At 39.8% G+C, this 241,702-nt stretch overlaps 5 protein-coding genes across 8 annotated transcripts; 2 read left to right on the forward strand and 3 right to left on the reverse strand.

Annotated features, from left to right (window-relative positions):
- The first annotated feature begins 10,092 nt into the window (after positions 1-10,092).
- On the forward strand, positions 10,093-18,550 carry SRI (sorcin). Its single transcript, XM_065731301.1, has 8 exons — positions 10,093-10,187; positions 10,966-11,049; positions 14,442-14,511; positions 15,167-15,210; positions 16,145-16,292; positions 16,459-16,572; positions 17,135-17,193; positions 17,773-18,550. The coding sequence occupies exons 1-8, from the start codon at positions 10,137-10,139 to the stop codon at positions 17,797-17,799; spliced, it is 597 nt and encodes a 198-aa protein (XP_065587373.1). The 5' UTR covers positions 10,093-10,136; the 3' UTR covers positions 17,800-18,550.
- A 6,996-nt stretch (positions 18,551-25,546) lies between these two features.
- Positions 25,547-147,085, reverse strand: ADAM22 (ADAM metallopeptidase domain 22). The gene is made up of 33 exons (XM_065731212.1): positions 147,028-147,085; positions 146,789-146,940; positions 131,840-131,916; positions 91,269-91,335; positions 80,509-80,591; positions 76,201-76,264; positions 75,504-75,573; positions 70,163-70,233; positions 68,497-68,571; positions 66,715-66,786; positions 65,565-65,731; positions 63,397-63,481; positions 62,477-62,567; positions 60,999-61,050; positions 59,029-59,128; positions 55,794-55,865; positions 55,200-55,292; positions 53,121-53,201; positions 52,839-52,889; positions 52,487-52,550; positions 50,732-50,837; positions 49,984-50,100; positions 49,160-49,328; positions 48,106-48,214; positions 47,098-47,188; positions 45,828-45,845; positions 43,665-43,772; positions 41,335-41,435; positions 40,734-40,800; positions 37,661-37,771; positions 35,468-35,554; positions 27,166-27,289; positions 25,547-26,433 (listed from the first exon to the last, which is right to left on the reverse strand). Exons 1-33 carry the CDS (start codon positions 147,083-147,085, stop codon positions 26,413-26,415), a joined length of 2,874 nt encoding a protein of 957 aa, XP_065587284.1. The 3' UTR covers positions 25,547-26,412.
- A 4,076-nt stretch (positions 147,086-151,161) lies between these two features.
- DBF4 (DBF4-CDC7 kinase regulatory subunit) lies at positions 151,162-167,379 on the reverse strand. 4 transcript variants are annotated; one of them, XM_065731294.1, is made up of 12 exons: positions 167,163-167,379; positions 165,518-165,693; positions 162,998-163,192; positions 161,870-161,920; positions 161,280-161,349; positions 161,059-161,135; positions 159,747-159,777; positions 159,473-159,518; positions 157,826-157,957; positions 155,196-155,310; positions 153,929-154,053; positions 151,162-153,128 (listed from the first exon to the last, which is right to left on the reverse strand). In XM_065731294.1, the coding sequence occupies exons 1-12, from the start codon at positions 167,206-167,208 to the stop codon at positions 152,066-152,068; spliced, it is 2,127 nt and encodes a 708-aa protein (XP_065587366.1). In that variant the 5' UTR covers positions 167,209-167,379; the 3' UTR covers positions 151,162-152,065. The 4 variants fall into 4 exon arrangements, with proteins under 4 accessions (XP_065587366.1, XP_065587364.1, XP_065587367.1 ...); XM_065731292.1 differs by having other exon boundaries at positions 165,518-165,696; XM_065731295.1 differs by having other exon boundaries at positions 165,518-165,696; positions 167,292-167,356.
- Positions 167,380-168,329: 950 nt separating this feature from the next.
- Positions 168,330-178,327, forward strand: SLC25A40 (solute carrier family 25 member 40). Its single transcript, XM_065731213.1, is given in 9 exon segments — positions 168,330-168,392; positions 168,976-169,077; positions 169,710-169,777; positions 171,188-171,312; positions 172,249-172,422; positions 175,419-175,487; positions 175,490-175,524; positions 175,842-175,926; positions 178,125-178,327. Coding segments are annotated over 9 exon segments (924 nt in total).
- A 2,675-nt stretch (positions 178,328-181,002) lies between these two features.
- RUNDC3B (RUN domain containing 3B) lies at positions 181,003-221,202 on the reverse strand. The gene is made up of 11 exons (XM_065731300.1): positions 221,016-221,202; positions 215,562-215,677; positions 209,063-209,196; positions 207,953-208,038; positions 204,722-204,811; positions 202,388-202,468; positions 201,304-201,469; positions 198,766-198,923; positions 185,073-185,219; positions 184,629-184,744; positions 181,003-182,069 (listed from the first exon to the last, which is right to left on the reverse strand). The coding sequence occupies exons 1-11, from the start codon at positions 221,117-221,119 to the stop codon at positions 181,924-181,926; spliced, it is 1,344 nt and encodes a 447-aa protein (XP_065587372.1). The 5' UTR covers positions 221,120-221,202; the 3' UTR covers positions 181,003-181,923.
- Between the last annotated feature and the right edge of the window lie 20,500 nt (positions 221,203-241,702).

Here is a 241,702-nt window from a genome sequence, read left to right on the forward strand (position 1 = left end):
CACACTACCCAGAGGCTGAGTAAAGAAACTTGTTCAATTCTTCACAGGTTAGGTATCTGACATTTGATGCTGCCACATTTATTAAAAAAAAAAATGCAGTTCCATTACAACCTTGAGTTGTAGCAAGTCAGCCACTCTCATGCCTCAAGACTGCCTCTGTCAAGAATAAAAGAAGGGTGATTATCACAAGCTCCCCTTCTGAGGGGAATGCTGACCAGACCCTACTCACAGGGAAGTCTGCTGCACCCCCTGGGGCCCGAGTCAGGGGCATTATTACTAGACTATTACAGCCTGCTGAGTGTTACCTAGTTCCAGTAGTTTAGGTCAGCAACAACGAGGTCATGGGGAGAAACCCAAGGGCTATCAAAGGGACTTTAGGGCACTAGGGCAGCTAGAAGAAGGAATGGAGCTCAGGTTTTTTCTTCAATCCCTTCAGTAGGGAGGAAAAATGCTGAGAGAAGTAGGAAAACTCACCTCATTAAACACATCTAATAGGCTGATGCCATCAGAGGAAGCTTTATTCCCCATCATGGGATGGTTTATTCAGGGCCCATTTGTCCCAAAGGAGGAAAAGGATCCTAGCCCAGGAGCTGGAAGGATTCATGAAGAAAGCTTTAAACTAGGTTTGAAGAGGGAAGGTGATAAAACCAGACTCCCTAGAGATGAGTCTAGCAGCGGTATGCCAGAATTGAGGGTGAGACCACTAGCCAAGCTGAAGTGCATCTATACCAACACATGCAGCATGCACAACAAATAGGAGGATCTTGAACCACTGAGCAGCAGAACTATGACTTAGTCGCTATCACCAAAACATGGTGGGATCACTGCCATGAGCACAGTGCTGTAATGAAGGGCTATAAGCTCTTTAGAAGGGATGGGCAAGGAAGGAGGAGATGTGGGGTAGCTCTATATTCTAGGGAATGTTTCAGAGTTATAGAGCTCGATGTTGCAAATGAATCAGATAGGAGGTCAGCCAAACTGCTACCTTAGACTTCCATAGGGCAGACTTTGAACAGCTCAGGACACTGGTTGAGAGTTGTGAGCTAGTTCTGAAGGTCAAAGGGGTCCAGGAAGGCTGGACATTCCTTAAAAAGGAAATCTTAAAAGCACAGGAACAGACCACCCTCCTGTGCTGTAAGATGAGCCAGTGGGAAAGATTGGTCTGACTGAACAGGGAGCTTTGCTGGTACTCTGGGAAAAAGAGACAGCTTACCTGCTCCGATCATCTCCATGGATTAGTGTAATTGGACCTTATGCAGTTTGAAATACAGATCAACAATGATTATAATTTAATCCATGACACTCTTTAAATGAGGAAAATAATTGACATGAACTGGTATCTCTGCAATCAGACCAACCTGGTTGTCTTCCAGAAGTTTGTCCTGTGCAGTCTGATTAACAGCATTAATTGGGCAAATCTTTGCTTCTCCAAGACAAAGGAGAGATGTGACCAATATCATAAGACTTCCAATCCTGTTCCTAACTAGCATAGATGCTCAAATACTTGTAAATAAGTGCAGCCACCAGAGATTTACACACATTGTAACATCAACTGCAGTGTTCCCTACCAGCACTGAGATCTTACTAATGGCTCTCATCTAACATACTGCTTCAGTTAGGAAGAATTAATAAAAGGAACTACCAATTAATTACAGATGCAGTTGGCATAACCCAAGATGATGTTTCCATAGCTTTTAGATGTATCCAAACTCAATTACAGATGTGATCTATGGTAGCAGCAATTATAGAAGAAGGAGAAGGGGATACCTTACGCACTGGAATTCAAAAGGTAATTTGGAATAATGCAACTAAATCTGAAAAGGATTTCCAATCCTGGTGGCATTTACTCAGCTTTATTTCTAAGACCATCAACAATAAGACCATAGCTTTTATCTTAACAATATGCATGGGTCATTATATACCTTATATCCAATCACTACACTAGAAAATTTTATGACCTTATTATTCTCTTTCCAAACAGAAGAACATGAAGACTAATAAGCTTTAAATGTTCAGGTTAGGAGAAGTATTAGGACCATTAGAGCGAAAAAGTACCAGCATCAAATATCATTATCCCAGCATGAGAAATATACAACAAAAATTCTTGGAGTTAAAACCCTATGAATTTAGATTAAAAATCTTCTGGTTGTGCCTAGAAGATAAGAAACAGTGAGGATAGTTATCCTCATGTTACCAGATAAGTGTTCTTTAGCATGAGTGGATACACAGTCTCTTGCAAACATTAGATCAAAAGCAGACATCAGCACAGATGCATTAGTCAAGCCTAAATCCCTACATTTAACATGGGGGCACCAGCACTGGATAAAAAGTTATTCCCCATTGCAACACTACAACATGATTGCAAGTACAGTGATAGCAGCAGGGTGGCAAAGCCTTTGGCTGCAGCAAATGAGGACAAGCCCAAACATAGTAGCCACAGATGCAGAAATGAAGGGAAAAAAAGCTGCTTCCACTCAGAAAGCCTCAGGAACACAGGGATTTCCAGAGAGATACCAATGCCTGCACTGCCAACCTTTAAATGAGTTCTGGGAAGGGGTGGATCCTGGCATGCACCTGGGTTGGCTTTGCCTTCCCACCAGGTGCTCATTCACTGATTCAGGCCATGACTTGCATTTCTGCTGCATCTATGCAACGCAGGTTTCTTTATCAAATGTCAGAATGAGCAAATGAGCAGCACTAATTGCAATTTATTCTTCTGAGAGTTCCTGAAAACATAAATGAAAAAAAAAAAGATCATGCTGTTTCATCACCTGTTTCTTTCTCCACACAGTTACAAGGGAAATTTAAAAGTTTCTCAAGTAGGTCACTCTGGCACAAGCACAGAGTATGTGTAAATAGAGTCAGGGATTTTCCCTTATTCCCAGCTATCTGGAAAGAAGTTCCAGTGATCAGTCCAAGCACTGTTTCTGTCAGAAATGTGCCAGGAAAAACAGTAAAAATAAATCCAGGAGAAAACATACTGACAACAATTTCTGAAGTAGTTTTTAATAATAGTTTGTTTACTTATTAATACCTCATAAGAAAACAAAATTTGAATTTAGTCTCCTATCTATGGAAGAAGCAGCAGGCTACAGTGATCACAGTGCAAGAGCTGAGCATGACATCACTGCTAACACACAGAACATGCCTTAAATCCCAACCTTGGATGTAATAAATGCTTACTTAAGATTACTTCTACTGAATATTCATGCTGCAATTAGTAGAGCTATGGAAGTTCCACCCAAAAATTTTACAAATTAAATAAGTGGAAAGAGCCGGAGGGCTTAAAATTTCTTGATGTCTTTGTTTGCAAGGAAGTAAAGAGGTAAGAAATGTTCAAAGCAAGACAAAATTAGAGACATCAGACCACTGTTGAAACCCTGAGCTCTCATTCCTGAATCAGAAGAAAACCGGCTCCCTCTCTTTGAGGCCAGAGTACCTATACTTACTGTGTATTTACATTGAAGACCATTTTTAAAACCACATCTTTCAGCCAGGATGAAGACGTCCCTTAACATGCCTCTGTTTTATTCCAGAGAGGCAGAACGTATAGAGAATTGCTCTCTGAACAGTTTTATTGATAGAGTCCATGAGAGATTAAATGAAGCACTTAACCCATACTTCTTCTCTCTCCCCCTACTCACTTTGGAGCACAAACCTTCAGAGGAAGCAGACTTATTTACTTCTCAGCTAGAAATACCATGGGAACTTCTACAAGTTTGAAGTTAGCTATCTGTGAAACTCTCCCAAGCAGATTTTCAGAAGAGCTTCATTAGACTGCTCACTGCTTCAGTCTTTGAATCATCTCAAGTTCCTGAGCAACACAGGACTCTGCAGGGATAATTCACATTGCCCTCTACCAGGAGACAACTGGCATCCCTTACACAGGATAATGATGGTCACAAGCTGTCATGTGACCATCCTACATGTCAGAACTACTATGGCATTGGCTCTGCCCTGAATAATTTATGTTTTCCTTAGACCTTAGGTTTTTTAGGCCTTTAGGTTTTTTTTTCCCCACTCTTAATTTGTCCATTGTCTTCCACTGTTGATAATGTGGAAGACACTCATTTTGACTGAATCAAACTTATACACAAAGGGCTGACAGTGCTTTGCCTTCTTAGATTTAGGGGTGTTAACATTAAGTGAAGTTGTCAAAAAGCCATACTGGGTAGTCACTAATATCAAAGGTGATGAGGAAAAAAAAGAAAAAGAAATGAACACCAACACAAAGCCTGTGGATAAAAGAAAATAGAGAAGAAGGGAACATCGTTACAGAGTTAGACAAATACTCTAAATCCAGAGGAGTGTAGAGATGATTGTGGTTACCCACAGCTCTGCTGACATCAACAAAGCTTTAGCAAGCCATGGGAACCCATCTGTAAAGGTTGCCCAAACCGGGTTGCTACACCTGAGAGCAGCTCTAAACTTCAAAGGTACTTTTTTTTTTTTTTAAGTGTCCACCACCAACAACTGATTGTTCTTTTACTTAGAGAAAACAGAAAGGAATCAAAAAGCTTTGCTGCTAACTTAACAAACCATGCTCTTGGATGGGTCAAGGCCAATTTATTCCTGGCTGTCACACATCAACACAACACAATTGCAAAAAAGCATCTGTAAAGGTTCCCTGATCAGGTAGATTATCTGAAGACAGATTGTTGCTAATGACAATAGAGAGCTGTCAAAAAAAAACAAAAAAAAATAAAGCCTTGTAGGTTTTTCATGAAAGAAACCTAAGCTTTCTCAAGCCAAGACACTCTCTTTGCTGTCTCTTGCAAGATATCTGACAAATTCAGGAATATTCTGTGTGGTATCAGCTGTCCTGATACTCACAGTACCAAGCCCTCAAGCTCAGTGAATCAAACACTGATACTTTTTAGATAAATAATTATAATGTTACATAGAGTTGACTAATGATTAATGACTTTGACTAATTTGTAGCTGGTGCTCACTCTCTGTAGTTGGACAAAAATAACTTAGCACATTTATCACATTTTCTTTCTTCAGAGGAGAAACATACCCTGTGATGTGGCTTATCTAAAATGTAGCAAAACAAAATGTTTTAGGACTCTCTCCTCTTCTGTGGACATCAAAACGTCTCAAAGATAAGATCTCAAAAACTACAACTAATTTTAGAAATCACACTGCTTGCCTACATATAAACTCCTAAACCACTGCTAGATATTTACAAAGAGAGTTTGGCACAAAGAAAGGCTCAGGAAAACTATGGAGGAATATCGTGAATGAGCACTGAGACCCAAGGAGAACGTACCTGACTGCCAGCCCTCCAGGGCTCCGTTCCTTTGGCTGAGCTTACGTTTGTGTACGGTAAAAAAATGCTACAGGTTAAAAAGCCACCAAGTGTGGGCCGATACCCCCGTGTTGGTAGTACCAGTGTGACACCTGGTGGGCATCCACTGGGACAGCAATAGTACGATCCCATAAATGAACCAGCTCCTTAAAATGAGGTCGTTTAAAAAAATAAAATATATATTGATATACACGAGTATATATATGGAATTACATTTCTGAGAAAAAAATACTTAAAGAAGCCACAGCAGGAGGAAAAACATCTGTGCTTTACAAGTGTACTCAAAAGCTGACAACATTTTGTGAACAGGAATTGCAAAGGCATCTTATGTTGGCCCCTTGGGGATCTGTTTTGCAATACTTAAGAAATTTTCGACATACACCCTGCATAGTAACAGCAGTAGCAACCAAAACATGCACCAAGAAGAGACATCAAGATCAGAAGTGTGACCTTTTTTTCCTACAGGGTGCGGCACAACTTTTCACGCCAGGAATGCTGAAACTGGTAATTTCCCCAGCTCTGTTGCATCATTCAAGGAAATGGGGCACTGCATTCATGTTTTGTCCTTAAATTAAGTAAACAGATAAATAAATAATCCTGCTTTCCCAGAACTCCTTTTCTGCATGCCACCTCTACTGTGAGTCACACATGCACAACAGCCCAAGACATTCCCCCAGTAATTCAGCCAGTCTCATCAATTATGGAAATTACGGATCGGCAGAGGAAGATGAGTTCTGGTAATGCTACAGAGGTGTCAACTCTGTTTAAGCAGTAGACATGGAGAGAATAAACATGTACACAGATTGTCAGGAAAGTTATTAAGAGTTCATAATGGCAGCACAAATGAACATTAGGGACCTGCTGGATCACAATCATGAATTTAGACACTTGAAACACCATTTTGATGTTCCACATGCCACTTTTGTGTCCCAAAGTATTTCTCCACAGTTGACAGCTATGAGGTTTTTTTAAGCCCCTACAACATTTTAGGACTCAAGATTCCTAATTCCTCATATGAAAACACTTGGAAAAACTGAGCTAAGTGTGCAACATGGCAGGGAGAACAGCACTGTACTGATCTTTTGCTTAACTAATGCATAGCTAAAGCCATAATGCATAGGTTTACATCCACAAAGAGGCAGAAATGAGTTCTGGGCACCTGACAGCAAACCAGGGCTTTCACGCCCCAACTGCTGGAAATTTTACAAAGCAAAATAATTCTTCAGTTCGTGTATTAAAACCAAGCCACAGGGCAATCAAAACAGAAAATGTTATGAAAAGAAAGAAAAAAAAAAGAAGTTGGATTACTTTTTCAGCCCACAGATTATGCATTTCAGGCTTTGCCTCCTGGACACTTAGTCTATTTTTTCATTAGAGATCCATCATGTTTTTGGTTTTGTTTTTTAAGAAATTACTCAGAAAGCAGAGAGTGGCACTAGGAATAACCCCTCATAGCTGGATATTCAGGACACTGCTTCACAAGTTCATCTGGCCTTGGAACTTATATTCCAGTCATTACATATCAGTTTTACTCCATAAAAAGGTAAAATATGAGAATGCATATCCTGATAAATATCAGAACATAGATGCCAATACTTGTGGTTGTAACAATAATAAGAAGGAATCAGATGTCTTATTACTGTGCTTTGTTATGCTGCAGTAGTTTGATTGTTAAGTGATATGCAAAGTAAGCAGAACTTCAAATGTCTTCTCAAGTCACAGACATGTTTATTCAGATATTTTAATACCTTAATTACAACTTTAGCTAAAGACCATCTTGGGAACCATCCAACTTTACAGTTACAAGACAGCAGAAATAATGTCGTTACCACAGAAATACATTTTAGCTTTAATTCTGTGAAGATCTCACCTTGGGAATGCACAAACTGCTATATTTACAGTGAAATTAATGCCCTAAGTTGTGTCATTGAACAGTACTGAATAAAAGCTGATTGTTCACCTCATATAAAAACTCAGTATCAAAGCCTCATTAACTGTACCGTCTACTGTTAAGATCATCTTGCTTTAGGCCTTCAGTTATACTCTTGCTGAAACCCAATAAGCAATTAACAAGTCCCACAAAACAAAGGAAGCAAAGACAAAACAAAGGAAGGAAAGAAGGAAAGGAGTAAGGAACTTCATCACTGAGCCTTCTGATAAAGGTGTTGGAGCTGCGAGGGTGTAAGGTTAACAGAATAAATAATACCAAATGGTAACATAGCCAAGATACTTTATAGATGGTATAGTTAGATTATTGCGATGGAAAAGAGACAATTGAAATAAAAGGAAAAAACGCTCACCCACATCCCAGGCTCGCAAAAGAAAACTCCAAGGGAACAATCTCCAAAAAGAGGCCCTTCCTCAATGGTGGTCTTAAATGGGGTCTAGGAGAGGTGGAGTCAGACTCCACCCCTTCTGGTCACAGAGGTGAATTGCCTTCACCTGTGCTCCTGTGGCTGACTCAGGTGATCAGTGGTTCAGGCTGCCATTCAACAGTTCCCATACATAGGGTAAACTGAGACTTGAAGACATATTGAGATGGAGAAAACTCAGGTAGCTCTAAATGGGTAATCAAACTTTAAAGGAACTTTTAACCTCTGTAACTCTCTTTACACATAAAGTGTCAGAAATACCTTCCCCGTCCCCACCCTTGTGAGCACAGTACTTGACAATTCTGGCAAAATACTTTGCTATTATAGAGATGAGTGCAACAGAAAATCCTTGTACAGAATAACTGGCTGTAGAACTGAGTATAAACAATGTGCAGGAAAAGAAAAACAGCTGAATAATGGAGGTCTGTTCTACATTTACCTCTCTACTGTCTGAATTTACATCTCTTGCCAAGTTATAGCAACTAAAGGAGTAATGAAGTGGGATTCCTTGTCCTTCATTAAGCAATATAAACTTATTCTCAAGATTTTAATGCTTCTCATGTGCTAAGTAAACATTTCAGAAAATTTGAACTTTACCCTTTAATTCCCTTTCTCCTCCCTAGATCCTTTTGCTGCAGTTCTGGAAAGGATAAACTCCACATCCAGTTTGCTAGGAAAGCCTGAAGCCCCAGCACACGGCCTCAGATGGGAATGAAGTGGCAGTACTGTGAGGATTAAGTCTCCCAATTACAGGTGGAGGGACTGCCGCATCATGGTGAGCTGACCTCAGCCTGGAATGCAGGAGCTCATTTTGCTGGTGGGGCAGTGGCAGAGTAGCCAGCAGAAGGCCTGAGACTAGAGGCAGACTCATGCTGGCCTTCATTCACCTCAAGGAAGCGTGATAAATGCAGTGAATGTGGCTCGTGATCCAGTTGTAAGGTGTCAATGCTATTACTGTAGCTCACTTTTGAATTCCCTCTTGAAATCCTATCACACAGAATGCAGAAAAACCTACAGAACAGGAGTTGTACACAAAATCTTCATTTTCTAGACAGAATTATTTTACTTTGGCCTTTTCTTTGTCAAATACACTGAGTTATCTCAAAGGAATTAGCATCCTGTGTTTCTTTTCTTCAGTCTTCCCGCTAGAGGGCTTACATATTCTCTGAGATCTGCAAAACCAGTAGCACGTACTCAACACATATTTCATAGTGGTGCATTGCTAGTGTTATCTTTTTCTAACTTTAACAGTTACCAAGAGGTCAGGAGCCCTTCGGGCAGGTAAAAGCTAATCTCTTTGCACTGCCTTCCTTTTGCCCTAATAAAAACTGAAAAAAAAACAAATGCACCAGTGCAAATAAAACACCTACCAACAAACCACATGAAGTGCTTTGTGATATTCGTCCCTCTAGCTCTTTTGCATAAGCGTGGTTGAATTTAGACAATCTCACAAACATTAACCAGGGAGTGCCAATAGTCTCAGAAGCACTGCAAGTGGAGGACGAATGGAGGATGAATTGAATGTTCCTGCCAATATCCCAATCCATTTTGTTGCCACGTGACAGATGGCAGCTGAGGGGCAGTCGGACATGACAAAGTGGTTTCTGACATGGAGTGTATATGAAGCAAAGGTGTGTCGTTTAATTCCTCAATGTAGAAAAAATGACATTCCTTGCTTAACATTTACGCAGACCAAACAGTGGAAGTGAGCACAGTGAGGCAGTGGGTCAGCAGTGGCCACAGTGACATGAAATACAAGCCACGTTCTGGGTGACCACACACGGCTGTTACACCACTAAATGAAGAATGTCTTGCTCAGGTAGCTCATCCACACAAACTGGTGAGGGGTGGTGACTATGCTGAAAAATAGTTTTGTAGCTTCAAATGTGCTGTCAAATAGTGTTATTGTGCTCGGTATAGCACTTGTAGTTTCCATGGAAATAAAGAGGACGCACTCCATTTGGAATCACCTGCATATCATATATATTTGACATTCTGCTTATCAGTGTACGTCTCTTCAAACATTCTGCTTATCAGTGTACGTCTCTTCAAATCTTAACACTTGCATACTTCGTCTTTCTTTGCACTTTTTCCAGCCTTTAATTTTTGTATCGCTGCACCCAGGTCTTACTTTAATTAGAAAGGTCTCTTGCCTAGGCATCATTATACGCCGTAAGGATTCTGTGATGGTATGAGCTAATCAACCACTGCGTCCGTACGCTTTGCGGTCACTGCAGAGACAACGCCCGCCCGGCGCTGACAGGAAAAGCGGGAGCGCCGCCCACTCGCGCTGAGGAGGAAAAGCCGCTGCGGGGCCGAGGCTGTACCACCCCGAGCGGGGGGGGGATCGCCCTCCGTTCCCTCAGCTCCCTGCGGCACGTCCCGCGTTCTCCACCCCCCGCGGCGGGGCACAGTGTTTTCGGCCGGGCGGGAGGGGCAGGTGCGAACCGAAGATGGCGTTCCCCGGGCAGCCGGCGCCCGGCGGCGGTTACTATCAGGGCGGGGTGAGCGGGAAACCAGGGCGAGCGGCGAGCGGGATGAGGGGCGGCGGGAGCTGGGGAGGGGACACGGCGCGATGCGGGCCCCGCGGGGACACATCAGCACCTGTCGGGGTGAGGAGAGGCTGAAATAGTACCGAAAAGTGCCTCAGTGCTGAGGCCGTGTGACATACGTGCTCAGGGCTGCTCCGAAAGTAATGCCTCCTGATTTTTATCGTGCCGGCCCGCGACGTCGGAGGCGCGGATGTTGGCGGTATGACATTGAGGTTGGCCCTTCCCGCCAGTGTTCCATTGCATTTTGTCGCCGTGTGACACGTGGCAGCAGAGGGGGAGGCTGACAAGAGTGGGATCCGGCATGGGAGCACAGGATGAAGCGAAGGTGTGGAACTGAATTCCCCCACGCGGAAGAAATGGCACCCACAGACTTCCCTCACACTGGACGTTTGTGGAGATCAGACCGCGGATGTGACAGTGAGGCCGTGGGTGGTGCTTTCAGCAGTGGTGACAGCAACAGCACCTCCACTGGCACAGGTTGTGCGGCAGCACACATGCCCTTGTTCATTGCAATGGTGGCAGCTGTTAAAAAATAGTATTTTGTACCTGAGAATTTGCTCTATCAAAGAGTGTTTTGTGCTCTTTCTTTCTGTTGCAGTTTCCATAGAAACAGAGAGGAGGCATTACTTTCAGAGCAGCCTCCATATATAAAAGCACAAGTTGATTCTTAAGTACAGATGTTCATACACTTTGCTGAATCATTAATAAATTTTCTTCTTGATTTCTGAAGTATGGAGCAGCTCCAGGAGGACCATCATTCCCTGGGCAAGCTCAGGACCCTCTCTATGGTTATTTTGCTGCAGTAGCTGGACAGGTAAACCTAGTGTACTTAATTTGGGGGGGGGTGGGCAATAATTTCTACACTGTTTTACAAATGCCTAATTCTTGCAGTTGGGAGCACTCCATAGTTTCAAGCTGTTGATAAACAGGTGAATGCCAGGTTAGCCAGTTAGGATTATTCAAGCTATATAGTTACTGCATAGCTACATAGCTGTACTGTATGTGATATATATAGCTCCTGTATGTGTGATGACTGTGTGTTACATGAAATGTTGCAGCTGAACTGTGGCTCAGCCATTGGATAGGTAGTGCTATTTTTGGAGGAGGAAGCCAGAAACATCAGCTGTGGAGCTGCTGTTGCTAGAAGCAGGAAATACTAGTTAGAAAGATACTGCTGTATGATGAAGTAGCTTAATAGGGTCATAACTGTAATGGCAGTCTCTACTTGTACCAGTATCCAGGTTTGTTTGTAGGACAGCATGAGCACTCTTTCAGAGCAAAGGGCATTCACAACTTTCTTCCCTTTGTAATTCTATACTGCATTTTTAATTTCCACGGTTTCGTGGCATGTATTATTTCTGTATAATTATTGTTGTTCCTGGAAATAAGGCTAGGAGCAAATCAGATTTATTGAACCAGAAATTCTGTCTTTGTTGGCAAAACATATAACATAGCTTTTTACTGCACACCTACAGGGTGCATGGAAATGTAGAACTCTGCTCCTAGATCTGATATCCACAGGTACACACAGTGACAGCATGGGAGTTTAAATTCAGCTGACTTGTGTAAATTTTCAGATTAAGACTGCAATCTGGGTTATGGCTTTTTGTTCACATTATTACTCTTTTCAATTAATAATGCTTCTTTCAGTCTGTACATTATTTCTCTAACATGCTTGTGCAAATGCATAGTTGCTGTATTTTCATAATAAAGGTGAACATTGAATTAACTTCTGTTACATGTAAGGGCTGTCCACTAAGATGGAGCCTGAACTGAATGACAATTTCCTGCCAGCCCAGGTGCTCCTGTGTTCAGGTGGCACCAGATTGTGTGTCAGGAATCAGCATTAGAGTCTGTAACTGATGCTGGAAAATTGAGTAAGGTCTTGCTGTAATGAGGAGGAGGGATGTATCAGCACACAGGATGCAGCACCGTTGTAAGAGCTGGACCTAAGCACAGCACAGACCATTCCCAAACTGTTCAGGTGGGGCCTCATTACTGAAAAGTAGCAAGCTAGTGGCTATGATCAAATTCGTACCTCAGATATTATGTTAGTACCCTAAATACCTTGTAGGTGTAGAAACCATTCCTTGTGGAAATAGAGTGGCTCTTGAAGTGTTTCATCCTTAGAATCAGAAGAGTCTGTTCCAAGGACCAGAGTTTGTCCAGAAGCAAAAATTCTGTTAGGTAGTCAGTGAAATCAAACATGAATTATCAGTTATTTTTACAGCCATCTATTAAAGTCTGCAAAAAGCCACATATCACAGTTTTCCAGTAGTACTCGCTATAGAACCAGTAACATCTTTGGTCATGGTTTGCCACTGTGTGTTTTCATGCCTAAATAATGTAGAATGTTGTCTGAGTTTTCTTTGAAGTGGTTTACAGCAGAAGTCTTGATGAATTGCCTTTGTTTCTGGAAGAAAGTCAAATCCTTATTACTGACTCCATAGGAAGTAATTTTTAATCTGTACAAGGCACGGAGGCTTTGCAAGAAATCTCTCTTTAAATTCTACTTTCAAAGATAAGGGCCAGACCCTTTTGTGTCAGTATAAACACAATCAAAAGATCATGCTTTTCTGTCTTACTTCCTACTCTGAAGTTACTCAGATCTGGCTTTGCTTCAGAATACAGAAGTACTTTGAAGATACTTGCTTTTTAATATGCATGGCTAATTAAAATCATTATTTTATGCTTCAGCTTTTCTGTGAGTGTCATGTTTCTGATACAACTTTATAGCTAGGGTGATGGAGTAAATTGGATGCAGTTATGTTTTTCTACTGCCATTAATGTTGCATAGAACCAAAACATTGTCTTTTTTCTAGACCAAGTCAGATGTCATTGAACATATTAACCACTACTTTCCCAATAAATGATTCTTGATTTACTTTCATGTCTGGAGGTTGGTGGCCCTACCTTTGGCATTAGGGTTGGAACTTGATGATCCTTTGGGTCCCTTCCAACCCAAGCCATTCTATTATTTCTTCCAGTCAGCTAGCTGCATCACTAAGAAGTACTTACTAGGTGGAAACACAAGGAAAATGAGACAGATTTGTTTTAAGTAGAAAGCAGTGTAAAGCATTAAATAGGGAATAACAAGTTGAAGTAACATTGCTTCTGGTATCTGCAGGTATAACAGTGTAGGGCAAAAGAAGGTGACAACAGTCTCTTTTAGTGGGATACAAACCCTACAGAGCAATAGCAAGTAAAACAAAGAAGTAAAATTGACTCACCATTTTCTAATAACAGCTCAAGAGAAGTACAGCCTCTATCCAGAGAGATGCTGCTTTCTTGGTTGCCAGCCTTTAAATGAAGGTGATGAGGATGATCCAGGCTCCTCCCCTTCCTGTCATACAGGTGCATTGCTCATGCCTGAGCTCCCTGGTTAGCCACGCCTTCTCACCTGGTGCTCAGCCATTGGTTCAGGCTGTGACCTGGCAACCTCACTGCAAATGTTCTGTTGTTGAATGAGATTAAATTATACTCAAAACTCCGTGAACTGAACTTCATGTTGGTTTGTAGGGAACATAGCTTAGAGTTGCCGTTCTCCTTTGTTCACTTTGCTGCTGTCCTTGACTTACTAGTAGTTTTCTCTGCTTGGATCTAAGAAGTGAACTTTGGAAGCACGTTGTTTTCTGAGCTGTGGGTACATATCTTTTTTGGTAGTTGCTTGTTTTGTTGTTTCTTTCTTTCAAAATAATTTGCTTCCTGTTTGTGTTTGTTCTGCTGACAACTTTCTATTCCCCAACAGCCCTTTTTCTTCCTTCCTGCCTGCTTGCCTGCCTGCCTTACTCCCTCCCTTCCTCCCCTTTCTTTCCCTTTTTTCTTAAAATTTGTAAGTCTTAAGGCAGTCTTGAGAAGAGGATGTACATGATCTGTGCTCTAGGCTTTTTACTGTTGCAATGAAATTATAAACCTCTGAAATGAAAGAAATACCCATTAAGCTCTGAGGAAACCTGCCCATCCTGCCATATTCCTTGAGAACACTAAATGTGAAAGGTAGTGCATGTTGCAAAACTATCAGCTAAAGAGACCTCATTAGAGATAGGGCTTATTAATGGACATATAGCAGAAATAGAGACAGGTAATCAGTAGTTTCATGGAAGGATAAATAAATTAATGCCTACAGGAAAGGGAGTGGGTACTGGGAGTAACCAAACTGGGAGAGTGATTTAAAGCAATAGCTGATACATCTTCTGTTATCGAAAGGATGGACAAATAGATGCTGATGAGCTACAGAGATGTCTCACCCAGTCAGGGATTGCAGGAGCCTATAAACGTAAGTTAACAATTTAAACAAAAAAGCAGCAATGCTAACGTGCACTAATTCTTATACCATCTACTAGAAAGTGCTTGTAGTTGTGCTTTCTTCAGTTTCTTTTACTTGCATGGTGAAGAGGCTTTCTTTCCATACGGGCTACTTTGAAATGTAAGTTCTCTTTATTTAGTTCTGTGCACATAGGACCTCTCTTCAGCTGCCTTCGTTCTCCACTGCTGAGCTGTGCAGTTTTGGTTTGCAATGGACATTGAGCTTTGATACTGACCACATCATTCTGTGGAAGAACACCTCTGTCCTGGGGCATAGCGTTCAATTTACAAAATTGAGTAAAGGGCCTTAAAGTGTTAAAATGATCTCTGTGGTAAAATACGGATGACCACTTCGATTGAAACCCAAAACCTCTATGGATTGAGCCAAGAGCAAATTCATTTTATATAGAATTTGAAGTGTCTCCAGATTGTGTGCTGTCAGTGTTTGTGACAAGCAATGATGACAAGCTCTTATTTGGATCAAAGCATGATCTGGCTTTGTACAGTGGAAGAGATCATATAATATTGTATATACTACTTTATATTATAATAAGTAACTTAAAGGTAGATGACTAAAACTGGAATTTTCAAAACAATAACTGTTTTCCTTTTTGTAACTTAAACAGCTTTCAACCTGGAGACATGCAGACTCATGATCTCAATGCTGGATGTATCCTTTACTATGAAGCATAAACATTTAGCATTATGTAAGCAAACATAGGAGAGTACCCAGTATTCAGGAAATACTTTTCAGTTTCCGTTCAGCCTTCACTTGTTATGTATTGTGATTGAGATGTGCTGTTCTTATTTGTTTACATTTTTACAGTTCTAATAAATGAGTCTGTCAGAGATTGATTTTTTGTAGCAAGTGGCATTCCTCTAAGACTTGGGGGCTGCTTATCCATTGGATGTATGAGGAGGCAGGTCTGACAGCCCAGAGCAGAGGCCAATACGGTAATGTCCTAATGAATTAAGCATCTGTCCTGTACAGGTTGGATATCATCTAAGGCCTTCCTAAATCTCATTCATTGAATGAATTCATTCAAGTATCTAATAGTATATGGCATCCAGCAGTATGACCTATGGAAGATTTAGATATACCATGCAGGGTTGGAATCTTTGGAGTTTTGTAGTTCACATATTTTGCTGTTTAAAAAGAAAATGAATGAAACTGAGACATCCAGTAACTCATGTTGGACAAACTGCCTATGATACTAGAGATCTGATAATATTCTCAGAATTCCAACTTATTCTTTTTATTTGGCATCTAATGTTACTACATATATGTCTTTTATCAGTAAGAATTTCTCTGCAGCAGGTAGAGGAGGAATTTGTTAACTGAGTCACATTCAGAAGGTCTCACTGAAGTGTGGATGGTCCTCTGACATTTGGTTTTGGCCAATGATGTTACCTGTGTGGGTGCTGAGGTATGCTTCAGTTACGTTGCTATCATAGAAGTAGTAACACAAAACATTGTTACCACTGACCTTCAAAGAAAGAGTTTTTTCATCTACAGATGATAAGAAAGCTGATTTCCATTTGACTGAGGGCTGTCTGTTTTAATCGATGAAGTTAAGGAACGTTTTTCTTAGCTTTGAAATCAGAGAGATATGTCTGGCACGCTGGGATTTAATGAGTTTAAGGAACTGTGGGCTGTGGTCAATGGCTGGAAGCAGCACTTTATAAGTTTTGACAGTGACAGGAGTGGTACAGTGGATCGTCAAGAACTGGAGAAAGCCTTGGCAAATATGGGTAAGCTGTGAAATTTCCTTAGTAACTTCCTAGTAATTAACTTAACTAAGTAATTAACTAGTAACTTAGTAATTTCCTAGTAACTGATACCTGGTATTTCTAATAAAAACATGTTCCATTGCACTAACTTGCCCGTCTTCAATACAGTCTTTCTATTGTCAAATAGGATTTAGACTGAGCCCGCAGGCAGTGTCTGCAATCACCAGACGATACAGCACTCGTGGCAAGATTACATTTGATGATTACATTGCCTGCTGTGTGAAACTCAGAGCTCTCACTGGTACGTCGGATTAGAGCCTTGTTACCATCATCTCTGTGATACATTTTCATTTCATAAAATCTATTTACTCAGCTTTTATGGAACACATAATAGGTTTGGGGTTTTTTTTCAGTGGATTTTACAAGCAGAACCACAACAATTATAGATGATGATGATTTAAGTCCTGTTGAAAAAATGGGCTAATAGAAGGTTTGTTCCAGGGACTGGTAAAGCTGTGTTACCAAAGCTGGAAACTGTGTTTATTAATGGAACAGAAAGTGTTGTGTATGGCAAACATACGGATCAGATAAGTCTTGAATTGTTTTGTTCTTGAGTTCTTAGTCATGTGATTTCCTTTCTCATTTTGATCAGTCTTAGAACCTTGAACCTCATGTTTTGCTTTAAAATGAAATTGAGGAAAAGATTGCAAATGCACATAAAAAGTTGTATAAGGATTAATGCAAACTGTTGGCTGTTACAGTCAAGCACTTGCAGTAGGCATGGAGCCAAAATACAGTACAGTTCATTCTTAAAAACTGAGTAGTTTTTCCCTAATTTTTGTTTTGTTTTTCTATTTTGGCAGAATGTTTTAGAAGAAGGGACGCATCTCAGCAGGGGTTTGTGAATTTCCAGTACGATGATGTAAGTGAACTTAAGGAATCAGTTAAACTTTTGTGATAAAACTAAGGAAAAACTTAGAATCAAACATCTGTAATTTCAGTTAGTGCCTCTTGTGTATGGTTGTAGTACTACCTGAGAGGCCAAAGTTTTGGGGTTTCATTTTGTTCTGTTCTGTTGGGAGTTCAGCCAGGCAAAGCAGTTGGAATTGAGTATTCTATCACAAAGTTTACACACACTTATAGAGATGTTTACAATTTAATCATGCATTTTATGTGGATTCCTTTATGGTTCAAAGAGACGTAATGCTTGCTAACATCGCTTGGACTTCGTTTCTTTGTTTTAAGGCTTGGTAGGCATTTTTCCAGGGAAAGACTGGGGGAGGTGGTGGAGTGGACACAACAAATTGTACTCAGCTGTGTAGGACTTTGCTTGCTGGCTGTGTCTATCTGTGTGAGATAACTTGTTAAGGAGATGCTTTGTTTTAATTGACTATTAGGTAGTTTTCATATGCAATCACAAAGCCTTATTGCTCATGGACTGTTTACAGTAGGAGGAAAAAAAGCAAAACCTTTTTCTAACAAGAGATTTTTTTTTTTTCAGTTCATACAGTGTGTTATGAGCATCTAAAGCAAAAGGGAAGTTGTGGATGATCACAGTTAACATTCCAGTTTGTGCTTTGCTTTGCCAAATTACTGCATGATTGCGTGCCTCAGTATTGGAGATTACGTATTTTATGAAGGTATTGCTTGACACACTTGTTTGGTTTTGATAATGGATATAAACTAATCATGTACTGTCATGTTTCACTCTCAGCCTGTGACTATTAAAGATTTTTATTTTCATAAACTTCTAAGGCACAACGTAACAAAGATTATGCACTTAAGAATATTTTGTGTTTACTTTTTTCTTATGATTCACTAAAAAACATTTCTGGGGTGAAAGCTACCACTCTGTTTTAAACAATATCATGCAGGTGGCATAAGAGAATGTTCTTTTGTCTTTGGCAATGAAAGATGTGTAAAAACTGAACTGCAGTGATCGTTCTAAGTCGTGGCTGTTAGAGCATCAGTAAAAGTTCAGGTGCTGGTTTTGACAGCTGGGCATTTTTAAGAGGAGATCAGTGACACCGTACACTGAGTGTAAGACTGCCTGCTCCAACTCCTCGTACACAGGAATAAAATAAAACATAGCAGAGAACTCCTCTTTGTAGAGGGGGCATTTGTTTCATTAAGATTCTTGCTCTTTTTGTGTCAGTATATAAAACATTTTAAACCAAATAAGTGTGCTGTGTCAGTTCATACGTTCCCTTTAACTATGAACTTCAAGTTGCCAGACTGCAGTGACACATCCGTTAGTGCTTCTCTGTCCTTCTCTATAAACCTTCCTGTTGTAAACACATATACATGCTAACTTGAATACAAAGTCCAAAACCACTCCTACCTGTTTCAGGTGGAGTTTCTTCATAAAAGCCTTTATTTTTCCCTTATAATGGAGCTGTGTTTTAGACCTGTGACTCAAATGGTGTTACCAGTGCCCTGGTGTTTTATCTGTTGCTGAGCAGTGCTGTGCAGCTTCAGTGCTGCCTCTGTTTCTCCACGACTCCAGTGAGTTGGTTGGGGAGGGGACACGGCCAGGACTGCTGACCTGAGCTGAACAAAGCGACGTTCCAAACCGTATAACACCACGTTCAGCAAGAAAGTCTGTCCCAAGTAGGTGTTGCTTGGAGTGGCTGGGTGTGAGTCTGCTGCTGGGAGGTGGGGTGTGGCATTTCCCCATACACACTCTCCTTTTTTCTCCTTCACATATTTAACTTTTAATTTGACTTGCAGGGATTTTCTTCTCCTTTTTGTTTTAAGACTTTGTTCGCCGTCCTGTAGGGGGAGGGCAGGCGGGGAGCCGGAAGCTGGTGAGTGCTTAACTGCTGGCTTGTGCCAGTCCAGCACAGGCCTGGTATATTCATGAAAGAAAACAGAAGGCAATAACGAATACAACATTTTTGTAGTTAAATGGAACTTACTCTTTGGTCTGAGACCCCAGAATTTGTGTTATAGATACAAAGTTAGGCCATAAATCTTGATAATCAATGATGAAATAACACCTGGGAGTAAAACTGCACCTACAAGTATAAGCTTGGCTTGAAGAATGCACTTAGCTGATCTGCACCATGCAAAAATGCTCTGGCTTACTCACTTACTGTGGAAACAAGGAAGTTCTTCACTTTGGAAAGTACCAAGATGGGTTATGTTTCTGTGAGTTTATTTATTGTTTTTGAGAGAAAGGTGGGGGGCGGTGTTATTTTTGTTTTGCTGGTTTTGTAATGCTCTCTGGCACGGTGAAAGAGGAAGCCAAAACCAAGACTCTGGGTCTTCTTCTTCACTTTATTTTCCCATCTTGAGCCAATCACCTCTTGAGCTGCAAAGGGCTGCAAGAATAATGGGAACCAGCTGGGTTATCTTCATGGATCTTGTGAACACAAAACAGAGAAAACTATGTAAAGCAAAGAGCTCCAGAACCAGGAACAAATTCTAGTTCAACAAAGAAGCCACTGCCTTCCATAAGCACTTCCCAGACAGAGTGTTCACAGGGACTGGCAGAGTACATCACCTTTCACTTTTAGACACCAATGATGATAATCATTAAGGTTACTAAGGAGTGAGTACAGTGCTGTCATCTTTAAAAACTTTAAAAATTGCTCTTCCATTCTGGCAGATCAAACAATAACTCAGAACTGAGGTTTTCTCTTCCAAGAAGACATACTTGAAAGGATCCTTACGTGACGCAGAGTGGGATATTATTCTGTATCTTCATACAAACGACTGGGAATGGTTTAAAACGTACCTGTATTTTCGAGGTTGCTTTCAGACACCCATGCCTAAGGAGCAGCAGGACAGTCAGACCAAGATTGGGAAGCTTATAGGATCATCCGTGTTTTAGGCAACAGCCTTTTTGTCCAAAGGCATCTTTAAAACAGGACATGATGTGCTAAATACAATAGCTTAAATAGAAGAAATAAAATACACACGTGGTTTTTGTCATTGAAAGTCACTTTACTGATGTTACAATGTGTTAGTAACATTGAAAACCACAGGCATTTGTATTAAATACTCTCATAGAAGTAGATATTGTGATGCTGTTATTAAAAGAGAGCAGGAATTTAGAACCCCAGATTACGATGATGTTATTTTATAAAAAGCAACGTTTTGTTCAGCTACATGAAAGCCAGATTCATTCACCTCAACTGCCCAGTGCCTGAAACACTGATGGTAACGACATCGCGCTCAAAGATGGAAGCTGTGAACTGCAGTGCTTCATTTTGGTGTTCGTCAGAACCGTGTAATTCTGTTACATCACGTACAATTCTTAAAGAATTTTAACTACCAAAGACAGCAGTATGACGTAGATCGGTTGTTTCTGCCAACATCAGCCCAGCCCTAGTGCTGAGACACAATTCTCCGTGCCTCTCCAGATGTTCTAGTGGTCAGGGCTAGCAGGAGTGGAAAAATAGATAGCTTTCTCTTACAGCAATGTCCAGGATAAACATCAGCACAAAATGACACCAATTGGCAGACAGCACCCCAAAAGCTTTGCAGAAAGAACTGGTCATACTGTCAATAGTGTTTTCTCCAGCAGATTAAAAATTCTATATCACTTTGCTATTCTGAAAAAAAAAATACTCTGCATTTATGCGACGTTAAAAATAAGTACTGTACTCTATTATAAAACACTACCCATTGTAATACATCCTTACCCTTAAGAAGGGAAAAATCGGGTTATATATTCACAGTTTGAATATGTTCTGGACTGTATTTCCAAGCATAAAATAGGCAGATTCTTTAAACAGGCAGTGAGCAGAAGTCCTTGTACCAATCACCAAAAGAAGCCAGAATTTAATCAGAGCCATACAGTATCGCATGATCAGCTGCTAGCACCACTACACTTAAAGTCAGTCAGGCCTATATACAGGACTTCTAAATCAGTTGTAAAAATAACCTTTCCATGCTGAAGTTTGAATATATAAGGTCTTAAGGCCTTGAGACTGTATTTTTTTAACCAAACCTATTTTTTCTTAATTGCAGGAGTAGGGAAACAGGGAAAAATCAGCTTGTTGCTTTGACATTGTATACTCCAGTAATGAAAAATAGCACGGCACCTACGTTCCTCCCATCAGAGAGCTGCTCTGTGCTTCTTTTTCATCATCTTCCTGCTGTACTGTATGGCCCTTTCAGCCACTGCAGCTCATGTAACCAAGTTTTGAAGGAATTTAAAAGTGGTTTAGCTAAAGTACTTCTTAAAGAGAACTAAAAACAGCTGGCCCAGCAAGGTGAGCCAGTCATCACATACATTTCTCATGTTCTGCATTCTGACCGTAGTTTTGATTACTTGTCTGAGGTAACACATTTATGATGACTGTTGCAAAGTGGTTGCTGCAAAGTGCTCTGGGGTGACGGGGTACCACCTGCTGGCTGGAAGAGTCATTGTTTCCAAAGCTTTAGTTTTATCAGCATCCAGACCTGAGGCAACGTACTTTTTCTAAGCTAACTGACAAATATTTGGGTCAAAAGAATGTTATAGTGTCTCTGGGAGAACATTTGCTGTTTGTAGTGAAATCACACTTAAGCATCCTATTTGTGCTGCAACTACATCTGCACCATCGGCTTCACTGCTTTCTTTTCTTCCTGCTCTATCACAGCATAACAGCTACGTGCACATAGGAACTTCACCCCACCATGCAGACATGGGACGGCAAGCTCCACAAATGTGTGCAGTTTGCTTTTATTTGTCTCCGGGAAATCTGACAGAAGACAAATCTCATATTGCTGCTAAGTGTCATGTGGTTTGGAAGCCATGCAGAGGGTCATCGGCAGTCTGATGGATGATCCATTTGGAGCAAAAAAGCAAACTGTAGACCAGAATGCTCAAGTTCTTAAAAAATGAGGTAAATCAACCTTACATTGTGGTTGATAAGATTGGCTCAAGCAGTGAGAACGATGCAGATATTCAGACAGTTTACAGAAAGAAGTAGATCGTCTTGAGACTTGGAGAAAAGGAAATGGGACACAGCACGACTTCTAGGTAACGGTGATCAAAGAAACTGTCATATCTTTCCAATGAGGAAGAGAGAGAGATGAACACAAGGATGAAAACCTCCAAATGGTTCTGTCAGTGCAAATGAGAAACAAGGCTCTTTCACCTCTACCGCAACATGAGGAAAAAGCACTGGAAAGACCGTACCTAGGGCACTGTGCAGAAGGGCAGCTGACTCGCTGCTTTTGTATCATAGCTAACCAACACAGGAGGCTGCTAGTGGCCTTAATCATCACTCACAGGAGGGCTTTTAGTATGAGTGGAAAAGGAATGGAAGAAAGGAGGAGGAATTCTGTATGCTGAGTTTTACACTAGAATCTGGTAAGCTTGGTTATGCCGGCTAGGTCTGGGATTTGATGACAGAGGTGCTAAGAGCTCACCTATTGTCATGTAGGATTATGGGAGTCTCGTAATTGTTTCACGTCACATCCTGTTGGCAAAAGCAAACTACATGTATTCACTGATGCCAACAGATCCTTTAGCACACTGAGGATGCCCACGATACAATGACCACAAAGTTGGTCTGAATCTGTAGTATATGCATGCCTGTACTAATGTACAAACCTACTCTCAGCCCTGGTTTTGGCAACAGTTTTTTTAATTGATGTTGACAAGACCACTCAGTTCATTTAAAACCAACAAGTGAGACTTCAGTACACTAGCTTGACACCATTTCTTTTTCTTTAATTCAGGCTATAGCCCAAAGGCCCATTTGTTCATTAGCATAATAAAAATTAACTAATGAGTACATCAGCATACAGCAGCAATAGCACAGATTAATGAAGTTCTCACCTCAACAAATCCAAAATTAGCAGGTAGATTTTTAGTCGTTAAATTGCAGCATCACTGTGCAGCTTTATTATCTGAACACAGTCTGTATTTCTCAGTCTCCATTGGTTAGCGATATTAATTTTATTTTAAATTATACAAGGTTCTTCTCCCACATGTTGAACTACATGACTAGGATTAGTTTAGCTCATCCTGCTATTTGTATGCTCACATGGACAAGTAATTATGTATTTGAGAAGAACTGATAACCTCCCCACTTCAACAGGTTTCCACAGCATATCTGGCAAAAACAAGCCTGAGTCTGAAGGAGTCAAAATGACTGAGCTATCTTACTCACTGTACAAGTACTCTATTTTAGACTAGATGAGGTATTATGCAGCTATTTATATTGCTATTGCCAGTGTAACCAGTTACTGTGGGTAAAGACGCTCAAAGTTACTAATCTGGCAGCTTTCAACACGTTTTAAAAGTAGGAAAGCACAGAATGCAAGCAAACAACTTCCTCTTTGGCCTCCGTTGGCATTAGAGGCTTTCAGAGCCATGCACGCTCAGGATTTGTGCCATCAGAAGGTCTCCAGGCTGCCAACGTGATGCACACTTTTCTGCTGAAGAATTTTGCAAAAAAAAAAAAAAGGAACATTTTGTGATGTTCCCACTCTAGACAACCAAAGTGAAAGTCAATGTTTATTACACTTAGAACTCATAACTAGACTTCCAGTTACTACATATCTCCAAATGTGAACGTGACTGTTAAAGTTACACTACAGACACAGCTGGATATGCTACGAACGCATCATACCAAAATACGTGAGAAGCTGCAAGTACACAGTACGTTGAAAATACAGTCGGGAGCCATTTGTTTCCAAAACAAGAAGCTATGAACGTGACACAAACAGCCAATACATCCACTTCTGTTTGCCAAATCTTGCTGCTTCTTGGTAGGGCAGAACGGAAAGGGCACAGTAAAGGGTGGTGAGTATGAAATATGCACAGGAATCTAACCGGATTATTCCAAGTCACGTTCTACTTTGTAACCAAACAAAACAGCGCAGAAGGCACGTGATGAACAGTCCAGTTGTTAGAGACAAAATACTAAGACTGAAGGGGAAAGCAGCAGTGAGGCAACAGAATGAGAAAGCGGCTATCGGGTTAGCATGATTTCCTAATTGAGGTGAACTCCTTGCGGGTTCTGCTCAACTTCCAGTGGAATCGATAACAGACTTCTATTGATTTCAAGTGATTACGGCTCAGGCCCTAATTTCATGAGCTATGCACTATCAACTACTTTAATCCAGTTACCTACACTCAAAGTAAATCTTTGCAAAAAATATTCCTCTGTGCTGATAGCTGTTCACAAAAGTGCAGAATCTTTTCCTCAAGCGATTACCAGTGGCTGGCTCTTCCAACACGTTCTGTCTTGAATTTGTACTTACTTATTCATATTTGCCTTTCTATAAAATACTTACCAGAACCTGCTGACTGTGAAGGAAACCATTGGAACTCCAAGGTCACTATTTTGTTATAATCCAACACGCAGCCTAATCATAAAATATAGTGCTTCTAAAAATCTTATATATTTTATAGTTGCTGACATCTTTAAACATTTCTTAATTTAGTCTTACATATATCTGGCTTTATTCACTTACTTAAAAGTTAAAAAAATATATTAAGAGGCTGAAAATGTTGGCTTTGCTTCTTAAAGGAAATGCATGAAAGAGGTAGAAGATTCAGAAACACTGCAGATGTTCCCTTTGGGATAATATCTAATTGATAATCTGTTGGGCAAGGTATTCAACTGAACCATACAGAATCGGGTATGCTGCTCTGTGATGGTGCTACTTGAAGCTAAGAATTCATCATTTTTGGAGAGCTGGAGAATTACAGATCGATTTATCATGGTCGTTTTTTTACTGAATGGAAACGTCCACCTTTGTTTTACAGCAGACACCCTGTAGAAGTCTCAGTGTTTGAAACCTATCTGTCCGTTTATTCAGGAGACCAACATCTCCACGGTAGAAGTGTTGGGATTTTTTTTTCCATTTTTTTAGGCTAAACTCACTTGTACTCAGCTTATGGTCCCCCAAAAATTTCAAGGGGACTTCAAGGGCAGCAAGTAAAGCATTCCAGCACGTGGCACAGGAGACTCCAGGGACAAATGGAAAGACAGCAATGACACTGTCCACTTGCCCAGCGTTGGTATTATCTAGTGCAGTGAAATTGTCAGGCTTCTCGTAAGTTACACTTTCTCATCCAAAACAGCATCTGAAGTCGTGACAGAGAACTTCACACCACCACATCCTGAACTGAGTATGTAGAAGTATTCCCAAGTTTCCACGAAGTCTGTACTGTATGTTAGTTCAAGGCTCTGTCTGTTGTCTGTGGGATCGTTCCTGATCGCCCGGTGTCGGGTTGGGTCATCTCACTGAACAGCACTTTTGGGCCACTTCTTACAATGATTGAAGACAAAGTGCCACTGTTCTGATTCCAACATTCCACCGTTGAGATTGTCGGTTACTTAGGAGATAGTGCACATTTTGGTTGAACACCAGTATCCGAGACGTGGTTTTACAGTACTGTACTTTCCGTATTTCCAAGGTTGTCTGCTCATATGTTAGAAAATGTGAAGTGTGACAATGTTAGTCATGTTTCTTTAGGCATTTGGCAAAATACACTTATGTATAACAGCTATTTTTGATATTATCAATTGTTTACATATATACAGTCTGTATACTGAGATTATAAACACGTAAGGTAAAAAAAAAAAAAGGTATAATCCTTGTTTGTTTGATGTTTAGGTTCAAAGAGTTGCCTTTCAAAGCTTGAAATCCTGTAAAAAAAAATCCTATATTTCTTACTCCTGCATGCTAACTTCTACTACAGTATGTTGTTTATCCCTTACACGTGGAAAGTAAAGAACACAAGGTTCATGCACACAGCGTACAAGTTTACATCGGACAGGTTCTCCTGGGTGCACGTTCCCGAGGCCGCTCAGTGTGACCTGGAGCTGCACTAAGGCAGGGGAAAGCCCCAGCCCCCTGCCAGGCGGGGTGCGGGCTGAGCGCGTCCGGTACCGTGCGGAACAGCCTCGTCACGTCCAGCCAACGCTCCCCCGCTGGGTGGGATGGGTTTGGTTGTTCTTTACATCAGATCCATGAAATTCTGCTTGACCAAAAAAGAAAAAAAAAGAAAAAAAAGAGATTGCTTCTTCCCTTCCAGATGAGAGGAGGTTCTCGTTGTGGTCACGGGCATCTGTGCCGATCTTTCAAATTGTCTGAGAGCAGATGAATGTGCAATGACTCAGTGGTGCTGAGTTTGTACAGAATTTGAAGTAAACAGTTCTGGTGTCATCCCAGGAAAGTGGTGCAGCTAAATGGAAGTCTCCCATAGCTGGAGAGGCAGAAAAGGGACACAAACACACATTATACACAAAGACACACAGTCTGCTACCCAAGCGGTGTGAGTAGGGGATTGTTTCGGAACTGCATCTACATCCCTCTGGCACAAAGGCTGCGCCTGTAGATCTCCTGAGCTCACAGCACAGACCCAGACCTTTCAGCAGAACGTGCAGTCAGCATGCTGTGGCTCTACATCAGTCGGTCTGAAGGATCTATCTAGAGTATCTTCTGTGGATGTGAGTGAGGCTCCCCGTGGGAGCAGAAAAAGCCTTTCTGGGTCTCCCAGGGCCTGATGCGTGCCCCTCACCATGCTCCTCGCATCCTGCTCAGCTGCAGCTTATTCAGCTTTCCATCACACTGGAAGGCAGCCATCCCCCAGCCCAAAGGAGCATCTCTGGCTGTTTCAGACCCCTGGAAGGCCAAGGAGGGGAGCCAGACTGCCCTCTTCAGCCCAGAGGCTGCCTCAGGCACACTTGCAGTTTGAAACAGAAGTACTGAAATCGGCTTGAGGTGTGAGTGCCACCTGAATGAGTGTATAAACACAGCCTCCAAGAGTGCTCTAATCTGTGCCAGAGGCTCAGCCCTCAGCAGCTGCTTGAGCTACAGATCTGAGGAAGCGCCAGCTCTGCTCTCACTGTTGTTCAAAGATCTGCCTCGCTTCTCTTTTGCAGAGCTACCAGTAAATTACACCAGCAACAAAAACGCAGAGAAGAGGGACACATACCCTGGCACTTTGCCTGTTTGCCTTCTTCTCCTCATCAGGAAGTGGTGGCATTGGGTAAGGGTATTTTCTGCTGGAAGCAATAGATCCAGTGGATGAAGATGGGGACTTTGCAGGAGACAGTGTCCTGAGATGTTGAAACACAAAATAAATGTCATGGCTTTGGGTCCCAGCACTGCAACAGCAACTGCCATTACTCTGAAGCTTGGTTCAGAGCCAAGTATGTTGTCTATTATTAGCTCGATACTGGGGGGACAAAGTTGTTTGATCAGCAGTCTAATCGTTTCATGACTATAAATAAAGGTATTTATAGCTCTCAGGAACACTGGAGGAAAAAATACAATTTCCAACTTATTAGAATCGTATTGCTTATAAGAAAATGATTTCTTAAACTGATTTATATGCTAATGTAATTAATCATTTTAAAATTAACAGAACTAAAAGACATGGCGCTATGAATCTTAAATAGAAGCAGTGATAAATATATGCTTGTATAAATACAAACTGAACAGTGCTTTCTGCCAGTGGATGACTAAATGACAATTATCAGATATTTAACATATCTTACACATCTCCTATGTTGATATAAACATAGCAAATAAACCTACTATCTTACAACAATGCATTAATTTACACATATGCATGCACTTGGAGGCCAAACTGTTAGTTGTGAAGAAACAAAGGCATATACAAAGTGCTAATAACAAATTATTGGACATGCAAGCATCATACAGTGCATATTGTTCCAGCCAAAGAAAGAGTCTGATGAGAATATACAAAAATGGACTGATTAGTCAATGGCAATCAGCATTTCTGTACAAGGTGAGTAGAGTAAGCAAGAGCAAGTAAATGTTTGAATCACATGAAAGGCATTCTTTTCGAGTCAATAAGGCAGCAGCACATTATTGACTGAAATTTTATACCCAAGAAAAAAACTCTAATGCTTCTGGTTTGAGAATCTGCACTTTTCCCACTTGAGAGGTTCCTATAAGGCTCAAAATCTGGGCAGAATAAAAGGGGGAAAAAAATAACAAGAACCAAAGCTCAAAGTAGAAAATGGGAGCCCCCCCACCCATAACCTTCTGCTCTGCTCTGCAGACTGAGGGTGTTTTTCTAAGGAGGCCTCCCATGAGTGCAGGCACATCCCCCAGAGCCTCCCTGAGCACTGCTGCCTGCTATTTTCTGTGTGTCCCTGAGATGGAAGCACTCTCAGTCCCCTCACACACAGCAGGGGCTAGCACCATTACCAACACCACGGATAGCAAGCAGCCCCAGGAACCAGCCCTGGCTGACAGCTGACTGCCCTGCCTCTGGGATCTGTGGGACCAGGTCCTTCTGTCTAGTGAGGGCTATGGACAAGCCAGGGGCTCTTTTGTGTCTGGAATTGTTCTGTATCTCTGTTAGTTAAGCAAAATCATTCACCTTTAAATAATTACTTTTATTATGGACTAGCACATTGTTTTCTTCTCTCTGTAGCTCCCTACAACAGCACACTCTCTCGTCTGCCATACAATGATTGATGATAGCCATGGGCAACGAGGTGTCAATGGAAGTTATATGGTGACAGCTCTCCAGCCTGGCTCAGGAATCTCTAACGCCTCACGCTGTAACCTCTAAACAGCAATTAGAAATTTGGAGTCAGTACAAGTATCCAAACACTGAAAAGTACATCCTTAACACATGCACTTTGATCATCCATTAAGATGAACTGGACATTAAATAGCTACTGCCTTGTAAAACAGGAAATTCATCTGCCCAGCATCATGGATCTGGGCACCAAACTGCACAGCAAGAAAACAGGTTATTTCTCAAAGAAATCCATGGAAAGATTCTCAGTGGTAACCTGCTCAGTGCTGTGCTGCTCACTGCCCTGCAAGTTCTTCATCTATGCCAAATCTGGACAGAAAAATATCACTAAAAACAATATTAATGGATATAAATTTAAAGAAATAAGGAGAGGGAGAAGGGGGAAAGACAAGGAGAGTAGATCTGACAGATTAACAGTAATCTGTTCATTCATGGTTTTTCCCTAACAGCTTCAGGAGGATTTAAAATCTTGATGGGTAAAATTCTAATGATGCACCTGGAGATGAGAGGCAAAGAACCAAGCATGTTAGCTTTCACTTGGTCATCCCTATGAGAAAGCTGTTTATTCGTGAAGGTACCATGGTTGCCTCCTACATACCATAGGCTCTTCCTATGGGTAATACTGGCATTACAAGAGTGGGCTGTGGCAAGAAGGAAAGCCATGGCCAATCTACCTCTATATGAACACCAAAAGGCAACCCTGGAAGGAGCAACATTCTCCCAGGAATGAGGCGTCTGGAACCTTTCTCTGCAGAGCAGGTCCTCTGAGCAAGACCCCCAGCAGCCAGGTGACTGTAACTCAGAACCTGAGCAGCATCTTCTAGCCTTGATTTCTCAGAAAAGAGGAGGAAATTGGAATGAGAATCAGAGTTTGCAGAAGCAGACAACTCATTTATGACAGACGCACCGTTAGCTAACCAGATACTAGCTGCCTGCTTCTCACTGAACAGGAGGTGTGCAGAGCTACTGGGAAGAGTCCGCAAGTGAGCACCTGCAGAGAGTCCAGCTGGATGTTCACAGAATCATAAAATCACAAGGTTGTAAGGACCTACAAGATCATCTAGTCCAACCATCCACCCATTCCCATTGCTACCACAAGCTACTAAACCGTATCTCGTAGCTCCTCATCCAGATGCCTCCTGAACACTGCCAGGGACGGTGACTCCACCACCTCTCTGGGCAGGCCATCCCAGTGCCTGACCACTCTCTAAGAGGAAAAGTTTTTGCTTTTGTCCAATTTAAACCTCCTCTGCTACAACTTGAGGCCGTTCATACTGCTGGAGTCAGCGGGTGGCCCAGAGGAGGGCCACAAAGATGATAAAAATCCTGAAGCACCTTTTCCATGATGACAGGCTGAGGGAGCTGGGTTTGTTCAGCCCGGAGGAGGCTCTGTGGAGACCTCACTGCAGCCTTCCAGCATTTAAACTGTCCCATCCCCAGAAGCATTCAAGACCAGGTTGCACGGGGCACTGAGCAGCCCCATCCAACCTGGGGAGCAGTCCTGTCCATAGCAGGGGATTAGGACTGTGTGGTCTTAAAGGTCCCTTCCAATCCAAGCCATCCTGTGATTTAACAATTCACCCATGTGTGCTACATAAAGCTTTCCACTGCAGCCAGCAGAGGCTTCCTAGGTGACCATCTTAAACTGGCAGCTTTTTGAGCAACATGCCTGTGGTGGGAGAGAAGAATTCTCCCTCTTGATGCAGCAGTGGAATTTTATCCTATAGTGTAGGGAACAAATATTTTAAAGATTTGGAGGAAAGAGAACAAATTGTCCACAGTGGAAGCACTTTTAAAGTTGTCTGAAACCCCCTGCAAACATGATGCTGCCATTTTGGGAGGTTTGGAAGCCCCAACATCCAATGTAGCTGCCTCCATTTCTTCCTCTCATCTCCACTCCATGCTGCCCACTCACCTACAGTCTGCACCCATAATCAATGCGCACATCACTGCTCACCTGTATCTGCAAAGCCACAGCTGCTGTGAGCATCCTCCTGAGAAATTGTTCAGGTCAAACACATTGAGAATGCAGTTGCACACTGAAATGACCTTGCCCTCTCCTCATAGGCTCTCGCCACTTATTCCTGCTACAGTTATGTGCTGGGTTTTGTCATCTTTTGTCTCATGTGTGGAGACTGTGAAAACGTATCAATACCCATCAAATGAGTGCCCACAGATCTGAGGATGCATCTTTTGTGACAAACGTGGTTCAGGTTTCTTGATCACCATTTGGGTTCTGCCCTGCAATTGTGTACGTGCTGTGTATCCCAGATTTACATGTACATTAAATGAGAAAGAGACAGAAACGACCTTTCTCATTTATGGGGTGGAAGAAACAGCATTCAGGAGCACTTGAGGGTAATGCCAGGGTTAAAGGAAGGCAAACTTGTCAGTTTTGGTCAAAGGAGGGATCCATTCAGCTTTCACACGGGTTTCAGTTCTCCTGCTATCACATCCATTAGCTTTCATGCCCAACGCTGCTTCCAGCTGACCCTATTCAAGAAACTCTGAAAGCAGCCCAACCTCCAACAGAGTTGGAGACAGAGTACCACGAACCTTGAATGAAGCCATGCACCTAACATGTTCTAAGGACTTTTATTTCTGACCAGGAAGCAAGATGCCACTACAACGTCTGTCCTCCTGCTGTAGAAGCTGAAACTGTGTGGTGAGATTGCTGGGGTCCAGAAGGTGCTATGGAGCTACAGAATGCCTGCACATGCTCCTTGGCAGACAGATATCTGCCTGCTCTGACACCCCTTATCCTAAATGGCAGAAATCCTGGCACTGTATGTTATCCCCTGGTCACACAACTGGTGTCTTGTAACTTACAGGTGTGATTTCAGTCAAACTCTGAGCAGATCTGAACTGTTGATGAGCTGTGTTTCATTCTGTTTCATGGTCTAAAATAACTAAATGAAATTCACTTAGAAGTCAGCTCGGTGAAAGCACTTCAAACTTGTACACATCAGCCTGACCTGACATCTGCTAACGCAGGGCAGCTCTGTGTAGGATGTTAGCAGCATAAATCAGCCTATGTTAGGAAGTTGCAGTCTCCTAAAACCACTGATGTGACAAAGCATTTCAGCATTTGAATGCAGTTCCTTCTGGGAAATAGCTACATGGGAGGTTTTTTCAATGGGAGAAATAGAGTAAGGGGCAAGGAGAGGCTCAGCTGCCCTTGAGCTGCAGGAGAGGTGGAGGCTTTGCCTGGAGCCCTCACCCCAAGCACTGACCAGCTGTGCTCTCAAAGTAAGCACTCACATAACTTAATGGACTTTTCTGCATAATTATTGAAATGAAATCCTAAGAGAAAGGGTCTCTGCCCAACAGCAGAGCTGCACTGCCAGCACCTTTCTGAATCCTTTCTTCTAGATGTGTCTTTGGTCTCCATCTAAATAAATATTTTCCTGTAACTTTTTTTGAATTTATTATTTTTAAATATTCCTGACGATTTTAAGTTACCGTAAATATTTGTAAGAATTGAAATGCAGGCAGCGCAGTGCTTCAGATGGCACCTTCCCACCTCATTGTGTATAACTGCATATATGAGCACTGCATTTTGGGCTTCTGATGGTTAGTTTTCTGACACTGCTGTAGTTTCTGAGTCTTTTAAGAAACCCCAGATCAGCAGCAGCAGCAGAAGCTGCCCCTTGCAGCAGTGCTGAAACTGGGAAGTGGTTTCCCACCCAGGATTATCGCTGGGGTTACACAGCTATGGTCTGAGACCTTATGCAGAAAAATGACATTTTTTGAGCTATTCCTTTCCTATAGAAGAGACTCTCACAGTTGGGAGTTATCAAACAACAGCGCTACTATTATTATTAACAATAAAAAGTAATTATATGGAGATTCCCATTAGACCCCCCCCAAAAAAAATTAATAACTCTTCAAATGTAATAACTAGGACACTAGGTGTCAGGGAAGCAATTTCAGATTTATACAGATTTTTTTTTGAAGCTGATTGGGAAAGCCTTTTAGATTCCTCGTATCTCTGTTTTCTGAAAATGTGCAGATTTCCTAGGAACTGTAGGAAGTGCTTTTGGTTTTTCCCGAGTCTACTTCAGGTTTACCTAGAGCAGCACCAGTCATCAAGATGTTACTCATAAAATTACAGGGAAACAAGCAAAACAGCCGCATTCCTTTCAGACCTCTTTATAGGCAAGGACGAATCAAAGATTCACAACAAAAAACATCTCTCAGCTGATGATCTGGTGTGAGAGCCTTAGGCTGTGAATCCTAAAATGAAGATCAGCTGGACAGCTCGACTTCAGCCTGACTTTCTGGTTTTCTAAACGAGATTTGTTTTTGTTTTTTTTTTTTGTGAATTCTTTCAAAGCTCAAAACCCAAATGTGTGACATTCTGACATGCCACTCTAAGGAACAGTAAATTCCTACCACAACAGATTAACCAAGATTGCCTGAGCTCTGGGAGCACCGTTAACCTCTCAAAAGCCCATGGCAACTCATCCCAGGAGATATGACCCTTTGCCTTCCATAACATCCCTGCAGAACAGTTCTCTACAGTTACCCTCAGATAATTAGGGCACACAGTTTCTAAATTTATTCTAGCTTCTCTCCCATTTCTAAAGTTACCGCTTCAGGCAGTCATTATTAAGTTTCTGTGGAGCAAAACTGTTAATTTAGGTTTCATCTATGCTGATACAGAGCCCTAAGAACTCATGTGGGTCAGCTTAATCCTCATCAACACACAAAAAATGTTTGCTTTATCTCAAATGCAATTAGAAACGTGAACCATTCACTGCAACAGGGAAAACCCTCAGGGCTGGGGTATGCTCCTGTCAGTTCAATCCAGTTACTAAATCAAGAAATACTGAAGCTAAAAAAAAAATGAAAACCAAATTAGGAGTATGCACTCAGGAATTTGAACCTGTTTAGCTAAATTGATTAAAGTAACATATTTTAAACTAGCTGTCTTTATGTTCCACCACCATCACTCTACTGCACACAGAGGGCTTTGGCTATGAACACCCCGAGAGGCAGCAGGGAGGTGAGGTCACAGGGGGAGGCTGATTGCCTTGCCTCAACAACACAGCTCCAGAGGGCATTTGCAGGAAAAGGTTTCCTTTATTTTGCTCGTAAAAGCACACTTCATTCCTAGTGTGAGTTGGCCTGATTTCACCTTCCAGTGAATTTTGATCATTATCACTATTAATCTAAATGCCCACCAAGGTTTTGTCCCTGTGCAGATATGTGGATTTTATGATCAATTAAGTGTATAACTCCATAAAACTGAACAGCTTGAGGTCCTGAAGACTCTTCCAAGGTTTATCTGGGTCGAAAGCTTACATGTTCCCGATTCTTGATCAAGCTTCATGAATTGCAGGCAGTGGAACTGGACCCCACTGCTACCACCGCCAATGGTTAAACCACTGGGCTCACCATCACCCGCTCAAATGTCCGAGCACCAATCCCCTGACCTGCTGATGAGCACAAACACAAAATCCTCTCTGAAACCTGGAATTCCTGCATCAGGGATTGCTACTCAGGGCTGGTAGGCTTAAATTCACCTCATGACCTTCTGGCTTCTACAACTTGCTCTGCAATTTAACAACTCTTGAAAGCAAACTTAAATGCTATTAAAAAATGTCTGTTTTAAGTTCTTGTAAGACTTCAAGGGACTTTTAGTTCTAAAAATGACTAACCTCCCAAGCTGCTATTTAACGCCTTTCTGTGTAACTATCAGAATAAAAGTGTTTCATTAACATCTTGTGCTGCAACCCCATCACATTTTTCCCCAAGTGAACACCAGACATAGTAAACGTTTCTGCCCTTTTGCACTATTAGTAGGTCCGCTCCTGTGTCATAATTACTATTACATTTCTGTTGACTCACTCTTACCATCCTTCACTGTTTTGGCTAAAGATTTACATCTCTGTAACTCCTGTTTCAGGCTCCTGTTTGATACGCCAGCTAACAGTGTTTTACGTCTTCTGTCACAAACTGCCTTCCATTCTCCCCTGTGCCAGCTGGGTTTTTTCAGGTGATATAGACTGCTCGCTCAGTGGCAAGATTGCATCTCTGGGAACTCAGACTTGTGATTACGTAGAGCAGGAAGGCCAGCCTCATTGCACACTTCTCTTTAACTTGGAAGGCACTAAATACACGTTTTGCTTCCAAAAACAAGAGATTTGGGGGCAGAACCCTACACTCACTTGTAACAGATTCATTAGTGGTTTGATAAACAGAGCACAGAGTATATTCTCATATATTTATTTATCCAATCACAATGTTAATTATTTCATTGTATGGTGAGGGTAAAATACCACTACTTTTTTTTATTTTTTTTCCATTAAAATTTTAGTATGCACTATATAAGACAGTGGGTAGAGTGAATGTGTTACGTTTGCTTCAGTAAATTAAATTCTATTTAAGTTAATATTGCTTTATTAGTGATAAATATGTCTCATGCCCATAAACACTACTTGGCATAAAATGATGAGAAAGCTACTACAAGCTACAGATGATGGTGGGAATGCATGCACTACACACACCCTTTTCAATGGCTTCATTACAACATTCAGTAAAAGAACTGTAAATTGCACATGAAGCCAAAAACAGACATCAAAATGCAGCAAAAGAAGAGGGGCCCTTTGCACCTACAGTAACTTGTATTGATTTATACAAGGTAGGAATCCCAAGATATTTGTATATGCTGGAACAGCTCTTAAAACAGATATAGAATTAATTTACAAAATACCTAAAGTATGGTCCTTCAGTGTTTTTATTCACATCTTCTACCCACTTAGCTACATTATATTCTCTTTTGAACCATGGGTTTAAATACCTGCAGAAAGCAATGGAAGGAACAGAGAAAGCAGAAGAACAAGAATAGAAAATCTGAGAACACACAGCACAAGCTTAGCAAGGATGTCTTCATCCCCAAAATGCAAGTGAATATGGCAAATCAATCAGTATGGATGTCAGGTGAGGACTAGGTAATGTGTACAACTGCATGAGAAAGTAAGACTCGCATGTTTGCTTTATCTGGAAATTCTTTGAAAGGATACATCACTCATTTAATCTCCTAAGGGCCAAATTCTCTCCTACGCAGAGGGCCAGCATTAAGCTCATGTTTTCAACTCCTCTCATGATCTCAAAGTAAGGCTGAAGGGGCACTTAGGCTCCTGTCCTGCACTTCTGCTCGTTGCAGACACAGATTTGTACCCATCTAGAGCAAATTGCAAGACAATGGGAAAATGAGTATGGAATCTTGGGCTTGGCCCTTCTACAGGAATGAATTTCAGCCCCAGTGCACTGAATGGCTTGAACTGTTTGTCAATGTGGTGGCAGTTTTTGCATTTATGTGCAAAGAAACCTCTGATTTCATGATTGCTTCCTGTGGTAGGTTTCCTGTGACCACAAGAAGCTTTCAAGGAGGTGGGCTGCAGTGCTATTTCGCATTTTACAGAAGCAACCTTGATACCAAAACCACCCTTTTTAGGAAAAAAATTCTGAGCTACATACTCCCATTAGTTACATGTAAACTAGAAATAAAAATGGTGTTTAATTAGTTGACAGCAATGTGACCCATAAAGAAGAAAACATTTTTTGACTGGTTTCTGTTAGCCCCCAGCACCAAGTTGAAGGAATTCCTCCCCCTTCATCACCTTAAGAAAAGAAAGGCAGTGTAGAAGCAGCAACATGTCTGGTCCAGTTTAAATCTGGTTTTGCTGTGTAAGAATGTCAGCAGTTTCACAATTATTTATAAAAACCACCTTCATTTAATAGAGATTAGCAGACTCTGAAATAGGAGATAACTTGTAACCAAGGGAAATGAGAAAAAAAAGAGTCTTTTTAAGTTAGTTTTGGTACCTGGGCTCAGTTCTCACCATACTTATGAAAGGGATTCCACTGACCTTTCACATGGGAATGGGCCTGCCAAGGGATTGCTCAGGTGGATTTTGGTGGGGCCAGACCATGCCCTTTAACCCTGCCCATATTTCAGACCACGTGGGAGACAAAAGCAGCAGCACTTTTTGACTGCTTAGGCCTCCTTTTTGGCTCTGGAACTTCTCCCCACCCCGCACAAGCGCAGCCACAGCTTTCAGAACGTTCTCGCCCTCAGCCGCAAGTGCTTGCTTCTAAGTAGCTTCCTCAGCTCTCTTACTGATAAGGAATCAGGAGTGCTTCATGTTTTCCAGCTCTAGCTCTTAGGGACAGAAAATATCACAAAATGTAGTGTAGCATGAGAAGAACTGCAAGTGGATGCTGACACCAGCATCATCAGGAACTAATCAGTTTGCGTTTTAGCATTAACTGTGTGCGACCACATATGTTCTTGGAAATCAGACATCGCAGTGGTACTTTTGACTTGAATTTTTTCATTTAGAAGGATCTTCTGGTAACCATGAAACACTCCCAGTCTGGCTCCCTGCATTATAAAACTAAGTGTAGAGTGGTATCAAAGCATGCAGCAGTCACACCACCGTGCGGCGGGGTTCCCTGTTCCGGCTGTACCACGGGCCATGGCTCACCACCCCAGTCCACCTGTTACAGAAGTGCTGAACTCAAGTAACTTGCAGACCTCTAAGCGATCCCATCAGTAAGCTCTCAGGCTGATCTTCACGGCCACGCCATTAGCGAGGGCCAAAATCTGCGTTTCCTTTGAGTGAGAAGTTCCCCTTGAAAACCAAGGTGTTCTTACACGCAAGCCTACAGCTCAAACAACAGCTCCATTTGGCTTGCAGCACAACATGCAACAGTGCAAAGACCTGGGCTGGGGATACTGGTACCCTCAGGCTGGGAGGAGGAAGGCCAGCTAGCGCGGCGGCAGCAGGAGCACCTCCAAGCAGTCACTGCGTCTCATGGCAGTGGCACTAGGGGATACTGAGGGAAAGGGACCGTCAGGGGTAGAACGGCAGCCCAGAGCGCAGGGGCAGGTGAGACTGACCTGTGATCCTGGCTCCCTGTTTGGGGGGGGTCAGAGCCCTCTGGGCTTATGCCTTGGGATGGGGTTGGGTGGGCGAGAGAAAGCCCAGGCTCAGATGCATGGGTTACCCTGCTGCAAAAACACAATATATAGTAGAGAGTCTAAGCCAAAAATGTTTGCATCAGTTACAACAATGAGGAAGACAAACACTTATAGGAAAAGCTGTGCAAGCTAACAGAGAGCAGAACTGCTGTTTAGCAAAGCACACGTTTCCTGGGACCTGTTTTCACACAAGCTCCCAGTTAAAATTCAGCTCATTCAGAAAACCTTCACTGTCTTTCCTGAATAACTCTAACTGATTTTGGTAGAACACCGGTTTCATCGGGCCATTTCATCAACCCCATTTGTGAAAGCTGCACAAACGTTCAGCTTATTGGTATCTGTGTGAACTGAACCACTTGCCTTTAATAAAGAAGAATTTTGTTTTACACCTAGAAACTACTTAATACATCCCAAAAGAGCTTTAGCAGTCTCCACAGAGCGATACTCCCAGCAGACACCCTGTGCCATGGGTCTGCCACGCACACAGGGATGCACAGAGGTGTGATCAGGACGTGTTTCAGGAACTGTCCCATGCATCCCCTCTGTCAGAGCTGTTCATGAAGGCTGCGCAGCCCAGACCTTGCTCAGTGCTTAAAAAATATCATTTAAGTGACCAGTGGCACAATTCTCTGCTATCTGGTGCTGTATACAAAAAAACCTTTGTGCAAAGTATGTGACTGACGAATATGTCAGATACTTTAGTGGGCAAGTGTATTATTACTCTGCACCTGAACATAAAAAAAAAAAGGAATTCTGCACAAGGTATGGCACAAATGAATGCAGCCTTCTAGTGGGTGATCTATCTGTCTCTAAGAAGAGAACAACAGCATTCCCCCCTTTTTTTCTGTCTCAGGAAGTATTCTTTGGACTTGCAGGGGTCACATAGGCGGGTCTTCTGTTTCATTACAGATTTAAGATCATTCTGTGTTTCCCAGAGAAGGTAAGAAGGTAAATTTGTCTGGGAAAAGCCACCATGAGGCATCCTCAAAGCAGCTGGCATCACTTTTTGTTTTGATGAATAAGATGGCCACAGTTAAACCATTCTCTGTCAATTTTCCCTTCTCTCAGAGCACATTATCTTGCTGACCAGAACCGCCCTGGGCAGTTCTCTTTCTCCATTCCTCACTGAATCTCACAGCACATCGCTGGTGTGGTGAGAACTCTCTGCAGGTGACAGGCCTGACAAGGAGACAGTCTCGTGCAACCCAGTACAGGCCTCTTCAGAAGGAGCACTCTCCTGCCAGCAGGTCTCTGCAGGACAGGACATGCAGTGCTATATCTGTGGCTCGGGAAGCACTGGGGCTGCTGCTGGGGTGAGAGGCACAGAGAGAAGCAGGAAGGAGAGCTGAGAATTAGGTGGGAATTCAGGGGCACCTTTATAAAAAAAACCAGCAACACTGGGAAAAAGATTTCTAACTCACAGCTCTGTCTAACCAGTTATTCTGTGCTCGCAAGATCTTGGATCAAATGTATAGCAGCTGAGCAGCACAGAGGAAAAAATATGTCCATTAGAGGGTTGTTGTTTTTTTTTTTACTGAAAATGATATTTTTCCCACACAATTTTGTTCACCATGGAATAAAAAGAGCTGCTCTGGTCTCATTCTTTATGGATCAAATCCAGCTCCAGTTTGCACCTCTGCTGAGTGATAGAATAATAACATAATTAATTAAACCATATTGGTTTTATATATCTTGTTTCAAGAATTCACTTAGAAAATGAAGAAAAGCACAGAACAAACTTCTAAAGAAGAACTTGCAATGTCATTTTGGTCAGATTAATTTCACTTTCATCAAACTATCTCATGCAAGGAGAGAAGAAAACCAGGAAAATAATGTTCCTTTAAGGGCTTATCAGCACTAAGACCAGTAGCACAGGGTCACTTGATAAACTCCTCCAAAGGGCCTGGGACTAATATTTCTGGTTCCACGTGACCATTTTGGCCATGCAATGTTGTAATTACTTTGTGCATCAAACTATTATTTCTTTAAACTGAAAGAGTCTTCTCCATGAACGTTTCTAAGCCTACTTGACTCAAGAAATTTCACTGCAGGTGGAAGAAAAGTTTCAGAACAAACTTAAATCCCCAAGTTGCAGAAAGCAGGGCACAGAGAGGTGACAGCAGTATTAGTTCCAGCAGGGTTGGTATCAAGCCTGCTTGCCCATACAGGTGCACAGTTAGTACTAATGGTAGGAGAAAGGGCACTGCCATTGCCACTGTGCTCATGGAGGGATCATTCCTGTGGGGCGTTAAGTGCTGTAAAAGCAGGCCATTGCTTGACACCATTATGTTTCCAGCCATTCCCCATTCAATCATGAAAGAAGCCTGAAGCAGTAGGATTAAGTAAAAAGCCTCTTTCCCTGTGGGAAACACTGCATTCATGGGCTCTTCAGTAAATGTAACTAACACATCAATACAGAGCACAGCTATAACTCATGCTGTATGGGTCTGTGGAACAGTCATTTGGTAAGGACCACCAGGGCTTACTCAAGATTGGCTCTTTCAGGTTTTGTCAGCTTACAACAATGAACTACAGGATACTCTCAGAGCAGATACCTCCCCTAAAACCTCCAGGCAGGTTTACAGAGATATAAATCACTAATTCTGCAATGGTCCAACCCAAGGTGAAGACAAGGGTAAGAAATGTGTTATCAGAAACTCAATATTGAACCAGGATACACTCAGCAATGGCAGTTTACTGTAGATAAAAGGCTGTAGTGATGGTGTAGGCAGTCACCATCATTGGGAATTGCTATGGGAACGACTGTGAGGATGCCTACATAAAAAAGAAAATTGATAGTTAATTTTTTAAAGAATACATAAAAAGAGGTTGAAATACATTAGCCAAACCATTACCAGATCAGCCATAATCAGTCAGCAATCAGAATGGGCCACAGGGCAAAAATGCTGCTGTCTACTTTTCAGTACTCTTAATCTACAAAACAGAAGTATGAAAACTGCATTTCTGGGTTTTGTTGTAAATTCAGACTTACTCAGTTGAATTAGAACGTGGCCTAAATCTTTTGCCTCTGACTTTCTTTCTGTTTCCTCCTATATTACCTGGAAGAAATCAGAGGATAAAGACAGATGGTAAAACATCTTGAAACTGACCTTTGTTCCATTCCAGAATGTATATTCCCTTTGCAATCCCAACAAGTCACTAGCTATGACTGTTTAAAAGCCATAGGTCAGTCTCTTTTGAATTACGTCAGACCAGGAAAACCTGATGCTTAGGTGATCTTCCACTACTTTCTGCTGCAACTGAACAGAGCCAAAAGCTATTTAGTTTCAGCATCCACTTGAAAAAAATCACTTCAAGAAAAAAAATACTGCATGATAAAATCACAAAAGTTGGCAAAAGTGAATGGACCTCTTGATCTCTTTCACATTGATTCACATATAGAAATAGCAGAAATTAGATCCAATTTTTATGTAATAAAGCTTGTGTGGGGCACTGCTAAATCCGAACTCCAAGTTAACAACAGGCAGAATTTTAAGGAGTCAACTTTATCTACTGAGACTACCTAAGCATTTAGAGAGCAGCAGTGTCACAGGTTGTTTCCACTGTGACCAAATACAAAGGTTCACACTTACCTTGCCAAGAATTACTCCTAGGCCTCCCATTTTCACAAATGTCTGAAATATGCTTTGTGTCTGGAATCCTTTCACTCCAGGAATGAGATAATCCATTTGACCTGGAATAGGAGGGCTCAGATGCAGTTATTGTTAACAGGTGTTGCCTTGACACAAGCGCAGCCACACTGCCAGAGTCAGTGCCACACACAGCCTAAGGTCTGTCTGCACTAGCAAAACTGGTCAGAACAGATGCTTATTTCTTAGGAACAGGTTCTGCTTAAAGGATGTATTTATGTGTTTTAAAAAACTCTGAACTCTCTTGTGTGTTTTTCCATCTCTGCTCTCCTTGCAGTGCAGGCATCTGACAGATGCTCTTCAGTTCCAAGAAGATAAGGCTAATCACAGCCACACTGAAATAAGCCCAGGGCCTTATTAATTCTTTATTAATTCAAAGTTATATGAAATATGGAAAGCCTGAGAACGAACAGACCCACTGAGAGATTTGGTAATCATTTTCTCCTCCTAATCATCTATCTTCAGGTCCAGGAGTAGCTTGCTATGTACTGCCTTTAGTGTTTGCTATTTCACAACAAGGAGAGTAATTACAAATTTATATGTTTTAATCTTTGAACACTTGTGAATACTAACACTTCACAGGATTTTCCAGCAAGGAGAAGCCCAGATGGCTGATATCCCAGTCACCAGAACACCTGTGAAGAGATGCCATCGATGTTTCCACCCAGTGCAAATCACAACCCACTTAAAGGTAGGAAATAGTCCCTGGGCATTGAAATGGGAGAGCTGTGACATGTCCAGCATAGTTAATGGGATATTTGTCAGACCTGCTTTTTTCGACCTGGCGGTGGCACAACGTATCTGAACTGGTGGCAGGCAACAAAAAAACCTCTCTAGTTCAGACAGACCTTAGAAATCATTAGCTTTACAGAACAAATAATAAACAAAACGTGAAAGAAATGGAGTACGAAACACAGGTACAGACAAGGGAAGAAACACCTTGAATGACATTCATTTAAAAGCAAATATTTTTCTTAACTGCAACACAATCCTTCTGACACAAACCTATGAAGATTTGCTTCTCCAAGACTGTTTTTTCAAAATTTTACCCACCTGAGAAAAGATTCTCCAACACAAACACTGTATCATTTAAAATTAACTCTTTCTCCGGGAAACAACAACTCACAAGTCTAAAATGCTGAATTAAAAAAAATGGAAATAATGAATTACATGCTACCACTGTTTTCTGTGATTCTGTGAACACATATATTACACCAGATTGAACAAAGTTGTGTATAGCTTCAAGCTGGTATACCCAATGGCACTGCAAATGTACCCCTTCCACATATTTCTCTTTACTTTCTTCAAAAACACCACAAAGAGAATGGCTTCGTCAACTGCACAGCTACCGACTCCTCATTGAGACAAGGTCTGAGATTGCAGCTTCCTTATGAAGCAGTCCAAGAGTGTCTTTCCCTTCAGTGACATTCACAGCTTCTTGTGAATTGTTTTAAAGTGCTAGCTGAAGATTTTCTTAATTAAAGCTTCTCTGACTACAGAGGGACTTGAAGCATCAGAACCTCAGGACCTCAGCAATTACAGAGGACTCAATGTTTTTTAATGAATTTTCCATTTCTAAGCACTTCTTTTCTTTTGTAAGTAATCAGAGCAATAGCAGAATAAGTGAAATCTGAACAAGGGCAAAATCTAATGCATTTTTGGGTTACTCATAACAGCAAGCAAGAAACCAAAGAAAGTCTTTGCAGAATCATTTGTTAAGATAACACTCGGCAGCCATTTAGAACATTAGCCCAATAAGTGAAAGTGGAATAAAATGAAAGTATCATCATCCTTACTATGAGACAGCAAGGATACTATCCAGAAGTATAGTCAATTTAGTGAATTAATGACACCAATAAATAAAGGTATAAAAACAATTTACATTTATTACTGAAGCAAAACAGTGTTCCTTTTCTTTGATTACATGACAAAAACAATAAAAATTGTGTTGGATTTTTTTTAATATTTTTTATTTGGCAGATTATTATTATAGTCTACTTGAAAACAATTTTCAAGCAAGGAAATGATGAAAATTGGATTGCTCAAACTCGGTTTCCATTGGAAAGCATGTTTATTCTGGTCCAATTATAATAATTAGTAGCTCAGGGTGTGTGAGAAAAATCAGTAATCAAAGCACAAAGGATGCTAACCGTAACATTCCACAAGGAGAGAAGAAAGAACCAAACCTGCTGCAAAACAATGAAATGTTCTGACTAATGGAATAATGGGTGATGGAACAGGTAGAAATCTGAAAATGCGACAGAAAAGCAGACCTCTTCTTAGAACTAGATGCAGAGTTTGTGCTGACTCCAGGAGGCATGTCGCTATAAAAAGAGTCGGCCTCTCCGGGCTTTTTTACATAGTCTCCCTGGGGTATTTGTCTGAAGCATAACAAACATTGGAGAGTCAGAGAACAGGGAAGGCAAGAATATGCATACAAACATACACAAATAATAGTTTTAAGGAAGGAGGCAAGGACTGTGACCCTCAAGGAAACCTGTTACACACAGTCAATCTGTAAGAAGTAATTCAACTACCCAAGAGAAAACTCACGCACATTTCTGATAGCTCAGGAAAGGGGATGATGTGGTTTTGGGAGGGAAAAGCAGGGCGCATTTCACTGATAAACTCTGACCACTGTTTTTAAAGTTGGTGGTTCTTGGGATGTTGACATTTCAAGGGCTCATTGTGCAAGTTGTGAAAGGCACCCCTGGCTGAACACACACCTGGGTCAAAGAGGAGTTCAGGAAAAGTGACTGAGTTTTTCCCTCTGGATGATTACTGAGATAGATGCCTTCTGTTCAAGTTCTGTGACTGGTACTGAATTCAAAAATAACAATAATGAGTTGTTGAAACTTCAGGAGGAGAAAGATCTCTGGTTTATGATCCCCCTCATGTATGGGGAATTTCTGCCAGTGTCAGAGTTTCTCAGCTACTCCAGATTACCACAACAGATTCAGTCTGCCAAGACACATAAAAGTAATGCAGTACAAATCTGAGAACAGTTCATTCTTTTCTAGTGCCAGAAGTGTGGTTTTGGTGCACAAAACTGTGCATTAGGAAGTCTTAATCAAGTTATGCCACTCTCATTCAGGTGGTAAATTCATTGCCAGCTGAAAAACTAAAATCTAAATATTCCAGTTACAGCTCCACCCCACCAGAAAATACAAATTGCATCTGAAAGCTGGCTACATCATAATGCCAGCAGTTTAATTATCCCTGCACTGTCCAAGGACTCCTGGCTTCAGTTTTCCCCTGTCAAGATGCACATTAGTCAGAAGATTGATTCATTCTTAGGTTATGTCCAACTCCAGACTGGAACTGGGCTCTCTTCATTCCAGATTTGAATTTGTAATGATCCTGAAGTATTTGAAACGTGTAATTACGTGATTAGTGATAAATCACTAATGTACTTGCATTTCCCTAACAGTTCTTGAGTTCCCATTCCTCAGCCACTACATCTTTTCAGTACCAACAGGATTTGCACAGTTCTGCTGCACCACTCAGCACCACCAAATTCTTCCTTCTTTTTGCCTGGTGACATTTTCTACCTGCCAGTCCAACCATAATGCTTGCTTTGACTTCTTCTAGTCACTATTTCTGTCTCACTCTCTGACCTTGTTGTGCACAATATAAATTAACCAGCACTTGGCAGAGCTTTTCTGCTTTTTGCAAGTATTTTGAGCCTGGCAGAGAAAGCAGTGCATGGGCAGAGGAGGTGGAGAACAAGCACAACAGGCAGCAGCAACGCACAAAGCAACAGGTTGCATCAGGGGCTCGTAACATGAACAGAAAATAGGAGAATTTAGGAAACTGTCCCATCTGCAGCAGCCTGTGAGAGGCAGAACATTTCCCCAGACCGGTCTGCCAAGCAGATGATGATGGCCTTCTGGGAGTCAAACCTGAAATCGCTGTGTGGGTTTTGGCCACCAGCTTGTAAGTACGAAAGCTGAGGCCTCAGCTGAAGCTGGTGCCATGATTTGGCTACAAATACTTCAGCAGGGCAGCTGAAGGAAATGGGCTCTCCTTCACACACCAATTGAATTGCATTGTACTTTGCATTAACTGCAAAGAAGCTCTGAAAATGAATTTGTCTCAGAAGGCTCCTGAACATTGTGTGAATATTAATTATTCAATTCTCAGCCTCCCAAGGACAATTTCATCCCTAATAGCAGATTTTCAGTCTTTTACTGGAAATACTTTCCTGTTTTCCTAAAATGCTCTAAGAAGTAAACATTATTTTTGCTAATGAGTCCAGTGAAATCAAGATTTCGAGCAATGTGTATAGAATCAATATCAATTCTATATATTTAAGTAAATATTTTTTTAAATATGATAATTTATCACTCCTATATTTTCTTTGTAGCATGTAAATGAGTAAGAAAAGCTATTATCAGAATTTTCCAGAGATACATTCCATTACTTTTATCACATACCTCTGTCTTCTGTAATTTCTTTCCATAAGAAGAGAAGAGGAAGAAATATGATTACATTATCAGTATGCAGGTACACATGGACAGTAAGACATATATATAGAATGAAATTTTTTGCTCAAAACTTTTCAACAAAATCCAATTCTGAAGTAAACATAATCATAAACCAGAATAAACAAGGAAAATACACTCATGTTGATGGATGAAATCATTGCTGAGCAGAAGGTGACCTTCATGACAAACTTAAGACTATCTACTGTGATGCTGCTAATGAATGGTGCTTCTGCCCTTCACCTGCAAAAGGAAATCTCTGGCTACATCTCCAAACTAGCCTTTAACTTTCAGAGATGTACTCAATGTAGAAGCCTGGCTTTTGAAATACTGCTAGCAGCTAAGGTTGAACTACCATGACAGCATAACCTTTTTACTATCCTAATCGTCCGAGCTCTTTTTCCAAAGGCCTCTTTCTTTATGTATTTCTGAGCTGCCCTGAGCCTACTTCAGAGCAATGCCAGGGTGAGGAACATATCAGTTTGTAATGCCAAACCGTGGAGCTGTGTCCTGTCCACAGCACTGCCTGAAGCACAACTTGCCCCAAGTGCCCATGGAGGAAGGACTCTGACAGTCCCCCTCACCCAGACACTGATGACCAGGTAAGCATCTTCCTTTTATTTAGTATGTGAAAAAGAGCTATATTTTTCTGGTTTTAGAAGAAATTCACAAAAGGAGAAATACGGAAAAAGAGCAGTCAAATTTGTACTTTGACCTTCAGTGAGCAGAATACATCAGGAAAGAACCTGCAACTTATTTACAAATTGCAGGTCTTTCTCACCAAAAAATGTGCTTGAATTGATTTGGGGTTGACAATACAAATATCTGTTTAAGGAAACCTATGTTTAAACGCTTTACTGTCTAAAGGCAAATCTTTCTGAATTTATTTTGTCATTGAAAAAGATCTGTAAATGAATCAGACTGTACTCTGGAATCTCCTTTGTTAGATACAGTAAAATTACAATCTGACCATTTACAATAATAAAATAAATAGCAAAAAAAAAAATCTTTCAAACCTGGATCAAGCCCTCCAAAAGCAAAGTCACATATACATATAAGAATTCTTTGAGAAAGGCTAACACTATAAAAAATGATATTGTACAGATATAATCAAATCTTGATTTCTTTGAATGACATTTGAATTGTTCCTATCATAATGTTGCCAGTTATCAGATCAAATAAGCTCATTTTAACTACATTAAGAAGAATACAATTTACTTACTTGTAACCCCAAGCAGTTATTCCTAAAACGAGAGCCAACACTAAAATGGTGCCAGCAATAGCCCCAATTATTATGTTTGTGCTAACAACACCTAGAAACACAAGAAAGGGGGAAAATATGCAATTTCAGGATAAAATATACAAGAACAAGAAATTGTCTTTCAAAAACCTGTTTGAACAACTTGCACCAGGATGACTAATTGTAACCAGCAATACAATCTTGAAGTATAGCACGGACATAAAAAGATTGTTTGGACATCAAATTTGACCTCTATCTGCTTCACGTAACTGAACGCTTGCCACTTGGGAAAGTTGTGCCAGGTACACCAATATAATGTCATCAGCATTAAACTACTGTACTGCAACTGTATTATCTGTCTAGTAAATGAATGCTTACATTGGAATACAAGGGACTTTCTGTCTTTGTTTAAAACTTCTCCGTTGCTGAATCATCTTAAAAAGACCAGAAATGAGATTATGGAAACTAGTAAAACTGCCCCATGCAGGGATTTCTAATGACTGTATAAAACATTTACACCTTCATTTTTCCTCGGTATATCTTCCTCTTGTATTCAAGCCTTAAGAGGAATAAAACTCTCACTAAAAAAAATGTATAAGACTAAAATTTGTGTTTTTGCCATGTAATAAAAAGCTGACTCTACAAACAAGAATTAAACATGCAAGTAACTAAACCTTTCCACCAAGATACAAGAACTTGTAAATTTTAGTTTGACCTAACCTATCAATGCTCTTTATAAGGCCACTGAAATGTCTGGGGCAAGCAGTGCACAACTAGATGCACTGGTGACAGTCACAAGTGCTGCACCAAATATCATGAGTGACACTTGACAATGAGTGCTTCTGCTAAACAAGGAAGGAAGGGAAGGAGGCTCCTACCAGTGCATCATGTTGCAAGCTAGCTGCAAGAGTCAGAGAGCTAGTTTTGCTTAATGAAACTTCCTCAAATCCAAGCTTTACTAATTATTGAAAAAAATATATAACTACACACCTTTGTTGATGGCATCTTTATAAAAAAATGCATCATCTTTGATGCGAGAGCTGCAGTCATCTCCTCCCCAGAATCGGTCACAGACACACTTCATTTCATTGCTACAAACCTGCATCCAAAAGGATTGTTCAGAATAAAATAATAAAATCAATAATTCCCATCATTAAACTACACTAACTTTAACTGCCTGCATAATTTGACAGAACATTTTTAATATACACCAATTTGTAATTTATATATTAGATATAAATATATTAAATGCATCATTGCACTTTATATGTGTGTTATATTGTAATATATTATGTAATATATCACATAAAGGGATATACTGAATACGTTAATATATTTTAAATTCAACGTATATTTAATAGAGCCATCTATAATTACTTTAGGAGACAACTTTTTTTTTTTAATATGAAGAAGTGGTTGATTTCAGATAATAAAGGGAGTTCTCATGCAGTGCAGGAGACAAAAGGCATTATGAGAGAACAATTCCATTGATCTCAGCCAAGCCACAGGGACCTGGACACTCTTTCAAACTGTGTGGGGGACAAAGGGATTTGCCAGGGCCACAGCAAAGCCATAGGCTCTGCACTGAGCAAAGAAACTGGCCCTGAGAGTTGGGAGCAAGCTCACTGCTCCTTCTTCTGGAGGGAATTAACTCTCAGCCAACAAAATCCAATAACTTTATGAATTTTCTTGGCAGCTGACACAACAGAGGTAATTAAAAAGAGCATTTGGAAGAACAGGGCCCCACCTTTCTTAGAAGTAGGCAATAAAACCTTCACATCCTTCTGAATGTTGTCTGAGGAAATATCAGCCAAGTTAGCTGAAGTGATCTGGTTAAGATTTTTGTAGAATTAATACCTATGTACTGTGACTCAGAGTTCAGGATGCTTTGACTGCAACACATTATGTTCACTGATATGTCTTCTCCAGTATAAAGACTTCTAGAGTCATGTTGCTGGCTCCCTGCAAGGTCTAGCTACTCTACTACACAATACTGTATACTCAGCCAGAACAGAAGAAAGGAGTGAAGAATATGAGAACATACACCGTGTCCTGAACAGATTTGGGTGTCTGTGGTGCCTGGGCACGTGCTGAAGTTGAAGGATTCGATGGGGAGGCAGCGATGGTCAAGGCACACCATGTTTGGCCCACACGGCGTCCCATTCTCCACATAGCCCAGGTCTGTCTCCTCATCAAGCTTCACGTGTCCACCACTACAAGACAAGAAGGAGGAATTCAGAGACTTGTGCTTAGACCAGATACCTGAAAAACCATGATCTGGGCTGCTACCTTCATTTCTGTCTGCATTATGTAACGCACAGGACCAGGGAAAAGTAAGCACGGGCTAATTCATCTCACCAGCCCTAATGTAAAACAAACCAGAATGGAGTATATCTACATCAAAGAAATATAACAATGAAAATGACATTTTTCTTGCAGAAGAGCTTGTGTTGTATAAAACACTGAATTTAGTTTTGCAGGACTTTATTTCATCTTGCTGTGCGAACATACCTGGTCTATAACTGGGATTAAACCAACATATGGCAATACATTAAGCTGCCAGTTAGCTTTAGTAGTGCAGCAAATGTCTAAGTATTTTCAGTAAATTAAGCATGCTACAAACATTAACGAATGTAGTTCCAAGAGGCCAGAGAAGAGCATTATGTCCCTACTGGCAAAACTGACAGCTATACAAAGGGGGCTGCAAAACAGCTGTGCTCTCCATACACAGTCAAGTTTCAAAAGGTTAACAAAATATGAGCTTTTTTTTCTTAATGGAAACAGTTCAGAGCTTAATGGAAACAGTTCAAAGCTGCTTTTCCATGCAAGATGGATACTGACTGTCCTATTTTCAGGACTTCCAATTACCTGCAGGTGTACACTTTTCCAAACTGCAAGACTGATGAGGTGATTTCACCATCAAGTTCTCCAAGTCTGGGCACACTAGATATATTCGAGCACAGAAGGTATCCACAAAGCACATCCCTGCATTGAGAGAATAAGCAGATACTCGCTGAAAAGAAATCTCAAGAAAAATGCATGATCAAAAAATGTGTTTTTCTTCACTTGCTTTGCAACATATTTGTTATTCTTTGCTTTTTCTCACTGACAGAACTGCCATAAATAACATCCTATTTCCCACAAAAATCATTCTCCTGAGAATGAGGCTTTTTTGTGACGTATTATCAACAATGCTCTGCAAATGAAGAACTGTCAAGAACAAACCACATCAAATTGACTTAATATCCCATTAAGGTACAACAGCTGTCCCATGGAGAAGCAGTAGATGTGGTCTTCAGACAAACATCTAACATATGTAAAGGAATTAGAGACACAATTGTCAAAGGGACTTTAAACTTGTGTGCAGGGACTTGCATATTGTCAAACTAGGAGGGTCAGGCCTTTCTCATGTTACTGAATATTTTTCACTAACAAGTTTGTAAATGAACGTAAGAAAGGTTACCACATCTGCACAGAGAGCAGGGAAAGGAGCTGCAAGCAGAATTAGAATGAAAGAACAGGACACACTTCTGTACAGAGGCCTCTTCATGCTACCCTAGGAACTGGAGAAGGGATAAAAATCCCACACCAGCCGTTTTTATATGGATCAACTTACTGTTTATTGCACTGTATCCAAGAATCCTTGTCTCTTCCACAGTTTCCTTTCTCAGTCCCTTCAATATTCAGCTTCTCATAGCAGTACCTGTCAGCAGCTGACACTTCTGAAAACAGAAACAAATCTCTTATCAGGTGATGAAGACTTTGAAAAACCAAGTCCTGGGAAACAGGGATGCACCATGATAGTAAGCAGAGCTTCTCAATTTGTCATGTGCTGCAGGTGGGCTGTGGAACTCTGCAAGACATTCTTAATGAGAACTGAGAATTGTTGACAGGATTCTTTTAAAAGTTTTGACCAATTTTGTTGGACACCAAGTGTCCAGAAGTCACTGAAAGGAATCAATAAATGTCATTATAAGCTCCCTAGGTTGTTAATGAGAAGTTAAACATAAGATTTCAGTCTAACACGAGTAAGTTAATCAATACTAGATGAAGAGCTGAAAAAGAGGAGGAAAAGACAAAATGGCAGGGTGGGGAGGGGGGCAGCAGAAAGAGGAGTGAGGTGGGGGAAGAAGGTGTTCTGTGTCTCTTTTAATCAAAACTAACCAGGAAAGCTTGCTCAGGAACCATCACATTCAGCACAAATACCAACAGCTTAATATCTATATAGAACATGCCAGGTATTTAGGAGGGAGCTGCCCACATGAGTCCTCTAGGTAAATTGTTATCATCCAAGTAATCCTGCTGTTTTCCATAGGCTATGAGCCAAACTCTAAAACAAATTTAAACTCAATTTTCTGTGTCTTACATAAGGAACTCATCTTCGGCATTGCCTGCATTCCTATAATTTCCCAACATAATGAAGCCATTCAAAGTGCTTTTATCCTACCAAACATTCTGTGTAAACATAGCACTGAAACTATTGTAGTCTGCATGCCATTAATATAAATGTATAACATATCTGATATCCAAGAGAGGTATTACATGTGACCATACAGAAATTCCTGTACGCTTTCAACACAGTTAAGTATGTAAACAGCACTTTTTTGTACTGCAGTGCAACCTAATTTCTTATTTTCCAATCATTAACTGATCAAACCTCTCTTACAGGTAGAACACTGCCAATCAAACATGAGGCAGTAGAAAATATCTACAATAGCAAGAGGAAAATAACTACAGATATGCTGTGCTTGATGAGATGATATATATTAACATCCAAACAAAAACGAATCACTTATTTTTCCCTACTTCCATGTGTGGTTCTTGTACAGAAGGTTTGCTTGAATTTCCAAAGGTTTTTAACTGAAGGCTAAATACATTCTTTGCCCCCCCCAAAAAGTACTCTCTGCAGCCAGCAGTCCACATGCAGCCCACATTCTGGATTGTGCTCTTCTTATTCAGTGTCCATTGCAATTTATTTGATCTTTTCTACATTTCAAAATAGGCCACAGGTCTGACTAATTAAGCTTATGTCACAAAAAAAGAGCAAGGGATGTGTTATCTGGTGAACTAGGTGATGCAGTCAGCACTAGAACACCAACAAAAAATCATGGAACTATGAAAAAAATGAACAGCACAACATTTAAAAACTGAGTTTAAGGCTTGAGGAGTACCAAAACTCTTCAAAAGAAAACTAAAGGACAAAAATCAAAATGGAGCAGAATTCTGGATCACAGTCAGTACTGTTTACAGCATGCAGCCCTGCTTGTTTCAATGGTTCTGAGCGTGTGTCTTCCCATAGTTTTTCTCAGGAAAGATCATTTTTCAAGCCACGTGAATGATAACCAACTTAGAAACTTTAACATTTACTCACTTTCACCCCAGATATATTTACACTGTCGGTCCCTGGTTTTACATCTTCCTCCAAAGCAAATGCCCTAGAAAGAAAGAAAATGCATACAGACAACTTCAAACACTTTGCTTTTCAAACAACAAAAAAAAGCACTTGCAAAATATACAGACTTATCATATTTTCTAGCAGGTCAGATAATATGATTCAACTTTCTCTTCATTTAAATGTTTAGCTACAAAAATGTGACCAGCACCCAAAAATCAGGATATCGATGACACTGTCCCAGGTGACCTCCAAAGTTCTTAATCCAAACCCTATAAGACGTAATCTATAAAAGTATTAAGAACATAAAAGAAATTGAAATGATACTCACCTGCCTGTTATCACATGAATATCCATCCATTTTATGAATATTGGGAGAGCACTATAGAGAGAGAAAATAACTAAAGGATCATTCAGAAATGGTTGGAAACAAATTGTACAAGAGGCATGAGGCATATGGAATATTGTCCCATTTTTGTATTTTTTCTTCTGAACTTACATCAGGTTTAATAACAATTTTTATACATCATACCATACAAAATAGTAACATACACAGTGACCAAGATACAACTGGCATTTTTTTCATATCTGGGATACAAGATATAAAAATCACCTGACTGGAGTTTCCTGTGCAGTTCTCTGCAATATCACAGTCATTCACTGCTTCTCGGCACAAAACTCCCTTAGGTTCAAACTGAAGAAAAAGGACAGAAAATCAGTGTCTTGCTTTCTCCACGTCTTGCCTTAAATGCAATACTTTCTTCCCACTCTGACTAAAATAAAGAACAGGAAATAGGTTCTGAGTGAGGGGGGAAGGTTTTTCTTCCCCTGGGGTGGGTGTCACACCACCCAAGCCGTTGGCACTTTGCTGGTGTGAGTGGCATTGCTCCCTGAGCCATCACCTCAGCCCCAGTTGATGAGAGCTGCCCTGGGACCCAGGGGCCTGTCACACTAACACTGCAGGGGCTTGTACCACTATTCCGCCCAGGGCCTCCATATTTCTGTGATTTTTTTCTTCTTGATAAAACAGAGATCCTGGTATTTGTGAATACCTTTATGACCTAGAAGACTATAATGTTCATTATCATTATGGTTATTACAAAGCCTCATTTCTGCTGTAGAACAGAAACTATTCATAAATACACAGAATTATCTATGACTGGACACCAATGTCTAACTTAACAGGGATTTAACAATGAAAAATGAACAGGTGACCTAACACACATTTACAATCTGGTTAAAGGCCACCAACCAGTAAAAGCAGAAACATTACAGCAACCATTTATGCCTCTGGTGATGGTCCTATCTCAGAGCACTTATTTTGCCTGTAGAGCTTCTTAAGCTTGTGCTATTCAGTTCATTCTACAGCTGTGTGACTTTCTGCTGGATGTGTACACGTTTTGTTTGGGTCAATGGCTGTTGTGAACAAGTAAATGGCAGTGCAAGAACAAGACTTTCTCAACCTTAAGTTTATGTTTTCCTCACTTGTCTCTGAAAAGATGCAGACAGTTACACTGTCAGAAATACTACGAGATGCAAGGATGCACACCCAACATGTTTTGCTTGCAATGCTTTTTCTGCACCCACTTTCAGGAAGAATACAGCAAGGAAAGGTAACCTCAAATTTACTGCTAGCAAAAGGTTTTTTGTGTTGTCCTCATTAACATTTCCTAGGGATGTGTGTTTTAAAAATTCTTCCTTCCTGCTCACGCTCCCTACTCGTTACAAAAGCAAGCCCTAATCTCATTGGCAGAAATAATGTAGGAACACAAAAGCTTAATTTTTATTCTGAGATTCTTTAATATGGTGCCCATGTGACTTGGAAACTTGAACAAAATTCACCCACTCTAGCAATCTGCTGATTTTTTTATATTACGTGAAAAAAGAAGGAATGTCCTTAGGCAAATGTGATATGTTCCAGCCTAATCTGTGCTTTTTCTCTTTTTCCCATTAGGATGAGCACAATCAAGAATGTGGTCTGCAGTTAATAATGTTCCTCCTGAGGAAATGAAACCCTCAAATGACGAAGATAAAAATATCACACATAGTACACCACCACGGTGTTAGCACCATTAATAATAATTGCCATTATTATTAAATGAGCATCGACAACTATTTGAACTCACATTTGTCTGAGCTCCCTTACAGCCAAGATCTGGCCAGACCTCTTCTACTATTTACTGATGTATCAGGGAGAATATCTTACAGTTTACATAGGACTTGATTCATTTTACTCAGTGGAATTTCAGTCAGTGCAAAAATAAGGAAACACAGGCAGACCTAACTGAAGCCGAAGTCAGGTGTCTTTTAGATGAACATTTCTGAACACTGCTGCTAGTTGTTTTGACTTTTTTTATTACATCCTTCTCTCAGGCCATTTGTGGTATAATTTTCCTATTCAGCCTCACAGCGACAGAGAACAACACATCAGGCATTCTGGGAGTGACCCTTGAGTAAGCCTGTGCTTGTATTAACAAAGTTTTCTAATGAAACCTCATGGGACTTCAGCCTGATTCTGAAACCAGAAGGCTTTGATTCTCCTCCACTTTTGATCATACTCTTAACCTGAAGAAGCCAAGCCTAAGGCACATCAAAAAGCCCCAGGCAAAGCATTTTCTAGCCTGTTTTAAGAAAAGAGACAAGAAATACGGATGCTGCGGTGCCTGCATCACTGTTAGGACATTGCCCTTACCCGGCACTTCCGACAGCACAGCCCATTGCTGCACTGGGAGCCTGCTGTCAGCATGCAGGTGTTGCAGCACTCTCCTCCTTCACTGGCACACTCCTGAGGAACACAGACATTCGTAGGAGAAAACACAAGAAAAGCAGATGATGAGCCTCATATTTCTCACATTCTGTCTTAGCATGCTACCTGGACAGACTGTTCACCAGGCTGCTAGGTTCCTGGAGACAGAAGAGAGCATGCACTGTGGGGTATGAAGTTGCTGCACAGCTTCTTGCTATGTGATAAATCATTTTCCTAATTCCTAACATCGTCGCTCTTTAAATACTTACATTGTAGCACTGACCAAGGTCATGTTTCCATCAATGATTATCATTTTTAAGAACTGATTTTGCATAGGTGGCTATTGCTATTACTCATTAAACTGAAGTGGTGATAAAACATAAAAGTCGGCCCTTGTGCTAAATTTGATGGAGAAAGGTGAGAAATGATGAATTCTTTGCCCCAGAACCTTAGCACTGCCTGTCCTTCTCTACTTAACACCAAGAGCAGTGGTGGGCACCTGGAAGACCCAGCTGCTAATGTAAAGCACATTGCACTTACTGCTGTCGTCCCACAGTCACACTCTTCTCCATCCTCCACAAAGCCATTGCCACACTCTGGAGGATCCAGAAGCTGCAGGGCATAATCAGAAATCAAAGGGAATCATTGTCAAATTTACTCCATAGTTGTTGTTTTTTTCAGCTAGCACTCCAACTGTGTTAACCAAAACATGGTGCCAAACTCAGAGAGAAGCAGATTAGAAGCCATACAAAGGATATGTGCAGAGACCACACAACATCTAACTCAGCAGCAACACTGAGTTACGTGGCGTATTCTGTGTTAGAGCATCATTTTCAGTCTGAGCAGAAGCCATAATTAAAAACAAAAGGTGTGACAGTAAAAAGGACAACTTGTAGAACAACTGCACATTATCACAACAGGAGTTGTAAATCTATTGTTCTGGAATTCACATGTCCCAATTTGAATTCGGCATTATACCTTCAGAAAAAATAATTTGGGGCCAGATGGCTCAGAAATTCAGGGAGAGGGGAGAGGCTGGGATTTTTCACCATTTGAAAAACCATTTCATCACTTTTTGCCACAGTTTGATGTTATTTCCTTCTCTTTTCTGCTATCACAGTTGGGAATTTGCAGCAGTTTTCCATAAGCATGTGCCACAGGTAGATAAGCAAAACTCTTAAGACTTCTCCCCTTCTTCCTTTTCCCTTCAGTCTCCCCACTTAAAATGTCAAAATCTGCATGCTTGTAGTAGCACTATCCTTCCCATTCTCCCCTCCTACTCCCCCCAAAAAAGAAAATTTTAAACTTCTCCTTTAAACATGAGAAAACATAACTGTGCTTTTATTACATAAAGGAGAAGGTGTAGAAGTGCATTGCCAAGTTAACCTAAAATTCCCCTCTTAAACAAGGGTCCTTCCAGAAACCACCCTGCTCGTGAGCCATCTGCACAAGCACATTGCTGGTGGAGTACAGTGCTTCCCTGACTGCTGCCTTTCTGCCAGCAGCCCACAGGATGGAGCATCACCCCATGGCCATCTCAGTGCCACAAACCAACCCACCCCTTGTGGCACAGGCTGACAGCTGTTATTAGATCCCCTACTGAAATGGAAATTTGACTGCAATATGCAATCACATCACATACAAGCAAGCAGTTATCTGTCACAGCTACTGAAGAGTTGTTTAAACTGCTCATTTCTTATTTTTCCAGATATCTTAACTTCTTCAATGTCTCTAACTGTGCTGCTCAATACAGACAAGTAGGTGGCAATAAGAGAGGGCCCCAACTTAAGACATGTGCCAGTTTCCTGCAGTACACGGGCACAACTAAATGTGAAATAAAAGAACAGAAACAGGAAGCAAATTACATAACTTATCCCCAAAAGACATTATATAATTCATCTAATAGTTTGAAAAGAGCTTATGATCAATCTGCTCCTGGAGTTGATTTTGGCAATCACAACTGATCTCACAGTGCAGCACCGCTGAAATCTGCATTTTGACACATCTCATGTTTCCTGAAAACCAGAAGTTGGTGCTTCACCACCCTTGCTAGGGAGCACGTGTGCTTGACAACCTTGTGAATTAGACAGACATCCACTGTTAATAACCTCAGCACAACCTGAACAGCAATAGAGAAAAGAGTCTAAATCACCCTGGCTTCCACTTCTGACTTTCACATTTTCGTATGCTGCTAGCAAAAATTGCCAGTGCCAGTAATCTAAATTGAGATCAGAGCAATTGTGTTTTTCAGAGTGACAGATGGGTAAATGAACATAATCACTAAAGCAAGCCCAAGAAAGAAAGCATTACACTATGGAAACAATCCACTCAGCAAAGTAATAAAATGATCAGCATTTTTCTCTGTCTGTAATGCAACTGGAACAAACAAACTTCTGAAATGCAGAAACATTTTAAAGAATGAAAACCTTACAACTTCTTACTCAATACTGTGCTTTCTCTCCACTGTTATTCCACAAAAAGGAGACAACATTTGAGAGACAAGCAGACACAGATTATCCAGATGTCATACATTTTCTTCCCCTCTTCAGTATCTACTGAAATTCTGTGGCTGGCACTATTTGTCTGTTGCTCCAAGAGGAAGGTCACTCCAGAGCTGAATTTCTTTTTGCACTGTGGCCACCTCAGCCACCAACTCTTTTTTCCATGTGGTGCTGTCCTCTGCCTTAGCCTCTTTCGTGGGCTTTTTGAAAGACAGCCATTAAATAAAGGACAATATTAATTATATGTAGAAAAGGATCAAGATCATTATTCTAATTACTTTACACATCAACATGTGCTTCAGTAAATGGAGCAGGACTATACTGAAACGCTGCTGCAAATCCTCCACTGTAGAGGTGCTTACATCTTGGCTGGAGTTTCCTTAGCCCTGTTTTGCATTTATTTCCCTGAAATGTCTCAGTTCATCGTTTCATACTCTTTGCATGCTTCCTGTGAATAAAGCTGATTAGCTGGTAAAAATTCAGACACAAGAAACAGAGCAAAGGAGATATTCCCCACTTCATTCGAATGCCAAGACTCATGTAGCAAGACCTCCAATTTCATTCTTTATAGGCAAACATGGAGGAGATGTATGAGCCATTCAGGTGGTACTGATGCACGTGTAGCTCCCTCCCAGTAGCTCCATCACTTCTGCTCCCTGCTCCTTACAGTTTTCTCTGTTGTTCTGCCTCTTCCAGCATTAAAAAAATTGGGCTCAGTTTTCAAAATCTTTTCTGAAAGCCGTCGTAAAAAACTTTTCCTTCTCCAAGAGGAAGACTACAACAACCACTTCTAACCAATGCTGTCTGCACAGCTGTGCTCCCCCTGCTGCAGAGCATGTAGATCTTGGAACAGATGTGAAATAAAACCATTCTTACTTCATCTTCCAGCAATTCTAGCCCAAAGACATCAGTCCACAGTAAATCAGAATTGAAGTTGAGTAAAAACTTACCAAGCATTTGAGAAGTCTCAGCTAATAAATTCAGCAATACTACATTTGCAATATTCAGAATAAAACTGTGTGATGGATCAAAGCCTGCGAGAACTCTCTTGGGCATGAAAACACATTACAAACTTCCTTAAATTTCCTAAGTAGTACAGATTAAATAAACTATTCTCACTGAGCTGTTACCAAGAAGTTCAGAGCATAGAGAAAAGCAAAAACCTCAAAATTAAACTGTGGTGGTTTTTTTCCCCAATATTACCACCTTCACTCTTCTTGATTTCATCTACGTTAGAACTACAATAGAAACAATAATAATAAAGTAATTCTTACCTTGGTTGGCTTATTGAAAAGGCAGGCTCCACCTCCGCTGTTCAAAAATTCGTGATACTCTTCAATGTCACATTTGGAGAACTTGCTTGGAAGATAATATCTGCAAAGAAATAAGGTGCTTTTTATAGTTTTCTTTCTTCAAAATAAAAGGAGAAGTATGACATCATACCATAGAAAAGCTGCTAGAACACACTGCTCAGAATCAGACTGAAGGTATTTGCTTGCAACACAGTTTGAATTTTAAATCATTTTAGTTAATGACAAACATCTTTCAACAATTACACAGAGCTCATGTAAAGTGAGAAGACAGAAAGTTTCCATTAAGTTATTTTACACCAAATACCATAAATCCCAATAGTCAATGTGTGGTTCTCACAGACGTGACCAGTTCCACTGAAGTTTCAGAAATACATTTATTTCTTCCCGTACATGCTGCAGTAGACAACAGCTGCCTTTCTCACACATGGCCCTTTTAAAGACTGCTCATAGTTCACTCCACTCTTAAGTGAAATTACTCTCTCGGCCCACTGAATTTTTATCTAATAGAGTTATACTATTTTAAAATGTGCTCCTAGCAAACATCAGCTAACATTTCAGCTTTCTTCTATCTTATGCCCCATGGAATGGATTTCATTTGAGTACCGACAGCCAATCTGAGTTGCACTTAATACCAATGTGAGCTTTAACTGATGCAAAGAGACTTTGAATTGATCTTTTCCACAGGGAAAGAGTTCTTCCCAAAGTCACTTAAGCGATCTTTTCAATTAGGACTTTAGTCATGAAAGTACTTATGCTTCAAACAGATTTTGGTGTCTTAGGGGCTTCTCAGTATCAGTTCACCACTAGATAAAAAAAATATTAGCAGAAGTACTCTATAAAATAATCCTGCACTGCCAAGAATTATAGTCTGCAAAGCAAAATTGTTCTTTACTATCTCTAGTGTTTATGATTTAGACTTACAGACTGCAGAGAACGTGAAATTCACAGTCCTTCAATAATAAGCTATAAGCGCATATGTATGTTGCATGCCTAATTATTTTAAAGGTTCAGACTTCAAATAAAGAATGTAAAGACCATTAGATAAGGAGTCACTTTTTAGAAGACTCTAGAATGTCTCCCCATATAGGTTTTCTGTCAACTGAAACCCAGAAAAATCTTACCTAGCTTGTTTTTGGTAGGCAAAGTGAAAAAAAATCACACATTGATACTTCCAGGGTTTTGAATGAATTAGGCTTTATATTGTTCAAAATAGTTCTGGCCACAAAGCTACTGTGAAAACTTGCAGGTCAGATCAAAGTTCTTTTAAAATTTTGAGTACTACTTGTATCTAAAGTTTCTAGTTTGATTTATATGCATTATATGCAGGTCTGTAATGTGAATTAAGTTCTGAATACGCACACCAGGAAGCATCATCAAATTTCAGCTAAGAGGAGAAAATTGCAAATGCAGTAGTCCTTACATAAAATCTCCTCAGTGATTATTATGTGTGGGAACAAGCATATTAAAACTCCCATGGGAGCAGTTTTTCTAGCATTACCATACAAACTGTAGGATGAAAAATGAAAGACTGCAGTAGAACTACTGAAAATGAGACATGGGCAAAAAATATGAGCACAGTATTTTAGGAATTTGGACGTGTCTTTGTTTGTTTCCACAACTTGGCAGCAAGCTTGTGGAAGAAGTGAAACATGGTTCTGCTTCTTTCCAGAACCAGGCTTGGCTGTTGAGCATCAGAGCACTGTGAATGAAACCAGTGGTTACTAAAAATCCTTATATCCTCATTAAGTTTCTTATTCACATACTTCTTTGAAGGTGTCAATTCTAAGTATAATTTGTAGTTAATAATTTACTTCCTGAAAAATAACAATTCACAGAAAATATTTCACTGAAATGCAAAAGGCAAACATTATCATGCTTTTTCTTTATGTCACTGTATGCAGGACGTGACTTCCCTCCAGCGAACATCTTACCCTGTGTCTCCCATTATGCATCCAGACCAGGTGTCCTCACACTTACACTCACCTGACAACAAAGTAAAATTTACATCTTGAGTCTTGAGAGTCCAAAATACATTTCTTATCACAAAAATCACATTGGAATCAATTCTATTGCAGTTTTAAATATAAGTTGAAATGAATCATTTGCTCTTTTATTGCACACTTTAATTTAAGTGTGTCAGTGCATACTGAGTTTTCTTTCAAAATCTCCGCATGATTCTTTTCAATCCTGCCCTTTGAAAACATACTGTTGGGTTTTTTTCCCTTGCTTAAGTGAAGTCAGAGGAAACTACAGTGTCAGCCTCCAGCACCTGTATATCACCAGTTAGCTCTGCCACCTTCTCCCAAGTCGTGATATTTAATCCCCAAATTTTCAAAGTAAATAAAAGAATCAGTTTAAACCAACTTCTCATCTTTTATTTCTCTTCAACTTCTGTGCTAATGTGACTGGGGAAATTTCAGCTTGAAAAAAAAGCAAGCAATAATGCACACAAAAATGCACAATAAGGTCTGTAAACATGAGAAAGTACAGTAGGATCTGGCAGCTCTACTGTTTTCCCCCTTTCCTCATAGCAGTTTAATAATATGCAGCTAGAAAATGAATACTGAATCTGTAAGTATCACAGAGCATCCTGCATGTCTGAGTACTTCTCAAAACACAATTTTGTGCACTGCAATAACCTTTGCTTGCAGATGTATCTCTGCATTATATAATGTCTTCACAACAGCTGAAAACAAAGTCTGTGAAAACAATTATGTTAGTCAATATAGTAATTATGCTTTTAAATGTAAGGCTTTCAGCACTGTATGAATTGTCACATGCCATTTAAAAAAGCACAGTACTAATATTGTTTAGTAAAAGCAGGGAGAGAGAGGTGCTTGTGGAGGACCAGGGATAGCTGAATTAAAGCACTGCAGGTTAACAGGGCTACTAGGAAACTGAAACACAAGTTTACAAATAGTAGACAAATGGAAGTAGCAGAGTGGTAAATACAGGAGATCTGGGTAATACAGAAAAGGAATTCATTCAAGGCAAGCAGGGAAACAGATAGGTTGTCAAATCCATCCTGTGCAACAGGACTGAGGGGGCTAATCATCATCTCTGGGTCTCATGTCTGTATCTCAACCTCTGTGCTGCAGCATAGCTGCCATTCAGTTTGTGGGTGTAACATCAACCTCCCTGAAATGAATGATGATAGACAATTTTACAATTTACTTTTAACAAAATGATGACGTCAGTGCTACCAGAAATTATGGGCGGGGGGAAATCTTGGCATTTAAACAGAGGAAAACCAATGGTAGCATCTCCTCATTTTATTACAAGAAATGTAGCAGCATTCCAACATTGTAAGGAACATTTGGAAAAAAAAACATATCAGAGGGACACGGGTAATATTCTCTACTTGTTACGATTTTCTCTTGAGACAAGGTGAAAAAGCATACAAACTTACCACTTATTAGTTTTCTTCTGTCTGAGAAAATGCCAATATTTTGGGCCAACGTCTGTGCTAGGGTAACTGCCATTAAGTCAGGCTTTCCAAACTGAAAGAAACAAGCAGGCAGGAAGAGTAATCAGTTAGGAACATGAATCTCCCTCTGTACTCAGCACTGGTGAGGCTGCACTTCAAGTACTGTGTTCAGTTTTGGGCTCCTCACTACAAGAAAGACGTTGAGGCCCCATAGCTTGTCCAGAAAGAAGGGCAACAAAGCTGGCAGAGAGTCTGGAGCACAAGTTTTATAAGGAGCGGCTGAGGGAGCTGGGAGTGTTCAGTATGAAGAAGGGGAGGCTCAGGGAAGACATTATTGCACTCTAGAACTACCTGAAAGGAGGTTGTGGCAAGGTTGGGGTTGGCCTCTTCTATTAGGTAACTAGCATTAGGACAAGAGGTAATAACATTAAGTTGCACCAGGGCGGGCATAGGTTGGAGTTTAGGAAAAAATTTCTTCTCATAAAGAGTGGTAATGCATTGCAACAGGTTACCCAGGGAACTGGTGGAATCATCATCCCTAGAGCTATTCAAGAAATGTGCAGATACAGCACTGAGAGAGATGGTTTAGTGGGCCTGGTGGTGATGGGTTGACAACTGGACCAGGTGATCACAAATAAGTCAGGTAAAAGAAAGTCTGCTTCTTTCTTACCACTGTGAGCACAAGTATGAATGACAGAATACAGCAAAATCTGCTGTAATGTGTATCCGGACCCATGTCCAACTTTATTCATGTACCGTTCTTCATTAAGAAATCCTTTCTACAGTGGTGCTAAGGCTCTGCATCAGCAAAGCAGCAGCAAGATATTTTGAGGAACTACACAGATTAATTCTGTGCAGACAAATTTCCACCACTCCTCACCCATCCCAGCACCCACACCTACCTCATTCACACCTCCGCCTTTAAGCAAGGAGCAGATTCCACCAGTGTGGGCTACACCACTTCGACTGCTCTGAAATCGACTCCCCCTTTGACAAAAAAAGGAAAAGAAAAGAAAGTTTACCCTGCTCATCCCACAAGTTTTGCACTTACCCATCCATTTCTCAAACGAGAAACCAGCAAATGCCGGCTGCCATCACTATGTTGAAAAACTATGCAAAAAATAAAATGAGAATAACAGATAAACACTCACAAATCTCACATGACAAACTGTCCCCAGAAAAGTTTTACCATCTTCCCTCCTCATTCTCAGATTATCTAATATAAGAAAGCGTAAGACAAGACTTTCTATCTCACCACCCTTTTGTTCATACTTGGAGGGCACTGAATGCACTGGCACTGCTGCCCACAGAAGCTGTGGGTGCTGGAGGTGGAGGTCAGGGTGGATGGGGCCCTGGGCAGCCTGATCTGGTGGGGGCAGCCCTGCCTACAGCAGGGGGTTAGAAATGGGTGGGCTTTGAAGTCTATTAAGTTCTATGATCAGTCATAGTTTAGCAAGTGATTTTCAAAGCCTACACCTTTGACTCATGCTTTGGTACATGCTACAGAGCACAAGAGAGGCCACCGTATTTTCAGTGCCTGGTGGCCTTGGAAAAAGACACATCTCCAGTTAAGCAATACAGCTGTGTCAAAAACAAAAGAGAGATGTCTTAGGGGCTCCCTGATAAGTGAAAACCCCTCACAACTACAGCTGATCTCATCCAGGTAGCAGCTGCACTGTAAGCCTAAATTTAATGATGTCTTTAATGTTGACCACATCAGTATGAATGTCCAGTTACTGGAGACAAAAGATGCTCTGCACCACTTTAGAGTGCTGATTCAGCCAAGCCAATTCACATTGGTTTTCTCAAAGGAAAGCAGAAAAACAACATGAAACAGAACACCATGTGCTAACTGTGCTGAAAGTGGAAGTTCATTTGTAACTGGTGTGCTGCCAGAGCAGCCACCTAGCCTCCCCACTCAGCTGTGTTTTACACAGGGACACAAGTTTAGAAATGGGTATTTGTAAGTAATCTATGAATACAGTATCTTCAACACCAGTGAAAGATAGCACTGGAAATCATAGTACAGTATTACCCAGTGCCTCAATCACAGGCAGAAATAGGACCTAGCCAATCCACAAACGTTCAAGAAAACATCTCCCCCAGAGACCTTACAATTTCATCAGAAAAGATACACAAGAGATGTGGGGGAAGAAAAAAAATGGTTCCCATTTTACAGATGAAGAACTGAGACACTGAGAAACCAAAATGTGTAAGCAACGCTTACAGGTCTAACTTCATGTAGGAAAGCAATGACAGTAATTAAGGATGTGCAGAGAACTGCGAGGCTGGGTACTGGGGCTGCACATCCTTGCTCCCTACTGGAGACACGTGAAAGTAAAGAGTCTAAGCTACATTTGCACATATGGCTAGCTACCCCACCAGCAGAGAGGGATAAGGGCTCCAACAGAGCAATTCACCTGGCCTGTCTCCTGTGGATAAAAATCCCATCATAAGTATCTCCATTATTTTTAGAGATACATTTTGTTATGTCAGTCCTATTATCAAAGTAATTTAGAGTTTTAGAGATTATAAAATTCCTCCCAGCTCATTATTCTTATAGTGCATGTCTTTCTGGAGGACAAACTGTTCTGAGGATCCAATGATTCTTTCAGTAATTCTGCCACATGCAGGTCACTTGACAGAGCAAAGCAGGCCAGAGTGCTTCTTAAGCAGGAAAACTCATGGGTTTTAAAGCTGATGTTCTGCTTTTTTACAGTTCAGTAATGCTGTCTGTGCTCTGCTACTGAAGAAGTGAACCTATAAGATGGAACCATGCATCACCCTCCAGGCAGCTGCACTCACAGAGCAGGTAATTGCACAGGACAACCAGGAATTAATGACAGCGCATGCAGCTCAGGCTTACTACGTTAAAACTAAAAGGAGAATAAAACCTCTGGCAGATTGTGCACTGTTTTAACTTCTTCCCACCTCCCCTCAGAAATGTTATTTTCTGAATTATTGCGGGTTACACACACAACAGAAAGGAGACGCATCAGGCACTTGTGATAAGCAACCCCCAAGGAAAGGAAAAAATAACCGTAAGAAAACGTCACACGAGGTTACGTACGAAAAAAGGTGAACTGCATCACTTTTCTCTCTGATAAAATCCCTCCTATATTTCATAAACTCACGCAGGGTCACCAAGGGGTTTTCAGATATGGTGAACTTGTTATCAGTAGCCCAGGTTTCCATGGCAACCAACACTATCCTGGTGTTAAGCTGTTCTTTATATATCTAGTACATTAACAGAATGAACAAATAGATTATGTCAAGGAGAATGAAGGTGAGGTTTACACCTTCTCTGTAACAGGTTTCATTCTTACATGACAAAATATTCAGCTTGCTCTATCACACTTTTGCTTCCCCCAGGTGCTTTTCTCTCCCTTAAAAGTAACACACAAACATGAAAATAAAGTATTATCTAGATTTTAGGCCTAACTCTTCTATCCTCTCTCAGCCCACAGAAAGACTCCTTTCAGGCCCAGCTCAGGCAGAGGCTCACAGAACGGAGGTGAGGTTTTTGACAAAATGCTACAAAAGCTTTTCAAACAATTTGAAGTTTTGGGATTAATGGGCTTCTTATATTGTCCAGTTCACCTCAGGGAAGATAAAAAAAATCTTTGTTTTCTCTACTATTCACCTCTACAGGAGTATTTAACCTCTCACTGGCAGCCACCCATTCAATGTTGAGGGTTAACACTCCACACCAAGGTTTCAAGAGTGGGAACAACTTTTTTTTTTAGTAATGCTTCTCCAGAATGAGATGTAAGAGCCAAGAGCTCATCCTACTTTGTATCAAAAATATGATTCACATTATTCATTTGTATGTCCCCTTTCTAACTCATTACTCAAATGGCTTTCTTTTTTAATCTCTTTTTTAGAGAAATTTTAGTATATTCTAGTTCAGATGATTTTGTAGGTTTCAGGTAGACAACACCCAAGCCTGTGTTAAAAACTATCATGTCCAAGACTCTCTTTAAACCTCAACCTCAAGGGATCTATCTGATTAAAGGATACTTAAATGCTTGCAGCCACAAAAAAGAAAAAATCTCTAATGCTTTCTGTTAGACAAAGGCTTTATACATGGCTGATTTCAGTTCTAGATGAAAATTGGTGATCTTTGCATTTGCTGTCATTAGGTACACCACAGAATAACAGCTCCTGATTTATCAGAACAAGAATCTCATGCATAAAAGAACATTCAGTCAAGTACTTACTAAATCTGCCATGTTCACAACTGACTTAGCATAGCTGTTTGTGTGGCCAACTGATAACCGGTGCTTTTTACACTGCAAAACAAACACAGATAAATTACAAGTACAGATTCAGAAAAACAGGCTCCTTTTCCAAAAAGAAAAACCACAAAGTCAAAAGTAACTATACCAACAGCAGAACCTCTGTGTATGGTTTGGTCTCCTGTGCTGAATGAAATCAATGATAGTAGAAAATTGCCCAGAAATGCACATTATTGATACATTTCACAACAACTGTTGTAAGGAAAGCACTCTAAGACATTCACTGAAAAAAAAGAAAATGCTATAGGAACACAAACCCATTGTTATTCTCTTCATTAGCTTTATTATCTGCAATTTTAAAGGAAACTTCCAAATGCTAATACAGAAATCAGCAACACAACCTCCATAGCTGAGATTCCTTTAGAGGAGCTACCATAACTATGCTTGCATCTGTGCTTCAATCTAATAGATTTCCTACTTTTTTTCCAATACTTCTCTCTCTTTGACTAGATTCTGGGATTTCTTCATTTATAGTATCAAGATACGTAATGGTTCAAACCACTTTAGCAAACAGACTGCAATGGCACCTTCACTGAAATCTGTAACACAGTGTGATGAAGATGACCTTTAACACTTAAGATGCTTCTTCAGGTACTCCTGTCTGTTCAAACACAGACACAAATGAGCACCATGATTATGAAGGTCACAAGTATCTTAGAAGAATTCAGGACTTACGAATCAAAATCAAGACGCTTGATTTTGGAGGGAACACTTTCTGGAAGTTAGGGTCTTTTAGTGTGTAAGAAGTGCCAGGCAGCTGGCTGGTGGGAAAGGAAGGTTTATGAGCAGGAATGGAGGGAAAAAAAACACCAAAAATGTGGAAGTTTCACTTGCTAAAATAAAAGAGCAACAAGACTGCAAAGCTAGAAATGGTATAAAGGATTAAATGGATAAGACACAAAATAAATGGAGCTTATAGGGCTAAACAGGTTGCAGCTTGGACGTGACGAAGACCAGTGAGCAGAACACAAGGTTAATCACGGCCTCTGGGGCACCTGAGGAAAGTGAAACAGCCCCAGTAGTGGTGACCTCCTGCCATCCCACCAAGGTGTCCCTGGACCTGGGGGCTGCTGGCTGAATTCACATGGAGTGTCACATCTACTGCATCATTTCTTTTGCTATGCCTTTTACTAATTAATAATGAACTTCACTGACATAAATCTGTGCCTTTTACCACTTCGATAAGCCTTCAGTACACCAAGCTCTCTTTTGCCTCTTTCCATTACATTAGAGAGCCCATTTATGTTTTTCCTCAAGAAAGTATGCAAGCTTAACAAAAATAAATTTTTCTGCATTTATTTGGAGGTATAAAAAAATATAGTCACTATTAATCTTCCCATTGTCAGCAGCAGCTGCACAAAGTCAACGACTACATTACTGATTGCTGAGCTGCTGCAATGAAGACAAGTGCTGAAGAAAGTCTGAAAGAAAGCCAGCAACTTCAGGCCCACTGTCATTAGCCACCTCTTGATGTAAAGCTTTAATTTATGATGCTTTCTCTGACATTCAGGCCTACTTGCGTTCTTGGTGAAATTACTTTGCTAATTCAGAACACATCTTCATCAATGGTGTAATCTCTTTTCTTAAGGACACAGTGGATTTATTCCGGCCATATGTTGTTCTTTAATGTTTATCACTTATAGGAAAATCAAGACAATTTTATTCTACTGATAAACATAAAATATTAAAGTAAGCCAGCCTTACCATTAGATGATCGTTTACTATCATTAACTCAATGTATTTTGTTTCTTCTTCAATTTTACGTGGAATCTGACGAACCTACAGAGAGAGTAAAACGATAGAAAAGTCTAATGATGACAGAGTACAGAGAAAGTATAACTGATTACTAGAACCAACTTCAGAAAACAAAATTTTCACTCAGTTTTTTAATTGCCTTAATTCTGCTTTCAGATTTCGATGATACTTCTTGCATTTAGTTATATCACACCAAAAAATTCTTAGATGTACCCTATGAAGAAAATGGTATGCTTACATGTTTGTCAATTTTGTCTGGATTTGCAGTAAAAATGAGTAAACTTATTTAATGTGTAACTGGTTGGGATATTTTGTGGAAGGTGAAAAGGAATGGACTGCATTTTTTTCAGATATATAGTCCTCATATTTCACCTCCTCTAGAACATTTGTTTGAGCTTAAACAATGAAATCAAGTATTTTAACCCAACAAATTCCAAGTTCAAGTTTTTTCAAGACAACTCTCAGTGAGGTCCACATATATAAACTTTCTTTTCACTGAGAAACCAATCCATCCTAAGCTTTTTACAAAATAAAATCTCTGTATTATTTATTCGCAGACTGCTTGATTTATACAGTGAATGCAGTACCCACCTCCATATTACACACTTACTTTGCATTTAGAAACACTTATGACAGTGCTTCTCCGTGGTGTTCTTGTTTTCCTGTTTTTTTCCAGGAGAGTTATTACATTGTTATGATTAGAAAATGCAGAGTAATGGCTAGCTTAAAGAAAGGCAGCAAAGCACCTAATGCAAAGTAAGATCCACATGAATGATTTCTGGAATTTTTCCAATGTCTTTCTCACTTCTCTTCTGCATCTGAGACGCTTACATTAGTCAGAGAGAAAGTCATCTTGCCCTCCCACTGCTCTCTGTGTTCGACTGTTGCAAGCACTTTTTAGGCCCCTGAGACAGCTTTATTTTGACCTGTACCATCATTTCAGCTCCATTCCTAAAGCAAAGAATTGTTTCTGTCTTTTGAAGGCACAGATATAAGTAAATTTTCTCTCTCATTTGAAAAACAGACACTGAAATATCGTTTTCAATATTTATTTTACATCAAAGCGTGATAAAGTAGGTACTTGTCACCACTGCAACATAGAAGTGGTTTGTAAATGTTTCATTAATTAGGAGTTTCTGAAAAATTATGTATCCAAAATAGGATAAAATATTTTTCCATGCACAATTTAGCAGCATTTAAAAATGTTATATTATTGAGAGAAACATTATTCCTGACATTCAGCAGCAGATTAAATGGAGCCTAGACAGGAACTACCTCATGCTTTTATAAGTGTAATGGCAAAGGAGTGCCATGCTTTGGCCACACACACACATCATAGGGTACCCAAAAATTCTCTTGAAACTGACAGTGTGGTGGCACCTTAATGGAAGTTAACAAACAGAAACACTTAAGTCTTCAGGTGGGCAATGTATAAGAGAGTCCAGCAACACCTTGTCAACCTTAGATACCACTTTCAGCTATACCTGTATCATACATAGAGACCTCATGCCAGTCCAGGATCAGCAACAGGACTCCATCTGTATGAATTAATTCAGCAGACACAGAACAAACTTGATAGCATATTACTTATAAAGACATATACATTGGCTCATACCTGCCTTCTCCTTCTTTTGTGTCTTGGCTTTACAACAAACTTCTGTGATGTAGCATTCATGTGCCAGAACTCTAAGCAGAAAACACAGGCAAACCCATTGAGTGTTTACAAAAATACAGCCCAACAATTAGTGACCCCAATGCTTCATGACAGTAGTATGGCATACTTCCATGCATCAGGTGCAATAGCAACTCCTTTTTTCAGTGTTCCAGTTAGAAAGGAGGTAATGTTACAGATGCTTCCCTGAAATAAGAGTTCTTATTAAAAACTCTACTAGCAATAATCTGGTCTGCTGAAACAGATGATCTGGAGGTGTCATGCTTCAGAAAGCACAGCAGATGCTGTACACCAAAACTTCACCAGTACTGGGGATGTAATATTATTAGCACAGAGCTTCCACAGGGCGAATCACATATTTGGGAATTCAGCAGGCATTCACAGAGCTTTTGCAATAGCTACGTAAATTAATAAGAAGAGCATGAAATGCAGAATTAACACTTTAAGAAGATTATATTCACAAAGTAAAACATGTTTGAGTTGGGAGAAATGTTACAGGATTTTCGCAGTGCTCCCTGTCAATATGATATTCTTCCCTGCTAATCTCACTGTGTCTTTGTTAAATTTCTAATTGTAAGCACGGAGTAGTTTACTCTTCTTTACGACAGACTCTTTTACAGAGTCTGTTGTGATAGGTCAAGGAGAAATGACTTCAAACTAAAAGAGGGGATATTTAGATTGGATATAAGGATGAAGTTTTCTACAGTAATGGCAGTGAAGCACTGAAACAGCTTACCCAGAGAGGGGCAGATACCCCACCCCTGGAGACATTCAAGCCCAGGTTTTACTGGGCTCTGAGTACCCGATCTAGCTGTAGGTGCCCCTGTTCACTGCAGGAGAGTTGGACATGATGACCTTTAAAGGTCCCATCCAACTCAAATGATTCTACCATTCAGTGATTCTATGACAATTCTACTTTTCCATCCTTACTTCTGGATTCAAAGTGTCTCCCTCACCTTTCCCTTACAATAGCAATCACCTTCCTTATCTTGTATGAACATATTTACTATTTATATATCCTCACAGATAACTTTTTCTAAGATGTAAATTAAGTGCTAGCAATTGTGTATTCTGTAATCTGTTTCCTTTGACTATTTTCCCTCCTTTATATTTTCTCTAACTTTGGACATCCTTTAAGTCCCCAGGTATGGGAGACTGCAATATTCCATGGTAACTTTACCAGTCCTGCAGAGAAGGAGACTGCACTATAGAAGCTGTGTAAGTTAAGGGACTCCACACCCCTTTATAGATAACTTTTGATTGCGTTACAAAATCCTCAATAGTTCAGTTTTGCTGGCGTACAGGTTTCTTATAGCTCTACCTCTCACACTATAGCAAATGAACTGTAATTTTTATATGAGGTTCAAATACAATTGAAGACAATAATAATGGGAACTTGATAGAGCTGTTATGCCAGCAACAGCTTAAAATGAGAAGCTGAATTGCCCATCTGACAAAATTTTACCAGGGCTAAGGGCTGACATTAATCTGGAGTAGCTTTTCACTTATAATGCAAATCTTCAAAGCAAAGCCTGGCTAACTGGCATTGTCTTGGCTGTATCTTGAGGTTTATGCCCTCGTTTTGGTGCTTGAAATTTGAAGGTATTCTTCAATGAAGGGACATGGACAATCCTAGGCTTAAGAATGTTTTCACGGTTACACCAGTGCACTTGAAGATTTTCTGTTCAAAAAAAAGACCATAATAAATTAAATAATATTCAAGGGTTCCTATCTGCTGCTTAAAGGCCAGATGCCTCTAGAGCTCAGAATGATGAAAAATCAAATATTTTAAAATAAATTTATATTTCATTGTTCTTTGTGTATCTTGATTAATTCAGTCTTTGTTACTGCCTTTCAACCTTTCATTTGGGGTTCTTTATTATCATTAATGAAACTAGTAGAAATATAACTTCTAAATCAATAAAACAGTAATTTACAACATTCATATGTGATCCCAGATAACTTGACCAGCAAATGTGACCCTTTTCCCCACCATCGGAAGTCAGCCATTTCTGAGGGGAACGATGCAGCCATTAACACTGACACATTAGTACACATTAACACTGTGCCATAACTCACAAGCTGGATGAATTCACACAGAGTCCATTTCCAGCCAGGGACCCTCGGGCTAAATAACATGACCAGCAAAATCACACAGGAAATGTAGAACTGAAAAGCCTAGCGGAAATTTGACAGGAACATATCATCTTGAAAAAAATGTAAGGACAACTCAAGTGACCCCAAAAGGAAGGGACATCTGTTATACACTACTTGAAAAACAACACCTTCAATAAATACTGTTGTCTAGTACAATGCCAGGACACTAAATGTCTCAACACAGCCTGTGAGAGAACGTACAGCCTACTAAATTATGAAGTCAAAGGCTCTTAACACACCAAGTTTTTGGATGAGCTTTCCTTATTTAAAATCACTATCTCTACATGCCATTGCAGAGTACAGTACAATTTATTCTCTTTCACAATAGCTGCCTTCTTTTTTGTTCATTTCTTTTGTTTAATTTTCAAAGGGCAAAAGAACGTAAAAAGTACATTGCTACCGAACTGTGGTAAGATAGTGGTCTTCTACCATTGATGATATTGAGTAATCCCTACTACTTATTTTTTTTCCTTTCTAACATCAATATAGAAGCTCATGATACAACCAGTCCATTCCTAATGCGGTGCTGAGTGGAATTCTGAGCTCATACACAGACTCCTTAGAAGATAAGAAGAAAATCCTGACATCAAGGAACAGCTGCTTATGCCGGGCTAATTGATAAATTAGCAAAGTATCAAGGAACATAGGAAATACTAATGCCATAATCTAACACAGTGCTTGCTATTAACAATAATGACTCTGCTGTAGTATTTCCAAAAAGTAAAAATAAAAAATATGACCTATAAACCTATAATATGATCAATTACTTGCAAATATTTCCTAAAGAACACAACCAAAAAAAAAAGTTAAGGCAATAGAGCACACCCCGCAGACTGCAGGGAAGACTCAGTGCAGGCAGCAGTGCTGGTGGGGCAACACAGGCTGGGAGTGAAGGAGGAGGTGGGGTACAGTGAGCTGTGGGGCTGGGATGAACACTGGAGCTCATGCTGGGGAAAGGGTGGACAAGAAGATGGTAGTGGGAACAGCCTTCATCCTCTGGAGCTGGAGCTGCCCAGGAAACATGACTTAAAGACAAATAAAAATGGTGGGATTTCCAGTCACGGCATAATTTGTTATATCTACTGAAACTTTTACAACAAGCCTCAGAAAAATGTTTCCAAATAGATTAAAAAAAAAAAAAACAACAGAAAAAAAGGCTTGTGGAAGAGCAAATGGTAAGTTAAATTTCATTTCTCCATGTATGTGATACTAAATACCAAAAGATATCAGATTAGCACCTTATACCTCTTCTCTACATTAGAAACATTTCTATATCTCAGACCACCAGCATTCCACAATTAAATCTCCTTTTCAGCATCTTAAACTTAAGTTATTCTATGATCTTATGATTACAATTCAATCAAGGGAAGCATTCACCACTCATAACATGCTGGGCTTTTTACAGAAAAGCCAGTAACTATTTACTTGTTATCTACAGTAAAGTCAAAACCATGCAAGCATATCTAGATTTCTGTGAAAAAATCTGAAGCCTTATCTTGACAGATCTTTTGAAAATCAAGAAGCTTTGGTGGAGGTGAAACAGGTAGGTTCTCTTTGAAATTAATTCCTTTTCATAACTTTTAAAGCAGAAAATAATTGTTTTACTCCAGAATCTTGAAAACATAAAATTGAGCTATTAGGAAATGTTATGAGACTGCTGACAGATATCTAAAGTACCAGCTCTGGCAGTCTCTCACTTTAACAATCTGAGACAGAAGACTTATTTTAAACTCAGCAATGATTGAATTATTTCTGGACTTTCAAATGACATATCCTTAAAGAAGTCTGATAAGTCAGCCTCATGTTCAATCTGCTGTTCTCATTACTCTACCATCTCTGCTAGCATGGGGAGTAACCACAGTTCATGTGTAAGGTGCACGTACATAGTCAGCTTCCAGATACATACATGGACAGCATGCTGTGCACAAACCCTTTGTGCTGTCCTTCCACCCCATGCCTCTTCTGCCTTGCCTGGCCATCATCAGCAGGGGACACGAGGCACCAAGCTGGGAAACTGTTGTGTTTAGAGGCAGAAAGATTGTTTCTCTAGAAGTGAAATCAAGGTGACCCAATTGTAGCAATTCCCTTGGTTGTTTTGGTGGATGGTTTCTTGTTGTTTTTTTCCTCGTTAATTCTCTTAACGATTCTGCTATGCTTAACAGCTTACAAAGCTGCACATGGCATGCACCAGGACAGGGTGATTCATCTTTCGGGCAATGCCCAGCATAGTAGGAACCCAGATCCTACTGTTATCATAGGGCAAATGATAATTGTGGCAATAGGACTGGACATCTGTAACTACTCTCTAAGAAGAAATCAGTCCAGAGGTGATTTCTACTAAAATGAGTGTCTATGAAGATAATTTCATTTATCTAGCATTTACATAAGTAAGGTAAGAAAATGCATCTGTAAATATTGCAAATCCTTGACAGAATGGGGATACGTCACAAATACTGGCATTGTTGCTTCAATTAACAAGCCAGCTTCTCAGACAAAAACTGATCTCTAAAAACCTCTTCTTACTCCATACACAAAATAAAGTGTTTTGAGGGATTAATTACTACAAGCACTTGAAACCACTTCTACCTCCAAAGTCATTTGTATTAAATGAATACATGCATTACAGCCAGCATCAGAAGAGATGCTGAACAGACTGGAAATCAGAGGGTCGGAAAACAACAATACCATATCCCTCAGACTTATATTCACACCATGATATTTACCATGTACCTCAAAATGGGAAAAATCCATGAAAAGTTATGAGCTGTTGGCAACGTGAGGTTTATTTTCATCACCTTTAGGCTACCCTAATCCTTCTTTTTCTGTAACTCTTAGCAGATAATGCAGACTATAGGCTGCAAGAGTTCTTAAGTGAAATACACATCATAATGTCTGGGAGAGGCTTGATTCATTGGATTCCAATTGTTTCAGCTCTTCAGGTTCCCTTCCAGAGCTTTCACTATTTCAGACTCATTTTTTTCAGCAGCATTTTTTTTCTCTTTAATTTAATAGGAAAGAGATATGCAAATAAACAGTGCACTGCCAGAGTATTATCCATCAAAGATGACAAACAAATCTGATCTTAGACTGAAACAAATCAACAGCCATGAATATTAAAAAATCATACCAGATGGCAGGTCATCCAAAGGAAACTCAAACAACTTGGATTTGTAAACAGAGTGGAAATGGAAGTCATCCTGAAATAGTAAATAATTGCATGTATTAAAACTCAATAATAAATCCACCTCGTGAGCCTTAAAAAGACAGTTCTAAAGGGTCCCTTGCTATCCAACTCCTACAGTAGGAAAAGAGCAACCTGCAAGGCACCATTTCTCTACACTCCTCACAGGTGTGAAAGGATTGCTAGCATCACAGTTACATCTTTTATTTGAAATATGTGAGTACAGCAATGAAGTCGTTGAGCACACACAGAGCTGGACCTAGGAGAATTGCCCAGGGAACACCTGTGAGAATTGTGGGAGCTGCTGCTCTGGAGCTGAGAGCAAGCCAGAAGGAGAGGGATATAACAAACCCAGGTTGGAAAGTGCCAGAAAAGGGGACAGTACCCTCACAGGCATCTCGTGTTGGCTCCAAGGGGCACTCAGCCACCAGGAGTGCTGCACTGCTCTACTGGAACGTACACATGTATCATCACTACCAGATTTTTGAAAGATCAGTTCGGTCTGTGATTAGGAGAACTAAGACACAGAGTTAATGAGTTGGTAATGAGGGGAATGAGTCTTATGCCTGATCTGTATCAATGAATGTCTGTATTCTACAGAAGAAAAAACAAACGCAGCAGGACTACCAGAAGTTCTACTCACATCTGAAGTGCAGTTTTCATCTGGTTCAATAAGGTAAGTATGATTTCCATCATAGAACATCCCGCTGTCATGAGCAGAAGAAATAAATTGGAAAAAAAAACATTAGTACAGCGATGAACCAAGTTTAAGAAGCTCACATATTTAAAAACAAATTTCAGAAGAGAAGCAGATAAAAATGGCTTCAGGAATGAAAAAATTCTGAAACATTTTTTTTGTTTGCTTGTTTTAGAAAGATGTTCTCTCCCGTAGTCATATCAACTCTACTTTCTTCCACAAATCTTCCCTACAACATACAAAAAAACCACAAAATTCTGCTTAGGGCCAATCTCACACAGATTTATTTGCAGTAAGGGCTCTGCCTTCAGAGCTCTTGGAAGTTGCCTACAGCCTTCTCACAAAATAAAAATATTACTGAATTGAGCTGACCTTAGGTTTTCATGGTTCTGATTAACTCTTTCCAAAGTAATATTGTGTATTCCCAAGGACAAGGGGCATAACAGGTATTTGGGGCACTCCAGTAATAACAATTATGATAGACGGTATTTTCTTCTTGAATTAATTCATCTTTCTAGGAAAAGTCAATGCTATATACAGCACTGTATCAGTACAGACATTGTATGATTTTCACGATAAGAAAATTAAAACCTGATCAACATAGGTTTCTAAAGAGCTGTGGTGAAAATACAGATACTGAGGACAAAGCCTTATGCAACATCCATGGCTCTGGTAAAGAACTCATGGGCTCTTCCTTAATGACATAATATTTTCATAATCATAAAATCTGAAGGTCATTCACAATACGCACAATGTTATCTTGAAAATTTGACACTTCACTTCCCCACACACAACCACCATTTTTCTAAGTTCTGTTACAAAGCACATTTCAACTCCAAATGAAGTACTGAAGCATTAAAGCATCTTAAATGGATGAAGGCAGTAACACCAGATGTTCTGGTGCTACAACTTGAATGCATAGCAAAAGGCCACTACTACAATTATGCTATCTATTACGAGCCATCTTAAGTTTACTTAGGTAAAAAGTTTAGGGCAGCATTTCTTATATCACCATTTTGATCTTCAAACAAACCAGCAATTTGTTATAATTTTCCCTTTATTGCAGTGGCATACACGCATGGTTGCAATTAGGCTGTATCAGCATGTCCCTTTCAAAGTGCTCCTAACAGGGCTTTGAGCCTGACCATAAATCTGACCTACAAATTAAAACTTGACACACATTACAGCAGCATAAAAGCAAGATTATTTATTTAGATTACTCTTTAGCAACCTCCTACACATTAAAAAAAGATCATCGAAATTATAAATGACAAACACACTTTTTTTTAATGCAACTTAATTTTTTATCAGCAAAATGTTGATTTTGCTCAGGGCCTAATGCAGTCAGTAAAATACTGCCATTCTGTTTCTGAATATTTAGAAATGTAAGTGTAAATTCATTTTTCTGTTATTACATTTCCTGGTGAGCATATTCTTCTCAGCATCACTCATCTACAGGATTAACCATTCAGCATTTACAGAAATGGCTTGGGTTGCTGAGTCTGTTACATACCTCAGACATTATCACAAGTACACCAACAATTCTGTGCTTATTCTCCAGGAACAAACACTGTCTGTGCTCTTCAAATACTCTAGCATCTGCTGAAGTTTTCTGCCTCAGAAAAATGTAAGATTTGGGGACATTCGGAAGGTTTGTAACAGTACTTCATCATGCAAAATCTCCTTTCTTCTGATTAAAATTTTAAGGAGAGTCTGTAAGGTCAAGTGCTGTTACAAATGACCTCTTGTGTGAACATTGTACCTAGCAGCACTGACTTCTGATCAAGTCACTTAATAAAAATAATAATCAGAGCTGACCCTCAGATCTGACTTGCTCCTCATAGCTCTTTTCTAATGACTTCAATAGTTCTGGGCTTCAATAGTTCTGAAGGTATCACACTGCTAGAGAGAAAGCAGCAGCAAAACATGGGCTATCTAAAAAAAACACATTTGGGTTATGTAAGGTTTTCAGACAAACAAATTTGCAGTCATGAAAGTCTAATCCACAGTTGCAACAGCAATTTATGTATTTACCACCAGTGGGCAGCAAAATCACAGCACAACTGGTTTCTGCATGACCAGCTACCAAACACAGGACAGAGCACAGCTCAGAACTGAGAACAGCTCACTCATATCCCAGCAACCAGTGTGTTTTGCATTCAAAGTGTTTTGGATTAACTCACAGGGAGCTGTGGTTACTGTATGTCCCACAGAAAAAATATATATATACATACACCAGCAAGCTTGGGGTTAAAGTCGTAGAGAAACATTTTTCATTAGCAAAGTCATTAAGAAGAAATTTGTAAGCTTGAGCACTCCATTGGCCAGTCACCCTATTTTATTTAATGAAAGGAAAACTACAGCACAGACATTACTAACAAAAGAACTCACAATTTATGATTAGTTAAACAAATACAACATTATCTCTAAAGGCAAGTCAGAAAAAATGTCTGCTCTTACTGGTGAGGAACTAGGGGTAGTATAAGTGAGAGAAATTAGCATGAGCTTCGAAAATGTGAAGCTTGTTATTCTATTAAAGGCATCTATTCTGTCCCATGCCCTTCCTAAAATTCATGAAAGTGAAGTTTCTGCCCTGTAGACCTTGATAGAAGATAATTTTCCCCAGCTTCCCCTATTCCAGTGAGGCACTCTGAACTGCAGTTTGAGTTTACAGTATTTAATGAACATGTGAAATCAACTATGGAGGAACTAGCTGTAATGCTGGAGATATAATGTCAGAGAAGGTAAGGTTAATACAAATTTGGAAAGCAATATTTTCTCATACCAGATGCTGGAATTACTGTTAGAGTAAGCTTCGTATTGCATCCTGTGTGAAGGATAACTGCTGAAACATTTCACAAAAAGAAAAAAAAAAGAACACTCAATGGGGAGCTGAATCGTACATGAAAGAATATGTATCTTTCTTCACATTACTGCATGGGAAGAACTCTATTTTAACATTAGGCAATTTTAGAATAATGAGCGGCAGCAGATCAATCTTAAGCAACAAGGAAAAGGAGGCCAGGAAAGGACATGAGCTGCCCCTCCTTCTTTTGCTGCACTTTCTCCTAGCTGTTGGCAGGGGCCTAGACCTAATGGATCACTGCTAATGGAAGCCACGAAGCTAAATCCCCTCAAGATGCATCAGGATGCTGCTATTTTTAGGCTCACTGACATTACCAAACCTGAGGTCAGTTTCATTGAGTTGGTTCAATCTTGACTATAAATGAAAGAAGCAAAACTCTAAGTCAGACAGTGAGTGCAAAAATATGGGTCTGATGCATGCATAATCTCCCTTCCTCATAAAGTACAAATATAAAAGTTACTTAAATTACATGTATGTGTGTGCCATACTAAAACTACAGAACAGCTGGATACGGATAATAGAGAAGATTTCTATGAGCTAAGTCCTGCTTCCTCAGAGAAAACAATCTCCATGCTCAGGCACTCCTGGCTACCCTGACCTTTCAAGTCAATCTCAGCATCAAAAGTGCTGAGGTCCTGTAATTCCCAGAGTCAACAGATGCTGAAGTGACTTGGCTGCTCTGTAAACCTGACGAGTGTGTTTCAATGGTGCCAAAAGTAGACAGGTCCAAAAGCTGAGAATCAGCACACAGCTCTGCGTTACCTTCAAGTTCAGGTGCTTTAACTACATTGTCAGTAAAATGATGTTCTTTTAAACAAACGTGCATAATTTTTCATCCTTTTTTTCAGACTTTCAAATATTTCACTGTATTGGAGCTATTATCCCATGCACATAGCTTAAGACAAGCAGTTCTGTGAAGAAAATGGATAAGGCTACAGAAACTCAACACTGACGCTTTCCTCTGTAAACAGGCTTGGACAGAAAGATAAAATACATTGTGCTAACAATAAGAAAAGAACACAGGCAAATTTCAGATGGTTTATATCAATCTTGGTATTATTTTTCTTCCTGTAGAACGGAGCATTTTTAGCTACTTTCATATCTCTACTATAAACTATCTTAAAAAAATATCTGATCAAAGTTGTTATCATATGTCTTTAGCTTAAAAAAAAAAAAAAGAGAGAGAAAACTTGGGTTTTTTGGCAGTAGGTCCTGAAAAAAACAACTCACCTTTACAAGGTTCAAATTAAATCCATTTTATGTAAAGTTTTCTGAAATAGTAATAGTGGTTGCAAACCAATTAACAAATAAATGGCACTTACTTTCCTTTAAACAGCTTTGTTTAAAAGATTAAGTGAAGTTCAGCAAAAACAGAACAGCAGACTTACTGTAGTCCATGGCACGTTGACAAGGCAACAAATGATACTGGATTTCCTCGAATTTTTCCCTGATAATAGCAATGTTCTCCTCCCTGAAATTGGAAATTGAGACCGTAAATCCACGGATGTCCCATGGTATCACACTCTAACCTGTCCAACAGTGCTTTTGTATTAATACATCGCCAACTCAGGGATATGGCACCAAGAACATAGCAGAGGTTCACCCCACCTCCTTTCAGCCATTTACAAGTTTAGTACAGAGTCAAACATCATCTTTTGGACTTTCTCTACACTGAATGGAGATGAAAATGTTCAATGGGAAATCTCTGGCATTTCAAGACAAATTTCAGATACAAATGACTCCAGAAGCATCCATCTTTCTTCGCTGAAGAGAGCTGGAAACAAGGGCTTAGTCTTGACACGTGTTCTGCACATGGCTACATCAGAAGATGAGCTTTGCCCTGAGGGCCATGCAATTTCCTACTTTTAAGGAGAAAAATATGCTTATCAAATAACAAGAGTTGATTAAGCAAACGAAAGGGTTTTTTTTAGCACTAGAAAGCATTTTTTGTTTGATAAAGAAAACTTTATATTCGCCTCTTCTATAAATAGTGTAAATAAAAAATACACTTCTAAAATCAAATCCAGCAGACCTTATTCAACATATCCCCCCACCCATAGTTTCACAGAAGATGCACTGATCATGGAGAAAGGCTAACTGCATGTGCACTGAGTGTATTCATCACTACACAAAGAGCAGGTGAATAAAAATCATACAAAGAAACAGTAGCTTAGGACCAAAATTAACAGTCAAGCCATACAAATGAGCTGAAACTATGTAAGTAACGAAATGCTCTCTCCAAAAATCACTTATGCAGTAATTATGCAGCAATATTCCTGTAGAAAGTTTAACTGATGTCAGCACATGAACACAGAAATATACTGAAAAAAAAATATAGTCAGGAGTTGTACAGAGTGGTAGCTGTGGAAGGAATTTGGAGAAATTAGACAAACTGGTTTATCCTCTGAAAATAGTTATGCAGAGAATCGTTGTTTCATGCTAATAATCCAAAAGATCCAAGACTGTGGCTGAAAAGTGGGTTTTGATCTTCTTAATAAGAATCACATAAATAGTACCCCCAAATTAATTTATTTTGTAATAAATCCACGAGCAATATTCTACGCATACAAATCTAGAAAATAAAAATTCAAGAAAAACAGCTTCAAATTTTTACCCAGGAAAACTGCAATTTAGACACATACCACCACCTAACTATCATAATCTCAGCAAAGAAAAAAGAGGTGATGCGGTGAAAGCAGGTGGTACAAATTGGGAAAAGTGATTGTTTAGTGAAGTATCAGCATCTCAAGCAGGCAAATCATGCCTGTAACATGGCATTTGGCAGAGTGGGTGCAAACCATACATCCTACGTTTAGGAGATTTTATTTCAACAATTCACAAAATGTGAAAAGAAGAGCACTTAAAGCTATGAAGTTTGGGACTGGCTCTGCAATGAGAGTTAGCACAACTTCAAGGACACTACAGATTTTTTTAGAACATGTCTAGGTCTGGACAAGAAGTTTCCAGACCTTGCCCCTCTGTAGGCTGACATCTTGCTCTTGACATGTACTAATGCTTCTTTACAGCAGGTGCTGTAATAGAGCACACCATGCTGCAGGAAGAATGGCAGTAAGATATAACACCTCTGAAAGATTAAACAATCACCACATAAATCCACTTTTGCTCCATCATTGGCAACATGCACTGAAGGACCAGGGTCATCCCTCTTCTCTATTGGTGCCTGTAACAGAATGACAGGAACTGAAAAAAATATTGCCATTTCAGTTTTTCCTAAAAATATTCTGGTATTATATGAGAACTAAGACTTCTCCCAATAGATGAAATTAGCAGCATTACAAAGAACAGTCCAGTCTACAGAATCAAGGTATGTCTGTGAATAAAGAGCTATCAACTTCCCATAGCCACTACAGCCCCTTTCTGCTCTCTGAAAAGCAGACAGTAATTGTCCATCTTAGCAAATCAAACCTACAGGCCAGCCATTGTCAGCTACTGGAAAATGGCACAGGCTTCAGATGAAGAAGAAATAATGCTGTTCTTCTGACATTCGTCACCAAGAGATTCATACTTATTCCTTTCAGCTCTGAAATTGAAACCAGCCTGATAGGGTCCAGAAGAGAAGAGTTTGACTGTTTTGTCTCTGCAAGGTTATTCTCCATGCTGCAAGTCCAAGGCAAGTCCCCTGTCAGCACTGGTTGTCTGTTAGTGACTTTCAAGAGCAATATGAAAAATGTGGATACTTAATAAGTCTGGGCAGCTAAAAATGTAATAATATTCTACTCAAAATAAAAAATAAAAAATAAAATAAAAAACACAAATGAACTCATAGTAGGATCCATTAAAATAAATGAATCATTATGACAGTGGTGGTGAATTCATGATTCAACCCTGGTCTTCATTCTTAAATTGGATAATCGTAGGAGAATCCCAAATTAGAGTTATATTGTCCTGTGAACTACTACAGCTCCCTGCCAACCATCTTGTAGCTTTTATGCCTATGTCAGCCTGAGTTTCCCTGCAGTCGATTTGAGTAGTTGGAATGGCAAAGATACTGAACACATGAGATGGCAGAGAAGACGCTAACTCAGGTGAAGTCTGTTCCCAATTCTTTCCCTTAAGGTAGCCCGTCCCCTGCCAGTGAAGCACTAGCTGTTGAGTAATCACCAGAGGCATGAAGAACACATTAACCACTATTGAAGGATGGAAATAAATAAAGAACAGCCATTGCAGTCACTGTTGGTAGAGGTTCACTCTTCTCTGTAGTTTCAGTAAAGATCGTATTTGCTGACCAGACACTGACAGTGCTTGTTATTCACCACAGAGACACTATGACCTTCCCAGGGGAAGAAAATTAAGGATGCTCATTCATCTGCTTTCAAATAACACCTGACATCAGATCTTCAAAGTAAGCATTTTTCCAGCAATTAGGAGAGGCACTTGCCATTAAAACTCATGCTGCACTGAAGACACTGACCCTAAAATTAATAACTTCCTTCTTCCAGCATTACATATTCCTGTTTTAATACCCATTAATCCAAAGGAAAGGAGATTGCTGGTCTAGCTCAGATCCTACTAACACAGCTCCCTTTTCCTTTGCAGCTGAAACCTCTCAAAGGCCAGCTAACCACTGAGCTACTTTTCAGAGAAGTGCCAGATAATGATTAGTTTTTTAAGGAGCTACTCATTGCTAGGCATGAGTTTTAAAACTGCTTTCTTGGTAATCACTTAGATCTATTTACAAATTATTGATGCTTGCTCAAGTTTTAACTCATTAATAAGTAACGCAGTGCATGGGAAACAGCAATACGAGAAGAAATTCTCTATAGCTGACCTCTACAGCCAAAAATGGTTCATTATTGATAGGTTTCTCTTTGTACAATGAAAAGTCAAAATGGTACTTTGGCCTGTGTTGCTCCTACAGTGTAACTGCATGGAGAGGCAAACACCTCTTTTAATTGCCAAGTGTTGATGCAACAGAGACAGGCCACAGGTGTGGCTGTGCTATCCTGCAGCTGCTCAGAAAGCACCTCAGGAATGTGTCACTGCTCCCTTACTGCATTTAGCTATGCTGCAGAGCAGACTCCAGAAAGTCAACTGGTTTGAAAATGTAAACAGTGCCCTCCTTTTCTAGGAAGACCGCTATCACATTAATCATAAAACAAAGAACCAAAGTGCAGTAGAGTCATTTGGCTGTAACTCTAATTTCAGGTTGTGAATTCGAAAATTAGAAATAAAGCATCCCCACTTCAAGGCTTCTTCCAAACTGTCCGTATTTCAAGACTGCTGGCAATACTATCAAAACCACACACACGTGCACAATGGGGCACGCAGGCAACTTGCTCCAGCTGCCACAGGTGACTCATAGCAGTGCCTTCAGCAGATGGCACATGCCATCAGCCCAGCTTCCCACTCTGAGACCAAATGGGGGTTACATACACTGCCCAGAAACTACAAAAGAAGATGCTCCACAAGCACAGCTGCAGGGTATGAATACAGCTCATGTCAGCACAACACCATATGGGCCAGGAGCTGCCCTGGCACCAGTGTGGAAGCAGCCTCTTGCTTTGCCTCAGTGTTAGGAAAAATGATTTTAATTATCACCTGCTGAATGCAGATGCATCAGAAGAGAACAGGGTACCTCCTCCTCCCCACTCTATTAGGTTTGAGTCAGTAAGAGTAGCAGTGCCTATTTTTCCTGAGTCAAGGTACGTGAGCCTTTTAATGACAGCCACTTCGCCCCTGTTGTGCATTCCTCTACATGGGAAAAGGGGAACAAACCTTGAAAGGGACTTTGAAGTCTTTATAATCTACCCATACAAATATTTTGCAATAGTCCAATAGCCACTACTGAGTCTGAAGCCAAATTATAAGCATGTGATGTGAAAGATTACAATAAACATAACACAGAAGATAAGAAGATGAGAAGCTGGCACGCACCTACATGGACACCTTAGTCAGAATGTGGTAAACACCTGAATAGAAAAAGAAAAGTATTCATCAGATTTCGTTACTGGTTCTTCATTATTTCTGAATGACAGAAGCTTATCTTTAAGTGAGAATTCACAGAGCTCAAGACTGCCTGGAAACATTAACCCAGTGTATATAACACAGTGCCAGTTCAGTATCTCTATAAAATGCGCATCAAGACAAGGACTATTTACAGAACTCAAGATCAAGAAAGTAAAGATATCAAGCTAAAGCACACTGAAGCTTTGCAAGGAAGAGCTCCTTGAACAGCAGTTCAGTACAGCAGCTTCAGTTTACTTTGTTTAATTCCTCCTCAAGGGGATTAAGTTAAACACAATAAGATATTTTTATTTCTCCATAAGAGCTCTACAAAAGGATTTAATGATGTTTAATGCTATAGTAGTTAATTTCTCTCAGCTATGCTCAGTTTCACAAGGCTTGAGTTTACAGAACTTTTGGTACATTTCATCCTCTATGTGCGCTGTACATTGTAGATCATGGAAAAGTATCTCCTGAGGTACACAAAGGCTGACAGGACTTATCTATGAATTCATGTGCTTGGCCACTCTCTTCCCTATGGAGCATGTGAAAATCACAGTGGACAGCACTCAGGAGGTGTCCCCTTTCAGTCACAAAGCCACCCCAGTCCTAACTTCAGCAGAATCAGGACTACATCACTAGAGTCCACATTCACAGCAGGGCAGATACTAGGAGCTCTTGAGGGCTTTGACTTTCTGACATTTTATCCCCTCCAGGACTAGCTTAAACACTGGATTTTTCTTTTTATCATGAAGAGAAGGAAGACAATGTAATAAAAGCTGCAAGATTGTACGTGAATCATGAGCTGAGATTCCTTCTAGTGCTGTATATTTAAAACAAGGCCTGGGAAAGGCTCCTGTACTGAACGCTGCTACTTCTAATTTCCTCCTTCACAGCAGCAGGATGTATTACTAGCAGAAAATAAGCTAGTATAGCAAGGAGATAAACTGATAGATTTAGAAAAGTTAATGCAAATGTACAGCACCAGCTCACAGGTCCATTAGGTCAGGCAAATGCATTATATAAGATGACTGATTATTCAGCCCTGGTATCCCACGGGGGATACTGTGTTTTACTGAAACCCAGAGGAATTGCCTCCATAATTCAAATAATGCTAAAACAAGGAAGTGAGATAATCCTCAATACTTCTTAGTGCAGAGCAGCAGCTTGATGCTGTTAGAAAAGAAGATATCCAGAACAACTGAAAATACACAGAAATTTTAAAATGCTGTCAATTCTTCAAAAGGGCACATAACAACATCAGTTCTATCCTTTACCTACTGGAAATAATTTGACCATTATGATGTCATGGCGGCATCTGGCTGGATGTGAACCGTGCAGTCATTCTCTGTTCCACTATTTATGAACTCCTCCTGTCTTACAGCAGAAGCTCTATAACTAGCCCCTAGGTGAAGAAAGTTGCCATTTGTTCTATCAAATTTCATCCCACTTTCATTTACTTCATTGGTCAAAAACAGCCAGTTCTCCTTGTGGAGCCTTCTTCTCTGGAGATGTTCATTACCCACCTGGACACCTACCTGTGCAACCTGGGCTAGGGAGCTGCTTTGGCAGGGGTTGGACTCCATGATCTCTGGAGGTCCCTTCCAACCCCTACAGCTCTGTTATTTTGTGATTACAGTAATTCCCAATTTTGTACTGTTATTTTCATTAACATACACATACTTTTTTCATATTAAGTTATTAATGAAAATTTTCAATGACAGCAGTTTGGAGATCAGCCTTGCAGGAACCCACTCTTAAACTCCGTCAGAATCCTAGATTCTCTGTCAGCTATCTTTGGCTAGTTTATTGTTAACGCTTGTAGATTGTGGCCTAGATTTATTAATCATTAGCCATGAGGCAAGCAGAGCTCTGTAGAGGGAATGGGAAAGAGAAGCTCTGACGATGCTATGGGAAGCCTTGTACAAAATTTTCTATCAAATGAGTTTTCTGCTACTAACAGCTTCCCTAGTCTCTGGAAACAGACCAAAAAAGCCCTGCCAGAAATAGGCAGACATAATTCCTGCATTATTTATGATTTGTTCCTTTTTAGGCTCCTTTTTCCCCCAGGGCTGCAGCACCAGGTTGTGCAGGCGCATGTACATGCACACTGCACAGGACAGAGCTTCCCCGTGCTGCCGCCCCTCACGTGAGCTGAATTTTTCAAGAACAGAATGTAATCCCTACCAGGGAAACCTGCTTAGCACACATGCTTTTCTGCCAAGCTGAAACTCCTTCCTCTCTGGCTATGGAATGGTGAGCCATCAAAAGCTGAAGAAAAATGACTGGATTCCTCTGCAGAGCTCAGACAGTGGGTGACAGTAAATCTGGAAGGCGCTGGTCGAAGCTCTTTGCTATAAAGCTGGAAACACAGCAGTCAGTAATAAAAAATAACCTACCCACAGATGGGCAGTATATTCCGGTTGCAACACTTGCAATAATTTGTTAGTGTAACCTTATGATCTGTCAGTACCTGTGATAGTATAGTAAAATGTCTGAATGGAATTTATGTCCATCCTGGGAGGCATATGAGGCCAGACTGGATGGGGCCCTGGGCAGCCCGGTCTGGTGGGTGGCAACCAGCTCACAGCAGGGAGCTGGAAATTAAGGTCCCTTCCAACACAAGCCCTTCTGTGATTCTATGATTCCCTGGTTAGGGCATGGTATCCCTGTACTCACGTGTTAAGATGTGACAGACACAGCTGTTGCCCTTGGCTAATGGACTGCATCTCAGCACCTCCTCGAGAAGAGCAGGTCCACAGGAGACATCTAACAAAAAGCAGTGCCTGTCACGTCAGAAGTTTCCAGCTATCTCTGGCCTTTCAGGACTTGAATATTTTGCTCCCTTCTGGAGAGCAAAAGGCAAGGCTGTTTTATGCTTTGAGCATTTTTGCTATAATTTTGTGCCCAGGACACAGACTGTGTTTACACCACCACACTTACTAATTTCAGGATTATCTATGAAATAGAGCTGTTTTGTGTCATGGTTTGGCTCCTGTGGTTATACTGAAACATACCATCAAAAATGCATGGCATTAATCTATTACAACTTGACCTGTTCACGTTCTCTTACTGGGATCTGTGTCCAATGTTCCTGACAGGCAAAAAGACTTACTTCTATAATATCTAAAGTGGAAAACTGAAACATTTCGTAAGAGAAAATGTCACTGAAGAGATACCAGTTGTTCCTTCTTAAGGGAAAATCCAGTAGTGTGAATTACTCAGCACTCTGGCTGGTTTTTTTTTGCCTTTCATCTCACTGACAGCACCAGTGACAGAATGATAACCAAAAAAGAGAGAGAGGGAGATAAAAGGACACAGAGATATACTGCAGCAACATAAAGTAGACACAAGTTGAGTGTTTATGTGCTCTGAGCATAGGATGATCTGGGCTGACAAAAACAGGAAAAAGGCAAGGCAGGAAGGGTTTTCTCTCTCTTAATTGATTATTCTCTTTGGTACCAGAGGGAATTTAGGACAGCACTGCTGCTTTCCTAAGAAACCAGAAACATAAAGTAAAATGGGGGGAACACTGAAAATAATTCAAAGATCTACCTCCTTCTGTTTTTCTTAATTGTTGCATCCCACTGTTGGTTTAATAAGAGTGTCTAAGGTGCTGCTGAACCATGTCAAGTCAACAAGGGTATCTCACAGAGAAGCCTTCCCTCTGCAGCCGCCAAACAGTGGCACTGTGCAAAAACATGCACAACATGTTCCACTTTCACAGTGCTCTGATTTGTTAATGCATTATGCAGCAATCAAATCTAATTCAACCTTCTCTTATAAACAAAAAGGTACCTTAAGCTGAGAGCTTTTCTCCCTTTGCACATTCCAAGTGGTATTTTAAATTCTATTAATATTTCTTCCCTTCCCTGTCCCTTCTCCTCTCTGAAGCATCCTAAGGAGCAGCAGATGATCTAGATGTGTTCTGTAGCAAAGGGAGTTTTACCAGGGAGGATGGAGAGGAGGAGAAGCAGCAGCAGGCGTTATCAGCTCTGCATGGTGTATAAGCTTTGTAATTGTTTATGTTGTGCCTGGTATATATTATAAGCACCAATTTAAGGGCTGTTTTACTGGTACTGAAAACAGCTGACAAAGAAATTGAAGGTACATTGATCATGAAAAATCCCTGTATTTGCAGGAAGATTTTCAAAACGTCTGACCTAAAACCACAGCTCAGTTTCTCAAATACCAAACAGAAACTGCTGGGATTTTCAAATTTAAGGACCGGCAGGGCACTCCAGGGCACTTACAAATGCTCTAAAAAGTACCAGCTGCTCAGGGGCAGGCAGATTTATTTTAAAGCAGCAACTGGGCACTGAACCTAGCCTCACTCAGTGTCTGGCATCAAAATGCACTGTGCACTCTTCCAAAATCCTTCTCATATCTGAATTTTTCTGAATATTTGGCTGCTATGATGGCCACAAGACTCTTTGGGACATTTTGGCACAGCAGTTGCTTTCCTCTCTTCCGATCCTAGATGCTCAACGGCAGCAAAATGAGCAAAATAAATGACAAAAACTCGCCTTCTTGGACTGCTGCTGCCTGCTGGGTGGTGGGCAAGGTACAGCACAGCTTCCTCGCATGTCCCTGCCCACACAGCACAAGGCACAAAGAAGAGCAGAGGAGGAACATGTCACTCTAGAGGAAATGACCCTCCATTGCAGAGCGAGGTGAAATAACGCTGTAAGCCTTTTTCTTTTTCACAGTTCAGACCATCTTGGATGCCAAGACCAACGCAACGAGGTCAGTTCTCTAAAGGTTTGATAGCACTGAGTGAAGCAGTGAAAAGCCCTCACTGACACTATGCAGTGACCCTGCCCTGAGGTTGATTGAAGGGGAGATGATCTCTGGGACCCTGGAGGCTGGGAGGTGATTTGCCCAGAGAACTTTCATGACCCTTCCCAGAAAGGCCTGACTTGGCTCTCTTTTCCCCATGCAAATGTGATTTCAAATGTTTCCTTGCTTGAATCATCAGAAGTATATTTCTCCTAATTCAGTGATGGGACTCTGAAAGTTTAGCTTTGCTCATTTCCAGGTGTACCTTGATGAGACAAATGGATGCTATTAGTATCAGCTATTACCTTTATTTCTGTTTTGACCTGTACTCTGAGTTTGAGTCACAGAATCACAGAACTGTAGGGGTTGGAAGGGACCTCTGGAGATCACTTAGTCCAACCCTCCTGCCAAAGCAGGATCCCTAGACCAGGCTTCTTGATTGCTGAGCACAACTGATAAATTAGTTTTATGAGTTAATGGAACACATATGCACATGCCTCTGTCTGAAAATACATTTGGGCTACTATCAGAGTGCAAAATGAAGGATTTCAAGCTCACAAACTCTAGAAAGGGAAAAACCAAAGGAAACAAATCTTGGCTTAAATACTGCTTTGTCTGTTTTCACTTTTGCTTTTGCATTATAAGGTTAATTTATTCATTTCAGGGTACTTAGATGGTCTCAGAATTAGTAAAAATGAAAAAAGTTTTTTTTTTTTAAATGCAAACTATGAACAAGACTTGATAGGCACATTTAATGAGCTTCAATTAGGCATAACATATTACTTTCAAGCACTTTTTATGTAATGTACAGTAATTTTATATCTTACTTCTACACAATACCATCACAACAACCGGAAGGTCTTCAGGGAAATTCTCCCATGCCATGCACAAATAACAAATTAACTCCTGCAAAGGCAGTGGGACCTGTTTTAAATGAGTACTGCATTAAAGAGGACCTTGTAGCCACCGTGCCTACAAATGTCCAGAGAAAGAAACCCATGACTTCAGACACTGACTAAATATTTTAAAATACTATACAGTAAATCTTGCTATTCTCAAACTTATGAAGAAGCTCATTATAAACAACAAATTAGGGTTTTTCAATAGTACAATGAGGAGATGCTACATACCAAAATAGAAGGGTTTTCTTCAACAGTCATCAGAAATAAATTGTATTTACTAGTAAAAAGAACTAAGTACACATTTTTCATGGATATCATAAACATTAATATACTAAATTTTTCATATTTAAGAAAGCTGAAACCTTTGAATACATGAAACATGCTTGTTCAGAAGAGTAAACTCCCTCAAAAATCAGATTTCTCTCCCTTAAGAAAATGAGCTTACATTAACATCAAAAGCAAAGCAAATTGAAAAAGGCAAAGCATAAAAAGGAGACTCTTACTTTAACTTCCACTGCCTTTCCACCTTGCTCGATATGCCTCTCAAGGTATTCAGAAGACAGCAGATCACTGCAAGAATAAGAAAAAAAAGAGCCATAAACCTCATGCATGTGCTCTTGCATGCTCCCTCAGCAAGCAATGATTAAACATTTACATTTGAAAAGGGCAAAAACTGCAGGATACTCCTCCTAAAGCCTTCATAAAAATCACAGAAACAACCACCTGCAATGGAGCTTCACAGTGCACGGGACACACTGGTTTTTAATATTAGAAGGCAGTAAAAGGAAAAGAGAGGCTTTTGCTTTATGGGATGTTCAAAGCCATCTACTGATAACTATTTTAACAGAAAAGAATTCTCTGCTTGCTATCTGAACAGTAAGGAAAAAAAGAGGGGAAAAAAAAAAAGAACAACCACAGAAGAATGAGAAACCAAGTTGAGGCACTATTACAGCAGGCTGCATTGCAGTGAATGTGGCAGCTGCCTCCAGCAGCCTCCGAAGGACACAACAGCACAGTAATAAAATGCCCCTGTAATACTAAAATGCATCCTACAAGTGTACACATGGCACTGTGTAGATGGGCAGATGAAGCCTCGAGCCACAGGGTCAGGCTCACAGCAGGTCTGCTCCACAGCAAGTGTGAAGGTGAATGGCTGGTGCCAAGCCATCCTTGGGCCGTGGGCAGGCCTGTGCAGGAGCCAGTCCTGTGTATCCTCTCTGGGAACCCTGAGGTTCTCATGGCACCAGAGGAAAATGAGCTGGGCAACAATGAACCCAGCCTTAAAATAGACAGGGCTCCGGAACAAACACTAAAGAGAACATATGTAAACAAAATGCACACTAAGAGACTTCATGCTAAACCAATCAGGTCTTCATAAATTACTTCCTAGGCAAAAAAAAAAAAGTTTTCTACAGCAAAAAATTCATGGAACACTTCTAGAAATTTTAGAATTTCACCCAGATTAATTTTGCATGAATATTTGATATTGTTCCACGTAAGAGGTGACTGAACTGCAAAAGATAGAGTCCTGGTGAAGAGAGCACATCAACAGGCCCACAGACCTATGGGTCATGAGGTGACTGGCACAAAGCACCTCCTCTGCAGAAGAGGTAAATTAGCATGTTGCTCTTCCCTATAAGAAAAACACCAGGGAGGTGGAGGGGAAGGACAGCTGGAAGTGCACAGAGCAGCGGAGCTGAGACTCATCAGCTGGGAAAGCCTGGCAGCCCTTGGGTTTTTCAGGGTGCTGTTGCTGCAGGACAGTAAGATACAGGAGAGGTGAGGGCAGAGGGTGGTGGGTGCTGCCAGGGCTGTATGGTGCCCAGCAGCCACTCAGCTTCCCAGAACTTCATCCTGGCAAAGCAGGCAGCCAGGCCAGGGAGTTTTGCTCACACAGGTGCTGGCTATTGCCCATATCAAGTCTCAAGTGGCAGAAGGTTGAAGTACAGATTCTTCCATATCAGCCCTACAAACTGCCAACCCAACATTTTCATTAACAACCCAGGCACAAAAACCAGGAGCACTCTATGGAAATACGCTGATAATGCTAAGTTGGAAAGAAGACAACTGAAAAAAAAATTCCCACAGGAAAGCGCTGGATGATGTTCAAGACTGTATATTACAAGTAGGATAAAATTCAATTGTACAAACAACAAATTTATGCACTTAAGGGCTAGAGGGAATTTCTCTAGCATTGTTTTGGAGGACCTGCTTTATAAAGGAGCAGTGATTGCACTCATCTTGGCAAAAAGATATGCCAGATCAATAGGGTGTCTTCCTGAAAAACACACCTGTCATCCCAGAATGCATGAAAGAAGACTTATTTTGAGCCAAATTGAGGTAAGATTAATACCACTGATGAACGGACATCTCTTCTAAAAGCGTGGGCAGATACTGGTCAGAAAGTTCCACTACCTGGAAGCAAATAGAGGCTCTTGAGATAACGGGGAATGGAAAGCTCCTGAAGTCTTGCAAAAATGTGGGTTGTAACAGGAATCAAATGCACCAGGATTTGTACACCAGTGCGTGAAGGTAGTTAATTAAGCTGTAGAAAATGTTGGCACAACCTCAAATAGACACTGACTGTCAATGAGTAAATGGAGACTGGCTGCTAAAATAAAGGCTTTGTATTTGTATCTGAACACAAGCAACACAGCAAAAAGACGGATGCTAACAGATTTCTGAATGGGAGACTTGGAAAGTCTTCGAGTCTGGGAAAAGTTTTCTGGGGAAGCTTCACACACGCTGTTCCTTTGTGCTTCCCCCTCAGCATATGCCTGAGGCCTGTGCCAACCAGAGAGCCAAGTGCTCTTCCACCCTGGGCTGAGCTGCCCTGCCCCAGAAGAGCCAAGTTTCTCCTCAGAAGTCCCCCACACCCAGCACCAGAGTCACCAGCAGTCAGGGCTCTTCTCCCAGCCACCATGTCTTGGATGGATGTACCTTGCTAGATCCCCTTAGTTACGTTTGGGAGCATGATTCCAAGAAGGGCCCATCCGTTTCATTCACCTGCTTGACTATTTTGCAACAGAAGTAAAAGGAGAGACAAAAGGGCTGGGAATGGCCAGAGACCCGCTGGCAGCCCCCTCCTGCTCAAGGTTGGTGACAGATGTCTCAGTTCCTGAAATGAACCAGGCTGGGAGGGAAATGCCATCCTTGCAGTCTATACACAGCTCCTGGGGACCAAGCCCAGAACTTACAAACAGATGAGAGGTCTGAAATTTAGGACTTTTTTAAAGCATACCCTAAAAAACATGGTATGCAGAATACATCCAGAAATACATTATTAGTAAAAAAACAAAAAAAAAACACCCACATTATTATTATTATGACTCACTGCATGGAAATTATCATGAAAGAACACAATACTCATAGATTCAGTAATGCAGTCTGTGCTATTACGAACTAAGATACAATCAAATAATTATACACAATCTTGGCAACTTATGCCAAAAGATACACTTCTTTCATGAAATCACCTTGAATGTGCAGTAATGATTTGTCTTTCTAACAGGGAAGCAATTAACTGCATAATTTTAGTAAAATCCACTACTTCAAAATAAAAAAACAAAACAAAAGCTCTAGTGAAACCATTATTTAAGCAACATGAGACATTGAGCATTCAGCAGTAAAATAATGTGTGTTTCAATATAATCATCTAACTCCTTCCTATGGTAGAGATGAAATTAGAGTAGTTCCACTTGCCTGCCAATCTATCCTAAAAGCCACCTCTGTCAGTTTAAGTATCAGTCTTCGTATTAGTTGTTAAGAAAATCTATGTGCAAGAAAGCTACAGACTGTGAAAATAAATCTTAGAAATACTAAGAATGTAGAATACTGTGGGGGGAAAAAAAAAACATCTACAAAGAAAATATGTGGAATGAAACTTTCAGAAGCATTTGCTAAAACACTGAGATAAATTATTTGAAAATGAATGGCAAAACCTGCATGTTAATATGTAAAAATAAAACATTTCACAGAATAGAAGCACATGTGAATTATGCCTTTTAAAAGGGGAAAAAACCCAACCCATTATGATTGTAATAGCAACTCTGCTTTTTTGATTCAATTATTTTTAAATACACAATGAAAATAGTGTAGCTTGTTTTGCTTACAGCAAAATCCTTTTCTGAAGCCCAAGTCCAACTATATCAGTTCACCTCACAAAACAAAGGCCAGAATAACAGCAAAAAATCTCTGTTCTTTCAACTCTCCGAAACTATCATGATAGCATGCTGAAGGAGGAGATAAGGGAATTTTCTTACAGGGAATGGGCTCAATTATGGAAAGTATCTTTATTCAAGACCTCATATATAAATGTGTTTTTTAATTCAACTTTGAACTAACTACAACATTTGGATATGTTTACCAAACCAAAGCCAGAATTGGAATCCCAGGAAAACAGCTAAACTTCAGAAACAGATGCACTGCCCAGCAGAAAGAGGCTGTTTCAGAAAGAAAAAGAAGAAAAATCTGCAATGGCAAGAGAAAAGAGGACAGAACAAGCTATGTGTTCAAAGAAATAGAAAGAAAAAACAGATAATGTAAAGCACTCCAACCCAAAAGAAGAGGCTGTTAAATAACTTGGAAAACAACAGGTTAGTATTTGAATACAGAATTGATTACAAACTGGGAATTATCCCTGAAAATGAAACAGAAATTTTCATTTTCAAGGGGTGAAGGATGAAAAAGTAAAAAATTGCCAGCTTTTTAACAAAAAGTATATCCAGATTTGAGAGACTATGAAGATGAAATGCCTAAAAGTTATGAGGGGGAGAACAAAAATGAAAGGGACCACTTCAGAGACCACAGGAAGAATTACAAACTTTAAAAAGGTAGAAATAAAAGGAGTTCAAAATCGTAGTACTAAAATGCATCTTTGTTTCCACATCAGTCTTAAAAATGAGAAATGACTGCTTTCATGATGTCTGATAATGTTGCATTTCCTTGGATGCTGTGGGAATTCTTTACCATTTTTTCTGTTTGTTGACTTTGATTTCTGCCTTCACAACTCTCTATTACATACACCTCAAATTTCTGATTAAATTTGCTGTCAGGCATGGCCATCAAATGAAAGATCTCAAGTAAGATGCATTACTGAAAAGGAAGATAGAGTTCTAGCTGAAATCAGCACACAGGCCTGGATGGGTCAAATTCCAGTAGGAAAGTGTTGACAGGTATATGAAGACATTCAGGAGAAAACGATGGGTTCAGGGAAATGATGGAGACATTAATAAGATAAAGATACCATATCAACTGAACAGTTAATGCTAACAGTTGCAGCTGCTAGAGGTGAGAAGGGAGCCTGCTGCTCAAGAGGGCTGTAGTAAAAACAGTGGGCGCTGCTGCGTGCTGAGGACAAGAGGATGCAGAAATTTCTCAAGTAATATTTTTCTCTGATGGTGTAGTTTCTCAAGTTTATATGGTATGTTTGTCAAGTAATACTTTTCCCTGATTCTTTACTAAGTAAACTGGAAAGGTTCAAATTATAAACCGGTTTATAAGGAGAATTTATATAAAGGGAAGGGGGAAGAAGGGGGAAGAAGGGGGAAGAAGGGGGAAGAAGGGGGAAGAAGGGAGAAGAAGAAAGAAGGGGGAAGAAGGGGGAAGAAGGGGGAAGAAGGGGGAAGAAGGGGGAAGAAGGGGGAAGAAGGGGGAAGAAGGGGGAAGAAGGGGGAAGAAGGGGGAAGAAGGGGGAAGAAGGGGGAAGAAGGGGGAAGAAGGGGGAAGAAGGGGGAAGGGATCATGTTGTAAAAGAAGGCAAACTATCAACATGTTTCTTTCAGAAAAGTTTCCTAACAAGACTCAACAGATACATAGGGAATGGCTATGGGAAGTAATTCTCTAGAACAGTCTAACATGTATGCCAAGAATTAAAGGCAGGTTGTTTATCATGAGAAAGCAGAAAACCAGATGAGAGGGAACAGAAGGGATGTTTCTGTCGGCCACTCAGTAAAAGGAACTGTTTGCATTACCTTCCATTACACTGTCGTCCTAATACAGATTCACTATCAGTCATGAGCTAATAAAAAAAAATACAGCATAATAAACTCAAGAAAACCACTTTGCCAACAGATTTCTGCATCTGGTATTAATTCTCCTTTATCCTCATGACTATCCAGACACCTTTTCTTCATTTGTACACAACCTCTCCTTGCACTTCAAGGGGCACTGGCTATCTCCACACTCCATGAATAAATCTGCTTTAATAGCCAAGGTTTTAAAACGTTTGCCCAATATTTTCCTTCGAAAGAATTGCTGAGTTTCTCTTCATATGAATTTCATCACTGTATCTGTTAATTTAATCAAATGCACATCAAAATGTGAGTGTTTCTCTTTGATACTCCATTGGTTTTCAAACTACCTACGTGGTGGAAGGAAAAAACAATGGAGAAAAGCACTGGTGGTTGTTGAAGCATCTCCTTTTTTAAAATATTCTCACTGTGCTTTTCTGCTTTTGCTGCTGCTAACAAGAATGGGAGAAAGAAGAAAGCAATTCTGTAATGTTTCTACTCCTACGGACTATTAAAGACTTTATCCAAAAAGAAATTACAGACTTATAAATGAGTTGAATTCTCAAGAGATTTACATAAATGCTGAGTCGTACCCAATCTCAGTCCTTTCCTGGAGCTTAATTTCACATTTCAGTAACAGCAATACAAAGCAGGAACGTCTGATGAAGTTTCTTCCAAATAATAATGTTTGCTCAATTTTTCCTCTCCAGGACTTATAAGATGTCTAATTCCAACTGACTTAAAAATACACTTAATGCCTTCATCCGTTCAGCCAATTTGCCCATGGGACTCTACAGTGATTTCCCTGAATCTTACTGGAAACACCATGCAGCAGAGCAAGCCTCCAACCCTGAGCCTTCACCACCAGCATCAGACACAGAGCTCTACAGCCGGATGTCATGTTCTGGCTTAGAACAGCATGGCTCTGCTTTACTTCATTTCTTGTTGGGAAAAGATTTAAGAAGGTGGAAGGCATTCTTGTTTATTAGTTTCACCAGCTTTCTATTATGCACATGGTTCCCATTACAGGCTTAAAGAGAGAGAGAGGACACAATAAAAGCTGCAAGGAAAAACTAGAAAGCAGTGGTGGTAGTTTCAAGGCTCAGGTGGTGTGGCCATACCCTGATGCTGGGCAAGACTTGTGCACATAGGCTGCATCCAGCTGTCACTGCCAGTGTGCATTTGTGGTCCTAGTGTCCATTTACAGTTAATACACCGTAGACTTTTTTGGGTCATCATTTTCAATCTTTGCAGTTCTAAGTCTGATCTCCTTTCCAGTACCTGAATAGGACCTACAGGAAAGCTGGAAGAGGACTTTCTAGAAGGGCAGGTAGAGGTAGGATAAGTAAAAATGGCTTTAAACTGGAAGAGGGTACATTTACACTAGATATTAGGAAAAAATTCTTTATTGTAGGGCTGATGAGGCAGTGGAACAGGTTGCCCAGTGAGGTTGTGAATGCCCCCTCCCCGGAAGCATTCAAGGCTCTGAGCAACCTGGTCTAGAGGGAGGTGTCCCTGCCTATAGCAGGAGCTTGGAACTGGGTGATATTAAAGGTCACAACCATTCTATGATTCTATTATTCTAAGATCAGAACTTTCTTACTGTAAGATATGGTACAAGATGATGAACAAATACTGTTTATGCTTTCCAGGGGAAAAAAAGAGTTTATACCTTAAGTTCTTCAGTTAGGAAGAGAGTAATCATTTACTGACACACAGTATTTCACCACATGTTCCTTTTCACTGTACTTTAGTGAAATCTGAATACAGCTCTGCACCTAAACAAAAGAACAACAACACACACCCAAAGCAGCTCTGAATTCACTAGTAGTTTAAAAGTCCGTTTTTAATTGCAATTTAAATGCAATCAAATGATTACTGTTAATATTATTTTAAAATGTATTAAAAAAAGAAAATATCCCCACTAACAAAAGCACCTTTAACTGCATAAAATGGGAGTATGAAGGGGCCAAATGATCCTTACAGTCCCGCCCATTTCTATAATTTCCTTCCATACACCCCACTATCATAGCCACCTCCTCTGTCCTCAGGTCCCCCCTCCCTGGCCACACTCCTATTCCCCAGCCCATTGCCCTTTGCTGCCCAGCAGCATTTCCATACTGCTGCTTCCCACTTCTGCATGATGCCAAGGAAGACCAATACAGGAGTCAGCATCTCTTGAGGCTGCATTTATAGTTTGGCACTAACACTGAACACATCCATCCTAAAATGTACATCCTTCTTGACAGCAAAATGTGCCCCTGCTGTGCTGTCATTTTTTCCATAAGCACTTGGGAAAATTGCCCCCTTAAGCTTGTGATCACCTGCTCCTGCACTTATAACTTGCATTTTATCCTGAAATTTGAAATGTCGTTCACCCTCAAGAAATGTTTATGTAGTAATCAGCAAGAACAGCATCTTCCGAGCTGTGTGTATTTTCATATAATTAGAGAGTATTAGCACAGACTAAGTGAAAAATTACTGAGATGCTTTTTTTTATTGTTAAATAAAAGCACTGGCTGTGCAGGTATCTGAGATGCTTCAGAAAGGAGTTCAGATGAAAAAATGGTTACCACTACTTCTACTTTTCTTCACAGAACAAACCTGAGTGAACCTTAGAAGAGGGTTCTCCTACAAACAACTTTAATCAAAAAGATCATAAGCCTTAAATCTAGGAATTTAATAATTAGTTTCTAAAAATTATTCTAATTAAGACGATCTGCTAAAACTTCAGGAAGGCGGAAACAGGTTTGAAACTACAAAGACATTTTAAAAAAGCCTGTTATTGGTATGAGGGCTAAGGAAAAGTGAGTCATTATGTGAAAAACATCAAGTAAGGTAGCCAAATTCCAGAGCAAGAAACTAAAATTAAAGGTACCTGCTCTAGCACCGTAACTTCCCTCCTTTGATAAAGAAGGTGTGTTTTAATAGCACACTCTGGATTAGAAGTCAAAGGTCTCAGCCGCATTTGTGGGTGACCCAAAGCTGCAGTCTGAAATAATGCAAAACAAATCCAAAATGCACAGTTAGGAGGGGTGGTGAAAGCGGTCTCTTGAAGAAGCAGTCTGCATTACCAGGGAAATCTCACAGAACATCCGCAGATGACAAATGACACAGAGCTTTGTGAAATAAAATTCATCACTCATCGCAAAAATGAATGGAGACTGGGAAGATGAATTCCTGGAATGAAGACTGGAAGATGATTCACCACCGAATCCTCAAGAGCCAGATGCTGAGACAACACCAATCACTTAACCACTGCCCAAGGAATTATCACAGCTCCACAAACTTGCAGTCATCAATCTTCATTTGCCATGTGCAATGCAGGACAGCTACCTTCGGAGAGACAAAAACAACATTTGCTAATACTGCTCCAAGTAGGATCTGCCTGGTTTGTCAGACGTCTCTGGCATTGCTGATGACCCAGCAGGATACTTGGCCTCCCTGTGTGTTACCTACTGGTAAATGATCCTCTCTAAGCTCAAAAGGCACTTCAGTTTGGATAAGAGAAGATACGGTGAGGAGGGGAAGATAATACAGAGGTAGGTAATGTTATGTGAATCATAGAGAAAATTAACTCAAAGCTGCTATTCACCTAGATCAAGGAAACACTTGAAGAAATTAGCAGTTTAATTTAAAACAGAGTAGTACTATGTCATAAACCATGCTGTCAAGCTTTGCAACATGTTTCTGCAGGAGGTTGCTCAGGCAGACTGTATCCAAAGGTACCTCAGAAGGAGAAAAGGGAATAGAGACAGTCAGAGGCAACAGGCTCATAAACAGATACTGAGGCAGCAATGTGCCTCCTGGCATCCTTAATGCTATGGATGTTGGGAGGCGGCAGGAAATGGACCCAGAACGTGGCAGTGCCCATGTGCTCTCTCACAGCATCTTTCATCGCCAATACTGGGACAGATGGGCATTGGTATGACGCAGTTTCATTTCTTCTGTGCTTAACGGCTGTCACTGATCCCTTAAGATAAAATGAATTCATTAACTTGATATTTTAAAACTATCTTTCTGTCCAAGGACATTTATTGAAACTCAGAAAAACACATTTGTACTTATTTGATGCTAACTATTTTCCACATACCGGCACAGGATTGCTTTTAAATAGATGGTTCATATTCACGTTGCATACCCCACAACAGCTGCACAGAGCAACAGCAGCCAGCAGCTCTCTGCTAGCTGCCTCTGGTGCATGGGTTGGGAAAAAAAAAGTTATAAACAAAATCTTCAGCTTTGCAGCTGGTTCATTCATATGAAATGAAATTCTCATTTGACTGATGCTACAGTGCATTTCTTACATACATATATGAGAGATCCTCTATAAGCTACATATCCATATAAATGTATTCAGTACATATTTTACATGCCTGGGAAGCACCTGTCAGCAATACACTATGCACTACACATCCACATTTGCTTATTTGCCTACTCTTGCTCCTTCATCTTTTGGAATCGTTTATTTCTATCCTTTCTTTTTCTGTCCTTTTATTCACATCTTCCATTTCTATCCTGTCCTAAATCAAAACCAATCTACAGCCTTATTTGCAGAAGTCTCTGCTTGGAGAAATCTAGCTTTAAATTCTTACAATTAGAAAACAGCAGACTGCATGCTACCTCTCTTGACTCAGAACACAAACCAAATTGCTTCCCCCATCATGCTCACTGATGTGTCTAATGTCTTAACAGACATTTTCAGAATTAGGCATATTTTTTTCAGCCATGCTCAACAGTAAACCACCTGCAACATTTCATTCTGCCACCTGAGCAGCAGAAGGAACATACCCTTAGCTGGAAGGTGGCAGGGTCGGTGCATACTGTTCTTTGACCCAAGAAGCATTCTTCCCAAGCAGTCTTAAACTGAAAACATCGCCCTCACACCTCCAGAGTGCTTGCCCCTCTCTGAAGTGGGCTTAATGCTGTGAAAGATTCAAAAACTTCATTTGTCATAACACAGATCCTTATGATGGTTCTTTCTTTTCCTGTAGCCTCTCATATATGCCTTACGTATCCATTTTCAAAATCAAAGATAGCTTTCCAAGATAGTGACAAATATTCTCCTCAGGACAAAAAGGTGTGTTTCATACTTGAGCCCACCAACTCCAATTATCACTTCTCAAAAAACTGACTTCCTCACTCAAGGTTACTTACCCCTTCCAGGAATTTTTTCCAGGATTATCTAGTTTTCTGCAGGTCAGGCTGAGCACTTTCCATCTCAGCTCTAGAAGCCTCAGAGAAATATACTCCCTGGAATTTGGCAACTATGGCATCAAACAGTTATGTTTGGAATGCTGGGCAGCAAAGCACTACAGCAACAATGCAAAGCACATCTTTCAGGAAGAATTAAAAGATGCAACTATTCTACCGACCACATAAGAGAGCAGGAATACATTTGGCAGTTCTGCCATATACCTTGCTTTCCTCCATAGAAATCCAAGTCAACGTCTCTCTGAACAACTGAATGTAACAGAGATGAGAAAGTAAGTTAGAGTTAATTTTTATAAAGCCGGATCTCTGTCATAAAATACGAATCTCTAAAGATGCAAGCTGGCAATTTAAATGTGCAGTAAAAAGCCACGAAAGAACAAAAAAAACCTGCCCTAAAGAGCAACAATACTTTGTATTCTGTCACAGTCTTGGACACCATGAATGGCTCCTCCTTCTACAGCACTTCACTGCAAGGACTCTGGCTGCAAAAACTGCCACCATTTCTGGGCAAAGGGACAGGGAATAGGCGCTCAGCAGGGCAATCAAGGCCACTGTCCCTTTTGCATTTCTTTCCTTTCGGCCAGCACATGTTGCACCTGCAAGGGAAAGTCACGCATCCAAAAATTAGAAGCAAAGCACAGCAGGACAATGGGGCCTGCAAAGCCCAGTGCCTGTAAAGCCACTTTGCCAGCCAGGGTTATGGTCACATGCAGGTGGCTCTAGCTGTGATCTGCATCTGAAAGTGGAGCTGCTTATGATTAAAGTTCTGCTCCAGTGAGTCACGAGTTTGAATGTGACCAGGCATTTCTACAAGAAAACTACTTTCATATCTCCTGTCATCTTTGCTTGGCATCTCAGCAATGCGCTGACATTGTTTTAACAAGGGATCCACCCCAGCTCCTCAGCCTCACTTAACCTGGTATCCTAGAGGAACCTCTGCAGCTGAGCAAGGGTGTGGATGGACATATTAAAGAGACAAAGAAATCTACCACATCATCCTACCCCTACTCCTTCACTCTGCTGAGCCATGTGGAAATTGTGAGCAGGACTGGGAGCTTGGTCCCTATGGTACTCCCTGTGCACAGTATGTACAGAGATAGGGTTGATCCCCTGGGCAAGGCACAGCCCTGCAGCCTCCTGCCCCATTCACCTCTGCAGGAGCCCAAGATTGCAGAGGTCCTGGGAGATCACTCTCCTGGCTCAGCACCTGCATTCACTGTGCTTACAGCCAGGTGTGGAATACTCCTGGGAGGACAAACCAGGACCTCAGCATAGAGCTCAAGAGCCTCTTACAACAGCGCTCACCAGTTTTTAAGCAACAGCACACAGTTTTGCAAACACTAATTTAAATAAACAGCAGTACTGTTTGCAATTAAGTCTCACACTGATGAGTATACATTCAATATTGCATTGTCTTCTTCAGCACAGAAATGTATAAGGATATCATTATTATCCTCCTTAGTACATATATCTAGAATCTTGCTCAATTCTTTAAATAATTTATGTTTCTAAAAATAAGCCTTCTAACATGTCATGTGTTACTCGCAATGAAATCTGAATAGAAGACTCAAGCTCCACAGTGCAATGCATTGATGTGCAAGCATCAGGAAGGCTCATGTGGTTTGCAGGACAAGAAGAGCATTCCAAAAGCTCTACGCCCTACTGTAGAGTTTAACACCGAGCTAAATTTAAAGCAAATCAACCTCCATGGATGCTCATGGCTATTAAGTTGTAAGAGTTACAGGGTTATATGCATATCTATCATAGACTTCTCTTTCTCTCATAAAAACAGACGGTCGTATTTACAGGGATACTAGCAATGAATCAATCCTGTAATGTTTTCTTCACAGGAGTAGTTTCACTGCATCTGCTGAAGACTGCTGAGATGACTGAAATCCTCAGCATTCTATCTTAATATTTGCAGTATTAAAATGAAAGCTAGCAAAATAAATACAGCTGTTACTTAAATCACAAAGACACGTACAGTGATGATTTCCTTACATGCTAATTGGTTCTGCACACAGTTTACAGTGTTTGGGGACAGGTGATGCAATCTCAATACTGAGTGACATAATTAGAAACATTTATTGCTTTATAAAAAGAACAATTCAAAAGTAAAGTGCTGAAATTCAAAGAAAGCCTTAACTAGAATTTAGCCCTCTTAAGTTTGTTCTCCTTGAAGACCATCACTGTGTGGAGATGCATATAATTCTGCTCCACAGTATCCAGAGAAGTAGATCACAAAAGCAGATGACAAGATGTGTGAGACACCTCAGATGCCCTGCAAATATGATCTTTCTTAGTGCTGGCCAGTTTTTTTTTTTTAACAAATAACTCATTAAAAATAAAAATCCGGTAACTTTTCCCAACTGAAACTTTAATCATAAACATAATAGATAAAGCACTTCTTATTTTCAAAACATATCGTAGAAGAGTCACATAGACCTGCATACTCTGATTCACAACCCTGATTTGCTTGTTTCTAAAATAAGTGTGCACTCATCACTGCTCTTCAGACTATTCTGGGGCTGGCATCAACAATTCCACCATTTCCACTCTGCTGTACAATGGATTCATTGGACCAAAGGAAGCAGGGAAGAGACTGACTGGAAAATGTCTGTATATCTGAGAAGCAACAGGCTTCACTTTAAATCAAAGCAGGTCTCCTGGACCTACTGTCAGTTATCTTTCCTCTTTGCTCCCAGATTGACATTTTCTCCCCAGAACCTACACATGCCATATTTTGATCTGCTGAGCATTTGAAATATTTATTTTAAAAAGCTAAGGGTTTTAATACATAGCACTTTTGAAAATCATTCTGTTTCCGTTTAAGCAACAGAATACTCATCAAGCATTTGAGATAGGGAATTCAGGAGAAAAAATATATATATATAAGTATGAAAACATTCAAAACATGAGAGTAACTACGCGGATGGAAACCCTAGAAAGACACGCCAGTTTCACAGGAACTCATGTGGTGGGAATACCTAGTTACAGCCAAACAGCAGATGAGGGACATGGCACAACAGACGGATTCCAGCTCTTCCAACATCTGTATCATCGCCTTAAAGGAAGTTCAGGCTTTGCCAGCTGAGTATTTTGGGTTATAAGAACAGAACAAAGACCACTTCTGCATTAGAAAAAGTGCCTGTCATCATTAAAACCTGCTGACCTATCTTACACTTTCTTATGAAATACTTTTAAGGGAAACAAAGTTTTAACAGAGCATAGCCGCCTTCTGAACACAACTGAATTTCTCTTCATTAAGGTATACAGTCTCTGGAGTAAAGACAAATTTCTCATGGAGAGTTGCAGCATATGCAAAGCTCATTTCATGTAGTTCAATACACCCTAGAACTTCTCACTGTGGAAGTCAGGAATAACAGAGATTAACAGAAACTACCCAAATGTTTTTATATTTTGTATTGAAACACTTGGTTTTAAACCACATTAAACAGAACTCAATTTAGCATCACAGGCACTAGAAAACTACTGAAATGCAATTATATATTATCTACAAAGTTTTAATCCATATGTCAAGATAGTAGAAAATTAATATTTACTTAAGAAAGTAAGATTAAATGTGTTCTCCCATAACTCAAGCGGCCTTTGATACACTATTTTGCTTTTTAACAGCTCGCAGCCTAAAATGCTCTTTAGTTAAATAATGCATTTGAAGAATTAATATATAATATCAGAAGAAAGCACACATCAAGGACAAGGTGAAAAGAGGAAATGTTTCAACTTAGAATGAGGTAACTTAAAAGCAGGAGCTGAAGAAGTGCTATTCCAGGTACTCCAAGTAACTAGAAAATATGTTTCTTATAAATGGGAATATGGCACAGTTCAGACATAAAGTTGATACTTCAGTTCTTGCAGTCTTGTACCTAATGAACGTGCCCAATTCCCTTTTAAATGAGGGGTAGTTGTGAGCACTTAGCCCCTGAAAGAAGCAAACCCTCTGAGATAAGACAACCACGCATGTCATCTTAATTTCAGATTACAAGGATGTGTTTATGAGCATAGATAGGTATGCATGCCTGAATCACCTGTGCAGGTTTTGTGTGTAGGATGAACACTCAGAAAACTCTAGATGGTAACTCTTTGTTACCATCCTTGCCATGCTGTACACGGACCATAAACTGCACACATGCTTCACTATTTATCACTACAGTTTCCATTCACTAGTAGTAGTTCAACATAAAAATACCAGACCCCTTAGTTAAACAAGTAAGCATATTAACATTTTTTTCCAAATGGATTATCTTCCCCAAGCAATTCCTTTTTTAATCTTCAAAGATACTTAAATAAGAGAAACACACCAAAATAGAATCTTATTCATCTCGCCTGAATGAGCAACTTGTTGTAAAGAATAGGAAAACAATTCAAAATAAGCAATTATTCTTTGCTACTTGGCCGGTTGAGCCCCAGCAATTTACCCAGGATACAAATGCAGGACTATTGATAGGGTTTTATAAAAGGACATGGAAAAAAATCATAAGTTACTATCCCAGACTTGCAAAATATCACTTCCAAAAGCACAATAACACTCTTGTCTCAAATTAAAGTGTTTCAGAGCTGTGCAAAGAGGAACCCTATGTTATGACTGTAGAAAAGTCAGTGACTGGGTAGTAGGAGCATGGCAGATAATGAGTGAAATGCAGAACATAATGTTTTTCAGGACGAAAAAGGAAAGTTTTTCAGGAAAAAGAATACAACCAAAAGAATAACAAGCACATAGGTATAATAATTGGTTACATTAAAAATATTTAAAATGTTCTAAATTATGGTTTATTTTTAAGGCAGGACTTCAAAAACTCTTTCAGTACTTTAAAAAATATTTTTGTTTTCCTTTCTGTTACTGTTCCTCATCTGTCCAGGAAAAATTAAATTATGGCCAAAAAAATCCCAACCATCTTTGTTGGTTTTGGTTTCTGTTGGTCTTTGGTTGTTTTCCGGAAAAGCTGATAAGTTAGGTAAGATTTTGGAAAGCCATCTTATCTTTACATCATTATTTTAGTTTTGATGGGAACACAAGTTATCACTAGCATGTCTACTTTACAAGTTCACAGCACAGTTCACACAGCTCCCAAACCAATGAGACAGAACTTCAGTGGAAACTGCTTAGAACTCTAAACATTTGTCTTACAGATGGAAGATATCTGCCATGACCTGACCAGAGCTGGCTGGGACTCTGAGGTGGATTTGCACCTCTGAAATCTTCATGGACGAGAAGGCTTTCCATTTTAAAAAATAAACAGACCAACAGCAGGTTTTATTTTAATCTACATTAAGAAAACAACTTTTTAAAGTATGTCTACATATATACAGAAAGGCTGTATGAAATAAATCCCCCCAACTCATGAATCAAAGCAAGATAGTACCACTGAAGTACCCAGACGCAGTAGGTGTAAGATGCCATGCTAAGTCAATCCTAGCAGACGAATTAAGGCTGAAGTACCAGCTCAGCAATGGGCATAAAATCATCCAGACTGTCGTCTGTTGAAATGCACGTTTTTCATCCATATCAACTTCAGACCATTCCCTGAGAGAGCATGGTCTGAAAACAGACACTGCTGCCAGCCTCCAAGATCACAGAGACTGGGAAGCAAAAAAAAAAGGCCTTCCTGATGATACTGGGGATAGTCTTCTTTCCTGGGAAACAATCCCACAGACACACTCTGTGGGCCTGAAGCGATGCATTCCTTTAGAGCTTTAGTGCATGGTCCTGCACTCTGGAACTAGACAGTGAGGGCAAGGATTTGTTCTCAGGGTTAACTTAGAGTCTGATCTAAAGCATCTTTGTGGGTCAGAATGTGAATAATATCTTACAAATTACATTTGACTTTGGGATGCAGTTCACCTCAACAACTGTTAGTGCTCCACTTGAAGCCACAAAACCTGGAAAAGCCAAAAAGCAGTGCCACCTCTGCATGCAGGCTACATGATGGAGACCAGAAGACCATCACACGTCACCTCATCAGCAGCAAAAAGCTGGAAGACCAAGAAAGGGATGGTGCAACTTCCAGAAAGACTCCAACACAAGAAGAGGGGCAGTGGAGGGGAGGGAAAGAGGAAACTCTGGGAGCAGCTGCAGACCATATGGGAATCCAAAAACGTGGTCATCCGCCAAAGCTGAATGAGAGGCGCAGCAGGAAGCATGCACCACCTTTTATGTCCTCAGGCTTGCAACAGAAGGAAAAACAAGACACGTGCACCCTGTGGGATTATAAAATACACAACCCATCTACACTCACTGTTTGAAGTGCACATGCAGTAGTGTATGTGGACAAATAAAGGAGATGCATATGTGCAATCCTACGAAAACAGTTTGTGGGACAAAGTCAGATCAATCCCTTCTCCACAAGGAATCTTCACATCTACAAAGGGCTCTGTACTTGGCTCACATATTCTTGACTACAGCCCTTATTGACCAAATACTATGTTCTGAAACTCTAAAACTTAGAGCTCTCCTCTTGACACCGTGAGCAATAATCCTGTAAAAGTTCACGTTACACATATCACTTCATAAATTCACCAGAGATCACAATTTTTCGATGTTGTCAATCATCAATCCAAAATTCCAGTTAAAAATTCAATGCATTCACATTAGAAGTTATTACAAATATTATTCTAAAAAGTACCTCCTGTGGTGATAATCAGGTAGATGGCTATTTTTTTCACTTTTATCAACTGCTGGACTATGACTAACATACTGATAGACCTTTTATTTCTCTAGTTTCTGTAACTCATTAAGCCCTCAATGATAGACATTCCTGAATAATTTTTCTCTTCCAAAATCAATCAACAGCAAACATCTTCTATATTATGAAATCCTGAAATTAAAATAGAGAAAGAAAAAAAAAAGACAGAGAACTCTTTACAATAAAGCAGTTCCAATTAGCTATTTCACCCAAAACATCTTGGAAAGTATTAAAATAATGCATCTGAAAAACAGCAAAGAACTGTAATTTTTCAGACAACCAAAGTGAAAATTATTTCCAAATGTACTTGAAAAAAGTGCTATCTTTCCACCCACATGAATATTTATTACTGCCTACATGATGGTATAAAAGCATTTGACACAAGTGAAAGGGAATAAAATTACATGATTGATACTGGCTCCCTAAATACTCTGTGCTTCTCTCTCCTTTCCCCTTTAGATCATTAGAGTTCACATTTTAGGAAATAAAGGCAAAAAGATCACTGAAAACAGATGTTCTCCCTTCGCTTCAGTTAGAGATCTCATTAGCAAAAGTAGATCTAGACAGATGATAGGAGAAAAGCAGCTGACCCAGAGCGCCTGCTACTTTCTTAATTTCAGTGTCTTTCATTTCAGCATCTGTAAGCTCCCTGAGCGTGCCCCCGCTGGACAGACCAGGCTGGCTCTTCCAGCTTAGATGCAGGACCACTTGAGGTAAACAAGCGAGAACTGAAATCAGTTCTGCTGTTCCTGCCTCCTGGCATGCTTCACACAAAAGCGGAGGCTTCTGTTGCTTACGGTCCTCATGACCACAGAGGTTACAAACTCTGTGAGCTGCCAGGATAATTAATCCACCCAGCAGCTCAGTCCCTGCAACCCTTTTCTCAGAGCAACCAGGGCCAGATAAATGGCTCTGGCAGTGACAACATTCCCAGCCACCGCTTTCCCTTCATCCTACTCCATGGATGCGTGCCATCCATACAGACAAAGCGCAGCCACTGCAAAAAGGCTTAACTGCCTCTGCTACCATCTTTTCTGGGGCAACCACTCAGTGCTTCAGGTATTATATTTATTTTCACATGCTTGCTAAGCTCCCCATGCATAGGATAGCCATTGATTACACAGACTGTGTATCTGGTGCTGCCTGAAAATGCACAGCCAGCCACACTTGCACTGTTCAGTCAAACCATTCATGCATATGGTTCCCGGAGAAGGGCTTTCCTGACACAAAAAGATGCTGAAGTACTACCAGACTGGGCTGTGCCATGTCAAAACATACGGCCCACAGATTGGTGTACTTCTCTCATCACAGTATTTATTCAGTTGTTTTGATTGGGAAGGCGCTTTGTAAATGAAAGATCTGAGTTCAAAGAAGGGAGATTTGCTCTAAAAATGGAAGTTTGCAGAAGATGTCTGGAAACTGAACAGACACATGTACTCTGTTTGTCTCAGAGACCCTCCTGGAAGCGCTCAGGATAGGATTATCTGGGCTGTTTTAAACTCATTTGTGTTTTTTTCCAATACTATAAGTCTCTATTGTTAACTTATGCATTATTTAAAAGATACTGAGTACAAAAATAGCTCTAACCCGCCAAGGGAAAATGGGAAAAGCAGTAAGCTGAAAGCCACAGTGCTTCCCTCACGGATTGTTTCAGCATGCAAGACATTACAGCCTTCTCCTGTTTTCATTTCAATTTAGTAGCTGCCTTTGACATATGCCCACCCATTTTCACCATCAAAGTGTCTGAAGATAGCTCATTCCTGAGGGTACATATTACTAGTCAATGTGCACTGCCCAAACAGCAAATTACTACTGCTAGAGGTCCTGAGATACACATAGCTAAAGGCTTTGCTTTTGGAGATTCTGTATTCAACCCCCATGATTTGCATTCACATTCCACATAGGTGAGTACCTTACACTCTTTAATATGATAAAGCCCATAACATTAGGAAGGAATCGTAAGTGTCTAAGGCCAATCTAGAATCAGCAATGAACCTAACTCCTTATTTCATCTGTAACTTGAAGCCCAGGAGGGCACAGGCCTGGAGGTACCTAGCATCCTCCTGCTTGTGACAGCAGTAGTGCTGACCTCCAACACGAGAAACAACAATCCTCACATGAAGACTATACGTGTCAGAACTAGAAGGCTCTGTTTCACCCTGCAAGAAAAACTAGCTCTGGTATATGTTGATTTTAGTCCTAACCATATTTCCAGACTTTAGCTGGGTACATATTTTAGACACCGCATTACACAGCGTCTTCAAATGTTTGCTCTCAAGGAAGAGAGGGAGAGGAAAAAAAAAAGAAGAGAGGGGTTACTTAGTTAAAAATACAGCCGGTGTTCTACCTACCTCAAAATTCAACATGAGATAGGTAGTCCTTCTCCCAGGGACAGACCAACACATAGTACCTGTACAGGCAATACAAGCAGTGTGTGGCCATTGCTAGCAAGGGGCCATGGGCTCTGCATAGCCAGCAGCCTGCAAGGCCTCTCTGCATGCCCAGCTGCAGTTGGCTATGACCTCATTTTAACTGGTTTTAGCTCTAACAGCAAGCCAACTAGTGATCAGGCAAGTGAATAACATTAACCCTACATGGACCCAACACTGCTGAGAAAGAAACCACCACTACTACTAATACCAAATTCCTGACAAAGACCCCAGAACACTGAATGAGGACATATGGTGACCATCGAGGAGTCAACATAACTCAGAGATGTGACATCATTTCTGTATATCACTTTTAGCCATACTATTATTTGGAATGAGTTGTTAAATGACTGCATGTTAAAAGATAACCTGACTGTTAAGACTCAAATTCTCAGCTCTACATTTGTTGCTTTAACTCATGTAAAAGTACCCAGGATTTACTGTCACAGCAAAGACCTACCACACGCTGAAACCCACGTCTGGAATGCATTTCTGAAAGGTAAAAGTAATGATAGTGGAGATGTGATTCCAACATATCAGTCTGGGACAAGCAAATTGGGTTCTGCGTAATTTGGTGCCAGTGGCTTGGCTGATAAGAAACAGAAAGGCAAAGAGACTGGATGTGTTCACACAGGTTCATTTCCCCTGGTTCAGTCCAGACTCAGCAGTCTCTGCAGGACACAGCCAAGGCTTCTATAGGCATGATGACATAAAACTTCCCCAAAATTGTCTCTACGTCCTAACATCCACATACCACCACAGAACATAGTTTGGTTCAACTGACTCTATGTAAACATTTTACTGGAGTGCTCTCAGTTGTCTCCATTTCAGAAGACCCACAGGCAGGGATAGAAAACCTTAGAAATGACCATGGTTATCATACATAGGTCACTCCAAAAGTAATGTCTCCTATCTATTTCCATGGAAACTACAACAGATACAAAGAGCACAATAGCACTATTTGATTAAGAAAATTCTCAGCTACGAAACACTATTTTTCAACACCACCACCATTAGCTCTGCATTTTCAACAGTGATAAGCAAGAGCCTGCATGCCATGTTCATAAAAGTCTATACCAGCAGAGGTAGGCTACTGGTGCTGTCACCACTGCTGAAATGCACCTCCCATCACCTCACTGTGCTCACATTCACTGTCTGGACTCCATAAATGTTCACCAAGCATTAATGAATATCGACAGGTGCAATTTTTTCCACACAAAGGAACTGAATTACACACCTTTGCTTCATATGCACTTCCACATACATTAAGCCAAAACCAAAACTCCTGAGGTGAAAAACCTAGGGTGAACAAGCTCAACAGATCTGAGTGTCAATCAAGAGGAAAAAATGTGATTGAAAATTACCTTACATAAAATATGTTGAGTACAAAACTTACCCACTCAGCATCATAAAGCTGGATAAGGTATGCAATCCAGTGTTACAAGTGCATGCATGTAAATGAGTACCCAGCAAACTACAATGTCCACATCTGATGCAAAACACAGATGCAGAGCTGAAACCAGAATACAGGAGTGTTTTACATGCCACTGAGTTCATATGGTAGGTCCCATGTTGGAAGAGAACTCCACAGCTGCCCATTTTGGGTAGGATCAGCCATGCTTACTTTGTCAGCAGTAGCTTCTAACACACAAAAGGGAAAGAAGTTGAAGAGGGAAAAGGCTGGCAAACATCATGAAAGGGGAAAGGGAAGCTCATGCTGGGGATTCCAAAACTTAGATTCAATTTCATCTGAGTGGATAACCCAGAAATACCAGCCAAAACAAACATATATAACAACTGCCATGTAATAATCTGAGAGGATGGTGAGGATCACACTGCTGGGGCTGCTGCTAGGAAAATTATGATGTTTATGTACTGAGGAGAGTCTAACACCAGCTTTCAAGCATAGAGGCTATTCCCTGTAGTGAAAGGTGATTTTTTATTTAAGTCACTGCCTTGTTAAAGCATCATCCTCTTTGGTACAGAAGCAGCCCCCAAGTTGTGGGAGGCAGCAGAAGTTAGTGCAAGAGTACACAGGAAAGGAGCATCAGGGCTTATAAGCTTAACAGTGGCTAAAGACACAGGAGAGTAGGAAAAAGTAATGTTTGTGTATAAATATACCTTTAGGATCACCTTGAAATCTCTGCTTTTTGAATACAGAAATAAGGTCTGCAGCACTTTAGCACAATGATACAGGAGTAATGTCTCTATAGAGTACTATAACCCTTTAGTGCAGCAGATACATGTTACCTACAGATTGATTTTTGGATTGCTGAAGTTGAAGAAGGTACCATTGCTAATAATATCTGCAGTGAAGACACTAAAAAGGAACATTAAAAGTTATTTTGTTCTGCATTCTGAGAAACAACATTCTTGTGTAGAGACAACAGAGAATATTCCTATAAAACATACTAAGACAACACTGCAAATAAAAGTTAGCCATTACTTCCATGCTGTTTTTCATATTAATTTCTGATATTTTTTCTATCTAAAAATTAAAAAATATATAATCTAAGTATATTTTTTCTTTACAAAAATAGTAACTCGAGAGACATTAAATTAAGGGAGAAAATGTGCTTTATACAAAGGTGAATGGATAATCCTATTCCATCTTGCATTAAATAAACATCATTGCCCCCCAAAAAATCATCCATTTGAAAACACTTTGTAATATACAAATATTGCGAAGATAAATTGTCATGAGACAATCCTTAATATCTCATTAATGATTACACCAAGAGTCAATGGAAGTATAAACTGTGACATTCAGAAACACTACTAACACCGGAAACACCACTAACACATTCAGAAACATCACTAACACTGATATTACATTAAAATAATATCATTATTATCCAGATTATATAAATTGGGCATGTGACCACTTATTTGTAAACTACTAAGTCAAGGTGAGAGTTTGAATAATGTCAGTTGTATCTAAGTGCTTAGCTTAGTGCTTATCTCTAATGAAAAGGGAAGAAAGAAAAAATATATCAATTCATAAGCAGAAGTTTGTCTGTTCACTAATTTCATGCAACAAAACCGTCTTGTTCTTCAGACTGACACTGCCATCAGCCTCATCCCTGAAGAGCTGCCACAGATCACTGAAGCATTTCTTCATATCATATTTACATCTACACAGTACTAATTCTCACAGTACAAACTAAAATCACTAATGGACACCTAAGAAAACAAGACAGCTAATAGATCTGTTTTAAAAATCCTTATGTAGGTTGATTTACAGAAAGAACATCAAATCAGGTTTCTCACATCCCAGCAGAATACTCCAAACTCTGGGCTTCTGGAAAGCTTTTCATTTGCTACATGTATTAAACGACCACCATGCCTGAAAGGCAAATTCTGCAGCCAACCGCACAGAGAGAGCAACAGAGGGGTGGAGAATTTGGTCCAAGTTCTGATCAGGTACTGGGAATTCTCCTTCACATTAACTGAGGAAATGTCACTTTGAAAACACAGAAACATTTCTTTCTCAAGTTTCAGTTCAGTGACAGCAGAGTGCCCCGTTTACCAGCAAGCAGGCAATCCCACTCTACAACAGCATGAAATCATTATGAGAATCTGCTGGGAAATACCTAATGCAGCTTTCAACTTCCCCAGGTGGTCTCTCTGTATATTGATTTTCCCTCCTCAGGCCTATTCCTTGCCTGGCTGATTTAAATTCCCTTGTCTCGTGGCTCCTTTGTAGTGGGTTGGAAAATTGTTTGCCATATGGTCTAAGGAAGGGAAAAGATTCTCCATTTCTGCTCTGTTGTGAAGAGCTGGGAATTGCCTCTCCCATCTCAGTATTCTGCCTCCTCCCTTCCATAAAAACAGTTATCTTCAGCAGTGATTGTAAGTGACATTCAGAAACCCCAGGGAAAAATATGGATACATATTTCCAATACATTAACAATCCATTAAAATGTTGCTTAAAAATTACAAAGAGCATTTAAACTATCAGACTATTAACACTACCCTAGTAGTCACACATGTAAAAGTTCCTACAGATGGCTTGTGTTTAAGATCACTCTATTGCTGGTGAGGGTGTTGATTTTCCATGCACTCTTACAAAATCATAAATGCTTTGGTTAGGTAGTAGCTGAGAAAGCATGGACTGAGGTCTCAAACATTGGCCTCTCAGCCACATAAAATATTTAGCTCCTCCTGTTTGGTTTTCCAAGGACAACTGAGAGACTGCCGCACTTTGAAAAGAGGGAGGTACACATTCCTGGAACATAGGATGCAGCAAAAAAGGATTTTAGATCCAAGGCCAAGTTCTTTTTTTAGGATCTTTGCCTGCAGCTCCCACTGAAGCCAACCAGAACTACTAATGTTCATCCAAGGGCAAAATTTGACATCTAACATTTATTTTATGCTATACACAAGTCTAAACAAGGAAAATATGAAATATATAAATAAAAATCAGTTATTAAGTCTGGATAAAGCAGAACTGAAAGCCAGCAATTTTCCAAGTACAGAAGCATAATTTCACAGAATCATAGAATGGCTTAGGCTAGAGAAGACATAAAAGCCCATCCAGTTCCAATCCCCTGCCATGGGCAAAGCTGCCCCTCAGCAGCTCAGGCTGCCCAGGGCCCCAGTCAGTCCAGGGATGGGGCATCCACAGCAATCTGGGCAGTAGTACCAGTGCCTCACTGCCCTCTGAGTAAAAAATTTCTTAACATCTAACCTAAATCTTCCCTATGTTAGTTTAAAGCCATTCCCCCTTGTCCTATCACTATCAGTCCATGCAAAAAGTTGGTCCCCCTCCTGCCTGTAAGCTCTCTTCAGGTACTGGAAGGCCACGGTGAGGTCTCACTTGAATCTTCTCCAAGCTAAACAAGCCCAACTCACACAAACCTTCTTCACAAGAGAGGTGCCCCAGCCCTCTGATCACCTTAATGGACCTCATCCAGACCACTCCACATCCCTCCTGTACTGAGGATCCCAGGCTTGGACACAGTACTACAGATGCTGCCTTACAATGGCAGAGCAGATGGGGACAATCTCCTCCCTCACCCTGCTGCCACCCCTCTTTTACTGCAGCCCAGGATACAATTGGCCTTTTGGGATGCAAGAGCACACTGCTGGCTCACATCCAGCTTTCTGTCCATCAAGATCCTCCTCTACAGAGCTGCTCTCAATGAGTTCTTCTACCAGTCTGTACTCGTATCCAGGATTGCCTTGTCCCAAAAGCAACACCTTGCACTTGGCCTTGTCAAACCTTGTTAGGCTCTCATATGCCCACTTTTTCTAACTGTCCAGGTTCCTCTGGATGGTGTCCCTTCCTTCTACTGTGTCAACTGCATCATTCAGGCTGGTGTCATCAGCAAACTTGTTGGAGGGTACACTCAATCCCCATGTGCAATCCCATTAGAACCTTCTCCTTCTTTCTGCTAGAGTGACACAGCTGACACGACACTAGTATTAATACTTCCACGAGCTGTCTGAACTCATTTATGTGCAGAAATACTAAAGGACTGATGAGTCAGTGGCATAGAGAACTCCTCAGGACTTGCCCATTCCCCAACCATTCTCCTGTCAATAAGGTAGCATGATGGTGGTCTTGCTTCGCTCTATGTGCATAGGAAGGAATTTATATCATCAGAAACAAGAGGTGAAGGGATTAGATCCACTCACCTATTTACATGACACACAAGTAGTTCTGAAAACAGTTTAAAGCTCCTTTCAATATGACAAAAAATATATATTAAAACATCCACAATGTTGATGGTCAGCTTGAATACTTTTCTTGTTCCTGCTGGTACTGTAAAGCATCAGCATGTTGTCTGTTACTGCTTTAATTTTTCCATGACAGAAAGAAGTATAGAAAGAACTAAATAAAAATAAAAATAAATCTCAGTCATATTATATTAAACCAGCGCAGTTAAAGCTAAATATTTTCTTATGACAAGCTTGGCAAGGGCCAAGCAGAAATTGCCATGTTTTTCTCATGTTTGTTTTCAAGAGAAATGTTAGTTGCTCTTGGGAATTATCTGCATGATTATCAAGGTACAAGAACTGAAACCAAAATAAAAGCAGAGTATCAGCTTAAAAAAAAAAAGCCACCCCTTAGAATTTATCTGCAAAAGAAATAGCAGTTAAGATCTCACTCTATTCTGCTGTCAGAGTATCTCCTTTACACAATCTCTGTATCTGGGGAGGGAAATGGGACAGAAGTGGTAAGCAGACAACTTAGAAGAAATCTGCTAGGTTGTAGGTAACCCAGTACTTCTCCCATATAAGAAGCCAAGTCCAAAATATGCATCACCTATATCACTTTAAAGTCTGTGCTCTCAGACAGTGTCTAGACAATTCTGTTGTAAACAGTCTTTCCACACCACTGCTAGGAGAAGCAGCAACACAAGAATTACTCAGTCTTAAGAGCAGACATATCTCTAAGGAGAGAGGAAGAGCAGAATCATAGAATCATAGAGGTTGGAAGGGACCTCGTCATCGAGTCCAACCCCCTGCCAAAGCAGGTTCCCTACACCAGGTCGCACAGGTAGGCGTCTAGGTGGGTCTTGAATATCTCCAGAGAAGGAGACTCCACAACCCCCCTGTGCAGCTGTGCCAGTGCTCCATCACCCTCACCGTAAAGAAGTTCTTGCGCACATTCGTGCGGAACCTCCTGTGCTGCAGTTTCTGTCCGTTCCCACTTGTTCTGTCTGCACACACTGCTGAAAAGAGTGTGGTCTCACCACTTTGTCCCCCACACCTCAGATATTTATAAACCTGGATCAGGTCCCCTCTCAGTCTTGTTTTCTCAGGGCTAAAGAGACCCAGTTCACTTAGCCTTCCTTCATAGGGGAGATCCTCCAGGCCCTTCACCATCTTTGTGGCCTTTGTATACATACATGTGTGGGTGTGTGTACCTATGTTTATTTAAAAAAGAAAAGGATAGAGAAGTTACTTTAGTTACTAATACCTATGCTATTTGTGAAGAGCTTTTGGAAAATACATATTAGTTTCGATTCTCTCACATTCTTTACCTATTTCCAGCAGAAATATACAGTTAGCTAATAGATGAACCATTTTGGTCTAAACAATCAATTTTACAGAATGGACCAATTTGAAGGCTATCTCAGTAATTCAGAGAGAAATATATATATCAATAAACTATCTAAAGATTGTCATACTTTTTTTTCTTAGATTGAAGACATTTTCTATACAAAGTCCAAAAACTCAACAGAAGCCAAGAGTGCTTGCAGTCTTTCAAAATTAACTGTCATTACAGTTTACGGGGATATGCAGTGAAGTTTTCATCCTTGCTCATCCTTACATGAAATCTGTTTGACCATTTACATGATATTTTAAAGAAGGAAGAAGATGAAATAAGATGTCTCAGAGTTAATGACAAATTCTTGTTATGCTTTAACAATGAGCCCATCCAGGAATAAGAGACTGAGAACGTTTAGAGAGAAATTATTATTATTATTATTATTTAAGTTAACAGGTCACTTAGAAAGAAATATCAATGTTTTTTTTAAAGTTCTTAAGCTATTACATACCATTCAGACCTGCACAGGCATTGGGATAGTTGAGCTCCAGCTTATCAGAACATTCATTATTAATGCCTTCCAACCCAACCCATTCTATGATTCTATGATTTTAGTATATACATGCAACAGAATGACAACTTTTGAAACACATTCTGAAAGTGCAAATTACATTTTGAAGTGTAAGTCTCAGAACAATTAAGCCATTTAATGATTAAACAAAGCTACAGAAACATTTTATTTCCTCCTCGCTGTTTTCACCATTGTAACAGGCAGTATCTCAATTCCCAGTGTACAAGTCACCAACTGGCAGTCAGTACAAAGGAGGTCTCCAGGATGTTAGTGATGTGCCCTCTGCAACACTCTGAGATGTAATCCACTCCTTTCTGGCCCAACTATACAGAAGTATAGGAAACTTCAGGCAGCAGATCTGTACATTTGGGCATAAAGTGATTTGTTTCTGCTGTTCAGATGAAGCAGGATTGCAATGAAATTGGACTGGAATGACTTTCACAGCTCAAATCCTCCAAAAACACATGCTAGAACCTGGACAACAAGGGAATGGCAGAAAGTCATTAGGATCTGCCCTCAGTACGTCAGATTCACAGCTGTAAAATAACCTTGGTCATGCCACCAAACATGGAAAGTAAGAATATTCAATAAGAAATGATGAACTGCATTCTTTTGTGTTTCCACAGCCTATTTAAAGAGAGAGGCAAAGGGAAGAACAAAGCACAAGTATAGTGTAACTGCCTAATTCCAGCAGCAACACATCACAAACTTGCAGGCCATCAGAACATTATTATATCTGTTCCTACTGCAAAATTTCTAGCACACCAGAAATCCATTAGCAGTGATTTTCTGGCAAAGCACCAAAGAGAAATACATCCTCTTATACCAAAAGATCAAAGAATGATTATGGATAAGTACAGGCTAAGGATCAGCAAGCTCACCCGGAAAATACATTGTAATATAAGGTTTAACAGCTCTTGTAAAATGAGAAAGACAAAAGAAACCCTCTCGCTTTGTACCAAAGCAAAGGCTGTGAACATATGAATTAAAAACTCCGGCCACCATATTTCATTAACACTGGAAATATATTTCAATTAATCTCTCTAGCTAGATTTGGCAGCTTCTTTCCAGTATCATATTCAGTTTGTTTTTGCAGTTTCTCTGCAATATCATGGCTTTCAATTTCTACTTACTGACATGCAATTTAACAGAACGAACTACAGTAAACCTCATTTATTCTTTGGCTAATTTCTATGAAGCCTCCCCTGTGACCAAAGTGGCCAGAATTTCTGCACGGCAGAAATGCATTGATAACTCAATGCCTTCAGCTAGATCCCTTTCAGTGAAGTCAGTGAGAGAAATCTGTTTCTTACAATTAAGTAAAAACAGAGACGAGGGTAAAGCACATGGCAACATAATAGAAAGCTCCTTGTCCCTTCAGTGACATTTAGAAATAGCTGTCTCTTTAGGAGGTGAAAATATATCTGAATTTTCTTACTTCATTATTCTGAAAACATGAGTAATTCCCAGCACGGAAATATCACATCAAGCTCAGTTTTTTCTTTTCTCTCAGTGTAACTTCATTGACTATCTGAATTTGACAAACCAAAGGGAAAGTGTGACTCATTACAGGAGCAACAATAAGCAGAGAGACAATTATAATTTCTTGCTGCCATCAAGGCTCTGCAAAAAGGAGGCTGAATGGTGCCATGAAGAGCATCATGTCTGCTGTAACTGAGATGCTCTGTAGAGGGACAATGCTTGAGATGTGCTTTTCTGTCTGTCTGGCTTAGCCAGAAGAGCGTATACCAAAAATACACAATCTTCAAAAAGACCTTCAAAAATCAAAATCTTCAAAGGGGAGATTATTATTTTTTTTCTTTCAAAATAATATACTAAGTAATCTTATGGTACATTTGATAACACATAACCAGGGGCTTACAATCTGTTATGCCCTTCAGACGTGAATATTTCCATTTTGTTCTTCTGAAGGAAATCTCCCAACCTTGATATTTAAGCCAGTCTTCAGTGTGTCCTCGGGAGGGCTCTTACTTTAAGGGATGAGAGGATATTAATTACATAAATGACCTAAGAAGGATCAAGAGTGCTATTAAAATGAAGTTTCACATAAGCACGTAAAGTTATATCAGTAGGTGAGAAAGGTACAGCAAGCTCTTCGCCATAGATTCTGTAAATCTTTCTTACAGCATAAAAAAGAAACTGCAGTCCCTTCTTCAGTCAAGAGAAACCTATCTGCTTTCACACACATTTTAGATACAGCAAAGAACATTATCTTCGCCTAAAAATGACCAGTCCTCCATGTGCCATACAGATATATGTATGTGTACACGAGCCTGAGACCAGACCTACAAAACACCTCTTGTGGAGCACTACATATTCATTCTAAAAACGACTTCCACTGAAGCTGGCAAGTCAGAGAAAAAAAAATACACTTCTGACCTGGTTGAGGAACCTAAGGAAAGCCCATGACACACCTGCCTGCAGGTTTTCTAGTGACTCCAAACCAGTTATATACGTCTATCCCCTCCCCAGTAGCCTCCAGAAAGGAGAGCTGATGTAAGATTGGCAACAATTAATAAAAATTTATTTGGCTATTAAAAATCTGGATTTTAAGTGCTTTTATTACTTTAGAGAAAGAAGGAAAGAGCAAAAATCTTTCAATTCACCTTTTACTCCTCAAAAAACGGGTAGAAGCCCTATTTAGAAGAAATATCTCTTTGTAGGTCATCTTTAATAAAAGTAAAGACTGATTCTCTTCCTTCATCTCACTGTTTATCACACCAAATGACAGCATTTTATTTCCTTTGGGATGGAAGAAATAAAGTAAATGGAACAGAATGAGGACATATGAAAAATACTTCCTAAAATTTTGTCTTTTTTTTTTTTTAAGGAATAGAAATATTATCATGCAACCAGTCCCTCAGCCAATTAATAAAGGAATCTTTTCTGGCCTACACAAATTTATGTGTATTACGCGGTACTACAACCAAGTTCCATACTCTTTAATTAAAACATTTGATAAGAAAATAAAAATGAATTAAAAAAAAAAAAAACCTTTTCAATAATGTGCCGTAAAACAGCCCAATGTCTCAGTGTTTCTGCTGAGCTTGTCTAATGAAACAACTTTATATATTCATACAATGCAAACTGCTCTGTATTTATGTAAAACCAAAACTGCAATGCCTTATTTAATGAACACTATAAATATGGTATCTTTCATTGCTAGATTCATCTGCTGCCATTTCATAATGGAACTTGGGGAATAAAGAAATAAAATGAAATAGGAAGCAATTAAGTGTTTGAAGAATTTCAGAGACATGCTGAGTTCTCTTCAAATCAGAAGATTATTTAAAAGGAACATCTGAATACCATACAACTGAAAAAAAATGGGGCATAAGATGGGGCATTACAGAAGCATGGCAGTAACAGAGTATCTCAGACGGTGCAGTTCAAAAGCCTGGACCGTATCAGACTGCAGCTGTCTGAGATGGGTGAAGATCAGGTTATGGTCATGTCAACCCCAGCTTTAATCAACAGCAGAAACCTCACTGGGTTACCTGCAAGGAGTGAAAGCTTCACCAATCAGCTTCTCATCTATCCAAAACAACTTCTAATGTGCCCATTGACAGCTCACACTGTACTGGCAGACAGTAGTGCTTGCATGCACAAATCCAGCATTATTATTGGCCAGGTTAGATGTAGCATATGATAACAAATACCTTACAAATACTGCCCATTGATTCAGCATCTGAATTAAAAACACATTCCTGAAGTAGAACCACTGTTCTGAGTGGAAGTGGGCTGAATTTCTTATTCCTTACATAAGAATCTCACAGAACTGAACACAATGCTTTTGTACACAGACGTTCAGTCACTCTTTAGGTCCTCCAGTTCACCCTGGAAAGCCTAATCATAGAATCATAGGGGTTGGAAGGGACCTCGAGAGGTCATTGAGTCCAACCCCCCTGCCAAAGCAAGTTCCCTACACCAGGTCGCACAGGTAGGCATCCAGGTGGGTCTTGAACATCTCCAGAGAAGGAGATCCACACCCCCCTGTGCAGCTGTGCCAGTGCTCCGTCACCCTCACCGTAAAGAAGTTCTTGGGCACATTCGTGCAGAACCTCCTAATGATTTTTACAATTTTCATTCTCCTTGTCTTTATTCCTGGTGGTATGCATCACTTGATTCCTTTCCTAGAAATGGGGATTCCAATGCATTTTACTGCTTCTCTGAAGCTGCTACTGGAGCCCCAAGCTAAAAGGTCTGCAGCACTTCCACTGTTTCCACTGGAGCTATTTTTAATGCACAGACAAAAGGTCACAATGCCAAAGCAGTTCTCAAGGAGAAATTAAAAAACAGGACAGAGGACTGGACAACAAAAGCAGAGGCATAAGAGGGGAACTGTATCAGCAGGAAGGCTGCTGACTCACAGAGGAGATGACATAAATGACAGCACAGAAAATATCTGCTACTCACACTGCAATTCCTGCATTTTTGTATTTACTATCACCTCTGTATGTCTTACTCTGACTAGCAAGGCATATGTAACAATTCATAGGACAGGAGTAGCACTGGAACCACAATGGTCTGAGAATATAAATAACGACGATACTGTTTATGAGACCAACTCGTGGCTGTGTGAATAAAAGATTTGCTTTTGTAAACACAAATTTTATTCCAGCTGTTAAACCAGAAGCAAAAAAAAAAGTAGAAACAGCTGGAAAGGTCAATGTTTGGTGCTTTAATATTTACAGTAGTGGTAGTAATGTATAAGTAATCCAGAAATTCAAGTAAAAAATCTGGTGTCCAAACTAATACAATTATGATTCCATTTCAACAGTAAATCCAGACATACTTTGAAAATCAAAGTCAATTTGTAAAGGCTAAATCCAAAATCAAAAATATCCTTTCCAAGATTTCATAACAGCAAAAGATTGTTTGATAAAGTTACTGTCACTTGCAGATATTCAGCATTTAGAAGACATCCATAACCTTAACAGATTCTTTCCATAGCTTAAGCCATTTTACTTTAAAGAAGATACTACCACAACTGATCTGTCCATATGAGCTATGTGAGTACAGGCGCGTGCAAAGTACACAGCTCCTAAATTATCTGGTAATCTAAGAAGCATGAAGAAAGAAAAACATTATAGTAATATTGTAATTGCTTTCCAGAATAATTAATTGTTTTCTTCCTACACACATACGGTCATAAATACACCATAATACAGACTCGTATATTTTCTAAAATTATGTTTCTGTAAAAAACATTCACAACATGGAAAGACAGTTTATTCAGTGCTGATAATCCCATATGCTTTAATGACTCTGCCATAAACCAATATATATTGCTTTCAGTATATGCAATTACTTTAAAGTGGTAAAATACTCTTTATCACATCAGTTGAGAGGAAAACAAATGATCTCTTCAGAAACTTTTTTAATGAGTTAGGAAAGTACCTAAGAGGGGATGCATAGATTTTGTGTACACATAGAAATGTTTTTCATTGTTGATATTCTTAGAAGTCACAGATCATTGAGCTTTAAGTGGTATTTCAGAAACATCAGGGGAATTCTCTTGCAGGTGCTCAGAACTGTGTTACAGTGATGCACTTGGAAGCAATACAGAAATGAAACAAATTACATTTTTGTGTCTTGGTATTAACCAGGGTGGCAGGAAAGCTCTTGCAAGCGTTTTCACAGTCATCAGTTAAACTTTCCAGCTTCCAGTCCAACTGAAGGCAGTAGTAAATCCGTGCTGATTTCAGCACCCTTCACCAACTAAATCTACAATTGCTCTAAAAGATAGATGCATCTCACTGACTGAATCCCCAGTCCACTAAAATCATTATCCTAAAAATCCTTCTCTGTAGCAAAGCTAGGTTTTCAAGAATAATGTTCACTAGCTACAGAAAATACTGGGGACATATCTACATATCCTCAAGGCCAACAGAGACATCCATATACATTTCAGAGATGGATCTCAGAAGACTATTAGCATCAGCATCACCATGACAGAGTATATCAGTGAAGTACAGGCTTTGCATCTCGTCAGCACAACACACATAAAAATGCTCTGTATGTATACACATTTTGTTACATGTGTACACTCATCTCTCCCTTCCTCCCTTCCTTAGGAGTTGTATTGTGGTTTTGGTTTAACATCCAAGAATACATTAGAAGTCTGACTCTAAAAAGAAAAGTTACTGCACTGCTCCTCCAGTATTAAGAAATAAAATAAAAAATACAAAATTAAAATTGCAAGTGCTTCTTACAATGGCTGTTTATGTCAGTGCCAAAGGTTTTGATCTGCACTATTTCGGATCCACCCAAGGAAAAACTCTGTTGTCCCATTTGTAACCACAATCTCTTTTATGGCAGCGCTTAAGAGGTGAATTAGTAATGGATTCATGTGCCCTACAAATACCTCAGAGCATCCAGGAGCAGAGGCTGAGGGAAAAAATAAAATTTTGGTAATAATACTAAACTTTTTAAAGCTATTTTATCATTTTAAAAATAAAAAGAGTTATCAGAAAAAAAAAATCATCTTTTCCAAAAGAACTCTTAAGCATAATTGAACATTATATAGAACAAGTTAAAGGAAGGTAGTAACATTACTAATATTCAACATAGGATTATAGAAATCTTTTCTTGGCAGTGTAGCCTGAGAATCTGCCACCATAGTTAGGAACATTTATTTTCTTATACAGGATTATGAATTCAATAGTAAAAACGCTGATATACTGACATGAAAGAAAAGAACCCTTATCTACTGAACAGTGCAGTCTAAGTTTCAAATCAGGAAGTTGGAAAAGGAAAAAGGGAAAGAAAAAGAATTGGGAAAGTCTGGCAACTATGTGAATAAGCAACCAAATGAAGCTTTTCACCCTGATATAAAAGTAAAAACAATTTGTGCATATACTGTAAGAAAATAAAGGTACATCAACTAGAAATGAGAAGGTTGTGCTACCTTTGTATGTGACACTGACGAAATATAGTACTGAGTTTCAGCAAAGACACTGATAAACTGGAGAGGTCAGAATCAAGAGGCACAGAAAAGGACTTAAAGATTTCTCCCCAAGATCCAAAAGCCCAGCTTATACTCAACTGTAACAAAAAGAAGACTGATACGTTACAGGTACCAAGGCAGGAGGAAAATTCAATGCTGCAGAGCTTTTTCAGCTGGAAGTAATGTTAAAACTTCTATAATTGAGGGTAATGAACTACTAAAACAACTGTCTTGATAAATTCTTCACTCCTACAGTATTTTGAAGCTAACTTAGGGAAAAACAAACAAAAACTACAAAGGCAGAAATCCTAAAGTGAGGTACTACAGAGATAATTAAACTGCATTCTCTCTAGCCTGAGAATATGCTTTGAGTTATGTCTTACCTTTCCTTGTCTTTCAGCCCAAACAAAATTAGAGTCACTGTAGAACTGACATTTCTCTTTAAAAATAAGAAAAAAAAACCTATAAACCATTGAAAAAGAATTTATACAAAACACGCATTAGTAAAACATGCTAACATGAATGGAAGTGCAGAATAACTGCCTCACAGTGAACAAAGTCAACCTTTGGATTTAAGCAACAAGGTTAGGGAGGAAGTGTTCTTTAAGCCTGGTTTGTAATTATGACCATACTAATTTTTCCACCACAAACTGAGGGAAAGACGAATGACTTTTCAAAATGGGATTGTGAAAGAACAATCCCACTTGGACTGCTGGGGATCTGATCATACAGCATGTGATAAAATTCACTCGAATCACAAGTCAAAGAAAATTAAAAAATACTGCAAAACATCAACCAGAACCTCACTCAGACTTGAACCTGGTCTGTATCGTGCTACCTACAAATTGGCACTAGACATTACAATTACATTTTCAAGGCATTTTTCTATGGTGCAAAAAGGCATTACTTTAAATTCCAGTGGACAGTGAGCACAGCTGGGACTGTGCAGTAAAGGCATTAATCATAACAAGTTTGGGCTAGACTTTAGGGAGATCCAAAACATCTTAAAGGAAGATCTGTTCCTCCCAATGTTTGATCTGGCCACCACCTTACCACATCCAGTTACCCCAGCAGTCACCTGCATTCATGTCAAGAAGTACAGATGAGCAGAGAAGCACAGAACTCGTGAGGGAACCAGAAATGTAAGAGTCAGACATGGTGCCACTGCATTTTTAAAGTCATGTCAGGAACCTAATCTTTTTGAATGCCATGCAGCCAAATGTTTATGATTTAGAGCAAATTTAGGAATATGTTTTTCATTTACAGCTTACATGACACTTTGATATTAGTGTTAGAGACCATTTGCCAAGAGAAATTACAGGCAAGATTTCAGCATTTTGTCTTATAAAAAAAAGCTGGCAGTTGTCTGTCAAGCTGCCTTTTACTTTGCTTCTGTTTGGGGCATTTTTTTATTAAGTTTATAATCTGACTCTTTAAGGTTTACAAAACTCTAATTAAGAGACATTTCTCATAAAAATTCCCCAGAAGGAATGAGGAATGTCTGTATCCTTCTCAGCAGAAGCCCCTAAAACCATTCAATGTCAAGGCAAAATAATAAATTCCTGGAGTGCCAGGAACCTTCCAGTATCATTAACTAGAAATAACTGAAGACTGGAATATATAAAACTCCTATCAGCATTTTCTGAAGGACCTTCGTTGATTTTGCCTACATTTTGATAAGCTAGGAGAAAAAAGCATTTATTTTCCACATATAAATAGAATGATTGCAGGTTCTGGAAAATTCACCTTTTTGGAGATCTGTCAGCCTTCTGGATGTCACTGATTATCATGACTACAGACTTACCTGCACTGCTGATGCCCCTCTGGGATGCCAGGAGGAAGAAAAGCATATTCAATCCCTACAGAGGGTGATGTCACCAGGCCCATCTTGCCCAATCTGCTTCTTCACGGATACCTTTCCACTAGCACATGGATTACCATTAACCTGAGAACCTCACACTCACAGTGTTCAGACTCACACACACACAAAAAAATAAAAAGAGCCACAAACATGGAAGGGCTCCTCTCTTTGCTGCAGCACAAAGAGCAAGGACATGTGTGAGCAGCTGGATGCTCCAGGTAGCTTTCTCAAGGCCACAGGTCCCCTCAGCAGAACACTTGGTATCCATCCCGAGCCTACTAAGTAACCACAACTCAGGCTCAGGGAAATGTGCTCTACCCATCCCCATCACAGAGTCACAGAACAGCTTAGGTTGGAAGGTACTCAATGGATCACTGAGTTCCAACCCCCCTGCCACAGACGGGGCCACCAACCTCCAGATCTGGTACTACACTAGGTTGCCCAGGGCTCCATCCAACCTGGGCTTGAACACCTCCAGGGACAGAGCACCTACAACCTCTACAGGCAGTCTGTTTTAGCACCTCACCACTCTTTGTAAAGAACTCCCCTCTGATATCCGATCTAAACCTTCCCTCTTTGAGCTTAAAACCATTCTGCCTTGTCCTGTCACTGTCTTTCCTTGTAAAAAGTTGATTCCCCTCCTGTTTCTAATCCCCTTTTAAATATTGGAAGGCTGCAATGAGGACTCTTCACAGCCTTCTCTACTCCAGGCTGAACAAGCCCAGCTCCCTCAGCCTGTCTTCATAGCAGAGGTGCTCCAGCACTCTGATCACCTTTGTGGCCCTCCTCTGGACCCTCTCCAACAGCTCCACATCTTTCCTGTACTGGAGGTCATAGACCTGAACACAGTACTCCAGAAGGAGCCTCATGAGGGCACAATAGAGAGGGACAATCACTTCCCTGCTGGCCATCTCTTTTCTGATAGAGCCCAAGTTACTATTGGCCTTCTGAGCTGCAAGAGCACACCTCTGACTCATGTTCAGTTTTTCATCTACCAGGACACCCAGGTCCTTCTGCACAGGGATACTCCCAGATATTTCTTCTACCAGTCTGTATGCATATCTGGGATCATTCTGACCCAAATGCAAAATCTCGCACTTTGCTTTGATGAAATTCATTAGATTCACATGGGCCCCACCTTTCAAGTTAGATGAGGTCCCTCTGGATGACATCCCTCTACCACACTGCTCAGCTTGGTGTCACTGGCAAATCTGCTGAGGGTGCAGAAGACAAAGGGGCCCTGAAATGAAGGATGATGCCGCAGCAGGGAAGGATCATGGCCTTCTGTTTTGCATGATGTGGTCACCACAAAGCAGACCCAAGGTGGTCACCCTCTGCAAGGCAGGACCTGTCCTCAACCCTGGCAATGCTGCAGTTCAGGTCTCCTCAGGCAGACATACACAGCACCAAGTACCTCAGAGAGGCTTTCAGAAACATCCCATTTCCTGGTGAGCTCTGCTCTGTAACTGCATAATTACAATACAAGACAAGAGTAAAATGCTCACATGGCCACATTTAACAAGAATTCTGCACAGAAAAAGGAATGGCCATTTGCTGAGCCATAGACGCTATTGTGACATTAAAAGCTTCAAGAGAAAGGAATTAATAAAAGAATAAATAAGCCCACTCAACTACTATGCAGGCCATGCACAGCTCAGTTGAGAGTCAGATCTAGCCATGTGCAGGAGAGAAGCCTGCAAGCAGCACCAGCCAACACAGGTGAAGGCTGAACATATTAACAAAGATGGCCAGAGAAAACAGCTCCATTAGATGCAATTTTAAGCACATAAAGATATTCTGATGCAATGGATTCATAAAAACATGGTGCAACTAATACACTCCTAACCTTTGCCTTTGTGATTGAACCTCTTAAGTATACAGCTGATCCAGTCTGAAAGCTTCTTTGTAAATACTTCAGCTCACTGAAAAGGCAAAAAAAGTTGAAAAAAAAAACCCACTATCTATCTTGAAATAAAGCTTACTATGGAGACACTGTAACAACTCGGGGGAAAAAAAATGAAAAAGAACAATAATATATGTGGAAAAAATAACATCAATGGAAAAATGGAGAATATATTTTAATTATCAGCTTTCAATAGTGGTAGTATTTTTTATTACTAACTGAGGTAACATTTGAATGTAATGTGAACAGGTTGAGTCTCACAATGAGCAAGAAGAAAGCATGCAGATGTCAATGTTACATTAGATTGTCATACTGTAATGCCCACTAGAAAACTGTTTTTCCTTCCTCTTACTTGCATCCAGGACTGGCCAAACACTTCCATCCTGAGCCTCAGGTTTTTTCAATTCCTCTCCTCAAATGTATATTAAACATAAGAAAGGATTTTACCATGGAGGACAGCTTCAACATGGTTTTGATATTAGCAGAGGTTTGGTTAAGCGAATAATTTTTCCAGAGGGAAACTGAAATCTCAAAACTAGCTCCATTTGAGCACTCAACTACTTCTCAGTTACAAAGCTAACATGGGCCAAATGTAAAAGCGAATCCTCAAAAAAATCGTATTTTTCTGGTAGGGCCCTTAGAAAATACACACAGAATATAATAGGAAGAGTAAGAATTACAAGAGAAAAAAAAATATATAGTTTTCTGAATAAAACAGATTTGTCCACAGGAATAATAATTAGGAATACAGTCCAAATGTTTCTCTGATATTCTTGGCTTTCTGTTTATTTGATGATCTGCAAATGTTATTCCAGAAGCAATTTAAAGGTTGATTTATTACGATGATAGAAGCCAAACATCTTAATTGCCTCATAGCCTTCTTGTTTTTGTTCTGTGAAAGGATTTTTTTCACATTAAAAAAAGTCTTGTTTCTCATGAAAAGTTCATATTTTTTTAAAGCTGGGTTCTGGGACTCTTAAGAACAAAGGTAGGTTTTGACAATCTCAGTTATACAAATACTGCTTGCATGTCATTGAAGACAAAAGAAAAGTGACATAAAAATAGGATCTACCTCAAAAATAAAAAAATATCCACATAAAGGGAACCACTGATGTTTATAAAAATCACATCCCAAACTGTTTTCTTCATATATCACTCAAAAGTGTATTTATTCTTATTACAATGACCTCATATTCATACTGCAAGGAGAATTCTAAGCTTTCAGAAACTAACTGTGAACACAGTACTAACCTGCCACGCAAAGAACAAACAGGTTTGTACAACCTACTATCAGCAGTGTACAACAGAGAACAAAATATTGCACACAAAGTGATTATTTCAAAGAAACACTTCAGTGTTGTGGACTCCATGCTTCTTAAAGGATTTCTAGAGAAAGAATTTCCTGTTTGTTAAAATGCATTTGTTGCAAAAATCATTCTTCTAAATCAGCCTCTTTCCCTTCCCTTCTAGCAGCACAACATCTCTTCCCTCTGCAAGCAGCAGGAATTCACATGTGGATTTTAACTTGTCAGCACACATAAAGTGACTGCCACTGTTTAAAACGTGTTTAAAAGTGGGGAAAAAAAAATGAAGAAAAAATAAAAGAAGACAGAAAGTGGCTCCTATTGCAACATCTATAGTTCATCTCTTTGGTAGAGAAACTTGTAGCAACTAAGCAGTTTGCATCTTACACCAAACCACATAACTTTATGTGCAATTACCAAGAGCTGAATTACTTAACCAAGCATTTCCATTTAATATATCACTTATTTTCTTTTCATTTTGGAGGAGGAAAGTAAAGTATTTAAAACGGCTGCGCTAAAAGGCTACTTTGAAAACTCATTATCCAGAGCTAAATACCAGATTTCATTTTAAGCTTACTATTGTCCAATCTTTTCTCATCATCTGAAGTTCACAGTGTGTCACTGTCTTATAATGCCTCTCTGTTCCCAAAAGACTGTAAACACATCTGAGGAAACTTCCTTCGCCACCACCCATCCCATTCCTTTCTGAGGATTAGCTGTAGCATTACTGCTGTATCTCCAATACTTTATCCTTGGTTATTAAAAAGCTAACAATTTTCAGCGACTCCATGTTTTAATATCCAGTGAGGTTCTGCAAAAGTATGGTAATTTACCTTTATAATAAACTGAAAGATTGCAAGTGAAATTACTCAACTCCAGCGTTAGTTACGCTACAACAGCTAGCATGTACGAACAGTAGGAACTCGAAATCTACAATGGTACTTGAGGAAATAATAAAAAAACTTCAAGTACGTTACTATCAATTAATTCAATACCTAAATATAGCATTTGTGCCTCAAAAGCCTCTGTAGAACACTGATATCTCACTGGAACCAGGACCTGAGCGACCACAGAGAAAGACACAGAAATGACACAGTCCTTACTTACTGGTTTAGCGTTACATCTAGGATGAAGGATGACCCAAAAGCATCAACCTGGAAGCTGGCTCGAGCAATGTGGGTAGACTGCAAAATGGAAAAGAGAGGAATTGGTATTCAGCTACAACACAACATACCATGCAGGTTTCTCAACACAGAAGGTAATTATATTTACAAAGCAGCAGTACTAACCAAATAAAACTGCACTGAAATAGACACAGTATCTATTAGAGTGTGTGACTTTTGTTGTTTTTTTGCTGAACTTTGAAGTTTGTTCAAGAATTCCCAACAACACAATCAGCTCTGCCATAATTATGTCCCCTCCACATTAACCCAACAATAACCCACCAATACTGTAGGAAACATTTCTTCGAAATTCTACCTCAGGCAAAATCCTGAACAAACACAAATGGGAAACTTCATCTGGACTGACCTTGTTGGTCAGTCTGGCTCTGACCCATGGAGATGAGCTGAGATGTGCTCAGTTAGTTCACGCCGGGCAGTATGCACCAGTCTCATCAATGTCATTCAGAAGAAGCTGGTATTTCAGATAAGCTCACACTAAAGCTCACGTAGTGAGGCAGGACAGACTCTGATTAGTTAATAATGCTTTCTGTAAAGCTGTGACTCACTCCCCTGTAGCCCATCTCAACCAAAAGGTTCCCAAAACTCCAACCAAACAAAACTTGGTGCTATGGAAACATCTTTTCCTTTATTCCTTTCTCTTTCTGAAATGCCTTTTCCTGAATTAATTGCTTTTATTCACTCCTATACCAAACAAATACAGGAATGCTTTGTAAATCACTATCTTCCAGAAATATAATATTTATTCCAGTAGCAGTGAAAGAAAACACTCAGTTATCCAATGGAAATGCAACACTTGTTTCCAGACCTTAAAACTCCCAAGAAACTGAACAGTGATGTTATTTAACTAATTAGTAAGAAAAGCTACTTTCAGGCATGTTGGAGCTGTTTCAGTTTGTTCTTTACTTTCTTTCCATTGAAATCTACCCATTAAGATTTGAAGCATGTAGACTGAGGGATCTAAAAGAAGCTCTGAACGACCACTTACAACTCCATACCACGCTTCCCAAAGAAGTACAATACAGGACAGTACAACTGTAACAAATGATTTATTGAAAACTCTGGGAAACACAGGACAGGATGGGATAATGTGAATCATCAAATTCACTCTCTCTAAAACTACTGGCAAGCTTTCAATAGGCATTAAATCCAGAAGAGTTGAGAATACCAGTTTGCCTGGAAAGGAACAGCAATAAAGACATGGGAAATTGAGGGAATCGTTACTTTTTTTACTATATTTTTGAGTTGCCCTATAGCCAAATTTTCTTGTTATTGTTACGTGTGGAAGCATGAGTTTTAACAGTAACAACCATGAATAAGTATTTGCAAACAGCTGATTCCTTTGAAAACAAGAAGTCAATAAAGTTTTTCTCATTAGAGGAAGCTTAGGCAGCATGTGCTGTACAAAAACACCTCCCTTAGCCACTGCACTGAACGTGCAAACATGAAAAAAATCAGGTATTCAAACTGTGGTTTAGAAGGATGCAGCAGTAACTGTAAAGTTTCTTAGGAGGCCTCTTTGTAGATATAATTCAGAGTCACATGTAATTTCAGCCATCCCTGCTCTATCTAACCTGCTTTGTACCGCAGGCCACAGAACTTCACTGAGCAGTTCTTGTAATTCTTGGATGATCTAAGAGCACCTCTTTGGAAAAAATGTATAATCTTTGACCAAGTAAGTGAATATGCCATACAGTTTATCTTATCCAAGTAAACGATTTCAGTGATGAATTACCATCAATATTAAAAACCTACTTTCTACAATATATATATGTATATTAAAAGAATAAAAAGGAAAGAAGGAAAAGAAGGAAATTTCTTCACATCACCACTTTTTTAATCCCTTACTAAGGGGATCAAGCTAGTCCAAGTGATCACAAGGCACAGCACCCGTGAGGTAACATGGGCACCCTCCTGTGTAGGGGTACCATACCAGGACCACCACCCAGAGGCAGCTAGCCCAACCACAGCCACAGCAAAAAGAACTGTCTGCAAACTATCGCAATAGCACTGGCATTTCTCTTCCAACTCTCAGGCAGCAGAGTTTGCTTTGAGTATGGGTTTCAAACTCCTCCTTTTGCTAGATTTGAACGATGAGGCTGCTCCTCACAAACAGGACATGACAGGCCAAGGACCACAGAACACAGTGTGGGCCAGTGCTGGTTTAGTCATTCACACATTCCCCTGCAGGATGTTTGCTAACCCTAGATAACCTTCATTTACCTATTTGCTCAGTAACAACCACCTTGTGATCAGAGGAATAACACTAGCACAGCTGCTCACTTTTCACTGCTACTTTATTAAATGTAAAGAACTTTATTATTGGTTAACTATTTATTAGCTACATTTGCCATCATTCTGATATATGTATGCAGAAAAACTAAATCTTCTATATCACCAAATGCTTATACTGAAGAATATAAAAACATTATTTAAATCTGTATATAGCAAATGTAGTCTTTGTCACAAAAAAAAAAACAAAAACAATCACCTATGCTATTTTCACATTAATAAGAACATAACTGTAAGAGGAAAGATGTCTGTTTTTTTTCAGTGTTTGGTGATTTTTTATTATCATTTTTTGGGGTTTGTTTGCTTCTTTGTTTTTACACTGCTAAGTATATTGCATCATATTGATTTGTTCTGGGAAGTTTCTTCCCCTGGACAGATCTATAAGACACCCAATTACAAGGCTAATGTATTTCTGAGGTGATCCTGGACCACAGTTACTGCCTGACAGATGCTCTTAATGCAGACTTATGGGAGAAAATGCCTATTAATAAATGAGAATTAAAAACTTTAAACAGATGTTGCTACCCCCAAAGCAAGCAGTGCAAACCCATGAAACTCACCCTTAAGTTTACACTCACATGCAATCAAGTATCTCAAGTGTATCTGAAATCAACTGAGATGCAAAGATACACATCTTGGATACCAAACAAATTCAGCCCTTTCCAGAAACTGCAGTCTTTAGAGACGCAAGGAATCCTTCATTCCCGTTGCAGTTCTGCATGCAGTCCTGCCTCCTCTCCCTCCTGCTCCCCCTTGCTGGCTGTGTGACTACCTGAATTCAGATCAATGTCAGAAAATTAATCGTTACTTGGAGTGGATCAGTTTTCTGCCGGACAAATAAGCTTATCCAAATAAAATATAAAGCCACAGTATGGCCAGATGCAATGGAAAGGACCTGGAGGGGACATGCAGCCAGCGAGCACAGAGGAAGACAGATTCCCCCCTTGAGTGACAGTGAACAGATCTCATCCAGCATAGCAAAAATGTGCACCTTAAGAGTAATAGCCAGTACATTTTTTAGGATAATCGTTCTTCTGAATATCTGGTAAAAAGCCACGAAAAATATAAATGGATTTTTTAAAGTCTTGGCTTCACAGTATTTTTAAGTACTGTGCTCAGATAATGGTAAAATGGCCAGCTGTAAGGGACGCCAGGTTCACAGACATACGTCTGTAAAAGAATCCAAAGAAAGAAAATCAGGGTGCATCTCTGATATCTCGTTTGAGCTCAAGTAACGAGAAAGACACCTTCAAAGGCTCCTCTAAACCACTGAAGCAAGACAATCAATTACATCATTCCGTTCTCAAACCACAGAACTTTCTCAGAAAATGTGAGGCTTTTTTAGCAACCATGGGCATGACACATCAGTGCCTGACAACCGAGTCATTACAAGGGAGTTCCTGGAGACCAGGAGAGCTGCACTCAGTGCAGAACCTGAATGAGAGCCAGGGAAGAAGGCTCCAGTAGTGTAATGGGAGAGCACAGTGCCTGTGCCCCTGAAGCAATCAAAAAAGATGTTAAATTTTAATGTCATGCAACCAAAGAAGGAAAATATCAAAATTAACTCCAAAAACAGTATCTTCAGATGCAATTTCAAGTGCTACATAAAGCATACTACCCCACAAGCTCCCCTTATAAAAAATACTAAGCATCTGATGCATCTAATACAAATACGTGGGAGCTGGCTTTGTCAAAGATCACAAAGTTTAAGCATCTGAATGGAAGTCTGAAAGGAATCAAAAGTCAATGGAGTGGAAAGTACTATTCCAAATCAGTAAGTGAGAGGATATTTTACCCGAAAGAAATATTAAAGCCTGACCCCCAGAGAAATAAAAGTGGTACACGAACCTTACTGCCAAACCAAGAGAGTTGTGATTCTGACAGTACTAAATCTCCTGATCCATGCTTCAGGGATTACTGCAGTAATAAAGAAGTCAGGCAGTCAGTACCATGCATGAGAGTTCTAAAGAAACACAACAAAATAATGACAATTCCCAGTACGGTCCCTCCAGAATCACCCTTCTGCAGAAACCAGCCCTGAGCATCTCCAAGGGGAATACATGTACGTAAACTGCAACCAAAGCACAGGACTGCAGGTTAGTGGTGAGCCTCACTGCACTAGTTTGTACCTAACAGTCGATACAAAGCATTCAGAAGACTTTCATTTCGAATTGAGCAAATATTTCAGTCAGCAGTGAAAGTTTTACAAGCTACACGCTCTTTTAACAATCTAACAAGAATTTTGAAAGGAGACGTTTTAGAAATGTTCTCATATCCATTACAATTAGTTGGATGTTGGAACTGGCATGGCAACATAATGACTAACATTTTTCCTCATTAAAAAAAGGAAAAAGAAAATTAAAAATATACTGTGACTGAAGCATGGACTTCCTGATAACGTATCTTTCTTCCTTCTGAATTATCCTGCATAAAGCTCTTAGATGCTTTTTCATAAGTTTTGCTGGAAGAGATAACAAGCATTTCCACCGAGAGAGAAGAATGTCTCCTCTGTTTAAAATACATATATATGAGAAAACCCAATCCAATTTGTATGCTCGCCCTTTGATGTAAGGAATTTTGTATTCACTACTATTGATATAGCATTGTGGTTTGTAATTAAAAGATTGTGATCCAATTTGTACACTCAAAAGAAAAGCATCAAGAGAATCAAGAAAGCAATACAGAATGTTATAGAAAGAGAGAACTAAAAACCTGTACTTCAGAGCTTGCAAGAACAACAAGGCTTTACAGCAGACACTACTTACAAAATAGCTTCCTTAGATATTGATCTAATTTGACCCCTCTATTTAGTAGGCAGACAAAAATCTCAGCTTGTTACCAACCCTTTAAGTTTGCATGAAACGTCTTTCTCTTAAATTTGGTGAGAAATCAAAAGAAATACATTGATGAAATTTAGCAAAAAATATATTAATGTTTATCTAGAAAAAAAAAAAAGATTTTGAAAACCGTCATCAAATTTATGCCATCTGGAGCTAATCAGCACACATACACATTGTGAATAGATAGGTTTCAGCCTCAGTGGTGTTGTGATGAATCCAGTTAAACAGTATAATCTAGGAGCATGTAAAATTAGAAGTTTGCTCAAAAACTTGCTTTTCTGCTTGTCTCAGAGGCAGAAAAAGAAAACTTTACTAAGAGATAAAAATCAGGCACAAGCCTAGGTCTAACTAAAGAGAAGAAATCTCCAACCCAAGGAATCACTTTTAAAGAACACAAGCAAAATACAAATGCAACATTATTTCCTCAGGCTTCCCTACTACCATTTGTAATTACGTTATTTTTATCAAAAATTCACACATTGCAGCATATTAGAAAGGGCAACATTTTTAGTTTACTTTCTTCAGCATTCTCAGAGTATTTACAGGCACTTATGTACTATCTTAATCATCATTAATAGTCACTTTTTACGCAAGCTCTCAATTTTCTCCATAGTATCTTGATTTCTACGGGGCTTTCTTAAAAAAATGGAATTATTTCATGTGTGATTTGATGAAACATCTCTTACAGCTGCCTCTCTGGGGTACAACTGATACATGTATTCTCAGGAAAAGCCAGAAATAAGCAACGTTTTTTGGAGGTCCGTATCCATTCTTGATCACAATTTGGTCTACATGCCAATGATGGGAGAGGCAGAGGTGGGGTTAACGCAGCCAGCCAGAGCACGGTGCCATCACCCCATTTGCTGCAGTGGAGCTTTGCCAGCTCTTGTCAGAAGAAGGGTCTGACAGAGCCGTAAACATGACCTAAAATAGCTCTACTCCTCATAAACACCATCGTATCTATGAAATCAGAAGCAGGGACTACTTGTGTCTCTAAAATGCCAGTAGTGATTCTTCCAGGCAGTAAAAATAAATAAATAAATCTGTTTTATTATTTATTTGCAGTTTTGAAACCAGAGGCTGTCTGCATGTACTCATAGCAGTAAAAAAATGAGTCCCCAGCGAGACAGATGAGGGGAGCAGCGGCGGGAAGAACCAGACTTGAACAAATATCTGTGTCATCTATCACGTAGATATCACCGCTGCACATCCAACATCTGGGCAGCAGCAGTGATCCATCAGAAGTCCTACAGATGTGAGGTGCTGAGCTCTGCTGGACTCAGCTGTATATGCTCACACATCTTGCCTTACACCTCCACGTGGTACCCCAGAACCGTGGGCATCTCTGAACAGCTACAAACAAACTGATTTACCAAAAAAGTCTTAATTTTCTCCTGAAAATTCTCTTCCTTGCTCTCCTTCCTTGCCCCCACTTCATCTTCCTCAAAAATTCACCGAAGGCTAAATGATGGAGCAATGAAGACAGGAAAACTATCATGCTGTCACCAGTAGCAAATTTAGCATGAACTGCCATTTGGTCTCACAGATTTAAAAGGACAAATTTATGGAACTGAGTGGGCAAGATGCTGATTCCCAAGAAGCAATCGAACTCTTGTTTCTAGCCCCAGAGGAAAAAAAACACATGCAACTGGATCTTATATCCATGATTTCTGATTACGCTCCTTTATGAAAAATTTACTTTGGATTTCCTGTGAGACTAATCACTGTAACTTCTGTCATTGTGAAAGTCCATACCCCAGTGAAAGGAATAACATTGGGAAAGGGTATTTTTCTTTTTCTTTTTCTTAAAGGGAAGCAACAAATAATCATATATGAAAATCACAATCAATGTGCGATGCCAGGGAAAAACGTAAAAGCAGTGACTGTTCAACCTCTTGTTTTTAAAACACATTTGACAAGGTTCTTCATCAAAGATTAATGGCTAGGAAAAGTATGTAAAATAGATTACTGTAAGGGTGACTAATAAAGTAATGGATTGCAAGTAGGAAACAAAGTAAAGTCACCAACAAAAACACATAAAGATCAAAATGTTTTCCTGTCATGAGTCATATAGAAACTGATGACCACGGAAGATCTCACATTTCTAAACCCAGACTGGGAAGGAGAGCTCACAGACTCATCTGTGATTTATGGACACCACAGCGTTCATTGCTTCCTGCAGCAACTGTACGTTTTAGGGAGTCAGATATAAAGTGAAAAACAACACAGGAAGATGCTTCAGGACCCAACTGTGTAACTAGATGGTGAATCTATGTCCTTATGAAGAAGTATGAGGGAAAAGAGTCAGACGTGGAAAATCTTTCTTATGTGAAATCGTCCTTACAAGATCCTCTCCTGAGGACATCTGGCAATTTCGAGTAGAAAGACCTCAGATGAGCAGCTCCTCATGCACAGCTGCAGCAAACAAATAAAGCACAATGAATCTGCACAGAGAGGGAATACACGACAATGGAGGCAATGCAGGCACTGAAGGCAGCACTTGAGGATGAACCATCTGGTCACTGTGTCAGTTAGCTGTAGAAAGGACCGCATTGTCTCAAGGACACCATGCAGGCAAGAAGGCAAGTTCAATGAATCTACAAATCCCAAGGAATGAAGCAATTTTTACTTTTTCTTCACCAAAGCAGATGGTGCTTTGAGGTCATTTCTATCTGCACGTTTTCCAAATTCTGGAAGGAATCAATAATGTTTAGAGAAATATACCCTTTTTTAGCAACTCTCACAGACTTCAGAAATGAAGGAACAGACTTTTCCTACCAAAGGAGTCTGCAGAAATGCTCCACTGATTTTGCTTATGCGTTACACACACACAAAAAAAAAACTTTTTAAAAAAGCATTCAAAAGTAATAAAAGATTGCTCCTCTCTACACCAAGTATCAGCAAGTAAAACTTCATTCAGCAACACAGTCACATATTCCAAACATTTTCAACGGTCTTAGGCTTAGTTTGTAAACTGAAGAAAAATTACCAAATTATCCCACTGTTCAACACCCTATGCTTACCAACACAGCTAACAAACTTTTCCAATAAACAGTTCTCCAGCAACAGCAGAAAGTTTACTAACATTTTGTCAGCACAACGGGCTTGATTAGACTTGCAGACCCCAGGCATGCCAATACATTGCTCAACTCCACAGATAATTCTTTTTAAACATGACTCACTCTCTACATTCAAGTATCAAAGTCCTGTTTAAAAGTTGCAAAGTATATAATTCAAAACTCATTTTCCTCTTGATAAAGTCTAAGAGATCACAACGAATCAGCATTTTTACTGTTTATATTTTCTGAAAAAACCAATGGATTTTTCATTCCCACAATGGATTTTTCAGTCCCAGAATTCAGGAGCTAGAATACTCTGAGGAGACCTTTCTGTAACAGAAGATGTTTCTATATAGTGCGATCCTTCTGGGAAATTTTGAGCTCCATGTCTGAAGGCTGTAACCTCTACACTCACGTATATCCAACTTGCGTATCAAGGCATCATTAAAAGGTACTTAGCCACACATTTTTTTTTTCTAAATGTTGTACTAATATTACACATCAGAAAACAATTTTTCCAAAGCATGGTGACTTGCTACAGTTTTCTGGACTGGGCACATTCATTTCAATTACAGAAGTTATTAAAAAAAAAAAGAGAGAGAGAAAGAAAGAGGGTGACAGACCTCACAGAGTGAATTTACTATACAAGTTCTGTAATGAGGACAGCAACCAACAAACCAGTTTTATGGACAAATCCTCATTGCCTCCCTTACTGTGAGCCTCATTCACATGTACAGGTACAGAAATGACAGCAGGTCAAATTTAGTTTTAGTTTTTAGTGACAAAAATGACACCCCTTTTTCTTCATATGCACTATGACAGACACCATTTCCTCAGACAACCCTTCTGCTGCCATCCATCACACAGCAACAAAATGTAACAGAATATTAAGGGAAGGTTCAACCTCTACTACCAAACTACCCACCAACATCTGCCTTTGATGTTGTGGGCCAGCATAATAAAATAGAAGGCATTACTTTTGGAGCAGCCTTTATAATTCCTCCATAATTTGGGTAAACTTTGGCAGTATTTATCCTGACGCTGTCTGGAATGCAAAATGTGCTTCAGCATCACAATTATGTTATAGCAGACCATTATCCACGAGGGCCCCAAAACAGGCATCTTCAGTGAAACTGCAGAAGAGAGGATATTCAGTCTGGTCCTGCACTCAGGTGCATCAGCACAGATCAGTAGATACAGATATTGGCTGGCAGAGCTGGAAGGGGCTGCTCTATCAGACTCAGATCTTAAACATGTAGCTATTATATTGATCATGGCAGCAAGCTAATAGTGGGAAAGATTCTGTAAGGATTGGTATATCTGAACCTTTAAGATCCTTCATGACTGTATATAAGCTGTTTTATGAGATTAAGAATTAGCTTTGGAATGTCTTTTCTCAGCTCTGCGATTGTATGAGAAAGAAACAACTATTTCCCATGCAGTCTTTTTTTCCAAAATTAGGACATCTGTGTTTTTCGACCACCCTCCAAAATCTGAGTTTTGATATGTTTCTACGACATGAACACTGAAGTAGCAGGTAACAGAAGCTTTTTTCTGGATGCTTTTTTGAGCATATACATTCAATGTCATAACAAATCTCATTACCAAGTAAGGATTTTCCTGAAATGAGCTTGTAAAGAAGGATGAATTAAAAATCTGTAATATTCTTGGCCTATAAATTATCAAAATATGCTATAAGTAGATATAAAAGTCAGAACTGAAAGTTCCCTCCTACGACAGAAATCAAAGGGCATTCTGAATGTCCTTGCAGCATGCGACAATCCATAGCAAAAACTGCCTTCAGCATTTCTTCTTCATGAAGGCAGTACCTGCATCGTGAGGACTGGGGTTTTAGCTGCCATTCACATATTCATGAAAACAGATCATTGTGAGGTAGGTGAAGAATCTTATCCTTGCACAAATATTTCAGAAGTGCATAGTTAAATACTACAAAATATTACACACATTTTGCCAAATGCTTCATAGACCTCAAGGAAAGAGAGTGAAGCAAAGAGGCAGGAAGAAAACCAGATCTGGCAGTGAACCAAATGCAAGTTCTTTTTGCTCACTACAGCCTCCGTCCCAGTTTATCCTCCTCCCCCTTTGATTTTGTGATAGGTTGACTGAAAATTGTGCTGAAGTTTCTCCAAGAGACAGCAATCACTTGACTAAGTGGGCAGAAAATAATTTTCAGAATTGAGCAATTTCTCATGACACTTCTTTTTTCATCAGTCATCGTTCCAGCAGTCCCAAAATCCAGAGCTGTTTTATAAACCCCTCAGCAGTCAGAACACATTTTTAACCACAGATTACTAATTGTTTGAGCTACCAAACACGGGAAATTTTAATGTCATCAGAAGTTGACAGCACCAGAACAGAAAGCAAAATGTTTCAAATAGAATTAGCAGTTACAGAGCACCTGCAAAGTATAAGGATATGCTGGGCTGAGGCTAGGGGAAAGTCTAACAAGTCAGAAAATGCAGTAGCAAAAACTGGGCAACCCCTGAGTAACTGATGGACGATTTAAATTCAATGGGTAATCAAAGCCACGCCAGCTCAGCATGTCGCAGCAGAGCTTCTCTGCAATTGATTATGAGCAGTAAGAAGTTATTTAAGAAATTTGTTAGCCATGCTTCCTGATCAATTTATGGAATCGTGTAATCTGGACTCGAATAATCCAGGAACACAGACAGCAGTAGACAAATAAACACCTTGCTGCAAACTACCGAGTCACTGTGGAGTGTAAACACGTAGCCCTACCTAGACACACAATCTGGGGCCCTCACACCAGGCTCCCCACAACCACATCAGCCCTTTTGCTCACTCCTAAGGAATTCAGTGTACCATAATGGCAACTGGCAACAAGCAAGTGAAAGACTGGTTGAGCAATAGAAGTTGTCATACTGTGCATGTTTTGCCTAGACAGGAAAAATGAGTTAATCTATGTCCATAGTACGTCAGAGAGCCAGGATCTTGTTCCTGCCAAAAAATAATAGCAAATCTCCCAAATTCGCTGATCAAGAACAGATATCTGCAATGACAGCTTTGAGATGAGCAGTGCTGTCCCTCAGACTGCACGTGCAGACCCACTGCCATGACCACAAAGTTGTCCACAAGGAGAACCAGACCCTTCCCCACTGGCATTGAGTTCTACCATGTTCTGCGTTGCCCAATCTCACTGTCTTTCTCCAAATTCTGGAAATAACCTCATTCTCTGTGCAGCAACCAGTACTACGTCCCATATGGAATGGAAACATCAGGTTAGGAGCACAGCACGAGACAAGGATCAGTCACAAAACCAGTGGCCCAGTTAAACTCAGGTGGAGTTCACTGGTGTACATTCAGAGACCAACTGAACCACCACTGGGGCACTATCAAGAGGCTGTCATCTCCAGAATGGAGCCAGATGACTGCTCACAGCTTATGGCTGAGGGAGGGAATCTGTTGGCTGAAGAATCTGTAGAGTTCTGATACAAAGCTCAAATGAATCTCATCTTCACCATTTGATCCACAGAGAATAGTCCTCTAAATGCAGTGCTGGCATAGAGTATAAACTCGTGTTTATAACAGCAGACTTTGTACTCTTTTTTCTCTTCTTTACTGGTGGAAGAACAAATGCAGGCACTGGTAAAGAATGCTTACTTATACCCACAACTTAATGAAGAATATGCCTGCATGCTATTGACTAAATCAAAGCGTTAAGAAACTTGTGCATCTAAGCACTACCGAAATGTGGCAGAAGCTATGCATTCAAAAGGCTCCTTATACTTTCAATAGCATGAACTTTCTTGGTCTTAAAAGACAAGAGACCTAGATAAGAACCCTTTACGGAACGCCCATGCTATACAAGATGTACATTTTCTTATCAGTTTATTTACACAACAGTGAATTAAGTGTCCCTTGCTGTAATCCTGGAGAGCAGTAATGATAATATCAATATTCACACGTTCTCAGATATATTTTATCTTGATTACTTTTTAGATTAAATGCTGTGCAGCTGCTAATAAGCCCCTCTTTGGGGAAAAGAGAAACTGAAATACAGGAATGCCGTGGATATTGCACTGACTCTATTCCATGGTAGAATTAAAAGCAAAAACCCAAATGCAGGTGAAAGCTTCAATGCTCACTAAACGTTGTGCATTAAGACGTTAATTACATGAATATGTAGTAGTGTACAACACTTCCCTTGTGCTATGTTCTTAAGTCCAGCAGTCTTAAGACAGCTCTGACTGATTATGCTGAATTTTTTCTTATGCAATTTCATTCTGGGTTTCTAGGTTGACTACACACACACACTACTTTTCTGAATAATAGTAAAGCATGTGTGTTGAAAAAGTCACTCCACAGTTACAGTGATGGCAATGGATCAGAAAACCCCAAACAAACAAAACAAAGGAAGTTGCTACAGAAAATTCTCAACTAATGTTGAAAAAAACACACACTTTTAGAAATCCTTTACTTCTCTGTCATTTTTGCCTTCCATTCCTTCCTCTCACCCCCTTGCTGCTGCTTCCCCCTGAGCTGCTTCCATCTCAGTTTCCCTTTGTGCAATCCTGGACTCAGGCTGGCCAGCCTTCTTGTACAACTTCTGCCCTTTCTGCAGCTAAAGCTTTCATCCAGGAATTAAAGGGATCCGATCCGATTTAATGCAACTTCCTTCTCTCTTCACTAATCTCTCTCTTTCCTTTAATCTTTATCCAATTCATGACACAATTACATTGTTTTACATTAAGTCCACAGCCACAGCCTTGCTGCCCAGACCTCTGCTCCATCCCATTGAGGTATCTGTGCTTCTCTATACATGGCTGCTTGTCCTCTGCCATCCCAGGTTCTTTCCTGAATGTTCTGGCCCCCTCCAAGACACACAATTCCTAAACCAACCCACAAGGTCATTAGCTTACACTTTAAGCTTTAGTTTGAGAACAGATGTTCTAAGTATGATACACGTCCACCCAAAGACAAGTAGCAACGGATAAAGAGGCAGCAAAGCCTACTTAAAACAAACTAAGATATAATAAAATGTTCCTGATTGAGAGCATCCCCGTGTCACTGATCTGAGCTGCTGACACAACAAAGCACTGTGCCTGCTCACAAGTCAGCAGAACCCAGCACTCCTCACCTTTACGCTTTCAGTGGCTCGTACCAGCCTCCCAAAAGCAGAATTTAACAGTCCGTACCTTCGAGATGCACTCAGGCAGAGGTAAGGTGGTTTTCATGGGATGTCAGACTTTTAGAGTCAATATGTTAATTACTACAGTGAGAGCTGTGCCTGCACACACACCTTCCCAAAGGCAGGTCCTATGGAGCCATGTTAAGCGAATGCAGCCGTGCTGCTGCCCGTGCAGCCGAGCTGACTCAGATCTCCAGGCAAGGGATGCACATCCTGTAATTAAGATGTAACTGTGCCCTGTGCAAGAGGCACAGAAAAGCAGTCCGGCTCCACTCAGCTCGGCTAGATTCCACATCGGCATTTTCTTCCCCCAAACCCCTGCCAGCTGCATCTTGTTGGGGGGTCAAAACCACCAGAAGCCATGGGGAGGCAGGCAGTATTCTCAGCAGTAAAGGAAAATTTCTTCATAGAGAGGAAAAGTAGTGCTTGGGTGCAGAGTTCCACACATTCAGCTTCAATTTAGCGTGGAGACTGCTGTGAAATGCATGTGTTTAACCCTTTTTATCCCACCAGATCTACTTGCTGCTGGTGAGAGTAGAACTAATACCAACTAATGACAACAAAATGTGGATGACCTAAAACAAACCACTAAGAGCAGAAGGTCTGGTGAATGAAGTTTGAGACACCCATGAAAACAAAGCGTATAAACCAACTGTTTGGACCAACTGCTAAGGGTTGGTCCAAATGCAGCACGGCCACCTCAACCAGCAGTGCCACACAGCACAGAGCGGGTGAATGGCTGTGAGTCTCTGATTTTTATTTTTTAACAAAGCATGCAGCTTGGAAGTTATAAAACTGTATTTTATTGTAATGTAAGTAGGGCCTTCACATCTGAGGGATCGTTAAGCAGAAACATTAACATCCAGGGCAAATAAATACGCTATGAGACCATTCATTATTCAACTACACGGGAGCAAAGGAAAAAAGAAAAAAAAAAAAAGTTGTCAGTGCTTATTTTAAGTGAAGGATTAAAAAAATAATAAATCTGAGACCGTTTTCCAGCGATCTTGTGTCTGAAATTGACAGTGGCCCGTCGGCACAGGGGAGGCAGAGGCCTGCAGCTCGCTTGGGTCTCAGCAGCCGCCCCAAGTGCACAGGTCTGTCACGCTCTCAATGACAGCACACGCAGCATCTTTTTCCATTAGATGTAACATTCACGTAGCACCGAGCCACCGGCACTAAACATCACCGTATCTATATTAACAAAAGCCACATCGCGGGGTCAGCACGGGGAGCACCCCGCGGAGGCCGAACCCCCCCCCGTTAAGTTCCATCGCAGCCGCTCCCCTCGCAGCTCTCCGCCGCCGCAGCCGCGCTCAGGAGCCCGCGGGGCTCTGCCCGCCCCGAGCCGCCGCCGACGGCCACGGGGTGGAAACTTAACCCGTTCGGGGCCGCTGCGGTGGGATGAGCGTTCCGCAGCACGATGAGCGGCGCTCGGCGTGAACGTCCGTCCCCGCCGACGGAACGCGCCGCGATGGAACCGAGCGGCGCTGACCGTCCCTGCCGGCGCTCACCTGGCTCCGCGCCGCTCCGCTCCGCACCCGCGTGCTCAGCGCGGGCCGCCGCGCCCCGCCGCCGCCCTCTCCGGACACCAACCGCAGCGGCCTGATGCTCTCCCGCTCCGCGAAGCGGCTCTCGCCCCGCCGCTCCACCGCCGGCCCGGCGCCTGCTGGGCAGGGGAGAGGCACCCGTCAGCGCGAGGCCGCCGCGGAGCCCCCGCGGCGGCCCGCATCCCCCCGGCCCCGGCGCTCACCTGAGGCGGCGGGCAGGGCGCAGAGCGCCAGCGAGAGGAGGCAGACGGCAGCCCGCATGGCGCTGCCCGCTCCGCGCCGTGTGCCGCCGCCCTGCGCCGCCGGCTCCGCGCCTGCACCGGGGCGGGCGGGGGGGGGGGGGGGGGGCGGTTGCGGGGCCGCGACTGCCGCGGGGACGGAGCTGCGGAGCTCCGCCCCGCTCCGCGCCGAGCCCCCCACGAGGATGGCGACAGCCGGCGCGGCTCCCGCAGCCCGCTCGGCAGAGGGAAGTGCTGGGAAATGTAGGCGGCGGAGGGAGAGCGCGCGGGGAGATTCTGCTCCTCAGCCGGGAGCCCCCGCCCGGGGGCGGCTGTGGGAGCCCCGCGGCGGTACGCGTCCGCCGCTTCCCGCCGGTGTCCCTAATGGGCCGCTGCCTCCAGCCCCGAAGTGCAGAGCAGATCTCCTCCCTGCCCCCCCCACCACGACCTTTTTTTCCTTTTTTTTCTTAAATTGCCGTTCCCTCTCCGCTTTCTCCACTGTCGGAGTTTAAAAAGATTTCAGCGCAGGGTCCTTCGTTATCCCTCACACCGCGCACTCTCGGGGCAGCGTCCCGCACCGCGCGGCACCCGCTCCTCTCCCGGGTCCCGGCCCGCGCAGCGATAGGGCATCCGCGGAATGCCCGCAGCCCGGGCCCGGCTGCTTACTGCCACGGCTCGCCGTGATAAGGGAAGCAGTTCAGCTCCTCAGTATGCTTTCCCCCTATAAACACACGGATAAGGCAAGGGCCCATCAAACTGAAGCTGGAGCAAAGCATTTTCTGGGCATTTTAATTACATCTGGACTGCGCAGGAAAGACAGCGTCACCTCAGCCTATCCATTAGCTCTTCATTGCTCAAACAGCACACAGTGAGGACACATCCCTCCTGCAAGGCACTGAGAGGACTGGGTAAGGTGGGACAAGAAAACAAGAACTATTGGTAGAGATAAAAAGCAGTATTATAACGCAATTTTCCATCTTTTATTCCAAAGTTCCAAACCCTCACATCTGGGGCTGCAGCCACCCACCCTCTAGTTGCCTGTACGATGAGAACCATCCCCACTGGTACCTTACAACAGCCCCTTGTGGTGGTAGCTTTGTGAGGACTCAGTATCACATATGTAGCCGGCACAGAATCACAGAATCATTACAGTTAGAAAAAACCTCTAAGATCATCTAGCCCAACTGTCCACCAACCACCAATATAACCCATGTCCATACATCTACACTTCCTCTGAACACCCCTAGGAACAATGACTCCAGCACTTCTCTGGGCAGCCTGTTCCACTAGTTCTGATAATTTCTTCTTCACATCCAACCTGAACCTCCCCTGGTATAACTTAAGGCTGTTACCTCTTCTCCTAACACTGCAACCTAGCAGAGCAGGCTGCCTCCCACCCACCTCACTACAACCTCCCTCAGGGCAGCCCCAAGCTCCTGCCCTGGGCTGGTTGCCACCCACCAGGTGAGGCTGCCAAGGCCCCATCCAACCCAGCCTTGATCACCTCCCAAGGATGGGGCACCCACAGCTTCTCTGGTTAAAACCATCATTTATTGATCATTCTTCAATAACTCCCAGGGATGAGGGAAATTGGGAAGCGAACACCGCTGTTGACCTCTTCCTACCACACTGGGATCTCAGGGTTGGGGGATACCAGGTGCACACACTTGTCTTCCCTCAGCACAGAAATGGCCATCAGCAAACCAAGGCCAACTTCCAGCTGTCACCGCCTTGCCAGTTAACATTCCGTGGAATTGTATTACAGTGAAAACTTGGGCCAGCTTTTTAAAATGAGCAGTAATAGCTCTACCCCTACATTGCAATGTCTTCACCATTTGCCAGACACGAGGACTCCAAACCACAGCTGCAAAACAGCGAGACTTGAAAGATGCACACCAATATTTCAAAGGATCAGGGAGGAAAAAAAGTGAAAAAGTGATTTACGAGTAGAAATTCAGCTTCTGGTTTACCATAGATATTCCAAAGACTGTCTGTGAGCCATAATTAATTCTATGCCATAATTTAATACTTAGATGTTTAATTTAAGCAATATTTCCACAGAAAGTAAGAATGATACATGACGGAACAGCCCCGCTGACACTGAGTTACTAATTTATTTGGGCTGTTTTTGAAAATGACTCCCAAGTAGTAAAGCTTAAGCTGTGCTGTAATGACTGCCATAGCAATTAATGACTTTGCAGTCACGATTTAAACCACCTAAAGTTTTGAAGAAACTAGAGTGATTTTTAAAGTACTCCATCAGCAATTGAAAATACCAAAAACCCTACAGAAATTGCTCTGTATTTATAGATTTCCAATAGAATCCACATTGCTGGCTTTAAGAATACACAACAGAGCGGCGTATGAGTAGACATGATAGAAAATCACCACCAACCCCAACTAGAGAACGTTACAGCTGCATACGGCTATGAAAAGTTCAACATTCCTCCTCCCACAGATAACTTTTGTCTTCTGCAATTAAGAGATTGCAACTGAAATCGCGGGCACGCATTAGCCAGCCACTCCCACTGAGGACACTGAAGGCTTCAGAAAACGACAGTGGCAGACACCACAAAGATGAGGATTGCTCAGAACAGCAAACTGACAGCACAACACAATGACGTTTGGGCAGCGTAGGGAAAGTAAGCTGCTGCTTTCCGTTCTCCCAGCAGCACCGTTTGCCACTTCAAGGAAGCTACAAGATGAAGACCAGTTTACCAGTCACCTGGCTGTGGCTCTGCTCCAAGTGCTCTGCAGGTGTACGCTGAGCAGGAGACGTTGCTCCCTGAAGATGCTGCTGCTACCTTTGGAAGCACAGCAACAAGATGCGCTGCGGGCACTTGGCTGCGAAACAACAGCTTGCAGGTATGGCTTTCTTTTGCAAATTCTGCTGCACTGCAGCCAGAGGTTTCATCAGCATGGCCAAAGGACAGCAAGAGGAACTTGGAGATGCCTGTGTCATGCAGTCACGGGCAGTAGTTGGGTACCCACAGAAGAGACACTATATCAGACTTAGTGAACATGTAACCTAAGTAAAGCAACTCCACTTCTAGTGTCTTACTACTAGAAGCACGTAGTATTCTTTTTCATGTTAATTTTCATCCCAAGTTTGCCATCTGTAGCTACTGTTGCTATTTTAAGTCTTCAATTAACGTTTCTTTGGCCTACAGTAATAAAGCAAAAAAGTGTTAGATCAGCTACAACACATCCTTACAGTGAAAGCAGTACATTGTATGCATGGGCTTTTATCAGCCATGCACATGGACACACCTTCTATCATCACTAACAACCTCTGCCAAAAATGCTACGAAGACAAAAGCATAGTGGTGACTGGGCCACAAGACCACCACTGAAACAAGAGCACTTTTCTAATGAAAAAGTTTGGGGGCTTCTTCCCATCAGAATTAAAGTCTATTCTACCCCAATGTTAAAAGCTTTCACTTCTTTGTAATGGTAACAAGTTGAACAAAATTCATTCCTGCACTCCATACACAGAAGTTCAGTGCAGACAAAATGGGAACAGCATACCAAATTCCTGTGGTCATCACATAAAAAAAAGAGGCAATTTAATATGAACAAGTGTTTTTGCATGGAATATAAAAGCTACCAATAGCAGCCTATCAGATACACTGATGGCACGACAAATTATCCAAACATGAAATTATACATTTGTTCAGCTATTAAAAAGGAATTCAAACTGTAATTAGATGTGCCATTGCTATGAAAGATTTACTTACAGATAAAATGCATTTCTAATGTTAAACCTTTATTCCAGTAACTTCACTGTACTTGTGGCAGTGTTGGACACTTCTCAGAATCCCCACCACATATCAGTAAATACACATTTCTCCTCAGACTTGGAAGTCAGAGACAAACATTTGTTACTAGCTGTCCCTGTTTATTTCTTCCAAAGAAATAATTCCAATAATTGTTTTTAAATTTGGGAATAGTCAGAAAGATAAACATATGGGATGTTACACACAATCACACTCCTCCCTACACGTCAAGAATCTTCACCTACCCCTCACAGCAAACATCATATACCAAAGGGCAAACTACCATGAACTGCAGAACACACTTTAATCATATGAGCACTAAGTGACAGTGCTAAATGGGTAGGAGATGAATTATTTGGTTACGCTTCTATGCAAAAACTAATGAGAGTCATTTCTGCTGGTTTAGATCTTAGCTTGTAACACCTGGAGGCATTTATTAATGATATTTCACAGCTACTCCCACTGTAATCCAATTCTTGTGCCTTGCACTGATTTACAGACACAGAAACCCTGACAGAGATCAGCTCTGGTGAAGATTCAAAGTATAAAAAGTGCTCCCAGTTCCTATTCGTGTTTTTCATTCTGCCTCCAACCAGGCTAGTCAGGCTGACTGTCTACTCTGAAAGAAAAATTAAAGCAAGGGCCCAAGCTCTTCAGAAACCTACTGGCTGTTTGGAGGCTGTCGCTGCTGCCTCCATTTTTTTCTTTAACTCATACATCTAGTGCTTCCCATTGGCTGAAACACACAATACATCACAACAACTTCAGCAGAAGCGATATTTGGATGCAAGTGGCTTTTTTTTTTTGTTTGCATTCTCTAGTAAAGCAGTAGCAGAAGGAATATGAGAAGCAAACAGTTCTCCACAAATCATCAGCGGTTCCCAAGAAATGGACTGTCTTATTTACAGTGAACTATCCAATTATTTATAATGTGGTTACTTAGAATGTGCTGTGTTAAGTGTGCCTAGTCAGTAATTCTAGAAAAACACTATCCAAAAGCAGCTACATAAGGCTTACTGATTTTCCCTAGCAATTAACCCAAAACCCAGTGATCAGAACCCTTCACTAGCTGTAGTAAAGCAGCATCTTTTAAGGAAACACTAGCAAGTTTTATTCATATTTACATATAGGAAGTTTTGGTATTAAAAAAATTGAAAACAAATTTCTGTACATAACAAGATTTAAAATTTCCATGAATAAAATCTTAAATCTGCAAATTTATTTGAAAAACATTAAATAAAGTAGCATTAAAATCCAACAAATGGGGATGAGGAAGAAGAGGAAAACAACGAACAAATAACATTTGCGTTCTGCCCCTCCCATACATCGTCTGTGCTGGTTGAACCTTCATGATCAGTGTAAACTGAAAAACCTCGAAATTCAGATTTTGTTTCACTTGTCTGGAATAATTCCAGTAGGGCCTGCACTGGTGAGCTGCAAGCCCTTTTCTCCCCAGGGACGGCCAGTCCATCTGCATACTTCACACATAACTCCAGATTCTGTTTCCGGTTTTCTCTTCTATTTCTTCCTAAGCAAAGCTTTACTTTCCTGTGCAGCTTTCCAGATGGTGAACAGTGTGCAATGTTGGCAGCCAATTCATTAAGTTCTTTGTTTATAGCAGGCTCAGATACCTCAGCCTCCAGAACTACATTGTGCTGCATCTGTTGATGGTTATCACATAAATCACGATGTTTCTCGACAAACGTAGGATTGGCATCTGTTTTTTTCAAACACTTTGCTGGTAGAACTACTGTATGATGCAATTTTCGTTTAGACTGTGCTAAGGTTTTGTCTTTTTCACTAAAATCTGTAACTTGAGTATGAGAATATAAAGTACACACACCTTCCTGGAAACGCTGCAGATTCTTTTTACTTACTTCTGGTTCAAGTATTTCTTTACTGAACGGCTCATAACCTTGGGACAAGTTCTCCATATATGATTTACCATCCTTCTGAGGAAGTGGTTCTATGAAACTTGATGGTATTACGGACTGTCCTAGGTTGGTGGCACAGAAGCAATCAGTTCTACTATTTCCACCGTTATTTCCAAGTTTACTTTTTACTTCTGGAGGTTGAGACAGACGACAGTAAAGAACTGAACAAAGAGATGCAGAAATAGGGGTAGGCACCAGGATGGAATTTGGTTGGACTTCAGCAGGCTGACGATCCAGTTTGAGTGCCTGCATTGCAGTATCTTTCCACGAGTAAGTTTTCAATGAAATGCGCTGCTTTTTCAGTCGTTCTTTCAGCTCATCTGGTCTAGTTATCTTCCCAATAATAGGAGAAAAACATCCTGTACTACATTTTATCCTACAATTAAATTGTTTACGATGATTAACATTCAATCGGTTGAAAGAAAGTAACAATTCATTATGCAAACAGATCTAGAAAAGCAACTTAGCTGACAAAGCAATTCTTGTTTTTGCATTCAAAGGAAAGTTAGGGTAAAAACATTATTTCTGCCGGAGCAGAGTACCTTGTATTTGAATTAAATGTTTTTCTATTGATTTCTACATCTCACAAAACTGCTTTAAAAAATAACATAAAGGTAAGCAGTGTAGTATTTCAGTAAGTCTCAGTCATGATGCTACTAAGATCAGAAGTTAATAAATATAATGCAATGACAGTAAGTACCTGTGAATGTTCTATTGCATATATACACAAGCTTAGCACAATATTATGCTCTTTTCCCTTTGAGATAATATTATACACAGAAAAATCTAGACTTAAAGATCAGATTGACCAAGGAGGTTATTATTTGCTCATCTTAGGCTTTGAAGAATGTCAGAAAGTTTTTACAACAAGACATCCAGGCACTGCTGGCCTTCCATCACATATATTTTAGAACAGTTGATCACTTGCTTTTCTGAAGGTTACAGGCAGATGGAGTAACTTCTGCAAAGTCCCTCTAGCCTCATAATCCTGTGATACCATATGCACCATTTTTTCCCCCACTAATTTCTAAAACTACATTGCAAATTTCAGTGATGTTTATCAGACTGAAAAATATGAACTTGTTCCACGCTAGGTTCAGAAATTCATAAGATATTAAATATAAAGATACTTTACTTAATTCACAGAAGTTTTAAAATGTAAGACATGCAACTTACCTTTTCACTTTTTTTTCATCTTCCCTGTATTCAACAAACTCATAAACAAACTTGGATATTATATCATCAACAACTTGGTACTGCATGCTTTGTGCAAAGTTTTGGTGCTGTTCACTTCCAAGATGCTGAAATCAAAGATAATCATGAAATAAAAGTAACACCAAAAACATGAATATACAAATCAATACTCTGTTATGGAGCAGTAAGTAAATACTGATAATTTACAGTTGCTAGAATAGAATAGTTTCATTCTGAAGAGACTCAGCAAGGTCAGAGTCCAACTGTCACACTACATCAAGACTAACCCAAAGTTAAAAAATACATCATTAAGAGCATTACCCAAATGCCACTTTAACACAGATAGGCATGAAGCATCAACCACCTCCCTGGGAAGCCTGTTTAAGTGTCCAATTGCACTTTTGGTAAAGAAAAAAAATGGTGTTTTTTTTCCCCCCTAATGTCAACTCTGAACATTCCCCATCACACCTCCGAGACATTGCCACACATTCTGTCCCTAGATAGAGATGAGCACCTCTCTCTCCAACTCCCTGAGGAAGGGAAGTGAAGACAGTGATAAGGTCATTCCTCTCTAGTACCCTCCTCATTGCACCTAGCCCTTTAACCAGCTTTACTACCCTTCTTTGGGCATGGTAAAGCATTTTATGAACTTAGAATTGCAAAAAAGAAATACTCTAGGTCAGGCTGCATTTATAGTAAATGTATCGGAACAATCACTTCTTTTGACTGTCTGGCTATGCTGTGTTTAATGCACCCCAAAGCACAGTCTGCTCTCTATGCTGCCAGAACAAGCTGCTGGTGCACAGTGAGCCTGTTGTCAACCAGCACCTCACCCACCAGCCAGATGCAGTCCTAATCACTACAGCCCTCTGAGACAGTTCTTCACCCAGTGTACTGCACACTGTCTCATAACTGGCCAGCTTGTTCCAGAAGAAAATATGAACAGTATAAGCAGTCTTGCAATATCCAGAAAAACAACATTCTACGCATCCCCTTCATCCACTAAATAGGTGACCATAGTATCAGTGTCTCTGAGACAAGAACCATTAATGCTTTCAGCTACCATACCCAGAAGCAGCAAAGAACTGAAATCTACAAAGGAAAAAAAACTCTACTTGCTGCTTTTTAAAAAATACACTCAATAGACCTTTTAAAATAATAAAAAAAAGACACTGAACAGCAAATAGAAATCATTGTTGATTCTACTGATTCTACTCTGAAAACAATATATTTAATGTTTCACACATACAGTTTGTAGATCTTCATATTTCTTCCCACAACATTCACAATATCCTCTCCTTTTTTTGTCCTTCTGATGGAGCTGCACTGCAGTTCTACAGTCCTTGTCACTATTTATTTTGTTTCTGCAGACAGAAAAGATAAATTAGCATGTGTTAAATATGGAGCTGAGTTCTATACGTGCCTCCTACAAAATGTTCATTTCCATTCATGTAACTTCAGAAAAAGAACATCTTTATTTCTTCTCAGACTACTTAAATCACCTTTGTCAGTGCTTAGGAAAAACAGAAGAGAAAGTAATGCACTCAAAAATCAATAAATAAATTGCTGCAACAAAACGGGCATACCCAGTGAACTATACATAAAACATCCAGATTATTATTACAGATATACTACCATCACTGACTCAGATTAAGTAATGCTAAACTTATAAAACAAATCTCACTTGTCAAATCAAAGGATTTGTTGAAATTTCTTTATTTAGCTGATAAAAGGATGTTTGATAAAAATCAAAACTGGGGGAAAAAAAAAGTCTTCTAGAATCTCATTTCCTGTCAGCATTTTTGATGCAGAAAAGCATTTGGTATGAGAGATGACCTTTCATTCTCTGGTAAAAGGTAAAGAATAGTTCTATCTGTTGGTTATATGCAGCTTTTGAACACGTTGATCAAGTAGGATTCTGTACTCTTTTTCAAGGTACAGGTTAAGTGGAAATATGAGGAAATGATCCATGAGTTTTTTCCAGCAGATTAAACCACTAAGAGGTTTTCAATATCTGCTCCGTGACCTTCAGAGTCGTCGTCTGGGCAGAGCTGCTGTTTGTGGCAATTCACTATTAAGCAACCCTCCAGTAAAGCAAAAATCATCAGTTCCTACTTCCATTTTACTTCTTGAGAATAGTGCCATCTCCCTGTCTAACCAAAAACCATACTGTCAGACTTCAAGGACCTGCATAGATGCTTTATATAAAGAAGTCCTGAGCTTACAAACAGCCCTGACAGACCTCCAGCTTCCACAAAGCAGAACTGAATCACTGAGCACGTTTGGTGCTTCTAATAACAACCTTCAATCAACAAGAGCCTAAATAAATAATAATGAACCCAGCATTTGTTCTGATTCCAGTCTACTTCTAATATTGCAGAAGCCTTTTCACCTCTTTCCTTTAGAAATGTAAAAATCACTAAGAACCAGTAAAGCTTGCAAACCACAAGATAAAAGAGTCAGAGCTTATCATCTCAAGTGTGAATATGATGGCAATCTTTCTGCATGCAGAAGCAAGTACAACTGACAACATCTTCAACATCCCTCTCCTTCAGATAAAGATAAAACAAGGGAAGCATTCTCACCTTTTACTTCTGAAAATTGACAGTCCTCACCTTTACCTACTGGCTATGAAATAAATAAAATCCCACCTAAACTATCTCTGGTATGTGCCAAACTGAAAGATGAACCAGGAACATTAGTTTGAACACAATTTCTGAAATTTAGAACTAATGTATTTAATCTATTCATATGAAAAGAACATACTATTCTTTTTAGAAAGTGGTTTAAAAAAAAAAAAAACAGGCTGTCCTAAACTCCCTTGGAAGAGACACCACCAGAAATAGCCTTGTCATTTCAAAAGTTACTGCACTACTACGTTGCTACATTCATTTATCATTGTAAAATCACCTGAAAACCTCCAGAAGTCTAGTAATAGTATAGACTGGACAAAATTTGAACAATGCAGAAGCTATTTCATAAACAAGTGTTACACCTAAGAAAGTTCTGTATCCAAAAGACAGAACAGCAGCAAAAGTTAAAAGATACAGAAAGTTTCACATAAATCAAAGCTGCTTTTCACCTAAATATTTTTTGTCTCTGCTATGAATCAGTTCTTGATGTCAAATAGACATTTACACTCCCTACATATGCAAGAAAAAAAGAAATTAAGGACACTAGTTAGATTCCCCCAATAAAGAAAAAAAAAAATCAATATTCCAAAGTTGTTTCAAATCATAAAACTGATTTATCAAACGTCCTACCTGCAACTGGAATAATCAGAGCCTGAATGCCAAACCATATCACACACATTTACTGATAGACAAACTAACTGCAGCTAGTCTCCCCTTGTTCATCCTGAAGCAATGAAGCAACAATTGCAATGTCAAATTTCTATACATTTAATTGTGCGTGTAAGGAAGGTGAGCTCCCTAGCAACAATGATTTTGCACTATAACTGAATAACAACAATTCAAGTGCCTTCTTTTTAGCATTTTACTGACAAGTATCACAGGAAGTCTTAAGAAATTTATTTGCTATAAAATACTTACTGGCTGGCATCCAAGATGCAGACAAAGAAGAAACCAGAGGCAGAAAGGAAAAAATGTCTTATGCTGACCCACAATAATAGGAGAACGCTGCATTTTTGGATGTATGCATCTGTGTTTCCAAAAAAGGACTAAAGACAGGATAAAAAGGGCACAGAAAGACAGACAGCAACAGTTACAGTATAGAGAATACAACAGTCGGGATGTGGAAATTAGTATTAAATACAACAGAAATAAGAAGCAGAAGAATTTTTTTAGAAAGTAATTATTTTACAATTATTTTGGAGAACATCTCCTTTATATACACCTCAGTAATGAGTGATCAACAAACCTTTGCTTGGACTGAGTTTGTTTTTGAGCAGAAGGATGCTTCTTATCCACCTCAAATGGACTATAAGGTTTTGGAACGCAGTAGTTGAGAGCTGGAAAACTAGGTAACTGAAGATAAAAGGGTCGGTAGAAGCTGTAAGCATGCAAAACAGGCGCATTAGAAGCACTGGAACAACCAAACAGCAGATTATCTTAGAAGCATGAACAGTTGGCTTTGAAAACATGCTTCTCTTTCACATGTAACGAACATAAAACCACTAAGCAGATAAATAACTTCTGAAAAGTAATTCCTTCCTTCCAAACTTGATACCTCCTCAAAATATAAAGCTTGCTTTGTGTTTTCAGAGCTGTCATGCACATTCCATAGCTATGGCTGTCTGTTAATGTGATAGGTTGTGCAGATCTGCACAACCAGTACAATCAGTAACAATTTGGATGAAGGTAAATCTGTGTTCCTGAGAAACAGCAGTTCCTACCTCAAATGTATTTATTTTTTCATTTTACCAATTCCTCCCTTTTTGAAAGGTCTCCAATTTATCATTGAAAATACTCTAAAACTTGTTAAATGTTCAAGGAAGTAGTTTTCCTGGACAGAAACGTAAACAGAAAGATAACAGAACTAGAAAGTACATCAGCATTTGCACATATTAAAAATGCTTTTAAAAGGTCACAAGAAAAATTCACATAATCACTTAGCTGCAAATGTTCAGAGTTCAATACAGAGTTAAAACCCACACAAGTATATAAATATATTTTGTGCTTGAAAGCACATCTGTCCCACTCTCTCCACTACCCTCATATCTATCACATCAATTCTTACCATTTACAATATAAGACTAGATTCAAATTCCCACTCTTTACCATCAATTCAGGAAAGAGTCAAAGAAATCTGGTCAACACATCAGGAGCTTAACAACATTACAGTAGAGCAGAAGTTAGTTAAGAATGTAAAGATGCAAAACACACTTGAATTATAACAACATGATGTTCTTCCATTTTGCTCCCTCTCAATGAGGAGATACACAATCAGATCTGATCAGTTATAGGCTCAGAAAAATGTAGAAGTTCTGAAGTCTGAAAGTAATAGATCTTAATCTAATTTCATTATCTGCTGTAGCATAACAGTTGAGGGTTTTTGTTTTTTTTTAAATCAATAGAAGATTGAACTATACCTAATTTCAAGGAACGGTTTTAGGTATAATGACTTTTCATCTTGAGAGGCTATAAGAATGCTAAGAATTATAACCACTACTATTGAATATAGAAAGCTTTATTCAGCCTTTTGGACTACATGAATTGGATCCAACAAAAAAAAGGCAAGATGTCAAGCTTTAAAGTTTTCAGGCTTCCTCTTTTTAATTCATCTGGCTCTTTGAACAAAATAAACCAGGCAAATCCCCTCTCCTGATCTATAAATTGCTACACGTAACTTTTCATTGCTAATAACCATCACAAACATTTCCTATATAGAGATACCTCTTCCATCTCATTCAGAGGCCAAACATGGACACCTATCCATACCATGCAGAGGTGGAACAGCACACCTGGCCTTTAAAGTTAGTAACTCCATCCAGACGTACTAAATGCTTCTGAATTTCTCACTTTGAGAACTACCGAGAACTACACTGCAGGCACACAGAACACTCACCAACTTCTATCTTCCACCTTCACAAATGGATTTTTCAGTCTACCTGCTCAAGAGAGGAAAAAAGAAATGAAGAGAGGAATACTTTTCTTGGTTTTGCAAGTTTACTAGTTCTTGAATAGATGGGCATTATTTTAGAACTAATGTGCATGTTTTGACAAACTCCTGATTTTCAAGCTCTAGAAAATAGACCTACAAGTTAGACAGTTTTACACTTGATTCATTTATAAGCATTCAGAATGTTCAGCAAAATCTCAACAAATACAGAAATACTTACTTTTCGACTTCTGAGTAGTAACTTGTTTTCCCTGTTGAAAAAAAAGGAGGAAGACTATAATATTCACAAAAACTTTTATTTCATGTTTTATCTCAGTACCTGATTTTTAACTCATGAGGATCTCCCTAAGACTTGTGATTCACAGTTGTGATAGATCTGGTAGAAATCAAACTCATCAGGAAACATGCCCTGTTTCCTAAAGCAGCGCTTATTTATACACTGCAAACACAAATGTTGTCATTGAAGTATTTCAATTCATTTTTACTAGAACCAAAAAGATAAACAAAACCAAAACTACTGAAGTAAATTTATTCATTTGCTTTCTTTCCTCTCCTAAGAAACCTTCTGTGACTGGACATGGATTCTTAAATACAGATAACATTTCTTACAACACTTTGTAAGTGCTAAGAAATATTTTGTCTTAAGAAAAGCTTGAAGCCTGAATTCCAGCATCAGCTTCTAGCTACAATTGATTCTGGACAAGGTACACACATTTTATACTACTTGCAAAAGAAATAAAGATATTACACTGCAATTTGTAAGAACTGATACATCACTGATTCAGTAGAGGATTTAATGTGGTCTTAGTGGTATTTATGTTGCATTCCAAAACAACACACTCTAGACAGCACGCTGCCGTTTACATATCCCTTAGCCCTGCCTGGACCAGGAAGTGAACAGCTTCACAGGCTTAATTTAAATTACAGAGCAACTACAGATGGATCACATAAGCAATTATAATAGTTTCAATGTCTAGGTACGTTATACACTAAAGCCTGGAGAAATTAGCATTTTTGCATGCCAACTGCACATCACTGGCACAATACCTTGAAGGAGCTTTGCACTACTTTGACAGACTGGGAAGGAAACAATGCAGAGTTAAGCAACTGGCAGATTTCCTAGAGACATCATCTTCATGAAATAGAACTGCTATTCTTCAAAACAAATCAATCAAAAGGAAAGTGTTTCTAATCACTGTATGTTGGCAAAAACGTCACAAGTAAATGTAACCACAATCTACATTATACTAAAACCAAGCTAAGGTTTTTTAATTAGTTTTGAGGCACACTAAATACAAATCTCAAGTTGTTCAGTACTCCCAGCGTCACACACAATCACCAAAGAACAAAAAAACCTACATGTTATTTAATGCTATTATGGAAATTATAAAACATACTAGTCAGTGAAAAACAATCAAGTCTTGCTCATGTTCTAAAATCAAATCTGTATGCTTCACAGTAGGCAAATTTAATACGCTTATATTTTTTCATTTAATCAGATTAAGTTCCACAAATGGCAAAAACCCACTTACCACATCTTTAAAAGAACTGCCTGTGCGTTTGATTAGGTAGAGCTCTTTCTTCTTTCTTTCAATGTAATGCTTAACATCTGGAAAGGAGAAAATTATATTTAGCTCAATTTATTTTTGCATGTTTGAAGCTATTTATCATTGTTAACATTTTGAACTCAAAAAAGTTTATACAAATCAATGTTATTGATTCAAGTTATGCTTCACCCAACAAAGATATTTACCATCAATATGAAGTATTTTCACTCCCCAACTCAAAGCATTGGACAGCATGCTACCAGAGGGGATTAATTCCTGTAAAAAATATATATGTTAAGCAGCAGGTCATATAAAACACAATGAGTACATATTACAAGATGTAGTATCTTGTCTTACAAAAGCTGAGATCCATTTGTAGATTATTCACTTACTGCCAAAATACTTACAACTATATTTAACTGATTTTTCCATCTCTTTGTCACAGCATTTCACTATCAAAAGGATTACGATTAACCTTTTGCAAAGCCAAGACCATTCTCTACTGTCATATTTTATACCGCATTTTCTTCAATTTCACAAGCAATTCCCCAAATGCTAGCTAAATTAGCAATCTTAATAAAATATAATACTGATAAGATTATAAGGCTTTCAGTTCTTCAGGAAGCATCCAGACCACACAGCCTGACAGCTTTGCTTACAACAATCCCTTAACTTCTACCTGAGCATCCCATGAGACACTCCTGTCCTAGACCACTATCATTTTAATAGTGCTCGTTTTCCAGAACTGCAGGACCAGAATTCTTCAAGTACAAACTTACAGATTACTCAAGCTTACCTGCTCTCTGATTGCTTTTTCAGCTAAGGATTTTCCTCTGCTCAAACGTACCTATATTAAAACAAACACATTTATAGCAAGTCAGATTTCATTTCAGAAAGAACGCAAGGCAAATTAGAACATTTTTATTAACGAAAGTGTATCACAGTCTCCATTTGTTTATTTCATAGTTATTTTTAATGAACTTTTCCTACAAGGTTAGGGTTCATGCACTGAGGGGAAAAAAAAAAGTTTAAAAAAAAATAATCCTGCTGTTTCAACCAAAGCAGGCCACTGAAAGGCTGAGGTAATGTCAAGTGCTGGATCAAGACAGATGGTGTGAACAAGCAGCCTGAGGGATATACCAAAAGATGAGGTTTCACCAATTGAACTTATGCTAAATTTAGCTACCAGCCATGAATGTAACTGTAGTCTAAGCCTTATCTGTTTTTTTTCTACCATCAGTGGCTCCTTTTTACTATATTCTGTACATTGGTAATCAACCTATCCAGGGTATTGGCAAGATGAGGTGATCTCAGCCACTCAGTGCAACAAAGACCAACCCATAGACTGTCCTACACCCATGTTTTTAAATAAGTACCAAGGATACAGTTAGGATAGAAAGGATGCTAAACTTGCAATGAAACAGACTTAGGTAAACCCACAGAAACTCAGATACTAACTGTTGCAATTAACACAATCATTTATGAGTTAAAAAAGAAAAAAAGCAAAAACCTGATAACACAATGTTCAATTGTAATTATTTCCTTGAACTACTGCCAAAGACTACTTCTGTAGATATTTGCATTAACATCACAGCAAACACAGACTGGAATTAATAGATGGCATCAGAAGCCTGGCCAGTGGTGGCTCAAGCATAGCTTCAGCTATTTGCCCTGTCCTTGGAGACTTCCAAGTCGGGGCTGGGTCAGGGCTTGGGTAACCTGATCTAGCTGTAGGTGTCCCCGCTCGCTGCAGGGGAGTTAGACTAAGCAGCCCTCAAAGGTCCCTTCCAACTCAAATGATTCTATGATTCCATAACAGTGACAATGTTTAATTATAAATCAGTCATACTGTATGAAAACGGGTTCTAGTGATAGTGCATCTCGCAGGTCATAGTTGTTTTGCAGCATTGTTGTCAAAACTTACTGCATCTACTGCCTTAAATGAACTTCCACCCTGTCGATCTTTTCGGTTGCTGGGATGAGGTGAACTATTTCCTCCATTACATACAGATTCTGGGCTAGGAACTGGAGAAATCTGACTGAGAGTTGGTGCAAATTTTGCTTCCTTTTTACTGGACACCAGGTAGCTGATATCTTTGCTAAGAAAACTCTCCACTCTCTAAATGAAAAGACATAAAGAAAATCGTTACTTCAAGACAACAGATCAGTAATTCTCCTTGCTCTGCAGGCATTGAAGAAAAGTGACACAACTTCTAAACAAATCTACTATTAAACACACGAAACAGAATTATGAGGAAGATATTCAGAATATGTATGACAGTTACAATTGAGCTGTATAAGGATCTTACCAGTCAGAAATTCTAGTTTCACTTCTCTGATTTTCTAATCCCAATCAAAAAAACAACTTTGCTTTGTTTCAATCATTACCATTTCTTGACGTACTGAGCTGCAATGCTTTCTAAGCAAAAGAACTCAGTGCACTGAGAAATTACTGAAAAACTCAAGGGAAACCACGTTTTATGTAACTTAACAGAAGCATTCAGCTAAAGCCAAACTTAACTCAAAGATGTACATGCACATATAATTTACAAGGAGATGTAACAGTGAATTTCAGAACCCACAGAAAAATGGAATTTTCACAACAAATGCTAAGGCTGAAAATGCAAAAGTCAGACTACGAAAAGTATTACACAACTTAATTACCAGAATTTCTTGTCGGGTTACCATCAAGCAGTATTTTCATCTGCTTCTGTGGAGGTATGATAATGAATAATTGTGACTTATGGAAGGGGAAAAAAAAGTGTACGCAAAGAAAAAACCAAAACAACAAAGCACCAGGAGCCTCACAAATTCTGTCTCATGGAACAGAACTGGCCCCCAGATGAACCACTGACACAGCATGAGTTAAAGCAGTTAAACACCAGATTCCTAATGCTTAAACTCATTACTACTAGCATTTATGACATAAGATAAATCAGAATCACGGAAGAGTTTGAAAGAAACCTTTTAAAAATCATCTTGCCTGCTCCCCCTACCACAAGCAAGAACATCCCTCACTAGAACAGGCTTCATGCAAGTACAATATGTGTTGTACCAGAACTAAGATGTCTTTTATCAATAGGCTTCCCTAGATTGGGCAGCTGTAGTAAACACCAGCTACAAAATTCCAAACCTCTGGAAAGGACCTTTGGACATCAAGTCCAACCCCCTTGCTAAAGCAGGTCCTCTAGAGCAGGTTGCACAAGTAGAGATCCAGATGGGTCTTGAATATTTCCAGAGGAGACTCCAGCACCAATCTGGGCAGCCTGTGCCAGTGCTGGAGCTGATCACCTCAGCTGACTGCTGACATTACAGAGTATTTGAATTTCCTGCTGCTCCTCCTCACCCAAGTCATACCAGCCATTCTTGTGATAACTGGAACTGGCTGAATCATTGCTCTTAAAAATGAGGTTTTCACAGCTATTTGCTCATTAAGATTAAAAACCAGACTGTAAGTGGAATTAGTACAAATCTTCTTGTTTAAAGAGCTCCAGACTGCCTTTTAAAAAATAAATGCCTTTTTAAAAAGGAAAAAAAAGGAAAAAAAAAAAACCAAGAAATCAGTATGGGGTTTTTTGTTTGTTTTTTTTAAACCTCATCTCACGCCACTTTCGTCCTTTACTCCTCTATTCAGCTCACATTTCAACCATGATATTGAGGACTTATGTTCCTGCTGCCAATCTCTCCAAGATTTGTTTCTACATCCTTTTGGGCCCCAAAACCACACACAAGCTCCTTCTTTAGTTCTTTCTCCATGACCTGCCCTGAATGCCAAGTGGGGTACATATCTCCTCCCCCTGCAAGGTGATAGCAGTTCCAGCTCAGCCTTTGTAAGCCACTGCCTATACTCTGGAAAAATATAAACCAAACCAGTCTCCCATTAAACTTTTAGTTAAGTAGCCTCTACACATAAAATATATTAGAAAATTCAGGAAATGCTATCTTATATATGATTCAATTAAAAGCAGTCTTAACAAATAAACCGAACCAAGCTAAAAGAACACTAGATTTTCCATAAACATATGCAAAAAACTTCCTCTAACCTCTTCCAGGTTCATCTGAAGAACTTTAGTTAAAACATGTAAGCATATGTCAAAATTGAGACTCAGAAGTTGCAGAAATGCTTTGCCTCTAACACTGAAACTTATGCCATTTGGATAATGATTAAGCGAATGAATCATCAGCTGAAAACAAACCCCTGTGATAAAAAATTTCTCCTACAGATAGCAAAACAGCTCCTAGTAAAAACAAACCAAAACCCCACGAAAACAACTTCTTGATAAGCTGATTTCTATACTGAACATTAAAATAGCATTAAAAAATAAAACCCTTTCACGTCTAAAATAAAATGTAGCATTAAAAAGCAGTAGCACAGTACATGGAATAGCCATCCCAGGCACAGATTTTCTTTCAGTTTCATGAAGGTCTCTGAACATTAACTCACCCCTCCGAGTTCTTTAAGATCCTTCCCTACTCTTTCAGCAATCACATTTGAGGGAATATCGAGGTAAAACACCTTCCCAGTGAGTGGTTTATATTTCGGTTTCTCTGGTTTTCCTACTTCTTTCTTCACATTCTTCAGAGTAGATTTTATCTTTTCTGTTGTTGCTTGCATTTCATCTGCTGCCAAAAGAGAAGTAAATTTAAACAGAGTTATATCGTATGAAATGTGGGTTCTCCTCTTCTGAATATGAAAATTAAAAAGGCAAGCTTCCATGTAATATAAAACAGTAAACAAAGGGCTACGTTAAACGTGTCAAAAACAAGACATAAATAATAACAATACAAAGATCTCTTAAAAGTTGTTGTTGTTTTTTAAATTGTGTCCTAAAATGGACTTTTTATTTCAGTTGCCATACGATATCATCAAGTGTCTCATCCACTTTGGCAAGAACTTCCCATCTCTGTAGTACAGTACATACCCTACTTGCACAGTCATTGGTAACCACAAGAACACTACTTTAGAGGAAAAAGACTGGACTTTTGCTTTTCTTCTCTAGGAAAAAAGAGGATTCACACCGATGCATTAAAACATACACACAAGAAAAAAAGGAGAGGTAGATCCTAGTATTTATCTAATTTTTGAGCACCCAACTGAGGCTCATGAAGCCTGCTTAAATTTCCACAATCATTCTAACTACGACCGCTTTTTCTGTTCTAGTGATCTTTTCTCCTAAAAAAAGAGACAACATCACAGAATGGTTTGGGTTGGAAGGGGCCATTAATATCACACAGTTCCAACCCCCCTGCTATAAAGCAGGGACATCTCTCACTAGACCAGGTTGCTCAGAGCCTTGAATGCTTTCAGGGAGAGGGCATTCAAAGTTGCCAGGCAACCTGTTCCAGTGTCTCACCACCTTTACAGTAAATAATTTCTTCCTGATATCCAGTCTAAATCTACCCTCTACCAGTTTAAAACCATCTCCCCTTTTGTCCTGTCACTACTTGTCCTTATGAAGAATCCCTCCCCCTTCAAGTACCGGAATTAAAACCTCAACTCAGAACTGTCTACTCAAGACTGGCAGGATAGACGTTTAAATAAGAAAATTTAAAAAATAAATCAGTCTGGGTAAGAATTAAGTCACATTTCAGAGGAAAAACCTTATCTGTACACTGAGTATCAACCAAAACAGTAAAAATAAAAAAAAAACCCACCGGAAATTGGTTAAAAAAGAAGTATATAAATTAGGTAAGCTTATTAAGCCACTATATGAATTCATGAATCACCAGACTCAAATATCACGTGCAGCTTTAAGAGGGAATAAGTAGCATGGGGAATGGAGTGGGCGCTGTACAGCCGCGAAAGAGAAAAAAATATAAAAAGGACTATCAAAAGCACGTGGAATGATCTCACAGAGCAGTAGGTAAAATAAATGATTTGGGGGAAATATGATACGGATACGCAAAACTAAAAAGCAAAAAGATTTGAGGGCTTAGAATAGCTTATCCCAGTACGACAGGGCCCGACGGCGCCAGCTCCCGCCCCTTCCCAATCATGCCTTTAACGACCGATCCCCGTCGCCGGACGAAGCGTAAGGGCAAAGCCGCCAGGAGCGCGGCCCGGCCTACCCCGTGTCCCCGCCGCTTACGGGGACGTGCTCCTTCGCCGGCGGCCTCTGCAGCGCTGGGTTTCATCTTCCAGCGGCCTCACATCCTCCTCTCCTCCCGCCGGGAGCGGCACCGCCGTTACGCCTCCCTCAGCTGCCCCCTCCCTTCACCTCTCGTCCCCTCGTCGCGCTTCTCCTCCCGGCAAAGCGAGGCCGAGCCCCGGCGCTCCGCGGCCCACGGGAGCCCGCCGCGGCCCGCGCGCCAACGGTCCGCCGTGTGCGCGCCCCGCCCCGCCCCGGCGTGAGGGAGGGCGGGAGAGCGGGCGGGAAGGCGCCGCGGGGCTGGGGGAGGGGCGGGAGCACAGGGCGCGGTGGGAAGGAAGAGAAAGAGAGCAGCCTGCTCATCTTTCCTTTTAAACTCGGGGAGCGTAGCTACCGCTCGGCCTTCTCTTTTCCGGGCTCGACAGTCCCATCTGTCTCAGTCATCTTTGCAGCCTTCCACTGGACTCTGGAAGTTCCCTGTCTTAATGGAATAGGAGGTAGCTCTCAGGAGCCCAGAGCTGTGGCCTCACCACGGCAGAGCAGAGGGAGAGGATCACCTCCCTGGTGCTGCTGGCCACGCTCTTTTTACTGCAGATCCAGGATGCCATTGGCCTTCTTGGCCATAGTTACATTTCAACAACTCTAGATCTGCTCTACGCAAAGAAGGAAACTACATCACAAGTTCTACTTTTTTCTTTTGAACACCACTATTAAGATCAGTTTAATGAAACAGAATAAGCACATAGAAGATGCTGTGGTATTTTACATGCTTAAGGGCAAAATTTTATGTCTTGTGGTATGCCATTACAGAAAGTTAGCAGCCAGAGCATAGCAGCACAGCTTTTAGCAATTTCATACAAACTAGCACAATGTGGTTTGGTTTTTTGTGTGTGATCTTTGTTTAATCCTTGCAGTTGTCTGTGCAACTGTTAGTAAGTTAGAAATGACATATGCAGGACATACAGATCGGTTTGTTTTTGTTTGTGCTGATTGTTTTCCCCTTCTGGCTGATCACATTGTGAAATAGTTCCCTCTCTTCCCTATCCCCCATCCCCAGAAAAGCAGAAGTTGTAGAAGTTCCCAATGAATTATGTGAACGCTTCTACATTTTCAGGTTACACAGTGTTTCTAAATGACTACTTTGCTTCATTTTAGCAGCTCCTAGTGATGTTGCCCAAACTCTTGCAAGACCAAAGCAATCCATTCCCTAAAGGTAAACAGTGTTCTGCAGTTGAGGACACACTTTGCTCTTTGCTGTCACACTTAGCTGATCATTGTCACAATGCTGAGTAGCAGAATGGTTTTCTTTGTTTCTCAGTAGCTAGGTTTGTTTCTTCAGTCAGTGAGGGGAGAAAAAAGCCAACACAGCAATGTGTACTAAAACTGCTGAATTAAAAATGTGCCACTGAATAGTTACAACAGCCAAACGTGTAATACCTCCACCCTTTCCATGGACGCAAGGAAAGCTCAATAAAAGGTTTGAAAGTCAGGAATATGTTCAGAATTCATTGCTTTCTTTTAGCCTTCAGCAGGTGGCACTGCCACATAACACGTCTCCCTGAGCCTGTGAGGGCAGTTTCCTTTTGTCTTGAACTGTGAGGGATTCTTTTGCTTTCTTTTTCCTTGTATCTTTGTTTTCTTTTTCCTTAGACCTGGTTTGTCGATATTGACTTTTCAAAGCTATTTTGCCTCTATTTGTCTAACCAGAGATAAATCTCTCACCACTATATCCAATTTGGAATTGCTGCTGAGTAAGAACACTCATTTAAAAAAAGCATTAACTATACACTTATACACTGTTTTATTTGGAAAGTGTTTTGGATATTCGAGTGGCCTAATGGATCATACACACGTTTGTGAGAATGGAGGTGGCAAAGCGTGCTATTAAAAAAATGGCTGTTTCAGAGGGATGTTGGTAAGAACATTTTGTATTTGTATGAAAGTGTACATTTTAAACGTTTTTAAAAGGCATGCTATACATTTTTAAATCTGTCTATTTAAGTTTTGAAGCTGTTTTCATTACATTGGCCTTCAGTGTTCAGTGTTCCTCTGCTGTCAGTGGCCTGGGAAATGTGAGGACAGTTGTGATAAGTTGAAAGCTTCCAAATATATTGTGTATCATATACACTTTGCACGTATCTTGTCACCTTTCAGAAAAAGCAAGCACTGAAAAATCAGGAGTGAATTGCTATTCCATACCTAGAAATTTTGTTCTTTATTAAACGAATATTTTAATGGTTTGTTTGGGGGAAGATTGGCTTCTGTGGCTGCTGTGCTGTATTTGTTCTGAAAATACGTTATTCACTGGGGCTGTCAGTTACCAATAACTGTTTACTACTGAAGCCCTGTAAAGATGGGGGAAAAAATCTTCATTTCAAGCACAAATATTCCTGTTCATCTCTGTGGAACTATTTGTATAATTAAATTTGGTGGTTAGCATAAGCAATTACAAAATTGCAATCTTAGAGTGATAAGTCGTTTCAGAAACACAGCTTTTAATAAAAGCTTTGCAGCTAATTACTGCTCTTTGCCTGGTTATATTTTTAGGATGCTTTTGTGAAAATTATTCAAACATAGGGAATTAAATCTCTCTGGAATGGACTTTCACCACCATTATAAGAAGTTTATTTCATTTTTAGATACGTGATTTTAAAAATTTGCTAAATCTGAACTAACAGATAATGATGCAATCAGTTTGATCAGAAACACCTAGAGACACCTAGGTAGGAGAGGTATCCTGTGTACTTTTGTGTACTTTTGTGATTTCCACTGACACTTCAGTGTTGCATCTGGGGGTGCAACCTTTACTTACTTTTAAAACCATATACCTAGAATCTTCCTTATTTCAAAGAATGAATTATTCCTTTTCTCTCTACCAGGTAAATTTATATAACTGAATATTATTATTAAGTCTCCTACTGGTATGTCAAAGATAAACATCCTCAGTCTGTTTTAACTCATATTGTTATTATTACATTAACGTGGTGCAGACAGTAACTCAAATCTCTACAATCATGTCTTCCTTCATGAGCAATGAGAAATCCTAGGAAGTGGTCAAATGAAACATACATTAATTTTTCTTTGTAAGACACTAAGTGTGGTGTAACAGCCATCTTGTGCAAGTGAAGCAGCCTAATGGAAAGCACTGGTACACTTCTTACTTGTGCACAGAAAAGGAAAGCATAGTTGAGCTCATTATTTATCCTGCAGCATGTGGCTATTTCAAAATATACAGGTTTATGAGCTAACCAAACCAAGAGGTCTGAACTTCAGCCAAGATGGAGAGTTTTTTCTTCAACTTATGTTCTCTACTCCCAAGAGAATTTTCTTGATCTGAGAGTGGTATACAGTACTTGAAAGAAATTCTTAACTATGGCTTACTGATTTTCCAAGCATTAGTCTTCACTATTTAATGATAATGGGGTATATGCTATAGTGACACAGATAAAAAGCACAAATATAATTGTAGTTTTATAGTAGGTTATGCTATTTTTACTCCTACAATGAATGATTATAACAATTAGTCCATACTATGCTGAGGAACAGAAAAAGCTTATATTTACATACTCCATATTGTCTTTCAAGTAGTGAGTATCAAAAGCGTCGATTAAGATAGAGAAAATACTCTCACAGTTGAGAAATATACATTAAGCATTTAAGGCTGGTAGCTACTTTCATAAAGTTGTGCTTGTTTGCTTCATATTCAGGTCTTTCAATTCCATTCATTTATTGGAGCAGTTCCGAGGCTGACGTAAAATAAATATTGAATGAGGTGATCCACCACCACTTTACTTAGTTTTTTTCTTCATGAGATGAAAAACTAGAAAACTGGAAAATGTGTGAATTTGAAATTGTGAACTAGAGACAGTGAATCAAAGCCATGTGATTAATGCTTTTTTTTTTAACATATAACAGCAGCTGAAAATTCGTCTTTTCCTTATTTAAGCAAAATACCCATACAAGATGGTTGACTTTATTTTCCTGATTTCCTTGTATTAATTCAGATTCCCTCTCTTATTGTTTAGAATAATGGTTTTTCCTACCACAATAATGTATCTTACCTTCTATGACCAACTGAATGAAGCTCTGAAGTCTAGACTAGGAGAGGACAATGACCACATTCCACTTGTTGCAGGTTTCTTAAGCTGATGTAAGTTGTCTCCTGTTTAGAGAGAAAAATGGAATAAAACACCTCTGTGCTGTTTTCTTTTCTTTTGCTTTTCCTCTCCTCTCTGTCTCCCCATTCTCTCTTTTCAGATAATTTCTTGTGGCTTTGAAAAAAGGGTAATGTTACATGAAGCCAGGCACAGGAAGGAACACTACGTTTTTCTACCATTTCTTGAGTGACGTAACTCCCTTACACGGACTGATGTGATCTATTTTTGCTGTCACATTTATCCTGGGCTACATAAAAAGAAGTGTGGCCAGTGGATTGAGGGAGGTGATTGCCCTCCTCTTCTCTGCTCTTGTGGAGTCCCACCTGGAGTACTGTATCCAGGCCTGGGATCCCCAGCACGAGAAAGATGTTGAGCTGTTGATTGAGTCCAGAGGAGGGCACAGAGGTGATCAGAGGGTTGAAGCACCTTTCATGAAGAAAAGCTGAGGGAGCTGTGCTTGTTCAATCTGAAGAAGAGGGTCTGTGGAGAATTCATTGCAGCATTTTAGTACCTAAAGAGGGCCTGCAAGAAAGCTGGTAGGGCACCCTTTTTCAGGGAGCGTAGTGGTAGGACAAGGAGTAATGGCTTTAAACTAAGAGAAGGTAGATTTAGATTAGATATTAGGAAGAAAGTCTTCACCATGGGAATAGGGAAGCACTAGAACAAGTTGCCTAGAGAGGCTGTGGATGCCCCTTCCATGGAAGCATTCAAGGCCAGGTTGGATGGGATCCCAGGCAGCCTGACATAGCAAAAGGTGCCCATGCTCATGGCTGGGGAGGTGGAACTACATGGTCTTCATGGTTCCTTCCAACCCGAGCCATTCTATGGCTCTTTTCATCAAATATATAGGGCAATGTGAGACTTAATTTTTAATGTTCAGGAAATGTAAATCTTGATTTTTACAAACCTCCAATTTTTCTCATTTTCAGTTGTCTCAGTTACTGTAATGAGTCCCCCAGTGCTGGTCAGAGCTAGAATGCATTATTGTGAGCTGTCCTACAAGCAACTGCACTGGAGCATCAGTAGTAAAGGGGCCAGAGATGGGTGGCCTTCCCTGTGGAGAGACTGGAGCTTGACTCTTCTGAGAGATGTACCTTTCTCAGGTGGGGTTTATTTCAGATGAAAGTTTGCATTATGTAAGATATGTTTTTCCATGATTCTTTTGCACATTTTTTGTGTATTCTTATGTTATTATACAAAAGTGATTAGCTTTAAGAATAACTGAGATTGACTTGTTCTCTTTTGAGTGTTTGTCTATAATTTTGTCATTTATGGATGCCTGATTGTGTTCATTATTACTTTTCCCTTTCCTTGTGTTTGGTCTGTTTCATCTTATGTAATGTCTCTTTTAAGACTTTTAATAGGAAATGTTCTCTGTGATATTTCCTTGTAGAAGGACATTCTGTACATGTGTTCTGATGTTTGGTTTTGAAAAAATGTACAAACACAGGACGACACGGTACTTTGTGTCTTCAGGCATTTTTGCTAGCAAGATGAATTAGTTTGTATAACTGTTCCAGAAAAGACAAAACTAGAGCACCACTTGGCATTGAAGCTTCAAAGCTGAAAGTTAAAAAGAAAAGTCTGATCCAGAGTATAGCTGGGCTTAGTGCTATACTTTAAGATAACTGGGACAAAGGAGATCATGCGCTCTCCCATTTTTTCAAAGCTCTGCTGTCTCCTGAGCTGTGGAAATAATTGGACGAGAGCACTGAAGTGTTCCAACTTAACTTATTAATGCCAGTGGTTAAAACCCATGTCTCTTTGAGGTCTTTTATTGTCAGGGCACTTGTGAGCAATGGGGTAGCAGTTGTTCTCAAAGCAGTTTCTGTCCTTTGAATAGTAGTGGGAATTACACCTTTAAACACCTTGTGTTGGTCCAGAGAAATGCTTCAAACCCAATTTTCAGAGGTAGAGGACCTCTGAAGTATTTGACCTACTATCTTTGTTCTCCTGCCTCATTCTCAGTATTATCTGGTGCCTAATTTAATTCGTGGTTCTAAACAGTCCACTTGAGCAATAGTTGCTTTGGTCCCTCAAGAGATTTTTGAGCACCTGGAATACAATTTAAATTGGCTGTGAACAAAGCAAGTGCATGATGAGCAGCAGCGATGAAGATATTTAGCTTAGAGTTGCATTTAGTTCTGCTAACTGCTATTTCAGGTGGTTTGTTTTCTGTATGAATAATACCCTGTTTTCTTTTCCTTTGCTACTGGTAGATGATTAAAGAACGTGCTTACAATGCATTTCCTTCTGAAGGATATGCTGTGCCTTGATAGGACTTAATTTCACTTTATGTGATAGGGAAGGCTTCTGAACCTGTGGCAACACGCTTTCTTTAAGGCTAAGATAACAGTATTCAAAATTCACCTTTGGCTTAAAGGGCTTCCAGTCCAAGATACATTTGTAATTCACTCATTTCCCTGTCTGCCGAATGCATCATTCCCTTAGAGACTCAAAAGGGATTCTAAAACTCTTCTTCTTGTTACAATTGTCTGATTATGCAAACTCTTGCTCTATTACTGATCTTTGTCTGTAGTAACAGATCTTTGTCTGTAGTTAAAATGAACCAGTTATCTTTCCCTCTGCTGCTTTTAACAGAGTGGAAAGATCAATGTGGTATGAGAGAGTGCTCAGAGGAGGGAACTAAGGTGATGTGTGTTCTCTATTCTCATATTCTTGCATCCATGGCTCAAAGCTGATGATGTGAACAAAGGGTGTTCAGTCTTGATTAATGTTTCAGAATGTGTTTTCTGAATATTTTTTCCTTGTAAATACTCTCTCTGCAGTAAAGGTACGTTCCCTTACTACCTTCTCTTTGAATGATACACCAACAGCATCATGGGCTGTGGTAATTTTACAGCAGAGTCCACACCTTTGCTGCAGTTAGCTTTCTCAAGAGGAATTAAAGTCAGTGTAACAATTTGTATTTAAGAAAGCAGCTGCTCTGTGAAAATACCCAAGTGATGCAGAATGACTGTGTTAGCAGCACAGTGTAGAGTCCCACTGTGTTAACTCAAGTGGGAAAGATATGCTTCAAGAATGTTCAAGCAAGCTGACTTGAATAAAACTCAAGCTGTGAGTGCCTGCTAGAAGCACAAGAACTAGATTCACAATAGTTGAGTCATCTAGCAATGTTGTGGAGAACACACATGTGAAACATATGCAAGGAAGAAAGGCTTGCACATGCTCTAAGTCTTGGATTTAAATAATCTATAGTAAAACAGTGTTACATACGTTCCACAGTAGGTTTTCCCCAATCTCTTCTGAGATACTGCCTAGTTTACTTTTGCAAAATATTTGAGGCTTAGTTTCCACAGCAAGAAAATACTGTGATATTTCTCTACTGCCGCAGCATCCAGAACTCAGTCCTGAATGAGTCACAGCTATCTTTTAGGATACACAAATCTCAACTGCAGTATGTATCTGACCAACTGCCACAGGGAAGCACTCCGTAACTCAGCTCAGTAACACCTGCATTCTAACTAAAACTCATTGAAGTAGAAAGAGTGCAGTTTATTGCAGCAGAAGAGAGCAAAAACAGATGTTATTGTCTCTCCTCAGTAATTCCAGAGAGCAAAACCATAGTTCTTGGTTGTGTCAGAATTAAATGTTATGTGCTGTGGTCCAAGAGAATATGAGACAGCCTTGAGGAATCTTTCATCTTCTATGAAACACATTTTTGCAGAGTTATCAATTAGAAGATTTATGAAATATATGAAATATCCCTGAAAACATAGAAAATAATTATAAACTTACAGTTTGAATTATATTGTATCACATTAAAAGAAATCTGTTATATGAGTTTTGTAATGCTTTTGTTAGATTGTCTTAAGATAGGAGATACTTCATGGGAATGGCAAAATGATTAGGATAATTTGTATCGTGAGGAAATCTGGAGTATGTGTATGCAGATAAGGGGAACCGGATGGGCTCTCAGAGTAAGAGAATACTTCTGGTTTCCTTTCAACTTTGGTTTCTATTTGATCCTATTGCCACTGTAGAATTCTTACATCTGTCACTGATTAAAGAGTTGAACTGAAGTGCAAATCTGTTGTAAAAGGTTTTTTTCTTTTGGTTTTGCTTTTTATGACCATAGAAGTGTACTGGTATAATTATGAACATTTCAAGATGATGTGCAAGAACATTGGTGCCCATCAACCAACCTTCTTATTGCTTTTACTTCAGGTGCAGCATCTGACTCTGTAAGTATACATTTTTGTTTCTAGGACTACTCTTTATTATTGTCACTCAAAAACTATTTATCTCTTTATAAGTGAAGTGGCTTTACACGATTCTTTCAGAAATGATGTATATTTTGAAGTGCATCTACTTCAGTCACACATGGTCTGCCATTCAAGCTGATTAGGTGTTCTGAAATACAGGACTTCAATAGCATCACGTGCTTGGAATAACTAATTTTAAATTGTGTGCAGCTTAACGTAAAAAAACCCAAAACCAATTACTACTGACTTGCTGGTACTCTAACACTAAAACTCTGCCTTGTTTTTTTTCCTAACAGATTGCAGCTGTCACAACCCTGCCATTTGATGTAGTGAAAACACATAGGCAGAGTGAGCTTTGTGAGAGTGAGGCTTTACAAAGCAGTTGCAGGTAGTGACACCACTAAACAGCTGTTCAGTCTGTCTGCTAACCACATCCGCTGCTGAACGCTCGGAATTCCCTCTGGATTTGGATTGCTCAGCAGTTCCTGCAGAACTGTTTCACAATAATCCATGTGTTTAACACACGCAACAAAGCTGGTTCTTCTAGCCACAATAAAGAACAAACCAAAACAGAATGCTTGCAAAGGTGGATTTTCAGTTGGAACTTTAAACATTCATCTCTTCTGGTTTCTCTAAGAATTATATCAGCAGGCATTTATGTCTTTTCCACATTGTAACACTTTGTACAATAATTTTTATCTCCTAGGAGAAAAGCACTATCTCATAAATGACACAGAGGGAAAAGGTGCCAGTCCAGTACAACTCATAGTAATAAGGTGATATGAATTACAACCAGAAAATCCAGAACTCTTATGGTAAGGCAGACCGACTGCAAACTCACAAACATTCAAGCAGTTACATGTGAATAGGGGAATACTGCAGTTCTTATAAAACACTCACATGGACAGTGCTCTATTGAAAAAGGCTTCTAAGTTGATGAAAATTACATGAAAAAATGTTTGCACATTCACTACCAGTTGGTACTAGAAAATAAAAGCAGCAGTGTAACTCTTAAAACATTGTATTTATTAACAGTATTTTTTTTCCTAGAGTTTAGGCTATAGAAAAAATGCTTTGCTCAAGTTATATATTTTTAACCTTTTTTTTGTGTGTGTGTGATTTCAAAGAAATTATTTCTGAGGACATGTTAGTGACTACAACATCCATTTTAAAGGACAAAGGAACTTCTTTTTTTCTCCTCTGTTCTGTAGAGGGCCACTACATTTTTAAGCAATTCAAGTTGTATGAAGAAATGTATTTTTCCATTACCTGGGACTTGAACAAGTGAGGGACTTCTGTTAACCTGAATACAAGTCAGATCATGGCTTTAAGATTAAATATTAGTAGAAAGATGGAATAACCAGACATGCTGAGAAGCTCATTTAAAAGGCACTCATTCAGTAAGATACCATGAAAACATACTGATCACATTTTGGCATAAGGTTTCATTCTGTTAGGTAAAATATCTTCTTTTCTGGTGTAATTCTTGAATGACATTCAAAGATTTAAAAAATTAAATATGAACTGTTACTGTGTTTCAATTCTTCCCTTGTACCAATGAATGTAAGAATTCATTGCTAACACCTCACGGAATCACAGGTAGCTGCCTAACATTTATTTGGCCGATATGAACTAAATATATGTTTTTAATTTCAGTATGGTTATCTGTAAGTTGTGCTGCTTGCAGTCTTTCCAAATGCAGCTGTTATTACAGCTGGATCCTGACAATGCATTTACAAATAGTTCCTCTACTACTGCCAAAATACTTCACAGCTTCCCAGTGCTGTAGGACGTTCCTGCTAAATGCACTCTGTGAAACTCTTTTATCTAAAAAAATAAGATCTTAGTTTCTCCCACATTACAGATCAAGGAAAACAGCACGTGCAGAGGGAAATGTCACAAAAAATTCATTTGTTTAAAGCAGCTGCGATGCCTACAGTGCAGCTGGCTTCTTGGTGTAGTTAGGTCACTCAGTATCTGAATCATCTGTACCAGGAACTGCAGCCCACATCTCAAAGATCCATGCTTTCTTAAATATAATTTGGGGCTGATCTGATTTTCAGAATCTTAGGCTCTTCAAGCTTTTGCAAAATCTGCTGAGTGTATTGTCCTACCTTAATTATTATACTCGTGACTCACCATATCAGTTCTCAAAACCTACCTTTAGATTCAGCTTACCATAAAAGGCAAGCTCAATTTTAGAAGCGATCATTTAGCTGCATGTATAAAGTGACATGGAGAGAGAGAAACTCAGCTGAAAGCTAGGCAGTATTTTCAGCTATGTCAGTTACTCCAGGAATGAATATTATCTCTGTTTGTATCATTTACTGTAGGCATTACTGTGATTTTTTTCTTTAATGATATTTTAACTTCAATATTATATGAATCTGTGTAGTATGTGAATTTCATATCTTGTATAAATGACTTCATATATATATATATATATATATACATATATATATATAAATTAAGATAAAGCTTATCGTTGCATCTGAAGTGACATTAGATCTTTACAGATTTTTTTTTTCTGTGGTATTGTCTGTGTTGTTTAATTCACTGTTCTTTTGTACTACACTGAGATCCATAGAGGGACTGCACATCTACCTGGGCGGTTGTGAGGAAAATTGTCACTAAAAAAGAAACCCTTTCCTTTCTTTTCTGGGCAGGTATTACTCCACAGCTGTTTAAGGTTGCTCCTTCTTGCACCATAGCAATGAGCACATATGAATAGGGGAAGCCTTTCTTCAGACATTTAAACGAAAAGACAAACCAGCATCCTTAATTCTCCTTCATCCAACTGCATGAAGTCAACATATATGGAGAGATTTGTGCCAAACACGAATCTGCCTGTCAAAGTATTTCTCAACATTACATACGGTAACTAAATGTAACTTCATTTTTAAGCTGTTCTGCAAAGGATAAATTGGCTTTTTTTTCCTTAAGAAAAATACATGATATTGAAATTGTCATTGAAAATTTCATGACTTCTCTTGCAGCTACAGAGAGGGAAAAAAAAAGAGGTATTTTGACTGTTTCTCAGTGAACAACTGCCATTGTTAATTTTTCAGTCTGTCTAAATATTCTGTTGGACGTTTAAAACAATGTTTAGAGAATACTGTAGGTAGCCCAAGGAAGGGATGTCTCTGTAGGAGGCTGACAGAGAGTAAATTCAGTAAGTACTTGCTTATGCTTGCCTAATACCTGTTCAAATGTGCAAAGGCTTATTTGCAGCTCCGTAATTTGTGTAAATGCATACTTCTGATTTTCAGGTTTATTTATAACAAGAAATATTTTATGTCAAGCTGGAAAAAATACATAGTGCCTGTTAGAATCCCAGAGAACATCATCAATACATTGCCAGGTGCTGCAGCGGCTTTTTAGTTCCAAACAGTATTCCTAGTGCACGCTCTTACTGGGAAATCAAAGTGCACCTAGGCACTGAAGCTGAGCTGGTGTGCTGGAGGAACACTCTAGAACATTCACACGTTTGTGACCCATGGCACCTTGCATATCAAAAAAAAGCTTCAAGACAGACAACAGGCTCCCTTCCATGCAGCATTGCCCATGCACTGTTTGCACGGACCGCAGTCTTTTTCTGCTCTGATAAAGGTATCCTGATGAAAATTCAGCACACACTGAAAATGCCTTAGTTGTGAAGAAAGACGTTAGGCATAAAGTTCACAGAGCATGGTGTAGGCAAGACCTCCTGCCATGGGAAATATTTGACACTATTCCCCCCATACTGTAATTTTAATAGTAAATGTAGGCCTTAATGTGAGTCAAAAGTGTCAAGAGAACCAAAAGACTAAAAAGCCATAACAGCAGATTCTGGGCCACACAATGGAATACTGCAACAACATCCCCTCATTGTCCAAGAATTTGCAGTAAATTCACTAGTACTGAAATTTGCCAAATGCTCTTATTTTACCTTGTTTGATTAAAACAGAGACAAAAACTAGTAATGAGTGATGATACAAAATGTTTAATTTACATGCAACATTTATGGACCGTCAAGGCAACAAAACGTACAGTTGGCCATTTTCTCAGTGCTTTTTTTTTTTCCTGAAAAATGATTCATGTTTAAAACTGAGAAAGACACACATAACTGATTTCCCATGCACAAAACGACACCAAAAAACTCAGTGGTGTCAGACTACATAAAAGACTTCAGTTAAACGACACGTGAATTTCACACCAGTAGCTCCAAGAAAAGAGCCATCAGCTAACATGACTGAAGATCATGATCATAGTCCCCTCCAAAACACCGATGAAGTGGGAGAAGTGTTTAACAGCAAACAGGACTGAATAAATCACTACACCTCGATGGAGAATGTTAACTGTGGTACCAGGATTCCCTTGTTGCATTCACAGTAGACATGCACTCTCTAACTTATAAAATAGTATTTAATAATGTTAATCAACTGCCATGAGAGAACAGGTACTCAATAGTAACAACCAAAACTCCGTTACGTGAAGGGATGGGCATTCTGACAGCGTATGAAAGGATTTGATATTCTGAGTTCATTACAGAGAAATTAATTGAATGGTTCCATGAGGAGTTAAAAAAGTAAGGCCTGTTGGATTTTGCTAAACCGCTGTAAAATTTTCCATAAAAATGGCCTCTTCCCTTATTTACAAGCCAGTGATACGGTGACCTCCAGCTCCATGGGCTAGAGCTGAGGAGATGGACCTTGAACTGCGCACAGCAAAATCCAGCAGTGCCTCAAGTTACAGACCGAGCCTCACACTTAGAGAGGCCAAATGTTTTCAGTGGCTTTAGTAAAGGTGAGAGTGAATTCTCTTTCTTTCAAGCCCACCCTACAACGACCAGACTATGTGTAGTGCTAAGGTACCGTTACGAGCAGCAAACCAACCCAAACCAAACAGTGTAGTGACAGACTGTAAACATGTGAGAGTCAGCAATCGAAAATCTGTCTTGTATTGCAACTGTCATGTAAACAATTTATGAAACTTCTTTGGCACAAAAAAAGCATTTTCCCTAGCACTTACAAATACAACATACTTACATGCACTTAAGATTTAAGTTTAAAAAGTTACTAATCATACTGAGAAGCATTACCTTGATTAGGAAAATTCTTAGATAAAGGATCCAGTACATCTTACAAAGAAATAAGAATATAGTTTGCAATTCAAAAATCAGTTTGCAAACTTTGTAACTGTCGGCTAATCTGGAAAGTTAGTTTCATTTAAAAAAATGTTACAGGCTGTTTATATCAGTAATTGGAATCAATGGCAAATAATTTGAGAAAACTGACCTAAATAAGTTCTGCTGTATTACCTAATCGAGGAAAATACCTATTGCACTACTACAGGAACGAGAGCAACCTTGAACATGAGAATACTGTCATTACATTGCCTTTGTTTCCCCTTTTTCACTCTCTGTGGCTGAATGCATTCAGTGGTGTTAGCAAAGGTGAGAGTGAATTCTCTTTCAAACACGCCCAGACTATTGCAGTAGTGCCACGGTGCCATTACAAGAGGCAAACCAACTGTAACTGTAATCTTGCCAATAAATACACAACCCAAACTTCCCAAGGAGCTAACCCCATCTTCCTTAGTCCTCCTCTTTCCAGTAAGGCCAATAAGCCAAGAAATTCCTGTATAATATTAAATTATGTTAGCCAGGTCACTCAAAAGCTTGAAAATTGGTGAGCTTCCTCAATATTTACAAATTGCTAAGTATGCTTGACTTAGACATCAACTTACATTTGTTATTATCATGCAACTTTACGAATTACTAGGAGTGCTTCAGTGTGGTTCTTCAGTGTGATTCAGACATCTCATTAGTGCCACGATGCTAATAGGAATGTGAAACCTAACACTGAATCAACTTGAGAAGAGCTCCACTGGTTAAATACGCTATCTGAGGTCCTATGCAACATACACAGATGAAAAGATGGATTTTTAAGTAAAATATTTATTTGCCTACAAAGACTGGCTTTAAGTTTTCCTGTCTCTTCTGCAAGAGTTGGCATTTAAAGCACTGCAGAGAAGCACCATGGCTATAGTAGGGCCAGGCTGTTAACCATTGCAAGGAGATACAAAGGTCATGGCAGTTAAACAGGGGGCTGATTTCCAACTGCTTCATTATAAAGATCAGTCAGAAGCATCAGAATATATGTCTTGTACCTGACTGAGAGTTAAATAATTCAGGACTAAAGCAGAAAACTTCCCTCTGGGGGAAAAAAAAAAGCTGGAATGAAAATTTGGAGAAATTGTGAATTAAACAGGTAACCGTGAAAAGAAAAAATAAAGCAGCTTCTTTTTGCCTTAGAACTAGCAGTCTTCATTGAAAGTCATATTGTGGAACATAAACCAAATGCATACAATACAAAGTTCTTCCTGCTCGCGTGCACCTCAAGACGGTGTTAAGCCTGGACTTGTCATCTCTGTCGTGGGACTTGCAAGGTATTCACTTGATTTCAGACTTGTGAGAGATTTGTAGCTTGCTACTGAAGTAAGAGAACCACAAAGACCGAGGAGCGATGGAGTGTCTTCCTTTCCTGTTAAGAAAAGCAAGAATTAAGCTAATCATCACAGCACAAGGCAATCTGACCACCAAAAAATGAGGGAATAAAAGAGAATATTCCATTTAAGTTATGATGAACTACACGTTACTGCTTCAGCACACACATACCTCACAAATGCAATTAGAAAGGCATCACTGATTCCTGCTTTCCCCATTCACGTGGAATAGAGATTCTACCTCAGCATCACTGACTGGGCTGCAGTCAGCCTCCCCACCCAGGGAGGCTCAGAGGCGCCACTGACTGCACAGTGAACAGAAGACACTGATCCAAGCACTGGCATCAGCTGAGTACATTACAGGTGGAAATGATGCTACAAATACATCATCAGTACCCCAGTGCTAATTCTGAACCCCTGGAAAGGATTAGAATCAACTGGAGTCAGAACGTAATGCTTTGAAAGTAAACATGCTGTGTTTGGTTTTCATTCTTGCTAACCTAAGGCATATTATTTTGCACCAGTTCCGCTAATAAATTACATTATAAAGAAAGTAAAGAAAGTGATTACCAATATATCTCCCTGTTTCATCATTCCAGATGCCCCACAGGATAAAACAGATTCATAGATACATTAGGTTGGAAAGGACTGACAAGATCATCTAGTTCAACCATCCTCCTATCACCATCCATAGATCACCTTAGGCTAAGTTTAAAGCAGCTTAAAAAGGACAGAGGCATAAGACTTCACCAGACCTATCTGCTAAAACTGCACGACCCTTTTCTGACAGCAAAATTTTATTTTTGTAAAGAAGGATGCAAGAAAACAAAGAATACCTCGCCTCAAATAATTATGGAAAACAAAGACGTGGCTCTCTTGCATCACATATGGTCCTCATTAGCAGATTACATCAGATTTTAGATCTCTTTTCTACTGAGCTTTTTTCAAGTGACCAGTTTTCCTAAAGAACAAACTTGAGAACTCCCCTTAGGAAGTGGTCGTTTTCAGAAAAATCTCCATTAAAATTACATTTGAAAAACTGTTCAGTGTGAGGACACATACAAAGAACAGTCTCACACTGTACAGGTACAGTTCTTGAACTCATGTGAACATGAAACCTGACTATGTGATTAATTCAACAGTAACATGAAAGATTGCCACTCAGAAGCACACGGGGGGGCAACGTGATCTCGCTGTTATAATATCGTGTCTGGCAGAACTATATTAAAGCTTTGATATTGATGGATCTCTCTAATTTAGAAATGAGTCATCGTGACACCTTTGAAGACAGAATCCTGAAATCAAAACTACTAAGATATTACCCATGTTTTCTACATCTTAATTCGTGGAAGAGAAAAGAAAGTATAAACTTCAAAGGATTAATATTGAAAACAAAACAAACAACAAAAACCAAACACCCCCACACTCAGCTGCTGGAAGTAAATCAGCACAAGGACGTTCTTCGTAACAGACATTTCAATTTCTCTACCCTGGCTTGAAGCATTTAGATTTTAATACTGATTAATGTTTTTTAAAAGTTCTGACTTTTGCAACCATAGTATTTTTAAAGTATAGAATTCTGAAGTGATGAATTCAAATGCTTGAATTTGGTATCTCATGAGATACAGAAAATTGCTTATAGCAATTTCACTTCTGTGCTCCAAATAGTGCTGTTTCACAGATTTTCCAAGCGTTTCCCCACTTTTCACAACTGTCCACTAGATGGAGCAGGGAAACTTTGTAAGTCTACAGATTTTGAGGAGGCAACATGTCGCACATATAATAGCGCTGCCCATAGCGTGTTCCTTTAAGTTTTCTTTCAAGAAAGAGGAGCAGGATGGGATCACCACTGAGGTAATTCAGAAAAGGAAAAAGAACTTAAAATGTTTCACTGAGTTATAGGAGGAAGATGCCTTTCTCAGGTTCTATGATGGAGAAGGAATCAAAGAATCAGAATCACCAAGGTTGGAAAAGACCTACGAGATCATCCAATCCAACATCCACCTACCAACAATAGTCCTCACTAAACCATGTTCCTCAGCACAACGTCTGAACATCCCTTGAATACCTGCAGGGTTGGTGACTCCACCACCTCCCAGGGCAGCACATTCCAGCGCCTGACCACTCTTTTGGAGAAGAACATCCAGTCTGAATCTCACGTGGAGCAACTTGAGGCCATTCCCTCTCGTCCCATCACCAGTTACACGAGAGGTCGACCCCCAGCTCACTACAACCTCCCTTCAGGGAGTTATAGAGAGCAATAAGGTCTCTCCTGAGCCTCCTCTTCTCCAGACTGAACAATCCCAGCTCCCCCAGCCATTCCTCATAACACTTTACTCCAGACCGCTCATACATTTGAAGCATGGCCTTCAACGCAGCACAAAGTCCTATAATTATTTGGAGGCAAGGAATAGTCTTGATGAATGCAAATGTATTTGGAAGTTAATAATAGCCCTTAGAGAAACTGGAAAGAAAATTGCATAACAATGGAGAAAATATGCAGTACAAAGTCTTGGGCTGAAGATGCATCTCACTGGGACAGTAGATCAGAGCTAGGAAGTACAAAACAAAATGAAGCCATTAGACTGCCTCTGTACCTTCATTTAACAAGTTGATTCCACCCTGCTTCCCATCTTGTGAGTGGCCTGGATCCAGAGAGGATTGAGAAAGACTGACATCTGCTGAAAGTTGGTCTAGACTTTGAAAACTTTTCCTGTAAAACAAATCATAATTTTTAACATCAACGCATTTAATGATCTCAACAGAAATATTTCATTTTCTTTAAAAAGTTTTTTTTAATAAATAAAAAACTTCCTCTTAACTCTTCTGTCTTCTAAAACACTTATTTGCTAGAGCAAATTCTTTTTTTTTTCTTTAATCCAAAGGAAATGTTTCTGTTGAGAAGAACAATTTTTATGCTGTCTGATCCTTGTACATCATAACAAGCTGCTCCTATAGAATATTCTTAAGAGTACGCTAAGGGAAATATGTCATTTTGAGTTCCTCTGTTCCTTTGAAGGTAAATCAAATATTCAGCTTACTCATCCCATTGTTGATTGTGCTTTCTATAGAGTAGAGTGTCCAAGGCAACAGCATTGACATCCAGAGCTCCTGGGGAAGGCCACTGATTGGTGAGGTGAGTAGTTAATTCTTGTCTTGATCTCAAGTCATTATTCTTTAGCACAGTCCTGCGAATACAGAAAAGAGTAAATCTCAGTAAATCTACTAAGTGCCCAAGTCAATGTTCTACTTCAAAAAAGTGACAGAATGCAGTTTTCAGAAGCAACCTAATAACAGAAAAAGATGAAATAATACTCTTCCTGCAAAAGTGTTAAAAAAAAGTAGCGTTTTAAAAATGCCTTCTGCCAGCAATATTACCATCAACAGACCAACTATTTCCCCCTCATGGCAGGGTGGCTGGAGCCAGATGATCATTAAGGTCTCTCCACCCCAGCCATTCTATGGTTCTATTTTGCAGACCAACTATCAGAACTTTGTGTCCCAGTTTTTAGGGCATCTGAAATGTGATCTGCTTCCTCTCCACTCCCAAGCAAATATTTCTGCAGAATGAACTGAAAAGCAGACACGTTCACATCATTACAAGCTTCCAGGTAACATAGAGTTATTCTGCTCTGTACCACCATACAGCTCTTGGTAAACTTCATTTCTGAATTAGTCAACACTGTTAACAGAAGTACCTTACAATTCGTATCTCTTATTCTCATGAAGCAGATCTGTTTCCTAAAGTTCTGGAAACAAGGAATGCTAACATTGGAAATCATCTGCTAAAATCACACAGAAATAGGGAAGTACACAGTTCTTCAGACTTCAAGGCAACGCCAGCCTTTTTCCAGTAGTATAAGGCAACCTCCAAGCTATGCTTGTGTTGAAGCATAACTTCAGAAACGAAAGTAATATTGCTTTTTTACCCATAAATCACCAGGCAACAGTACAACGCTGCTTAACACCAAGTTTGAGTTTCTCCACACCTAAAGTACAAAACTGATGTTACAGTTATCTCCACACCGAACACACTCAGTTGAAAGCCAAACACAGCGCTGTATCTGAAATACACAGCACCTTGAAGAACTACTGATGGTATGCATACATTTAATAAATTAATGAGTATTACTACCAGTAATTTATTTTTACAATGCAACTTTTACTCTTGGGATATCTGAACTGTTTATAGATGTGAATCTCAATCAGCAAAGGGCACATAATCCTACCCAAAGAGCCAAATTCCCCTAAGAACAAGGTAAGGCAATACTAACTTCATCAAGCAATCTTTAGTAACTGAGTTTGAAAAAGGAGGCAGATAGAATTTTTCAAGAGGTGTTCAAGCAAGAAAGCAACACTATTTTCAGCAATTTTTTCTTAAGATCATGAATTCCCTCAGCTTTCACTCAACTAAACATCTTTTCTTCCCTGGCATATCCCTCACATTCTGCTGTGTAAGGTGTATATAGGAAGAGACACTTCTGTGGCCTGCAGCTCTCCATAATTTCAAGTGTCCTGTATGCTACTTACTTCTGCGGGGTTTCTCCCTAATCCCATTAGGTACCTGGAGTTAAATGCGATTGTTAAAGGTTTGTCGATATGAGGAAAGCAAACCAAATGATGATAAGGTTAGCTAGCAGGGCTGTTTGACCTCCCCACCCAGAAGGACTTGCATGCTTTCAGTGGAAGACACCCAGTTGATTGTGTTAGCAACTACAAGCACAGTAACCAACAAAATACACAAACCCATCCACACACCACATGCATTTGTGGATTCCCATCTGGGCAACTCTTCTATGTTATTACCACACAACTGAGCAGCAGTGTTAAGTTCTGAATAAATAAACATGCTGAGAAAGGAGAACAAAATGCACATGTGCAGACAAGTCGGTAATAGGGGAGCTTCTGTATTTCACACGGGTTTCTATATTGGGGCTTCTCCCACAAACCTTCATGCTACAGTAATTTCATCCTTTCTGCAACTTCAGGCAGAAGTTTGGATACAGAAGCAACTCTTCTCACATTATATCATATGTAAAAATAATTTTGAATCTACAAAATCAGCCTTAACACAGCATCTAGCTTTTACAAAAAAGCAATACAGACAATAAGAGGTAAGAGGAAGTATTCATAGCAGGCGCTGGTAGTTCCCAACCATTCTTTCAACCTTCTCAGTTAATTTTGTTTTAATCTGTTTTCTCACTGCTGTTTTCAAAGCATCATAAGATTTAGCTCAGCAAAGACCTGTTAAGAGCACAGCCCGCAAGAAGCTGTTCTCTGAAGATAAACAAAGGCACCTTCAATTTACACATATGAACCTGTCTACTAAGAGCCAAAGCATTAAACTGCACAGTTTACATCGTCCTAAAGCTTAGTCATCATGACATACCACACAGGCTTTCAAAAAGGAGAAGAAATGGAGACAAAACTGTTTACCACACAAGTTAAAAAGGAAGGAAACAGGATCAAGTTTTAGTGGAAACAAGCATGCGAGTGTCACAGTCAAAGGGAAAAACGTGCTCCCCTAGCCTGCATCTCGGCCACATGAGCCACTCTGGAAGAGGCCTCATACGACAAGTCATTCTGCACAGAGCACTTCAAATCTGTAGCAAAGGGGCAACCGAAGTTCAGTGATTCAATATCTAATATTCTGTATAGAATGCTAGTGAAAGCAGGTGTGCAGTAAAAGATGCTGAACTGGGACAGTCTACCTACAAGCAACTGTTATCCCGACACCTCTGCTGCACAGAATGAAGCAGGGGCAAGAAGCACCAGCTGAAAACCAGAGTGACTGGAATGCCTGCAGACCAGGAAAGCAAGTTCCCAAGCAGAGGTTTTATAGGAGATATGTCATAACTCGTAACATCACTTACATGGAACAAAATCCATAAAATACTGTAAGAATTATAATGATGACTGAACTATACCATTCTAATTTTAAACAAAATTCAGTCAAACAGAATTCGATCAAATACTGTTCTATTGTTAGTGACTGTTGCTGGGATGATTTACGACATGGTTTGGATAAGATATGATATTCAAACAGTACAAGTACATACATTCAAGAAAGGGGAAGAGGAAAAGTATAAGGAAACAAAATGGTTTAAAAGATATTAAAAAAAGAAGGGAATATCATCAGTTCTTAGTGAAGACAAGCAAACAAGCATATACAACAAGTTGGTAAGTCCCTTTTCTCCAGACTGGAAACTGAAAAACTGAAAGCCAGAAAATAGTTTAGAACAATGGTTTCTAAATACAGTCATCTCAGTCAGGAAGTTGGTCCAGTGCATGTTCATCAGAGAACACACAATTCCGTTTGAATGAAAGAAAGGCAGCATGGGAAATATGGCCAACAGAGCATCCTGGAGTAACACGGTGAGACCATGAGTGCAGAAGGTCTTACGAAGAGTAGGAGAGAACGTGTGAGAATTTATTAAGAAAGCAGAGGGCTTAAACTGATTTATGATACATCAGCTAGTTTGGACATGAGAAGATTCTTGTCTGTGAACTTATCTGCCCCCATCCACTAACTGGCATCTTCTCTACATGCAATCATTTCCACCCCTTCACAATCGTATCTGCAAAAAACAGAAGATGATCTCTTTTGCAATCTCCAGAAATGAAATAATTGTTTTTCTCCTGTTCGCAACATTTGCTCTAAGCAATCTTCCTTTCAACAAATATTTTGTTAAGATAACTTGATATTGTGTTTGTTTTCGTAGTTTTCAGAAACTTAAACAAAGAAAAAGGCAGAGAGAGAACGTTTCTAATGCTCACTGAAACTCTTATGGGTACTTAATAAAGGAGAAACATCTATATGTGCTTTTGACTTTCTCTCCTTAAATTGTGTATTTCAGAAGAGAAAAGCAATCGGTGAAATCTTCCAATGAACATCTCCACTAGTGGAGGTAGGTGTCCATGTGGGTCTGGAACGTCTCCAGAGAAGGAGACTCCACCACCTCTCTGTGCAGCTGTGCCACTGCTCCGTCACTGCACTGGGAAGAAGTTCCCACACACATTTGTGCAGAACTTCCTGTGCTTCAGTTTGTGGCCATTTCCCTTCGTCCTGTCACCACACACTGCTGAGAAGAGTCCAGCCTCGTCCCTTTGCCTCCCGCTCCTGAGATATTTATAGACATTGATCAGATCCCCTCTGAGTCTTCTTTTCTCAAGGCTGAACGGATCCAGGTATCTCAGCCTCTCCTCATAAGGGAGGTGTTCCACGCTCTTTATCATCTTTGTAGACCTCCACTGGACTCTTTCAAGGAGATCCTGGTCTTTTTTGTACCGGGGAGCCCAGAACTGGACACAATCCTCCAGATGAGGCCTCACCAGGGCACAGTAGAGGGGGAGGATCACCTCCCTCGACCTGCTGGCCACAGTCTTTTTAATGCACCCCAGGACCCCATTGGCCTTCTCATATTTAAAAAAATATTTAATTTGTAAGGTAAAGGCACATACAGTTCTGCTTGCACTAACATTGCTTTTGGCAGCTCCTTCTCAAATAGACATGAAATTACTCCCCTGACTTAACACATCTAACACCTCTGCAACTTGAAACAAGACCTGATCTGACTTGTTCATTCATAGTGGGGAGATGAGAACAAAACCCACACATGGGGTTCCTGCACGCAAAATATAAAGGACAGAAAGAAACCAAAGGTAAACCCCTTTTTATATCCTGTAACCATATTACCTCTTGGAATTTAAAAACAAATAAAATAAGAAATAATCTCAAGTGTAAATCAAGGTAATAGAGAAAATTCTCATCTTGGTCACCACCTAAAATTCTTGACTCATCTCAGTGAGATTTGCCGTGGATCATCAAATTCAGATTCACATCACTGGAAATGTATCAAATAGATTTATTTATTAAATAGATTTTTTTGTTTGTTTATAAACAAGAAGTCAGATCTGTTTCCAATTATACCTAAGAAAAACCAGTAATTTCTTACCTGCAAGTTTAATTTCTCCAAATCCAGAAAATGCCAGTCCAGTTGGCAATTTGCCCTCCTACCAGCAGATGAAGACAGGAAATAAACGAAACAGACTAATTCCCTAAGAAAGGGAATTATATCAGATGAATGCTCCAGTTCAAGAACTACCTGAGTAGTGAAAAGTAAAAGTGAAAATAAAAGCTTAAAAAATAAAAGCATTTGAATACGAAAGAACAAGCTTTAAAACTTTTATTTAGGACAGGAAACATGGAATGCAAACTCAAATTGATAGCATACATGAACACAACTAAAATCTGTAAGAGCAGCTCTAAAATAAAAGGGAACTCTCAAGCTGTCAGTACTGCAGCACGACAGCGAGATGTCTGGACTGGTATATCATTGGACTTTGAGAAATTAGATCAGCAGGTATGAAAACGAGTTACTTACCAGTGGGCTTTGATGCTGCAATATATCACCTCTCTTAGGTGTGTGCCCTGTGCACAGACACAGTACTCCCCAAATCTGATCCCAGAGCAGCTAGTTCCCAGCAGACTTTCTAACGGCAGCCGCTGCAGTGGAAAAAAAAGCAGGCACGTCCTACCAACACCAGTTCTCTTTCTGCTTCTGACTGGCCAATGGATCTTTGTGTGATAACACCAACAGCTTGGTTCTTGACCTCTAACCTAATTTCAGTGTACAAACATCATCTGGAATGGATCAGAACACGTGATGGTGCCTCAGTTTGAGGCTGCTCATAGAAATACCACGGCAGCACGTGGTGGACACCTCTTCCTGTCCTTGCACAAATAACCAAGGCTGACTCCTTTGGAGAACAGGCACAGTCCAGCCAGCTTCCCCATGTTTTAGGTATTGACTGAAAGCAAAAACATACTGAACTTATTAGCAACCAAACTATTGAAAAAAGTGTTTGGGAGCTTTTACTTCTATTCTTCAACTATCAGCTCGTTCCTCTGCTGGGAAATAGAGGACTCCTAGAAAAACAGCTATTTTTTTTTTTTGACAGATTATCAAATTTGCTTTTAGTAAATAACCTCTCAAATGGAGCCAGCTGTTCAATGAACTGTAGGGATATATTTTTCCACATCTGTTACATAAAGACAAACTACCCATCCACAGATGAATTCCTTTTAAAAAGAAATAATATGTGAACATTGACTTACTTTCAAGGCACATATATTTTTAAACAGAATAAAATAATAACAACAAAAAACAGCATGATCTTCCCCTGGTAGGTAGCTGAATGGCTACCAGACTACAAAAAAAACCAATGAAACAACAGCATGATGGAGCTTCAAAGCCCAACACAGTTACAGAATGATAAGAATGCAAGTTTAAAATCTGATGCAAGGAGAAATGGAAGAATAACCAGCCAAGCCACAGTCACACACAGAGAAGTAGAAATGGGAAAGAAAAAAAAAGTGGTAAATAATCTTCTGCAGGTATTACTTGGCTTATAACTTAAATAACAACAACTTCATCATGTAGCATTTACACAAGAAAATCTCCCTGTCACACAGAGCTTAAGCACACCCACTTGCCGTCCAAATGGAGTCATCAGGCAACAAATGCTGCTGTACTTTCTTCATTATGACTTCAGATTTTTGGTTTTCAGGTACTGTTCTTCAACAAACACAAAAACTGTGTATACTTTTATTTTGTTTTTACAGTCTTTTTAATTGGGTATTGAACTTCATGCAGAGCATTTTATGCGTTAGAACAGCGTAAAGATAAATTAGAACTGATGAAGAAAAGTTACGTGCAAGCAGTGTAAAATATAACTTTTTCTATCAGTATTTAGAAGCAAACCTGTAGGAAATGAAGCAAGAAAAAATGGAATCTGAGAAGCAAATCGTAATTCAAGATTATTTACCTAAATGGGTAAAGCACAGAGATCAAATTCAGTCTCTATTATCGTGCTTAAGGACTAACGATTACACATCACAATTGGTTTAGCCTGTTCTTAGCCGATGCCATCGATTCTGCCTGTGCACACTGTGAGTATCAGTTATCCCAACCCTTTTACAAAATCAAAGGCTCAGGTTCACCTACTCCAAGGAGATATCCAAACTCTCGTCTGGAGTTATATTTGGAACAGAATTAAAACATGAAAATATTGATATTTCTTGTACAGGTCCTTCTGTAGCATTACCTGCTGTAGTTCAGGTAACATTAACAAAGGGAAAAAAAAATCCACAATCCACACAATGAGCTCTCCTACCAAAAATACAGACCCTTAGCAAAAGAACTGCCCTGAGACCCCATGAGGTTCGATGTTTTTCCTTATTAGTTTGGAACTCAGAATCCTACACTGGATCATAGTTCTGGAATTGGGAAGGTGTGAAGTGCTGATGTTCTGCCAACTTAAAGCTTCCCTGCCGTGCCACTTTAATTACAGTGCCTTTACTAATGAACTGCAGCAATGGGAGGAAAGAGGAAGAAAGCCACTATGAAAACAGATCTTAGTATTCCTCATTAGAGATTCGGAGAAGGGGAAGACAGGGACACAAGCACAGCAATAAGCATGCAGAGTCCTCAAAGGAAAGTTCCTAGATTCTCTAAATCTCTTAAGAAAAAATCAAGATTAAAAACCAAGAAAACAATAAAAATAGCTGCCAAAGAAAAAAAGGAAGGACTTCTTATATATTTTTCACTTTGCAATCAGCCAGCTTTTGCTACAGATAAGCCAACAAAACTTTACGATACCAATAACATAAAAAGCCTTTAACTTTTTGTGTTTTTTAGCACAAACCTTTTCAAACCTAAAAGTTCAGAATCAGATATTAAAACATGAAGATGTAAGAATAAGTTCTGTAACTTCCTGAGTTGCTATTAACTCCTGGCTTCCTGCTGCCCAAGAGCCCCACGCGATCCCTGTGGGTGCTAAGAATAGCACATCCTCTGTCCTCTGAGGCCTGGCAGTGATTTTCTGTTTAATTCTGCATACTTCCTCTTGTTCTGTCTCACTCCCTATGCTGTGAATTGCAGGAGTCTGCCCGTGCACCACACCCAGCTGACCTTTTCCTGCGTACAATTTCAAGCCAAAAGGAAACTCCCTAACTTCTGATTCCCACCTCGCTCCAAACAGGACCTGCTCCCTGCCCACACCTTTGTAAAACAGAGCAGGGTTACAGTAATGCACCAAGCTTCAAAACAAAGAAGAATTCCACAAAACCAAAATAAAACACACTGCATAAGTAAGAGTTATATCATCTGTTGAAATACGCAATATTTTTTTTACAAGCTTTGTTTCAAAAATGTTATTAAAAAAAGTACAAGTTGGATAAACAAGGATCTGAAAAAAGGTTTGAGAAGTGATGCTGCAAACTTGTGGGAGACAAACATACAGGATGCACTACGAGCAGAAGTGGATAACGTGAATCGTGGTTTGACAGTAAGGATTCAGGGAAGCTTTAAAAGCAAAGGATTAGCACTCAACTTCGACATTCTAGAGAAGAAATTCAGCAAGAAGATCAAACATTCAATTCTAACCTCCCAGTTCCCTTCTGTGAGAAAATAAAGCAGCTATAACGAATTGGATTTCCTGCACTTAGGGAGCTGAGCAAATCGGTTTCTCAAAAAGGAGAAAAGCTTTACAAGAGGACTGCCTGAGAACGAAGGCAGGAGTCCTAAAGAAGCGGTCTGACTTTCCTATTTCTCCAGAAGATTTAGCTCTCGAGAGAGGATTACAAAGCCAGGCAAGGCATATTTTAAGTTCTACACACAAGGAGAGACAAGCCACAGGTTAAATTTCCAAGCCTTTGCTCAGATTCTTCTGCTTCTTTTTCCTTGGACAAGCTTCTCTCTGCTTCAGTCTTGACAGCGGAGGTGTAAAGCCCACGTTTCTACAGCTTCATGCCTTCACGTGTGACCCTCCCCCTCCCTGCCCTGGGACAAATACTTGTGGCAGCTCTCCTGATGCTCTCCAGCACAAACAATGTTGACCAACTAATAAAAAGCACAGACACAACTGTCATAGGCAACTTTTTAACTAAACGGGGCATTAACCACCTGTAGAAATGGATCAGAGTATTCTACAAGTGAATGCCTGGAAAACAGTGAAGTGGTTGGCTGTGTACCACAGATCATCTGCTGTAATTAAAGGCTATCACTGTGGCAAATAGCCTTGGAGGACTGCAACTAAACACTGGATCTTTACGTAGATACTTATGCTATCATCCAGATAGGAAGTGCATTGCTGGATCTATCAGACAAGTCCATTGAAATATTACAAATGGAGTACAAACATCTGGGCCTCGAAACACTGAATCACTCGGAAGTAACAGACAGAAAAATTAAACACACCTAACTTTAAGATCTGCTGAAGCATATAATTATATAGACATGTTTAGTACAATACAAGATGTGAGTGATCCTAGAATTTAAGTCTTATTTGTGCCATAAGCAAAGACAGATCTCCAATCACCACAAAAATGTTTCCTTGAGTTTCCTTCCCTCCACAAAGCACTGGAATGAGACAGCGACATAGGAAGAAACAGCAGGTGGAGATAAACAGAGCGCCTTAAAAAGTAACTGTGAAAACTGAGAAATATATTTCCAACACATGATAAATTAACAAACACTGAAAGGGGTCTTACACCAGGCACAGCAGCCTGAACACCTGACAAACCTATTACAAGGAAATCCACGTATGTAAACTTTACACAAATCGCTCTTGCCATTGCAGTAAAAATCACAGTAGAAAAAAAAGAAACACATCCTTCCAAACATTTTAAGTTGAGGTTTTTACCTTTGTATATAATGCTTTCTGTTTTCCCTAGGATTTTATTTTAAAGGATTGTCTTTGTTAAAGTGATTAGCTTTTATAACGTCGGTGAGTCACTCTCCAGGAGATGAGTCACTATTCAGTAAATCAATGGAATCCCTTTTGTAATTACATATCAATGCTTAACACATAAATGTCAACTTCAGATACAGAATCTCAGCTTAAACCTATAAAGTAGCACAGATCAGCTGAGAAGTCCTGCTGTAGATACAGGTAGCATGTAAGCTAAAAGAAAGACCAAGAATCACTTGAGGTGAAAAAGAAAGAGCGTATTAAAGTCAGATAAAGTTTTAAGGCAAAGTTGTGTGCAAACAGTTCCAGAATTGCCCGGACAGTCCTCTGACTGATGGGATGTGCAGTCCAAACAAGTCTGGAGATCACTGCTCCAAGATGCATCCAAGACTTCTTTGCAGAAAATCAGAGGATGAAGAAATGGCCTCCTTTGCAACTCTGAATACTCCAGGACTCAATTCCTTTTTGATTCAATCTCTCTCCCATTGCATTTTGAATGTTAGAAAAATAAAAAGGTTTTCTTCAGTTAGACACTCCATTGATCACAGGCTTCTCTTGGCTGTCATCCTGTGAGTTATTACTTTTAAGCACTGGCTTTAAGAACTGCTCCACCTCAATTGTGAAAAAAGACTACTTTTAATAGAAGACCAGAGCCAAAAGGGCTGAACTCTAATGCTGAGCTGCCAGAAGTCCCAGGTAACGGGAGACTGGGGTGGTTCCAAAACGGTGTAAGCAATCACCGCGTGCACACTGTACTGCTCAATGGGCCACTAAACAAACAGCAAAACAGCCCAGCAGTATGATGCACAAGTATAGACTGCAACACCAACTCAGGCACTAAGAGGCAAGTTGGGTCACAAGTACAACCAAATTAAGCTCTACCAAATCCCAAACCACAGCTAGAAATGCTCCGAGTAGTATTTATACTGACCATTGTGTATCTTCAAAATCTTACTTGTCCTGTGCTTTGGAAACATTTAGAAGTAACAATCATAATATTAATCTCTCTCACTGAAACAACAAACATTTCTCAATAAAGCAAACGGGAGCCAGAATACACCTCACTGCCCGTATTGCAATTGACAATCACTTGGCAATCTCTTTTCGTCTGCAGAGAGTGTGGTGAAAGATGAAGCTGTTCTTGATCAGCTGCACATTTGTTTAAACAAGTCTGACTGACAATCAGGTGGCCAAATGCAGCTCTACTCTCCTAACACAATTTGCCATCAGACAACTGCCAGCAAAAGGAGATATTCAATCCCCAGATGGCTGGGCTTATTATTAAGAAATCCAGTTAAGCTGAGACACGCATTTATGTTTTTTTCTCCCAGGAGTAACAAATAAGACAAATTTTCAGCTTCACCGTTTTCCAAAAATCAGCACTCATGAGATTCATCGAGTGACTTTTCACTAGATTAAATTTGTTTATTGTAGTTTGAATACTCAACCTTCTGAGTCAAAGTTAATGCTCTACAATTTTCAGTATTCTTAATTTTTTCATAGTGGCTGTTAAGACAGAAATGATTTCTAAGTTGCTTCAGACACCCCTTCCTGTATTTATTCCACAGTTTCCCTTATTAAAGATAACAATGGAAGAGTTTTTCTGTAGAAATCTAGTTTATAAGCTGAGGTCTTTTTCACCACCAGTGTCATCTCATTTCCAGGTCAGCAACAATAAGAGCATACATTGCCAAGAAAGTCCCCTGTTCCTTTTATTTTTCAGAAGCAGACAAACTCAGATGCTGCCCAGATCCATTCATCTGTTGAGAACATATGTAAAACATTTTGACTTGCATGCCTTTAAATACTAGTTTGGAAATATCAATAAATCCTCAAAAAAAATCGGAAGTAGTAGAACTTTGCACCTTAACAGCCAGTGGAATACAACAGCAACAATTAAAAAGAAAATACAGAATGTTTATTTACAGTAGTTTCCATTACACAGAAAATGATCCTAAATCAGATCTCGAAGTGTTTTACCAACATTAACGTTATATGCCTGACAGAATTACAATCCCAAACTTGCTCTTAGCTGCTGCTAAAGAATCCAGAGACTACAGAACACATTCATGACTTCAGAAGGCTACAAATGGTAGGAGAGCTAAAGACCAGGTATGAAATTCCATCTGCACTGTCCCACAACAGCCAGACCATAAAAAGCAATTGGCTGAAACTCATGTGTCAGTCCAGTTACAGCAGTGATAGAACATATTCTGCTGCAAGTCCAGTGCTTCATCCTTTGTTGAGAACGGAATAAAATAAGCATTAAGCAAACAAAATTCAAGTATAGAAGAACAATTAAAAGATATTAATTAGGCCTGTTGTTCACCATTAGAAACCTGCTAGTGTTCCTTCCCTTTCCTCTCCCATGTGAGGAACCATCAGCTCCTAACACAGTTCAAGAAGGGTTCATCTGACAGATACTCAGAGCTCACAGTGATAGCAATGCAAACTTATACCTCCTTCCTCAGGCATCTAGTGTAGTCCACGCTCCTGACTGCAGTGTCTCAAAACAGCTATACAACAACACCCTGTCAAGGTACAACAGAAGCTGCTCCACAATTTCAGCCTTTACACACAGAAGCCAACAACCAAAATTAAAGCCCAAAGACTGAGATCTTTACAACAGTCCAATTGCATACAGCCCAGCTACAAAGGAACGTTCCAGATTTCCAATTAGAGTGGGTTTAAAAGACCTCACTTCTCACTCCAGTAACACTCCTGCACGATGCTCAAAAATACCTCTTTCGACCTGCCTGAGTACACCACGAGTGGTAAGCTCTATCAGGAGTTTAGAACCAAACTCTAGAAGTATCTCTCTGAAGTGGATATGCAACCAGAAAAAAAAAAAGTGCAACTCACAAAAAAAAAAAAAAAGATATTCTCTTTGACTTTGAAAATAACATAAATACAGTGCAAACACTGAGCTCCTGAGGATCTTTGCAGAACCATTCCAAGCACTGGCAATCAAATGATTTACTGCAAGAAGGGGTTTGGAGAAACTGCACTTTACTGCATAGAACAGACCCTTTTGTGAGGCAACAGGCAGAAGGAACCTACATATTCCTAAGCCATCTTTCTATTCTCCCCATTCTGCATTTGAAAGGACACATCTCACTTAAATTTTACTTCAGAGCTCCAATACATAACAATTATCCCACATCTAACATAAACTGATTTCTCTTGTATTTCTCATGACCAGAGCATGACAATTACTGTAGTGTATACTCCAGCAGTCTTGTGGCACATCATCTCCTCAAAATGAGTTTTCCACCCAGCTGGATCTTTAAACAACACCAGGGAGCATAGATGGAGAAGGATGGTACCTCCCTGCATACCAGACAGGGCTGTGAGGCCAAACCACCTAACGACTGTAAGACACTTGAACACTTACCACATTGAGTCACCTTCACTATTAAAAACTGTAAGCCTTGTCCTGTTATTTGAGTCTTTTGCATTGCATTAAACACTGTTCCGTCCATCAGAGTATTTTTAGGATTACTAGATGAACTACTGTGTGCAAGACCCGCTCAGATAAAACAGAACCTACGTAAAGAAAGTAAGTAGTTCTTTGCTGTCTCCTGCTTCCCTGTTCCCTGCTTAACTTTTTAAAACCAGTATTCAAAGGGAAGTTATTTCTAATAATGTCAAAATAAGAGTAGCCTTAAAGCCAATAGTAATAAAATATAAACAAGTTTTTAGAAAAATGCGTCAAAAATGTAAGAAAGTTTTCTGTGAATCTGAAATCAATGAGAGTATATAGTTCAGTGTTATTCAGACTTGCACAAACATTTTTTCAAGGGAAGCGTTTCTGAATATAAGACTTGCCAGAAAAAAAAAAAAAAGCTGAAATACATTAATTTCTTTAAGGAGTTTGACTCACTTCCACAGGATCAGAAGTTCTTCATATTGTGCAGTTAAATAAGTTAAATAAACTTAGTAACACTGCTTTCACAATGTTTCTCCATTATACTAACTTACAACTGGTCTTGCAGTTCCATAATGATATATTCCAGCTGTTCCTTCTCCATTTTATGGGCTAGATCCATATCTTCAATTCTTTGTAAGAGCAGTTTATTCTGTGAGACAGATTCAGATAGCTGGTTTTCTCTGAGTCGTACCAATTCTTCAAGGTAACCCTGGAAACAGAAGTGTTAGAAAGCTTTAAAGTGTGCAATCAGAAAAGTTTTCCTTATGCACATTCATGTTTTTCTGGTTTAAAATAAATAAATAGAACTTCATACATTTTACTCTGATCAGTAGATCAACTTAACATTAGTAAGAAGTTACTTAATCAGTACTGAGAAAAATCAAGTTCTTATCTGCATTCCAAGACTAGGAATGGTGGGTGAATCAGTGAGACAGTAATGCCACACACGTGAAACATTAACTCAGTTTTAAAAAGCACAGAGCAGTCACTAGCATAAGGAATTTATCAGGACTCAACCAAAAAAAAAAAAATCAGAAAAAAAAGGAAGAATATATCTAAGTGTGATCTGTATACCTGAACAGATAATGAAAGAGATCCAGAATTATTATTATTACAGAAAATCTAGTTGCTTTGAAAGATGCCTTCTTGGGATAGAAAGCTGCAATAGCACACTGCATGTTAAAATAACACACAAGAAAGCATAAGGTAGGAAAACTGGCAAAGGTCACTTCTAGTAATATTAGACATGTATAGGTGGAACATACATTTGTATCAGTTTTCAGCTGATAATACAAAAGATCAGGGCAGTCCTAATCATACTACAAATAAGTAGTGCTTTCATAAGTGTAAGTTCCCTGCCTCGCAGAAACATCAAACAAACATTTAATGAAGATTTTAGATGCGAAGCATCAGTAACACAATAATATTAATAGCAAATACCTCCACCAGTATTGACATGAGATACATCATCCCACCAGTGAAAGTATTTAAAACATCAGTATAAACAGTACAAAGAATTTGAGCTTAAACAGCTTGTACCATGCATAGAATCACAGAATGGCCTGGGTTGAAAAGGACCTCCAAGATCACCCAGTTTCAACCCCCTGCCATGGGCAGCTGCCAACCATTAGAGCAGGCTGCCCAGAGCACACCCAGCCTTGCCCCGAATGCCTCCAGGGATGGGGCATCCACACCCTCCCTGGGCAACCTGTTCCAGTGCATCACCACCCTCTGAGTGAAAAGCTTCCTCCTAGCATCTAACCTCCATCTCCTGCCTTAGTTTAAACCCATTCCCCCTTGTCCTATCACTATCAACCCATGTAAACAATTGTTCCTCCTCCTGTTTATATGCTCCCTTCAAGAACTGGAAGGCCACAGTGAGGTCTCCTCAGTCTTCTCCAAGCTAAACAAGCCCAGTTCCCACAGCCTTTCCTCACAGAGAGGTGCTCCAGCCTTCTGATCACTTCAGTGACCCCCCCTCTGGATTCAGTCCAAGAGCTCTGTGTCTTTCTTCTGCTGGGGGCCCTAGGCCTGGATGCAGTCCTCCAGATGGGGCCTCACAGGAGGTGAGGGGAACTATTGCCTCCCTCTCCTTGCTGACCACTCCTTTTTTAATGCAGTCCAGGATACAGTTGGCCCTCTGGGCTGCAAGCAGGCACTGCTGAATCATGTCCAGCCTTTTGTCCACAAGGACCCCCAAGTCCTTCTCCATAGGGCTGCTCTCCAGGAGTTCTTTCCCCATCTGTATGAATATCTGGGATGAATCCAAAATAAGGAAGGGATAACTTCCATATAATTAACAAATGCGTAAACCATGACTCGTTAATCTGGACAAAAGACAACCTAGAAAAGACAAACTCATCCTATTTCCAGGATGGATATGGAGAGGGCAGGAAGGAACTGTTCATTTTTTAAAATACAAGAGCTAGACACCACGAAATGAAGCTACTGAGAGCCAAATTCAGAAGATGTAAAAGGAGATGGCTTCTCACAGAACAGATGGTACACATGCAGAGCACCTTGCCAGAAGAAAAATGAAAGTTTTAGTGCTAAAATCTTGCATGGTATAAGGGGATATTTGATACATCTTAGGCTACTAAACAAACCATATCAGCTTCAGAAAGTTCTTGAACTGATACAGGTTGGCCAAGAGAGTATTACAGGAATATAAGTGCACATGTGTTTTTCTTTGTTTTTATTCTTGCCTCTGCATCTACTTTGGGCCAGCACCCAAGATAGGACAGCAGGGCAGACAGATCCTTGGTCTAAACCAGCACAGCACTTTTGATCCGATAAAGCAATGCTATGATTTACCTTGCTAAAATAGTGCCTGCTCCTATCCTACTTCTCATGCTCAGAAGATACAGATTCAAACCAGTTTGATGTTTTAGCCTGGAAACACAGCCAAAATGCTGTCTTAAATATATTCCTAAGCCTCATGGACTGTTGGGGTGGGGAGATAAAGATTTTCAGTTTCGTTTACGTGTTTAAATTTGTTTGGATGGAACATTCTGGTTTACAAATGGCTGTTACCAGTTGTTTGGTGACCAGATTGGCTCCACCTCCCCCACACAAAACTCATCTTTTACCTTCTGTTCCAATGCAAGCCGATGCTTCTGTTCTACCCTTTTGCATTTGTAGTACCAACTGTTTTCATCCATGACAGGAGGGCCAACGTCCTCTGGAGTGCTGCCTTCACTGCCACTACTGCCCAGTGTCCTTAGCTCTTCTTCATCACTGCTGATGCTGTCAGAACTGAAGAATCGTACTTATTAGCCAAGTGAAAAACCTATGTTAAAATGCAAATTCAACTTGAAATTAAAATGCTTTAGTTCCCAGAGATATCTGAAGTTTTGTAAACCACTAACAGTGGGAATAAAATCAGCAAACACAACTCTTGTTTCAGCTTTTATTTGTCAAGTCACCTGAACACTTCACAGAAGTGTACTTAGTTAAGTCTCATAGTGGTGTCTTAGCTAAGGCACACAAACGTATGCCAGATGTTCTCCTGGAACACAAAGGATTAATATAATACAATATGCTAAGGAAGTGATGACAATCTTTTCTTTGTGATTTCAGGGCAAACAGTAGTACCTGAACAGAAACAGTGCTGAATGCTAAAAATGCAGAAAATAAAGAGATTATGTTAAATCATGATGAATTTAAATGAGATTTGTGGTTACTGTGAAGACCATGTGCCAGTTATTTCACAGAACACTAGCATATCCCTAGGATAGCATGCAGATTCAGTGTTAAAATATCTCCCTATCATCCAGAATCAACATGTGCCATAAAATTCAGACATCTGTCTCAAAGATGAGCATTTAAATTTATCCCAATACCAGCTCAAAACCTTCCATAATAAAGATGCTTCTCAGTACATTAACAGTATTTACTGGATTTTTTTTAAGTAGTCGAATTCCTTCTACCCAAAAATCTTAAGACTTCATAGGATATTGATATTTTATCAAATTATTTATTCTATAGAAACACAGAAGTTACTCACTCTTTAGTTGCATTTTGGAGATTTATTTTTTTCCAAAGTAAATGAATGTACAGGTTTATATTTAGATAGGAATAGGATTTTGAATGTGAAATGAAAATCACGAGGACCAGTACGACATAAAACTTTCACTTTGTTATCCCCAAAAACATTGTAAAGATGAGGAGTACCTTTCAGTGAACTTCAGGTAGGGTGTGTAATCTATGACAGCTGGAAAGCTGCCATCCAATTTCTCACCTTTCAGACAAAAACTGATAAAACAGAGAAACAGTGGTAAGATGATATCAAGAAAATTATATAACAATAGAAGTTGAATCTTACCAATGTGTGTGATTTACGTTTTTATTTCTAAAGGCTTATAGCATTCAACAGTGAAATCCTACCCAGTCAAAATAGATTCTTAAATGCTAACAAAAAAAACCAACAAAAAAAAATCCCACAGAATTAGGAAATAAATTAGGAAAAGCAGCACAGACACTGATTTTTAAAGACTTACTTTAATTCTAGAAGTACAGGTAGATTGCAAGGGAATAACAGTATAAGGAAAGTTAGCTGAAACTATAGAAGAGCTGTGGATCAGTTTGAAATTGTCAGCATTTAAGTTCAATTAAAGTCTCTGCAGAATGCTTACATAACCATTCTGCTATTTTTAAGTAAAAAGTTAGTTCTCAAAAATAGTTCAGACTGCCTCCTTTCAATTACTTTCTGGTGTTGGGCTGCTGTAAGATAATGAACAGTAATGGAACTAACATTCACTAAATGTTCTTGAACTTCTGCTGCTTTATAAAGCTCTCATACACACTGTATTCTTTTTGTACTCGCTCCAGAAGACTGTATCTGAATCACATTTTCTTATCATAGAAGTGATAAAATTAATTACGGTCTCACAAAGAAGAAATGCCTCCCTTCTCCCAGCTTTTTCTAACTTCATTCTAAAGTGCCATTTTTGACAGCACAGTCACTTTAGTGGTATCTAAGCAGAGCCTACAAAAATAAAAGATGAGAAAAACAAAACAAAAAACAAAACCATCCCCCAAACTCATACTTATTTGATGTATATCCACAGTTCTGCATTGCTGCGGAAAAAAAACCTAATTCTGTTCTCATCTGGGTTTCCCCAGTTCTACTCTCAAGGTGTTTTTTTTACAGCTCACTGAACCACAGAATGGTTTGGGTTGGAAGGGACTCTGGGTATTAGCTAGTTCAAAGCTTCTGCCATAGGGAGGTACGTGGTTTCACTGGATCAGGCCACCCAAAGTCCCATTCACTGTCTGCAACTACAGCTTCTCTGGGCAACCTGTTCCTATGCCCCACAGCCCAGTTCCACACAGATAAACCAGTCAACATTTGTGAGAGTGTTTGAATTGAAAAAAAACTATCTCAAATATAGATAAAAATAGCACAGAACAGCTACAGAGTCTCAGCCATTTAAGCCACAATACTGTGAATAACATGTGACATCATAAAAATGCTCCCGTAGGTCCACGCTCTTGCTTTTCCCTGAAAATTTCTTGGTCCTCAAGAGCTGCAATGACAAAAATCTAAATGCCTCCAATGGGAACAAGTCATTACTCTGAATTAAGAGAGACCTACTAAATGTGCTCATACTAGAAATGAAAGGGTAAAGGAAGATCTCATGCACTCAAAAACTAAAATCTCATACAGATACTATGTACCACTGAGGCTCATGGGAGCCAAACCAAGTCAATTCATTACAAGTAATTACATCTAAATCAGATTTACATAATGCTGATCCCCTCTTGCTACACTTCTTATTCATATATAGCCATCCTCTTTCCAAGTATAGTGCTATAGAAGCGTTTTCATTTCACAGAGTGTAAAACTTAAAGTAATGAAATCTGGTAAGACTGGAATTAGCTGTATGCAAAGCTGGCTCCCTTACCGTACCACAGCATATTTCTGTTCCCCCACAACATATGGTGGTCATGCAGTCAATCCAATCTAATGACTAAATGCTGGCAACAGAAACTACCCTGCTTTTCAAAACACACACCCCATTTTAGTTTTGTTCTGCAGGTTTTTGTTGCTCTTTTTAAACCCCCAATCAGACACCTTTCCCCTCCTTACAATGGTATTGCCTCTTATCTGTATCCAGTATGAGCTCACTCAGCCAGTAAGGCCGTGCCCCTCACACCTTCCATCCTCTTTCTATTCTACAGACAGCTGGAGTAAAGGCTCACTGTCACCAGAAAGGATTACTCAATCTCTTTTTTTTCTCCTTCTCTACATCAAGCTTTAGGGCCCCTTACACCTTCTGCAATTGCACTTCTGATTGCTTTCAGGATTTTGAAAGAAATACCATCTAATCATTCTGTGTGAAGTACTGCATAACTCTGCTCTTATCCAGAAGAGCCATCCACGATCTCTTTCTCCTTCCTCCTCAGCTTTGCCTCTCAAACTTATCAGCTGAACTTATCAATGTTTTCCATAGCACTTAAGAACTTTCTGGGAGCATTCTATTAAGACGCATGCAAATACAATACCTGAAATCAATTGCATTGAGTCCCAACAGCATACCAGCAAGCATATTTGCTTCTTCACCAAGAACAATTGCTCCATCCTCATAAAATCTCCTTCAAGAAAAAAGAACGTTACCTCCATTAACACCACTTTGTTTCAAATAATGATTGTTTTCATGATTAACAGAAAATTGAGAAATCCAGTTTAAATACAAACAACCCATGGGAACCCTAGGGACACTCATATTTCATTTCAAATAAAGCAAACCAATAGACTACACAGTGCAGAACACTGTAATCCAACAGTTCAGAGAGAAGAAGAATTTATGATGTTAGCCCTAAGAAACAATAGAAGAGGATGGACAAAATGCAAAGAAAATGAAAATACCTTACTTTATTGTTGAAAGGAAGAAATTACTTTGTGTACATTTAAAAAGATAATTATTCTACGATAACAGGAAAAAAAAACAACAACAAAAAGCTCTAGTTATGCTACCTTCCTCCTCCCAGCTACCACAGAAGCTACTTCCAGGCAGACGTGTCCCACGCACAGGACAGGTAAACAGGGCCTGCCACTGCCACGTATGGTTTTGTGGTAAGTATTTGTGAGCAAGTAAAAAAGAGTAAATGCAGTCTGTTTGGCAAAGTGAAAGCACTGAGATGATTCAGAGAGATTTCAAGTTGGCTGTATGGCAAACAGCCAGAAAAGGTATTTTGGGGCATGGCACCTAAGATTGTCCGGACTCGCTAATAAATGAACGCTGCCATAAGCACACACTTCTAACACTCCTCTACACTATGGAAACAAGATGTCCAAGACTTTAGAGGCTCCACAGTGGAAGCAAGAAATCTGTGAGACTTCTGGGATGATAACTTTCATCTGAGGACTAGCATCCCTGTGATGTACAGACTCAGCTCCCAAATCCTTGACTTCAGCCAAGATAACAGAAGGCTAAACCAGCAGCCAATCAAGGCAGAACACTGAGCTAGATGGTCTTCAAAATAAGTCTATTAGCAAACTAGAAACAATGCTCCAGTACAAGTAAACCTTCTAACTGTTCCTTCTAAAATCACTGTCAGGTGATATAAAGATATCTTATTCTACGTACATACATGAAACACATGCAAAGTTATAAATATAACCATTAAATACACACATGCATAAGCACAAGACATTAAAAACGTAAATTAATTTTGCAAAGAACCACCATAAATTAATTAACAAATAAATAAAATTCAGGCCACTTAACAAGTATCTGAAACACCACATGGGAAAGAGAATGAGTCTGTTATTGTTGGTGGATCTAATCCCACAGTGCCAAGATTTAAAAGTATTAACTATTAACTCTAATAAACGTATTTTAAATATTACTTCAAAACAAAAGTTGTACATATTATATTTGCAGCACAAGAAATGGATTCCAAACTCTATAGCACTGAAAGAAAATCTGAACATAAGACATCAAATACTTTAATTTGAAACTGCTAATAAAATAAGACTGCTGTTATCTTCTAGCAAACAAACTGCACTATCAAGCAGGTACAGATGTACTACTTAATTAATTACCCTCCTCTTTCTCCTCATCTACCCCACAAAAACCCAAGTGACTCTTCTGTTTGAGGCAACATAAGTACTTTTTTTTTTTTAAACCAGAAATCTTTTATTTATCTCCTTCTTGTCTACTGCAAACACAAGCAAATCTGGATGAAATGAAGATGATAGGACTGGAAATTTCAATGAAACAATAAGTTTACCAAACTACGTTTCAAAGTCATCTTAACATTGAAAAAAATAAACTGAGATCTGTGGAAAAATATTTTAAACAGAAATAATATTGCAAATGAACAGAAGTTCTTACAGAGAACACTAATTCTTTTCACTGTATCTAAGCTATTTGAGTTCAACATAAGGTTCTCCAAATCATGCAGACTCAGATGTTTTCATTCTCAAATCAATAAAATGTCCCTGTTACAGGATGAAACATTATACAATAAATTGATATACTACCTAGAACCAGACCAAAATGGTGAAAATAATTTCTATCACAAAGCACATTCTTGTCTGAAACAGCTTTTATTATCAAGTGGTACAACAGAAACCTGCTACAGGTTTTCCAAATTACATCAAGAATTCCAGCTATGCCCGACCACTACTTCTGTTCTGTATTTCTCAAAAGCTTCCTGGAATTCCCTTTCTTCTTTCTCCAAGAGAAGTTCCTGGAAGTCTAAAAAAATGTATTATTAATACATTGAGTATTTCTGAGATCAATATTTAATTTTGAAATGAACATAAAAGCTTCAAGTGCAAGGACCTGCAGCAGAGACAGGGCAATCTGAAACACCAGTACAGACTGGGGGAAGCGGATTGAGAGGTGAATGGATGAAAACCTTAATGTGAGCTAGCAACATACACCTGAAGTTCAGAAATCCAAAGGTACCCTGGGCTGCATCAGAAGAAGAGTGACTGTGAGGGTCCGGGAGGCGATGCCTCCTTTCTGACTGCTGTGAGAGCCCACCTGGCATCCAGCATGGCATCCAGCATTGAGGTCTCCAGCACAAGAGAAACACAGACCTGTTAGAACGGGTCTGGAAGTGGGCCATCTAAGTGCAGGAACACTACTTTGAATGCAGGCTAAGAGTTTGGGTTGCTTAGCCTGGATGAAAGAAGGCTCTGCAGAGATCATACTAGTGTCTTGCAGTGCATAAAGGGGGGCCAAGGAAAGATAGAAAGAGACTCTACCACAGAGTACAGCCAACAGGTGGTAAGAAAAGGGGTAATGGTTTTAAGGTAAGAAAGAAATTGTTTACAATGAAGGTGGTCAGATTCTGGAACAGGCTGCCTGCAGAAGCTGTGGCTTTCCCATCCATGGAGGCATTCAAGGCCATCCTGGATGGGACTTTTGAGCAATGTGATGTAGAGGTTTGTGACCCTGCCTGCAGTGGGGGGGATTGATCTGTCGCTATTGGGCTACGATTTCAAAATGAGTTCCTCCTTTTCAGAGATTTTCTTTCTTTTGACCTTTCAAGAATTACAACAAATTTCCACATTTTTAGTTACTAAGGGATTTTCGCTACAGCAATTTTGAAGTTCTATCCATGCTGAAAGTCTAATAAATTGATGTTAATTCCAGATGTCTTCCACTAGGTTGCATCTCTTCAACCTACACAAATTAAGTGCAACATTCACTTCCAAATTTAAGTCTTGAACATCAGCAACAAACAGTAAAATAGTGCAGAAATAAAAGTCTTACAGACCTGGTTGTTTTGAAGTCTCTCAGAGCTGTGGAAATATAATCAGACAAATGTTTTTCCATAAGTGCTACTCTAATCCAGGCTCGACCCTGCAAGAAAAAGCAGATATCAAATATTTAAGCATTACAGACTGAAAGAATTTTACATCTGAAACTGAATAAAATCAAGTTACTTCAATGACTCGATCCGGATTATCAAAATTACCACTACACAAAATTCATTGTACTTCATTACTATAATAATGAAAATAAAGCAAATTCTTACAAAGAAACTTTGTGAAATAAAAGTTTTCCAAAACTTGGACTTAAAATTTGTGCCAGCATCTCCAGCTTTTTCAGTATGGACATCCACAATTCTTCCCACATGCATCTTTAAAAATCTAATGCTTCTCTCTGTACTGGTTGCACTAGTTGGCATTTTATTCTTCTTATTATGTATAATGGTGTTTTCCAGAGAATAAAAGAAAGTTAAATGAATGTTTAAGAACGTCTGAAAAAGTAGCTTTGTATCTTATTGCTTACTGAACTTAAATGTGCCTGAATACTCCACTCTCTAAAGATTTCAGAAGTACCTTTAAAATAAGTCTCAAATATAAGCAATACAATTGTTGTATTCAAGGATGAGAATCACTCTAGAAAGTATCTGGAAATGAGGGCATAAACTATAAACAAAAAAAAATGATAATAAGGCTAGAAAAAAATGATATTTCTACAAATTTAACCTATATTTGGTAGTAATGCCCTCATGAATTTGATTTCTCTCAATCTAATGCATTCTCCAAAAATTAAACAAGCTAGAAAATATGAAGACAATCATTTTATGGCACAGCATACCTAATGAACAAAGAACTTGAGATTTATTCTACCGAATAAACAAATTTAAAAAGAAACATTCAGATCTAAGTTCTTGGGCTAGTTTATTGTTTGTTTTTGCTTTAAAAACAAACCAAATATTTACTAGGTAGGTGTTCATAAAAAATAAATAATTTCAAATAATGAAAAATATCACAGGGCAATTGTACTCATGAGTTTTTTCTGGGCATAGAAGTGTTAGCTACATTTTACACAGAAGAAAGAGAAATAATGGAGTCAAATGGACAATTTTCTTCCCTACCTTAGCTCTAGAAGAACTGACATTCTCCATGTTCTCAATACTGCAGATGCAATTATGAGAGACTTTTCGGCAAGCTACCCGAATGTAGTCCCAAAAACTACGAGGACTTTCATAGCCAAACCAGGTGATCTGACCTTAAATCAAAACACAAGAAATATAAAAATATGTAAAGACTTCTAAACATTCCTCCCTGCTTACTAAAGATGAGAATAATTCAAATACTTCCCTGTGCTTCCTATACACACTCTGCAAAGACAGGATTTTACACGAGCAAGTCCACTAACTCCTGACAACTGGCTGCACAGGTGTAAACAGCAGCTTGCATCATGCAGCTCACCCTCATTCAAAACCAATGAGGAAGTTAAGTGTGGGGCTTTTTCCTGCATGCCTGTGTTTGGTCCTTTTCTTCCTTGTCAGGTTGCCATGGTAATACTCAGACTTCTGTGTGGGACTCCTTACTCACAACACACAATTGAGACTCAAAAATACGATGCAAAAGTAAAGTGAGTTTTGTTATTATATACATACATACATAGACACATCCAAAAAGAGCAGCTTTGGCAGCAAGTAAGGGGAATGTTGCCCTCCAGTGTCCAGCATTACTACATATATGCAAAACTTTCCTTCATAAAAAATAAGATCTTCTTTTTAGGCTAATTTTATTTCATCTCTCAAGTTGTATTTTCCTGAAGCTTCACTAATTTCTCAGAAAGATGTCTAATTCTTTTGCTTGTTAAGAAGTTCAAACTTTGAGAAAGAATGGCAGACTTTTTTGCACTATATTAGACTGACACCGCAAATCATACATACCGAAAATAAATTGCCAAGATACAATGCCAAGGATACGTGTCTAGTATAACTTAGCTCAGCTCCAAGCACAGCCAGCAAAGTGTCAAAGATCTGACCTCAGTGATACTAAGAAATTCAAGGTGATGCTTTTTTTTCCCCCCCACCAGAGGATACATACAACTTGACCATGTGAGCCATGTGATTACTTTGCCACATGGATTTACTTAGTAAGCACAAAGCTTGATAAAAACCATGAAAAAACAACCAGAAACACACCAAGAAACTGGTATTGAGAAACTGAATATGCTAAAGGAAAAACAAAATCCCAATGAACTCTAGCTATAGCAGATTCAGATTTATCAGCTCTAGGGACTAAAATAAGCCAGTATTCACAAGGTAAGGGCTTCTATGAGCTTAGTTTTTTTGCTGAAACATCACGTGCAGTGGACAGCAAGAAGAATTCAACATCATTTTAACACCACCAAAAGCTACTGATATTTTTCATATGCTTTACCATATTAGAAACATTTCTGCTCTGGGAGTTGTACCTACAAAATTGAATGCAACTTAAGTGTAAAGGAGTCGTTCTGGCAGTAGTTTCAGTCCTAGCTAATAAAGGCAAGCATATCATACAGTAACTTCTACAGCTTTTTCCACACTGCACTGTTTACAGAATATATTCTGCAAAAAAACAGTTTTGCTCTACATTTTTCTAAGGTCAAAAAACATGAATTCCTTAACAATAGAAATACTTACCAGCACACAGCATTTATTTGGCTTACAAGGATTAGCAAAGCAAGCTGGTCAGAAATACAATATACTTTGGTGTAACAGAGGGCTATAGTCTCACAAGCAGCTGTACACTAGGAGTGTGATGGTTTTCAACTTCAGAAGGAACAGCCTTCACTTGAAACTCACAACAGGCACAGGACCTTTCAGAAACCAAGTTTATCCTTGTTACTTCACAACTTGCCTACACTCCAATCAACACCATCTTAAGGAAAAGCAAGTTTGTAGTGCATTATTCAATTTCTGCTGAATTTCATAAGGAAAAGAGTTAGGTTCCTGCAGAGTCCAAAGAGACTCCTACTCATTCACAGTCCAACTTCAGACCTGGAAAATGAAGTTCTGCAGCTGAAAAGCACAAGTGATGCTTTAAGGTACAGATAGATTTTCTCTAAACTTCCCCGTACCATTATTTAATTTTCAAGAAATGTGCCCGTCCTGTGAATAGCCTTAATACAATTTTTTTTAGTACTAAAATGGCTTGTTGCTCCTGAGAGGAATTTCCACAATACATACTCTCGTTTTGGGCCTCCAGAATGAATCATTAAAAATTTACAGTAGTTTATAAACCCAGTCCACCAAGACAAATACAAATCACTTAAGATTTTTCATCTATACAAGAGAAAGTAGAATGAGCTAAACCTCAAAATGCCCAAAAAACTTCCTTTTCTTTCTAACCAAAAGCAGTAACAGGGTCATGACATGCATATAAATACTAAGCCTAGCAACAAAAGCTATTATTCTTAGAACATGTCAGCATAACATTATTACATAAAATAAAGGGCCATCACAGCTTCAAATTCATCTTTTTCATGACAGCAGTGACTTCAGTACTTGCTTAATGCACCCTTTTCACCCCTGTCATATCACCACCTCCTTACCTCTTCTATCTGGAGATTTGCCCCTCCCACGATGAGTGGCATTACAAGCTGCATCTTACAGAACCACACTTCCTTTCCCATGACCTGGGCCTATGAGCACAAGTTCTCTCCTACAGACACAATTGATACCCTTCCTCTGTGAAATTTCTTCTTATTCTTTTAAAACATTACTAGAATTCATGCAATTTAAACACAAATTATATTAATATTCATTGCTTAAAAAAGCAAGAGACTCTGAAATAGCACTTTGCTAGTAGTGATTTTCTGACCTAAAAGAAAAAAAACACAACAAAATCAAATTAAAAAAACATATAGGAAGGGATAAGATGTGCACTGAAGACACAGAAAAGTCTATCACTGCTTCAGAAATATTTTTTCAATAGTTCATACCTTACAGTGAAGAAGATAATGTTAAAACTGAATAACATTGACCAGTGACACCACTTGTATGGCATCAGACCACAGATGTTTTGTCAAATGTTTTGTATAATGAGAAAAGAAAGAACTAGTACATTTTCTTTCTGCTCATTCAGCAGTGACCACCCTAGATGGGAGTTTTCTAAAAGAAAAAAAACTTCAATAAAATCCAGTCATTACATGCTAGGAATAGCACAGACCAAAGAGAACTTTGGTTATACACTGTAACTATTTCTAGACATGCACATCGGTTAGCTAGGATATAAACACTTTTGTTGAAAGGCTATTTACAACAACAAACACACACATACACAACAATAGCTTTCAGAAATGTATCTGAGACAATGGCCATAAAAACCTACAAAAGCGTTCATAGTTCTTTGATAACTTGGTTGAAAGCTGAACTGGTAGAAAAACACAACAAAACATACACTATTTTGATTTAGCAAAGTCAACATATCACTCTGAATTGGATTCAGGGTTTCAATCAGCTACGATATATCTGTGATCACATCCGTGGTAATGTTACTGCTCAATTTTTTTTTATGCCCCTACCATATCTGTACTAACTATATTTACTCAGCTGATCTGATAAAAGGGGCACAGACAAAGAATACCTGAAAATTCAAACTATGGCCAGCACTGAATTGAAGCCCTCTCTACTCTGCCCTGGTGAGGCCTCATCTGGAGGATTGTGTCCAGTTCTGGGCTCCCAGGTACAAACAGGATAGGGATCTCCTGGAAGGAGAACGGAGGAGGGCTACAGAGATAATAAAGGGTGTGGAACACTTCCCTTATGAGGAAAGGCTGAGAGACCTGGATCTGTCTGTTCAGCCTTGAGAAAAGAAGACTCAGAGGGGATCTGATCCCTGTCTATAAATATCTAAGGTGTGGGAAGCAAAGGGATGAGGCTGGACTCTTCTCAGCAGTGTGTGGCGACAGGACGAGGGGAAATGGCCACAAACTGAAGCATAGGAAGTTCTGCACAAATGTGTGTGGGAACTTCTTCCCAGTGCAGTGACGGAGCAGTGGCACAGCTGCACAGAGAGGTGGTGGAGTCTCCTTCTCTGGAGACGTTCCAGACCCGCCTGGACACCTACCTGTGCAACCTGGGCTAGGGAGCTGCTTTGGCAGGGGGTTGGACTCAGTGATCTCTAGAGGTCCCTTCCTACAATTCTGTGATTCTGTGACAGCTAAAAGATATGGCTAAATCTTCACAATACCAAAAGATTAAGAAAGAAAAGTTTCTGAATAATTGTCTAGGGAAAAAGCAATTCCTGAAATCACCTGCCTTGCTTTAGAAATTATCAGATACACGGAGATTTGAAATCTCTATAGCTCTTGTTTGGACCAGAGACCCTAAAATATATTGTAACACTATTCTGGTGTCATACGCCCTACCTCTTCTATATCACATGAACAGATAGCTGCATTCAATCAGCATTCACGTCTCCATTGGGTGAGCTGCTGTAGTTATGCCAGTCTCATTTTATTACTGAATAAATACCCATATCTAAGTCACTTAAGTTAAAAATGAGCATTCACTCTGCCTGTTTGAAAATGGTGCTCACATTGCTACACAGTTGGCACTTGGAGCAGAAGAGCAAGGAGGCTGAGGATTGGGGAATGATTATTTCAGTATTGCAACAGATTCGGGAAAAGCATAAATTCTAACCCAAGCAGTTGAACAACTTTTTTCCCTTAAGGTGACTTTGTTCAATTTTGTTTTGCTGGATGCTATTGGGAAACGAAACTAACAAGTGACAACCATCACTACATCCATCAAGATTATGCTTGCTCCTTAACAACTTTAATATCAGAAAAGACTGTCACTAGCAAAAGTTTTCTAATAGAAGGTAGTCCTTTACCACACAAAATAAATCACTTTATTTTCATAATAATTTAAATTCCTCCTTCCTTACCCAGTACTTCTAATGGAAGATTAGAATTGTTTTTTATCACGGCCTTGTGGAAGTTAACATCTACAAACCCAAATCTGGACCACTTATTTAACAACACTGCCATGCAATTACCCTAACGACCCTGACAGAATGGAGCCATTTATGTTAGCATGGACAAACATACCACGTATGTTCTACCTGCCTTAAAACATCTTATACAACCCACTGTGATCATCAGCCTGCTTTTAATGTGCTCCCACTGACACAAAGCATGCATGCAAAACACATTAGTCATTTCCATCAATAAAGTGCAATTTCTGTCAAGCCCTCTGTTGTATAATATTAAACACTCTTAACACTTGAAATGTCATGGTACATTTATCTCAATTTTCCTTTCAAGTTTCTAAAAAGTAAAATAATTACTGGCAGTATCTAGTTTACTAACAGAATATTCCCCATTTGCAATGCGATGCACCAGCTGCTGCTTTTTTCCCTATTTTTATTTAACTCTGTAAAGTTCCCTCACAATCACAAGGGGAAGACTGAAACAACAATGTTGCTTTTTGATTTTCTTCGTTTATCGTTTGAAATATTATTTTATTTGCATATCACATTTGCCTGTAACCTATTTGCCAGTTGCCAAGGCTTCTCTGTACTGCCTGCCCCAAATAAGAAGCTGTGAAGCAAACAAATATTGGAATAAAAATGTATATAAATACGTTGTGTAATGCTTTTTGCTTAAATACCACTAAAGCTAGGTTGGGAGGGGGCAGTCAAGTGTCAAGTTGTTAAATATCCATAACACTCCAATAATCTTTGTCACTGTGTGACAAGCACTGCGTTCCTACCCCACCGTGTGATTTCTTCCCTCCTCCAACAGAATGACAGCAGGTAGTAATTGTGCTCCTCAAATGTCAGCCTACACACAACATTGTTCACAAAACTTACTTATGAATATTAAAAAAACAAAGGTATGAAAAGGAGTGGATTGTCGTATTACACATCTATATTTAGATGATGACCTTTATAACCCTCAAATAATTTCAGAAACCATATTCAGAGCTGAGAAATAAGGAGAAGCTTCTGAAGTCCTTTCCTGGTGACTGTTACTGCTGAGGAACACTCTGTACTTTCAGCTTCCTCTAGAACAATCAAAAAATGCACACAGACATTTTCTTGAACTGGAACATCTGACTCTGATACAAGAGGAGAATCAACAACTGACCTTTCTCAAATGCAATTTAATCCAGATCCATTACATTTACATCTGAGTAGAGAAAAAAAAAAGCCTCGCTGCAGGGGGAAGGGGAAATGATCTAAATACAGTGTATGGAAAGGCAGGGAACAAAAGGAAGGAAGGGAGAAAGACAAGGAAGCAGCAGCAGCACAGACAGGTCCCCTATATCTTCTCTTAAAGCAAAAAACACTCCTGTTGTCTGTCAGTCTCAGAACACAGCCTTATCATAAAGCAGGCAGAGCTCAGTACCATGGCAACATCCATTTCCTTAATTATGAGCCGAGAACGCTTCCAACACAAACAACAGAAACACATCTGATAAAAACTGTTTCTTGAGATCTCCACAGCAATGCAGGTCATCAGAAAGACAACTGTAAAGGGACAGGCACACAAAGCCAACACTTTCACTCAGCACTGAGGAGTTTCTATGGACTGATTTCACATAAACAAACTCTCACAGCAAAAACATCAGCAGTATATTAACATACCTTTCAGTCGATGACTTAGAATCTGTTCCAGAATGGCTGCAAAATTATTAAATGCAGGGGAAGAGTCATCTATCGTCTCAAAGCAGGAACGGTCAATCAAGGTCTTGACTGAAAACCTAGAGCAAAAGCAAAGGACAATCACAAATGATATCGATAACTGCTGTTCCTCTGTACTGGGACAGTAGTTTGTACAAAACAAATGAACAAAAACCAGAAAACGAGCTTAGTTCCAAAGGTCAGAGCAACACAAACACAACCACGCCAAGAAATAGCACGGAAATACAATCATCACCACTAGTCTTTATGCCAAAGACTTAAAAACAAAAAGAAAACACACAATACTTCTTAAGTAAATGTGAGACAACAAGAAAATAATTAGCTAAAATATTTTAGAAAAGCTGGAGAAAAAAAAGCACTCAGAGGCATTCAACATCAATTTATTTGACATATCCCTCAATACCCCTTTCATTCCTAAAATCCATGCCCAAGAATCAGAAGTAGAAGCTTTATTCTGAGAACACTTCAATTTTATCCTATGCAAGAATAATCCAAATGTATTATAAAAGAATGCACTTTTTTCCAGTTGTCTCTGTGCATTAACTTGGACAGGCAGATTTCCTTGTGAATGGTGGTAATCTCTATTCAGCATCAGATTAATTCATCGTTGAGTCAGAAGAGCTATCAATTTAAATGATGTAACACCTGAAATTGGAAAGGCTGTATCGAGCCAATGTCACAAGAAAACAAGATGCAACTAAATACTGCTAACATTCACTAATCTGCGCTTACACATCTTAATTCCTATTCAAAAGAGAATTTAAGCTCTAGAAACACGACAACAACATGCTCTTCTCTTGTCCTCTGCATTTGTTATAATGTTTTTACTTTCTGCTCCTTGTTCTTCAGTTTTCAGTTTCAAGGCAAGTTTCACACACCTCAAAAACACATTACTTTCAAAGTTGAGGACATCTATCATTACTTTCTGCAACATGTATCTGTACTAATAAAGCCATTCTGGAGCCTGAGGCCATCATTTCTTCACACCTGAATTTCAATGGTACCAGCACAGGAAGTTCTCACTGTGCTCATTCCCAATCCTGGATCACACTAGATTTTCAATACTTGAGAGCAGTGAAGCAACTTTAAATATGACTACACTCGTCACAGACATGGTTCACAGCAGCTCAGTACTGACTATGGCTCAGGCACAGAAGCAGCATACTACAATACAGGGCAGGAATGGGACTCTCTCAGCCACCAGTACTGTCTTTAAATGCTTTCTACTGTAAAAGCAAGTTCCCTCCAACCCTAGCGCAGAGACTGCAGCTTCCTGATGCTTATTTACTACATGAAACTATCCCTAATTTTGCTCAAACTGATTTGGCATACACACGTTCCAAGAGTTTCAATTCAGTTACATTATACTACATAAACTTGTGAAAAAAGACTCTTCCAACCCTTCATGCAGGCTTCTGCTGTAGCTGCAGTGGCTTTGGCAGGGCAGGAATCAGGAGGGAAGAGTGTGGGGGAGGAAGCTCCTTCTGCTTTGCCAAGTTATGACTCAGTTTTGAACTCCTCCACATCTTTAACCCATTTTAAATAGGTGAGAGACAAGTATGCCCACCAGTAAATCTATACCCAGTAAGTATCACTGCTATTCATTACTTGAAGGGCAGTAATGACTGCTTTCTCAAAGCTGTACCACAGCTAGGGGCTGATTAGAAACAAGGGTCTAACAGCTCATCATCATCAACGGTTATCTTTTTAAGTGCTGGTATTATTGCCACCACCTCTCTTTAGAAGTATTAGTTTCCATCTCTCTGTTCTGCACTTTCATTAAAACCCTGAACTGCCTATAAAGCTAGAGCAAGTTTGGCTGAAATTGGCTTTTGAGAGAGCTGCCAGGGAGTGCAAGCGTGGACACCTCACATCTACTGAAACAACAGTGAGAGCAGGCAAAATCTGAGCAACTGGAAACGCTCTGGGGGTAACTTTACTGAGTCAGTGAAGCCTTCCATGTTATTTTCAGTGTACAGCCCTTCAAAAGAAAGCCCTCAGTTTTTTGCTGTTACCCAGAACTGCTAGGGGACTAATGGGCAAGAAGGTCAAATATGAGGTACACATGAGCTATTAAGAAACAACGTGCAAGCAGACACAGCAGAGCTAGAGGTCCAAGACAAACAGTGTTCTTGTTTCCTTTCGTTGCTCCCAACTTCATGCACTCTCTGCAGGGCTACTACAACAGCACTGCACTCTGGAGCAACAGGCTACACACATTGCAGAAGCTTACAGAAACTGCTCCAAATAGGTATGAAAAACTTTTTTGGTGAACTGCAGTGGCAGAGGAGTGATTTATTCCCCAAAACTATTGCTTCCCTGCAACAATAAAGTTTTGACTTTTGATGGTTTTTATTTAGTTTTGTCTTATTTCCTCCTCTGACTCCATACAGCAATTGCCATTAGAGAGATTCCAATACCATTACTTCTAAACAATCTCTATGATGTTTTCAGATTCCCTCTGTATTTGTCTCTGTCACAAAGGTAGCCATGCTTGAAAAAAGAAACAAAAAAAAAAAAACAAAACAAAAAGATATGGAAACAGCAGCACTCTCTAGCCTTAAGCAAAGCTTCAGAAACATCCTTGATTACGAATAATTAACAGAAACATTTGTGGAGTAGGTTCCTCCACTATGTATCAAATTCCTTGGATAACTCCAAATGAAAGCCAAACCTTTTCTGGCTATATTCAAACTTAAACAGCACTTTTAAAGACATGTGAGGCAGCAAGAAGCTTCTGGTCAGAAAAGGAAGGAGGGGGAAAATTTAACTGCTGTGGGAATGCTACTTTTCATTGGAGGATTCTGATCCTTTCAGTTTTCAGATGAATGGAGGGACCTCTTCAAATTTAACTTGTTTGTAATTTGCGAATCAGTGTAAAATATGTCACTGTAAAGAGCACAAAGTATTCAAGTAGAAAAGTCCCCAGGATGATAAATGAACATCTCTTATCCTGTAGAACACAGTTTATATGTAAAACCTGACAGTTCACTTAAGGGTCAGCATCACTGAGATGCAACAGCTCTTATATCAGCAAAACCACCATTTCAGAAAGCTTCTTCCTGACAGTCGTTCAATTCTGCATTAGGATTGTGCATTTATGCTTCCAAGACCTCTCTCAGATTCTCTGGTGATTCTGTTTTCATATGAACCTTTAATCTGTTAATCGGAGGGAGAAACAGATGAAAACAAAAAGAATGACCTTCAAGTCCTGGCACTACTTTGAAATATGTAAAGCATCAAAGTTTAGAGACAAAAGGTAGGGAGGGGAACAGAGTTTAGAACACGTATTGCTTATTCAAACAAAAAAAATGATAAAAATTATTGCAATTTAAATCATTGCTGTGCAGTTACACAAGCACAACCACCTATTTTCTCAGACAATTAGTTTAGAGAAGCAATCATTACTTCCTGTGGCAAAACTGCCACCCAGCACCTTACTAAAAACCATCTGTTCCTTCCAAAACTGTAAATCTAAGTAACTACCTATAATGGCATGAAGAGTTATACACCATCACTGTAAGAAAAGACTAAAAGCCTTAAAAACTGCTTTAACTATTAAGTGGAAATCCAGTAAATTGAGGCTTTGACAAACGAGATCATTAAGTTATTAGAGACTGTTACCAGATGGTAATTCAGATGAGCGCCTGCTTTGTAATCTCTCATTTTCACAGGGTAGCATCCAAACATAACTGAACCAATTAATCAGAGCAATTTTTACCAGGACTATCTCATTGCCAGAGGTTTCTGATCGGAAAGGACTATGGGCACTTTTGATATCAATTTGAACATTCCTAAAAAATAGCACTGTTCAATAACAACAAACGTGTAATAACTACAGTGACAAGAAATATTTGAAACATTTTCACTCACGCCAGCAGAATAATAGAAACACAAATGTATGCACTCCACAAGAAAAAAAAAAAACTTTTCTCACCACTATCCAAATTTTAAGCTGTCTTGACAGAAGATCTTTAGTATTTGAAAGGACATAGCAAAATTACACTGATTTACTGAAAATAATAAGTACGCTGTAAGTGTTCTCTGCAATAACTCATTACTTCATGTTTTTGAGTGAACTCTGTTTTCTGTGCTTCCTTAACTATGTTACAACACCACACAAGTATAGGGAAGAAAGAAACTAAAAAATAAAATGTAACAGCACAGCCTGCAAGAGTTTCTCTTAAACAAGGAGGGACAATGAACCAGCAAGGTCTACAGAATACAGGATACTCCTTACAAACAAACAAACAAACAAAAAAACAGCTGAGCACATCCTGCACAAGTGTGCTATTACTTGATCAAACTTGTCGTCCCAAGCCTGTGGTTGACAATATTTGTGCAGCAACAGCAAAAATTGTGGTGGAGTGGTAAAGACATGGTACAAACTGCTGGTTTATAGAAGCACAGAATGGCTTGGACTGGGAGGGACCTTAAAGCCCACCCAGTTTCCCGCCGTGGGCAGGGCTGTCCCCAGCAGCTCAGGCTGCCGGGGCCCATCCAAGCCGGCCGTGAGCAGTCCACGGATGGGGCACACGCAGCTCTGGGCAGCAGTGCCTGTGCCTTACTGCCCTCCGAATGGAAGATTTCTCTGTAACACCTAATCTGCATCTCCTTTCTTTTAGTTTAAAGGTGTTCTCCTATGTCCGATCCCTATCTGCCCTGTAAAAAAGTCGGTCCCCTCGGTACGCTTAAAAATTGTAAGAATTTACATCATAGCTCACTGCAGAAGACCTTCTCCAGAAAACACTCAAGGGTTGCTCGACACCTTAAGAATGTGGCAACTGAAAACAATCGCAGGAACGGGATCACCGCTATCAGCGCGCTCGGCTGCTTAAAAGTTTGCCATGATGTAACGGGGCAGCGCTGCACGCTTGGAAACGCTGTGCGCGATTCAGCACCGACAGCAGCGGGAGCGCTGACAGGGAGAGCCGCAGGACGCACCGAAAAGCGCTATCAGGATAAAAGAAACTGCGTAACGCAACCGGTCCCGCACGCCCCGCGGATCTCCCGAGCCACACGTCGGGATAACCCCCCACCCCACGCGCAGCCTCCGCGGTATGGCGCTGCGGACTCAGGCACACGCCGCGCTCGGACCCTGCTCCCATTTTGAGGGCGGGCAGCGGGACGCCCAGCCCTCGCCTCACGGCACGGCACGGCACGGAGCCCGCAGCCCCCAGCCCCAGTGACGGCCGCAGGCGCTGAGTCAGAACGGGGGATCCGTGCCGCCGGCAGCCGCCCCTCCGCAGGCGGCCCCGAGGCCTCGCGCGGGGGAGGAGTGGGGGGAGGAGAAGGAGGAGTGGGGGAAGGAGGAGGAGGAGGAGGACACCGCCGCCGCCGGGAGAGGCGGGAGGCGAGGAGGGGAGGCGCGGCCGGAGGGCAGGGCCCGGGATTCACCTGCAGACCGTGATCAAGTTCCGCCTCTCTACCGCGGCGTTGCGGGACGGGACGCTCTTCCTGCGGGCGGAGGCGCCGAGCCCCCCCAGGCCGAGGGACGCCATCTCGAGCCGCCGCAGCCGGCGCGGAGCCTTTGTTCCCGGCCTCCCGGGCTTGGGGATGCCGCCGCCGCCCCCCGCGGAGGAAGAGGAGGCCCCCGCGCCGCCCCCGCTCCGCCCGCCGGCCGCTCCGCGCGGGAGCAGCGCCCTTAGGCAGGCGGCAGGCCGGGCGAGGAGGCGCCGGGGTCCCCGCGGCGGGGGCGGCTCGGCCCCCCCCGCTGCCGGCAGCCGGGCAGCCACAGCGCTCGCAGCCCCAGCGCCGCAGAGCGCCGGCGCCGCCAGCCAATGGGAGCGCGGGAAGGGCGCGGCGCGGCGCCGTCAGCGGCCGCCGCTTCAAAGGAGCGCGCGCCGCTAGCGGAAAGCGGTCGGAGTCGGGCGCGGCGCCGGCACCTGGGGTGGGGGCGCAGGAGCACTGGGGTTTCTGCCTCTCCTTTTGTGTCTGCTCCTTTGTGTTCCTTCATTCGGCACGTGCCTGTGACGCTCGGGGTCCTCGGGTGAATCCCCGGCTTTACCGACTGGGCTCTGCGCGCCTCTCGCTGGTCACCAGTCCGTCTCCTCCTAGTGAGCTGCCGCCAAGCGTGTGAGCTTCTGCCGTCGCCAGCTGAGGTGGTGTCGGGCTTTGAGCTGCCTCGCATTGGAATCGCAGAATCATTAAGGCTGAAAATGCTCTCTGAGATCCCCACCGTGCCCAGCGACCACGTCCCTCTGTGCCACATCTGCACGTTTCTTTAACACTCCCAGAGGCGATGACCCCAGCCCTCCCCGGGCGGCCCCCGTCACCGCCTCAAAAAAAAAAAAAAAAAAAGGAATTTTTCTAAATATCCAACCTGATCCTCCTGAGTGTTTTATGACATGTGTAACCTTAAAAGCCCACGGTTGTGGTAACGTGAATGAAATCGCAATGTACTCTGCAGCCAAAATGCAGGCACTCGTCCTTCTCTCAAACCAAAGTGTTACTGCTCACCTGGCTCAGAAGAGCTCTAGGTGAGGAGCTTTGCCTTGGTGTTGGGTTGTATGAGAGAGACAGAACACAACAAAGCTCTGGGCACTGAGCTGCGAGGTACGCTCCTCTGAAAGACAGCCGTGCATTGATCAGCTGTGTGCTGTGGGAGTGAAGGATGGGCTGCAAGTCGGTCAGGGAGGTGTGAAGCTGCATGTGCTAATCTTTTCTCTCCACTTAATAATAAAGCAATTGTGCGTAGTAAGATTGAATGGTGATATAAACTGTAGTACTTACAATTCCACTCAGTGACGCATAAATCTTTCTGTTCGGGTCTAAGTATCCGTTCCTATTTACAAAGTATAAACAGTTTCTGTTTGCTGAGATGCAAATCCACACTGGACTGTGGTTTCCTCAGAGGACATCACTTGTCAATAAATGAAGCTGTTTCTTGCTGATGCTGTCAAACAGAACTCTGTTCAGTGCTTGGCTGCTGATAAAGCCACCTGAAGCAGAGTTGTGTTGAGGTCAAAACTCTAAGAAATAAATTTCCATGTAGATGACCATGTTTTCACATGTAGTAACACAAAAATGTCTTTTTTTCTTTTCCATTATGAGGTCTTCATAAATTGTTGCAAGACTTGTTACCATTTTTTTAAAACTTCCAGTTCAGTTAACAAAAAATCATCGGATATTTCCTCAATATGCTAAATTAGTTTGAGCTAATCTTTATCTTCATTCAACTTTATTTTTAATTATGGGCGAATCTTTCCGCATTCCCTGAGGTAATACTTCTTTGCTTGGGTAGTTTTTGTCACTAATATGATAGCTCAGATACACTGTGAAGCAGTCCATCATTGTGCTTCGTGCCTCTCTGCCTGTAGAAATAGCATTAAAGAAGGGGGTCACAGGGGAGCCCGAAGGAGGATATACTTTCTACTTTGGGAGCAAGAGTAGCAAATTTTTTAGATGAAATTGGTGTAATAGACAAGATTGAAACAAGTTATTGTTATTTGCTCATTCTCTTTCAGAAAAATCAAAGGAAAATGCTGAAGGCATTACTTGTTGACTCTCAACTTGCCTTCAGATTTCTTTCTGCTTCTCAGAGTCATTGCTGAGGCTCATTGCCTCTATTATTAAAAGATCCATTCAGCTTGAGAAATCTTTTGATTAAGTTCAGGCTGAGGCTAAAGCTGAAGATTTTATCTCTGCAGATGAGGAACTTGAGCCACAAGGCCTGTTATTCTTGACCTTATGATAAACATACAGGATATTTACAAATAGTTTACCAAGAAAAGAAACAGGAGTGCTTCTGTACATACGTCACAAGCAAAAGTAGCCACTCCATTCTTCCCCTTTGCCTTCTTTCCAGAAACTGCACTTTTGATTTTTGTTCTTGAATTTCGAGTTTTAAGATGAACTCGGCTTTATCTGTTGGGCGAAGATTGACGTTCGGTATTCAAAGGCCTCAAGTAAACAAACTTTCTCAGAGATCATGGCTTTCTTATAAATATTATTTACCTTCTTATGGTGAGTTAATCTCGGCTAGTCACCGGTGCCCCCAAGCTGTTCTCAGTCCTCTTCAGTAGGATGAAGGGAGAAAGTACAGTGGAAAAACTTGTGGACTGAGGTGAGAACAGGCAGGTGTCTACTACACACTGGCAGATTGAGGCAAAGTAAATAAAGCCTTATCATCACAGACCTTGGTTGTTAGCGAGGACTTTGTCTGAGGTGAAATACCACAATGCATGTGTACTAGGTGCTGCATAGCTATGCTGCTGCTCTGTAGAAAACAGCCTGGGGATCCTATTGAGCAAGCTGAATCTAAGTCATCAGGTAAATCTCTGGTGATGAAGGTTAAACATATAGTGAGCTGGTATTAATAGTTATATAGCAATGAGTCCCCTCTGGTATCACAAAATCACAGGATGCCTGTGGGTGAAAGGGACCTCTGGAGGTCTGCTTGTCCAACCCGCTGCTCAAGAAGAGTAATCCAGAGCAACTTGCCCTGGACTTCACAGGGGAAGTTCATTGCAGGGAGCCTCCAAAATGGCATCTAGCTGGGCTCCTCTGCGTAAGGACTAAGGAAGACTTTAACATAGTAGGGGTCATTAAAATGATTAAGTGGCAAAGCACAAGTTGTGTTAGGAGGGGCTGAGAGCTGTTGTGTTTTGTTGTTGTTGTTTTGGAGTTGTTTGTTTGTTTCTTTAAGAAAGTAGGCTAAGAGAAAACCTTCCTGTCTTCAACTGCATAGTGGGTGAGTAGAGGGAACTGAGTGAGGATCTTCTGAGGAGTGCATAGCAAATGGCCAAGGGGCTATTGTCACAAGCTGCAGCAAGGCATGCATACTTGGAAAGTATCTTAACAGCTAAGATTTTGAAACATTGGAACAGATTGATCAAACAGGTGGTATAATTTTGACCTGGAGGTACTTGATGCTTAACTGAATGGCCAATTTGAATACCTCCATCTAATTTCAAAGTTGACCCTGCTCTGAACAGGTAAAATGATTTCTGTCAGTTACTCCTATCCCAAACTGTTTTATTTCACGTCTGACAATTGTCATAAAATAATTCCTACAGCTTTGTAACAAAAGATACTTACCACTCTAAAGTTTCTGAAAACAAAATGCACAGTATTAATGACACTGCCTCTTGTGAGGTGATGCACAGAGTTCAAGTAATTGCTTCTAATGTCGTTAGCTTTAAAGCATTAGGAACATAACAAGAGCTGTGTGTGAGCCCAGACTATGTGGCTTTGCTTAGAAGTCAGTCTCTGCAAAGCACAGGAATGAGTAAACAGTCATTCTAAAAAGCATATCAAGACACACTGAGAACTAACTCCTTGTTCATTTTGACGATGGGAAATTGGAATGCATTATTTAAATAATTCAGAAAATATTACTGAACTGTCACTATGAACAACTATAACAGCTACAAGTGGTATAAAAACAAAGAGGGATATTGGTTAAAATCAATGTAGATTCGTGAATGGCATGACACTATATCTTAAGGAAAAAGCCTCAGAAGCATCAATAAAAATACACCTTTTAAGTATATTGTTTGTATAATAATGACTGAAAGTCCATTAAGGATATCTCTTAATCAAAAAGGCCATGAAGTGATCCCCATTCAAACATGACTGAATTCATTCACTGGATTTATTTTCTGAAGGCATAAGCACACTGGAAAATAAAATCTAGGCTTTTCTTCATTCTCTGCGACTTTGTGTCTTAACAGTCTGTGACTCCAGAACTTCAGTTCTAAACAATTAAATATTTACAAGTTCCAGTTCTGTTTGAACAAGCCTACTATGGAGTTGTTTACTGGGTCTGGCTAGAATGGAGTTAATTTTCTTCAAAGCAGCCTGTATGCTGTAATTTGGATTTGTGATGAAAGCAGTGTTTATGACCAAACCAAAGTTTTAGCTGTTGCTGACAGTGTTTACATAGTATCAAGATTTCTCACACTGCTTTCCAGCAAGTTGGTTGGTGATGAGCAAGAAGGAGGGAGGGGACACGGCTGGGACAGCTGACCCAGAATGGCCAAAGGGATGCTCCACACCGTATGACACGCCCAGCAATAAAAGCCCAGAAGAGGAGGAGCAGCGAGAGGCATTCAGTGTTTGTCATAAGTAACCGTTAGGTAATGAAGCCCAGCTTTCCTGGAAACGACTGAGCATCTCCCTGCTGACAGGAAGTAGTGAATACATTACCTATTTTGCTTTCTTTGTTTGCATGTGCTGCTTTGCTTCACTTATTTAACTGTCTTTAACTCAATGCATTGTATTTAATTTTTGTTCTGTCTTTTGTCTGCACGATTCTCTTCACCTACATCGCTGCACAGGAAGGTGAGCAAGCAGGACTTAGCTGCCTACTGGGCTTAAACTATAAGTAGACACTGTCATGATTTGCAGTAGGAGAAAATGAAGTTGTTACCAAGACCTGTTCATTCTGGAGCAAAATAAAAACTGCTTGTAAAGCAGTTGCTATAAGGTGTAATATGTTGTATGTTTGTAATGTTGGAAAGCTTTGAGTTTACTGATAGTTTGGAGCATATCTCATGGTTTTTGTTCAGCTTGTTTGCTCTGTGAATATGTAAGAGAGGCATACATGCATGTTTTTCTACAATCTGAACCCTGAAGTCTGAACTCTGAAGTTTTGTGGGTTTTGTTGTTGTGTTTTGTTTGTTTGTGTGTTGTTTTTCTGTCATCATTCTGTGGAAATCTGGGTATGTTTGTTCGACTGACAGCTTTGTACTTAAAGCTGGTAGTTATCATTTGGAGTTCCAGTCACACTTGCAAATCATTTTCCTACCTGAATTCTCAGAATGAGTAAATTTGTCAGATTATTTGTAGATGTTGCTTTTCATTATTATTGCTTCTTCTTAGGTCTTACAAAAAGTTTATACAAGAGCCTTTAAAATTAACACTTGAGGTTATTTTAGAAGATGGATTCCTACTTGTCTTCTTTTTCTATCATCCTACTGATATTTAATTCTGTGGAGGAGGTAGCAGAAATTGAGGAAACCAGAATACTATATGCCTTTTTAGAGCACACTTGGGTGACAGTCAGGAACAGATGGAGAATAAGACCAAGACCTAAATTCTACCAAACAACGAAATCAAACTAGAATTAGCCAAGAAAAAACAATCAATTCAGACACTCAAGTATGAAGCACGTTTGTGATTAAGGGCAGGAACAATTTAAATTTACATCTATGAGTTTTAAAACTCGTTGAAATTTAGTTTGAAGTTGCTTTCCTGAAGTTACTAGGAAAGCAGTATCTGAAGATACCGTGATTTAAATACTTCTGAAAGCTGCCCTTACAGATCATAAATGAGATCACTTTATGTCAGAGCACATAAAATAAATTTTAATTAATGTTTACTTCTCATGATCACTCTTTTTGCGTGAACCACAGTTATTGTAAGATATTGCACTTTTCCTTCATCTTCAAATATTTACATTGCCACTTGGTGGCCTCATTTGATAAGACAATAAACAATAAAAATGTAAGTTAAGATCCCTTATTTTTCCCACAGTGTGCAATTCAAATCTTGTTTTTCTGCCTATATATCCAAGAACATCACATCACTTGTTGCAGCTGGATGCTATGCTGATTTCTGTGCTTTTTGAAGACCTGAATTGCTGAAGTTAAGGTGGTCAGACCTGAGAGCTCTTCGGTTAAGGATAGAACTGAGGTGGATGACTTTTCTCCCCTTTCTTCCTTACAATTCTCTGATATCTTTATATTTCTTAGTCCTTTCCTCCTCAAAACAAGACCTCATCTACTACCAGCACTGTTTAATGTATTTTTGAGAGTGTAACTTGTTCTGTTTTTTGACAGGCATCTTTCCCGTTTATTTTACATCCTTTATTCTTATTTTCCTGACTTTATTGATGCAGATACTTTTCTGTATCTTCCTTGTGAAACCATATCCAAATCTGTCCCTTTGGAAAATGTTCCTGTAAATGATGGGTTGGAAATTCAGTTCCCAGTTCCTTGATACTGAATCCACAGTGTCCTACTCTGCTGGCTTAAGGCTCTGAGCAGAAGCCAGAGTGTCATTCTCCTCCAGTCTTGTCTCATGGTGTTTGTGCAAAGTCTGTGTTGGTCTTTTGCAGCTGCATAGCTTCAGGATCTTTTGGAGCTATAAAAAAAATCCATAAAGTTAAACATAAGCAGTGATTAATTATTAAAATAGCAACATTTAAAATATCTTTGCTTTTTTGTTACTTCATTTACTTTTTCTGTAATTACATTAGAACTGTTCGGGCATTTTTCCGTTCTGGAGTTCTACTTGATACTTAAGGTCCATCTTTGTAATTAGAGCTGGTCCATCCATCCCATTTACTGCTAAGGCTGAATTCATGCAAGGAAAATATGGAACATTACTTTCTATCCTACTTGCCATTCTGCAGAGTAGTGGTTTGTTCCTTTCTGTTTATCCATGAATTGAATGGTCCTTCCCAGCTGAGTTGCTGTAACAACATTAATCTCGTTCCAGTGTTTGCTCAGGATCTGTATCTGCTCCTCGCTTAAAACATTAGGCTGAATTATTATTATTATTGTTATTGTTATTATTTCCTTCAAAGCCTATCTCTAAATCACATGAACTTGTGAGAAGCTGTTTTGGCCCACAGAGCATTTGAATGCCAAGATGATGTGATATCCCAAACTTTTCTGTAACTTTTCAGCATTTTGCTTAAAACTAATTCTGTAGGTGTATTGGTTGATTCAGTTTACCATGAATTAGGACTTACCAGCAATGTGAAATCTTCATTTTATTTCCAGGCCTCCACATAATTCCTCCATAATTACCCCTGGAAAATACATTCACTGCTCCAAATCAGTTCATTGGTTTAAATCACATCTGGAAAATAGAATATTAAATATTTACATTTTGGGAGAGTTTGCTGTAGCTTTGTAGCTTTCTGGACTGGCACAGTGTCAATCCATTTTGTCAATGAATATAGTACTGGCAAACAATATTTAATCATATTTTACATGGTGGTAGATGTGATTAAGTTGAGACTACTTGTACTCTCGTGTTGTGCATTTGTATCCTAGCATGTAGTTCTTGAATTCTCAAGTACTTTAATAGTATTTTTCTTTACTCTTCAGATGGAGTTATTCACTGTTGCAAAAGTTAAGTAATTATGTACCCATCTGTCTTAATATTGGGCCAACCAGCCATATTCTAATACTCCCTTTGCATTTAAGCAGCCCCTGGATGATTTTGTTCATATATCTATTGCATCTACAGTAACAAATCTGCTTGATGTGTATATAGTGCTCTTTATCTACAAGCTGCCAGGTCCTGCGCTTTGATCACAACAACACCACACAACACTACAGGCTTGGGGCAGAGTGGCTGGAAAGCTGCACTGACAAAAATGCCCTGGAGGTTAGTTGATGGCTGACTGAACAAGAGCTAGCTGTGTGGCCAGGGAGCCAAGGTCAGTGGCATCCTGGCTTGTATCAGAAATAGTACAGTCAGAAGCACCAGTGAGGTGATCATCCCTCTGTACTCAGCACTGGTGAGTTCTTTTCTGAACTTAATGACTCTGTGATTCTGTGATTCCAAGTGTTTGTTATCTGGCCACACCAAACAGTTATTCCATGGGAGTTAGGACCCTTCTCCGTGCTTCATCCATCTATTAGCTTCTTTAGTAATCAGCCCTCAGTTCCCTAATTTGCATGATGCAAAGTGGTTAGATTTCGATAACTTACTTTGTACTATTTTGTTTTGGTTTCAGTATGGGTATTCCAAATCTTTGACTATTGGAATGACTACAAACTTAGCAGGGGTGTTTGTTGACTATTTCAATTCCACTGTATTTATGTTTTTGATTTTGGTAATGCTTTTACATGAGACGCATATTCTTCTTCCTCACTGAGTTGTTGTTTTTTTTTTTTTGTTTTGTTTTGGTTTGGTTTTATTTTAGAACTATTGTCAGGATTTCCTTTTCATGGTTGGTAGCCTCCTATATTAAGATACTGAGGTTGCAGGTCATTATTACTGTAAATTGGTAGCCAAACAGTTAAAGGCTGTCGTACACCATCTGAAATTACGTACAAAGCCAAGTCATTTCCTTTAGATTCCTCCTTTAATGTTGTTAGTGGAGCTTGTTAGCTCTGCTGCTTCTTCAGAGCTACTCTGCAGAAAGAAGGCAACACCTTCTTAAGTTTCACAAGAGCTGCTGCATATCTAATACTGGATTTTTCATCTTTCCCATAAAAACTGGACCCATCTGTGAACCATGCTGAATATTCTGTGGCAACAAGTCAGCAACAGAGCTTTTATCTGATAACAGTTGTCAGGTAAGAGATATGTAAACAGATAAATAGCACTTCTGTTCTTTTCTACTGGGTAAGAGGCTATGTAGGGCTGGTGCTAAAGCCTTGTTGTCTTCTACAGAAAGTTCTTAGTTTATAGAAGTCAATGTTTATCCATCTAACATAGGGTTTGATACATATCTGGCTTGTACTTTTCAACTAACTATGTAGTTTTGCAGAGTACGCTGTGTGATATATATTATTGCACAACCACCTCTAGTGATATATTCTGTAAGATCAAATGCCTATCTCATTCTTAAATTCATCTTTTTACACGAAGTAGATTTATTTCCCATTTATCTTAAGACTCTAAAGGCAAAGACTGTAGCTTACTGTTGTGTGTTATTGAAACAGTGAAGTCCTGAGACCTAGATCAGCAACGTCTAGCTAAATGTGAAACATTTCACCATTATTCAGGTAGCTGCAGACAGTGTTTGAACTTGTGGTTTTCCTTCTTTCTGTTCTTCTTTCTGTGCTTGGTCATGAGATTTCTTGTCTGGACTGATTAGTGGTTTACTGATTTACGCAAGTAAAAGGATGTTCTCATGAGAACTTAAGTATTTGAAAAAGTTAATATTATACACTCACTCCTGTGGGGGTTGAACTATAGGATAAGTTCTTTGATGATACCAGTATTGCTCTCCCTTCTTCATCTAGTACTGATCCTGAATATTTCACTTCAGATTGTTCCAACTAAATTTTATCATGGTTATCTTTAAAACCTGGGTTTTGTATAATGCTGATGACTTCTTTGAAATTTTTCCATATTTTCACATCAATTTTTGTGTAATTTTTTCTGTGCTTTTTAATAATAATTTCATCCACATTTGATTCACATAGGTCATTGTGAAAGTAACGTCTCCTATTTATTTCTGTGAAAACTGCAGCAAATATGAAGAGCACAATGACACTATTTGATAGAGCAGATTCTCAGTTACAAAATACTGCTTTTCAACACAGTCACCACCATTAGCTCTGCCTTTTCACCAGTCAAGAGCCTTCATGCCCTGCTCATAAACATCTGGATGAGCAGAAGTGACCTACTGTCACCACTGCTGAAACAGTGAGCCAACAAAATAAAGTAGGAGGCATTACTTGTAGAGTAGCTCTTGTATTTGATCTAAAAGGTCTTAAGGTATCCAAACACTATTGTTTTCCCTCCCTGGTACTGTCTTTGTTCAGGTAGCAGAATTACAAAGACAGCATTGGCTAAGTCAGTAACAAAATATCGCTAAGATATTCTGCTTAGTGCTACAAAAATTTCAGATGACTTATCATCACAAACAACCTGAGAGATGGCTATTTTATTTAAATGTTAAAAATCCACTGTTAGACTTCTTGTCAAGTGTTCAGTGCAAAGGAAAACTGACATTTAAAAATGTAAGTCTTTGAACTCAGACCTTGTTTTCCAGTAAGCTGTAGATGGTGAGCTGGTGTCCTTCCTCTGTCTCTTGAGGGAATTTATATTTTTTTCAGTGTGAAAGAGGTTCTGGACCTTCAATTTATACACAGCTTCTATTTTTCCACATTTTAATCTACAGGCTTGCAAAACTTAAGGAAATTCTGTTACCCAAATATCTAGTGTTTTTACTTCCTCCGGATTCCTGATAACAATGCATCAATGACCTTCAGGAATCGCTCCACCCTCACCTCCCACTGGTCAGTACCAATCCCAGAAACATCCGTAGCAAAATCTGTAGCTAATGCATTCTGTCTCAGCAGTACAGTGCCAATATTTCTCTGCTATTTACAAGAGGAGTCCTCCCATTCCTAGGCTCGAAGGAACTCCTGTAACTCCAGAACTTGGCAGCTATTTCACTGCAGGCAGAGTCCTCAGTTTACAGGTGCTTGAACATTCTTTCATGTGTATGAAACAACATTTATAATTTTCTTCCTCTCCTCAGTTCCAAATGGAAATAATTTTCTTTGGAGGCCATTTATTGACATTATAGACTCAATGAACATCATAGCAATAGAGGTGGTTAACATTCTTTCCCTGATCGCCTAACACTAATATTGTTAATGGCCATTCCCATTGGTCACGTATGTAATTTTACCACCAAGGCAGACTGTCTTTGTTACTGTGAGGATAAGATTATGCCTGTAGGCATACTATGTTCTTTTTGTTCTTCCTCACCTTTCTTCTATAGATAGACAAAGCAAACCAGAAAAGAATTTATGGTTTCTGTCCCATTTTCTCATATCTTAGCTCAAATTTTACCTTGTTGCTCTCCCACTGGTGCTCCCTAAAGGATATTATTCTGGTGTCCTGTTTTGCTCTTACTGTTCCATACCTCTTTTCACAAAGGGAGATAAACTCACACTGGAGACTAGTTTCCTTTTTCTTTGTTATCTTTACTCTTAAACGGAAGCTGTGTGTCCCTAATACTGTATTTCTGAAAATTACAGTGTGGACAGAGCTGCTGCCAGGCCTGCAGGACTGATCTTTCCTTGCATTCCATTTTTATTTCATTACCTTTCCCATTTCTTGAGGCTGAATTTGCAGCTCCTCTCATTTGTACCTCTTCTAAGTTCACATGTCCCAGAAATACTCTTGCTTACTTATCCTTTACACAAACACTACTGTGAAGGTACTGGGTTTCTGTTAACTCCAAGACTTACTAGGATCAATGTCCATATGCCAATCCCAACAATTTCTCAAAGATGCATGCAATTTTACATTCTTATGTAATGCAATTTTACATTCTTATGTAACTCAGATAATTTCTCTGAGACAGACAATAAATTGCCTGCAGCAGGCTCTTCCTGCCATGTAGCAGATAATCATACCTTACTCTGATGCTGCACTTTTAAGGGGTGTGCAATCTTTCCTAGATAAGGCCAACTAATTCTCACTGTCTGCAAGCTACATTATGCAATTTTCTGAATTTGTTGGCCTAAGGTTTAAACAATTACTCTTGTTTGTGCTGCAGTGAGGTCAGTTTTTACTGTTATCCTATCTCAAGTTTTAGGAGCAATCAAGGAGTAGAAAGTGCTGGGAGTCTACTTGTACCATTGATTTGGTTGAAATTATGACACTGATTCAAAGAAACCTATTTTACTCTCACATAACAGTTTTCAAGAGCGCTGGGGACTGAGTTTTCCTGTATCTTGCTGGAAAGAGAAACGTTAACATATTCATCATGTGTATTGCTCTGAATAATTGACAGTTGTGCTCTGGCTGACTGTTACTGAAGAAATAGAGCTCTAAGAATGTGCAGAAATCCATCTGTTGAGAAGAGCTTTCAGCACCTGTCCTGAAGTTAGTAAATGGCTCACTGCATAAACTGTAAGGTAAACCTAGCTATTAAAAACTGAGGGCCCACTCTTCAACACTGTTAAGACAGATCAAAAGAGGGACACAAGTCCTCCTTTAGAATCATCCAGATCACAGTTGATGGACAAGAGAGGGTTTTCATAACATTACTTACTATTATTTTTCTAGCATTTTACCTTTTTTTTTCGGACTGTCACTGTTTATATGTTTATAGGAAAAATATACATATATAAGGGAACTTTCCCTGGTGAAAAGCACTGTTACTGCTTTCCCTGTCTCTTATCATGGTTTAACTCACCTGTGACTCATATAGTATGTATGGCATGACAATCAAGTTCTTATCTTTACCCATGCAATCCATTGGAAGGAGATGACCACACTTTGTTAACCATTGTCTAAATAAGGCACAAGTTTTATTACTGTACTAATACAAATATGTTTTGATCTGTGACATAGTTGGAGTCCATCAAAAGAAACAGAATAATAAATTTGACTCATTCTTGGGGTTAAAATGTTTACAGAGGACATCCTTCTATGAAATCATGGAGTAGGCATTGCTTTCCTTTCTTATCTTTACTCTAATGTGAGCCTAGAAAAAAATTGACTGTGTGGCTGCCAGGGATCAATGAGAAATGAAATCTGTAACGTATTAAGTGTGTTTGCCTAAACTAACCTCCAGTTCACAAAAAGACCATTCAGGCAGTCAGGATGTTATACATTTATTTTCAATTTTAGGACTTAGATAAGCATATATGTATACATTCCCTGAAATATGAAAACAGGCAGTAATTCTGTCCTGGGAAGTGACCCACCACAGCAGTATACACAAGCAATGTTAGTAGCAGGTGCATTTGGAACAAGATAAGTACCACAATAAACACTTTTGTGAATGTATGATTTAACATACATGTGTTAGAATTGGACGGTTGAGCTGGTGTGTGAGAAATTCTTCCTGGTCCTGTCACACACAATTAAAAAAAAACAGATTTGCTAGTCTGTTCTTCAGGAATCACCCAGGCAGATGCGTTCATCATATGCACAATACTGTGGAATCAGTGCTGGTTATAGGACCCAGCTCTGTTATAGTCCACTGCCAATGCAATGGACTTTTTTGTGACCTGATTACAAGCCATGAGTGTGCTGAGGGAGTATCAGGTTGTATATTATGAAAAAATTCTTTTCAGAAACGATGATGATACTTTGAAACAGGCTGCCCAGGGAGTTGGTGGAGTCACCAGCTCTGAAGGTGTTCAAGAAATGTGTAGATGAAGCACTTAGGGACATGGTTCACTGAGCATGGTGGGAATGGTTTGATGGTTGGAGGAGGTGATCTTAGTGATCTTTTCCAACCTCAAGGAGTCTGTGATTCTGTGATCATGAGCCCTAGGAACAACACTCCTAGTGTACTAGGTACAGGCGTATTGAAGGTGGAATAGAGACCTCCTCTTACAGTAGCAGATATCTCTGTTTGATCTAAGTACTCAAATGAGTGGAGAACTGCTGCTTGAAGCATTGTTGCATACTGAATGAATACGTTGTTCTCAGTGAACTGTGACATGGAACCAGGGCTGCACTGAACACCTTATTTAGACAGGATGAGCTGCTATCGTTAATTTCCTGCTGTCCTGTCTATAAAAGGAAATCGAGGGTTTTTTCTCAGGTCATGACCCTGACAATGTCATGTGTCATGTGCAAGTGGAATGTAAACTAGGTGGCACACAAGTGACTCAGAGTCGAGTCAAAGCAGGAAGCCTAGGGAGCAAAGGATGAAGTAACAGGCTATGAGCAGATCACAGCATTCCTTCAGGTATCTCTGATGGAGCTACAACACTGTCCTAAGCCTCATGTTTTGAGGGTCCCTGTGAAAACTGACTTTTTGTTGAGACATCCCCCAGTGCTTCTGACTCTGTGCTGTACCATCTGTCTCACATTCTGTCTGGAAAGTAGGCAAGAAATCATCTTGTGATTTCATTGTCCAGGGAAAGGGATAAAGCATTAGGGGAGACCCCTGAGACATACTGGTTAGATAAACCTTTATAGTAGCTTTTTGCTTTGCTTCCTTCCACTGCTAATTAGGCAGGATGGTCTCTTGATTACCACTTTTACTCTCTGAGTTTGGCCATGCTTATCACTTCTTAAATTTCATTCATCTTTTTGCTTTTTAATATGACATGTTGCATTTATACAAACTTTTGGCTTAGAAATGAGTAATAAATTACAAGAAAAGAGGTGGAATTTAGATTTGCAAGGCAGAAGTTTCAGTGATAAATACATGGGAAAAAGGTGGTTTGTACTTGATATGGGTAATGTTTTGGAATAAAACAATAAACTTTGTTGGAATTGGAATGTATTTTATTGAACTTAGTGTGCCATCTTGTCAGGAGTTGAATGAGATTCAAATGAAAAGAAAAAAAACAAACACAAAAATGGTATTTTTACTAGGTGAAATATTGTCTTGGAGCATTGAAATGTTTAAGTGAAACAATTAATTTAATGTAATGTTAATATTAATTAAATTATATTAAACACTATATGTACCCTAAGGAGCCCGCTAAATAAATATTTGAGGTAGTTGCTGTGAAGGGAAGATAGAATTATCAGAACAGTTCTTAGGTTTTCTTCTAGGACTGCCATTCACTTTAATTTTCTAATTAGCTAAAGTGTGATATTATTTAGCAAAGAGAACTTTTCTGTTATTTAAAATATGTGGAGTGTATATGATAAGGCAGCTCAGCTACCAAAAACTGACATCTAAATGCTATAGAGCCATTCCTGTCTGCCTGATATTTGCTCAGTGATGAGGCAAATTGAGTTGTGTTCACTAGTGACTTGAGAAGCTGTGGCTTGCAAAAGAAATGATCTGACCGATAGCATGCAAATACATTTATCATACTTCATGCAGGCAGGAAACCAGAGTAAATTATAAGTCTTGGGTATTTTGGTGTTACCGTGAAGAAAGCATTTTTTAGTATCAAGGACAATTTTTCTCTACGAGCAATCTACCGAATTATTCTAACAGAGGGTAAATTCTCTCATGCATAAGAAATATTTTCTGCAATATATTAATTAATAAATAGCTGATCAACATTTTGCAGAAATTTTCTTGTACTCAGGAACTAGACGCAGAAAATGAAAATGATAGCAGGTAAAGAACCAGTCCATAGGGAGACTAACACTTGTAGTGAGTAAGATTAGAAAAATGTATCTTCTTTAGGATCAGTGTCACTATGTTTTCCTAACCCCCTTTTCCATCCTTTTCCACCAGCTTCAGCTGTTGATAGTCCCTGGACTAAAGACAGCTTAAAGCTGCAAGTAGTCAAGGAGCTTGTGCCTGAGAGCGCTGGGGAAGATAAGGAGCTCTGATTAGCCTTTGGATAGGACTTTAGGAAATGAATTCATGGCAACTAAGATTAATGAGCCTTTATGGAACGAGAGAGATGGGGTTTCAAGGGAAGATACAGATAAACTGACTGGACAGTAGAGCATCTATTTTGGGTAATTGCTTCTTCACTAATTGTAACCATAATGTGTCTGGCCATCATATGCAGAAATCTAGTGTTCTAATTGACAGAGACCTGCTTGATGAGTTAATTCCTTTTCAGTGATAGTGTTAATAATTTAGCACTATTATAGTTAATAATTTAACACTGTTTACTGCAAAATGATCACATGCAGGCACATCTTGATATCATAACTGGCATCTTCCTGAAGGATACAGCAGGATTCACTGTCAGGGCTGTGTGACTGTCATGGCATGTGAAGTGTAAAGAGCTGTGTCACTTGGCAGTATGCTTCTAGAAGCGATAGTATTGATAACAGGCAGCATTAACCCTAGTGTCTATAGATAAGGCTATTTAAAAGATTTGGAGCTTGTTAATAGGTGTGTATCTGGTGTAGTTGAACACAGTTGCCTGTAGAACCACATTTACCTTACAGTATAAGCTCACATATATTCCTGCACAGTATAAAGCAAAAAAGGGACAAAACAATCTGAGCCTGGTCAAAGGCAGGTATGTAAAACATGGACGTAGTTACATAATCCAACCTACATGTGACTAATTAAATGAAGCAATTACTTTTAGTCATTTCACTAAAGTGACAAAGTCTGGTTCATTGCTTGTGATGCAAATAAAGTCTTCTAATCATTTTGATAGTATTTAGTGAAGGCTTGTGAGAAACATGGAAGCTTCACACTTCCCCAATAAAACTGTGAAACACTGAGTCCAGATAATAGAAACGTCAAAAATCAATAAAACAAACTCAGTCAAGAAAGGAAATAGAACATTTTTGTTTATTTGTTGTTTTGTTTGTTTGCTGTCTGGAGTGAACAGACAGCACTTATGAAAGCAACATTAAAATTTTAGAAGTATTGCAAAGTGGAATGGAAGAAATTGTTGTTCCTATTTGCTGCGATTAGGAAAGGAGTAACAGGTCTAATGAATCTCAAGGGTAGTTTAAGTTAGATAGTCTGAAAGTAATCATGTTTGCTTTTAGAAATTACCAATTAACTGACAGAACTCAAACATCTGTCAAGAATGGCAGATGGAAGGAAAATAGAAACTGTGGAATGGGCAAATAAATGAAACTTTCGAGTTCAGTGCTCATAGGAAGATGCTGAACAGCAGAATTTTTTATTTTCATAATTTCCTGTGTAATTTAAACTTTTCACAGACTTCATGGAATAGAGTGAAACTGTTTATAAACTGTAATTTAAATAGGGCTGTAGAAGTCAGTAAGTCAATATGAATAGCTTTGGGTTCTGTATAGGATATGATATAAATACTATTTTACATTTCATGTGAAATGACTTGATTCTGTAGCCTCCTTTCCCTCTTCCATGGAAGTCCAGCTATCTGTGACCCAAGGCAATGCTGCATACTGCTCTCAGAATTATGAGGAAATCACTAGAATCTGTGAAAAATCTGCAAAAAAGTTAATATAGTGGAATCCTCCAAGATAAGAAAAGCAAAATCGCAAACAGAGGTGAGCTTGTTGATGTAGAGATAGAGGGAAAACATTATCAAGAACAGGAAAAAAATATGAAGGGAAAAGCAGTGATTTGGAAGATGGCAATTCAGCTACATCACACACCAATTTTGGAGCAGTGAAAACTAGCCCTACCCTACATCACCAAGAACTTTTGAGCCTTTGAAGAGTTTTTCCATTTTTTATTCAGGATGTTGATCATGCTAACACACAGTAGTTTATTAATTTGAGGTAACTTGTGTGTGTAATAACTAAACAGTAACTGCTGTACATTTCTAAGTTGTTCGTATTCTGTTCTTTGTGTGTGGGAAAAGGCATCCAAGCAGAGGGATTCAGTGAGGGAGGCATAAAAATTTGAAGTCCTTAATTAATTGTACTGTTATGATTTTACCAGGCATATCATTGGCTGGAAAAAATTAAAAAAAAAATGCATCTGTAAATAGAGTATTTTCAAGTTCATTGGGAAAAATTATTTTCTACCTGCATAAAATGTCACCTATATTACTGTTTTTCCATCATTTTTAGTAGCCATAGCCTGTAAAATGAAGTCCTAAACACTCTTAAATGACTATAGTAATATTCCATGCAATCTATCATTTCTTTGAATTATGTACATTATTTTTTGAGATGGAAAGGTTACCTGTTACACCTGACTAGGTGTGCTGAGCGTGAGCATCTGTCTCATCTGTAACTTTTAATCCCACTTGAAATACTCTAATCTTACTAAAATTTAGACAAATGTAAATTTCAATTAAACACATTTTCTTATTTTATAACAGCAGTAAGAATCCTATTTTAAATGTAATTATACTGCAGGCAATTATGAAAAGTGCTATCTCCCACACATTAATCTATCACAGAGTCATATTTTATAACTTCAGAGATAAATCAGCACCTAAAAAGTTGGTTTTCATATACAGGAAATCTCTCTCAAAGTAAGCTGCAGGCTCATCTGGGTTTTCTGTTGCTGATTAAGTTTTCAGGAGATGAAGTGAGTTTGCTAATCTGAAAGCTGACATATTACTAATAAGAACTTAGGGACATTATCTCAGTTCATAGTACTTCCCCTTACTAGAATACACTACTGACTCCAAATCACCAGACAATAAAATTGGAGTTCTATAATATAATTAAAACATAGATTTCAGAGCAGACTTCCATTTATACAAAAATACAAAGTTACTTCTTATGATAGTTCAGTTGTCCTGGAGGTTAGTCCAGGACAAGATATCAAGCAATTGCTATGGGAAGTATCTTGTAGTTGACCATATCAAGCAGATCAGGAAACACAACATTATTATTTCCTGATTGTGTAATAATTCTCCTCTTATAGGACAGTTCTGATTGATAGAGCAGTGGCCGAGTTGGCAGAATTCCTATACAGTTCCTGTACAGAAGTCTTCTCCTGCAATGATTATCAGGAGAGAAGGTGCTAAAATGGAACATGCCTTTCCTGAGTATCGTAGGTCAGAACTCATTCACAGTTGTTCTAACCTATTCTAAGGCTGAATATCCTAGAATAATTACAAAATTCCTGGGGCTCTCTCCACCATTTCATCTACCTGGAGCTTGCTGAAAAATCCAAATCTCTTGTCTTTAGAGAAATAATAAAAGGAAAAAAGAACATGTCTTTTTCTCAGATTATATTGCATAAAAGCTTTGAATTATTTGTTTCAGTTTCTTTTTTTTTCATTTTTTAATTGATAAACATCTAGAAAGGTTAGCATTTATTGATATTATCTTATTAAAAATATTTACAGAAGAAAATCTTTAAAATGATATTTAAAAGATCTTCACAAATATTTCCAAAAAAGATAATAGGCCATCATGTGACAGTGTTTTGAATTTGGTTTCAGATTTAGATTAACTTTCTGTGTCAGTTGTCTACTCCAAGTTATCTGTTATTGGTTAGTTGGCTTTTCCCTTTGCTGGCCTGCACCAGATAAAAGAGTACATGGTACAAATGTGAAATCTGTGAGTTGAGAATCTCTCAATACAGGTTATCTTCTGGAAGCTTAAGCAGTTGAAACTTCACCAGAAATCATGAGACTCATAATTTTAGATGACTTTTTTTTTTTTTTTTTTGCTATTCTGGAGGTAAATTGATGATCAAATCATTCATATTAGACATTTTAATGTATAAAAGGGGCCTAAATAAATAAATCTAGGTAAGTTAATGTGTGGAAATAACCTCAGATAATTAATAGTGAGCTTTAATACAGAATGATCTGAGTTTCCCAAATTATCTGTAGTCAAAAAATTGTTATAAAAAGAATGCTACTAACAAGACTTGTGAATGATCTGGGATCATTTAGAGAAGGATTTAATGCTTATCACAGTTTATTGCTACAGTACAATCTGTCATTACAGTAGTGTGCCCAAGAGAGATGACTGAAATCCTGCATTTATGTCATGTTTGAAAATGAAATAACATCTTTAACTATTACAGGTCTCTTCAGAATATTTCAGGAGTTCTGATACTCATCTTCCAAAAACCCCAAACGTTTTTCTACTCAAAATTCTAGATAATGATTCATAAATACCAATCAGAACTTGTAAAATGGAAATGGAAATTCCATAAAATGGAAAACTTGTAAATGGAAATTGGCTACTGGCTTAGTAAAGAGAGTTGAGTAAATCTTGCCAATATTTACATGCATTTTCACATAGAAAAGGTGTTTGACAATAAAGGTCCTAAAAAAAATATCCAAGAAGTACCTTTCTGTCTTGAATGAAACAATTTCCATGCATGGAAATGGAGCACAGAAGCAGGTAGCTGACTGAGCCTCCCTTCTGTAGCCCACTGGCAGTGCTGGGCCTGGTACAACCCAGGGTACGTTTGGCCCTTTGGACTGCCAGGGCACCCAGTTGGCTCATGTTCAGCTTGCTGTCAGCCAGAACCCCTGGATCCCTTTCCATGGAGCTGCTCTCCAGCCTCTCATCCTCCAGTCTGTACATATATCCAGGGTTATCCCATACTAGCTGCAGAATCCAGCACTTGCTTTCCTATTAAACTTCATGTGGTTGGTGATTGCCCAGTCCTCTGATTTCTTAGGATCTCCCTGCAAAGCCTCTCTGCTCTCAAAGAAGCCAATAGCTCCTCCCAATTTAGTGTCGTCCACAAACTTACTTAGTAGGCCTTCAAGTCCTGCATCCAAGTCATTGTTGAAAACATTGGGCCTAAAATGGAGCTCTGCAGAACCCTGCTAGTGACTGCCCTCTAGCCTGATGTAACCCCATTACTATAAGCCTTTCAGTACAACTCCTCAGCCAGTTGTTTCCTCATCACATTATGTTTTTATCTATCTGTGCGCTGAATGTTTTGCCTGGAGTGATATTGTGATAAACAGTATCAAAACCCTGAAATCCAAAAAGATGACATCAACTGGCTTCCCTTGGTAGTTAGGTAAGGATTGACAGCATAATGTGAGACACAAGAGATTAGAAAAGAGATTTAGTGATCTCTTTCTAATGTCAAATTTTGTGCAATGGTGATGCTATATCACTGAAAAGTCGAAGTATGGAAGTTCTAGAGAAACAAGCTA

Source organism: Cyrtonyx montezumae, unplaced genomic scaffold, assembly GCF_038088225.1.
Source record: "Cyrtonyx montezumae isolate F1298 unplaced genomic scaffold, pur_monq_1.0 scaffold_14, whole genome shotgun sequence".
Taxonomy (NCBI): domain Eukaryota; kingdom Metazoa; phylum Chordata; class Aves; order Galliformes; family Odontophoridae; genus Cyrtonyx; species Cyrtonyx montezumae.

Coding starts and splice junctions, on each gene's coding strand:
- SRI (XM_065731301.1), top strand. CDS start 10,137: ATGGCGTTCCCCGGGCAGCCGGCGCCCGGCGGCGGTTACTATCAGGGC. Junction 11,050..14,441: donor TTGCTGCAGTAGCTGGACAG/GTAAACCTAGTG, acceptor TGTTATCGAAAG/GATGGACAAATAGATGCTGA. Junction 16,573..17,134: donor GAAACTCAGAGCTCTCACTG/GTACGTCGGATT, acceptor CTATTTTGGCAG/AATGTTTTAGAAGAAGGGAC.
- ADAM22 (XM_065731212.1), bottom strand. CDS start 147,085: ATGCGGGCTGCCGTCTGCCTCCTCTCGCTGGCGCTCTGCGCCCTGCCC. Junction 52,551..52,838: donor ATTCATGTGATAACAGGCAG/GTGAGTATCATT, acceptor CTTTCTTTCTAG/GGCATTTGCTTTGGAGGAAG. Junction 35,555..37,660: donor ACAGGGAGCCAGGATCACAG/GTCAGTCTCACC, acceptor TGCTTTCTGCAG/GTATTTAAACCCATGGTTCA.
- DBF4 (XM_065731292.1), bottom strand. CDS start 167,208: ATGAAACCCAGCGCTGCAGAGGCCGCCGGCGAAGGAGCACGTCCCC. Junction 165,697..167,162: donor CGGCGAAGGAGCACGTCCCC/GTAAGCGGCGGG, acceptor CTCTTTTGGCAG/CAGATGAAATGCAAGCAACA. Junction 159,519..159,746: donor TACTACTCAGAAGTCGAAAA/GTAAGTATTTCT, acceptor TCCTCTCTTGAG/CAGGTAGACTGAAAAATCCA.
- RUNDC3B (XM_065731300.1), bottom strand. CDS start 221,119: ATGGCGTCCCTCGGCCTGGGGGGGCTCGGCGCCTCCGCCCGCAGGAAG. Junction 201,470..202,387: donor TACCTGAAGTTCACTGAAAG/GTACTCCTCATC, acceptor ACGATTCTTCAG/TTCTGACAGCATCAGCAGTG. Junction 198,924..201,303: donor GGCTTGCATTGGAACAGAAG/GTAAAAGATGAG, acceptor TTCTGTTTCCAG/GGTTACCTTGAAGAATTGGT.